The 246436-nt window shown below is 52.9% G+C and overlaps 10 protein-coding genes across 31 annotated transcripts in view; 3 read left to right on the forward strand and 7 right to left on the reverse strand.

Moving 5' to 3' along the window:
- Positions 1-28110, reverse strand: part of CAPN15 (calpain 15) — a 56225-nt gene extending 28115 nt beyond the window's left edge. The window contains exons 1-5 of one of the 8 annotated variants that reach the window (XM_038150975.1): positions 27775-28108; positions 22176-22557; positions 21903-22087; positions 19231-19271; positions 11557-11876 (exon numbers count right to left, since the gene is read on the reverse strand). In XM_038150975.1, the coding sequence (XP_038006903.1) occupies positions 11557-11732 (176 nt within the window). In that variant the 5' untranslated portion in view covers positions 11733-11876; positions 19231-19271; positions 21903-22087; positions 22176-22557; positions 27775-28108. Of the gene's footprint in view, positions 1-11556; positions 11877-13496; positions 19209-19230; positions 19272-21902; positions 22088-22175; positions 22558-27774 lie in introns of those variants that run through there. The other 7 variants (XM_038150977.1, XM_038150974.1, XM_038150973.1 and 4 more) reach the window with 7 other exon arrangements.
- A 6191-nt stretch (positions 28111-34301) lies between these two features.
- Positions 34302-37211, reverse strand: NDUFB6 (NADH:ubiquinone oxidoreductase subunit B6). Of its 3 annotated transcripts, XM_038150988.1 has the most exons (5): positions 37103-37211; positions 36814-37047; positions 36646-36738; positions 35592-35636; positions 34302-34454 (listed from the first exon to the last, which is right to left on the reverse strand). In XM_038150988.1, the coding sequence occupies exons 2-5, from the start codon at positions 36991-36993 to the stop codon at positions 34386-34388; spliced, it is 387 nt and encodes a 128-aa protein (XP_038006916.1). In that variant the 5' UTR covers positions 36994-37047; positions 37103-37211; the 3' UTR covers positions 34302-34385. The 3 variants fall into 3 exon arrangements, with proteins under 3 accessions (XP_038006916.1, XP_038006915.1, XP_038006917.1); XM_038150987.1 differs by lacking the exon at positions 37103-37211 and having other exon boundaries at positions 36814-37082; XM_038150989.1 differs by lacking the exons at positions 36646-36738; positions 37103-37211 and having other exon boundaries at positions 36814-37082.
- A 1210-nt stretch (positions 37212-38421) lies between these two features.
- EEF2KMT (eukaryotic elongation factor 2 lysine methyltransferase) lies at positions 38422-45037 on the forward strand. Of its 2 annotated transcripts, XM_038150985.1 has the most exons (8): positions 38423-38581; positions 38652-38714; positions 39340-39420; positions 39606-39710; positions 39894-40027; positions 41213-41520; positions 42452-42601; positions 43332-45037. In XM_038150985.1, exons 1-8 carry the CDS (start codon positions 38498-38500, stop codon positions 43430-43432), a joined length of 1026 nt encoding a protein of 341 aa, XP_038006913.1. In that variant the 5' UTR covers positions 38423-38497; the 3' UTR covers positions 43433-45037. The 2 variants fall into 2 exon arrangements, with proteins under 2 accessions (XP_038006914.1, XP_038006913.1); XM_038150986.1 differs by lacking the exon at positions 39340-39420 and having other exon boundaries at positions 38422-38581.
- A 612-nt stretch (positions 45038-45649) lies between these two features.
- On the reverse strand, positions 45650-55100 carry ALG1 (ALG1 chitobiosyldiphosphodolichol beta-mannosyltransferase). 3 transcript variants are annotated; one of them, XM_038150981.1, is made up of 14 exons: positions 54875-55100; positions 54724-54801; positions 54545-54589; positions 53418-53521; positions 52803-52951; positions 52214-52303; positions 51454-51564; positions 50513-50628; positions 49587-49625; positions 48955-49014; positions 48127-48237; positions 47102-47216; positions 46191-46266; positions 45650-45864 (listed from the first exon to the last, which is right to left on the reverse strand). In XM_038150981.1, exons 1-14 carry the CDS (start codon positions 55086-55088, stop codon positions 45730-45732), a joined length of 1443 nt encoding a protein of 480 aa, XP_038006909.1. In that variant the 5' UTR covers positions 55089-55100; the 3' UTR covers positions 45650-45729. The 3 variants fall into 3 exon arrangements, with proteins under 3 accessions (XP_038006909.1, XP_038006910.1, XP_038006911.1); XM_038150982.1 differs by lacking the exon at positions 54545-54589; XM_038150983.1 differs by lacking the exon at positions 54545-54589 and adding an exon at positions 53283-53322 and having other exon boundaries at positions 54724-55017.
- Positions 55101-60412: 5312 nt separating this feature from the next.
- NAGPA (N-acetylglucosamine-1-phosphodiester alpha-N-acetylglucosaminidase) lies at positions 60413-71132 on the forward strand. The gene is made up of 11 exons (XM_038151218.1): positions 60413-61330; positions 61575-62060; positions 64490-64629; positions 65206-65314; positions 65545-65673; positions 66457-66665; positions 67479-67526; positions 67857-67985; positions 68893-69024; positions 69180-69234; positions 69759-71132. The coding sequence occupies exons 1-11, from the start codon at positions 61137-61139 to the stop codon at positions 69991-69993; spliced, it is 1866 nt and encodes a 621-aa protein (XP_038007146.1). The 5' UTR covers positions 60413-61136; the 3' UTR covers positions 69994-71132.
- A 325-nt stretch (positions 71133-71457) lies between these two features.
- Positions 71458-111092, reverse strand: SEC14L5 (SEC14 like lipid binding 5). Of its 2 annotated transcripts, none has more exons than XM_038151216.1 (17): positions 111002-111092; positions 107190-107295; positions 105279-105354; positions 91196-91345; positions 90958-91089; positions 88705-88833; positions 87896-88106; positions 86159-86271; positions 81445-81634; positions 81068-81156; positions 80594-80664; positions 79791-79962; positions 79007-79141; positions 78491-78628; positions 77522-77767; positions 76444-76622; positions 71458-75456 (listed from the first exon to the last, which is right to left on the reverse strand). In XM_038151216.1, exons 3-17 carry the CDS (start codon positions 105339-105341, stop codon positions 75351-75353), a joined length of 2124 nt encoding a protein of 707 aa, XP_038007144.1. In that variant the 5' UTR covers positions 105342-105354; positions 107190-107295; positions 111002-111092; the 3' UTR covers positions 71458-75350. The 2 variants fall into 2 exon arrangements, with proteins under 2 accessions (XP_038007144.1, XP_038007145.1); XM_038151217.1 differs by lacking the exon at positions 111002-111092 and adding an exon at positions 108959-109593.
- Positions 111093-116660: 5568 nt separating this feature from the next.
- LOC119707064 (syntaxin-binding protein 4-like) lies at positions 116661-164494 on the reverse strand. 3 transcript variants are annotated; one of them, XM_038151554.1, is made up of 23 exons: positions 163930-164494; positions 153347-153420; positions 147507-147602; positions 146638-146707; positions 145565-145639; positions 137332-137417; positions 136498-136618; positions 133905-134046; positions 133609-133715; positions 132701-132854; positions 131043-131115; positions 128052-128149; positions 126328-126424; positions 124279-124406; positions 123697-123789; positions 123140-123205; positions 122855-123043; positions 122290-122406; positions 121122-121171; positions 120139-120269; positions 118813-118870; positions 118616-118699; positions 116682-118046 (listed from the first exon to the last, which is right to left on the reverse strand). In XM_038151554.1, exons 1-23 carry the CDS (start codon positions 164370-164372, stop codon positions 117944-117946), a joined length of 2655 nt encoding a protein of 884 aa, XP_038007482.1. In that variant the 5' UTR covers positions 164373-164494; the 3' UTR covers positions 116682-117943. The 3 variants fall into 3 exon arrangements, with proteins under 3 accessions (XP_038007481.1, XP_038007482.1, XP_038007484.1); XM_038151556.1 differs by lacking the exon at positions 163930-164494 and adding an exon at positions 154944-155586 and having other exon boundaries at positions 116690-118046; XM_038151553.1 differs by lacking the exons at positions 118616-118699; positions 163930-164494 and adding an exon at positions 163149-163767 and having other exon boundaries at positions 116661-118046.
- A 7455-nt stretch (positions 164495-171949) lies between these two features.
- PPL (periplakin) lies at positions 171950-198977 on the forward strand. The gene is made up of 22 exons (XM_038151074.1): positions 171950-172125; positions 181368-181467; positions 182123-182277; positions 182736-182856; positions 183369-183494; positions 183801-183842; positions 183960-184121; positions 184532-184639; positions 185147-185242; positions 186215-186337; positions 187222-187368; positions 188100-188251; positions 188763-188860; positions 189115-189272; positions 190199-190377; positions 190478-190616; positions 191956-192149; positions 192480-192630; positions 192910-192993; positions 193546-193662; positions 194245-194337; positions 195401-198977. The coding sequence occupies exons 1-22, from the start codon at positions 172064-172066 to the stop codon at positions 198083-198085; spliced, it is 5292 nt and encodes a 1763-aa protein (XP_038007002.1). The 5' UTR covers positions 171950-172063; the 3' UTR covers positions 198086-198977.
- A 658-nt stretch (positions 198978-199635) lies between these two features.
- On the reverse strand, positions 199636-228171 carry UBN1 (ubinuclein 1). Of its 7 annotated transcripts, XM_038151080.1 has the most exons (18): positions 228090-228171; positions 227207-227622; positions 225513-225599; positions 224524-224619; positions 223868-224002; positions 223326-223429; positions 221781-222210; positions 216868-216938; positions 214750-214879; positions 214090-214208; positions 213506-213628; positions 212517-212660; positions 209694-209744; positions 208570-208612; positions 207041-208264; positions 205374-205626; positions 204987-205076; positions 199636-202022 (listed from the first exon to the last, which is right to left on the reverse strand). In XM_038151080.1, exons 2-18 carry the CDS (start codon positions 227444-227446, stop codon positions 201970-201972), a joined length of 3393 nt encoding a protein of 1130 aa, XP_038007008.1. In that variant the 5' UTR covers positions 227447-227622; positions 228090-228171; the 3' UTR covers positions 199636-201969. The 7 variants fall into 7 exon arrangements, with proteins under 7 accessions (XP_038007008.1, XP_038007009.1, XP_038007004.1 ...); XM_038151081.1 differs by lacking the exon at positions 204987-205076; XM_038151076.1 differs by having other exon boundaries at positions 199636-205076.
- Positions 228172-231375: 3204 nt separating this feature from the next.
- On the reverse strand, positions 231376-235845 carry NME3 (NME/NM23 nucleoside diphosphate kinase 3). Its single transcript, XM_038151326.1, has 5 exons — positions 235697-235845; positions 235266-235396; positions 234767-234868; positions 234206-234318; positions 231376-233476 (listed from the first exon to the last, which is right to left on the reverse strand). The coding sequence occupies exons 1-5, from the start codon at positions 235803-235805 to the stop codon at positions 233359-233361; spliced, it is 573 nt and encodes a 190-aa protein (XP_038007254.1). The 5' UTR covers positions 235806-235845; the 3' UTR covers positions 231376-233358.
- Positions 235846-246436: the final 10591 nt, after the last annotated feature.

Below are 246436 nucleotides of genomic sequence, written 5' to 3' on the forward strand. Positions count from 1 at the left end.
TCATTTCTCTGTCTTTAAGCCAATTATGGAATTTCTTTGTAAGAGAGGGTCTGTGGTCTGCCTCAAAGAGCCTGCGCTCCCCAGAGAACAGAGAAGAGTGAGGTGGCCATCTGGAGCCAGCACTGCAGGGACTTGTGCTGCTCTACAAAAAAAAGAAACTCTGCTCCAAAGCCCCAGAACCCTTCTGTTTTCTAACACGCTTCTGCAGCAGGTGCCTCTCCCCTTTGCACCTCGGTTTTCTCAGCAGTACATCACACAAAAAGCAAGTGGTGTTGACTTCAGGCAGAGTTCTCCTTGTGTCTTCCAACACTTGCCCAGCGTTTGAAGAATCTAGCATGGAAAATGCCTTTAAAGCTTCACACCCATCCAGGAAGAGGTCAAGACAAAGGCATGGCCTGTACTTTATCCTGGTCTCGTATTCACAAAACCACAGAATGGGTTGGAAGGGACCTCAAAGTCCATCTCAATTCCATGGGACACCTTCCACTGTCTCAGGCTGCTCCAAGCCCCATCCAACCTGGCCTGGGACACTTCCAAGGATGGGGCAGCCACAGCTTCTCTGGGCACCCTGTGCCAGGGCCTGCCCACCCTCACAGGGAACAATTCTTTCCTAACATCAGGATGGTCAAGCTCAAACGTGCTGGAAGGGGGCTACAAACACAGGCAGAACATATCCAAGGACACAGAACTGAGCTGGAAAATGTTTGCTGGAACAAACAGCTCCTGGTGTGGGACTGTGCAGACAGATCCCTTGCATGGACTAAATGGCAAAAGTTTTGCCTTTCACACACCACTCAGAGCTATTTTCCATCACTCCTCCTACCAACAGAGGATACACACATTCTGCATCAGGTAACAAAAGCACCTGTTTGTGCAGGGTAGTTTGGAGGGACAGGTCCATTTGCTCAGATGAAGAGCATTACACACACATACACACACCACCTTGTACTGTCTTCAAGAATAGGGAACAACTTTAGGATCACACACCGGAACAAGAACATTTGGAACTTATGCTGGTACCCCTGCTATTCCATGTTTGAAGGTGTTTCACACCACTTCCCAACACACCTGATCTTTGAACTGAAGCTGGGGTGGAAGAAGAATTTTCCTGTTTCCCAGGACTAGAGAGATGTGGGACTAAGGCTATGGGCCCATAGCTGGAAAGAGCCAGGAAAACCTGATGGGACTGTAAAGACAGGACTCACCTACATCCCCTTACTCCCACTGCAACTTCCCTCACATGGGGAGGCTGCAAGAGGAGATTTACTGGTGGCTGCCAAGCCAAATTGCTGCTCAGCTAAAGATTTATGCTGCAATTTGTAGTGCTGTTAAAATAGAACTGGAAGAGTGGTGGGGGAAGAGAAAGAGGGAATGAAAGAGAGGGGAGGGGAAATTGGTCAGGAGCAACACCACGGCTCCAAAGCTGTTTGCTCCATCTCTCACATCTCCATTGAAGCAATCACTCTGTATTTCCAGCTGCTGTGCTCCAGCCTTCAGACCCTGCAATGCCAACGCCTGGGCTGGCTTTGCAGCAGGGCACACGCAGGGTTCAGTTAATAGAAATCCATCCATCTCCACAGCACCTGAACTGTCAGGCTCAATAAATACACCTGGCAGAGAACGGCACAAAAGGGACAGGGCATCTGCAGGCTGGTGACTGCTCACATGACTTCTACACTGCAGCCACCAAGGACAGGAGAAGGGACACCCCCATCCCAAATGTCACCCACTGCCTTCTCATTCTGGCACTGGTTAAACTCCATTCCTACCTGCTGAGGTCAGAGGTGAGCTAAATTATCCCCTGCAGCTCCAGGAATTTGCCAGCTCTGCACACTAGATCTGGAGGAAAAGGCTGTCAAGTCATGGATTGATGTCCCTGCATGTGCGAAGAGCCATGGGCTTCCCCCACCGAGGCCCCCATTGCCCCCTCCCCGGAGAAGCCAAGGAAAGGTCAGAGTGCCCTGCAGCTCCCAGGGAATCCTGACTCTGCTCTGCACAACTGGGTGACACGCAGTCTTCAGAAAATCAAAAGCAAAACCTCTTTAGTGAACTTCAACAGAACAGCTTCCCTTTGACACCACCCCTTCATCCGCATGCCCCGAGCCAGCCCTCTGTCCTGTACTGCCAAAACCATGGAGGAATTTCAGAATTACAGCCATGGAGACTTTGGCTTTTCAGCCCCTGGGCATCCCTGCAGAAAGAGCCAGGCCAGGCTCATTCCAGAAACCACTCTAGGGCTGGGGGTTTCAGTTTACTGAGAGGTCAAACTATGGATCCAGACTGACCTCCCAAGCATTGGGGAGCTCTCAAGCCCGGCCACTGAAATACCTCCTTGAGGTGCCCCAGCCAGCAACTGAGCGCAGCTCCTTCTTGCAAGGGAGATGGGAGAGGATGGGATCCTGTGCACAGGCTGGGTCCCACCAACAGCAATGGATCTGTGTGTGTGCTCCTCACCTACAAAGGCCACTCTTCTTTCTCATGTGCCTGAACTTTGGAGGGGACAATTAGGCAAAGTTCCCTAGAAGCTCAATGGGATAAAACACACTGACCTTCCTGTGGTTTGGCTGGGAATGCTTCATCATGCACAGCCTACTTGGCATGTTTATTTCCTGGCACTGGTGGCTTCTAGGACAGTCCTGAGCAACATTCAGTGCCAGTGTGCAGGTGAAATAGCTCTGGGTGTGCAGAGTGGAGCCTGGCCTGTATCCTCTGGCACAGCACCCTGTGTGGGCAGTCACAGGGGCTCTCTCAGCACAAAACCCTTCCATGCACCTCCTGCGCCACCAGCACCAAGTCAACGGTGCCTCGAGGCTATCCCAGGCACTTGCCAGTCACAGATCACCCTCCAGCATCCCATCAGCAAACACCAGGCTCCAGGAGGACACAGGGGCACACCAGAAGCCCACCACAGTCCCAATGCCCCATCAAACACAGGTTCAACACAGGCATCCACACTTGGCCTCAGATTCAGTTTGGCATCACTGTGCCCTTTCAAAATGGGGGCTGTTTGGTTTCTCCAGCCTCTTGGAGACAGAGAGGAGGATTTGGTGGGTTTTATGGAGGGGTCAGGAATGGAGCAGAACAGTGCTATGCTGGGGCAGACTGAGCCACATGACCAACCAGCACCCCAAGCTGCTCCTTGTGCTCATATCCCAAGCTCTAGAGCTACTGCCACCTTAACTGAGCTAGCAACTGAGCCTGGCTGACTCCAGGAGCAGGCAGACAGGCTGGAATTACCAGGGAAGCCCCTACAAGTTACACCTTAGCCTGGAGGCCTCCAGGCTGGGTAATGCAGACTGTAGCACTGTTTACTGCCTTGTAAAGATGACACACACTTAATTTAGTATTGTGACACCTGGAATCAAGAGGATGCTCCTGGCTGGAGCACGTGTCATTAACTCTCCCGAGTCCATGTGCCAGAGGGAAGCATCCTGTCAGCACAGCAACCCCAGGAAGGCCAGGCTGGGGCTGCTCCAACAGCTCAGTGTCCCTTCCCTGCAGCACAACATTGAGTTTTCTACCAAGGAGAGTAGCTCCTGCTGTTGTTTAAAGCTCCTGAACCTCATCAAGTCACACAACATGCCCACAGGCAGCCCCAGGTAAGCTCAGCACACAGACTCCTCAAGGGCACCCTGAAGGACATCACTGCTGACCTGCATGGGACAGAGGAGGAAGGAGCACACGTGCCCTGGAGACTGAAATGCTGCACCAGACACAGGGCGCCGTCAGCTGCTGTGCCCTCCCCAGCACACTGCCACCAGCAGCAGTCCCTGAGCAAGCCGGGCTGCAGTGCCCACAGCAGTGTGCCCAGAAGACACAGCAGAACATGACCCAGGGACAACAGGTCCTGGGGTGAAGCCTTGCTGGAGATTCACTGGGCTGTGTGTAAAGTGCTCAATGCCAGTCCCTGCACGTGCCATAGGGCTGCTCGGCAAGACAGCAGCAATGTCACTGGTCACTCCACTCTTGCCATGGACTGCAGCCTGAAGCTCCTGCAGAACAACAGTCTTTCCATATTCCAGATGCACCAAATGTTTCCCTGTTTGTCCCTCCCCACAGACAGACACAGCAGCTAAGGCACAGTAAGGCAGCAGGAGAAGCCTCAGCTCCTGGGCAGGGAGGGTACAGCTGGTGGCATGGGTCTGATGGAATGTCCCAGTGCTGCATGGGACATGTGCCAGCCAACACCAGGGCTCTGAATGAAAGGTGTCCTCTCCTTGGTGTCCCAAGGAAGCTGGGGAAAAATACAGGTATATATACACACATACACATCTATCCATCTACCTACCTACAGCTTCACTTTTCCAAGGCAGGGAGATTAAAATCAGATTTTAAGGAAGACAAAAGATCCTGCTTGTGTCTGCCTTCTCCCCACCCCACAGCTGTGGAATGCTGCTGAAGACCAAGGAGTGCAGACACTGTTCTCTCCCACCAAAAGCTGGCAAGATCCAGCCTCCCAAAATCCCCTTTTGCTGTAGCCAACCTGCCACGCTCCAAATGCCAGAGCCCAGCTCTGTGTAACCACAAACCCCAGTGTGTGATGCACAGGGAGCACTGGGAGCAGCAGGGCTGGAACCTGAGCGTCTGCAGCCCCAGCTGAGCTCTGCACAGCTCGGGGCAAGGGCAGGCAAGGCCCCCCCCCAGCCCCCTGCAAGCTGCTGACTTGGCAGCCTGCAAGCACCTGCAGCCCGAACTCCCCTCACCCCCCACACGGCGGCCCCAGCTCTCCTGCTGCCATCCAGAAGGGCTCCAGGCTGCCTTCACACTCCACTTCCAGCTTCCTTCTGGTGTGGATGTCCTGCTGCAGCCTCAGAAATGCCATCTGTAACGCAGGAGCAGCTTCCTTCTCTTCGGATCAGTTCCTCACAGCTCCTCAGGGTGACCTGGAGCACCTGCCCCTCGCAGGGACTCAGTGATGTCCGGGGGGTGCTGTGAGCTGCACAGGCTGGCAAGGGGTCCTGGTGCCTTGCCAGGCAGAGTGGGAATGCTGGCAGGGTGACAAGCATGGGAAGGTGCCCAAGTCAAAGAAAAGCCCAGGGCAGTTTGTTTGAAGAGAGTGGCTGAAAAGGCACAGGCACCTGGGTGGGTTGTGGATCCCCAGGCAGGAATAGAGAGATGCAGCACAGCTTGGCAAATGCAAACAGCACCCAAGCAGGGCTCCCCTTTCCTCTGTGCACCCTTCTGTTGGCAGCAGCCCCGTGCTGAGGCTTGTTCCATCCCAGAGAACAAAGGCCTGCAGAGGGTTCACTCAGCACAGCCTCCCCTCCATGCTCAGCACCAGGCTCTGGCCATGCTGGGATCAAGGAGCCTTTCAGGGACACAGGGCTTGGGATCATGGGGGAGGAGGCTGCAGGGAGGTGGGTGCAGCTCTGAGCACCCCCTCCAGCTGTTTGTGACTCATGTTAATCAGATTCCAGCCCAGACCCACCAGTGTCAAACTGGATTAAGTTACTGGTTGGAGAAATCCAGCACGTGCCTTTCACAGCAACCAGCACCTGGTAATCTGAGAGGGGAGCAATGGGTTCTGGAGTGATCCCAGGGAGTGCTGGGTGCAGAGAGGGAAAGGAGCTCCCTGCCCACCCAGAAAGCAGGAGGATATTCCTACCTTCACCCCTCCTCTCATAAGCCCACAACATGAGGTCACTGCAGGCCCATGTCCCTCCAGGACAGATGCTGCACACTGTTAGCAGGATGTGTTTGCAGTTTCCATCCTGATCCCGAGAGAAGAAATAACCCTCCAAACACACACCTTCCTACATTTCCTCCCTTCTTGCAGCAGCTCAGCCAGGTTCCTGAGCTTCCCACTATCATCAAATTCATCCACCAGTTCCTGCCAGAGGACTGAGACCATTTCACAACTCCAGGCTACATGTGTGACACCTCTCAGGGGGACAAGTGATTTGTCATGAGATACGAGACCACATTCCTACCTATGCAGCCAAAGAAGCAATGCAGAAGGGTCACTCTGGAAAAAAAAATCCTTATTCTGGCTCCTCTTACTCTTAAAAATTCTTAAAAATCCCCAAAAATCACAAGCTACCAATTCCTCCCCCTCTCCACCCTCAACATCCAAAGCAAAACTCCCCAACACCTGCACTCGGAGAAGGACTTGAACCCATGGTCCTGGAGCAAAAGCGCTCAGCTCCTGCAGACAGCAGTATTCCCAAACCAGGTAAAGGTGCTGTTTTTTCCCTTCTCCAGGCTGGCTCTGTCAAAGGGACAGCTCTGCTGTGCTCTCCATGCTGTGACAGCAACATCCAGGCAAGCGGGTCAGGCATTTCTGTTCAGATTTGGCCAAGCCTGCCATGTAAGATGAGGACATGCTCCAGCTGCCTCTGCCCTGGATTTGACCTCCTTTGAGGCAGGATGGCTCTTGTGGGACATGGAAATGAGGAAGGTTGGAGGGCACACAGGGAGCAAAGGGAGGGTTTGTTTGGAGATCTATTGAGAACTCTGGTCTCCAGTGCTCTGCACCACCCTCCAAGTTATTTGTGGCTCCAGAGCTATGAATAGCCCTAATTTAAACAACTAATAGGCTTTGTGACCCTGGAGCAGGCAGTGGAGAGTGGATGGGCAGGGCTGGGAGCCTCAGGCAGATGAAACAGCATTCCATGCTGCCAACTCCTTGGCACTGCAACACCTCCTTGAGCAAGACACTGCTCCAGATACCACAGGCTCTGGTGAGAACTGGTGAGCAAACAGTTACAAGCCAAACATTCCCATCAAACAGGTATCCACAACAACCTGCAGCATCTTTACTCCACCAAATCCCAACTGAACTCCACAGCAACTTCCAGAGGGAGCACAACTTGCATGGGGATGGATCCACCTCACTGCAGCACCTGGGCAACACAGGCTTCTCTCCTGTGTGCTCAGCAGGCATGTCCTGAATATGAGAGCTGCTGGTAGTGCCCTCTGGTTTGGATGAGTGGCTCCTTTTTTCCTCCTCTGTGGACACATGCTCGGAGCACGTGTTGGTGATCCCCATCTGCTCCACAGCCACATCTGTTCTTTGCATGGAGGCTTAGGAAGGGAGATGGACCAGCTGGACCCCAGAGATCCCTTCCAACCTCAACCAGTCAGTGATTCTTGAAAGGTGCAAAATAAACTCTCTGAGCACACCCAAATCCACACAGGTTGCTGATCAAACCCAGGGATCTGTCCTGCTGAGGCTGCCAGACCTCCCAGGGCCGATGCCCAGCCCGAGATCTGATGACAGAAAACAGAAGCAGGTGATCACCAGGTGATTCCCTGCAGTCACCTGATGCCTTACCAGGAGCTTTTTTCCCCAAAATCTCATTTCTCTGGGCTCTGGTTTCCCGAACAGGAAACACACAGAATCATTTAGTTGGGAAAAGCCCGCTAAGTACACTGAGCCCAACCATCGCCCCAGCACTGCCAAGAGCACCAGTGATCCACGTCCCCACGTGGGGGATCCACATGCTTTCTGAACACTTCCAGTGATGGTGACTCCACCACTGCCCTGGGCAGCCTGTTCCAATGCCTGACCCCCTTTTCTGTGAAGAATTTTTCCCCAGCATGCAACCTGAACCTCTCCTGGCACAACATGAGGCTGTTTCCTCTTGTCCTGTCCCCGTTCCCTGAGAGCAGAGTCGGACCCTTCACCTAGCTACACCCTCCTGACAGGGAGTTGTGGAGAGCCAGATCCTCCCTGAGCCTTCTTTTCTCCAGACTAAGCACTGTCCTGGTGTCCTCTACACATTTCTGCTTGTGCTGCACTCAGAGCTGAAGTGCCACAGGAGGAGGCTGAAGGAGCAGCACAGAGCCACATTCCTCCACACAGTTCCCTGCCACACTTCCATATGCCAGAGTTCAGTTATTAAAAAAATCTCCTCCAGCCCCAAAACAACTCAGAGCCTGCAGAAAAGGCCTCTGTGATGCTGCCCACAGCAGCTCTGACTTGCTGCTGTTGATGTACTTAAGCCAAGGGCTCACAAACAGGACACTCAGGCTTGCCCAGAGATTCTCCCCAGAAGTGAGAGGCGCTTCTGGGGAGCACAGCAAATGCCCTCCCAGCACCTGCCAACAACAAAAGCAGGTCCCCTCACCTCCCTATAAAAGCAGGGAGATTTACATATTTTTAGCATATCATAATAATAAAATAAAGGAATAATAAAAGAGTGTGTTCCTCCCTCCACAGTCATCGAGACCCAAAAGTACTTCATTCTGCAAAGGCTTTTATAGAAAAATAAAAATCCTTAGCAGAACGCTGCAGGAAAGCCCAGGAAATTAATATCCTCTGGAAGAGGAGGGAGTTCAGAGAGCTTCAGCCAAATCAAGTAGTGGGCAGAGACACTTAGGTCAGCTGCACAGACCTTGCAACCCTTTCCCCAAAAGTCTCTCCTAAGAGCATAATCCAGAAGTTCTCAGTACTCAACAGAACCCTCTTCATGAATCCTGGGAATGAGGAAGAGGTGAACAGGAACATTCCCTTAAATCTCATCAGGAAACAGTTCAGAGCCCAAATTCCCTCCTAACCCCTTGCAATGTGGAAGGATGCACCTTGGAGAGGTGCCACCAGCCCTTCCAGCAGCAGCTGGAAACCACTATGATTCCACAGATCCCAAACCATTCCACAGGGGCAGCCACAGCAAGGGAGCCATGTCCTGCTGCCAGCACCAAGCCTGTGGCACTGCCCTTTCCCGCTCCCAGCTCCAGGAAGGGTCTGGCACATTGGGAGCTTGGCCATGACGGATCCCCAGGCTCAGCTGAACCCTCCCACCCAACAACAGCCCAGACCAAGCACCTTCAAGCACATGAGCAAGACAGAGCCCAAGGGGACTTGTACCTGAGCCAGGATTTGTCTGGCTGCACACAGCTACCAGGGGTGAATTTAAACCCAACATCTTTGCCCGAAGCAGAAATTTCTGCAATCAGATCCCTCCAACAAGCACCCAATACCTGGTACCTCCAGTCTTCCAATAGCTTGTCCTCCTGGCATGCTGGGGAATGGACAGACTCCTGTTTTAATGCTGACACACAGAAAGAGACTGTGCAGCCCAGTCCAGAAAAGACCAGGCACTCCAATCTGGTTGTTACAAGTCTGCTGCTCCTACCACTAAGGCCCTTTTTCTACTCCCCCTTGTCTCCCTGTCTTCAGCAGACAGGGAATTCCACACCATCAGCCTCACCCAGGCAACAGGAGACAGTACAGCCTCCTCCCAGGTTCTAAAATCTTGAAAGCCAAACAGCACTGATTTCTCCCTTATTCCCATCCCACCATAAGGGATGACTCCCCCAACTCCCCCATCAAGTACAGACCAAAGTCACTCACTAAGTATTTGTGTCCCTGTTTTTCTGCCAAGGAAGGTTTGTGTTCATCCCTGAGACAGCTCAGAGCAGCTTGGCTCTGTGCTGCTCCACAGCAGCCAAAGCATTATCAGCTTTGAAGGTGGCTGCAGGCAGGGACAGAAAATCAGCAGGAAAAGCAAAGTCTATCCCAGAACTCCTGCCCAGCCTCAAATTGACTCCCCAGTACTCCACTTCCTTCCTACACCACATGACTCCGGGGACGAGGACATGCACAGGCAGGATACCTACCCTGACTTGTTCTATTGACTTACTTAATTTTTTAAAAGAATATATTTATCTGTTCCTCTCTGGAAACCAATCACCTGCGGCTCCTGGGCCCTGCTGCTCCCAGGGAGGGCGGCCCTTTGATGCCTGGCAGCCTGGCTGATCTCAGCAGGGCTTTTGAACCCACTTCCATCATCACTGCCTGCAGCGAGTTCTTCCCACGCAACTCGCTCCTCAGTGAATCACAGCCGCTGATCTTCCTGTCTCCAGGAACCATGCCACACTGAGTGGGGATGAGCTCTGCTCTCCCTTTAGCAGGGGAATAAGGAATTATCACAAAAGCCACTCCTGTCCCCACAGGACACCGGCGTTATCTGCGCCAAGACCGGCAGTTCCTGTTCTTGCCCCAACATCCGCTCCACCACCAAGGCTGGTTCTTCAGGAAATTTATTTCCACATGTCAAGATATCACTTAGCTCCTCAAACTACAGACTTGGAGTCATGAGCAGCCTCAGCTGCCACACACGAGGCTGCCGAGACACTGCCTTTTTTTAGTGCCCAGGGCCAGGTGTACACTGAAGTTCCTAAATTCCAGTTGTGGCTGTGCACAGCCATAGCAGGGAGTTCATCTGTGAGCTGAGACACCTTCCCAGCTCCTCAAGGCAACAGAGGGATAACCAGCAGTCCAGAAGGGATAATCCTGCAGGAAGGACCCAGCTCTGTTTGCAGAATCCCTCGAAACCAGAGGGGACAAACCCACACAGCACAGATGACCAAGCAGGGCTGTGGACCAGCCACACAGGGTGGCACACACAGCAACAGAATTTGGGAACTGCACAAAATATCTTTTTTAAAGGTACTCAATCTATGCTACAGAGTAAAGACAACAAGTTATTGGTTTCACACTGTTCCCAGCTCAACAAGAAGACCCAAGAGAGGAACAGAAAGGAGCAAAGCCTGACATTACTGGGAGGCTCTAGAGTCATGCACCAGAGCCCAGGAAGCACATCCTGGGCCTTGAAGCAGCAGAAGGCAGGAAAACAAAGACTGCACCACAGATACTGCACCAACATCACAGTAAACACCTCCAGGGGAAAGCCAGGACAGCTCAGGGACACTCAGCAAGCAGCTATTCCTCAATGACCAGCAGCTCCAAACAGACTCAAGCAGGTATGGACACCCATCCAGGCTGGAGCCCACACAAAGCAGGCATTAGGCAAAGGCTCAAACGTTATCAGCACAAAACACAGCAGCCTCTGTAGCCAAGCCCCTGGGCAGAGGGGTGTTGGATGCTTTTTGATAAATCTCTCAACCTGTCAGAGACTGAATGCAGGACACCAGCCCCCCAAAACAAGAGAAACTCCTCACTGCAAGCAGCTGATGCGGAAGGGGCAGAGGCAACAGCTCAGAGACACATCTGAGATGCTGATTTCATCAAGGTGGGATAGGAATTGAGGGCTGGAAACACTAATCTGTTTTTAAGAGTAATTATTTTTTGGTGTGTTTCATTCCTGTGGATCTGTTACTCAAAAGCATTTCACTGCTTCTGCATGAAAACAGCTTCTCTGGCTCTTCTAGGTTCAGAAACTCTTGCAACTTAGTGCCACCCAACCTGGAGACACAATCCTCCACCTGTGATGCTACAGTGTGGTTGGGAGGCCAGAAAGAAAAGGAGCCACGAGAACGTGGCAAACAAGGAACTGAGATCCCATTCCCAGGCAGCCACCTTGACAATTTAGGTGAGGGAGGAAGAGCTGGGATGAGTCCTGCAGTCCATTCTGCAGGAGACATCAGGCCCCTTGTGTAAAGCCAGGCTTTGGCATCACTCAAATCGGCGGGAATTTGGCTCTGGCTGGAGGAACCGAACTGAGGAACTGAACTGAGCCTCTGAATGCAGGGACTCAACACTCAGTAGGATGCAAAGCAACTGGTGTTGCAAAGGCAGCGGCCGGACTGAAGCTGAGAGGTGAGCAGGTGAGCGGGTGAGCAGGTGAGCAGGCTCCTTCCCCTCCTCCTTACCTTCGCAGCCGGTGCTGTAAGTGCTGGTGCTGCCGCGTTATAAGGGCACTTTCCCACACGGGGCCACCGGGGCTGCTCCTATACCAGCCCACGGCCGGGTGCCCCGGGTAGGGTGAGCTACTGAAGCCATGGTCCGACTCCGTCTCTGCGGCCAGCGATGAGGCAGAGCTCCCCATGGTTCCCCCCTGCCCAGGCCACGCTGAGATTGAGCCTAGGTTAGATCCAAGCCAGTGGCATGGGCAGCTCGGGTGGAACGGGCGAGGCGCTGCGGCATGGGCTGCTGCAGAGATCCCAGCACGCTGGACAAAGGAAGGTCGGTTCTGATCAGAGTTGGAAAACAAAACAACAAACAAACACAGACAAAGGGGAAAAAAAGGAAAGAAAAAGAGAGAAAGATAAGGTACGATTTCAGCAACAACCGTCCAGTTTTAAAGCCTATCAATGCATGCGCTGATCAGGGTCCCCCATCCCAGAGCTCACTGGGAAGGGAAGAGCTGTGCCACTGAGTCCAGCTTCTGCTGCTGGAGATGGGGAGTGTGGGGGCTCTAGAAAAGGCTCCCCCCAGGTTAAGCACCAGGAGCACCCAGGCACAGGGAAGCACCGACTGATGGAGGGGAGCACAGCAGAACCCAGAACAAAGCCCTTCACACATAGGAAAGAAGCAGAAAAAGGGACAAGCCAGGCCCACCTGGAGCCCAACCAGCAGCCCTTGGGGACCACACACACCAGGTTAGTCTGGGCTCTGACTGGCACACCACTTCTAGTTACTCAGCCACAAGGACTGGATGGTTTGTGTGCTTACATGTAAAAAAAAATATTCCTCTTTTCCTGTTTCCCACTAACACCGCGGTAGGACTGGAACTGGACAGACTGGGGATCTGCGCAAGTATTTTCTGTGACTATTTACTTTCAGCCCAAGGCAAGTTTTAACTGATCCTGAGCACACCCTTACCCACAGAAGCAGGTCTGGGGCTTTGCTCCTCCTTTTCTCCCTCTCTCTTTCCTACTTTTAGGAATTTATTCTTCAAGCATCCTCACAATTAAACTCCAGAAACCTTTCATGTCCTCTGTATTAAAAGAAGTTTAAACACACACACATCTCTCCTTCAAGTGAAAAGGCAGGACAATCTGGATGCGTGTTGGGAGCAGTGGATCAAGGTAACATTTAACAGAGCAAAAAAGAAGAAACAAGGAAGATGGAAAAATTAGCACAGCTGAGCTTATTCAATTACCCACCAGGACTTAAGGAGATGAATGAAACACAGAAAGACCTTTGCAAAGAAACTACTTTTGCCTTAAAAAGGCTGAGATGAGGTGTCCTAAAACACAGCTTTTCAATCCCAGGATTGATCTAAAGGATCAAGAAAGGCCTTGATAGATAACAAGAGTCCCAACAGGAGCAGCTCAAGGAACAGGTGTAATTTTGTTACAAGCTCAGTACCAGAATGTGCCTGCATTAGGTCATTGACTGGAGAATGTTAACTACTCTGTCATGGTCTCTGTAGCCTGCAAAGCCAGGATGAACCAAACAAACCTAAAAAAAGCCCAAGAACATGGTTTTCCCTACCTCCTCCTTGTTTTAATTGGGCTGCCTCCCTGCTGTGTATCAGCCCCCCCACGTCCCCACTACCCAACAGCAAGGTTTCACTGATTTCTGCACATCCATCCAAAGTGGATCCCAGGCACATCCCCTCTCATTTCCTGCTATTCAAGCAGGTAATTTGTAACAAATCTGATTTTCTGGCTAAATGAAACCACACGATGCAAGGGGAAGAGCACTTCCAAATACCATCAGCTCAGTCTATCTGGAGACATCAGTCATCCCACACCTGTGGTGTCTTGGGGTCTTCCATCCCATCCCAGGAGCCTTACGTGCTCCAGCAGCAAAGGCACAGGGGATACAACTCTGACACCTACTAGAAGAACAAACTGTCTCTTACCTCAAAAACTCAAGTTCTATCATGATAAAATAGGTAAGTAAATGCAAGATGGGTAGAAAAGCCCCTCAATGCAGGCTGAGCCAAACAGAGGAAGGACGCCCAGGCGTCAGTAGCCTTTTTCCCCCTTGAGTAGGGTTAAACTGCCACATAAAGCAATTCCACAGCCTGGTTCAAGATCACTTCCTCAAGCTGGTAAAGCAGAACCCTTTGCTTCCTCCTGCTGCCCATGGAAATGCCAGTTTTAGCTCGTCCCAAGAGGAGACAGACATGCCTGCTGCCCGCATCGCTGCCGGCTCCCACCGTGGTGCTGCTCTCCTGGCCCGTCTCCTCTGCCAGCTCCACGCCAGGAGCCAGAACAGGCAGCTCTGCTCTGCAGGGAGGGGAAAGGCTGGGAGCCCTGCTTTAGAACCTGCAGTAAAACCCCACGGTGGGTGGAGTTGGGAGAGGAAGGGAGCTATAAATAGGGGGAGGATAACCTAGCTAAGTCGGAGTGATCTCCGAGACTGTCTGGTCTAACTGGGCTGCTTGGCTGTTAGTGCTGCATGAAATCGGATTTCTCCAGGCAAAGCAGTAAATCCTTCTCCTCAGGGTCATCCTCATGCCAGGTGAGAGCAGCCAATGAATGATATTGAAGGGGGAGCGTTGACCAAAGGTGGGGAGAGGGCGAACCAGTCTGAGAACAGGAGTGGCAGCAGCGTTACAACCCAATGCAAAGCACGTACGTGCTCACCATGCTGAGCTCCGAAATGCCTTTGGCCAACACTAAGCAAATGAGGAGCCTCCAAGAAGTCAAGGTGAGAATGGAAACTGCACTCCAGAATGGGAAGGGGTCAATTAAAGAAGAAGAAAGCCACTCTGGAAGCACTCAGCCTTATTTTTGAGGAATTTCTGCCACTGGGCAGGGAGTTGCCCCAGGAGATGACCTGCAGGCACGTGGCTGAACAGGGGAGGCTTCAGTCACTAAAAGGGAGCAAACTGCCAAGAGTCCCTCTGTCTTGGCAGGAGGGAGCAGGATTTTTCCTCTAATTAACAAAGCACTGATTCCACCTATCTAATCTGGAGAGGAAGCAACAATGTGAACAGATTGAAGTGTCTTGAGAAGGGTGGATCTCACTCATGGAAATTAACAGTTAAGCACCTTAGCAAGATGCTGAGTTTGGATTTTGGTTTTCTGCCCCTGGCAGCTGCAATAATTACCAGGTTTGAACTGATGCTGGGTAACTGCTCCCAAAATATCGCTTCCAAAATGAAACCAGGTTTGATCTTGCCAGCCCCAAGCCACTCACAGCTGCTTACCCTGATCTGTGGTACACAATGCAGACCCCCCCCTCCAGACCCTGGGCAGCAGGCATGTACAGAGTGTGCAGGACAGCAAAGCTGTCCCATGGAGCTCCTCCTGCTGCCAGGACAGCAAAGCAGCTGCCTGGATGCTTCCACATAACCTTATTCCTCCACGCCAGTGAGCAGTGCTGACCCTTTGGGCCCCAGCTCTCGTGCAACAACGGAGCAGGCAGGAAGGGTGGGGATCTACCCAACCCCCTTTCCTTCCCTCCAGTTTCAAAGTAGCTTTTGGCTCTGAAGACAGAAAAAAAAAAAAAAAAGGAACTAGCCCATGTGTTTCAATGCATCTAGGAAGTCGCAGGATCAACTTTTCCTAGCATCAGCCCCAAGCTCTTCCCTTTGACACGCAGCAGGAAGAAGAGACAGAGGTCCCTGGAGCTGCTGCAGCCAGGAAACCAGGGAGAGAGACTCACCCCCGCTGGTCCCACGTGCAGCAGCCCCTCTTTGTAATGGGATACCTCCACACTCCTTTTCCTAGTAATTTATTTATCCACGTGGTGCGAGTCAGTTTTGCTCCTGCTTGAATTTTCCAGCCTCTCTTGGTTCTCAGCCTCAGAAACTCAGGGACAAGACTTTGCCACTTCATTAATTCCTCCATTCCCACAGCCTATAAATCAAGTCAATTCTGAGCTACTCCCTTGCTCCAGGGAAGATCCAGGAATGAAAATACCATCAGACATACTGAGCTCCAGACAGCTCTGTTCTGAGGTGAGGGCCAGCAGCTGGCCCAAGAGAAGGCTCACCATGTACCTGAGGGAAACACATCCCTCAAAGCTGTGCCCAGAGGAAGCTGCAGAAGACTTTCTTCTAAGACTGAAGCTGAAGTACCAGCCCTTCTCCTCCCTCTGCTGTGTGAGCTCCTCTGCCTGGGGGCTGACAAAGATCCATAGAATGTCCTGAGTTGGAAGGGACCCATAAGGATCTTAAGTCCAACTCCGGGCTCTGCACCAGGAGTCCTCAACAATCCCACCCCATGCCTGAGAGCATTGTCCACACACTCCTGGAGCTCTGGCAGCCTGGGGGGAATGACCATTCCCAGTGGAACCAGATGTGCTGGGACCTGGTACCACCATCACCAGCAGAGGAGGAGCTCTCTGCCTTCAGTCCCATGTCAGCTGCTGCTGGCAGACAGAAGCCAGGGCTCCTCAAGAGCTCTCACTGTCCAGTGCCCACACACAGCCCTGGAGGAGCAGCCTCCTCCCTGGGGACGGCAGGATGTGACTCACACCCTTAAACACCAAGGAGCTCAGGGACAGCTGCAGGAGCTGGAGCTGTGTGGGGGCATTAAGCTGGAGAAGAGCACTTCAGATATCCTGGAGGAATGGCCAACCCTTGGCCTCCCACCAATCCTGCCTCCACGCACAGCACATCTCTCCTGAAGGAGGCACGTGCCCAGGGAGGCCAAGGCAAGCAGGGAATGGTGCGCAGGGCTGGAAGGTGCATAGCACGAGATGTGGCAGCCTAAGAAGGTTATGAAGTGCCAGAGCAGGTTGGGATAGCTAAGAATGCAGAGGGGAAAGTCTGATGGTGTTATGCTAGCCAAGGAAGGGAAAGGAGCTCAAGCATTTGTGTGATCTAGCCAGCCCCCAGCTCCAGGCAGAGTGGCAGGACCTGAGGATGCAAAAAAACAGGTACCAGCAGCAAGAAGAGCACGGCTAGAATCCACCTGGCTGAGATGACCCTGAGAAAAGCAGTAACCCCAGGAGAGGAAGGGAAAAATCCTCTCTTTTTCCACAAGGCAGCACAGGAAGAGCAGACAAGCAACAAGACACCCACCTCAGGCAGACACAGCACTGAAACCCAAGCTGCAAACGCCAACCCAACGAGAGCTCCACGGCTCAAGTGCAGCAGGAGCAAGCGAGCTGGAACAGTCTGTGCTGAGCAGGTGTCCTGCACACAGCTGGGGACAAGACAAAGTTTTGCTGTTCTTTCTCCCTGCCCTCATTTGCCAAGCCAGCCCAAGTGCTGCAGTCTTGGCAGGAAATGAAGGTGTCAGCAAGTTCCAATTCCTTGCAAAGCTTCTAACAGGGGAGGGTGGGAAGGCACCTCCAAGGACAGACTGAGGCAGGGGTATAACTGGAGGGATGGGACAGTGGTTGGCACGTTCAGCTGGTATGGGGGCTTTTCCAGCCCTCGTGCTCCACACAGAGCTCCCCAGGGCTCTGTGACTCAGAAAGCTCGGCCTTACCTGCCAGGGCCAAGGACTCTTCAGGTGTGCAAGACACGAGGATGACAGGCAGTGTGCAAGCACTGCAGATGGGAGGACATAGAAAAGGGAGAGAAGGGTGAAACTCACCCCCTCAAATGTTTGTTCTGGGGCAGAGGGCTGAGGGAGGAGAATCAGATATTCTGGCCTTGCAGGAAACTGAGGGGACAGGAAGCTTTAAGTGAGCTGTTTTTCAGGTCTTGGTGAGAAATAAGACCTGTACACCACTTGCAGAGATATCCCTAGTGTCTGGAAGCAGATTTCCAGATGGGATATTAACGAGGTAACAAGATAATTGAACCTGGAGTCCCAGACCAGCACAGAACAGGATCTCACAGTCCGTGCTACAAAGTCCAGAACAGCAGCACATGTCTCTGGCCACAGACACCAACGTGCAAAGGTAAGCTTGAGAGTCTTTACCTTCTTTCATCTGCCTTGAAACCAGTTCTGGCCCAACTTTAGCCCAGAAGAAACTCATACACAGCAGCTGATTTGGGCTAAGCTGCACTTAATGCCCAGCACTGACTCTTTGTAAGTATGCAGGCAGAGGAAGAGGTGTCTGAAGTGTGAGGTGAAAGATTGATAGGAAAAGCAGATGTACTGCAGAGCCAGCTTGGCCACAGAGCAACTACCATCAAAGTCTGAACAAAATTTCCTCTTCTCCCTTGCACTGGACACTGTAAACCAGTGACAGATAATCCAGGGAGCTACTGGAAATCTATCCCGGTCACTTTGAGAGAGGGATTACACAGATCTGAAAGGGCAATCAGCATCTTAATCGCAAGCTGGAGGGAGAAAAAGAGGAGAAGCAGGAAGGAATTTTCAAAATAAGGGTTAACTTCAAACCTCATCTCCACTGACAACTGCAAAGCAGTTTCTGAACAAGCGTGAAAATGGGAACAAGGGCACTGCTGCAGAAGGGTCTGAGTGCACACACGTTTAAGAAAACCCACACAACGAAATCCCTCCAAGCCCAGTGCTCTATTAAGTCAATTAACACTGCTCCATTGAAGTGCAGCGAGCCGCATGTATCCCGCAATTCGCGGCCAATTGTGGGGGACTCCGGAGCTCAGGCGGCGTGGGTGGGCTGGCAGGGCCCTCCCAGCACCAGCAGCGAGGAAATGCCACAGGCAGACTCACAGGGGAAGGAACAAAACAACAAGAGCCACAGCATCCAATCCCGGGAAGCTTTACCAGCAGATCTCATTTCCAGATCTTTTCCTCCCCGTGTTTATAATCTTTGCAGCAGAGTTCTGCCATCCTACTCAGCTCACAGGCTGCCCCAGCTACAAAAGATGTCAGGCTGAAAAATCACCTCGACAGACTGCCTGCTGAGACCAGTTGCATTATAAAAACAGGAAGCTCTTGCCTGCCTGCTCCCGATATGCTATGGATTGAATGGGAAGGAGCATACGCAGGGACGCTTTGCAAGAAGAGTACACACATGGGACTCTTGCCAGGAAAAATGCATCTTGAGTAACACATGTGCTCTTAGTTTCTTCTTTTTTCAGAAAGGTTTAACTACACTCTGAGCTACCCAGCAGCAATAAACCACTTTTTTCCCCTCTTTCTCACTTATAGCAGAGTGTTGCTTGGTAAACAGCAGATCTTCCTGTGTCTGAGGCTGTGCCAGCCTGTGCTGAACAGAACTGTTGTTATTGCACATTCACAGCTAGAGATAAACATGAATAAGAGCCACGAGTAAGAGCCAGGCACTGGTTCTTCAATACACTGCTTTATCAGGTTCACCTTGATTCAAATGTTTCTGACATCTCTCCCTCCTGAAGGAGCAAGGTGGCACAAGTAGCAAGGACAAACATTAAAAAAGAAAAGGCAGAAATGACAGCAGCACATAAAGTGCTCTTCTGTACTCACTAACATTCACAAAGTGCGCAGCTCACAGCTCCACCTGCACTTAAAACACTCAAAAGCACAACAAGGAAACAAATGGGCCCAGCCAACACAAGCTGCCCAAATGGGAAAACAAAACAGCCTTCAGCACATTTCTCAGGACAAATCTCCATCCAGAGCCACAACTGCTGCAGGACATATTGGTTACAGAGAACCAGGGAAGGAAAAAAATGTGCAAGTCATCATCTCATCTGCAAGCTAACACTCTGCAATGACACAGGCACAACAAACCAACCCAGGAAAAGTGGATACTGGAAGTTGAGGAGGGTTTCTAACCTTTCCAGGAGCAGACCTCTGGACCAGCTGCTCCAGAAGCACTGGGGGAAAAAGCACAGCATGAGTTCCAACAATTAGCTCCAGGAGAAGTTCATGACCTGCATGAGATGACTGCCCATCTTCAGCAGCACGGAACTGGACTTGATGACCCATGAAGCTCCTTCCCCACAGTCACTCAGCAACCCAAATTCATAGAGGCCCAGACATAGCACAGACATGAGGTCGTTCCCAAAAGGACAGCAGGGATTGTATCTTCATCGTGCTAAGTTGACAGATAAGCAGATGAAGGGCTGGCCACTGCAGAAGGGAGGGGAAGAGAATTGCAGCAAGAAACAGTCTCACAGCCAGTGAAAACTCAGGGCACAGACTTGGAAAGCAAAGTTTGAGAGGCAGGAGGTGGAGATGTCCCCTGAGCACACTGTCCCCAGACACTCCAGTCACAGCTTTAATTCTAACACAGATCAAACAGACAGTAAATATATCATTTGCCCAAGACACATCCAGTTGCATGCCTTCCTAGAGATAGCTCCAGTCCTCACTGCAGTGCCCTGCCCAAGCCACACAGGCAGCAGCACCTGGCTGTCTCCTTCTGCCATTTTAACGCAATTTGGCCTTTCCTGGCTTTCATCAGGCACCACGTCCCAATTTCCAACCAACTGGCCTAGATTTAAGCCAACACATCTCTAGCTGTGCCTCAGGCAAGCACAGAGGTGGAAGAAGCCTGTCAGACAATGGTGCCATTTGGCATTTCCATCACAAACAACCAAGAGATAAAAGCACAATAATTGCTGAGAGCTGCACAAGAGGCCTTTGCCTTCCCCAGGAGCACAGGGAACTGGAAGAGAACAGGGAGGTGGGACAGACTCAGGGGGCAGAGAGGAAGTTTCTCATCTAGAATCAGAATCACACAATGGTTTGGGTTGGAGGGAACCTTAAAGCCCATCTCCTACCACCCCCTGCCACCTTCCACTATCCCAGGCTGCTTCAAGTTCCATCCAACCTGGCCTTGAACACTTCCAGGAATGGAGCAGCTACAGCTTCTCTGAGCAACAGGGAAGCACAGCTCAGCACAATCATTTAATAAAAAAGCACCACATTACTGCTTACCACCTCTTCACCTCCAGATGACACCTGAAAAACACATCAATCCTTCTGCACACTGATGTGGCAGCCATGCCATTGCTTCTGTTAGGAGATCATACTGTATTGAAATTACAGGTGTGGAATAACACCTGGTACAAAGGAAGTGATACAAACAAAACAGTGCCTGAGACCACCACAATCCTCCCCTCTCCTCACCAGAGTAGTTTTACTGGCTCCCTGTCTCCATCACAAGTGGCTCCTCTTCAGCTACACCAGTCCAGCTGGAATTGTAGGATGTGTTCAGTTACACACACCTTAAGCAATATTTTCTGGAAACAGTCATTTGAACAAACACAATGGTCACATGAGGAAAAGGCTGTACTCTGAGAGGGCTGAAACACAATGCAGATGGTTTGAGTAATGGTGGAGCAAAGGCAGCCAGCCATGCAAGGTACCTCCAGCATGAGGAGGGAGCTGAGCTTTAACCAAGGGCTGCTGGCTACATCCTGAACCAAAAGGGCAGATGGAGAGGAGATCATGTTACTGGAGCCACTCCCACATGCCTTGCAAGACATATCCACAGGCCTGAGCCTTGTGTGGTGCTGCAGACCCCCAGGCTCCCTCCAGCAGGCTCTGCTTGCTAGGACATGGCAAGGTCAGGCAACAGGAACAAGGGCAGGAGCTTTTGGAAGGGTGTATCAAAAGAGGTCCAAGAGCAGGAGTGCCACCTCATCCCTCTCAGCCATGAGAAGAAGCCGTGGTGGTGATCTGACCAACACCTGTCTGGTGACAGTCACCACTCAAACACCAGAGTGCTCATGGCCCAGCTTCACTGACCAAAGCCATGAGAGGTTCCTGCAGACTTTCTGCTGTGGCTGGGCATCAACAACACATAAAGATTCCAGCCAGTCCATGAACAACCAGCCAGACCAGATGGGCCACCACATAGCAAGCACTAGTGTCCATCTGATTAATCCAAAGCCCCAGCCTGGATGAGGCCACAACAACCTGGATCATCTGAATCCAAGAACAACATCACAGGCTCCAAATGTATCCTGATAGTCCAAGCTCAGACTGGCTTCCCAGCACCTCATCCTGCCTCCACAGCCCAGGCTCTGAATGCCCAGGCAGAGAGCAGCTCAGCCACACAAGGCACAACAGTCACCTCTCCGTCCCAGTGGGCTGGGAACTGCCACAGCTCTGTGGTTACTGCAGGCAAAGCTACACAGAGTCTCTTCATTTATTGCCCTGCCCTTGCACTGCCTCAAACACACCCTGGAACACACATGTGAGATTAAGATTGCGAGGTGCTGGAAGATCCCACAATTTCTCTTCCACTTTCACAGTTCCTTCTTCACCATGAGGAAGCCAGAGGACATTGGTACCCCCACCCATTTAAGCACGTAGCCTTCACACAGACAGCACAGAAACACTCAAAGGAGGAACTCAAACAAGGAAGAAAGACAAGAATGAGAGGCATGAGAGACACGAAGCAGGGTAACTGTGCTCACAAACCAGAGGAGAGGTCTCCTTCCTTCCAGCTCCTCCCAGCCCAGCCCAGTGCCAGCTGAGTCAGAAAAGGCTCTCACCCAACACAATTCCTGCTTGGCAGGTCCAGTGCCAGTCACTGTAGGGTCAGCCTGGTGTCCCTGGTCCCGAGCGGCCGCTGCTGGCACCCGCTGAGTGGCCTGGCTGGAGGAGCATGCTAGAAGGTCCCTGCACCGAGCACTGGAAGCCCACCAAGCCTGAAAGGAGCAGCTGCTGTCCCAAGCTGCTGGACAGAGAGTGAAAAAAGGCACGTAAGAATAGATGACATCAGAGACTCCAGGCCCATCAGCATGGCACCAGCAGAAACAACCAACCTCACATTTTTGGTCCCTCAGTCAGCATCCCCTTGAACTCCAGCTCGCAGAGCTTCCCATGACATCCAGCTGGAGCTTGGTCCCCCCTGGAGACAGCTTTTGGGTCAGCTCAGACTCTTCACTCGTACTCTCAGAACCTTTGGCTGTGACTTTATAGTTCCGTGCCCACCACTGGCCTCTCTCCCTGCCAGCGGCTGCTGCTCAGCATCCTGGTGGGAGCTGTCATCAGAGCAGGGAACGGCACACCTCGGGAGCACAGCAGGATGGAGCACAGCAGGATCACATGGAGGAGGACTCTGGACAGCTCTCAACAATTAGCAACAGGGCAGGATCTCCCGAGGGGCCGGATGGGAACGCAGCGATGTCTGGCCGGGCACGCTGCCTGAATGTTCAAATACAGAAACAGATGTTAATTACCCTGCATAGCCAGGACATCATTACCAGCTACATCTCCTGGAGATTATGAAGTACAAATTCCTCTGATTATGCCAAACACGCCCATCCCACCCCCAGCAGCCATGACGTTTGAGTAGTTGCCTCGGCAAACCTCTCTCCTCTGAGATATCTCCCCTTCCTCCTTCTTACTCTCTGCTCTCAAAACAACCTGTTTTAATGAAATTCCTGCTTTGGGAAAGTGCTGTCTCCTTTGGGACAGGCTTTTAGCAGATGGAGGCAACAAGAACCCTTGTCCATAAGTGTCTGGCTCTCCAGCACACTCTCACTTCCTCTATTTTAGGATGGGGAGGGAGGACAAAAATAAGGATTCAGCTGGCACCATGTGATCAGTGAGCCTCTTTAGCAGCATGGCAAAGCAAGGGACTCCATTCTGCCCCCTCACCTTGCTCACCATCCCCACAGCCACACCATCAGATGCAGTATGATACCCCCAGGGCAGGTCATGGTGAACTCCCAAAGAGCTTTTCTCTTCCAGCACTCCCCAGCACTGACAATTCCAGGCAGTGGGGAGAAGGTGCCCTGTGGTCAACACCTGGACAGGTGCTGCTAACAGAACCAGGGCAGCAGAGGGAGGGTGTACAGAATGGGCCAGGAACACCACTCGGGACCAGTAATGAGTAAATAAGGGACTGATTCAGGAACTCTTCAGGCTCAAAAGGACTGCCCTAATCCTTTTAGCCCAAGGGTCTGTGCAGCTACGCAGGGAATTCCAGGCCCACAGTCCCTCCAAGGCACTCACTGAGCTGCTCCCGCACTGAAAGGCAGGAGATTCAGGAGAGCTAAGGAGGCAGTGAGACCAACACCAGCAGACAGAGCACCCCCCAAGGGCCACATCACATCAGTATCCTTGCACGTTCCATGGGATAGGAAGGGAAAGCACTCAGCACCCAGCAGCTCAGCACAGACCTGCTGGCCACGGCTGGAATTCCAAGGACTTCCTGAGCTCTGCCTACTGGCCAGAGTCTGCAAGAAGCAGACTGACAAGCAGCAAGCTGGAGAGCAAGACCTTGACTACATCAGTGCTGCAGGCTCTGTGGATTGTGGATGGCCACAGCAGAGGACAGGACTCGGCACACAAAGACCGTGGTGCTGTGTTCCCACTTCCATGGACCAGTACAAACACAGGGGATTTGCTGCCAGCAAAGTTGTCCATGAGTAACTTTCTCAGCAAACCTTTTTGTTACAGGAGCAGAAGGACACAAGTTGGGAAGCTGCCTGTGATATCCTCAGTAGACTGAAATCACCTGGGCTGGGATTGGGAACCAGATGCTGAAGGGGAAATTTTGGTGCCACTGGAAGCATCACATTAGAAATGCAGATGGGCAGCATCACTGGAGGAGGACAACAGCTTTTTGTAAGGTCTTGGTCTCCATCTCACCAAACTGAGAATGCACTGATAACCCTGAGGTTTGGCAAGGGCTGCAAATGCCAGGGCTGGGGCAGGACACCAGCTCAGTCCCCTGACACAGAGTCACTGCCATCATCCCTGATGCTGAGCCTGCTCAGGCCCACAGCATCTCCTACAAAAGGGGCTGCACTGCAGGAACAGAAAAGCTCTTTCTTTTTTTATGAACACTCATTAGAGTTTACACCGTTGGCAAAGTGTGGAGGCACGCATTTGTGGAGGAACAGAGATATGGTTCCAACACTGGTTTTAATGTGCAAGCCTAAAGACTCGGCTTCAGTTTTTAGAAATCAAACTTGATCATCTCAAGCTGGCAAAAATAGCCCCATGTTCCCTTGAGTTATTTTCTTTTCAAATAGGCAGGGTACAGCACAATAGGAAATATCAGCAGTTATGTATTCAACCTCCAGAAACCCAACGGGCCAATTCCAGCAACCCACGGCAGCTTTCCAATCCTCCCTGATCTATTTGCTGGAGTTAGTCTGAAAAGCAGGCTGCCCCCGAGCCATTCAGCAAACTCCACGTCCCGCTAATTACATCAATATAAATGTATTATCTTGGCTGTCAAACACGGCCGCCTGAACAGGACAAGGCTCTGCCATGGAAATGCAAGAAAACAATTGCTCTTTCTGCTGGTGACACATTTCTCTGGATCCTATTTCCTTGCCAGGGCTCCCCCTTCTCCCTTCTGCCCAGGCACCAGGGCACCAGCGTTTTTTTCTTCCAGAGCAAGAGGAAACGGCACACAAAAACCCTCCTCATCCTTTGAGCAACTGAACACAAACTAATTTTGGGAACACCACTGGCATTTCCTCTCAGCCAACCTGAGAGCTGCCAGCACGCAGGGAAGGGAGCTGTGAGGGCAAGAGTTAAATGTTTCTCGTGAGCAGGCAGCAGCTCTTCTGCCTCTCTTGGCTTCCTCAGCTGCCATTGCTAAACACAAGGCAAGTGTCAACACTACAAACAGCAAACGAGACAGAAATTCGGAGCAGCCTGCTCCTCCCTGCCCAGCTCAGTGACTGTGGCCTGGAGACGAGGGAGCCTCTCGGGAAGGCTCCAACAGCAAGCAGCAAGGTTGAGGCGAACACAGGCAGATGCAGAAGAGCAGGGAGGCAGCTCACTTCGCTCCACAGTGGGATTATGACAGAAAATGAGGAGGAAGCCACTGACTCACCTGTCCCACCCGCATAAGCAGCTTTCCCACCGAAGGCTGCACTGAATGTGACCTTGAGTTCCAGCAAATCGGGGGCTCACAAGGTTCTCCCCAGCTCTGGGCACTGGGAGAGAGCCATGGTGGCAGGGCACTGGGCTGACACACACTGTACAAATCTGCCTCCTTGGACTGCAGGCAGCCACAGCCCCTCACTCCAGCTTCCCTCTGCTTCATAAAAATCCTCACCTGGAGAAAAGCCACAGGGTCTGATCCTTCCCAGACCCCTCTGTTCGCAGGCAGGGTCAGAACAAAGCCATTCAGATGAAGTGGGAAGATGGGAGGAAAACTGCATTTCTCCACCTAGGAGCAGGTGATGTTTCCAGCAGCGGGGACCAACACGACCACGGAGACACAACACAGCCTGAGTCTCTCTCTAGATCTCATGGTCAACCAGCGCAAACTTGGAAAGCTCCCACAAAACCTCTGGGACAGAAGCGAGCAGCATGTTTTTCACGAGTTAAAGCCAACTGCACTCAGCTGAGGGAACACCAGGGCTGTGGCCGCTTCCCCCTGCAAAGCCAGCAGAATTCCGAGCAAAGATAAAGGGTGCCCAGAGCAAAGACAAGGGGGGAGCAAGCAGGACAGTGAGGGGTGCATCTGCTGAGGGCATCCAGGCTCCTCTATGGAGTCACCCAGCCCTTCTGCCACCACGAGACAGCTCCAAGTCTGGGCACAATGCCTGACCTTTTTTACGTGCAACTTTAGCACTTTTGGGTTGTTTTTCAAGATTTATTCCAATTCAGGAGACACCGTGCCTGGCCCACGCCTCCAGTTCCCTTATGCACCAAGTCATCAGGCTGGAGGAGGCTGCTCTCCCTCCTGCCAAAGCAATCGGGCTTAGCAAACCCAGCCAGTCACATCAGACCTTCAAAGGGCTCTCCAGCCATTCAACCCCTCCCGGGAAGGGAGCAATGTTGGGTCTTGCCTTCTGCCTTCAACTGCTAAAGCCTTGGACACAAACAGAAGCTGATGCAACTTGAAATGAGTTAATATCCCCACACACATAAAATCAGGGTAATTTGAATCATGCCTTGGACAGGTTATGCTCAGACAGCTCAGCCCTGCTCTGGTGCATGCAGGGGCACAAGCCAGACTGTTCAGCAGGATCTCAAAATATGGCCGGACAAATAGCAGCCACCAGCAGACTCTCAGAGTCACAGGCAGCCAGTCTGTCACCGCAGGTCTGCTCCAGTTTAGGGAAGAGCACAGCCCTGAAGCACAAGTCCCTCCGAGTCCCAGGTGACAACGTGCAAAGCGTGGCAAGATCTCTGCATTCAGAGCCACAATCTGGGATACGCACCCTTCACCTTCACCTTGGCTCCCTCCAAACACATCTCCTAGTCTCCATCAGCTCTTGACCCACCCACAGCAGTGCAGCACTGTCCTGCACCAGTGCCCCAGGCCACGTGCAGCGAGCAATTCCCACATAACCTTCTGTCCGACCACGGGAACCCACCCAGCCGCATCCCGGGCCTGCAGGCACACGGAGAGCAAAGCTCCACTGAGATTCCCAGCTTGGAGGAAACAGTATGACATTTCAAACACAACGTTCCCATTAAGCCATCTCCTCTAACAGGCCCACGGATGATCACCCTGAACAGTTGTTTCCTGGTGCTTGGGGGGATGTACCCCAGGAGCAGGGAGAGGAGAAAGCTCAGTAAATGGAGAGGCTGGCAAGTACAGAGCTTTTTCCATCCTCTAAGACTCCTGCATCCAGGACCTGGAGGCTGGAGATTGCTTCAACTGCAGCTGAGCTGACACGCAGCAAAATCCAGGGGTGTTGATGAGACACTGGCACCCAACAGCCTTAGGATGTGCAAGACCCAAGGATAATAGCCAGTCAACTGATTCTAAAGGGCAAACTCGCAGAGGCATGGGAAACTCTGCATAAAACCCTGCTCAGCCTCAGCACGGGTGTCTAAGCTGGAGGTGAGAGTGAAGAACTGCAGGACAGGCAGCCCGGGGTGCTGGGGGCTCTGCCGTGCTCCAGCCCGGAGCCGGCACTCGGCGGTGCCCCAGGCGGGGCTCCCCTGCCCGCGGGAGGCGGCGGGAGCTGCGATCTCGCCGCGCGGGGCGAAGGCAGCTCAGGCACCGCAGCCTAACACACAGCCTAACGCGGGCAATCACGGAGCCGCCCCGTACCCCCCGGCTGTTGCACGACCCTCAAGCCTGTTAAAACCCCTCCGGCTGTGCGGCCGGGCCGGGGCGCGAGCGGGGCCCCCGCAGCCCCAGGTCTCTCCAAAGCCCCGGGCAAGGCACCCCGGCCGCCGCGCAGCCCCGAGCCGGGACCCCGGCGCCGCCCGCCCCCCCGGGCCGCCCCGGCCTCCAGCCCCCGCGCGGGCCCACCGGCAACAGGTGGTGCGGGGCGGCCCGGGGGCGGCCGGGCCCAACCGGCGCCTCCGCCCGGGAGAGCCCCAGGCGACCCCCGGCGCGGGCGGGAGCCGCGGCCCGCGGGGCTGCGGCGGGAGGCCCCGGGCGGCCGGCCCGTCCCCGCTCCCTTCCCCCGCGCCCCCGTCGCCGCTCACCTGGGGGTGGAGGCGCCGCGCTGCCGCTCCGTCCCCTCGGCCCCGCGCGTTCCCCCGGGCGGAGCAGCTCGCACCCGCTCCGGCCGCCCCGCCGGCCCTTCCTCCCGCCCGCCCGAGCCCCGCGCCCGCCCTACGCCGCCGCCGTGGCGCAGCGCCCCGTCCCGGCCGCGGGCGTGCGGCGCGGAGACAGCGCAGGGACCGTCGTGAATAGCGCGGCGGGACTACGAGCCCCGAGGGGCGCCGCGCGCAGGAAGCGGAAAGCGGCGGCCGAGAGGGGCACCGGGAGCGGCGGTTCGAGGCCGGGGCCGGGGCAGGCCCGGAGGAGCCCCGGGCAGCGGCGGTGGTTCGGGCCCGAGGGACCGGCGAGCTCCGGGCGCGCGGAGGGCGCGGGCCGCAGCGGCCGGTGAGGGGCGGCGGGCGCTGTGCGGTGGGCGAGGACTACGACTCCCAGCGAGCCTTGCGGGCCGTGGGGAGAGCGCCCACCCCCGGCCAGGGGTCGCAGCGCAGGCGGCGCTGGCCTCGGGGGCGGTGGGGCCTGCCCGGGCGGGGGTCCCGGAGGGACCGGGGGGTATTGGCGTGCTCCGGGGATCCTGTTCGTCCGGGACCCCGGTTTGAGAAAGGCGGGTGCTTGGCCCTGAGCCCTCAGACGGAGGCTCCGTGCGCCCCTGAGCGTCCCCAGCGCTCCCCTGGAAGGCGCCGCCGTGAGGGGATGGAGGATCCGGGCGTTCCCTGTGCGGATCAGAGCCCGCGGCTGAGCCAACCTGGGCAGAAGCCGCTCGTAATTACAGCTTTAATGACCTGGCGGCACATGAAGCGAAGGCGGGGCCGGCAGGGATCTGCTCGGCGCTGCGGGCGATGTGCAGCCGCGGTTCGCCGTGGGACGGGGCAGCGGGGCCGGGCCGGGCCGCGGCCCTCGGGCAGCTGCAGGTGGGGCCTGCACCCACCCAGCCTCGGAGTCCAGAGCCCCGTCCCGAGCCAGCCCACGGCCACACTCGCCGGGTTAAGAAGCACCTTCACACCCTCCCACCCCACAGAGATAAGAGCCGGGAGCAGTTCGTGCAGCACCTGCTGCCCTCCGTGCTGGGCCGCTCCTTCCCGGAGCCACGAGGGAAAACGGGGAGGAGGCCCCAGCCCGGCTGGTCCGGCACACCCTCATGGGAAGTCAGTGGTCGTTGTTCCAGCAAAAGCAGCATCATTTAGGCCACCAATCTTGGAGGGGGATCAGTGGCTGCCAAGTGGAACACGACAGTTGCTGAAGAGGGAGAATGTTCTCTTTAGGCTGTTGGACCCTCCCCAAAGGGCATCCCAGGCTTTCTCTGTGGGGTGCTGAAATGGAAAATGTTTATGAGACCTTCTGTAGGACAATGCAGGGACCAAAAGCTGATGAAGAGCTTGAGCTTCCCTTCATCCCTCTGTAAAATGTGACTGCCAGTCATGTCAAGACATTTACATTTATTTACAGACATCTTTTCTAGAGGCTGCAGACACAGTTCTGCTGCTGTTCTTTGGGGTGGGCCAGGGGAGGAGCAGCCCCATGCTGCCCTCACTCACAGATGGAGTTCCTGGTCTGAGGAAATTGAGGGCTTGGTGCTCCAGCAGTGCCTGAGGAAAGCACAGAGCAGGTATCTCCAAAATCACAGGATCATGGAATATCCCAAGCTGGAAGGGACCCACCAGGATCATAAAGTCCAGCTGCTGGCCCTGCTCAGAACATCCTCAGGAATCCTGCCATGGCCAGTGTGGCTGCCTTGCCCATTGTAGGGCAAAATCTCTCAGGATCCACTGGGGAAAGGGAGAATTTTGGCTCCACCATGGTGGGTGTTTCCAGTAAAATCTACCACCAGCTATGGAGCAGTAGCTTGAGTGGGAGCTTGGGCACTTGGGGACATTCAGTGCTGCACTCCGGTGCCACATGAGGTCCCCTCAGGTTTCCAGGTCCTGGCCGCACAGGTCACATGAGAGCTGCCGGGTGCCTTCATCCCTGCTCTTCACCCTTATGGAATAGCAGGTGGCTCCTCAGAGCACCCAAAACAAGCCCGTGTGTGGAGAGTTGCGTTCAGCTCCTTTTGCTATGCTCAGGATTGTTAATGAGTGTGAGAGCACAGCAGAGGAGTCCCTGCAGCTCGTGTGGGCTTAGGAATCTTCATGGCACAGACCCCAGCTCTGGCATGACAGGGAGTTCCTGGCTGGAATTATGTCACCAGCCTGGCCATCTTTATTTGGAGAACAAAGGTATGAAGCAAACTTTGCCCAGTTAGAAAGTGATTTCAAAAAGTGGATGTTTTCAGTGCGTTCAGTTAGGAATTACAATTGTGGGAAGTTCTAGGTTGGAAGGGACTGTAAAGCTCATCTCATCCCACCCCCTGCCATGGGCAGGGACACCTTCCCCTGTCCCAGGCTGCTCCAAGCCCTGTCCAGCCTGGCCTTGGGCACTGCCAAGGATCCAGGGGCAGCCCCAGCTGCTCTGGGCACCCTGTGCCAGGGCCTCAGCACCCTGCCAGGGAACAATTCCTAATTCCCAATATCCCATCCATCCCTGCCTCTGGCAGTGGAAGCCATTCCCTGTGTCCTGTCCCTCCATCCCTTGTCCCCAGTCCCTCTGCAGCTCTCCTGGAGCCCCTTTAGGCCCTGGCAGGGGCTCTGAGGTGTCCCTGGAGCCTTCTCCTCTCCAGGTGAGCACCCCCAGCTCTCCCAGCCTGTCAGAAATTCAATGATCTGGGATCCACATTCCCTAATTTTAGCGGGATATACTGAGGCTCATAACTGGTAGTGCCCATCACATCTATGAGCAGTGGAGAAAGACAGAGGTTTCTGGTTATTCCAGACAAATTCCTGTTACTGTCATTGATGATAAAGTGACAGGGGACTTTATCTAACATTCAGTTGGTGCAGCAGAGGCATCAATATTGCAGTGAGCTGCATTCCTGGGAATGAAAGGTGAGAGGAATGTCACCTCCTGCTGTGCCCTGAGCAAACCTCATCACAGAAAACAATCATTTTCAAGTGTTAATGCCCAGCTTCTCCTCCATCTGCCATGCCTCCTAAAATGACCATTCCATGGCTTTTCCCGGAGCTGCCTGGACCATCCTGAGCTTTTTCTGACCATACAAACCTTGCATTCCTCCGCCTGCAAAGATTCACCCACCAGCACTTCCCAAATCTGACAGAGGAGAGTGTCAGCCAGCTCTCCCTGACGCCTTGTGCAGGCTGACCTAGAACAGAGCCTAGATGGAGTTTATAAAGTAGGGATTTGTTGGGAGGCCTCAATGGATCCACCTTGGGCAGCACCAGGGCCCAGCCAGGGCTACACCCAAGGTGAACCAAAATGGTCACAAAATGCACGACGGGTCACGGGGTCTCTCAGTTTTATAAGTTCTGCTCCATTTGGATATTGGAGTTAATTGTCCAGTTACAGCTTTAGCCCATGAAGTCCCAGCCTCCTTGTTTCTCTCTCTTCAGCCCATGTTGTTTATGCTCTTGGGCCTGGGATTTGGATCATTTGTCCTTGGTCCCCAGCTAGAGAAGGAATTGTTTAGTCTCCCTACTCTGTGAAGAGAGCTCACCATCCCCTAATGTGAAGCTCAGAAGTACACACTAAAGCAGCACAGAATCTGAAAAATATAAAAGCTGAAACCTGAGGCATCATCCCCACACCATAGACTCACACAGCTGAGATCCAACCAGCCATGGGATCGATGTGTGCCGGCCCAGACTCGGCTCTGGATCTCCTGTGAGCTGCCCTGGTACTGATCCCGAGCTGCTGTGCCATGGGATACCCCAGAGGATGGGAGGTGGCCTGGAGCAGACCCAGCTGGCCAAGCACAAGGGTACACACCCAGGGCTGGCAGGGACTGGAGGATGCACAGGGAGAATTCCCGTTGTGTTCTGGCAGTGCTGGAACCAGCAGCTCCTGCCTGAGGCTCCTCAGGTGAGAGGGAGAAAGGATTTGCATGTTCCACATCCCAGGATCTTCCACAGTCCTCATTTCCCAGGACACCAAGCTTGAATGAGCTTTCCCTCAGTTCTCACCTCTGCTGTGATCTCCACACTGGCAAGGGGCTCTTTCCTGGTGCCTGCCCTCAACCCTCCCAGCTGCAGCCTGAGCAATGAGGAGGTCCTGATGGCTGTCAAAGGGCAGGACAGAAAGCCATATGATCCATCATTGTTTTGGGAGGAGATCTTCCTCCCTGAGCTGTTGCAATGGAAGGTGCAAGGCAGGTCAATGCAACCCTTGACTAGATATTTAATGTATATATATTGTATAAGGGTGGGCAGGCCCTGGCACAGGGTGCCCAGAGCAGCTGTGGCTGCCCCATCCCAGGAAATGTCCAATACCAGGAAGGACAGGGCTTGAAGCAACCCGGGACAGTGGAAGGTGCCCCTGCCCATGGCAGGGGGTGGGATGAGATGAGCTTTAAAGTTCCTTCAACCCAAACCACTCCATGACTGTTATTATCCATGTGTGCATCTGTCACTGATCAGTCATATGTTTTTAGTGGTAGGGATCTCAAAGTTATGTGGAAGATGTAGTGCTGTGTGTAATATCTGTGTGCAACACAGAGGGCACTTGGGAGAACAATATGGTACAAACCCAGAAGATTTTGCTTTCATTGTCAAGAGAATGCATCATCCACATTTCTGGTATGAGGGGAATTTGACTCCATGACTTTGAGGTACGGGGATGGCCCAGGGAAGATCCAGACTGTGTTTGTGGAGGCACATGGTTGTTGCAGAGGTCCAGCAGCTGTCAGCAGTGCGTGGTCTGTCACCAGCCTTGTGGTTCCTCCTGCTTGCCCAGCACCAAGTGCTGTCCCCTGCAGTTGGACAGCTGAGGGGGAGGAAAATGAATGGTCCTGCTGCAGCTGTGCCAGGACATGTACGAGGTGCTCTGTTGTCTTTTTTGGTGTGGTTATGACACTCAAACCTCTCCCTGCCGGAGGGAAAGGTATCCATCCCCTCTGCTCAGGGAGGATTATCTCTTCCAAAACCCTCAGGTGATCCCAGGGCCCCCCACTTGTCCTCGGGACTGAGTCTGTGGTCTAAAATGGCCCCCTGGGTCCCACATCATGGGGACGTGAGGGATTTGGGGTTTCTCTTGCGTTGCTGGAGCTGTGGGAATGTTCATAGCACTCTGGGGGTACTAGGAATTCCCTGCAGTCCTGGGGGAATTCTCACTAGAGGAGAGTTGTCAGCATTTCCTTAGGGGAATTGGAGAGTCCTGGGAGTATCAGGCATCCCCCTGGGTGTGTAGTGTCCCCAGGAGATGTCACAGTCCGCAGTTCCTCACAAGCATTGCACAAGGGCATGGAGACCCCGGGGATTTGGGGTACCCCAGCTGTCCTCAGTGGGGTGGAGGTGTCAGGGGACCCCAGGGAGGGAAGGCCTCCCCTGGTCACTGGCCAGGGGGGTGGGCTCATTGTGGCCCTTGGGCATACCTTGGGGCAGGGGTGGTGACAGGGACCCCCAGGGCCTTGGGAAGAACAAGTCTCATCCTCCTGCAGCCCCTCTACCAACCCCACCACCCCTCAACACCCAGGCTCCCTCCTGACTCTCTACTTTCCCAGTGCTCCCCAACAGCCCCTGCTCACTCTCCCGCCCCCCCAGTGACCCCAACCTTCCCCAGAGATGACCCAGAGGATCCTACTGCCCCACCACTTCATTCCCCACTGGCTGTCCCACCCTGAGCCACTGTTTACCATTTGGCTTTGGCAAAGACCTGGCCATGGGGTCCACGGCCTCCCTCATCTCCTTGAAAACTGCTGGGCAGTTTTCCCCGTGTTTGCCGTGGCCCTGATGGTTCAAGTCCCTACCAGAGCCATTATGAGGAGTCTGGCTGTCCCCAAACGCAGCACAGGGGCTGTGACCTGTGCCCCGCTCCTCACACACATGGGCTGGGCTCCTCTCTCGTGGCTCCCTGAGGGGAATGTGTCACAGACCCCCAGGTTACCCTTTGGATTGCTGGTTAACCATTCCTATCCCCAAAGTACCTACTAAAGCCTTCAAATCATAGAATATGTCAGGTTGGAAGGGATCCACAGGGATCACTGCTCTTTAAGAGACCAGTCTTCCCAGTACAAAGTGCCCCAGGTATGTGGGGGCTGGAAGACTCTTCCTCAGGAAGAGCTGAAGGCAGAGGGAAGAGTGGTAAAAGGGTTTTTGGCAGCAGTGCCTCTTCTGCCACCCTCCCTAGGCAGAGAGGTGGGATGACATAGGTGGAAGCTACGTTTTCATCGGAAGTCTGTCAGAAAGGGTTGGTAGAAAGGGTTTGGTAGAGTGGGAGAGGAGAACCAAGTGTGTAAAAGGGGCTCAGCTCTGCTCCTTAGAGCAGCCTGCTCCAAAATCCCTGGGATCCAGAGTGTCTCTCTTGTCACCCTAAGGCCCACATCATCCTTCTGCCAGGTCTCACTGAGAGGTGAGTAAGGGCCTTGGAGATCCCCAGGATCCAGCAATAATGAACTCCCACAGGAGGAGCACCTGGAATGACACGGATTAATGAGACAGTAAATGACAGAGGAGCTGAGACAATGCAGAATGAAGACTCTTTTATGGAAGAGACACAGCAGGTACAGCTCTGGCCATGTTCACCCACAGAGGAAATCAGCTCCCGGCCATCAGTGGTGCCTGTGGTGCTCATCTCTCAGGGGTGGCATGATCTCTCCAGTCTCTAAAATCCTGTCCCCCTGTGGGATGAGAGCATGGTGAGCATTCCCTGTGGCATCCAAACTCCCCCTGCACAGCCCAATCCTTCAGGGAACCTGCAACTGTCCCGACTTCCAGACAAGAATCTCACCACAACTCACTCAGAACACTGTCATTCCCCCAACATCCCCAGAATGCTGGAATAACATCACAGCAAAATTACCTGGAGTCTGTACTTGCTTTACCCCTTGTTTTCACTACAGAACAGCAGCCACACATTTTGAGCCTGTTTGGTTTTAAAAATTACTTATAGCACTGCATAATCCCCTCCAGCAGTGATCAGTGAGTCCAAACCCACGGCCCAAAGCCCATGGAAAGCCATGGAATCCCTAAAGACCAACCTGCTGCCCCAGTGCCACTTGTTCCAGCTCCAGGCATAGTCTTGGCCTGCTGAGCTGACCTAACTGGACTGAAAAATTAGGCTGAAGAGAGGCCAACAGCTTGACCTTCAGCATGTTGCCTTGTGGTTGTTTGGGATGGAATATTTTATAATTTTATTTAGATAGATCATGATTAGGAGGTGTTATGCCAAAAATGGGCAGCGGTCAGAAAGGGCAGAGCTGATCTTCTGTAGGAATATTTGCCCTCTGACTTGTCACACCAATCAGGAGCAGCTCAGAGTGGCCTGGAAACAGAAAAGACCAGACATTTTCATGACACTCTCTGCTTCATGAAACTTGTCCCAAGCTGAGGTGACACAACTCTTCGGGGACACCTGAGTGTGGGGGACTTTCAGGGACAACTGGGACCAAGCCAGAACCAACATTCTCAGGGCTGACAACGAGAAGCAGAGCCACTCCTGTGTGATTCCATGTGTTAATAATCACTGGGGCTTTGAACACCCATTCCCAAAGGGAATGTTTGAATTTTCCATCCAGGAGGGGCAACATCAGCCAGGCTCTGACAGCCAGGTGCTGCAGAGGAGGTAACACTGAAACAGGGGCTGAGGACAAGATGGAAGTGCCCAAACCCACTGTCCCTGTCTGCACACCGGAGCCAGCACATCCCTTGGGAAAGCTGTCACTAGACATTTCCCAGGTGCTGCACAAAGCTCCCTGGAAACCCCTTCCTGTCTGTGTGACACAGCTGGAAGGTAAGACAGGTCACGAGAGACTTACTGGGAATATCCGTGGGTTGGTCACAACCACACCGTGCGGCGATTTCTGGAAGCAGGGGGAGAACAGAGAGAAAGGGCAATAAGAACAGTGTTACTTGGAGGAAGCACAAAGGGTGTTCAAAATGGGCACCAAGACCCTTCCAGGATACAAACTGTGCTAAGCACAAGTCCTTTTAAACCTTCCACCACTTACAGAACTACCTGAGGCTGCAACAGTCACACCTGCCAGGGAGGGCAGGGCTCCTTTCCCTCCCCACACCAACTGCTGCCCTGGTTATTCCCAGGGCTGTTCCTGCAGGACAGGAACATTCAGACACAGCTTTGCAGCTTAGATCACAAGAGAAGCTGGGCACTGCCATAAATCATGGAATGGTTTTGGTTGAAAGGGGCCTTAACCCTTCCACTATCCCAAGTTGCTCCAAGCCCCATCCAAGCTGGCCTTGGGCACTGCCAGGGATCCAGGGGCAGCCCCAGCTGCTCTGGGCACCCTGTGCCAGGGCCTGCCCACCCTGCCAGGGAACAATTCCTTTCCAATATCCCATCCAGCCCTGCCCTCTGGCAGTGGGAAGCCATTCCCTGTGTCCTGTCCCTCCATCCCTTGTCCCCAGTCCCTCTGCAGCTCTCCTGGAGCCCCTTTAGGCCCTGGCAGGGGCTCTGAGGTGTCCCTGGAGCCTTCTCCTCTCCAGGTGAGCACCCCCAGCTCTTCCAGCCTGGCTGCAGAGCAGAGGGGCTCCAGCCCTTGGGGCATCTCCGTGGCCTCTTATGAACTCTTTTCAGCAGCTCCAGGTCCTGCTGCAGTTGGCTCCAGATCTTGGGGCAGCTCTGCAGGTGGGGTCTCACAAGGGTGATTCTTTGGGATGAAGTATCACACAAAATTTATATATAAGTGCTACCCCAGCAAGGCAACACAAGCGGTGAACAGGCCACGGGGAATAACCCTAATCTGCAACCGAATGTGAGCAGCACCCTCACACACCCGCTGTGGGACCACTCCCCCCTCCATCCCCCCGGCCCTTCCCGGGCATTGCCTTTCCCCCCGGCGGGCCCGCACGCACCCGGACGTGGTACTTCAGGTAGTAGGTGGCGGCCCAGGCGGGCAGCAGCACCCGCAGCATGACGAAGCGGCCGCTCTGGTAGAACTTGTGCACCTGCGGGCACAGGGACGGTCAGGCCGGGCCAGCGGCCCAGGAGAGGCCGCGCGGTGCCCGCGTCCCGCCGCTCACCTGCTGCCGCCAGGGATCCCCGGGCCGCAGGAAGCGCTCCCAGAAGGCGGCCACGGGCCCGAGCCGCTGCGGCGGCAGGACGGGCTCCCGCGGGCTCAGCTCCTGGTCCCGCAGCCAGCGGCGCCGCAGAGCGCGGAGCTGCTGCACCCGCAGCCTCTCATCCTCCGCGGGGCCGCTCATGGCGCCTGGACCCGCCCGGGGCCGCTCGCTCCGCTCCGGTTCGGTTCGGTTCGGCCCCGCTCGGCTCGCTCCGCTCCGGTTCGGTTCGGTTCGGTGCGCTCCGCTCCGGTTCGGTTCGGTTCGGTTCGGTTCGGCCCCGCTCGGCTCGCTCCGCTCCCGTTCGGCCCCGCTCGGGCGCCGTGTCCTTCGCCGCGGCGCGCGGCGGTGACGTCACGGGGCGCGCGGTTGTGACGCTCCGGGCAAGGCCGCCGGGGTGGGGGCGGGGCTGAGGCGGCTCTGCCGTGAGGGGAGCCCCGGGAGGCGGAGGGTCGGGGAAAGGACAGCTCCGGGGAGCTCGGCTGTGGCCTCTTCCAGTGCCCGCAGGGAACTGACAGGACAGATGGGGCAAGTCTATTTGCAACAGCATGTAGGGACAGGACACAGGGAATGGCCTCCCACTGCCAGAGCGCAGGGCTGGATGGGATATTGGGAATTAGGAATTGTTCCCTGGCAGGGTGGGCAGGCCCTGGCACAGGGTGCCCAGAGCAGCTGGGGCTGCCCCTGGATCCCTGGCAGTACCCAAGGCCAGGCTGGACGGGGCTTGGAGCAGCCTGGGACAGTGGGAGGTGTCCCTGCCCATGGCAGGGGGTGGGGTGGGATGGGATGGTCCCTAATGACCTTTCCCAGCCAAACTATTCCATGATCCCTCTGACTTCATTATTCCAATATTCTGTGTTTCCATGTTTCCAGTGATTCCACGATTCCATAATTACAACGTTTCCATGATTCTTTTGGTCCCAATGATTCATTGATCCAGTGATTCCATGTTCCCCCGACCCCGGTGTTCCTCCGATCCCGGTGTGTGTTTCCCCGATCCCGGTGTGTTCCCCCATCCCGGTGTGTTTCCCTGATCCCGGTATGTTTCCCCGATCCCGGTGTGTTCCCCCCCGGTGTGTTCCCCCATCCCGGTGTGTTTCCCTGATCCCGGTGTTCCCCGATCCCGGTGTGTTCCCCCATCCCGGTGTGTTTCCCTGATCCCGGTGTGGTTCCCTGATCCCGGTGTGTTCCCCCATCCCGGTGTGTTTCCCTGATCCCGGTGTGTTCCCCCATCCCGGTGTGTTCCCCCATCCCGGTGTGTTTCCCTGATCCCGGTGTGTTTCCCTGATCCCGGTGTGTTTCCCCCATCCCGGTGTGTTTCCCCCATCCCGGTGTGTTTCCCCCATCCCGGTGTGTTTCCCCCATCCCGGTGTGTTTCCCCGATCCCGGTGTGTTCCCCCCATCCCGGTGTGTTTCCCTGATCCCGGTGTTTCCCCGCTCCCTCCGTTCCCGCTGGGGCGGCGGGGCCGTGGCGCCCCCTTGCGGCCCGGGCAGCTGGCGGGGGGAGCCGCGGCGGTGTCCGGGGATCGCGGGTTCGATTCCCGCTCGGGCGTTCCGTGCTTCGGGCCCCGTGGGCCGGTGCCGCTCCGCCCTCGGGGCGGCGCCGCTCCGGGGACCCGCGGCCTGCCGGGCCGTGCGCTGCCGGGCCATGGCGGAGCCGCGCCCGGGGCTGGCGCTGCGCTTCCAGCGCCGCTTCCTGGCGGCGCGGCCGCTCCGCTCGCTGCCCTGGCCGGTACGGAGGGGCCGGGCGGGGGGCGGGCGGCACCGCGGCGTTGTTCGTTTATTTATTTATCCTGTTCTAGGAACTCGAACAAAGCCTGCGGACTGCGCCGGACTCCGCGCTGCTGGCGGATATTCTGCACCAGGTGAGGGACGGCTCGGAGTCCCCCCCGTGCCATCGGCGGGCGGTGCCAGCGCGTGTCCCAAAGCCGCCGGAATTGCTCAGAAATACGGAGATCGGTGATCCAGTGTCGCGGTGTTTCGTTAGGCCCCGCAGAACCGCAGATTTCCTTCTTTCACCAGTATTTGGGTGTTCTTAGATCAAAACTGAGGCCCGCGTGCCAGAGCACTTACGTGGTGAATGGCACAGTCGGTGCAGCTGCTCCGGGATGTTCGGGATACAGGGATTGGGAGTGCCTAAACTGTCCCTGCAGATGGAGATCACAAATCAGGCAGCAAACCAAAACAGAAAGAAGGAAGAGCAAAAGAAAGGAGAGTAAATTGGATTATTCTCGATCTGTTTTCCTCTTTGCTCTATTGAAAAGTGATACTTTTGTTGCCACAAAAGGTAAGAAATCTGTGGCCACGGTTATGTAAACTCACAAACCTGTCAGAAATCGTCCCATTTCAATTTCTGGCTTAGCATCTCTTGCACAGACTAAATTCCAAAGCATTTCATGGCACCCAGACCCAATTGTCCTCCTGTGGTCATTAGTGCCTTTCCTAAACCCTGCCCTGGATAATTGGTGTCCATGGCTCTTCTCGTTGTAGACAATTCTTCACCCTCTGTGTGTGAAATATCCCCCTTCAGCCAAGTACAGGAGGTGCTTCCTGACTGAGCTCATCAAAAAGGTACCTCTTGCTTTTCAGCTTATTTTTCACTTGTTTTTCTCTTTTTTTTTCCTTAAGAATACCTCATGTAATAACCAACCACAACATTCAGTGTAAATACACTGTACTAAAATGGGGCTTAGAGTGCAATTGTTTTCTCTTTCATGATGTGATGCTCAGAGCTGCCCTGTTCTCCACCTCCACAGCTTGAATCCACAGCAGCTGAACCCCTGGATGAGCTCTATGAGGCACTGGCAGCTGTTCTAAAAGAAGAAGAAGAATCTACTCACTGTTACAAAAACTACTTACTGGTAAAAACTGACTCTGCGCTGTTCTAAACCACATTTACTCACCCAAACGAAGCAATAATTGGCTTTAAAAACACCCACCCTGAAGCCTGGAGTGCTTCCTGCCTTTTTCCAGATGCTCTTATTGATTGTAAGCTCTGAATCGTGGCCTGTGCTGATGGATCTTTGCCTCCCCGTGTCCCGCAGCCCTCGGGGGACTGTGTGAGCCTCTGCGAGAGCACAGCGCTGATCTCCGGGGGCACCACGGGGCTCCTCACCTGGGAGGCTGCCCTGCACCTGGCCCAGTGGGCACTGCGGAACCCCGGCCTCTTCAGGGGCAGGTATGGCAGCAGCAGGTGTGGCTGCACTAAAGAGCTGCTCATTCCTGCAGGATCACACAGTGCTTTGGCTGGGAAGAGACATCATTCCATGGGCAGGGACACCTCCCACTGTCCCAGGCTGCTCCAAGCTCCATCCAGCCTGGCCTTGGACACTTCCAGGGATCCAGGGGCAGCCCCAGCTGCTCTGGGCACCCTGTGCCAGGGCCTGCCCACCCTGCCAGGGAACAATTCCTAATTCCCAATATCCCATCCATCCCTGCCTCTGGCAGTGGGAAGCCATTCCCTGTGTCCTGTCCCTCCATCCCTTGTCCCCAGTCCCTCTCCAGCTCTTCTGGAGCCCCTTTAGGCCCTGGCAGGGGCTCTGAGGTGTCCCTGGAGCCTTCTCTCCAGGTGAGCACCCCCAGCTCTGCCAGCCTGTCTCCAGAGGGGCTCCAGTCTTCTGATACTGTGAGTTACACAACTGGAATTTAATAACAGACAATGCACATAAATAACCGAAACGACACCCTTTTGATGCTGAGTAATTGCTGCTCTTGTCTGTTCTGCCAAACTTTAACCCAGGAGAGGGCCTGGTTTAGGAGGACCTGGTTTGGGATCAAACCCTTGCACTCTGCAGTCTGTCCTGCTCTGTGAGGTCAGCTGTTCAGTTTTCAGTAATTTGACTAATGACCTTCACTGCATGATGGGATTCACCAAGGACTATCTACGTTAGATTAGTGTGCAGCTTTGATCACATCTTTTTTTGCTTTATTTATAAGCAGTCAAGACGAGCGAGGAATTTTGAGGAAAGATAATTTAATAATAATCAAGCTCACAGGGGAAGGAACTGTGCTGCTCAGTGTCTGTTTCTCTCCACTGACTAAAACCTGGAGAGCCAGCTCAGGTGAAAACAACTGTACTGCAGATGGCTAAAGCCAGGCGGGAATGTCTCTCATCACTGTGGTGGGAATGCTTTGTGCCTTACAGAAATCAGCATTTCAGCTAATTAATTTTATGCTGACAATTCCACCCTCAGTTATTCTTAACTCTCAAGTTGCTTGGGACAAAGGTTAGATTGTGAATGGTTCACTCAAAAAAATTATTGTAATTATCCGGAACTGATTTTACCTTTAATTATATTTAGAATGATTTCATTTCTAACTCAGTGCAGAGTCCTGATAGTACTTTTTACTCCATTACCCTCAGGACAGTCCTGGAATTGGGGAGTGGGATTGGCTTCACTGGAATTGCCATCTGCAAAAGCTGCCAGCCCAGGACATTCATATTCAGTGACTGCCACCCCCGTGTTCTCAGACAGCTGGGGGAAAACATCCAGCTGAACGGCTTCACACCGGAGCCTGATGGGAGCTGGAGCATCCAAACAGAGTCCCAAGGACAGGAGGTGAAAGGACAGAGCTGCCAAAACCCGAAAGTGATTGTTGCTGAGCTTGACTGGAGCTCCGCGACAGAAAAACAACTGCTGGCTCTCAGAGCTGATGTTGTCATTGCAGCAGGTACTGCACCCACAGGGAGCAGGGATGGGCAGGGCTCAGCAAGCCCGGCAGCCTCTTGAGGAGTAACAGAATAACAACAACCAACTACGGACTGTATTTGTACTTGTCTGTGTATAAATTCAGAGGGAGTTTTATAAAAACTCCAATCATGGAAAATCTGGTGACAGTAGGATGATGGTGGTGATACCTAGTGGGAGCAGAATGTCTCAGCTGTAGGTCTTACACCCTGATTTGGAGCTTTGCGAAGAAAAAGCTGAGAATCCAGGTGCAAAAATGACTTTGGCATCCCAGGTATCACAGGATGCAGTGAATGGGAATTCTATAAAATGAATTCACTGCATGGTTCCTAATGCCAGTGACACTGCTCAGTGCCCAAACCAGCCCCAGCTGGACTCTGAAGGCAAGAACTTAAGGGCACTGACATCTCTCTGCTATTTGCTGGTACTGATTGCAGCAGGATGTGCCCTTAGCACACTGCAGCACGAGTAACTGCAGTGGTACACACACCTGCACACCTCTGTGTAGGAAACAGCCCCCCCTGAGCATCAGCATTTCACTCCCCTTGGTGTTCCCTGACCTCTCACCACCATTTCTGCTCTCCAGGGCATGATTCCAGATGAAAACATCTGCAAGTCCTTGGCAGCAGCCTCTAAACCACTCCTTTCTAACAAGGCAGATTTGTTTGCCAAGGGCAGTGGGAACAGAGCATCAACACTCAGTGGTTCTGCTGCCTCCCTTAGGATGGGCTTAAATAAAATATCTGACAATCCATTTACTAAAAGGAGCACTGATTTTTAGTGATGAGAGCATAGCCCATAAAAAGTCAATATTCTCTTGCACTGGGAAGATTTTATTTCTGTTTTGCAGGTTTTATTCTGGTTTTTGCTCAATTCTCAATAAATATTGTATGTTTTGGTGGGTTTTTTTGTAGATGTGGTGTATGATCCTGAGATAATTTTAGCCCTCATTGGGGTGCTACAGAAACTCTCCTCCTCCAGAGCGGACAGGAAAGCTCCTGAGGTGTTCATTGCCTCCACAGTCCGAAATCCAGACACGTATCAGCTGTTCCAGGCTGAGCTGGGTGAGTGCCTGTTCCATCCACTGTTCAATAGTTTTGCCTCTTTCCCCATTGCTTGTTCTGTGGTAGAGAGGAGCAGGAGCATTGTCCAAGAGCAGGATCTTACCCTAGAGCTGGATTTAAGAGCAGTAGCTTTTGCACATGAATTTCATCAGGAGCTTTGAACTCACCGATATGTACATCCTGACTATCAGAGCTCACATCTGTGAGGGATGATTTGTAAGTCTGGTGCCAATAGGAAAGTAAAAAGAGGTTTAAGCTTAAAGGAGGGAGCCATCAGTGCTGCACTGTCAGTGATAACACCTGAGATGCAGCCTAAACCCTTTATCTTATCTTACCTGTTCTTTGACCTGACTCTGTTTTCACCTTTTCTCTTTTGACAAAAACCCCCACCTAGAGATTAAATAAGATAGAGATTTGGGAATTTTTCTGCATATAAACTTCTAAAGCCTATCTTTTGCAGTGTCTTTCCTGTTCAGCTGGTGTTCACTACGTGGACCTGATGATCCTTGTGGGTTCCTTCAGCTCAGGATATTCTGTGAAATTCTGGTTGATTCACAAAGTGACACTGAGCGTTCAGCAGAGGCATTCATGGGATTTTTAAAAAAACACTCATAAGCATTTGCCTGACAATCACAGCGTGCTAAAGATCTCTTCTTACAGAACTTGTCATGCAACTTTTGCTCTTCATTTTATTAGACATGAATATGATTCCCAGTGTTTCTCTTCACAGATAAAGCTGGGATCAGGTGGCAGGTGATTCCAGCCCACAGCAGCTGTAATTTTCTCTATGATGTGCAGCCAGATGTAACTATTCTACAGCTATTCATATAAGCTTGGCAAACAGAACTGGAATTTTGAGACCAACAGGAGCTGTCTCAGCCTTGTAACAAGATTATCCTGAATTCTGGAAACGAGGTTCTGAAGATACAGCTGTACACACGGACATGTGGAGTCCTTCCTTCCTTCCTCTAATTCCCGGCATGGATCCAAGCCTGCAGCTGCCCCTGGGAAGTGACTAAACCTCAAGCAACAGAAACCAAAAAGCCCCAGGCACACTTCGCTTGGATTCTGTGGAAGATGGCAGAATTCAAGCAGGGTTTTTCTAACTGTGTTGTGATTTGTAACTATTGGGGGCAACCTGCAGGATCACAGGGTGAGGATCTCCCACAGACAAGGGAGCAAAACAATGTTTCAGAGTAATCATTGGGTTTTGGTTTTAAAACCAGCTGTAATAGTTGACTCTGGTGTTTTATGTCTGTGTATACTTGCAGATTGGGTTAGCTTAAAAACCCCCAATAAACAGTGACCAGTAGCTGTAGCTGTGTCCCAGGATGACTCTGCTGTAAATCAGGTGCATCTTGACCCTGCAGTGATGACAAGTCAGAATTGATGTCCCTTTCTCTCACATGAGGACTGCCACTTCCACAGTGGCTGCTGGGAATCCAGGCTGGGCTGGGAATGAAAAAGGAATCACTCTCCATAGCAGGGTTCCAGGAATCCTGCAAAGAGGATTCTGAGCTCCCCTGCTCTGAAACTTCCCATCATCCATTAATCACTCTCCTGTTGGGCAGCATTGGTCCTGAAGCACAAAAATCAAAGTGATGCTCATTCTTCTCTTTTAGCTTCCTTTTCTCTACTAAAAACTACTTAAAATGAAATGAAAAAACTTCAACCTCCTCCTTCTGTAGCAATGTAGAGAAAACTGATGGTACCTAACTTGAAACCTGAAGAATCTTCTTATTCTTCAAGATTAAGGAGACCACGACTGCTGGGATCAAGCAGAAATAACCCCAGCCCAGGTTTTGGCTCCCTGTCCCCAAAAAGAACTCAAAGGTGTTATTTCCAGAGTAAACACAAACTGGCAGCCCACACAGGAGCTCCTTTCTCTCCCCTTACATAAAATTCAAGACAGAGGTTCTGTACAGAGCTCACTTTGGATCTATAAAGTTCTGTTATATGAAGAGGAGACCTCTCTAAAGCCTTTGGCATTACTGTTTAATTACGGAAGTGCCTGATTTACCTCCGTGTGCACAGGAATGGCCAAACCTCTTGACAGGATTTTGACTGAAAACAGGAAAAAAAAACCACAAAAAAATTGGCAAATCAATCTTTATGGATCATTCTTCAATCCATAAGCTGGAGGTTTTGCCAAATTCCTGCAGTAAAGCAACTTGACCCTACTTGCACCTTTTCTCTTTTGACAAAAGCAGATATTCAATAGTTGCTCAGTCAGAGTTTAAAACTCCTGGTGCAGAACCCACTGTCTTCACCTCCCACCCTGAAGCAGGAGCTCTGAGGAGCAGTACACACAGTCCAAGCCAAGTACATTTACCAATGACTGACATCTATTTTGTCATCAAAAAGGTGATGAATCTTGTAAGCATTAGGCTTGCATGTGAATGCTGAGCTTAATAAAAAGCTGAAGGCTGCACCTGAGTAAGCACTCACAAAGCAAAGTGCCTTTTGACTAAGTTATACGTGCTTTGTTTGTGTATTTTGGGTTTATTTTTCCCTTTTCTGTTCATCTGTTCAAGAAGAGAGGAATTTTATAATGGTAAATGGGCGCATTCATTTCAGAGTACAGGGACAACACTCACTGCAAGCTCTGCTTTGCTCTAAGTGCCCAGTAAAGCTGTCACACACCAGTGCTGTGCTTCCACACCCTTGCACACATTGTCAAAAGGAAAAACAACTTGGAAACAAAATGGTTCTGTCCCTGTAAAACCACACAGGAGGACATTTAGTGCTTGGGCAGTTACTGGCCGTGGAATTGACCAGCTAAAATGAACCAACGCCAATGAAAAGCTCTGGCCATGTGCCAAAGAAACCATACCCAAATCACCTACTAAAGTGCTGACTGTACAGGAGGTGAAGCTGCTAATAGTTTCTATCTTTATTCAAGGATCTGCACCAAAAAGGGCCCTTCAAGCAGCACAGGTTCTCTCAAAACAAACAGCCTCAGCACCTTCAGCACCTCCTACTCACCCAGGAAGCTGAAACTGTAAAGGAAGTGTGAGAGCCAAGAAAAAGAGATAGAAACTGTAAGTACAGAAAATACAAAGTATTTATTCACTGTTTCCCAAATCCCTGCAGCTGCAGGAATGTGTTTGACACCCTCCTTCCCCCAGTCATTCCTTGTTGCCCAGCAAGGGAAGGACAGTCTGGTCCCAGCTCTGCTCCCAGCGCAGCTGCCGGGACACTCGCAGGTTCTCTCGGAAGCTGGGAAGTTTCCCTTCCAGGCTAGGGAAATCCAAGAAAAGCATCTGTAATTTAAAAAGCAAAACCACAGAAAAATAACTCTCGTGTTCCATTTCAGGCTCATTCCAGCATCCCCGGTGTTAACCCTCAACTACAGCTGCAGTTCTGGGGTCTGGCCCCATGAAGAGAGAACCGGGACAAAATGTGAAATGCTTTTGCCAGCGTCAGGTTCACATTCAAACAGAAGTGAGGCAAACAATGCTCACCAGGCCAGGCAGTACCTTGTGAGAATGCAAAACACACAGGTGATGTTCAGACCTGAAAGGGCTGTTCACACAGTGGCACCTCTGGGGTTATTTCTGGGGGGAAAGAAATCGGTCAGAGCCTTTACCTTCAGCTGTTTCGCAAGTTCCTGCGAGTCCCTGAATATCAGACCGTTCTCATTGTGCTTCACCAGTTCATGTAAACTGAAAAAAGCCACAAAAGGAGAACTGAGGCAAAAAGCAGTGAGTGGGACATTTGCTGTGTTGCAGTGACATCCAAAGGACCAAACCAGGGTATCTGTATCATTGTGGCCCCACACCCGACGTCATGGAGTTGAACAGGCAGTTTTAAACAGTTAAAGACTGTTTAAAACTTCTCCTTTCTTCTCCTTTCTATGTCAGTCTAAATCTACCACAACTGTATCAAAGGGCCCTCATTCTGTCTTTGTGCCACTCATCTGGACATCCATTAAAAACCAGAGCAATGATCTACTTTAAAACTAGATTTTTTTTTTTTCCACAAGGAAAATGTGTCCATGATCCATCTTGAAATCTTCACAGGAATTTATCTTCTTTTATAAAGCTACTATTTTCCCAAAGGACCATAAATTCCAAGAATGCCCAGGCATACACTCAGCCTTTCACTGTGTCGTGGTTTGAGAGGAAATGAGTTTTTGGGAGGTGGTAGTGGTCAAACCAATAGGTGCCCAGATGTGGATATGGTGTGGAACAGGTGTGTCTATGCAGAAGAAAGATTTTTTTTAAAATTAAATACATGGGAACAAGGGAATACAGGGATTTTTTAAGGCAAGTGCTTGCATTAAATGCTCCCAATTTTGTAGAAACTAGCATTAACTTTTAAACTTAAAACAACCTTGATTTCTATCTTACTGAAGTTTAAAAATGGCAAAATACTGGAATCTCATTGAATTCCTGCAGTAGCTGCTGAACTCTGGCTTTGTAAGAATATTGTTTTAAGAATATTGTTTTATGCATCATTTATGCGATTGCCTTGAGCTGTAACAGTATAAGCTCTTACCATTCAAAATGTATTGCACACACAGGTAAACAGCAGCCAAACATATCCACCACCTTCATGGGCAAATCCAAACCACTGGAGGATTTATGGAGACACACCCCCAGGTCTGCTGAGCCTGAAATCCAACACAGCACAGTCTGAACTCTCTGAAAGCAGCTCCTCTGTCCTCCTGCAAACCTTCATTTTTGTGCTGCTCTGGATGGTGCAAGTGAAACTTTCAACTACCCAGACACAATTTCAAGCAATCAAGGAAAAAAGTAAAGCACAGGGTGCTTTGGGACTCAAAATTAGTTATGTTTTAGAAAAATAGTGAGTGCATGTTAAATTAAAGAGGATTTTGAAGTGTTATGTATCTTAAAACAGCCTTTCTTCCTCTAAATCTGCTAAAAATGGGTAAGTAAAGGGAAATCCTACCACAGCCCCATCAGTATACACTGTGACCTCACTAGTGACCTCTCCCAGTTGAAGCCAGCTCAAACAGAGGAATTGTAGTGTGATTTTACAGACGCTGTGTTCATTATTTAAAAAGGACCAAATAAACAGTGTTTTACAGCCACATAAATTGTCAGGCTCTAACCCTGCAGAATGAAGATCACATTGAATATGTATTTTTTAACTCTTATTACTCCCCCTTTATGCTTGCAATGAAGATGCTGAGGGAATAACATTCCAATGACATGTTAATTTAGAATTTTAGCTACTTTTGGTTGCTCAGCCAACAACATTTTCATTTCATTCACTGGAGTGACCCTGAAGGTAAAGTAGAACATACACAGGCACCTGTATCTCAGATGGAAGAAACAAAGAGTGCAAAGAACAGGCTGAAACAGCACAGCTACTTCTTGGGAAAGCAGGGAAAAGCCAGCCAGAGGAATTCAGCAGCTTTGCTGGAATGAGTCAAATCCATGGATATCCTGTCACTAACCAGCAACATTCCTGACTATATTCCCCCAGTCTGCATCAGCCCCCTGCAACTGCACTGTTTCTCACACATCCTCAAGCCTTTTCCATCCCCCACTATTTACCGAGCAGAAGAGGGTAATCTTCAGCCTCCAGCCACGGTGTACAGATCTGGATATGCTTCAAGTGCAGCTTTTGGATCAGTCTATTGTAATAATCTTTTAGAGGCCCTTTACCTGTGCAAAACAGAAAAAAAAATGTTTAATCAAGATGACTGAAAATAGCATGGTCTGTGAAATACAAGCTCTTGTTGGATCAGATGCACAAACAGGATACAACACTTGTGGTACCCTAAAAAGACATGAAAAATCATAAGTTTCCTTGAAAGGAATGTGCACATGGACTTCTCTTACTCAGTATTTCAATTTGTTTCCCATCAATGTAGAATCATGGAGTTTTTAAGGTTGGAAAAGCCCTCTCAGATCAAGTCCAACTGTTCCCCAGCACTGCCAGGGGCAGCACTGACCCACACCCTGAATGCCACACCCACAGGGCTTTCAATTCCCCCAGGGATGGGACTCCCCCACTGCCCTGGGCAGCTGTGCCAGTGCCTGACCACCCTTTCCATGAAGGAATTCTCCCATTATCCAGTCTAAGCCTCCCCTGGCACAGCTTGAGGCTGCTTCCTCTGACATTGCTTTTGCAGCATCATCTCAACATCGGCCTTAGATAATTTTTAATGCAGAGCTGGAGCAGACAGGGAGGCTCTTTAAGGATGGACCATAATTGGTGGATGGTGCAATAACTCAGCTATAAATCACTGTCCTGATAACCAGACACAAAGGCAACAGTCCCTCCTCTCTCCCACCAGCAGCACAAGAGTCAGCACAGAAGAAAAGTGACAACTAAACCTTCTGTTGGCACTGGAAGAATTGTAACACAAACATTCTCACCTGTTATCACACACACTAAAGCTGGAAGCTCAGCTCCCTCCTCGATAAACCTCTCATAATCTGGAGAAGATAAAACACTGGTCAGATCTGACAAATCTCAGGGTGCTTGGTTGAAGAGTGGTGACAGTGCATTTATTGTTGAGCTTCCCACTACAAGCAATTTCCTTACAAGCACGTATGAGTAACACAGCAGTAAATCCAGCAATGTTAACATTTACAGACTCCTCCAGAAATAAATCAGGCTGTTTATGCATGAAGCATTTCTTCAACTGCTCCCCAATCAGTTGCTTCAATAGATCAATTTAGAATTGCAGCTGCAAAGTCCACAAGATAAGACTAAGTATTCCCCCTCTTCCCATTAGCAGATACCTGTGGAGAGTAGATGTAATAGCTCAGAAAATAAAACTGCAGTTTAGGAGCCAGTTAGAGATTTAGCTCTCCCTGACAACTCCTCTAATTGAATTCAGATGTTGCACTGCTGTATTTCAGTTACTAATCTGAAATGAGTGCTAATTAATCTCAAATACAACTGCATTTTCACCTGAATATAGAAGCATTGCTCTTTAGCAAAACCCTTCTTAAGTGTCCGGAAAACCTCTTTGAAAAAGTGAGATCAATTCCTTCATACCAACCTTCTAAAGCTCTTAAAAGGACTGAGAAGTCTTCATCCTCTGAAAGAGAAAGCTTTATTAGTAACATTCATGTTTCTACCATTTTTCATTTTTGACTTTAAATAAACAATTGAGATTTTGCTCACCTTCACCTGCACAATTTAAATACAGACCATGTACTCAAAGGTTAAGTACATAGTTTGTACTTAAAGGTTACTATTTACTAAAATGTTCTATTAAAAATCCCCTAGTTTATTTTCCTAAATAAAAGTCCATAACCATACACAGTGTTTATTTATTTCCCTTGTTGACAACATGACAGACAAACCAGCTACAAATACTGTACATCTTGGAAGCTATCAAGTCAAAATGTTCTAGTTTCTAAAACTGAGAATTAAGTGTAAAAACTGCCCTGATTATGCAAAGATAAAGACAATCCTGCCTATGGTCACTGGCAATGGATTTGTTTCCAGTCTCTGTTCCCTTCCTCATACGGAGGGAAAAAATGTACATAATTATGTAATAAACATCATCAGAAATCATGGAATCACAAATTGGTGTGGGTTGGATGGGACCTTAAAGCTCAGCTCATCCCAGCCCCCTGCCATGGGCAGAGGCACCTTCAGGGTGCAGGGTGCTCAGTAAGGAGTCAATATTTGAATTTCTTCATCTGTTTTACACCACCGTGCAAGACTGTATGTCTAGAATGAAAGCTAAAAAAAAATAGGAAACCTCTTTTAATCATTCTTGAAGTTGAGCTCTATAATTAAAATACAACTTCAAAAAAATCACTCATTTGTAGTATTATTTAAGTTACACAACATTTAGTTGCATCATACACACCTCGTCTTCAAATTCTCCCAGGAAAACAAAGGCCAAACACAACTTGAAGTGTGAGAAAGTACAAACAGCACTATTTGACACGGAAAATAAAAGTGATTCCCAACCTGTCCAGCTGGTGCTGCTGATGAGAAGGGCTGGCCGGCCCCGGGGCTTCACCACGCTCCCAGTGCTGCCATCCCTCTCGGTGAAGGCTGATCTGTCGGCACTGGGACTGACAGCCCTGTACCATGGAAACACAACTTCCTGAGCATGAGCTGCACCACAGCCAGCAACAGCAGGGAGCACTCTGCCTAACTGGCACCAATTTCCACAAATTTGGCTTCAGATTTGCTGCTCAACTTGTCTAGAAACAGAATCATTACATGACAGAAATACCAGGACAGGGCAAGCCATTTTTCCCTCTTTCCTGCTGCTACAGGCACAATTCCACTTTCCAGCCAAATGTTTTCCTTCACAAGTTGAGCAGAGCCAGCCTCTCTTTCCACAGTCTGTCTCACACTTACCACAGCATGGAGGCCAACTGCACCTTTACTCAACTAAACTCAGAACCTACACATTCTGAGCTGGGCATTTCCAAAAAATCCCCACCACGCGCTGTGGATTTCACTTCTTTTTCAGGCCTTAGTTTGGTGAAGTTCACTCCCTGGTACATCTGCGGCACGCGACATCCTGCACTGCCAGAGGGAAGGATTTAACCCTTGGACCAAGATCCTGAAGGCTCTGCACAGTAATTAAGGGATTGAGGAAGCATCCAAGCACTGCAGTGTGGGTCAGTGGGAAGCAGACACCTGCAGAGCTCCACCCCAGTCACAGATTGCCTCAGTGTTTTTGCCAACTGCTTGAGAAACAAAACACTTCTGCGACCCGTGTTACCACACTCAATCATCTCACTTCTTCTGGCCTCTCCTAGCGACAACTAAGGCACCTCAGCGGCCCCTGTGCCTGCTGGGGGTCAGGATACCCCGCACAAGTATTTTGGGAACTGAAATGCCACACCTCCACGTGCCTTGGTTAAGGATGCAGGGGCAGCTGCACTTGCACATACCGTGCTTTGAAGGGCTCGTAGTCCCGGGCAAGTTTCATGAACAAGTTGTGTTGGAGGTCTAATGGCGTTTCCTTAAAATAAGACGCTGGTTTGTCATACAATGTTACAGCCCTGGGAGGAAATAAATGGGCAGCTTAAATAAGATACAGATGTAACAACATGCACATGGTACGGTGGCAGGCTGCAACAATGTAATCAGAAAAAATTAACAGAAAACTGAAAAATTAACTAAAAAATTAACTATATAGCAAAGTAATTCATTTTATGACTCTTACAATTTCCTGTACTCCTGAGGTTTACTGGAACACACCAAGGTGGGCACAAGTAACAAAGAACCCCTTTCTTGTGTGCTTACTCTAGGGGTGAAATGCACCGGTAAAAACTGCAGACATCACTGTCCTGATTTTCAAACTTACTCCATAACGGCCCCTGATCTCGAAGCCCTCAAGATAAGCTGGCAGGCCAGAGTAATTGTTCAAACCCCAGTGATGCCTGTCCCTCTCTGGCTCCACAGGCAACCTGCAGCAAACTTCCATGGCTCCTGGACTGCCACCTCAGTCAGTGGGGTGTTAGTTTAGAAGGAGGATGAAGATTCCTGAATGCCCACACCACGCTGACCCATCACAAAACCGAGCTGATGTGTTTCAGTGGTGATGGATGAGCTCAGGAGAGCTGCTTTTGTAAGATCCCTCTGAATCCTCAGGGATCTGTTCTGTCATTTACTTAGCACACACACACTAAATTGAGGCACATGACTTACTTTATCTTGAAATTCACCCAGAGATCTTTCTTCATGGCATCAGTGACACACAGGTTATAGTCAGACAAGCGCCCAAATAGCTTTTCATACCTGACAAAAATGAAATCTCAGTCAGAAACCACAGGCAGGCAATTGCAGCAACTGCTCCCAGTGCCCATGCTTGATGAAAGCCAAACAAAACCCAAAGACACCCAACTACCCCCAGAACTGAAATCTGATTGCCAATTTTTGATGGACTCCTACTCTCCAAAGCCTTTAAAGCCTTTAACTACAGAAAACCAATTATATGCAGCAAGGAACCGTTCAAAGAAGAGCTGGAGTGTAAAGCAGTATCGGAGAATAAAAAACCCAGGACATATAAAGAAACTCCAATAACAAGATCAACACTTGCATAGGTAGGTAAAAGCGACCTGCCTAATTCCTGCAACCCCCTCCCACGTGTTCAACAAAGCAGCTGCAGAACAGAAACCAGTTTCACACAGCAAAGCCCAGAAAACCCTCCCTGTGTCAATTATATCCTCCCCAGAGTCCTCCATTCTGAATTCACCAAGGCACATCATTTATAAAGAGCAGAAGTGACTGCACAAACCATTTTGCAATCAGGACCAGCGGGTGGCTCCTCCCGTGACTCAGGCTCATGATGGTGTACCCGTAGTTGTGCCAATCGATGATGAGCTTGCTCCCCCACCACAGCCCTGCCACCCAGGCAACAGCTATACCGGGTAAGCCTGGGGGATTCTGCTCAAAAACAAAACCAAAATAGCATCGGGCTGTGACCAAGTGACAAACACAAAGCAACTACCAGAAGCAAAAACCAAACTGAAGTTGCATCACCTTAAAGGAGCTTCATGAACAGAGGGTGTTTGCATTCACTTATGAACACTGGCAGGTACTTCAAACTTAACCCTGGATCAAGATCAAAATTCCTCTCCAATAAACACACCAACATTTCCAGTAAGATTTTTCTTTACTGCTACCCATGGCAATGAAGTTTGAAAGCACAAGAACTAACAGGAAGAGAAAACTTGACTTGCTAACAGACCAATCAAAGTTTAGGGCAAAAAAATACCTGCATACAGGTTTACACCACTGATGAGGCCAGCTCAGCTCTGAAATAATTAGAACAATGTCTGAGATGGATAAAACCACCCTGTAACGCAGCACTATTTATTTGTACTGAAATTAGTCCCAACACAAAACATACCTGAAGAAGAATATAGGATGGCTGATCTATCCTCAGCAACGTGTACAGCAACTGCACTGACTGCACCAGCACCTTTAGGACATACTGGAAAAGCTTTGGCCCCACTGCAAAGTGACAGAAAAACAGGTAAGAGTATTACAGCTCTCCCCACAGAAATGTGAACATCAGAACCAGCCAGCTCTGCAGAGACAGGGTCAGAATACATGGAAATAGACACACTTCACCAACCACCTGGGCAAGTGATTGGTGCACCCTCAGCAAGTTTGGAGATGGTACCAAGCTGGGTGAGAGTGTCCATCTGCCTGAGGGTAGGAAGGCTCTGCAGAGGGATCTAGACAGGCTGGATCACTCCAAGGCAGACACTGAGGGGCTGGGGCATGTCCAGGGAAGGGAACAGAGCTGGGAAGGGGCTGGAGCACCAGGAGAGGCTGAGGGAGCTGGAAAGGGGCTCAGCCTGGAGAAAAAGAGGCTCAGGGGGGTCCTTGTGGCTCTGCACAACTCCCTGACAGGAGGGGACAGCCAGGGGGGTCGGGCTCTGCTCCCAGGGAACAGGGACAGGAGGAGAGGCAATGGCCTCAAGCTGTGCCAGGGGAGGTTTAGGCTGGATATTGGAAACATTTCTTCATGGAAGGGTGGTCAGGCAGTGGCAGAGGCACACCTGCCCAGGGCAGTGAGGGGGGTCCCCATCCTTGGAAGGGTTTAAAGACGTGGATGTGGCGCTTGGGGACACGGGTCAGTGGTGGCCTTGGCAGTGCTGGGGGAATAGTTGAACTCAATGTTATTAGAGGGCTTTTCCAACCTTTGTGATTTTATTCTATGATCACTATAAAGCCATGTAAACATCTCGTGACCCCTACAAATTCTCATTCTGTATTTTGTACAGAAAGAAATCCTACACTCATTGAATGGTTTGGGTTGGAAAGGACCTCAAGGCTCATCTCATTCCACCCCGTGCCATGGGCAGGGACACCTTCCACTATCCCAGGTTGCTCCAAGCCCCGTCCAGCCTGGCCTTGGACACTGCCAGGGATCCAGGGGCAGCCCCAGCTGCTCTGAGCAACGGGGGTAAACACAAGGAGGGGGAGAAAGAGGTAGAATGAAAATCATTTCCACATTTCACTGTGCACCTGAACAGCGCCAAAGTACCGGCAGGTGTTTAACTCCAGCGCCTCCTGTTTAAAGAGAAAGGCAGACGAGGGTGCGGAGCTGGGCGTGCGGCGGGGCCGGAGCCGTGCACGCTGCGGGCTCCGTGTGGTCCCCCCGTTTCCCCCCGCTGCCTCGGCTCCCCGGCCCGGCCCGCACGCACCTCGCAGCCCGCTCAGCTCCGCCACGGGCACCAGCCGGATGTTCTCGCAGCGCAGCACGTCCCGGTGCGGCCGGGTCTCTGCGGGGGGAGAGCCCGGTCAGCGGCGCGGCCGCCCCGCCCGGCCCCGCGGCCCCGGCCGCCCCTCACTCACGGAGGTAGCCCAGCAGAGCGACTTCGCGCCCGTGCCGGGCCAGCGCCAACGCGTGGTACTGCATCCGCGGGCTGCGGCCCAGGTCCCCCAGCACGGCCACGCACACCCGGCCCGCGCCGCCCGCCCGCCGCCGCCAGAGCAGCAGGAGCAGCAGGAGCAGCAGAGCCGCCGCCAGCGCCCACAGCGCCGCGCACGGCCCCGCCGCCGCCGCCATCTTGGAGCGCCCTGGGCGGGAAAGGCGGGAAAGGCGGGAGAGGCGCCCCCTGGCGGGGCGGAGGAGCCACGCTCTGAGGGGAGCCGGGCCCGGCAATTACCGAGAGAAGGGTTAATTAATTAATTACAGCATAGAGGGGGCGCAATTAATTACAGCGGCACTGGACACTGGTCCGTGGTGTGGGGTTTCCTGCTAAATTATAGAGCATCTCGAAATCAGGAGTGATTTCAGCACAGCCCCATTTACATCCAATGCATGGGCTTTTCCTTAGTTGGAATTCAGCTAAATTCTAGCTAGATCTTCCCTGGATCTCAGTTAATACTCTACATATTTCTGTGCTATCCCTCACTTTGTTGTCTTAATCCCTGATCCTACTAGGTCCTAAATCCTTTCAACATCTGCATCCCACTGGTTTCTCATATGTGTACCTAGTAAACAATTTCCATCTGTTTTCAGCTTGCTGATCTCTGTTTTCTGGTGGAAATACAGAACAAACAGAAGCCTGCCGACAGAAACATTTGCTACATTACCTCGGCACCATGGAAGTGACTGAACACCACGCTGAAGAAATCATTAAGTTGTACAAAAGTTTAAAACTAAGTCAGTCGTACTGGCCAAGAGTCCAATCGGATTGTCACACAATGCAGAGAACAAATGGTATTTCTTCACTACAAACAGGGATAAAGGCACAAATGAAAGATGTTGGTGACTAGGGACAGGACCAGGGAACGGCTGGAGCTGTGCCAGGGCAGGTTTAGCTTGGAGATCAGGAAAGGTTCTTTCCCCAGAGGGTGCTGGCACTGCCCAGGCTCCCCAGGGAATGGGCACAGCCCCGAGGCTGCCAGAGCTCCAGGAGAGCTTGGACAGCGCTGCCAGGGATGCCCAGGGTGGGATTGTTGGGGTGTCTGTGCAGGGCCAGGAGCTGGACTGGATGATTCCTGTGAGACTCTTCCCAACCAGGAAATGTCACAATTCCACGATTGTCTCTGCAGACCCTTGTGGCCCCCCCATCCGAGTGGTATCCTGCTGTTCCAGTGTTTCTTTGCCCTCTTTGACAAGGGCAGATGTCAGATGTTGCATTTCCAGGGTAACTCTCCACATTGCCAAACAGCGAGTAGGCAGTAACAATTAAACCATTGTTCCCTTTTAAAACATATAACTAATTACAAGTGTGGGCAGACTGGTTCCACAACAAAATAAAGCCTGGAATGTTTGCTCAAAGATTCTGCTCAGAATGCATATTTTTCTACTGACAAAGCATGGAATCATAGAATCTTCTGAGTGGGAAGGAATCCACAGGGATCATCCAGTCCAGCTCCTGGCCCTGCACAGACACCCCAACAATCCCACCCTGGGCATCCCTGGCAGCGCTGTCCAAGCTCTCCTGGAGCTCTGGCGGCCTCGGGGCCGTGCCCATTCCCTGGGGAGCCAAGGTTTCCTTAAGAAAAGCCCCACATTCCGTCCCACTGGTACACACGAAGCCTGCCGTGGCAGACGCACATCCATTCCAAACTGTAGGAGGTCTGATCTTGTGGGAATCCCTCATTTCAGTTCCTCCTATCTCACCTGACAGCTTGTGTACCATTTTAATGCAAAATGCAAATTGCTTTTCTGTTTACTTCTTTGAGTAAAGTGCAAATATCTTGGCTGCAATGGAGTGAGGGACTGATGGATTCTTGAAGGCTATCAGGCATAACACCCCAACTCCATACAGCTGTATTTTCTGGCAGGTTACCAAAGTACTTTAAATTACAAGTGTTTCAGATTTAGGGATGAGGTGACTTTGAGTTTATGAAGGTAGAGTTGCAATAAATGTTCTTTTGACCTTTGTAATCTTCAGAGCACTTAGCTGGAGAAAGATAAATAAGGTGCAGTTATCACTTCTGACTGAGGCTCTGAGAACAGGGATGCACTTGAGAGAAATGCATTTTCAGAGACTACTGATCTCTGCCCAGAGAATTTTTCATATGTATTGAATAGCAGTTGTGTTTTACAAAAGCCTTTTCCTGTCTCTTCTTCCTGACCATTTCAGAAAATTGGGAAATGCTGTTTGCACTTACCCTAGAAATGGTCTGTTTAAGCTCCATCCCCAGTCCCTCTGCCCTTGATGGATTGCTGTGAGCGCAATAAACAGAGACAGAGCAGCCAAAATCCCTCTCACAAATGGAACTTCTCTCATCCCAAAGTCTCCAATTCAAATGTCTTAAGCAAATCTCATGACAGCCTGCTGCTACCCTGGTTACTCTTATAGCCACATGATATATGTAGTTGGAACCTTTTAAAACCCAATTTTTTTTTTCTTTTTTTAAAAATTTGCACCGAAAAATTAACATGGACTATCCCAGTAACAAGTATTTGCACCAATCATACCTGCACTGCGGGGTACAGGCTAACTCCTACAAACTCAACATGACTGCAAAGGGCTCTGAGCACTGGCACTGTGCTATATCATGAGGGGTAAATTATGGCCATTTTTAACAGCAAGGCAATTTGCTGCTTCTTTTGTTTGTTCTCTTTTTGCTCCATTTCTAAAGCACAACCCCTGCCACAGTGGAGATGAAAGGAGTTGGCTGCAGAATTGCCTCAATTTGGGAGCTATTCCAGGTGGCCTGAAATGCCATTGCAGGTGGCCCAGCATTGAGCCCACCTGGGACACCCGGTCCTGCTGGGACACCCCTGGGCTTTGCCTTGGAGATGAAAAACCCGTGGTGTTTGAAGGGAGGACTGGCCCTAATGTTCCTCTAACAATCCCATGCTCTAAAATACTAAATTAATGTTATTGTTTGGTACCTGCAGCAGCTTTACCTCATCTAATGTCAGCTGTTTCCCATAAACTTTCTACCAAGCCTTCCCACCTTCCTGTCGGAAGGGAAAATGGCACAGGATCACAGAATCAATGAAGAGTTTGGATTGCAAAGGACCTTAAAGATCATCTTGTTCCAACCCACTGCATGAAAAGATAATTTCAATGCTCCTTTTTCCTCAAACACTCCAAACTCTGCACCCTTCTTGCAGTTGCAGCCTTTTAACCTCACCAGCTGCTTTTTATCTGCTTTATTCATTTTCTCCTCACCCAAAAAAACCCTAAGGAAGGAGTGAAGGTAAAAGAAGTGACCTAGGAAATTTTTACATAACTTTCCAAAGACAGTTTCCCCTGAATGGTTTGTATTGGCTTAGACAGCTTTTCAGGCACGTACAGGTTTAGGTTATAGAAATACATGTTTTATTCCTCCTAGGGCATAGAAGAGGAAGAAGGGAGATAATCAGGAAAAGCAAAGCCAGTGTGGTTATCAGCCATATGGCTGATAACCAGAGGGAAATTCAAATCAGTAATTATTAGACAAGATTTCTTTCACAACACAAAATTTTCAAATTGCAGGAAAAGGATAAAATACTTCCTAATTGAGGTCATGCCCACATTTTCAGAGCTGGACTGAACTTCAGGCTCAAGACAGAAGAGTATCTGCCTTATATTCCAATATATAATTGGAATTAGTATTCAATCTAGACATCAGCATGCACATTCCTCTCATGATATTCACTCTGATAAAAGAAAAAAACACCCACTGGCTGACCTCCACTGAGTGGATAAAACAGAGATATTCTGACTTAGAGCCTGACTTAAACTAAGACTTCAGTTAGGGCTGGGCTTGTGTCTTCATACCAAAGCTCAGTGTGGTCACAAGGTGCTTTCCCAGCCCCTGCACACACATGTACTTTAGACCCTGCATTTTGGGGACATGAATGTGGTTGTGACACAACCTGGAGTGGAGACTGGGTGTCTTTAACAGCAGGTGCTTATCTCAATTAGTGGGGAAATCATGTGTCACTGCAAAACAAACACTGGAATTCTGGCAATGCCACCCTTTCCTCTGAGCAGTTCTGGAAAAACAAGTCCCTTGTACTCCATTTACACTTAATATTATTTAGGTGGAAGGAGCTGCTTAGAGAGGAAAGTAAACTGAAAAGTAAAGCACTATATGGAAAGGAGAGACTATTCCTTTTTCAAATACTGCTTTGTTTTTCATTCCAGTTTGGAAGAGGTTTCTGTTCCCTGTGGATTTCCAAAGGTGACTTTTGGCCTGTGGATTCCACACTGCATGTTGTGGTTCCAGGCTCTCTTGTAAGCCATGGAAAAGACCAGCTGAGTTTGGGAACTGGGTGGAAGCCTCCCAGTGGAACTCGTAGCACATGAAGATCTCTGTGAAAAGGTGAAGCTGTTTCAGCAAAAGACCAAGCACAAATTTGAGTGCTCTACTCATGCTTTATGTAGAGCTGAGTTTAGACCACGAAAACCACCTTTAGGCCACCCTGGAGTCCCACTGGACAGCTTGTTTCCAGCTGGAAACACAAGCAGGACATCTGCAGTTCTCTATGGCTGAAGAAAACTGGAGGCATAATAATCCATTAGCTAAGATCTTTTAATGCACTGGCTTGTCCTAAGGGAGTTTTCTGGTTAATTTGTGACATAAAACTCCATTTTTCCACCTGCAAGACACCTGAGAGAGCAGCACATTTATAATCTCAACCAGGTGTGCTTATCCTGGGAAAGCTGAGGCATAACCCACTGGCTATGGAAGCACTGGGTTCTCCTCCTGCAGTACAGCCTCAAGCTTGTGGCTCCACAGCCCCTGTGCCCAGGGCACGGGCTGGTTCCTTTCCTTGTACCACCTCATTTATGGAATCAAGGCCTGAAGAGAGGAGGGACTTTGACAATGTGATAAGACAAGGGGAATGCTGTGTGTTCAAGACCCCCCATTCCCCCCAGAAGAGAATGTGGCCTGTGGAGAACCTGCTGCATGTCTGAGGTGGGCAAAGCCACTGCTGCAAGTGAACCACAGGCTGAGAGTGGAGGAATTTGTCTTCTTGAATACCTCAGTCCTCAAATGCCTTAGTAAAGAGTTTTGCTACTATGGGCAAACACGGGCATAATTACTACTCGTTGAGTAAACCAAGCTGCTGCCTGCCCTTCCTCTGAGCAGGCTGAGTGTCACTATCAGCCCCTTAAATTCCACTCCAGCACTATAAACACTGATAAAAATGTGGTGATAGGACAAGAGGAATGGCTTCCCACTGCCAGAGGGCAGGGCTGGATGGGATATTGGGAATTAGGAATTGCTCCCTGGCAGGGTGGGGACACCCTGGCACAGGGTGCCCAGAGCAGCTGGGGCTGCCCCTGGATCCCTGGCAGTGCCCAAGGCCAGGGGCTTGGAGCAGCTTGGAGTAGTGGAAGGTGTCCCTGCCCCTGGCAGGGGGTGAGATGGGCTGGGCTGTAAAGTCCCTTCTAACACAAACCATTCAATGATTCTGTGATTTAATTCTTTTAATAATGAATTTGCTAAGACATTTCTTGAAAGAAAATATTCCCAGCTTTGTAAACTACACCTCATTTTCATCATTACCCCATTAGCCATGGGGTACCAGAGGATCCAGCCACTAAAGTTAGATTCAGGATAACGCAGAGCTGCTTCAATGTACCATTATTCCCTCAGTGTAGCTATTTTTCCCTTCTGGAAAAAAAACCACAGTCTTAATCCTCCAAGAGAGGGTGATGGATCTGCGGTGCCTGTAAGAGCCGTAGGTGCTGCGCTGTCCGTGACACGTGAGCGTCGGAGGCGCTGAGGAGAAAGAGCCGAACCCCCGGAGCCCGGGTTCCCAGCCCGTGTCCCTGCGGGAGCTGTCCCGGTCCCGGTCCCGGCCCGTGTCCCTGGGGGAGCTGTCCCGGTTCCCGCCCGTGTCCCGGGGGGCGCTGTCCCGGTTCCCGCCCGTGTCCCTGGGGGAGCTGTCCCGGTCCCGGCCCGTGTCCCGGTGGGCGCTGTCCCGGTCCCGGCCCGTGTCCCGGGGGGCGCTGTCCCGGTCCCCGCCCGTGTCCCGGTGGGCGCTGTCCCGGTCCCGGCCCGTGTCCCGGTGGGCGCTGTCCCGGTCCCGGCCCGTGTCCCGGGGGGCGCTGTCCCGGTCCCGGCCCGTGTCCCGGGGGGCGCTGTCCCGGTCCCGGCCCCGCTCCGCTAGGGGGCGGTGCCGCCGTCCGCGCGCCGAGCGCCCGCCAAGATGGCGGCGTGTGGGACGGCGGGGGCCGCGGGTGGAGGGGCCGCGGGTGGAGGGGCCGCGGGTGGAGGTCCCGGCCGGGCGGGGGTCGGGGCGGGCCCGGCCCCGGGACGGGGATCGGGGCGAGCAGGGGTCGGGACGGTCCTGGTGGCCGCGTTGGCCGTGCTCGGCTCCCTGCAGGTGGCCCGCGGCGCCGGGTGAGTGTCTGGGCACCGTCTGTGCCGGGGCGCGCCGTGCCCCGCTCCGGGGCTCCCGGTGCCCTGAGGTCGGGCTGGTGGAGCGGGTGCCAAGCGGGATGGCCGCCCTTGAGCCGCGGTGGGTCACACCGGGAACGCGGGAGAAGCGGGCCTGGGTGTCAGCGAGGCCGTGCCCACCCCAGGCTGCGCCCCTCTCATCACCCCGCCCTCGCGGCCTTGGGGCAACCGGGTGTTGTCGTTGCAGGAGCTCCCCCGGCGAGCCCCTGCTGCAGCCCTACCCCCCCGGGCAGCACGGCCCTCGGCACAGCCACCGCCACGTCAGGGACTGCCAGCCCCTCAAGCACGGAAACGTCACCCACGAAGCGTGGCCCGGCGACAACAGCACGGGCGGCCCGGTGGCTGTCACCAGGACGTTTGTCTCCTACATCCACCCGGAGGGCAGCGACCGCAAGGTCATCTACGGCCACTTCACCTTCGTGAGGAACCCCCTGAGGACCTTCTCCGTGCTGGAGCCCGGCGGTGCCGGCGGCTGCCTGGCTCAACGCAGAGCCCCCGTGGAGGAGACTGCAAAGCTCAGGAAGTGTCTGGTGGCCCAGAACGGCGGGTACTTTAACATGGAAACTGGAGAGTGCCTTGGGAATGTTGTGAGCGACGGGAGGCTGGTGAGAGACTCTGGAGGCATACAAAACGCTCAGTTTGGCATCCGGAAAGATGGCACCATGGTGTTCGGGTAAGAGCTGGCGGGTGTTCCGAGAATGCTCTGTAGCCTGAAGACTTTCAGGCATCACTGGGCAGGAAGCTCATCCCGGCACTGCCTCCTTGGCCTCCCCAGTTAGAGCAGAAGCTCACTTGGAATGCTAGGGATGATCTAGCTGTACCTGGTGGAGCTATCTCTGTGGCCCTTCATCCTGGACTCGTGTCCTAGGATGAAGAGAAGCTCAGTAACTGATGGTCTCCAGCTGCTTAGGTTCCAGTGTCTCCTCTCCCAGCTTGCAGTGGGGACACTGAGTAGGGTAGAAGGGGAGAGGGCTCTGTGTTCCCCGCAGAGGAGACGCAGAGTGGAGTGTGTATGCTCTGGCTGCAGTACAAAAAGGCTGGGTTTGGGAGGGACCTCAGGAGGTGCCTCATCCAGCACCCTGCCCAGCTCAGGTTGGATGGAGCGGGCTGCTCAGGACCATGTCTGGTTGGATTTTGAACATCTCCAGAGATGGAGACTTCACATCCTCTCTGGGCAAACCTGTGATTCACCATATTAACACTTTTTTGGAACACTTTAAGGGTGGTGACTCCACCACTGCCCTGGGCAGCTCTGCCAGTGCCTGACCACCCTTTCCATGAAGAAATTTTCCCCATATCCAACCTAAATGTCCCCTGGCAGTACTTGAGGCTGTTTCCTTCTCAATCTCTTCCTGTTCCCTGGGAGCAGAGCCCGAGCCCCCCGGCTGTCCCCTCCTGTCAGGAGTTGTGCAGAGCCACAAGGTTCCCCCTGAGCCTCCTTCTCTCCAGGCTGAGCCCCTTCCCAGCTCCCTCAGCCCCTCCTGAGGGGCTCTGTTCCCTCCCCTGGACGCTCTCCAGTCCCTCAGTGTTCTTCCTGTCATGAGGGGCTCAGGACTGGAGCTGCCTCAGCAGTGCCCAGCACAGGGGCCGGTCGCTCCCCTGGCCCTGCTGGCCACACTTTGGCTGGTCCAGGCTAGGTGTCACTGGCTGTCTTGCCCACCTGGGCATGTGACCCTCCCCAAGCAGATGGAGACAGAAGTTCTAATCACCCTCTGATGAGGAATACTTGACTGAGAGACTGTAGTGCTGTCTAGAGTGCAAGGCCTCCAGGAGCTGCCCTTCCCCAGCAACAGGAGGATCCTAAAAGTCCCATAAGGGTTCCCAGGACCCTTCTGCTGGTCTCAGAAGATGCAGCAGTAGCCTGTAATTTGCATCCTCCACCCTTCTAGTAGCTCACTCCCAGGCCTCAGGAAGGATCCCCGCAAAGCCACACGGAGTGTGCCAAGCCAGGGCTTTATCCTGTAGCCATTCTGGCAGCCCTGAGCACCATGGCTTTGATTTATGTGTTAAAGGGGCTGGGTGGGTCAGTGACATGTCCTTCAGTGAGGGGGCTTCTCAATTCAACAGCAATTTCAGGGTCACTGTTGAGTCCTTAAGCTCAGCTCTGCCCTGCTGCTCCCCAGCTCTGGCAGGATGTCCTTGTTAAATGGAGCTCTTGTGGTGTTTGGTGGCTTTGTGCCTTCCAAACCACGATCAGAAAAATAGTTTGGGTGTAAGTAATTTTGGCTGTCAGGACAGTGGGGAAAGTCTTTCACACCTTCACTCTTTCACCCTGCATCACGGCCAGCAGGACCCAGCCCAGGGCAGTTACCCCTCCCTGCAAAGCTGCTGCTGCTCCCTGGGCTGACAGTGGGTCAATCCAGGCTTTGAAAGCTGTCAGTCCCTGCCCAAACTGTTTTGTAGTTTAATCTACTTTCTGCCACATTCATGTTGTCTTCTTGTTCCTTTCCCATGGGAAATGGGAATTGGTGTTCCCCATCACCCTAATTCAGGAGAGAGCAGTATCCCTCGGGAAGCACCCTGTGGTGACACACAACACCTGAGCATGGAGGTGGCAGCTGAACTGCCTTTTGCTGTCTGCAGGAGCAGGGGAGCCTCCTTCCCAGATGGAAGGAAAAGGTGGCATCCAGTGCAGCTGCAGGCAGGCTGGATGCTGTAGCTCCAAATGCTCTCCAAAGCTGTTTGGTGTCACATTTTTGGAGAATAGAAGCTGACAGGCAGCAAGATGTTTCAGCTGCTTTCACAGATCCCTGAGTATTTGGCAGTGGCTCTGTCCTTGTGTTCTGCCAGATGGTTTCTGCTCTTGTTGCCCTGGCTCATCTCCTCTGGCCGCATTGTTTGAGGCACAGTGACCTGGGGCCATCGTTCGCTGGGGCTTTGCGCAGAGGAGCAGAGAGCAGGGGCTGCTCTGACAGCTGCAGAGCCCCTCCAGTCCCAGGGGCTACTGAAGTGCTGTTTCACACTGCTTGGCCCCTGCTTTTGGATGTCCTTCATTCTACCTGTTCCTGCCCTTCTCCCTGCTTCGGGAGCATGCTGGCAGCAGGAGAGGCTTTCACGTGACGTGCAGTGACTGTGGGTAACCCTGCTGCCCTCTGTTCCCAGCTACCTGTCTGAGGAGGATGTCCTGGATCAGTCCAACCCTTTTGTGCAGCTCGTGAGCGGGGTGGTTTGGCTGCTGAGGAATGGAGAGGTGTACGTCAACCAAAGCCGGGCGGCCGAGTGCGGTGACACTCAGACCACAGGTAAATGCTGTGGGGCCTGGCTCCAGCCTGCCGAGGGCTGCCCTTCCCCTGGGACTCTGGGGAGAAGAGGCACTTAAGAAGTCCAACTTTCACAGAATCATGGAATAGTTTGGGTTGGAAGGACCTCAAAAAACCATCTTACTCCACACCCCTGCCATGGGCAGGGACACCTTCCACTATCTCAGGTGGCTCCGAGCCCTGTCCAACCTGCCTTTGGACACTGCCAGGGATCCAGGGGCAGCCACAGCTGCTCTGGGCACCCTGTGCCAGGGCCTGCCCACCCTCACAGCCAAGAATTCCTGTTCTGTCTAACCTGTCCAGAGAAACTCAAAGCAGGTGCCTCTTACAGGAGTTTGAAGCCAAGGGATTGTGAATCCCTTGCTTTGTCCCTGTGCCAGACAAAAGCTTAATCAAGAGCACTGAGCACTTTCGTAGGGCTTGGATGAACGACGGGAGGCTGGGCCGTGCTCTCCCTGTGTTCAGTTCAGATGAGGCCCTTGCTGGGAGCTCTTTTGCAGACAGATGTGTCTTAGGTTGTGTTTCCCAGCTGAGTGTGAATCGTTGCCTGTGCTGCAGGAACCTTCGACAGGTTCATCAATGTGATCTCAGCCAGGACTGCGGTGGGACACGACCGTCAGGGCCGCCTGGTGCTGGTTCATGTGGATGGACAGACAGAGTCCAGAGGGTAAGGGCTTGGTAAGGTCCTAAATTCCTGGGACTGGAGGGGCTCTGCAGCTGTCAGGGACATGTTTTAAGGCAGAGACTTGCAGAGCTCAGGAGAGCCAGAAAAGGCTTACACAGCCCTTCTCAGGGTGCCTGGGATGGGAGAGCTTCCCCTTCCACCACAGAGAGCAACAAGCTCCTGATCTAACAGCTTCACTGAAGACAAATCAACAACCAACCTCTGCTTTGCAGGGTCAACCTGTGGGAAATGGCAGAATTCCTGAAGCAGCAGGGGGTCATCAATGCTATCAACCTGGATGGTGGAGGCTCTGCCACGCTGGTCCTGAACGGGACCCTGGCCAACTACCCCTCTGAGCACTGGTAGGTGCTGCTGGCTCTGCCCAGGGCTGCCTGGGGGCCCTGCAGCTCCTGCCAGCGTGCGGAACCCAGCCCCACGGCCTGGCCTGGCTGGGAGGGCACAGCAAAGGCAGGTGGCAGGATCTGCAGGAGACAGCAGCTCTAAAATTTAAAGAGATTGAGTGACTCCATGTTTTTTCCACTTAGTCATCCAGGATTAAAGCTGAGCTGGTTCCAGACATGCAGCAAAGCTGTGGCTGTGACTGAGTGGCTGATGTGGGAATCGGATAAGGCAGCAGCTCTTATTCTGGGAAATTCAGAGCTGCACGTCCATGGGAATTAGCAGAGATCTGTCAGCAGCTTATTATTATGGAAGAGAAACACTGACTGGGAGACCCTGCCCTTCCTCATTAGAGGGAATCTAAAGAATATTTTGTTTTAAATTCAACTTTTTAGTCAGTTCTGACTGTAAACATGAAGGGATTTAACATTCAGTTGCCATAACTACAGTGATATAATTTATATCAAAGCAAATAACATTCAAGAAAATATGTGCCAAAATGAGGGAATCTGGGACTGCTTTAGGCAGACTGTGTTGCTTCTGTAATCCCTTGTTTGAAATGATACCTATCAGATGGGATTTATAACTCAGTTAAAACATTGACTCCAATGCAGGTTTATGTTTGTGTTTTCCCAGTATTAGTGTTCATGTTTGGCAGTGCGGCTCAGGAGGAAATCTCGGTAACGGGTGTTGGTTGGGCTGGGCCGTGCAGGGTCAGCTCAGGCTGTCCCCTCTGCTGTCCCCAGCTCCTTTGACAGCATGTGGCGCTGTCCCCGGAGCATCTCCACCGTGGTGTGCGTGCACGAGCCGGGCTGTGACCCGCCTGACTGCAGTGGCCACGGGCTCTGCGTGGCCGGGCGCTGCCACTGCGACGGCCCCTTCTGGGCGGGTCCCGCCTGTGACACCTTGGACTGCGGCCCTGCCAACTGCAGCCTGCGCGGCGTCTGCAGCGCCGGTGAGTCCCTGTGCCGGCGACACCGAGGGGCCCGGGTGACACCGAAGGGCCCGGGGCGCAGCAGGGGGGCAGGACCTGGCAGTGCGTCCCGGGGGAATATGGTGTGCCAGACACCAGCTGGTTGGATGGGGCTGCTTCCCCTCTCCTCCAGCGTCCGAGGCACAGATGGTCAGAACGCTTTGCCTTTAGGAGCCAGCAGCAGGGCTGGGCCAGGGCTCGGGGCTGGAAGCTTCAGGCTCTGTGCCTCAGTTTCCTTTCGTGCTCCAGGGTTGTGCTCTGGGGTTTTTGTGAGGCTGCTGATGGGCAGGGCTGTGTATTACGCTGTGTGACAGCAGCTGCTTCTGTCCCCTCCCCTTACTGTTTCTTCTTCACCTGCCTCTCCTCCTTCATAATTTTTACAAGTGTGCAGTTGCTACTCTTCCATGATTCTGAGCCTAGGGATTGCTGCAATGTCTGCCCCCAGCTTCTGCCCCCCTGTGCCCAACGCTGTTACCCTCTTCCTGTCCTCCTGACTCCGCTGTCATTCAAGTGTGCCCCAGTGCAGTGGCTGGGCAGAGCTTGGTGGGTGCAGGTGTTGCCAGTACTGCCCCAGAGCTGGTCCCAGGGAATGCCACCAGCGGGGATTCTGCTGCATTTGGCAGCTGGGGAGGGGGTGTGTGAGCCCACCCTTTGTGTGAGTGCACGGTTCCTCTTCTGGGGGTTCGCTGCCAGGGGTAAGAGGGCACCTCAAGAGGCAGAGGCTCCTAATTTCAAGTCCTTGCTGCTTGCAAGTGTTTTGTTGTTGTCAGTAATGCCTGTTCCATGTTTGTATAGCTGGATGCCTCTGTGACGCCGGCTGGACTGGCAGCAACTGCACTGAAGGTAAATACTGACTGCTGCTCCACTGCCTCCTCACAGCCAGGGAGGGGGCAGTGGGAACCACTTTCCAACAGCTGCCTGCCCGAGGCGGGGAGCAGGGAAGGGAAAGGCCACCGTTTGGGCTGCGCTGCTCTTTTCTGGCAGTGTGAGTTTAGTTGCAGCTGGAGCGTCTACAATTGGCTTGGTGTGAGACACTCGAGTCCTTGCTCCTTGTTCAGGGCACACACTCAGCTTATTGGAGCATCCCTCCACAGGGATGAGCTGTGGCTGTGTGCTGGGATTGCTCACCTCTGCCACCAGGGCCCTGGTGACACCTCTGCTTGTCTCCTGCAGCTTGTGCTCCTGGCTCCTTCGGGGAATCCTGCGGGCAGAAGTGCCGGTGCCAGCACGGCAGCTCCTGTGACCCCGTGCACGGAGCCTGTTCCTGCCCTGCCGGCTTCTACGGCACCAGCTGTGAGCATGGTAAGGGTCTCAGCGACCTCTGGCGCTGGGGACAGCATTTTGTGTCACCTCTGAGCCACCTCTTGGGTGCAGTTCTGCCAGGGGACCTCAGGCCTGAACATCACCAGCCGCTTCCCAGCTCTTCTGGGCCTGCCTGTCCTACCCAAATGGGCTAAAAAGGAGAGGAAGGAGCAGAGAGGAAAGAGGAGTTTGCTTCCTCAATGGAAAGTTGTGGATTCCTGTTTAGTCTCAGCCCCAAAGAACTGCGTTCTTTTCCCAGAGCCCCTGAGGGACCACAAAACATCCTCTGCTCCAGGGTGTTGCACCGGGCCCTGCTGAAGCGCAGGCTTCAGGTGATGCAGGTCAGTGCCTGTGGAATGCTCCACAGGGCTGTCCTGCCATCCCACCCTCTCACTCCTTGTGCCTGTGCTGAGCGTTCTGCCTGGTGTAACCACTCCAGGTCCTCCTGTGTCTGAGTGAATGATGGAATTACAGGGGGGTGTGAACTTCCTGGCTGCCTGGTTCTGTCAGTGATGCTCTGTTCCGGCCTGGGAACACTCAGCCAATCCCATCCCAGAGATGTTGCCCAGAGCAGCTGTGGCTGCCCCATCCCTGGAAGTGTCCAAGGCCAGGTTGGACAGGTCTTGGAGCAACCGGGGATAGTGGAAGATGTCCGTGCTCATGGCAGGGGTTGGAGCAAGATGAGCTCCAAAGTCCCTTTCAACTCAAACCATTCCATGATCCTGCGATCCCAGTTTTACACAAACTTCCCTCTGAAGCACACCATGGAGCAGCCTTGAACTCCCAGCACGGTGCTCCCAGGCTGCTGCAGGCTCAGCTAAGCTGAGGGAGCTGCAGCCACAGCCTGGGTGTTCTCAGAGCAGGGGGAGCTTTGGCAATGACCAATCCCTTTGTGATCCATCCCCAGAGTGTCCCCTGGGCTGGTTTGGGCCGAGCTGCCAGAGCCGCTGTGCGTGTGACCACTCGTGTCCCTGTGACCCCGAGACGGGCAGCTGCAACATCACCCACCACGGGGCGCTGCAGGACCACTTGCACAGAGGTATCCCACTGCAGGGGGCTGGGGCTTGAATAAAAGCTGGAAGAGCAGCTTTAGTATTTAATAGTGTTTGCTTAGTCACCAGCTCTGCTTAACCTCGCTCTTTTCTGGTGGAATTTTACACCCTGCCCCACCTTTCTTACCTCTTTGTTTTCCAGCTGGACAGTGTTTGGCTTTCCAGGAAAAGAGCAATGACAAGTTCTCTCTGTCAGAGTAAGTGTTTGGTGCTCACTGTGCATCTCAGAGGGTGTCACAGAGCATGGGGGGTGTTCAGTCTGCAGAAAAAGAGGCTCGGGGGGACCCTCTGGCTCTGCACAACTCCTGACAGGAGGGGACAGCCAGGGGGTCGGGTTCTGCTCCCAGGGAACAGGGACAGGACAAGGGGAAACAGCCTGAGTTGTGCCAGGGGAGGTTTAGATTGGCTATTGGGGAAATTCCTTCACAGAAGGGTGGTCAGGCACTGGCACAGGATGCCCAGGGAGGTGGTGGAGTCCCATCCCTGGAGGGATTTAGAAGTGTTGTTGATGTGGCAGATGGGGATGTGGGTAAGTGGTGGCCTTGGCAATGCTGGGACAATGTTTGGACTCGATCCTGGAGGGCTTTTCCAACCATAACGATTCTGTGGTTCTGTCCTGAGAGCAGGCCCACAAGCTTGGGAGCACAGAGAAGGGAGGGCAATCCTCTGCACACTTGGCACACAGGTGAGCTGTGGGTGATGTGATTTTTGTGTCCCACAGGAGCTCGTGGCTCTCCCTGAGCTCTGCCCTGGCCCTGCTGCTTGTGCTGAGCGCCCTGGGGAACGTGGGGCTGGTGCTGCAGGGGCGGCGGCAGCCACGGGACCGGGACTATCGCTACCACCCCCTGAGGGACATCAACGGGGACACCCCTCACAGCCCCACCTCTGCTGCCTGGGAACACGAGGATATTCAGGAGCCTGAGGACACTCAGGACCCAAACCAAGAGTTCCTTTAGAATCGTGGATGGGACGAGGTATTTCACCCTGCATTGCCCCTCAGTACCGACTGGGACTGGGGCTATTCCCATTGGGAGCCTCAGACTGCTGCCTGAGGAACCTCAGCCCAGGAACTGCCCTGTTGAGGCTGTGGTTTCCTTTCCTCTGCTGCCCCAGCACCCAGGACTGCAGCATTAGGGGATGCAGGACATCCCTGGGGTGAGGGAATTCCACAGCTGCAGCATGAAAGGAGATGGGCTGGTTCCTTCCAGAACTTGAGGGAAACAGGTGAGGGATGCAAGTCACAGGCACCCCTGAAAGATCCTGCTCACCTGAGCAGTGCTTTTTAAGATGCTGGTTAAACTGCCTCTGGTACAAAGCCGGCTTAAAGGTATTAGTCAGTGTCTGCCCTTCCTTGCTAAGCTCAGATTTTAATCAGAAAAGTGACCAAAAGTTTGTTCTAAAATGTTGAAGCAGGTGCAGCAGCCAGTGCCAGCAGAGCCCTCCTCTCCCGGCCGTGGTGGTGGCTCAGGGGTTGTGACACACAGGGTTGTGACAGCCCCTGCAGGGCTGGAGTGTTTTCTGACCAATCCTCAGGCCAGAGCAGCCCCAGAGGGTGACGAGTGCTGTGTTTTGGGGCAGCTCCTGCAGCACAGCACCAAAAAAAGCCCTCTTGGGTCCCAGGTTCCATTTGTGCATCTCTCCAGCTCCCAGGAGCCACAGGCTCTGCCCAGCTTAGAGGACTGAGGGACCCTGCCACTGGCACAGACAGGGACAGCCTGGCATGGCACGGACTGGGCTGTCCTGCCCCCGCTGGGCACTCCTCAGAGGGACCAGCAAGGGCTCCAGCCCGGATCCCGAGCACCTCCTCTGGAAATCTGGAGCAGATCCTTGCACAGTCCATTCAAACAGTGTTGGAGTTTGCTTCCCCATGAGGGAAACCAGCCTTGGATGAGCTCCTTGGATGCTGCAGAGGGGTGAGAGCCTGTCTGAGCCCCACACATCTTTATGCACTCACTCCCTTTTTACCTCTCCAACTAAAGGATGTGTATTTTCTGTGCCAGCGTTGGCACCAAATCAGCCTGTAACCAAGAGACTCTATTTTTCTATGATTTTCAGAAGTTTATTTGAAACTTGAATAAAGTCTTGAATAAAGCGCTACCTGCCTGAAACTCAGAATTCCTGATGTGCAGCTGCAGAAGGAGCTGATCCTTTCCCAGTTAACCTCAGCCACCCCGTGGAACCCAGGGGCTCTTTTTATTTTTAGTAACACCCACACTGCAGGATGTGCTGTTCCAGCCCACTCTGTGCTGGGAAATTAAACAAAAGATGCTGGTTCTGTAGAAAAAAGCCCAAACCTTTTAGTTAAAAAGCAGGAAAAAGTGAATACAAGCATTACCTCTGCTTCTGGGGGCAAAGAGAGCAGCACACAGGCTTGAATTTTCACTGCCCTGCAATTTCAACAGTTGAATCAAACAATTCCAGATGTTCTCAGAGATGTTTTATTTCCCACATACCCAAAAGTACGGCTCTGCCAGGACCCACAGACACCATCACAGGAGGACATCTGTTATTTCAGTGCCCTGCAGTGGGCTCTTACAGGAGGCTTGAGGGTTTTGCCTGAGAAAATGAGGATTTCAGTGTATAAAACCAAAGCCAGTTGCAAAGGAGAGAAAGCAAGCACTGCTAAAAAGCTTAATGAACGCCCATTTCAACTTAGGTGTAACTGAAATCTTGGGAGGGGGTGTTGGTGTCACGAAAAGCCAGCAAACGTGACTTGACTCCAATTTCACCTCCCAAGAGAGAAATAATCAGATGTAAGGGGCATCACAAAGGTGTTGGGGAATATTAAAGCTAATTGCATGCAGGAATCTTTGACAGCTGCTGTCAAGTATGTCTCTAATAGCTGTTCCTTGCATTAATTGCTCACAGTACAAACATTTGGGACACTAAAGCAGTGTGAGCTCATAAAATGCCTTTTGAAATGAGGGATTCCCTGCCTGCAGCAGGGTTGGCCGCAGCCCCAGCAGCTTCCCAGGCCAGTGGTGGGCAGCTGGGCTCACCACTTCCTACTGGGAATTGTCAGTGGATTATGGCATTTTCAAAATCTTCTGCCAACAAACCAAACTGGGATTACAAATGGTTATTATTCAGTTCCTGAAAGGGAACAGACAGAAGCGAAGTGGCTGAGCAGAGGAGCGAAGCTGCACCTCAGTCTCTCAGGAGCGCCGGGCCTGCTCACTGTCGGGAATTGTTTCCAGCAGCGAGTTCAGGAGCTGAGGAACGACTGAGCTGCTGCGGTGCCTCCCTGAGAGCCCCCAGAGCCGACTCCCAGCGCTCCCCCGGCCCCGGGCAGCGGCGACACCTGCGGGGCTGCAGCTGCCCCTGGTGCCCCGGGGGCTCAGCCCTCCTTCAGCGGGGACAGAGCCCTTGTCACACCGGAGAGCAGCAAAACGGGGCTCAGGACCGTGCCCTGAACGACAGCTGAGGCCATCCGACATCCATCCTCCGGCTCGGTGTTTGTCCTTCCCGGCCCCGGGACAGAGCCCAGGGAATGGGGCACACCCGGAGAACTCTGGCAATGAAGGTGCCACACCTGGCTGTACTAACTGCGACCTCCGGCACAGCGTCCTGCACTCCCCTGCCAGCACGGGACATGGCCCCAGCTCTGAGGTAGGCGTTGTGTTTGCATAGGGAATATCTGAACCAGGGAGAGCCCCAGTTTACTGGGAGCCAGTTTTTAATCAGCAGCTCCTTCCCTGCACACAGCCCGAGCTCACCGGCCTCGCTGCTGGGGAGGGCAGGGAGGGCTTGGCTGCATCACCCGAAATGAGCCCATTTCCCAAGGTTCTGGCTTAGGAGATTTCTGAGGATCCAAAATCCCTCCCAGACTCAGCTCACTGTGAAGAAAACTCTGAGTTTATTTTCTAAAGCACAATGATGCCGTTTGAGGGAGGGAAAGGTGATGCAGAAGAATTCTGTGTCTCTGGTATCTGCAGTTCACAAGGTCAGGTTTAGAAAGCACAGCACAGCATCCAGGCTGTTGCTCCCTTTCTCCTGTTAATATTCAGGAGAAAAAGGAAAAAAAATATTGAATTATTTAAATTGGTTTCAAAGTAAATTGTCAGGTGGGATAAACCAGGCAGCCTTGCCAAGGAGAGGTCACAAGCTGCTTCACAGACCTGTGCCATGATCCCTGATGGGCCGAGGAGTGGAAGTGCCAAGGGACAAGAGGAAAAACTGGGATTGGGATATCCCCAGAGCCAGGAACACTCTGTGGAACCACCCCGGACCTCACCCTTCAGAGATCTGCCAGGGGCCAAGTTCCAGGTGCTTCACTGACAAAAGTCAAACTTCTGGTGGGCAGAAAACATATCCCACATTTCAACACAAAATTACAAACCCTCCCTCTCCCCAAAAATAAAACCCACCAAATAAAACACAGAGCAAAGGAAGAGATTCTTACCCAGAGCAAACCCAGGGAACAGGAATATGCCACTGTAGGATGTGAGCAACCACGTGAGAAGGGAAGGTAAAATCCTGAAATAGCACAGGGGGACAGGGCTGGGTTTGCTCCTGGGGCTTTGGGAGTCTGAAACTGTTTCCAGAATTAGACAGACGGGTCAAGGATTTTCCATGAGGGATACACACATGCACTTTTGCTTCCAGAATCCCTGACCTTCCAGAGGAAAGGTGGGAATTACATTTGTCCCTCTTTCTCAGACTCCAGTTATGCTGAAATGCCAGAGACAGAAGTTTCATTTGTCTGGGAGAAACATGAAAGTCTATGGAACAACTGAGAATTGGAAATCAGAACTTCCCTGAGCTCTACATAACAAAGTTACCTGTTCACAGGGAGAGATGCAAGGTGCAGAGTGATTCCCTTGGCTCCAATCCTTAAAAAATCCCACCACAACTCAAAACCATGTCAAGTTCTTTGTCTCCCATTGTCCCAAGTTTTTTGGCTCTTTTCTCTTTTGGCAGAGCCTGGTGCTTCAAAACCAGTGATTAAAAAAAGCAGGGTGGGAAGGAACAACTTCACAGATTCCTGCATAAAAACTCGCTGAGTATTTGACACCTGCTCTCATTTTTTTTTTTCACCTGGACAAGAACATGGATAACTTTGCTCCCCAGCCTGACTACAGGAACAATCAGAGATTAGGGACAAACGTGGCATTTTTGGTGTGTAGGAAGACAGTGCATCTTCATGACAACTCCTGAACTCAATCCTTGTTTCTTAATGCTAAAAAACAGTCTAAAAAAATCACTGGACTCTCACCTTTCCTTGCAAGGAAGGTGACACAAGCCCTTACCCCAGTGCAGCCCTTTTGCAAGAACATCCAGTGATCACAAAGATCAGGACCCAAACAGAAAGATTGCTTGGGATTGAAGACAATCAGTTATTACTTTCTAAAACAAAGTTCATCCCATTAAAAAAGGTGACTGTATTTAATAAATAGCCATTTCTGACATAATAAGTTAAAAATTAATTTAAAATAAGCTAGTATAGAATAAATAGGCTTCAGTAAGTGCTTACATACATACACGCCTCTCTGAATGGTTTCAAGTGAGCTCATGTTTAGAAGAAGCAAGTTCTGTAATACTGCCAGAAACTCTTGTGCCTTCAGGAAATCAAATATTGCTTTTCTTAGCCCTTTAGGACTGAATTCAGTTCCCATCCACTCGGGAATGGAACAGACCTACTCATTATTGCTGTAAACCTGAGTAAAAAGAAACAATAGTTTGGAAGATGCCACTCACTGCAGGCAGATTCAATGCCTGGAATTTCTGAAAAAAAAAAAAAAAACAAAAACAAAAAAACCAACCTTTTGAGCAGGGTTAAAAAAATCCAACACATTTCCCAGAGCATCCTGCCAGACCAGAAGAGGTTTTTGGTTTGGCCTGGAAGTGACTTCTGAACCATCCTGCCTTTACCCAGGTGTTGGCAGTTCCTTCCAAGGCCCTGCCCTGGAATGCCCACTTGATTGCCCAGTGTGCAACCAGTACCCCGTGGGCAGCCAGGACAGTCCCTTAGTTTTGCCACCCAGGAATTATCTCAAGGTCCAACAGGTAAGGCAACATCAGCCTCCTCTGCGGGGAAAAAAACGATGGGAAGAGCCCTTTGGAGTGGAGTGGATTCCTGCAAACTCACAGGAATCCAAAATCCACAGGTGGTGAAGGAGGCTACTGAGAAGCAGGCAGCTGACCCAAAACCCCTTAACCTGCCCTTGGAATTTCAGTCTCTGTGCTTGAAGCAGCCCCCAAAGGCCTCTCTGTGTCCAAATGGCTGTGACTGCCCCACGGCTCAGCCCTGGAGCTCTTTGGTTTGGGGCTGGAGCAGCCCCGGGGTGCCCCTGCTGCTGCAGCCCTGGCTCTGCTATCTGGAGAGGTGGGAGCTGCTCTGGGACTGGCTGGAAGATGTGGTGACTCCACTCAGCTGGGAAAAGCCACTGGTGCAAGATTCCAGGCTCGACATGGATCCCCTGGGATGGGACAAACAGATGCACTGTTAGCAAGGCTGCAGTTAAGGGATTCCTCCCACAGATCAGCTCCCCCTCTCTAACACTGGCACAAGTGCTTCTTGGCCCATCATTTCCCACTTGCTCTCTAAGAATCTCTGTGCCATGAAGAAAAATTAATCAGAGACATTTTTCCCCATTTACAGATATTATTCCTTGTCTCTGACTATTGTTCTGGGGAAAGGGACAGAGCTGGAGCTTCTGGGAGCTGTCCCTGAGGAGAAAGGAAAGCTCCAGAGCACTCCAAATGCAGTCTTGTGAACCCAAGGACTCCAGGCTGCTGAACACCAGAGTCCCAACTCAGCATCTCCAGCTCCTCCTGCCAAAAGCAGGCTGGGCTCAGGAAGAGCCCCAAGGAAGAGCATGGCTGGAGTGAGGCACTTCTGCTGCTCTGACCCCACAGGACCTGGCCAGGTCACACCTCAAGCTACCACCTTCAAATCTGTTCTCCCCAATGCCTCCTCCAGCTCTAGGGAAGGGCCAAGCCTTGCCCAGAGCTCAGATGAACAGGAGATGGGGAGGTGCTTCTGGCATTGAAGGAGGGGGCCAGGCACTCCCTGCCGAGGCTGGCTGTTCACCTGCCCAGAAGCGCTCATCCTTCTCAAGTGCCAAACAAAATCATCTGGGAAATAGCCCAGCTGATATTTAAATTACTGCAAAAGCAGCTGCTCAAAATATTCCCAACTAAGATACAAACCCTCCTGAGTCAAAAATCTCCTACTCTTCAGGCAGCTGCAAGCAAGACCCAAAGCACAAATTTCACTGGTGGACACAGATTCAAGGGAACTTTTAAATACCTACAGCACTAGAGGAGATTGGTTGCACAAAATGCCACCAATTTTGTGTCCATCCACTTGTCATTGAAACACACTCCCTGTGGGGGTCTCCAGCATCCAAGTGTTTAACTCACACCCAGTGCAACTCATAGTAAACCCTTTGTAAATGCCCCACCTGAAGTCCTTGGAGGCCAGCACCTCGTAGTAGTAGATGAGCTTGCACTTGTGGCTGGAGCCCTGCAGGGAGGCCAGGACATCGTCCACACGGGGCAGGCTGGAGCTGGAGCAGGGCAGGGGCCCGTGCATCCTCCACTGCAGGATGTAAAAGCCAGGCCAGCGTGTGACATGGGACCCCTGCAGAGAGGGAGGGGACAGCAGGTGACCACGGGTGTCTGGGGGAATGGCTGAATAACCCAGCACAGGTGTCAGTCACCTGTCTCACCTCCCTGAGACACAGCCCTGTAGTATCAGTAGGGAAAAAAAAAAAAAAAAAGCTTATTTAGCTTAATTTCCATAAGGATTTTAGCTTGGAGTCTCTTTCAAATGACTCATTTTAAATAAGGATTTCCCACTTTAACAGGGTATATAGAAAATTATCACAGAATGGTTTGGGTGGGAATGGACTTTAAAGACCATCCCATTCCACCCCCTTCCACTGTCCCAGGCTGTTCCAAGCCCCATCCAGCCTGGCCTTGGACACTGCCAGGGATCCAGGGGCAGCTGCTCTGGGCACCCTGTGCCAGGGCCTGCCCACCCTGCCAGGGAAGAATTCCTAATTCCCAATATCCCATCCAGCCCTGCCCTCTGGCAGTGGGAAGCCATTCCCTGTGTCCTGTCCCTCCATCCCTTCTCCCCAGTCCCTCTGCAGCTCTCCTGGAGCCCCTTTAGGCCCTGGCAGGGGCTCTGAGGTGTCTCTGGAGCCTTCTCCTCTCCAGGTGAGCACCCCCAGCTCTCCCAGCCTGGCTGCAGAGCAGAGGGGCTTCAGCCCTTGGGGCATCTCCATGGGCTCCCCTGGACTCTCTCCAGCAGCTCCACATCCTTCCTGTGCTGGGCCCCAGGGCTGGGGCAGCTCTGCAGCTGGGGTCTCACCTGAGGGGACAGAGGGAGAGAATCCCCCCCTCCTGCTGCTGGGAATGACCGCAGCCCCCCTTTCTAGCAGCTCCTGATTTCCCACACCATCAATTCCCTCCCTACCACTCCACTTTGGAGCTGGCAGGACTCTGAAGCCACGGCAGGACCCCAACCCCTCTGACCTGGATGCTCTCTCCTTCCCTGCAGACCAGGGGAGATTCCACCCGGCTGTAATCCACCCCCAGCACCCAGGTCTTGTCAATGAGCTGCACATTGTCCCCTGCACCAGAGGGACTTGGTGATGTGGCTTCTTTGTGATTTGGCTCAGGAGCTCGTTTGGAGTGGAAGAGGCTGAACACCACATCTCCCTTCAGGATGTCGAAGTCCCAGGTGATGACAGATTCCCCTTCCAGGATCTCCACGAGTATCTAAAAAGGAACAGAACAAGCCCCTTGCAGGGTCAGGTGCTCAGGTGGCAGCAGCGTGTTCCTCCCCACTCTGGGGCAAACAGACTTGGCTCCACAATTCTTCAGCTGGCTGATGGTCTTGGTTCCTGAGGGGGATACACACCAACTCCCACTCCCAACCCTACCACAGTACACCCACTCAGGTGCTTTTACCTTTTCTCCCCACATCAGAGTTGCTTGTAAATGAGTTACTTGTACTAGGAAAACCTCAGTGGAACTTAGGCAGAAGGAGCCAAATCAGAGTGACTCCCCATCAGAGAGGTCAGAAGACTGATTTGACACTGATTTGCTTCTTCTTGGGATATCCTGTTTCCTGATGACTCCCATCAAGCAGTTCCCAGCACACCTTCCTTTATCAGCCGTGTTACTGTCCCAGCTACACGGCTGGGAATGGGAGCTGAACTATCACAAGGGAAACTGAGTGTCCTTTATTTCTCCCAAGAGGAGGAGGAGGGGGAGGAAGAAGAGACTGGACCTTACAGAAGATCAGGCCACAGTAGAGATAAGAGACTCTGCTGCTCCAACTGCTGTTCTTCACTCCCACACTTGCAGCTGCTCCCTTGCAGGAACAGCAGCTGCTGTGAAGCCCTTTGCTGCTCCCCGTGTGGGCCCTTGGCTGCTCCAGTCAGCCCCAGCAGAGGGGACACATGTCACTGTCCCACCACCTCAAGCTGCGCTCTGTACCTCGTGTGGGGCTCCTCTGAGGACACTTGCAGAGTGGTAGATGGTTTCTGTCCACAGCCGGATGTGATCCGAGTTCTCAGTCTCATCCTCGGTCTGGTACAGGGCCTTGGGGACGAGCCCCCCTTCTGAGACAGTGCACTGCAATGGCCACACAGACAAACAGGAGCCTCAGGATGTTCCAGCAGTGAACCAGGAACTCTTGCTGGCTGTCAGACATGGGCTGACCCCTCAGCTGAGCCAGAACTGCACAGCGCCTCTGAGCTCACTGCAACTACCCAGCTTTATGTGAGCTCTCTGCAGAGAGCTGCCCTCTGACCCTGCTCCAGGATCCCAGGGCAGCACCAGCACTGCAGGGGGCAGCCCTCTGTGCCCAAACCAACTGCCCTGTGCCCACAGCAGGGGCATGCTGGCCAGCACAAAGGCTTAACCCCTTCCAGAAAGCAGTGGAAGGCCAGGGTGGTGAGGAAGAGGGAATCAGTTCCAGATTGCACCTGCACAAGAGGAAGGAAAACCCACCATGCAGTCTCCTCCCAGGAAGTCTGGGATCACATCCTTGTCCACGTAGTCCACCAGCCCTCCTGAGCCCTGGTAGTTATTGCCACTGTAGATGAGGAACTTCTGCCGTGTGTTCTCATTGATAAAGGGACTGACCTGAGAGACAAAGGGCACACAGGACATGGCTGTCACTGAGGGCAGCTGGAGATGCTGTCTGAGCCATCTCACAACGATGCTTCTGGCTCTAGCCTGGAATGTCTCAGCAGTGTGCTGAACTTCACAGCTCTGAGGCACTTCCCAAAGAGAGGGATAACAAACTGAAAATGTTCTCTCTCTCTGTATCACCATTTCACAACACCTCCTGCTTCATATAAAGGAAGTCTGCAGTCACTGCCTCACCTACAAACCTCACACGAAATGTAACAACCACGTCCTCACACTGCCAGAGCAGTCAGCAGGCACCAGGCAGAACCAGATTTATTATTTACTACTTATTACTACTACTTATTACCCTTCAGTGTCCTACAGCATGAGATTAAGAGGTATCTGTCTTTTCTCATCTATATGAAAGCCCAGCAAGTTTGGGTGGAATGGGCAATTCCGATCCAGGTTCTCATCCTGTCCTGGTGGATGGCAGTCACCGCAACTCAGTGAACTACAGGTATCCCATGGCCTGGTTCTGCTGTGGCTCTTCAGGAGCTCACCGTAAGTTGCCTGGAGATTTTCCCTCACTGCCTCTGCTGATGTAGCTATCTGTGAACCTGCATAAGTGGCAGTGACCCTGCAGAGCTCAGGTTTCACCCACCAGGGTCCAGAGCACAGGGAAGACCCGTGGTGCTCTCACGATCAGGAGCCTCCCCAGGGTCTCAGGGTAGTTGTCCTCCACCACCTCAATGATCCTGAGCAGGGCCTTCACCCCAGGCCGCCAGAGGTGCCTCATATTGAGCCCTTCCAAGTCCACCAGGCATGTCCAGGATCTAAAATAAACAGGCATAAAAAGACCTGTCAGAACTTTAGAGTGTGGTGGCTGCTCAGTTTAGGATCCACAGTAACCCCACAGCCCGTGCAGGATCCAGGGAAGCCAACAAGGGACACGAACAGTTCTAATAAAAGCACATCTCCACTCGGGCAGCAGACACCTGAATCCAGGTGAGCTCCAGGTAACACAGACACCCAACCCCAAGGGCAGGAACATCTATCACTCTGGAAGAAGGTGAAGGTATGCAGGCCTATTGCTAAAAATGGTGTAAAAATGTGTTTTAAATGAAGGTGGAATCTGGCAGACAGGCTCCTGTACTAAAAAGATCCAGAATTTTAAAGATGTGGATCAAAATCACCAAGACAGATTATATTAAACTGAGATGGGATATGACAATGATGTAAGGAAGGATCAATACTTGTTTTCCAACAAAACTGCAGGATCTGTCTGCATTTAAGTTCAACAAATAAATTTTTATAGATCTGTGGTCCTCACCCAGCCCATGAGACACACTACTGTCTGCACTGTAAGCCTAAGGACATCACCCCAAACCACAGCAGCATCCTTCACCATGGCACTGAGACTCTGCAAGGGCTCAGGAAAACCAATTATAAACCAATTATACAGACGTGATGGGGCGGCCGAAGATGTTGGTGTTTTCCTCACATCTCTTCTGTCCTTCCTCATTAATGGACAGAACCTGGAATCAAAGACAGCATAGACAGGGATTTGCCTCAGAATGGCTGAGTTACCAGGATGGTCTGGAGATCTTATTTTAAAAAATACAGAAAGCGGAGGGCAGGGTTACAGGGGATATTGGGAATTAGGAATTGTTCCCTGGCAGGGTGGGCAGGCCCTGGCACAGGGTGCCCAGAGCAGCTGTGGCTGCCCCTGGATCCCTGGCAGTGTCCAAGGCCAGGCTGGATGGGGCTTGGAGCAGCCTGGGACAGTGGAAGGTGTCTCTGCCTGTGACAGGGGGTGGGGTGAGATGAGCTTTAAGTAAGGTCCCTTCCCACCCAAACCATTCCAGGATTCCTGATGCATCGTGACAAGACTTCCCAGCACCCTGAGGGGAACAGGTGACACACAAAGGCATAGCTCACGTGTCGCAGCAGGGATTCCTCTCCCAGGGCCTTCACCAAACCCTTGGTGTCCATCTGGCCAAGGCGGAGGATGTAGAGCGGCCGCCCATCTTCAAACAAAGGGGTTAGAGAGGGCAGCACTTTAGTCTCCCAGGCTATCACTCTCATACCTTTTTTAAGAGCCACATTAAATATTTGAAAAGGATAAAAATCAGCGCAAAAGCGATCTGTTCAGAGAAATTGCTTTGCAATGACTGATCTGTGCAGAGGAAATACAATTACAGGGAAGCAGAGTGGCTACTCACAGGCACCGAACTGCTTTGTTAACTTTAAAAATGTCAATACAGCTTTCCTCAACATCCCAGGCCACCAGTGAGGTGCCAGGGGCATCTCCTCACCTTTGTCCTGGTAGTGCCACCCCCCAGTGTAGTACTCCTGCAGCAGGGCCGGGGGTCTCCAGGACTGCAGGATGAAATCCACCTGGTACTGCTTGCGCCAGGCCAGCGACTGGCACAGCATCTCCCGCGCTTTGTCGATGTTGAAGTCGCGGGCGCGCAGGAACCGCAGGATGTGCTCATCCTTGGGGATCTGCCAGGACAGAAAGCCCCAGCATCAGCACTGGAATGTTCCATTTGGCCTGCAGAGGAGGCTGCACAGTTGACACCATTTTTTAATCTCTTCAAACTAAGACAGCAAACATTAAACTTCCCTTCCGCCTCCCTCCCTCTGTAGCTAACCCAGCTGGAAGCAGCAGAGGGTGCCAGGAGCACAGAAGCAGGGACCAGCTCACTGACTGTGGGAAGCCCTTCCCCACTGCAATTCCCAGGAGCTCCAGCAAACCCTGGGCTGGCTGATGTTTCCCTTGGCTGGTTATCCGCTAGGACCTCCAAAATACTGTGTGAAAGTCAGGGAGCCGCAAGTTCACCTGCCCAGGGCAAATCAGCACAGGATGGCAACAGGTAACAAACAGCCCCAGGTAACACACTGACCACACCAGGCACTGGAAGGGAATCACAACTGTGCAGTCTGAATGACGCCACCAGTACCAATTCCAGCTCTTGTGCAGGCCCTGCTGCTGGTGTTTGAACAGGAAAGCTGCCGAGCGCTTCAAAGGCTTCCCTGCCCCCATTACACCACAATAACTTCTGATCCAAATCAACCCAAACTACAACACACCCTCTCCCAACCACTCACCCCAGCACTAGCACTAATCCTAACATCACAGGCACAAAAGCTTTCCAAAGCAAGTCTGCAGAATGGCTTATTCCAACCTCCTTCCAGATCTGCCATATTTTAGCTGAAGAATCAAAGAAAGCTTGGCAGGAGTGCCAAGCAGCAGGAATTAACAACGAACCTGGTGGATTCCACAGAAGTGCCAATTCTCACTAAGAGCCTGTCAGCTGCAAATCCAACTGGATTAGAACTGCATGTGCTGCTGGATTCACAGTCCCTCACTCCAACTTCTCCAAAAGTGTTTGGCCTCATTCTCTACAAGTTTCCATAAAAATTTCCACCTCTGTGGAGCAGGGATAGTCTCTTCCGGAGTATCCATGTTGTGTTAGCACAACCCAAGCACTCCCAGCCCTGCTGGGACACAAGCCCCCATGTTCAGGAGTCAAAGCTCCTTTGTTTGTCATGCTCAGGGAAACAAAGCTGGGTAGAAAGCAAGGCTGGCAGCTGTGTCAGGAGGGAGCAATCTTGGATTCACAAGCAAGAGGTGGTAAGAACTGGCTCACCTAAAGAAGGGGCAGAGTTCAGGCAGCCTAAACCAATCCTGAAGCACCTTAGGAGCAGGGGGGAGATAAACACTGGTTCTAACACTGCATCTGTATGTCCTGCAAAGGAGAGAGCAGCATTCCCAAAGATGATCTTGAGAGTATTTAGAGGAATTTGGTAGGACAGCAAGTTTAAAGCCAGCAGAGCGCTCATCAGATAATTCAGGTTTGTGTTCCTGCTGCTCAGAGACAGCTGTCACTCATCAGACCCCGCCCAAACACCCACAACAGCTCCTGCATCTCTGCAGGAGAGGGGATGGCTGGTGGATGGTTTGATACTTTTCCTGTTTCAAACCTCCCCTGTGCACGGCTCCAGGCAAGAGGCAAATCCAGCACTTCTGTTTGGACCAAAGGCAGGAAGCTCCAAGAAGACTCATTCCACAGCAGAATTAGTCTTTTATCCTTGTCCAACCAAAGCAGTACCTCCCACATGCAAGAAAACGAAGGTTTAATTTCAGCCTGCTTTTGTATTCCCTGGCAAAACTGCTGCACTCTCCTGCATGGTGCAAATCCTTGAACAGAGCTTTCAGTTGCTGCAATTTTAACACCATTTACAGTTTGTTCCTTCAACTCCTCAGATTTTTTAAGCAACAACATATCTGATCGTAAAGGTAATGTCTGCTTTGGGAGGAATGGGGAAAAGATAGTGAAATAGGACAGAGGACAAAAATAAGAATGGCCATTTTCCAAGAAACAGGAGATCTATTTTTTGATAATTTCTGACAGAGGAATAAGGCCATCCCTGCTCTGAATTAAAAGAACAGATTGTCACAGCAAGGTAAGAGCCTCTCCAGGGACAAGCCCAGCCTTGCAGGATAAGCTCCTGATTTTGGCCTGCTCTGTCAGGGAGTCAGGAGAAGCAGCTGAGCAGTCAGGGGGTTCAATCTGAAGATTCGGTAGCCAGCACCTCCCCTCCTGTGTGCTGACATCCTCCTGGGGACAAGGCCCAGCAAGGCCACCCAAAGGCCTGAGGCAGCTCCACTGTCCCTGGAGCTCAGGATTCAGCTGCACTTCCCAGGGCTCCCAGCACAGCTCAGGGGACAGCGGCTGCCACTCCCTGCCCAGCTCCAAGCACCCAAGGAGCAGCAGTTCCACATTTTGCTTATGTGCTCTCACTTCTTCCTTCTCCAGCTTGATTCCTCAGCCTCTGACATGGAGGGGGAAAACCAATCTGTGGGTTGATACTTTTCAACCTAAACAAAGGTTTAGATGGTGCCTGTTCCAGCTGAAAGCAGGATCCTTGCAGGTCACACCAGGGACAAAGCCTCCCTGTCTCTGGGATGTCCTCCCATCCAGGACCCACTAGGTGAGATATCTCCTACCCTAGTGGAGCCCACACCACTCCACTGTTCAGGTCTCCATGAAAAGCCTCCTGTGCTCTCTCAGAGCACTGTCACACCTCGGGACTGATCCCTGCCTGGCCAGTGTCTCTCATTCGACTGGAGGCTGGATCACAGGCAGACCCAGACCAAAAGCAGCTCCCAGCAGAGCCCCTTTTCTTGGTGAAGCTGTTCCTGCTCACCCAGCTCACTCACCACTTCTGGCTGGCTGGGAGCCCAGACCCAGCTCCTTCCTCAGGGGCAGAGCATCACAGTGACACAAGAGCAGCTGCCAGGGAGGTGTCACAGCCCTTCAAGGGGCCCTTTCCTACATCAGGTGTGTATATATACAATACACTATATATCACACATATATTCCTGTAGTCTCTGCCTGCCTCCAGCAGCCCCCACCCTTCTGGTCCAAGTTATCCAAGCTGCTGTTGATGCCACTGTACACCAGTGGCCTTGGCCAGCTCTGGCAGATGTTTGCGGGTGGGAATTTATCAGCTCTTACAATTCAACAGCACTGCTGGTGTCTGGAGCTTATCAGCTGCTGGGAGCCCCTCACACTGCCCCAACACCTCCTGCTCTCTTTGGACTGGGGTTTGCTGGGAGCTGTTTCTCCATCCACATTCCTGGTACCAACAAAACCCATGTGCCTGCTCACACACAAGGGAACTTCAAGAGTTTAACAACAGCACAACAATAGCGCTAAATCTTTGTTACATTTTATTTCTACAGAGGTGATTCATAGTCACTTTTCCAAGAAAAAACAGCATTCTAAATCATGTTCAGATTCCCTGTACTCAGATGAGACGTGCTCAGCTCTGAGACATACAGCACAGCATGCAGGACTGGCAAAGCTCCTTGTAAGCAGAAGTGTCTTTTGGAAAGGCTGGGTAAAGGAAAAATGAAAATCTTCCCAAACCCAGGAATGCAGAGTACCTCACCTAACCCATCCTGACTGACTGAGCTGATTCCTTCCAAGCCAGGAAGCTTTTATTGTTGAAACTTCATCCAGCTGTTCTCTGCTTCTCTGCTCCTCTTCCTAAGCATCCTTTATCTACTCAGCCCACCCACCTACTCTTTCTAGTGCTATCCTTGGTCCTTCTTTCCCTCCTCCTAATCCCTTCTTCATCAGGAAATCTGGAGTTAAACCCCTCTTAAGGCATTCAAACTGCTCTAGACCCTTTCTTTTCCCAGCCACATATCAGTTACCCTGCTGGTCTGAGACTTTCCTTTAACCAAAAGGAGCCCAGGACATTCCAGCAGAGCAGAGACACACTGTCCCTCAGTGCCCATGCTGCTTCTCAGGGAAAAATCAGAGAACCATGGAATTTCCTTGAGCTGGAGGGGACCCAGAAGGATCATCTAGTCCAACCCCTGACCCTGCACAGACACCCCAACAATCCCACCCTGTGCCTGAGGGTGGTGTCCAAATGCTCCTGGAGCTCTGGCAGCCTCGGGGCTCTGCCCATTCCCTGGAGAACTTGGGCAGTGCCCAGCACCTTCTGGAGGAAGAACCTTTCCTGATCTCCAAGCTAAACCTGCCCTGGCACAGCTCCAGCCATTTCCTGTCCCTGGTCACAGAAAGCAGAGATCAGAGCTGGCCCTCTGCTGCCCCTCGGGAGGAGCTGCAGCCCCAGTGAGCTCTGTGCTCCATCTCCTCTCCTCCAGCTGAACAAAACAAGTGCCCTCAGCTGCTCCTCCTATGGCTTCCCCTTAAGACCCTTCCTCACCATCATGTTCCTCCTTTGGACACTTTCTGACAGCTTTACAGCCTTCTGATACTGTGGTGTCCAGGACTAGAGGTGAGGCCGCTCTGGCACAGAGCAGAGCAGGACAGTGCCCTCAGTGACCCTCTGGGCTGCCAGGGCTGACTCACGCTCAGCTCAACATCGACCAGGACCCCCAGGTCCCTCCCTGTGGTGTTGCCCTCCAGCCTCTCATTCCCCAGTGTGTTTGTGCATCCCAGCTGGGGATCCCCCTGGGTGCCCCTCTGTGCCTGCCCTACCCACCTTTCCCTTGTGAGTCTCCTGGAGCCACTGGCGCAGGCGGATCAGGCAGCTCTCCTGCATCGGGGTGAGCTGGCCCAGGTAGCGCTCGATGTAATCAGCGTCCAGTTTGTCAGCTGCAGGGGGAAACAACAACTCAGAGCAGACTGGTAGAGCCAGGAGGGAGGGGAGCAGGTGCTTCTACACATTGGGCTCCCTACGGTTTACATGGGATTTGCTCAGAAGCCTCATGCCAGCAGCCTGAGGGCGGGAGGGATGGAGGGACACTCTCCTGGTGATTGGGGCACGAGGCCACAGGCAGCACGCGCTGTATCACAGCTGGATCACTCCACCACGCTCTGGCTCCAATATTCCATTCAGCCCTGAACTGCTCCAGCAGGAGCTTTAAAAGATCTATCATGAGCTCTGGCAGTCAGCTCACCAACCACTCCAAGACCTGGGCACTTCCACCTCCATGTGTCCTAAATCTCACACACAACTGCAGTGACAAGTGGCTTGCTGGGAAACCAAGCCATTATTCTGCCCAGGGACACCAGAGACCAAGGGAGAACAACAGCACATTTCTGACAGCCAGGGAGGATTTTGGCAGGAGAAGTCCTGTGCACACCAAGCAGCTCAATGCTCCTCCAGCTCAGAGACAAAGGACAAGGGGTTGGTGACTGCCAGCACTGAGGGACAGAGGGCTGTGTCACCCAGGGCTGGCAGCTGCCAGCCAGCAGAACAAGGCAGCTGTGGGGAGCAGCCCAGGCAGCAGCTGAGGTGGAAGACACAGGGAGCAGGGCTAGGGACACCTCAGAATGGCTCTTTGTCAGGCACAAGGTTCCAGCAGATGCCATCATCTACAGAAGGAGGCCTGGACACCCACAGAATAAGCAGGGTAACAGAGAAATTGCATTTGGAAGTGAGACATCCCATGGAACCCCCAGAGCTAGCAAGGTGGGGAGCAGGCCCAGGGAAGCTAATCCTGTCCTGAGCAGGAATATGGGCAGAAAAGTAAGGGCTACTCTCCTCTTCTGCTAACTGGGACCCACCACTCCGAGGACGACATTAATCTCAAACATTTCTCCTAATCACCTTCTCTGTGGATTCCTATTTTTTTCCAGAAAAGCTCTCAGAGAATGTTAGGTGAGAGCAGAACTACTGATATTTCCAAATTCCAAGCTTTTTGCCTAGTTATACTCAGCAAAATAAGTGCTGCCTTTCCTTCTCAGGAATGACAACAACTGTTTCTATTACAACAACTCTGGATTCAAAGGTCCCTCCTATTTCTTTTTTGCTACAGAAGTATTTTATTTAGTCTAGAAAATATCATCAGACCAACACACAGAAAGATAAAGTCTGATTCAGGCATTTTGTGGTAAAAATGCATTAGGAGACATTCCTCAAGTTTGTCTTGGCCTGATACAGGGCCAAAAACCATCCAAACCTGTCCCCAAGAATATTTATTTTGGAGCAGATGAAATATTTAATTCCAGCATACTGAAGACACCTTCTCTTGTTTCAAGTATAAAATACCTTTAAAGGGCTGATCAAACCTAATTTTTTTCTAAGCTCCAAAACATACTGCCTGCACAGCTTTTTTGTTTCAGGGGGGGAAAAAGTTCCATTGTTTATTTTCCTTGAAAAAAGAAAATAGCTTTCCCTCCTCCTCCCCCACACTCCAGATGAAAAACCTGATGCCAAGAGAAACTAAAATAAGCTCCTCGGTCAGTGCTACTGACTGAGTGCTGCAGTGCCTACCGTCAGGGCTGGCAGCCTCTGGGGGCGGGCAGGGGCTGGCAGCCGGCTCCCTGCTGGTGCCAGCAGCCCCGGAATCCAGCAGGATGTCACCGGGGGCCCGTCCCACCGCCGGGGCTCGCTCTTCCTCCGCCGCGGGAGGGCTCCAGCGTGGGATGAACGTGATCCCTTGGGAGATCAGCTCCTTCAGGTAGTGCTCAATCACCTCCTTGCCCTGAAGGGGAGAACTCTCATTAGGGAAAAGCCTCCTCCAGAGCCAGCAAGGCACTGGAGTTTCCTCAGGACAGATGATGAATGCTTCTAAGGATAAACAGAGGGGAAATCTCTCTTCCCATCCCCATGATCAAAGCCCCCTGTGAATGATGAATTACACTAATGGCCAGGCAAATCCCAGTTATGGATGCAGCTGTCTTTCCAACACTTTTACCCCATCCTCCTGCTCCCAAACCCAGTTAGCTGCCCTGCTCCTCTGCAGCCCAGAGCCACTGTCCCAAGCCCAAGCTCTGGAGACACAGGGGGTGTTTTTCACCCAGGACTTTCCCCTCCCGCACAAGAAGAGTGTCCTCAGTGTCCAGCAGCCCCGCACTCACAGCACCCAGTGCCCTGCTCCTCTGGCACAGCCTGCTCCATCCCTGCACAGCCACATTCCAGCCAGCTCTGTTCTGTGCTCTTTGCACACTGGCTTTGCCTTCTTTTGCCCAGCTGAGGGATTTCAGAGCCATAAGCAAGGGCACAAAGCTCCACTGGGTCTGTTTACAGAAAAGCAAATAGAGGGCCTGGGGTGCTCAGGCAGCCAGGGAAGCCCACCTTACCCGTTTGATGTTGGAGGTGTACTGCTTCATGGCAATTTTTTCCACCGTGCTTTCAAAGCCAAAAAAGGATTTGATGTCGAGAGAGGCTGACTGCTCAAAGCAGGTCCACTCCTCGTTCTCAGGGTGAACCTGCAGCCAGGGGAACACAACACACAGGAGGGATGGGGGCAGATGGCTCATGGCCCTGGCACCACACTGGCTGTTCAACCTCCACAGCCACAGAGAGGGGGCAGAGGAGGCACTGCCACGCCTGGAGTGACCAGCCAGATCCATTCCCGTTGTGAGAACCCTTTGTGAACTGGACATCCAGACTTTTGCTAACCCAACATTCTTCACATGCACAAGGAAATCAAGATTTAAACCCATCCATGCCTCAGCAGACCTGAAGTGCAGTAGCAAAAGCTGCACAAAAAAGCAGTGGAACTGCCCACTTCAAGCCATCACGTCAAGGTCTCCTTAGACAGGGATGGCCTTGTGGAACATGCAATTAAAACTCCTACACCTGCAAAGAAGAAAAATTGAAACCAGGTTTCCTTTTTAGTTTTGGATGGGAGACTCAGCCGCTAACATTAGCCTTCTCCCCAAAACACTGGGGACATGGCAGAGAAGGGAGTTTCCCCACTCTTCAGCTCAACACACACCTTCCCCTTATTTCCCCTCTGTTGCTCTATATATGGTAGAATCCTTCCCTCTTTTAAACTTAACCCTTTCCTGAGAAGGCTCTGCCTTCTCTCTGCAGGTGCTGCTGCTCACAAACCGACAGGAAAGAAAAACAACTCCAGCCCCCACACAAAGACACCATAAAAGACAAATTCCCTGGGGAGATATTAAGTAACTGCAGGAGCAGGATCATATTTCTCCAAGTTGCCTCAGAGAAGGCTGCAGAAAAGGAAAGATGAGAATAAACCTGCTTCCGGTGCACTCTGGCAGGGAAAAGGGAACTGGTAAAAATAGAGCAGGGAACCATCTTGAGGATACAGCCAGCAGCTCCCACCCTGTTCCCCTCAAAGCCCAGATGCTGATGTTTCCTTCCTAAGGACACAGCCAAAATCAGCAAGTGTAACAATCTCAGAGTTGACCTGGGAGCATTTCAGACCTGTCAGTGCCTTTGATGATGATGGAAGTTTAATTTACAGCAGTTTTTTGGATGTTTTTAGGTGGCCTTATGCAGACACCAAGGGATCTCTGGCCCAGGATCCCTCTCACCATACAAAATGTTCACAGCTTTTCCACTCCTCCTCTTGCCTGAAGCTCCTCACAGCCTCTTTACTCCCAAGAAGCTGAGCTGCTGTCCAGTTGCCAAAAGGGCAGGTTAAGTAACAGGAGCTGGACATTTGTGTAAGGAAAGACAAGCAGGATCTGATTGCTTCCAGAAACACCTGGGCTATTTCATGGTGGCTGGGCCCTCAGAGCACCATTACAGTTCAACAGCACAGAATCAGCCACACAGGGAGACAGCCCCGGCCGCAAATAAGGCTCAAGTCCTTTCTCCAAATCTTTAGAGCACAAAAATAATGACAAGGTGCTAAAACTTCCACTTATTTGTGGCAAAATAAATTGTCAGGCATTGCTCAGACCCTTATAATAAGGAACAGTAAAGGTTTAATTCTAGATATTCAGATTTATAGACATGTCCAAGCTCTAGATGTTTTTGTCAGCCTGAATTTCAATCAAAAAGAAACTGAGGAAATACTAGCAGTTCTGGAGTACCAATTCTGTTTTCCACTTTCACTCCAAGCAGGGAATCACAATCAACCTGAAGAAGTTTCTCAAGCCTTATGAAACCACAGAATGGTTTGGATGGACACACAGAATTGCTAGGTTGGAAGAGACCTTTAAGATCATCAAGACCTTAAAGCCCATCCAGTCCCACCCCCTGCCATGGGCAGGAACAACTTCCACTGTCCCAGGCTGCTCTAAGCCCCGTCCAGCCTGGCCTTGGACATTGCCAGGGATCAGCCACAGGGGCACCACAGCTTCTCTGGGCACTCTGTGCCAGGGCCTGCCCACCCTCACAAGGAAGAATTCCATCCCGATGTCCAATTTGTCTGTGGGAAGCCATTCCTCGTGGTCTTGTCTCTCCAAAGCAACTGAACAATCCCACACCCAGGACCCAACAGCCTTTCCAGCCCCAGAGTCTGTAATCCCAGCCCAGCGTTGCAGGGGTGCCCAAACCCATCCAGGCACCTTCCCCCTGTGTGTGAGTGCACAGTTCCCCCCTCCCAGCACAGACAGCCCCAGCAGGACTCTCACTGAGTAGCTGCAGGTCTCCCTGACCACCACACGGTTGGCAAAGGTCTCGTTGTGGGCTTCGATGCGGAGCGTTCTCTCTCTCCAGTTCACCGTGTTCTTCTGGATGAAGAAGACATGCTCTACCCCTGCAATCTGAAAAGGAGGGGGAAACAGAGAGACAGGAGTAACTTTAGGAGCCTTTATCCATCTTAGCCAGCCAAAAGAATCCAGGCCTCTCTGCTCCCAAGGTTCCACCTGCCTTCTTCAGCAGCCTGGGAGCATCCACATTCAGCTTGCAGCTCCGCTCAACGACGTGGATGGCTCCATCCTCACTCCTGGATTCGTGCAGGATTTCACTCCCCAGGAAGACTGGGATCTCTGGGCATGTAGGAAAGCGTTTCTCGTAGGCCTAGAAGTGAAAATAATGTAAATTTCAGCTTCTGGGTAAATCGGTTTTAACTCCTTCTGAATTAAATAATTCCCTTACAGTGAAAGTCCAACAAAACGGAGCTCCCTGAACCCCAGAGTTTTCCCGTTTTCTCAGAGGTGAAGTTAAAGCAGAGTAGGTACAAGCAGGGACAGCACCATGTCAGTCACCAGCCAAACATGTCCTAACATAACTTGTCCTTCACACATGAAGTAGGAACAGAATCCTGTTGTTGAAGAATACTAGGAAGGGAATAATCACTTCAACATCAGGAAGCTCCTAACTAGCAAAAGCAAACAGAGCTCTGCTGATTTCTGCTGGCTAAAGACTGGAATGTTATCATCTCTGGGTCAATACTGTCTGCATGAAGCCTTAAAACGTGACGTGCCAAACAGTTCTTGTTGCCCTAAACGATCAAGGCTAAGACCACCAATTATTGGCTACTCACTTTGCCTCAATTTATCCATTTGTAAAACAACTCTGCCCTGGCTCTGAAATGTTCCCTGTTCTATTAGCACACCCCTGTGAAAAGCCCTTTCTCCAAAGCTTCTTTAGCAGCTCTAGCAGAAATCCAGTCTACCCTGGCACTTGCAGAGAAGTTAACTTGCATGAACAGTACCTACTGCCGATGCTCCTTCCCTAACTTCATCATCTCTTACTATATTCTAAGATGTTTGCAGGATGGAATGTTTTCCCTGGATTTCCGAAAAACGTCTTGCATGTTGTGCTGCTGTTGCAAACGTGTGGTAGCTGCACAAGCTGCCCAGAATTCCACTGCAGCTGTTCCAAGAAGAGAACCTGTGCTCTCCTTCCACTGGACTCTCAGAGCTCCACATTTCCATCCTAAGATGTTTCTGCCATCTTTCCAATTCCTCTCGGAATTGCTGTCATCTTCCCACCTTCTAGAAGACACCACCATTTTATACAGCACAGAAAACTAAAAATATTCACAAGCTCTCTGCCCCAAAAGCAAACACTGATGTGCTGATGCTGGAGCTGGGCTGGGCTGTCAGCTCCCCATTAGCACAGCCATGCAAAGCCTGGATGCCCCTGTACAGATTCATGTCCCTGCTCCCAAAATAGTCCAGGCACTTAAGGACACATTCCATATCTCCTGCTCCCGGACCTCTGGACGGGAAAGGAGCTATTTCAGATTATCATGTTGCTCCAGTATCAGGAGGGAAGTGCAGGCAGCTGCCAGCTGGAGTCCTGGCCAGAACAGAGCACGCAGGCTTGAAACCCTGCTCTCCCAGTCAGTCCCTCAGCGATGTACTCCTTGCTTTGCCACACTTCTCAGAGAACTTTTCCCGTGTTCTTCTACCTCTGCTTTGGACTCCTCATCACAGCAATAACATAACCAGTTTAGATAAATCCAAAATTCCCATGCTAAGTTTCCCTGGGACTGTTTCCCACAGATCCACCTGGCTCCAGCCAAGAGAAGCACACTCACTGCTTTGAGCAGTTTAATTTGTTAGGATGGGAGTTCATGGACCTGTGTCAGGCATTGCCACAGGACACTCCCAGCCATCCTCTCCTGGTGCCCTTTGCTCCAGGGCCACCTGGCAGGAGGGCTGCACACCTCAGTACCTGCTCTGCTCCCTGCACTCAGCAGCCCATTCATCTGCTCAGGCAGAGCCAACACTTCTGTTTGTGCTTCCACCTGCCCTGTCCCAGCCCTCCACACTCCAAACCACCATCCAGGGTTATCCTGAGGCCAAAGCCTTCACCTTGCTGGTCTCTTCTGTTCCAGCACATACAAAATCTATCTCTTCAGGCCACCCATTCTAAGTTACTGGAGTCCCAAGGGGTTGGGCAGTGCGTGCTGAGAACACCTTCAGAGGCCACTGGGATACCAGAATATTAGTAACTGGTTTTGGGCAGTTTGTCCCATGCCATTTCATACATGCGCCCTCAACACACTTGCAAGAAGTGTCACTGAAAGCCCTTCCCTGAGAGCATGCTGCCCCAATTAACTCCACAGCAACGGTGGACAGTTTGATAGGACAATGGGAAAGGGTCTTCAAATAAACAAGGACACACTTAAACCAGATGTTAGGAAGAAATTCTTCCCTGTGAGGGTGTTGAGGGCCTGGCACAGGGTGCCCAGAGAAGCTGTGGCTGCCCCTGGATCCCTGGAAGTGTCCAAGGCCAGGCTGGATGGGGCTTGGAGCAGCCTGGGACAGCAAAAGGTGTCCCTGTCCATGGCAGGGGGGTGGGACTGGATGGGCTTTTAAGGTCTCTTCCCACCCAAATTATTCTGTGATTCTGCTCTTTCAGGGGTGCAGCTGTGCCAGGAACATTTGAGGGAACTTCCAGACAAACAAGAGCTGTTCTAATGGGACCAGGACCCTCCTTGTCCTCACTTGAACAGCTTCACCTGTAAGTGTCCCCTCACCATGGAGGGACAACAAGAGCCAGTCTGAAACCACCACTGAATCCAGGTGCCTGTGGCTCCCATCTGAAGGTAAACCACTGGATCTCAACTCCCAGCTGCTTCTTTCTCCACTAACTATGGACTTGATCCAGCTGGAAACAGGCTCCCTAATAAACTGTCATTAGATCCAGCAAAACTAAGACCAGGACTAAGAGTGCAGCCACTTTTTCCATCAGCTAAACAGCATCTAGAGCAGGAAGAGAGGCCAGGGCAGAGGCACATGGCAGTGCACAGCCTGGTGATATAACTGTGACACGAGCCCAAACACATTGCCTAAATAGGGGGAACACTGCCATATTTGACAAAGAATCCATATCCACATCGATATTAAGTCCTTTGCTAATCTTCTTTGCACAACAGCTCTAAAAATACAGCAGGGAAGATGCCTGAGATCACATGAAGGACAGCTGAAGCCCCACGCTGCAGGCCCAGCAAAGCTGTTCCCAGAGCAGCCAGACTTTCCATCCCTGCTGACTGAGCTGAGCAGGAGAACAACCCATTTCTGCACCCAGAGCACCCTCTGACCAAAATCCTCCTCTCTGTGCAACAGCCCACTGCTGCAACAGGGAAACTGAGGGAGCTTCTAAAGACAGAGAAACACTCACTTTTTTCAAGTCATCACAAAGCTGTTATGTCTCCTCCTCTGGGATTCTGCAGAGTCCAAGGTGGACAACAGAACATCCCAGAGAAATGAAAAGCACAGAGTATTTAGTATTAATTGTTTTAATGCTTTGGTTGCCTGCACTTGCTCTTTCAGCTCCTTCTTGCAGGAACTCTGCACTGAGCAGGATACAGGAACTAGGATTTGTCTCTCCCTTCTGTGCCTCTCCTTTCCCAGAAGGAACAGCAGCAGTGTTGTGCCAGCACTGGGTGTTAAAGCTCTACTGTGGGACTGCACCTCAGACTAACACTGGGATGACTAAAGTCTCCAACAGAATCACATACATATCAAATATATATATAAAATAAAATTAATGGTGCCATGAAGCCACTCCCTCCCTTCCTCTAAACCCCACTGGGATTAACACCTCATACCCAAACCAACCATTCCACAAGAGGTACTGGCTCAGGCCCACCAGGGTCCTTCCCTAAATCAAGTTGGTTTTCCCCAGATTTCTGACAAAAGAAGTGTTGCAAAAATCAGTGTTTTTGTTGTAGTGGACTGTGACTAACAGTTCAGAGAGTCATTTAAATCTCTGCAGTTCTGAAACTGAAATTACACATCAAATTTCACAACAAAGCTGAGTGAAGACAGAGGGACCTGGAATCTGTTTGAACTCATCAAGATCGTTTGCTTAGAACTATAACCAATTTTTTTTGGGTGCATCTAAATGTAAAAAAAAATTTTTAAAAAAATAGCATTTAGATACAGTTCATTGGAATGAAAAAATTCCACAAAGAAGAAATTGAATGGAAAAAAAAAAAAGGAAACAATTTCTAGCTGAAAAGTTAAAATAGGCAGTAAAGTTTAAGATCTCAAAGATTCAATAGTGTCAGATTTTCCTTTCACACTGAAGAGAGCCCAAACTAGGATAAGGATATTTCCAACTGGTTACAGTGACCTCTGCATCCCAACAAAGACCCCTTAGTGCCACTGAAGCTGACAAATGATTAATTACAAGAAGCAATCATTGACAGTGATACAGCTGACTGTGAAATCAGCAGAGTGCTCTGACCAAGCTTTTGCCCTGTGATCTCCTGGGAAATACATCCAAGTGGTTTTACCTGCTCTGCTAAATATCCATCCCAAATGGATTATGCACCAACACTGAAAAGTGACAATCAGCTTGTGAGAGGAGAGCTTGAGAACAATGCAAGAAGCCATGCTTGGAAGCGTTCTGACCTGCTGGCTAAATACTCAGTAACCAGTACAAACCCCACATCTGTGAGCAGACAGTACTCCAAAGGTCAGCCCGATAACAAACAAGAACAAATTATAAAAAACCACAAGTGTCAAACCCCAAAAGTGACATTCTAAAGCCTCACAGCCACAGAGAAAAGAGGAAACTACCCTCCTTTACACCCCCCTACTCCACCTGCTCAGCCCCTGCCCCTGCAGAGCAGGGCCCTCTGCAAGCCCTGCACACTCCCAGGAGTCAGAGATCCTGACAGGGCCAGAGTGCTCCTGCCCTCCACTTTAGGAGCTGTGTCACTGCTGCTCCTACAGGAGCCACAGGACATGGCCAGCAGGCAGGATCTTTCTAACAGCTACTCCTGTTTCTCCTTGGCAGGATTTTCTAGGAAGTGACCTTGAAATCAATTTACACCACAGAGACCTCAGGAATGCACAACAACAGGGACGTGTAACCACTGAATTACTGCAGGAAACAAAACACTCAGCAGCCAAACCCCCTGCACACCTCGAGGCAGCTCCCTCCAGCCTGCTGGGTCCTAAGTGGTTTCCATGTGCTTCCAGAGGCAGCTTCTGTGAGATGGGATCTCCAAGAGTACCAGAGCTGTGGGGGGAAAACTGCTTTGTGTGGAGCAAAAGGAAACTTAATTGTGATGATGTAAACAGAATTTATAGTCAATATTACCTGATGCAGACAGAATTTATAGCCAATATTACACAAATATGTGACAAGGAGAAGACTTCATCCTTGTGCTAAAAAACACTTCAAATTTTCATGACCAGACAATGTTTAAATCTGTATTAATTAATGAGATTCCTCAAGGTCATGTTACAGCCATGTGCAGGTTGCCAGGCAAAAGGAACTCCTGCGTTCAGAGGAAGGGAAGTGAGGAGGAGGTACAATACCAGGTTTTGAGCTGAAGATGCCCAGATCATTATCCCTTTGAAAAGAGATGATGAGAAGCAAGATGAAGACACCTCATCACTTTTAAGTAGGAAGTGGATGCCTTTGGAGAAGCTTTTGAGCAGCTCTAATGATACATAAATATTCCTCTGCAGATTCAGGCCTTCTAGGAAAAAGGAATTTCATCCTGCAGTTCCTCCCACTGCTTGGTCTCAGTGCTGAAGGGAACCACAGAGTCTGCACACACCAGACACAATAATCCACGTGCTTTGAACAGATCAGATACCAGCTTCCCACTAGCCACAAAATAAGATAAAATATACAAGGAACAATGTGGGAGGGACAAAATGCATATTTAGGGTACAGAAAGGCACTGATTCAGGGAAAAGAGAACTTTGTTTCAAGGAGGTGCAGGGTATGCACAGCAAAAGTGTTTGGGGCCCGAGGGGAAAAAAGAAACATTTCTGTTGGCCAGAGGAAAAAGATTTGCCAGCGAGAAGCGCATGGGACAACAGCACCCAGGCTACAAACATTGACCCAGTGTTATCTCTGCCTGGACCACAGCCAAGAATTTGCCTCATTCCTTCAGATTTTGGTGAAAGAAACAATTCAGGGAGCAGCAGCATCTATTGCAATAGAGGCACAACTGAGGGCCACAGCCAACCTCCTAAACCCAGGCCCTGCATTGCAGCTGCACAAAGCCCTCCCAGGAAGCCACCAACGTGCCTGACCTCCTGTCTGAGAAGGAACAATATCCCATTCAAGCTGTCCTGCTGCAGCCTTCTCTCCTCTGCTGGGAGAAGGAACTCTGTGTGGAGCAGTTGGGGTCACCAACAGCACATGGCTTTGGCCTTTACAAAAAACTGAGGAAGTGGCACCTTATTCAGGAACCACTGCTTGTCACAGCCCAGTGTGGAGAGAGAGAAACCAAAATGGGAGGGCAAGGAAGCAGAGATCTGGTGTGACTAACACCTGAAAGAGCAAAACACAGCAGTCAAGTGTCACATCACACATTTACTGCTTGATGATTCACCCCAAAATCAAACAGGCTGGCTCACAAACTAATGGCTACTCAGAAGGACACTCTGTCATTGCCAGAAGCTGCTGTGAGAATTTATACAAACTGGCCATGATTCAGGGTCAAACTCGGGAAGGTCACTGTGCTTAGCAGCTAAACAAGCCCATACTGGTTGAGATGTAAGAATTAATTATGATTCTAAATTTTACCACCTATTTTAGTCCCCGCTGAAGAGTTTATAATTTATCTTCTGCACCTACACATTCAGTAGAGAAGGGTCTTTTGGTCACTACTGGAAGATGAGATAAAGGTGATACAGCAGAGCTGGAGGTGTCTCCCTGTGCTGTGCCTGTGAACTGGAGCTCCCTTCAGAGCTCAGCCATCCCTGCACCAGCCAGATTAAGCTTGAGACACAACCCATCCTTCAAGGAAATAACCTCCATGCTGCAGCTGGAGAAGGTGAGTAAACCTACACAGACCCCAGGAATTGGTGTAAACCTTCTCCAGTCACACATGGTGCCAGCACCATCCTGCCCAGCAAATGGAGTCTGAGCAGTGGCAAAGCTCTCAGAGACCTCTGCTATCCCCACAAAACACCCTGAGGGTGATGTGCAGATGTTGCCAGCAGTTCTTCATCAGTGCCTCCCAGAAAGCAGCTCTTCCATCATCCAGCAGCTGGGACAAACAGCACTCACCAAACACTTTCTGCTCACTTGAGGGGAAACATCCCACACCACGGTCCCAGGAGAAATGTCAGCTCTTTCCCAACTATTGCTCATTCTCAACCTGCTTCATGCCAAGGCAGGAGGTGGCAGGGCCTGGGGCTGAGCCCCCAGTGCAGAGCCAGCCCAGCTGACACACACAGCATCACTCCCAGCTCCTGGTGCCAAATGCTGCTCAGCAGGAAGACGAGGGGATATTTTTAGTGTATCTTGACAGCAGAGTTTCAAGCCTTCAAGTCACACTGAAGCATCATGTCTTGAGTCAACACTAGATTATCTCTAAGTGCATAAAATGTTAACCCAGTGGCTTCTGGCAGTCACAGCAAACTCACCTTCCAAACATGGCAAAAAGCAGGGACGAGGGAAGCTGCCTTCTTTAAAATATCTGACACAGCCCACGGCTGCAGGCAGACCATGCACATCCAAGGAGGATTTGTCAAGTTTTATATACCCAACAATCTACACATCAATAAGAATCTGTAACACATACCTGTAACAATCAATTAAAAAAACCCCAAAATATACAAATAAACAAAAATAAAGCAGATCCTGCTTTGCAGGGATTTCTTAATTTCTTAACTGCTTAGGTTATTATCAAGACATTTCATGTCACGTGTGGCATGGGTTCACCACCAAACACCTGTTTTGAAGCATTTTTCCCGTTGCACATGGATTCTCTCTCCATCTGCAGGGCCCTGGCATCCAGCAACAGCATTCCAGGCAGCACCTAAAAGCTGCACCATTACCTACATCACAGCAGCTGCAAAGGCGCTCCCAAGCACTGGACACGCTGCAAAGCCCTTCTTCCCTGTGCCACCTGCAGCCACGCACAGACAGGGCAGCAGGATCCTCTCCCCTGGCACTCCTGAAGCTGCTGCACTGAGAGCTCCACTCCAACCTCCCTGGCTGCTCCACACAGCCCTCTGTGCTTTCACTGCTGCTCCTGAGGATTCCTGCTGCCAGGAGCTGCTCTGCTTCCCTGCAGCAAATGCTCTCCTGGCTCCAGAGCTCACACTTCAAAGCAGAGGCTGTGAGCCAGCATCAAATATTTTAGTTAAGATTCTACTTTTCTTTATTTAAAACCAGGCTGTGACAATACCACAATAGCAACAACAACTTGGAGCCCCAAATGGGGCTATTCCAGCCTCCAACTACTACTTGGCATTCAGGAACCCCCCAAGTGTCCTCTGTGGTGCATCAGTGCCATGGCACTGTAGGACGTGGCACTGTAGGTGACCCGACGAACAATCTGCAGCATTTAGGAAGTAAGACAGCAGCAGCCTTTGAGGCCTGGCTGGGCTGTGAACACACACATTGAACTGTCACTCTGGACAAACCCACAGAGCTGAGGTGACCCCTGCTAGACATCGGCCTGCTTGTGCATTGTACAGCTCTCAAGGCATTTATCTGTTCCCAGCCCACCCCGAGCTGTTTGGGTGTTAAGTAGCAAAAGGGGGCTCAGAGGTTCTGTTGCAGGAGCATCACTTCATCAGGCAGTGAAAAAATCAAACCCTTTAGGACATCACAGCATTAGGGAGGAGAGCACACCCAGCACACCAGGATTTAAGCAGTCTCTTTATACATTCAATCTGCTAAAGGCAACAGGAAGAAGTCATTAAATAAAGCTACTTAAAATCTAAAAACTTTAACACAACGCGTGTTGATGCTGAAAAGGAAAATAAGTTTGAAAAAGTGTATGGAAAGCAGTTTTGGCCGTCAGGACCTGACCTCCAGCATTCAGAGCTTCTTCTCCTCCAGCTAAGCCTGACAGCCAAAACAGCAAGGAGCTGTTTTCAATTAGCCTGCATCTACAATCCTCCTAACACTGGTGACAAAAAAATGCTAGGATGGTTGTGAAATGAGTGATGCATTTGGTTTTTAGTTGTCCTGGATGGTGACTCTTGCACGTAACCCTAGGCCAGATCCTTAGCTGCTGGAAAGGAGCAAAAGCTTTGCCAGTGCGCAAACAGTGCAGAGAAGGCTGAGGGGCAGCAGTGAGGACCTCTGCCAAATCCAGCGAGAGTCACTGGGATTGCTCCTGAGAGTCAGGCTCAAGAGAAAGACATCCCACCTTGGGACCATGGATGTTTGCTTTTCATGGCTATGAGCCTGTGCACAGGACGACAGAGTAGAGATGATAGAGAAGGAATATTTCTGCTGCTTACTCCATGAGAAGTAAGTTCTGACCTTAAATAAACTTGCAGCATTTTTAGCCTGAATTAAACTTGTCACTCAGCTTGTTAGAACTTCTGACACTCAAACTATACTGAGCTGAAACAGAACCATCCACGGTTAATTTCCTACATTGTCTTACCTGTGGAAAAAAACTGCAGATATCAACTAAATGTAAAGAACATTGGAGACCTACAGATCTGGAGATGGACTTCGGATGAGGGCATACAGTGACAGGACAAAGGGGAATGATTCCCACTGCCAGAGGGCAGAGTTAGATGGGGAGAAATTGTTCCCTGTGAGTGTGGAGAGGCCCTGGCACAGGGTGCCCAGAGAAGCTGTGGCTGCCCCTGGAAGGGTCCAAGGTCAGGCTGGATGGGGCTTGGAGCCACCTGGGATGGTGGAAGGTGTCCCTGCCCATGGCAGGGGGTGGGATGGGCTTTAAGTTCCCTTCAACCCAAACTGTTCTGTGATTCAAAAAACACTGAGTCATCACTAAAACCTTAGTGAAGAGTCAGGAAGCTGCTTGGAAGTGCAGGCCAGGAGCTCAGATGTTGCAGCTTTCACTTGCAGAGCCAGGCAGGGGGCTCCTGAGGTGCCACTGGTCTGTCAGAGACTGTGAGTGATGCGGGAGATGAGAAACACCCCCCACACCAGAGAGGGACCCCAGAGGAGCCACCCCCACCCAAATTCGTGCAGCAGGAGCAGAACTGCCCTGGCCTGATGAGCAGCACTCAGGCAGCACAGAAGCACACACCAAGGCTCCCAATGTGTGTGTCCAAGAGCTCAGGCTCCCAGCTGCACAGATATGTGTCAGCACATGCCGTGGGCAGCACCAAGAAATGAGGTCAAGCAGAAAGCAGCACTGACTCACATCAGGCACATGTGGGGCAGTTTCATCCACGGCAGTTTCATCTCAAGCACAAAATACAACTGCACAGGCAATGAGAGCTGATGCTTCTGCAAACCTCCCAGTGCCTGATCTTTGTTCTTTTTTCCCCCCAAATCATGACTTATTTTTATAGATGAGTGTAGAAAGATCCCTCTCTTGCAGCAGAAACCATAAACTGCTCTTAGCAGTGAGAGCTGAACATGAAGTGCACTGTGGCAAGAGGAGCAAATCATTGACAAGTGTTGTCAGAGATTTCTCATCTGCACCACTAATGCAGCAACTGAAATTATCCAACACATACAGAAGACCCTGTAAGGTCTCTGGGGGTTATTCCCAACCTGTAGCTTTAGGGACCTAACCCTATAAATGCCCTAAAGTGTGTGAAAATGGTCAATGTCAACATTGAGCGTGAAGGGCTGAGGCACTAAAAACAACAGGAACACAACTCCCTAGCACGTTCAAAGCTGAAACCCTCCAGCCCCAGCTAGCTCATCTAACCTAATAATTCACTGCAAATAACATTAAATATGCAATATCTCTCTCTCTCAGCAATTTCCTGCATATTGGACTTGCTCACCCAAACCAAATTCTCCTCCCCAATACATCATAGAAGGCTCACAAATATTTGCGTCACTCATAAGTGGCAGAGGTACCTCTCCTTCTGGATTTTTCATTCATTATAACATTTTTAAAGAATCCCTTCTAGCTTTCCAGCTACAATAGAAAGAAAATGAAAACTAAGTTTCTACTTGGGAATTTTCTTGGCTGTAAGATAAAATTAGAAGACATGCAATGTCAAATCTACTGATCTAATTGAAGGGAAGACAAGATGAGGCCCAGAGAGGCATGGACAATCCATTGGAGGAACAGATCCATTTAAAAGAGGACACAGACGAAAAAGATAAAATAGAAAGGAAAAACATGACAAGATAACAAAGCCTAACAGAAGTCAAGGTTCTTTTCAAGTATAAGGTATAAAGGTGTCAGGCACTGAATATGTGTTTGAAGAGCATAATACTTTTGATCCATTAATGTGAATCCAAGTTAGGAACAAAGCAGGTGGAAATGACTACAGCGACCTTGGACAGGTGTGGGAAAAACACCCTTTGCTTAAATCTGTTTTAGAAGGAAGGACAAGAAAAAAGAAAAAATTCAGAACTCCCAAATGACAAGAAAAGACTTGTTACGCTGATTCCCTTTTACTTCCTCAGATGCACAGGCCTGGCTAAGAGAGCGAAGAGGGGAACATTCTTCCAAGGACTTGGAATACACATGGATCTCCTGCCTGCAAATGCTCCAACCCAAGCTGCAGGGGCATTAGCAAACGGCAGAGTGTAAATCCAATTACCCTGACACAGGTAACAAAGGTATCACAGGAAAAGGCTCAGCTCATTTCTGGAGCACAGCCTCAGGCACACACATGGCCTCTGCATAAGTCCAAGGAGGAGAACTCCTGTTCTTGGGGGTGGGCTCCACAAAGGGCCTGGGATGTGTGTGAGCCCAGATATAAGGAATTGCTTGCCAAATTTGGCTGTGACACCCCTATTTCTCAAACTCTCCTATGTGAGCAAAGCACATCCACTGCTTTGTAGGGTCCAAACACTGGAGGTTCTGAGGGAAAAATACTTTTCCCAACTTACTTCCTGTGTTCTGTTCAGGTCATGTTGTGAGGGACGACCCTTCCCAGTGAGGAATTAAGCACAAGTGTATCAGGCTGAAGGGTGCCCAGAGATCTGTAAAACATGGGGGTGTCTTGAGGTCACCCTGCAACCTCGGCTTTCCTACCACAGCCTGAGACCTCAGCACTCCAAAGGCTCCCACACAGCATTTGAGGGGAGAAGATGAAAGCAGCTGAATCTCAGTGCTGAGGAAGCTGCTGTCAGATTTATGGTGAAGAAGATTAACAGCAATGCCACGTGCTGAGGAGCAAAACAGCTTCACTGCACACCCACTCTTCCCTGCAAAACTTCCAGCAACTGACAGCTGGTACCTGACAGCTCCGTGAGATCCACGCTGCCTCCACACAAACGGGAGCAGCCAGCTCTGCACCCAGCTCAGCCTGCACGGACCACCACAGGACTGAAATGCTGCTTGACAACGGCAGATCCTGCTGGGAACACAGGATTTTCACAGGACAGCGGGGGAGGGGGGTGCTAAGGGGTCTGTATTCTGCTCCCTACTCCACAGTACAGTCTGCTGGGTGACCCTGGAAAAGGAACTTGTTCATGAGAAAGAGGACTGACAACTGTGCTAAGACTTGCTGGACAATAAAGGATGACATTTACAACCCCAGCCCTCAATTCCCAGGGAATTTTAAGTTCTGTTATGCTGAAAAACTGAAAGCAAATAAAATTAAAGCACTGCAGAATTAAGCCTACCAGCCCCTGGCCTTTAGGCATGTCCTAACAAGCTTACAAAGGATTTGTCTCAAGGCAGCCCTCCTCAATTAGCAGCCAATCGACTGAGGAGCATCTGGCGGTAGCTTTATCCTGGTAATAGACACAACAGGAATGTGGAGAGGTGCGCATGGAGCAAGGGTTCCCAGGATCTTCATCGCAGGTACTGGTGTCTTATTCTCACACAGGATACACTGAGAGAGCAAAGAGCACAGCCAGGAAAGCTCCACTGCCACAAACATCACCCCAGGCTGGTCAGGGCAATTCTGTGGCAGGTCACTGGTTTACCTGTGAACAGACATGGCCAGTCTGGGGAAGACTGGGGGAAAAAGGGGTGGATTTGGGACAGAGCTCGACTGTCAGCAAAAGCAGTGTTCATCTGGGTGATCAGAGAGCAAAGTGAACAGCAACCACTCTCAGCTGCTGCTGCCTTTGGGGTCCCCTACTCACAATGAAGAACAAACTGATGCCCTCAGTTTTAACGGTTGAAATAAAAGGTTGGAGGCCGTTTCAGATAAAACATCTTAAGGCATGAATTTCTCAGAAATCTTGAAGAGGCCACATTGTCAAGAGGAACTCAACAGAGGCTCTCTCTTCCATTCATGGGAATCATATCAGCTGTCTGCTACAGCTGCAGCTTTCCATCTTCATTCTGGGCTCCCATAAACTAAAGGAACTGGGAACAGGCAATGGAGGAAGCAGCAGGCTAAAAGTGGCAAACACAAAGCCTGGGATCCCTTCAGCTGACTGAAATGCCCAGCAGATTACAAAACAAAACCTTGCAAGACTCCATAAGCAAGCTCCTCAAACAACACCTAAATGCTGCCCTTGAAATGCAACAGCAAACATTTGAGAAGGGTATTTGACTCACACCTAATTGTGGCAAAGTCCAGAATATTGAAAAGAAACTCTGCCTAAAGCAGCTGATGGTCAACATCAGCCTTCTGCATCTCCAGTGAATGAACTTCAATGACAGCCCTCAAGCCCCTTGTGGAAATCACAAGATTTGGAGAGGTCTCCTGACAATTCAATCACAGAGCGGGTGGGGAAGAACAATAGAGAAGACTTTTTCCAAAGATTTCCAGCCTTTAATCAAATCAAAAAGCTCAATATTATTCAGAATCCAGTTATAGATACATCAGCACTACAGTGCTGATTGGGACCACATCTGGACAGATTTTGAGCAGAGTGGCATTTGGTGATATGGTAAAGAATGTGTCTGGCCACAAACTGACCCTGCCTAACAATGTCAATATGTCAATTGTTTTTTCCTTCCTTGTCAAAGAATAATTACAAAAGGTTGGGTTTTCTTGGTTTTTTTTTTTTTTTTTTTTCCTTCTAACAACTAAGCTGCTATTCTTAATGCTGAGATACTGATCCTTATTTTTCCTGGAAAACTGGAGGAGGGGAGCTGAGGTTCTGTTCCTGCAGTAGGACTGTCATAGACATCCAGCCAAGCCCATAGTCCCCCACCTCCCACTGGCCTTCAGCAGCTGGAGCAGGGAAAATGCTGAGTGTTACTCACTGCCATGACGAGCTCGAAAGGGTATTTGTAGACTCGAACTGGAGACTGATATTTCTGCACCATTTTTACCACACACCTGTAATAGAGAGAAATTGGAACATTTTAGATCCCCCACGCCAAGCAGCATAATACATTCTAGGTGATTTGTACAGACATTACCAGAAATTGTAGCTCTTTCTTACAAATAGAGAGGAGATTTATTAGGTAGAATATCTTGCCTAGTAAGTGGCAGAGACAGAGGCAAGTCTCTGCAGTCCCAGTCCAGAGCTGTGCCCAGCATCCTGTGTTGCTTGCCAGCACTACTGTAATAAATTCAACCTGGAGCTCCAACAAAACTCACAATAATTAAGCACAGTACAGAGATGTAAAGCCAGAATGAATCGTACTCTGGAGAAGGAGCCTGTCTTAAGAGCCTTACAGAGCCTACAGAGCAATTCTTCCCCCCATCCTCCTTCCCTACATTATATCTATAATCATCAGGGCAAAATCTTTCTCATTGAAAGCTTCCACAGCTTCCCATGCCTCAGTGTTTTAAATGCTTTTGTGCACAAAGTAGGATTCAGATGTTTTAGCTCACTGAAAGCAAGGAAAAGGAAGCAGCATGCTGAAAGAACATGCCTGATGCTAAGCTGGCAATCACATCCCACTGCCTGGATGCCCACTGTTCCAGCTGAACTGAGGCAAGAACTGCAGGGAGCAGGAACAATCCCATCCTCAGCATTTCCCTGCTCCCAGCCACCTCTCACTGTCCTCATCAGAATTCCTCCCTCAGACTCTCCTGCCTGGGTTTTAACCCTCAAGCACGCACCAGTAACCAGCATCTCAAGGGAAGTGCACAAATCATTATCAAAAGCATTATGAGGTTGCTTTCTGCAATTCCTTTAGGAATTCCTTTGTACTGCTCCTGCTAATGCCATCCACGAACGTCAGGACACAAAAGGCTGGACGGCTGGTTGGAGGCACTGTGCTCATTCCACCCCACTCAAATTCCACTGCTGAGCAGACATGGCCCTCGGCAACTTGACGCAGTGTAGCGCTGAACTCAACAGTCAGAGCACTCAGACAACTTATCCCTGACATTTTCAGCCCAAAACCTGAGGTGAAACATGAATAGGCAGTAGATCTATGCAAGGGTAAGGGAAAAAGGACTTGAAAAGTTTGAGTACCTGAGAATGGGGGATTTTTGGAGAAATAGGGCCCAATGATCAGACAGTTCCTCTGCAGGGGATCACATTACCCAAGCAGCAAAGGTCAGGGCTCGCTGGATCTCTCAGTCTCACTGGTGCTAAAAGCCAGTCCATGCCAAGCCAGTCAATGCAGAGAGAACCTCCCAGCAGAGCATCCAGCCCAGCATGCAGCGAGAGGAGCAGGCCAAGCACATCCCAGGAAGCCCGGGCTGCTATCAGGTATCAGATACCCGAGCCAAGAGGCACAGGACAGGGCACCTTGGAACATGACCTGCAACATGATTAGGCTGGGCAGGGACCCTCCTGTGAGCGCAAACAGAGCGGAAGAAGCCTCCCCAAGCACATTTAGCTGGGATCTTGCTTATTCTGACCTCACCTCCTACACCAGGAATCCCTGCACCTCAGCAGGAGAAGGTCAGAAACCCCCACAGCAAGAAGGTTCAAGACAGACCAGTCTAGAATCACCCACAGAGGCACCAGACCAGAGGCACCAGCCACAAAACAGTGGGATGGAACAAGCTGTAGTTCAGCAGCCATAACTGTGCTGCCTGGACAGAGCCACTGCTCCCGGCAGCTGCTGGACCCGACTGCCACAGGTTTATTGCCATTGTGCTCCTCCAGCTGAGGGAAGGCTGGAGAAAAGAGCCAGCGACTATTACACCCACAGGAAGCTGTGGAAGAATGACAGCTGATAACTCACACCTGCCCTAGAAATCTTTCATACCTCGGGAGAGTGCAGTGGCAGCAGACCTTCTATGCCCTCTCCTCTAAACAGAGCTGTGAGACGGTCATTGTGCTTCTCAAAGCAACAGGGACTTCTGCTATAAGTCCTGGAAAAAAAGGAAAAAAACATCACAAAAGGCAGTGAAAGGTGGCTACTTGGCACACCGGCTGAAGGTGATGATTAGCACTGATAAGGACAAAGAATCCCAGGTGCTACCATTGGGCATCTGGGCCATATTAGCTCAAGAGTGCATCCTCCCAGGGCTTTAACACCGAAGACAGATGTGTTTTTAAATTCATCTTGTGTTCCAAATTATAAACAGGTATGTTCAACCACCAGAAAGAAACCACAGAGTATGTCCGCTCCTCAAACATCCTTCCAGTCTACAGTGGCCCAGGCTCCTTGCTCAACTTCCTATTTGCATCTGGCTAAAAAAAACATATTAGGGAGGACAACTCAGGTGAAGAGCAGCGACCCACTGAACAGCAGCATGATCTCTCAGAAACCCCAGCCCACAGGTGGAGGCACACCTGGAGCATCCGTGGGGAAATACCAGGAAAAAGGCTCAATACCAGCTGGCCAAGCCCAGAGCAGTTGATAAAAGTTCAGAGGTTGCAGTCATCAGTGCACTGAAGCAACAAATCTGGCTACTTACAACCATCCCAATAAGATACTAAAAGTATTTAAATTCTTGCACAGCTGAACACAGAAAACAGCAGCAGCCACCACATTTCACCTGTGGTGAAATGTGACACACTGTGCCAACAGCACTGAGCCCTGGGAGCCTCAGCTCCCTGGGCACCCCTTTTGCTCCAGCCCACGCAACAACTCTGTGAATCAAGCAGAGAGAGCTCATTACAAGTTTGAGATCCACCTGCTGGGTGCTCCAGGAAAGGAGGTGGGAAGAGGAGGGATATGGACCCCTGACGGCACTTGCTGTAATTCTGGGAGCATTCCAGAGAAATGGATTCTGAAGAAGGAGTGGTGCACCCCCAGTGTGCAAAGCTCTCCCAACACAGGAGCCAGGCCTAAACATCACTACACACAGCAAAAGGACAGGCAGTGACAGTAACCGTGCGTTTCCTTCTCATCCAGAATCAGCCACTGCACACCTGAGGGATTTTCCACATGCTTGACTTCTATTCTATGATTTGTAGGAGCAGCTTACTCGACAGAATACAGCCAGATGGTTGGAAATCAGAAATGGAGTGTATTGATTAAATACACAGAAATCCCTGACTCAAACCCCCTCACCCCTGCTCCTCAGCCAGGCACAGAACTTGCTCAGCTCCTTCCACACTGGAGCTGCCTGCTGGATGTGGAACTGGCAGCAAGTGACTTTATTAACTTCTCCCACCTGTGGTGGCTGCTTTTCATCTTGAAGAGAACTGAGCAGGTTTTTTTGTTTTGTTTTTGACAAAGAACTGCTGAAAATAGCAGGATTCTTGACTTCCTCAAATACCATTACGCCACGTGAAAGCCAGCTGTGGCACCCAGCTAAGCTGAAATTTCCAGTTAGAAAAGGGGGACTCCACAGGGCTACATTCTTTCCTCCTGCCTTCCAGTGAAAGGTGTGTGACATTTCCTCTGCCTGGGGCCCCTTTCACTTAGGAGATATTGTAATTGATGCTTTATACACAGAATAACAACACAGTACCAAGCTGTAGGATATTTATTAGAGCTTTTTCACCTAAGAACTTAAGAACAAGTCTCTTGAAGCTTGATATAAGGAAGGCTCAAGGCAGAATGGTGCCAGAATAAATCTTTACCAGTTTCTAGAAGCAGATGTCTGCTCAGGCAGGGCTTAATCTTGCCCCTGAGAAACACCTCTGGAGCAGGTGAAGCAGCATGGACGGTGCAGGTCACTGTGCTGAGGTGGAGCCTGGGCACTGCTCCTACACCTGGCAGAGGTACCTGGGAGTCCTGGCATGCATCAAAACCAAAGACAAGCAACACAAACACCCAAACAACAACATTTATACATTCCTGACCACACAAGAAGGAAGTCTTTTTGGCTGAGGGGAAGAAGGAAACGGAACAGTGTCCAGCACTCTGCTCTCAGAGCTGTTTCTCTTCCATGTATGTATCACAACAAGCTCCATGCCAAATATTTCCACACATCCATCCCATAAGGTAATTTTCTCACCAAAGAATGACCACAGAACTTTTATGCACAGCAATACGTTAACTCCCTGATACTTGCCAGCTTGCAGCAGGAGATAAGCATTCCTGCAGTAAACCTCTCATTCTTCACCTTACTACTCCACAGGAAGTCATACCACAACCATTTATCCATCCAGTGTAGGAAACAGTTCAATTCTCAAACACAATGTAAGAGTAGGAGACACAGAATCCTGGAATGGTCTGGGTTGGAAGGGACCTTAAAGCCTTTCCTGTTCCCCCCCCCCCCCCCACATTGGGCAGGGACACGTCCCACCATCCCAGGCTGCTCCAAGCCCCGTCCAACCTGGCCTTGAACATTTCCAGGGATGGGGCAGCCACAGCTGCTCTGGGCAACCTGTGCCAGGGCCTCATCACCCTCCATCCCTTGTCTCTCTCCAGTTCTCCTGGAGCCCCTTTAGGCCCTGCAAGGGGCTCTGAGGTGTCCCTGGAGCCTTCTCTTCCCCAGGTGAGCACCCCCAGCTCTGCCAGCCTGGCTCCAGAGCAGAGGGGCTCCAGCCCTTGGGGCATCTCCATGGGCTCCTCTGGACCCACTTCAAGAAGTTCACCTCCTTCTTCTGACAAAGACCCCATGCTTCAGTTTAACACATAAATCAAGAGCAGAGCCAGGCAGAAGCTCACCCAACAGTACAACAAAGCACCAGCAAACTGTTTCAGCGTGCCTTGAGTTAAGTCTGCAGCTGTATTTTCCTTGAACAGTGGCTGGCTGTCATCAGCCCCACCAGATAGGTGGTGCCATCAACACAAGCACCTTCTCACCATCTACAGACCAATTTTACTGCTTGGAGGAGTTTAGCCAAGTGACCCAGAGAATATACTTGGTTCACTTTGAAGCTGACTAGAAAAGAGGGAATCACAGAATGGTTTGGAAGGGACCTTAAAGGCCATCTCGTTCTAGCCCCTGCCAAGGGCTAGTGCTAGCCCCACCACCCCAAGTTGCTCCAAACATCGTCCAGCCTGGCCTTGGGCACTTCCAGAGATGGGGCAGCAACAGCTTCTCTGGGCAACCTGTTAAATCCATCAATGCACTTAACAGCCATTGATCAGGGGCACCCTTTGAGTTTATAAATACTTCAGGGCGAGTTTCAGGGTGGATCTGTTGAACCCCGGGGGGCTCGGCGTGCCCGGCTCTGCGGAGCGGCTCGGGCTGGTGCCGGGGTCCCGCTCGCAGCCCCAGGCACGGCTCGGCCCGCCGGGAGCGAGCCCCGCCCGCCGCACTGCCCCGGCACCACACACACCCGACAGCTCAGAACCGCCCTGTTTCATCCTCAGACCCCAAGGGATCCTCCGCCACCCCACGCCCACCGCGCGGGTCCTCACCGGCTCCTTCCCCGATCCCACAGGATTATGACTAAAATTTCCCTCTCGGCTTCCCGTGTCCGAAGGACAGCGGCTCCCGGCGCCCCCACACCCACCCGCCGCCCCCGCTCCGCCGCCTCACGACGCGCCCGGGCGCGCGAGGCAGGAAAAGCCTCACGCCCACCCTCCCTCCCGCCCCTCCCTCACACGGCGGCCCCGAGGGACCCCCGGAGAGCGCTGCCCACCGCGGCCGCCTCCCGTACCCCCACCCAGATTCCCGAGCCCACACTCCAGCGCCCGGCTCCCCTGCCGCCCGTCCCGCTCCCCCTCACCGCAGGCGCGGCGCAGCCCGGCCGGACCCATCCCGCTCTCGGCGGCTCCCGCGGCTGCGGCGGCCCCGCCCCTCTGCCGGCCCCGCCCCCCGCGCGGCCCCGCCCCCGCAGGGCGCTGTCCATTGTGCTGCGGGGGCGCGAGCAGGCCCCGCCCCCCGCACGTGCGGCCCCCCCGCGCCCCCCGCCGCCATCTCGCTGAGGGGCGGGAGGGTCCGGCCGGAGGGGACGGCGCTGCCCAGTGTCCCGCCTGACGCTGCCCTCTGGCCGTGGGAAGCCGTTCCATCCTCTGTCCCAAGTCCCTCTCCAAATCTCCTGGAGCCCTTTTAGGCACTGGAAGGAGCTCTAAAGTCTCCGCGGAGCCTTCTCCAGGTGAACACCCCCAGCTCTCTCAGGCTGTCCCCACAGCAGAGCTGCTCCATCCCTCTGATCATCTTGCTGCCTCCTCTGGATTTGCTCCGGCACTCCGTGTCCTTCCTGTGCTGAGGACTCGAGACCCGGGCCCGTCTCCAGGTGGGGTCTCATGAGGGCAGAACAGAGAATAATGAGGGCTGTGTGTGGAGATGGGCTCACCCCAGAGGGGCGACAGCAGATGGGCTCTCCCTCAGAGGAGTCACAGCAACAATCCTGCCAGAGCTCCAGGAGTGCTTGGGCAACGCTCTCAGGCACAGGGTGGGATTGTTGGAGTGTCCTGTGCAGGGCCGTGTTGGACTGGATGATCCTGATGGGACCCTTTCAGTTCAGGATATTCCATGTTTCTATGATTCTCCCCCAGCTGGCACCTGCCCTTGTGGAGGAGAAACCTTCTTGGGTCAGGGCAGGAGGAGGCAGAGCCACAGCTCCTGAACACAATCCAATCCTGCTCATCCCAGGGTAGATCAGAGCAAAGGGACCTGCTCACCTCAGCCCTTTACTCTATCACTGTATTGTTTGATTTATTACGTGACTTATTACACACCTGTGAACCCGTTCCTTGAGCAAATATTCCCCAAACTGTACTCTCTGCTGAGGTACAAGCGGATCACCCAGACAAGTGATACTGAGAAGGACACTGGGAGGCATCCTCGCCTCTCAGCTTCCCCCTCTCCCACCAGCTCTGAAAACCCGTGCGGTGTTTGGTGAATCTTGGTGGCTTTGCAGCTCAGGGTGAGTGGCCCCTGTTTGTCAGGCCATGTGCTGGGCAGTTGTCACCACTCAGTGACAGTCCTTGGGGCTGTGGCCCTGTGGAGGAAATGATGCCAACACTGCCTGACTTTGGGGTGTCAAAGAGTGGCTGAGCAGCTGGTCCTGGAGCAGGAGAGGTGTGTGGCACCGAAAGTGGTGGAGGAGAGGGATGTGGGACTCTGGCTGGGGAATGTTTGCAGCTTCAGAGCCTCTTTCAGGTTCTCCCTAAGGACCAGCTGCCCCTTTGCCTGCTGGTATTGAAGTAATGTCACATTTACTGCTACTTTGTCTTTTTCTGGCTCCTTATCACTTCCAGCTGTGGAGTGTCCCCTTATCAGGGCAGGCATTTCAGGAAGCTGCAGTGCTATTTCTGATCAGCAATATTTCCTGAAATGTTCTGCTATCTCAGACAGAGGAGACCAGCCTGACACTGCTCAAAAACAGCCACTGACCATCAAATGCCAGAGCTCCCAGGGCTGCAGCCTGTGGAGCCAGAGCACTTTTCCTAAAAAACAGCACAACTTGGCATCAAAAGTCACAAACTTACTCAAGGCCTGCAACATCTACTTTATAAATATATATTCAGAATAAAAGCAAAATGTGTTTATTTATAAATAAATATTCTGAATTTCCCATCACAATGCAACTTCCTTTTTTAAAGAAGTTGTATGTCTCTCCTGTTCCTCATTTACTGTTAAATTTCCTCAGAGAAAACAGAAGAAAAAATAAAGCACTATTTCCATCTTCTTGCTACAGAATTTACACCAGCCTGTGACTACTTTGAGCCCTAATTGTGGTCGTTTCCCTTTTGTTCGGGTCATAAAAGCTGGATGGGATTTTGGTGACTCCCAATCCATCTTTTTCTCTGCTGTGCAGCCCTAACTATAATTCCTATTTTCCAACACTTGTTTTCTCCTGCTGCCAGAAGGTCACCTTGGCATTTTCCAGTGTCAGTGGGCTGCCTTTTCCTCTGACACAGGGCCAGCTCTCCAGGGCATTCCCAAGGGCCCTGACTGTCCTCCCACCTACCAGGACAGGGTGTTAGTCTCAAGGGCTGGCACTGACCCTCACTTTTTTTCTCATGGGAGCTCCTCAGAAAGAAGCTCTCACCCCTCAGCAGCCCAGCCCAGGAACTCCTGCAGTTAGAAAGGATAATGTCTTCCAGGAAGGACATCTGGTCTGGAGATATCATTTAGCCTCGATTTCCCCCATTACAAGGGCATTTCACTTCAAATTCTGCTTTTGTCTCAACTTCTCTGCCTCATCTGGTGGCATAAATTAAAAAAAATTCAACAGCAATTCAAATGCATTGGCACGTCATGTGCAGGAAAAAGCTTAGAGGGATTGTCCATGGTATTGTTATTCCTATTTACCTTATTAGGAAAGCAGCTGAAAGAACTTGCAAAGGAGGTTTGTGGCAAAGCTGCAGTCAGCGAGGCCAGAAAGTTCACTGGTTTGTGATGGAGGTGCTGGGGTAACTCGGCCCTGAGCAGGAGGAGCATCCCCCTGGATCCCTGAGGGAAAGTGAAAGGCAAAGGCAGCTTCACACCTCCAGCCCAGCCCTTTCTGCAGTGTCACTCTGAGGAGCTGCTGCCCAGCCCTCTGCCACACGGGTTCAACAGCCCTTAGAAAATCAGCACTGGTTAAACATTAAAGGCTTGCTTTAAAAATTCAGCAGTAAAGTTACCTGCTGAACTTCAGTTCTGCCTTTTAGAACCCCATTTAAGCAGCATAGAGGTGCATTCCACTCTCTAAACCTGGGCTGCGGTCCAGGTGTTGCAGTGGAGCTGAGAGGAAGAAGAGGTTCCCCACACAGCCTCCAGTGCTGGGATAGACACATCAGCCTACTGCCCTGCACCGTTCTGGGCTGGAGCTCACCTCTGCCACCTCCACACTTTGGTAAAGACACCTTTTAAGCACTTCACCTCGCTCTGTTTCACCGGAGCTGAGCAAAAGCTGCATCTGCTGTTCTGAGAGTCAGGAAAAGTTGAAACATTGAGGCTTTCTTCACTGAAACCAGCCCAGCCGTACCCAAGCCCACAGCACTCGCAGACCCCCTTGTGCCAGAGGTTGCCCCGCATCCCCTGGATCCCTTTGGGCTTTGCCTTGCCCATGCCACTCTCAGTCCCGTTTGTTTTTTGGTGCAAACCTGAGATGAAATGTGCTGCCCAAGGTCACGCAGCGAGATGGCAGAGATGAAACTGGAGACCAGCAGGCTGAGATTGGGTTTCTTTCCCCGTGGGACTGCAGATGAACAGTGTGCTAATGGCTCTGCTACATTCACCTTCCAAGACAATGCCGAGGTGGCTTGCTGCCCCGCCTTCCCTGCTTCTGCAGCTTTTGAAATAGACGCTCCAATCTTGGTTTGGTTTGTTGTGTGAGGCAGAGGGGTCTCCCACCCTCTGACCCACCAGCAGCTAAGAACTGAATTTCTGCTTTGCATGAGAGAAATACAAAATAAACCCATCACATCGGTACTATTTAACCCCCAAAGCTTCCAGCTCAGCAGCTGATCCCACTGATGCTCTTTAAATGCATCTTCTTGAGTTTATCACCTGCAGTGTGTTGACGTGCTCTGTTTATGGGGGTCTCTCTGCATTTTGGCTCATAAAATATTTGCCATATTCCAGCCTGTCATAGAATCATGGAAACACAGAATGGTTTGGGCTGGAAGGGACCTTAATGCTCATCCAGTTCCACGCCCTGCCATGAGCAGGGACACCTTCCACCATCCCAGGCTGCTCCAAACCCCATCCAACCTGGCCTTGGGCACTTCCAGGGCTGGGACAGCCACAGCTGCTCTGTGCCAGGCCCCCACCAACCTCATGGGGAAGTTTTTCCTGATATCTAATCTAAACCTGCTCTCTGTCAGTGTGAAGAATTCTCCTTTGTCCTGTTACTACATGTTCTTGTAAAAACTGCCCCTCCATCTTTTGTGTAGGATCCCTTCAGGATCTGGAAGGCCACTCAGGAAGATCTAATACCATTCAGGTCTCATTTTTATCACAAATACTCCTTCTCATTTCTGTGCAGTCATTCTGGGACCCTCCAAGGCACATTCTCTGAGACAAACGCAGCACATTGTGACAGCAGCACATCTCCACAACCTTACAAGCAAGCCAAAAGTATTGCAAATTAACCCAGAATTCAGCTGTCTTGTAGAGTGCTAGACAGGCCCTGTATGAATAAAGAACACCTTATTTAAATAACTTCTCTTTCTGTGCTGTTTGTTCCTTTATGCATTGCCCCTTTTGCCTCTTGGTAGTTCCGTGAGGAGATGTCACCCTGTGCCTTGCTGAGTTCTGCCTGATTTCCCTTGCCAGGGAGTAAAGCCTGACACAGGTTTGTTATTCTGGGTCACCGAAATCAGTGTCACCTCCAGGAGCACAGCTCTTGTCAGAGCTTAGCTCTGAGCACTGCTCTGCAGAGGTGGTGTTGGAACAGCAGGGTTAATAGAGAGAGGGAAGTCTGCCGGGCTTGGAGCAAAGGCACAAGGAATAGGGTAAATTCAAAGGAAATACTGGAAACCAGCTGAGAAACATGGAAGCTTTGGGAAGCATGCAATGTTTGATCCTTGTTTGACATGAGGCTTTCCAGTGGCTGATGGGAACATGGAAGATTTCCTTTCCTGAGCCAGTAAGCTGAGAGCACAGAGCTGTTGGGGCTATTTACAAGGTTGAGAACTTCACAGCTCTTTTGGAAACAGACAGTTCAGGAGACCCCAAATACAGCGGCCTTGCAGCAGCATCCCCTTCTTTCCAGCCCTTGCCAGGTGCCAGCACCAACCACACAATGCTTATTTCATCCAAACCCTCACCCCCTGTGATGCTTTAATACAAAATCTTCTTTCTTGGGACCTTAAATTCACATCTATGGAATAATACAGACTGTGGAAGCAGCACCAAGAGTTTCTCTTTCAGGCCATGTAACTGGTCCCTGCTGGGACAGTCCCGGTCTGTGCCTTTCCAGCACTCAGGGAGGTGGAGTGCAGAACTCGTATTTTGAGAAAATGACTCCGTTCCATGACTGTCAGAGATGGTATTGAAGTTTCTGTGGATTTCCACCACAGATTGTTGATTTTTCTAGTGCATTAAGTGCAGCCTAAACAGGTGTGTTTTCCCCATAACTTTGCCCTTTTCTCCCAGGTGTCTCAAGTGACATTGGGTATGTAAAATAACACAGCACAACCCAAGACCTGCTCGTTCCCAAAATCCTGTTTGTGCTGTTCCCTGACTAGTGTGACAAGCAGTGGCTGGAGACATCTTTCTAGGATGCCACATCCAGCCAAATGCTTTTGGAGAGACGCTGCCAGGAGCAGACTGGGATCTGCTGGTTAACCGCAGGGGAACTGGAAGTGTTTTTCCAGAGCCAGGGTTCACCAGACTGGTGAGACTGGATTTTGCTGTGTGTGCCTCTTCCTGTCTGTGTAACACAGGAGATGAGAACAAAGCTCTAGGGCCAAACCCACAGGTAACACCAGGATCTGCTATCATTGCATCACAGCAGAGAGCACTGGGGAATGAGCTATCAAACAGGATATCCCAAGATGAATATTTTCTCCTTCCTGGGAACATTCCTTGTCAGCAGTCCAAAGGATTATGTCTCCTTTTAAAAGAAGTCCTTTAATTTATATTCTGAGGTATGCACTCCCCAGATTTAATTTACCCCAAGCTATGAAATTAAGCTTACCCAAAATTTCAGACTGGTTATTTATGTGATATATTCCACCACACACTTGCTGGTTTAGCAGTGCAGTGATACCTCGAGTGCAGGAGATGCTGGTGAGGGTCATTATTTTGCCTAAGCCTTTAATTTAGACAATAAAGGATCCACATGCTTTGAACCCCCACAAAGAAGATTTGAAGTAATCTTAACAAATTATTTGTAAAAGCCAGATTGTACCCCATTTTGCTGCAACTTCTCAATGCATCTCCCCAGGAGCTGCCAAAATAAGAGAGAGGAAAAATGGTCTCAGACTGTGTCTTTGTCTGTGAGACGCTGAACGCAGCAGCTGCAATCAGAACCCAGAGAGCAAATTCCTTGTGAGGAGTGTTTCCATTTTATTTTCCAGAACTCTGCCCATCTCAGATCTGATCCCCATCCACTGCTGTCTCAGTCTTGCATCACGTGGATCTCATTTCCCAGTGACACCAGGGACCTTTACTGAGCTATGTTCACTATTCCCACTATGTCGTGCCCCGCGTTCCAGGGAGGGCTCGCTGTCCACGCTGTGACCAGAGCACCCTGCTGGCTGTCCTGCACTCTGGACAACAACTGCCTAAGGTGTTGCTTCCCACTCCAAGCACTGCAGCTGGGATAAGCTATACAAAAAGAATAAAAAGAGAAGTACCTATCCCAAGACAACTAGGACACTAGGGATTAAGCTGCTTTGATTACAGTCACTAAATAGACTTTGGTTTTTCATCTGAAATACCAAAAGGGATCTGTTGGAGACCCCTGAGTCCCTCAGGTACATTCATGCTACCCGGAATACAAGCTCTAAAAGGCTGCCACAGAAATCCAGGCCTCTGTAGCCTCATGAGAATATTTTTCCTATAAAGCTGCAAAACCGTGAGCAAAAAGCCTTGTATGATAACTCGGAGGTAGACGCGCAGGGGAGGTTGCTGAAAAAGTCTTGGATAGTTAGGAAGAATGATCCTTGTATCAGAAAGCTTGTTCTCAGTCGGCTTGGCCTGGAAGCTGAGGTGCCTGGGGGGTGTCTTTCCCATCTGCCATGGCATGGATGGCCATGGTTCAGAGCACCACCAAGCCATGGGATATTTATGTCGACTTCTCAGGCAGTTCCGTTGGGCTTGGTGGCTGTGGTTGGTCACTCTTGGTCTGGCCTGCAGGAGGGGGCCACGTGGTCTTCTGATGAAGGTGGCTGAAAAGGAGAAATATGCTTTAGATAGTTTGGGAGAAGGACACAGAGGGTAATGTGAAGACAGCACTCGTTATTTAGGAAAGAGGAGGAAGCCACAGATCTTGCCTTGTTACACTGTGCAAGCTGCCTGTTTTGTCTGAAAATGCTTTTCATAACCTTGAAATTATCATTTGCAAATGGGTACTTTGTACCTAAACAAAAAACTGTGCTGGCAGATCTTCAGGTTGAGTTAAGCTTAGAAAGCAGTAGGAGATATTTAGGTCTCAAAGTGCCCTTTCAGATAACTTTAGGAAATGGCTCTGTTAAATACAAGCAGTTTAAGAGATTTCAGGAAAATTTAACAGTTTAAGGTCCAAACAAAGCCATGCCATCCTGCTTTCCTTGTCTGGAGTTTCACAGCATCTCAATATCACAGCATAAAAAATTAACATATTCAGTGATGCTTTTTCCCTTACACAGAGTGCACTATAAAAATGCTGGCTAGACAAGCCACAGAACCACAAATTCCCATCTGGCCTGAAGGAAAACCAGCATTTTATAAAGCAAAAGAGAAATCCAGGAATTCACACCATGCAGGGCTGGAAGTCTCTTTCTGTCTAGGAATTTCACAGTGTTTCTCTGTCATGGCCATCTGGAGGCCTCTTCTAGACTGTCTGATCAAAAGTCATCAAGCAACAGTTTTGGTTAAAAAACCCCAACAAAACAAACAGGAATTTTGAGTATCTGTGTTGTCCAAATTACAGACCACAGCAGTTTTGACACCTACTCCTTGTAATTTGGGATTCCTTCAGCAGGCAGGCACTGGTCCCTGTCCCATGGCAGAGCTGCAGATGGAAGCACAGAGCCAAGTGTTAGAGCAGAGAACATGCCCAACGCTGCTGCATTATAATAATGCACATTTAAATGGGGCAGGAGCTCAGAAAATGCTGACAGCACTCATAAACCAGAGGTGCTCCTGAAAGGCTGCAATTATTTGCTTTGTGTCTTGTGCTTTGAGACAAAGCCAGTGCTGGGCCGTGGCCACACTGAGCTGGCAAATAGCATCAAAGAGCAAGGACTGGGCACCTGTTTGGGGCTGTGCATTCACCTGGACGTGACACTGAGGAGGTCAGACGTTCATTTTGTGGGGGAAGAGACAAGCAGGGTCAAATAATTGCTACCAAGAAATGTCTATGGCTTATGGACCAGCTCAGAGTCCCAGACTGGGAAAGAGAATCCAGATTCCCATGGGGCTGGATGCCTGTTCCCTGATTTTCTCACAGATATGATGAAAAGGGAGCCAGGCTGGTTTTTTACTCCAAGGAAACGGGGAGGTGACTGTTCCCTTCCGCTCAGCATTGCTGTAACGATACCTGGATGGCAGAAGGAAAGTTTGGATCCTGGGTTTAAAGCTGTTGGGGAACTGGACAGGATCCAGCAAGGGAAGCCCCAGGCCTGCAGGGAGAGGCTGGGGAGGGCTGAGGGAGCCAGGCTTGTTTAGCCTGGCAAAGAGGAGGCCAAGAGGCAACTTCACAGCCCCCACTGCTATGTCAGGGGCAATTAAAGGATACTGGAGCAGAGCTGTTTTTGGCAGTGCAGCCAGTGTAACTGGGGACAGTGGCCACAGGCTGTCCCTGGGGAAGCTCAGGCTGGGTGCTGGGAAGATCTTTGTCACAGAGCAGTGAGGGAACACCATCCAGGAAGGCTGTGGATCTCCATCCTGGCTGGCTAAACCCCTGCTACACTGCAGATCCCTTCTACTGGGATGGCCCTACCTGGAGCAGAAGATCTGATCTCCATCAGACTCTTTCAACCAGCATTTCAGTGATTCTGTGAAACACTCCTCCTGCCTGTGAGGGTTTTTCCCCTGGATAAACACCTTTCCTCTGGCCCTGGGCACAAGTCTTTGACTCCATACCCTGCGAGTCTGCATTGCAGATTCACAGATGAGTCACATGGATATAGGGCAATTACATCTCAGTGAGCATGAGAGAATCAGGGAGGCTCAACTGGTATGGAAAAATATGGAAGGTGCTGGAAACTGCCAATAACACTGACAGAGATCCCTGAGATTTGCTGGGATTCAGCTTTCTGCAGTTAATTTAGTGCTTACCGTCCTTGTTGGAGAGGATTGGTGCTAACAGTTCTTTAGCTTCTGACAGCAAAAGGTCAACAAGATCTGAAGGTGGAAGAGATGTGTCTGAGACTGCATCTGTTTTATCCTCTTCTGTTTCATGGTTGACGCTTATAAATACGGAAAGTGCCATCAATACTTCTATCAGAGAATGGTCATTGACAATCCTGGCCAGCCTCTCAGGAAGGATCTGCTACATAAATTCTGTGTGTTTGGGGGGTTGCATCTCCATCCCTCTGCATTCAAGTGTCTGTTGGACACACTTGCATTGCTTTGTTACAGAAAAATAGCAAAGTATTCTTTAGAATTTGTCAAAAGTATTTCCCCTGCATTATATTAGAAATAACCAACTTGGAAACTTAAAAACTGATTTCCATCCCTCTTAAAAACTGGCTTTTAAAGGGACTGGTCATTATCAATGAGACAGTGACTTTTCAATGATTTAATCAGTTAAAAACACACATAGAATTGCGATACATTTATGCCCAAGTGATAGGAGATAGGCTCAGGTTGGAAGGGAGTCCAGAAACCTGAGCTCTGTTTCTGCAGCCATTCATACAGCTGAGAGTCTGGAGAGCTCCTTGCTTACACGCTGTCTACTCTAACTGCTGATAAAAAAGGATGTGGTCCTAGAGCCAAAACCTGATTTATGTTCGGAAAAGCAGGTGGGTCAAAATTCTGCTGCTCGGAAACAACCTGCCTGGGGTCTCTGCTGACAACAGAATTTAACCCAAGCTGAGTTTCAGCTACTCACTCCCAAAAAAAGCCTGAACAGAGGCCCGAGTCCCCCAGCACCAACCCACCAGCAGCCTCCAGATCATCTTTCTCCCATGGTTTCATTTCCAAAGTGAAAGTATGTTTAGAAACTCTGGGTAGGTTACGTGTGAAGCACCTTCCCCAGAAAAAGGTCAGAAAAGGACATTTCATGTTGCTGTTCACCATTCCCAGAAGCCATCTCCTACCTTTTCTCATCTGGTAAATGACTGTGTGTGCTCAGGACCTTGTAAATGTTCTGTCATGCAACAGAAAAAAAAAAAAAAAAAAAAGGGTTTCAAACTTGTAGGAATGAATAATTCCTGAGAACAAACCCCATGGGTTTTTCCCGATGATCAGATTTAATATGACAGTAATCAGCTTCTGCTTATTCATTGCCCTTGAAGCAAAATATCTCAAGGCCTTTTGCAGCTCAGGCAGCATTCATGAATCTACAGACACATCTGAATTCTGCATTTTAATACCACTGCTAAAATATATGAAATGCAACACAAAAATCCTCTTCCAAGGAATAATTTTGCAGGCTGCATTTCAGTGATCATGGCTTCCAGCAACCCCTGGCTCCTGGGCTGGACCTGCACGTGTAAGCTCTCATTACCATGCACTTCTCCAACACTACTGAGGGGTGGAGAAAAAAGGAAGACATTTTGCTCCAGTGCTCAAAATGCTGAGATGTTTGACCCTGGGGTCGAGTGAGATATATTTCCAAAGTCTGACCCCAAACTGCACAGGCTCTAGCACATAGTGCTGAAGCTCTGGGTGCATTCAATTCTTCCCTCTCTGGAGCAGAGGACACAGCATCTACATTTCCTTTTGCTCCACTGTTTCTGCTTGATTTCAAGAGTTCTTGGGACAGGCCACCAGTAGCCATAGCAGATACACTGACTACTAATGCTTCCCATTCTGGCCAGTTTATTAATTACACATACTGCTGTTCCCAATACAGGGAATGAAGTGGAAAACTCGCCAATTGAAAGACTAAACTGTTAGATTTTGCAGGAAATCCAGGGGGAAAAGCACTGGAATAGCAAAGCCCCTCTCCAGGTTCCTATTTATAGAGCTATGGCGAGGGAAGGTGAGCGCTGATGATTTTGACAGCCTCAGCACAGGGAGCCAGGAAGAGCAGAGCCACCAGCAAAACCTGCACCACGGAGTTTGCATTGCTCCCAGGGATATGAGGAGATCTGAGCTCATTCCCTGCTTCTTCCTAACCAACAGACAGTGACTTTTTTGGGTGAGAGAGGAAAAACAAAACCCTCCTGCTAATGGAGAAGGAAGTTGATTGGACTTGCAAAACCACCCTGAAGGAAAGAGGCCGTGGTGATGCTGCAGCAGCGGGGCAGGTCCACACCTCACCTGCACAAACAGGAGCAGTTTCCTATTGCAGATCTCCAGGCGCTTCCGTGAGACTTCGGATTTTCGTAGCTGGCCATCAGCCAGGGACAGCTGCCTCTTCAGCTCCAGGATGTCCTCCTGAGGCAGGGACACAGGAGGAGGAGAAAGGTGGTGGTGATGCTCCAGCCTTGGATTTTGGAAACAGCAGTTTGTGGCATGTGCTACGAGCAAAAGCCATGTCCTTTGGGAAGGGACAGTGGAAGTTATGCAAATTATAACACAGATCCAGAGACTGTGTTGGCCTTGTGCTCCCACACAGCAAATGATCTATGTGCTATTTCATTTTCTCCTGTGTAAATAGAAGGAGGGTAACCTTAGTTGTGGCTGCCCCATCCCTGGAAGTGTCCAAGGCCAGGTTGGATGGGGCTTGGAACAACCTGAGATAGTGGAATGTGTCCCTGCCTGTGGCAGGGGTTGGCATGAGAGGAGCTTTGTGATCTCTTCTGGCCCAAATCGTTCCATGACTCTGTGAACCCACAGAAGAAGAGTCTGAAGGGTTGGGGGTTTTTCCAGGGGGTTGCATTACCTCTATTTCAGAGATGTGCTTTGCTTTTTTCCCCGCCAGCTGCATCTTCAGTTCTGCAATTTCAGCCTCCAGCAGGTGGATCACTTCCTCGTAGTCCTGCTCGGCGCTGTGGGCCTGTCTCTGCACCACCTCGGCCATCTGCAGTTTGCTGTGCAGGGTCCGGTTCTCCGACAGGAACCCCAGCGCCTTCTGCAAGCACGCGGAACTTCTGATGAACACACCACGTCCCCCTCAGCTGCCAAGCCCCAAACCCACCCCCAGCACCGCAGAAATCCCTTCACTAACTTGGTTCAGCCTCTGAAGCTCATCCTCCATTGACTTCTTGCTGCTCTCCACTTCTCTCAGGAGAGACTGTGGGAAATATTTTCACCAGATTAGAAGCAACAAATGACAGGACATTTTCTAGAATGCCCCTACCCACCAGAAGATTATTTTACAGAAGTTCTGTGCACTTTTCCCCCACAGGGAGAGCTTTTAGAGCTGAGACCTGCAGAATTCCACCTGGACGCAGCTGAGGTGCTCACAGCCAGGTGAGGGTGAGAGGACAGGTGCTGCTTCTGTTAATCACACACTGGAATTCTTAATGAGACCTGCTTTTTAAATATATTAACTCCCTGCTGAGAAGGGACTGCATGCTTTGAGTACAAATAAGTTTTCCTTTGAGGTTGAGAGCGAGAAAGAGGCGATTAAGGAGAGTGGAAGGTGAGAGGCTCCTGTGTGGCGAGGAATGCACAGAATGCAAAGTGGTGACTTCTCCAGAGGGACATGCCACCCCATTACCCCCATGGAGAGCTACAGCAGAACACCCCAGCCAAGAAATCTGCTCCCAGGGGAGGCTCCACCTTCAGCCTGCGGACTTCGTGCCGCAGATCCCTCATCTCCAGCTGCAGCTGCTCCAGGTCCTCGCTGCCATTGCACGTGGGAGAGTCAAAGGTCTGCAAGGAGAGGGACAGACTCATCACACCTTGAATCAAAATTGCCTAAAAATGGAGTCAGCATTTTTATGCAATAGATCAAAAGGCACATTAAATAATTCAGCTCCAGGATGGTTCATTTCGCCCCACAGAATTTCACTCTCTGATCCCCATCATTGCTGATATAGCTGAGCTAGACTGAATATTCCCTTTGTGAACCAAATGAAATTACTTAGAATTGATTAATTATGGCTATTTCTCCTTCTGCATGACTGCCAGGCTGCTTCCTCATATTATACCATAGATATTGTTATTTCCTTATTAAAAATGAGAAGTTTGAGGTCTTTTATAGAATACCCTATTAAAAATGATTAATGAATAGTTCTGCCTTGTCTTTCTAACTCTAGAACAACCAGAAAATGGTAATTTAGCTTCTTCCATCTCAGAATTCCATGGATTTCATGTAGAAGATCCATGGATTCAATGTAGCAGAGCTTTGGGGTGACTGACCAGGGAGTGAAAAGCTGATGTATCCAGCAAGTTGGCCACTTCATGCTGAGTGAAGAGCACAGAGCTGGAATCCAGACCAGCCTTGTCCAGCTCCTCCTGCATCAGATCCCTGAGTGCTTGGAGAACATCTGTGAGAAACAATCAGTTTTTACCAGGCTAAAAGGGAAAATTGCGGTGGGTTAGGACAAAATGCCACTGATTTTGGGGCCATCCACTGGTGCCAAGCAGGGTTTAGAGATGCCAGACAGGTTTCTCTAATAGTCCTGGGTTTGCCAGAAATCCCATCAAGCTTAAATGAGTTGTTGACAGCCTTTATCAGACTTCTGTTCCTTATCCAACTGAAAAAGAACAACATTTTTAAAACCCAGAAAACCCCAGATATATTCACAGGGGAGTTTTCATGACTGTGGTTTTGAAAGTTTTAAAATTTTAAGCTAAACTCACATTTCCCTGACAAAAGGCACCTGCTGGCCATTTCTCACTTTGCTGATTTAAACAAAAACCCAACTCAGTGAGTTCAGTACTTAGAGAAGGTGTTAAATTTACAAGTCTGAAAATGCACATTAATTTTGCTTTCAGACATGAAGGAAAGCACAGCAGAAGGGGCTGCGTGGGATAGGTGGGAGCCATCAGGGAGGTGGCACCAGGGTCCCAGAGCTTCCAGTCACAGAATCACAGAAACATGGAATGGTTTGGACACAAAGGGACCATAAAGACGATCTTATTCCATCCCCTGCCATGGCAGGGACGCCTCCCACTATCCCAGGTGTCTCCATACCCTGTCCAACCTGGCCTTGGACACTGCCAGGGATCCAGGGGCAGCCCCAGCTGCTCTGGGCACCCTGTGCCAGGGCCTGCCCACCCTGCCAGGGAACAATTCCTTCCCAACATCCCATCCCTCCCTGCTCTCTGGCAGTGGGAAGCCATTCCCTGTGTCCTGTCCCTCCATCCCTTGTCCCCAGTCCCTCTGCAGCTCTCCTGGAGCCCCTTTAGGCCCTGCAGGGGGCTCTGAGGTCTCCCCCAAGCTGGGGACAGCTCTGCAGGTGGGGTCTCACCTGAGGGGACAGAATCCCCATGGCAGGTCCAACTCTCATCCTCCAACATCCCAAATCCTCCCCCAGGGCTGCTCTACATCCCTTCTCTACCCAGCTTGGACTTGTGCTTGCGACTGCCCTGACCCAGAACATGCACTTGGCCTTGTTGAACTTCCTGAGGTTCACATGGTCCCGCCTGAAGTCTGTCCTGGATGGTGCTCAGTCCCTGGGCTGCAGCAGAAGCTAGAGTCTCTCTGCAAAAGCAGCACATTTGCTAAATACCCCCAATCATCCTTATTTCTGTTTCCACAAACTGCAACTCCAGTTACTTGTAGGAGAGGGCCGTGGTTCTGTGTCCCATCCCTCCCTCTGCACAAAACATTGATCCAGATGCCTTGTGACTGTTCTCTCTGCGGGGGACATTGCTGATGGTTTTGGATTTTTGCTGAAAGCCTTCTGTAGGCCAGCCATGCTCTGGAAGGCCACAGAAAGCAGATCTGGCTTTCATTTTCTGTGTCTCCTCTGGCCAGTTCCTGCTAGGAAAGCTGGGATTTTAAGGAAAGTAAATCCTTGCAGCAAATTTTTTTTAGTCTGATTTTACCTATGATAGGACAATGGGAATAGCTTTAAACTGATAGAGAGTAGGTTTAGTTTAGATGTTAGGAATAAATGTTTCCCTGTGAGGGCAGTGAGGCCCTGGCACAGGTTTCACAGTGAATCTGTGGCTGATCCTTCCCTGGAAGTGTCCTCTTGGACAGGGCTTGGAGCAACCTGGGATAGTGAAAGGTGTCTGGTGGAATGAGATGAATGTTGAGGTCCCTTCTAACCCAACCCATTCCTGGATTCCATGATTCTACAAAATGCTTTCTTTTGTGTTTGTGACTTCCCCTCTTTATAGGCTCCATCCCTACCCAGACAGGTGTCTCACCAGCCACTTCTGTCCCTTTTTCCCTTTTTAGCTGCCAGTGGAGCTGCACAGAAATGTCAGATCCCCCTGGGCAGAGCTCCTGCTCACCTCCATAGGCCACAGTCCCCTGCGAGTCCGTGGTCAGGCTTTGCCGGAGCTGCCTCTTCTTCTCCTCGGTCGCATCCAGACCAAGGTACTGCAGAACCTTGAGCAGAAACAAGGAGCCTTTAAAAAGAAAAATACTGGAAAAGCAATTCTTTGGGGTAAGCACTGGGAAGACACTTGGTGCTGGTTTTCTCCAGGCAGCATCTCCCAAAGGAACAGGCTTGGATTGGATTTCCAGTCTCTCCTTTGCTGCACATGTACAGAAATGTCTGTTCCTGATCACAGGTTCACATCCCTGAAGAACATTTTATCTGCAATCAGATTTGCAGCTCCGATGAGTTTTCAGGACTTTTATCAATAGCCAGTGGAGTTTCAGCAAGACTCAGCTGGCAAGACAGCCTCTCCTTTCTCTTACTGCTCAGAAATTGTGTTTGGGACCAGGAAGATAAAAGCTTTTAAGAGAGTGTTTCTCATGGAGAGAGGAGACATTCAAACATTTTGCTCCTCCACTGCATGCTTTGCTCTCTCATCACTCCTGATGCCCTAACTTCTACTGATATTTATCAGTTCAACCTCAGGGCAGCACAAAGAAGCAGACGAGCCTGCGTAAGCCCCACTTCCCTGCTGGCAGCAGCAACTGAAAGCTTTTAAAAGACAAAGTCGAGCTCAGCAGACTCTGGGAAAGATCCCGAGTGAAACGCCCACCTGTGCCAGGCTGCACTCACAGCTCCTGCTCACAGCAGCTCCCGGAAATTCCCTGGGAAGGGGCTGCGGAGTGATCCTTGCTCACCTTCCCAGCCCCAGCAAGTCCCCCAGCAAGTCTGCTGTCGCGTTCGAGTCCCACGTCCCGCTCCTCTGCCCACCACCCCCGAGCAAGGCATGCTGCAGAGTCTGTGACTGCGGGATGTTGGCGGGGCTGGCCACCCCAAAGCCACCTCAGGCTGTGCCAGTCGGTGTCACCCCCCACCTAACACAGCTTTGAAAAGTGAAGCCGAGCGCTCCGCTCCTGCCAGCCGAGAGGAGCTGCTTTGCCCCCGCCAGGAGCAGAGGTCGCTGTGCAGATGCCGTCCTGGATCCCGCTGTAGGAGAATGACGCGGGCTCAGAGCACGGCTCCGCTGCGCTGCCGTCGGGTGGCAGCAGACATTCGTCACATCGGGGCCTCCGTGGCGTCCCCGGCCCCGCACAAAGGGCTCTGTCCCCATACCCCACTCAAACGCCGGAAGAACTCAAGGTGCCAGACTGGGACACGGCCCCTCAAGGCACCCTGCCCCTCCCCAGGGTCTCGGTGAGCGGATGAGCAGCCCTGCTCCATGCCCATGGAATGTGTTCTCCATAAAATGATGGAAGAATCAGCGGTTTTGGATGGCTCCTCGATGAGATAACTCCCGTCTCAGCCTTCCCTCATGCTCACCAGGCTGCCTGAGGTCACCCTAGCAGTGACAGCAGCACCAAAAGTTTGGAGGGCACAACCTTAGCTAATGGCATGATGTCGAAGGGAGGCGCAGCTGCCAGGAAAAGACTTTTGGAGCTTCATGGAGCACCAAGAAATTGCCAAGATAAACCAAGGGATGTTTAAATGCCCCTTTGGACACAGTCAGGATGCTTCACCCTCTTTACCTTCAGAGGCTGGACTCAACCTCCACCAAGCTCACCTGAAGATGGACTATTTCCTGCACAGTGCACAAGGAGGAGACTTTGCTCTGGGCAGAGGGACCCTGCCACTTACCAGTTCCAGTTTCCCATCCTTGAGCCGGATATGGGGATCCAGTGCTACTTTAGGCTTGGTGCCTGAAGCTGCTTTGTAGTTAGAAGCTGAAGCAGGCGCTGAAAAATCAAAACCAAATATTAATGGGGAAGCGTTTGGGTAGAGGTGTCTGCAAAGCAAAACTCAGATCTCCTGTTGCATGAGACAAGTGTGTGCATCAGGGCAAAAAATCCAAGTCCAGGATTTACTAAAACCAGCTCTGGAAGGCTAAGCTAGGCCTCTCTTGGAAAGACTGGATTCTGGGGCAAATCCTTCTGAAACTGGGCTTCTTCATGGTTTAAAGTGAGATGTTTCATCAGGGACAAAGGACTGCAAAAAAATTCCAGCACTTTGGAAATTTCCAATCACAGAGTTTTGTGTAGTCTTGGAGTTATGGTGAACCATGAGAAAAATGAATTAAAATCTGCCTGGTTCTTGTCTACTCTGATTAAGCAAAACAGAAAGAATTCCTGACACCCATGGGAATGAACAGATTAAAAGTGAGGTGGAAAAGCACCACTCTGAGATTTTTTTCCTCCCCTTTTCCCCTCAGCTGGGCAGGCAGGGGTTTTTGGGTAGAAGGAGCCACATGTGTTGTGAGACAGGCAGAGAGGCAGAGAGAGGCAGAGGCAGCAGCTGCTGAACTGGTGAAAAGCTGTCATGAGCTGGAGGATCCAGCTGCCAGCAGCTGGCTCAGCATTGCCAGCACTGCTGCACAGATGAAAAGGTCCAGAGCTCAAGCCCTGCCCTCCATCCCTGGAGGGAACCTCATCTTTTCCATTATGATTAACCCTTGCCTGTAAGGAACCATGATACCCCCTGGGAAGAGGGCTGTAGGAGGTGTTACCTGCTCCTGAAGAACCCAGCCAGACTCCAGAAGGGTGCAGGGTGTCTGTGCCTGTCCCTGCCCACCCTCAAACCATCAGCCCGGGTGACAAGATTCCTTCTGGTGCCAGTCATGAGATTTGCCCAGGGAGCAATTCCCGTTGCCTGCTTGGGTCTGGATAGCATCACAGGGGAGCCCTGTTTTGCCAAGTACCACAGCTCCTCTGGAATCCCTGCAGCACTTCTCCATTGGGGCAGGGCCCAGGTGCCAGGAGAGGGCAGTGAGTAGCAGAGGAGCTGCGTAATCCTCCTAATCCAGGCATCCATCTGCTCTGCTAAGGCCAGCAGCTGGGAAGCAGCAAGAGGTAGCAAATGGGTTTGCTGGATCAGCCACCACTTCCCTCTCCAAGTTCAAGGGCAGAGCCATTACCCTTCGAGCCATGGCTAATCAGGATTAGCTCCATGTGCCTTTGCTGTCGGCTCTGGACACAGCCATATCCAGGGCATCCATCAGGCACCCCGAGAGAGGCACTACCTGGCCCACGCTCCCAGCCTGGCTGTTCTTTCAGAGCCAGTTGTCTGTCTCCATGGATGACAACACTGACACAAAGCCTCCTTGGCATCCCACATTCAAATCCTGGGGCGATCAGATCCCCCAGCTAAGTCAGGCCATGGGTGAGGCACTGCTGGTACTGGGTTGCTCTGTCCCTGTCACCAGGACTGGCTGTCCGTGGTGGCCACCTGAGAGTGTCCCTGGCATCTGCAGAGTGCTCAGGGTAGAGAGGAAAGAGCTCATCCCTGTCCCAGGGCCTCTCCAGGGGAGCATGGAAGGCAGAGCTGAAGCTGCTGAGCTTGCCCAAGGTGAGCCAGGCATCTCTGGGAGCAGCTGCTCCATCTCCTGCTGGTCCCAGGTATGGACTAAACACAGTTTACCTCCAGGGCTTGCTCTTAGCCTCCCAGAGGGGAATTGCAGCAAGGCACAGGGATTTATAAGCAGAACCAACATCCCAGGGAAGGAAGGGCTGTTGGATTTGAGACTGCAAGCATGGTGGGCAGCACTTGTTCAGGATTTGTTGGGTAAGTCCATCTTTCCCTCAGAGCAGGAGCAACCTTCCTATCACAGGGGTATGGGGTACCTTGGTGGAGGTTGTCTCCCTGGGCTCTGGGGTTATTGAGGTTTCCTCAGTAGTATTAAGGGATTTGGGAAGCTGCAGGATGATTCAGGCTCGCCCCCCATTGCTGCCACACTGTTGGATGAACAGAGTGGTTCTCTCCACAAAAGGTAAGAGCTCAAGAGGCCCAGAGCATAAAGATGAAACACAGAATGGAAAAATAAGCAAAAAATGAAGCTTGGATATAGAGAGAAATCTGATTTATTTAACATCTCTAAGCCATTTCCCAATTTGGCCAATTGAGGGCATCCTCAAAGCCTGTTCAGAGCCCAGCGTTGCTGTGTACATCCCAACTCTCTACCTGACTGCTTTTATGCATATGCTTTTATGTGCTTTTAAGACCCCCCATTCCCCCCAGAAGAGAATGTGGCCTGTGGAGAACCTGCTGCATGTCTGAGGTGGGCAAAGCCACTGCTGCAAGTGAACCACAGGCTGAGAGTGGAGGAATTTGTCTTCTTGAATACCTCAGTCCTCAAATGCCTTAGTAAAGAGTTTTGCTACTATGGGCAAACACGGGCATAATTACTACTCATTGAGTAAACCAAGCTGCTGCCTGCCCTTCCTCTGAGCAGGCTGAGTGTCACTATCAGCCCCTTAAATTCCACTCCAGCACTATAAACACTGATAAAAATGTGGTGATAGGACAAGAGGAATGGCTTCCCACTGCCAGAGGGCAGGGCTGGATGGGATATTGGGAAGGAATTGCTCCCTGGCAGGGTGGGCAGGCCCTGGCACAGGATGCCCAGAGCAGCTGGGGCTGCCCCTGGATCCCTGGCAGTGTCCAAGGCCAGGGGCTTGGAGCAGCTTGGAGTAGTGGAAGGTGTCCCTGCCCCTGGCAGGGGGTGAGATGGGCTGGGCTTTAAAGTCCCTTCCAAGGCAATCCATTGTGTGATTGTGTGATTCTGTAATTTCCTCAGCTCTGAGGAGCCACAGCTGTTTGTCACCCACACAAAGAGAATGGTTGAGCAGGACTCACCTGAGACTGTAAGCTCTGGTGGGCAAATGTCCGGAGACAAAGAAGGCACAGGAAAAGGATTTTCACGTCTATTCTAGAAAAACAAGACAAAATGGCACTGATAGTTGCTAAGAAGAATCTGTTGTTGTAAATAATGAGCAGTAGATAGAGGAGTTCAAGCAGAGCCATGAGGGCACCACATACATCCCTTCTGCAGGTGAGCCTAAAGAGATTCCAGGGGTTTCTCTGGGAGCACCTGGCACAGGCTGAGCCACCCCAAAACCTCTGGTCACACACAAATGGCTCTCTCCTTACTGTAACTGTGCTTGAGCGCTGAGGCTGGTTTTGGCCTTGCCTGGTTTCTCCACAGAGGCTCTCCTCGAAGCTCTGCATCCAATCCAGCAGGGAGGTCCCAAGCCTGACCACAGCCAGGTGCAACATTTACCCCAAACCCATAATTATCCCAGTGAGCAGGGCAGGAAGCTGAGATCAGTTCACACCCTTTCTTGTGCGCTATGTCATGGCTGAAAGCACAAGGAAGAGGGAAAAACAATCCAAGGGTGAGCACCACCAAGACAGCCGTGACACAGCTGGGGAACTTGGGTGCCAAGAGGGCGCAGGACTGGTGTGAGGACATACAGACAGGCAGCACATGTGCCTGGGCACTCTTTCTCTGGTGTGGAAGTCCAGACCTCATTAGAAGTTCCATCTTTCAGCAGCAAAGTGAGGAAAGGAGCCATTTCAGTCCAGCCAATGGTGGGATTTCATACAAATGCACAGCATCACACAAGCTGGGGGTGAGGGGTCCAACCACAGCACCCAGCCACAGCTCCGGGGGCTCTGGTGCCTTTCTAGGGCACGTCTGCAGCCTGGTGCACCCAAAGGCAACACATTCGTGACATTCATCTAAGTCTGTGTCCCCACAGGTCTGGAAAGCAAGGTGTTTTGTGAATGGTCTTGTATGAAAGGAATATCCAGCCAGCCTCTTTTGAAGGAAATTTGTATGGAAGAGGGTGGAAAGGACACCCAGCATGGCACCAGTCCAGGAGGGGAGTGACAAATGCACAGAATGGAGCGGCAGACCTTGAGGGTTGTGTGGTTAAACCCTGTCCAGCCATTCACAGCTTGAGCACTTCTCTGCAAACACAATGTGGAGCTTGGCTTTGCAGGAAGAATGAGCCTGGCTTATCATTAGAGTAGTCAGGAGCAGGAATGGGCTGTGCAGGAATGCTGGGGATTCATCCTCATCAGAGGGCATGAAGAATAAAGAGTTGTGCCTGCCTTTGGCTAGGAGCCTAGATCAAACTGACTCCAGAGATTCCTTCCAGCCTTATGACTGGTGCTGAATGAGATGCAGGTTGCTATCCACAGAAGGGCTTTGTTTTTTTTTAAACCTGAGACTCTTGAAACAGGTCTGAATGCAGGCCCTGGAGATGAAACTCCTGTCATTACCTCCACAGATCCATCTCTGTCTCAAACCCAAGAGAGAAGAAATTATTTCAGATTTAAAACATCTGCCTGCAGGTAAATACATCAACAGTACAGACTTCCCACTGGATTTCCTGAAGTATTACTAGGGACTCCCTAAAGAAGAGTTCTCTGATCAAGGAAAGATCCCAGGATTGGTATCTGTCTCCAGGATTGTTATCATATCTCTTTAGAGATGAATTTCCACCTACCTCTGGGGACCTCACGTGGACCTTCAGCCTGCAGGAGCTCAGGCCGTTTCCCACGGCCTTTGGAGGTGGGGATGGGCTGTTGTTGTGAACTGACAGTCCTGGATGTAACCATCCCCTCCCAGGGATAAAGGCCACTTCTGTGCTTCCCTCGTGTCTTCAACAAACAACAAACAGAGAACATCTCATTAACAAAACAAAAGGCACAAATTTGCAGAGCTCCCATGCTTGTGGTTCTCTCTCCAGGATAACCTCACCTAAGCCTGAGCAGCCTGCACCAGTGCAGCTGGATCTCCACCACCTGCATTCCATTGAGTCATGGAATGGTTAAGGTTGGGAAAGACCCCTCAGATCATTGAGTTCCACCATTTCCTGGGTACTGCTAAGGCCACCACTGACCCATGTCCCCAAGCGCCACATTTCCATGGCTTTTGAACACTTCTAGGTGATTCCACCACTGCCCTGGGCAGCCTGTGCCAAGGGCTTGACAATCCTTTCCATGAAGAAGTTTTTCCTAATATCCAGTTTAAACATCCCCTGGCACTACTTGAGGCTGTATCCTCTTGTCCTGTCACTTTTTAATTGGGAAAAAAGCCCAATCCCCACCTGGCTCCACCCTCTTGTACAGATCCATAAGGTCTCTCCCGAGGCTCCTTTTTTCCCCTTTTTTAAACTTCAGTTCTGTTTCAAAGCTCTGCTGGGCAGTGATAGGAGACACTCATGAGGCCCAGAACATTGGGAAGGTCTGGATTACAGTTCAGGATGATCCATGCCTTCAAGATTTCCTGATGTGACCACCTTAAAGAATCATATAAGGCTAATAGTGCCCTTGAAGCCAAACCTTGGTATGAAGTGTTCTGCATAAGACTCAGCAGCACCTGATAATAACAGGAAATACTTTCTATGCCTACCTGAATTTGGCTTTTTCAATTATTTTTCTGGCCTCCTCATGAGTGCTGCCCACCAGAGAATCTCTGTTGATAGCGATGAGTTGGTCTCCAGGTCGGAGCCGACCATCCTAAACAAGCAGGGAGAAAGACACAGCATTGAGAAGGGATATGTCTGCCCAAAGCCTTCTCCTGAAACACAAATCCTCATTAGTCCATGCAATTATCCATCTACTCTTAGAAAAGCTGCTTCAGAACAGCCACAGCCTCTAGGAAAGGTCCCCATGGCAGAGCTCCTGAGGGTCTCCATGCCGACTTACTTTGTAACAGTCCCCATCTGGCAAAAGCTCTTGGACATAAATCATGGGCCCGTCAGGCCTGTTGGATCCACCACTGATTGTCAGCCCCAAGCCAGAGGAGTTTGCTACAGAAATGCTCTGGATTCCTGAGTCAATGGAGTAGCTGCAAGGGAGAGAAGTCAGCAGGTGACTCAAAGTGATCTGGGTTATCTTCTCATATCACTGAACAAACTGCCTGGATTTATTTCCATGTGTGATCCTTCTACCTTCTCGCAGCCTTTTATTTGCATCCTTTCTTCCACCCACCATTGGAAAGGGGAAGTGAGGCCTCCTGCTCTTTGGCAGACATTGTTCAGTGTTATTTAAGTGACTGCTTCCCCTAATCCCCAGCAGGGGAATACTCGTTTAGAGAAGAAACTAAAGATTTAACCAGAATATATTTGGCATTCCTGGTTTTATAGCCAAAAGCACACAAGTGATCAACACGGCTGTTGCTTAAATCCAACTAAATCACCAGACAGCAATTTACAGGATCAGCTATCAAGCAGTTCTTAGGAAACATCAAAGTGAAGCTCGGGATACACAGCTGAGTGTGTCTTAACCAGGATTTGGACCCAAAATCATGCAAGATGCCCTAAGAAATGGGCATCCTTTACAGCAACGCCCACCACACTGTGAGCTGCTGCTGTGGCAGGTGGCTTGCTCAGCTGAGGATGGAAAGGAGCAGCAAACAGGCTGGACCCTTTCCCCCAGGAGCTGCTGGACAGGACTCAACAGCCCACCAAGGCCTGGCCACAGCGGTGGCTCCGTGCCAGCAGGAAGGTCTGGCAGTAGCAGAGTTGGAGCAGAAATTTCACTGAGCTCCCATGGGCAGCACTGCAACAGGAGGGTTTGGGGAAGGATTTGGTGGTGCATAAAGATCAGCAAGCCTTTTCTTCCAAATGAGATGGGTGCAGCTGGTGGGTGCAGCTGGCTTTTCACTTTTCAGTTTATTTCCACAGCAGCCATTGCCCAAAGAGTCTGCACTAGCTCCTCGTGTTACAACTTCAGACACAACAGAAGCTGTGCATCCCATGCCCCACAGTGACACCAGCACATGTTCCCAAGCAATGCCATCCCTGGTGGTCAGACACCCCAGTGGGAGGAGTGCATGGGCCATAGTCTTATGAAAAAACATTGCTTTAAGGTGAACGATTTTAGGGAAATGAAGTCATGAAACACAGCATTAAAATGCTCTGTTCAACCCAGAATGTCAAACACTGACTGTGGTGAGATTGCATCGCACCCAGCTCCCATTGCTCAGCGGAGGGGCAGGACCTCAGGTGATGCCACAATGAGAAGTCACAGCCTGGGGACAACCTGTGGCGAGCAGAAGGGGTGGCAGCCACATGCATGAAAAGACCCGTGGCCCAATTTACATCTCACAGCTGACCATCAATGCTCAGGTGAAACCAGTGGTCTGTGATTCCAGGGGAAGACCTCTGGCGCCTGGCAGCAGCATGGAGACAAGCAGAACATGGCACAGCATGGCAAGGAGGTAACCAAGACAGGCCCCTCTAGCCTAAATGCCCATTTTCCTGCCCACGGAGTGGGGTTGGAATGAGATGATCTCTGAGGTTCCATCCCACCCAACCCATTCTGGATTCTACACCTCAGCCTGGAGGGAATTAACAGCACAGTAAGGATGGCTTGAACAAAACAGCTGCCAAGTAGATGATCTGGTGTGTCCTCTGTGTGGGTCTCTCACTCCATGCAAGCAGCTGAAACCTCTGGTGCCAAATATTTGTCCTCTGCAAATCCCTAATAAGCTGGTATTTAGCAAGAGGATTTACTGGTTCTGCAGTGAGGGCTGATTCTCTTTACCAGTGCCTTGGCTTGTTTGTGCTGGCAAAGGAGGGGAGCTGCGAGCCCTGGGGACAAATGGTCCCATTCCATGGCTGTGAACACCCTCCGAGCTGTCCCTCTGGAGAAGGGCCCTGGAGACGAGACTGCAGAAAAACCAGCTCTGCCTGTCCAAACCTCTGACCCTTGCGGAATGTGCCAGGGCAGATGGCCACATGAAAACACACTCTGGGTGATGCTCAGGCCACCAAAGGATGAGGTGACTGCAGGCTGATGACCCCAAAGCAAAGGGCATCAGGGATGTTTGCATGGAGAGGTGCTGGTGCTCTTGGAGCATGGGGTCAAAGTGCCAGGAGCAGGGCAATAGTAAACAAGCTCCAAAAGCACCTCCTGAAAGCAGCACTAGCCTTGCAGGAACACTCTGCTGGTGGTTTATAAGGTGATGTCCCACCCTCTCAGCTGGCTGTAAACCATGGCCTCTCCCTGGGATTCAGAGCACAGGAAGAGGAGCTGCTGCATGGTGCAGGCATATTGATTGTCTCAACTGGGAACCTTTTTACCCCCATTGGAACAAATTTCCCAGGAACAGCCAAGATGTCACCACCACATCCAGAAGATGCTGTGGCCTCTGAACTGTTGTGATAGAAGAGTAGAGAGGTCATAAGGATGAACAAAACTGTTCAACGAGCACTGGAATTCCTTACTGGGTGTAGCCCTCTGACATTAGTCTCCTGCTGCCCCAGCAGGCCAGGCTGGTGGGATCTGTACGTACTGTGCGTGAGGAGCGTGCGCCAGGCTCCCGAGGAAGGGGCCATGGGAGTTGGCAGGGCTCAGCAGCAGCGGGCTCTGGGAGCGTGAGGACGAGCCCGAGGAGGTGCTCTCCAGGTATCGACCTGAACAGCAAAGGCAGAGTCAGTCTAGGGCACACAGATACTCCAGCATCACCCTCCCCGCTGCTCTGCGGCTGAGAGCTGATGCTGCACTCCTGGATTTTTGGGGAAAGCTACATGGTGGTGAAAGACATCAGGATAGGGCTGAAGGAGAGGAAACATTCAGCCTCTTTGGCACAATTCCAGCATGGGCCTACCACCCCTCTGCTAACCCTACACACCTCTGCCATAGGGGAAGGGCCAGCAGCTGTCTGGTGGGTGCCAAGCCGTAGGGAAAGCTTTCTTCCCCAGGCACACATGGCTTTTTGTGCTGGCATCTTGCTTAGGTCAACCTTGTTGCATCTCATTAAACATTTCCCATTTGCAAATGAAAAATAATGATCTTTAAATGAAATATTGCTGAAACGCCTTGAAATCCAGAGCAAAAATCTACAGCTGCAGTGACTGATGGAGTCACCTGCCCAGCACCTCAGTTAGGCAGAACCTGGGGATCAGGGCAGTGGTTATGACCCCAATTCAAGTCTCCCTTGATCACCCCGTGGCAGCATCAGCCATGCTCTTGGCATGCACCAAGGGTCCGCAATAAGGACAAGCTTTCTTCAAACCTCCACCCCAACACCTACTCAAATCCAACCACAGCTCCTTCAGAATGACACTGGGATAAAGGAAACTCTCTGCAGAGAGGGGGGCTTTCAGTTCCCTGCTGAGCTACTCACTGCCACCGTGCAGGACCGGCGAGCTCCGCGCTGAGCCTGTGTTGCTCTGTGAGCCAAACTTCTCCAGCAGCTCAGAGAACTCTCTCCTGCAAACAAAACCATGGTGCAGTCAGCTGCTGCTCAGAACTCCCCCCACATGATTATATGGCAAGAGAGCCCCTGATGGCAGGGACTGGGTACCAAGGCTGCAGGGCTGGTGCTCTCCAGCTGTGGGGAGCACACAAAGCTTCCTCATGCACAAGGGGAACACCCTGCTTTCAAGAGCTTGTGCAAGGCTTCAGGTCTATAATAAATCTCATGGCAGTGCAGCTTTCCTGTGATGGGCTGGAGCTCCAGAGTGCTCCTTCCCTGCCCTGGAGTGTGTTCAGGGCAAGAGGAGCTGTAAAGGGTCATATCCTTAAAGGTCTTTTCCAATCTTTATGATCCTGTAATTCTATGGACAGGCTCTGTGCTGAGAACTGTCATTCCTGAGAGAGGGCAGGATGAACACTGGGGCCCTGCCTTGCATCCTGCCTTGCACCCCACCTCATGGACCCTCCTGGGAATGTTTTCACCCCCAGCTACGAGGCTCAAAAATTTTGCAAACACACCACACAAATTAAACCCTGCCAGAAGGGCTGTAACTGTGCAAACATAACCCAAAAATTCTTGGCCTATTTGTGACTCCTTCTACGGCAGTTAAATACAGGTTATTTTCTGGTTTTTCTCCTCTTTTCCTGGACAGAAAGCAGATCCTGTAGCTCTTGCTGGAGTAAAGAGGGAGATGGCTTTCGGGGCACCTGCAGAAGCATCAGCCCACTCTCCCAACCCATCCATGATAATGTTCTCCACGAACATCACAAGCTATACCCTAGGAGCATGACACCTCAACAAAGACCTGCATGCAATCTCATCCCCAAAATCACCTGGAAAGTGATCTGCATGCCCAGGCACCAGATGCTTTTTTCCAGGTTGAGTTTGACCACCACATGTTGAGCCCTTGATGAGCTGGAACTCCCTGTACACCACAGGTGATTTTCTTCATGACCTTTTTTGTGTTTTTGAACTCCATTAAGAACTACCATTGTCCACATTTACCAGCTCCTGCCTCATTTGTGTAATCTTTCTTTGAGTTGCTGTGAGCCCCCTACATCCTTTCAGATGAGGAGGCATGGAAAGGAATGCCATCTTCATCATGCTCATGTTCAGCAGCCTTCTGATCCAGCCCTGCCACACTGCTGTCATGTTGTCCCTCTGCAATGGGGGGTGTTCTCTCCCTACATGACCCAACCCCACCTGAAGGATCCGACCTTTTGGCAGAAAGATCCTCAAGGATGACTAATTTCTTACACATGCCAGTTAATAAGCATCCAGGCAGAGGGAGAGACCCTGAAAATGTTGTTTCAGTGGCCACAGTAACACCATTAGATGTCGTCTTTGAAGGCAGGAGGGAATCCCCATGGGAAGGTGCCTTCCTGATGCCATAGCCCCAGGAAAAGCCTGGTTATGAGTGGCTCCCTCTCAGGCTTGACAGTCAGACAAGCTCAAGAGGTGAACCTGTAGGAACCCAGCCACAGCAAAGTTCCCTGAGTGAGGAGACTGCTGTGACACACTCGCAGACGCTGCGTCATCTGCGTTCCTCACCAGGACAGATGTTGGGTGTTATTGGCTAGATTAGAGTCAACAATATTAAATGATGAATGAATCATCAGCTCCTCAGGTTCCTGCTGGAAATGCTCTCAGTAATTTACATCTTCCCAGTCACAACCAGCTCATTAACAAACTTCAAAGACCAGCGCATGCCTTATCTAATATTGCCATCAAATTTATGCCTTATTCATTCCATTTAATGCTAATTTAAAACCCAAGTGTCACACAATGCTCAGTGACATGCCTTGGTGAATCCCAATATTTGCATCCATACTGTTGTCTTTATCAACCAAACCCATGACCTTAAAAAAAGACCATGATTTTGTTCAGAAACCCCACATCCCACAGAGCTCTTTTGGCTTTCACCTCTTGGGCACAAACTTCCCAGGAACAGCCAAGATGCCACCAGGACACCCCAAAGATGCTGCAATCTCCCAGTCACGGTGGTGATAAAGCAGTAGGGGGGACATGAAGATGATCAAAGCCATTCTCCAAGCACTGGAATTCCTTGTTGGATCCACCCCTCAGACAGTGGCAGGCATTTGGTGGCCCACCAAGGGACAGCTGTGTGGGGCCAGCCCTGTGGGACCTGCACTTACTGTGCATGAGGAGAAAGCAGTTTCATAATGTAAGGCACCAAAATAAGTAAAATATTAGGAAAATTTCTCCACTGAAAGGATGTCAGGCACTGAACCAGGCTGCTCAGGGAAGTGGTGGAATCACTAGAAGGGTTCAAAAAACATGTGGATGTGACACTTGAGGACGTGGTTTAACGGTGGCCTTGGCAGTGGTAGGTCAAGGGTTGGACTCGAGGGCCTCAGAGGGTTTTCCAACTAAATGACTCCACAAGGTCTGGGAAAGCAGAAGGACTAGTCAGCCCCTGTTTGCCGATCTGTGGATCCCGGACCTGAGCCTTGGGTGGATCTCAGCAGAATTGTTCCAGTTTCCCCGTAAAGCCTCTGTGTTTCTGCAGCTGATTCACACCAGTTCCACTGGCAGCTCACACAGCCATGGCCTTACCCCTCCCTGACCCCTGCAGGGGCAGGTCCAACATGCTGGAATCTCACATATTATTCCCAGTCGTTAACAAGCCACCAGCACACAGGCTTTGTTTTGGGCTGGGTATTTCTGTGGTCATCTATTGTTTCATTTTCCTCAGATAATAATCCAGCAGAGCACAGAGGAGGTTATAAATGCCAAACAATGGCTGAAATACTCTTAGTCAATGCAAATGCAACTGGTGCAGCAGCTCCGTGACCCTGCAAACCCCAGCACCAACCTGTGCTGCCAAACTCTGTCATAAGTGAGGACACGCATGGGCTCAGCACTCCTTGTTGTTGTTTATTTTGTGTCCTGAAATTCATCCACAAAGGAGGTTTATCATTATTTTCTCAGGAGCCTGAATGAGCTGTGAGACTGTGTCCAGCCCAGGGACAATGTGACCAAATGCCACCGTCCCAGCTCCTGCTTTGTTGGTCAGTCCTGCCAGCCCCGGTTCCACCAGGGACACAAACACATGACTAACTTGAGGCACACACTTATCCCAGCAGAAAGTAAAGCGCTTTCTGGTGCCAGTCTCCTGGGAATTAATTTTGTGCTCAGTGCTGTGTTTGGAGGAGCTGGACGCGGGCAGACAATGCCCAAACATTGCCGATTAATGAACGAGCGCACTGAAGGAATGCCAGCAGGCCTTGCTTTGTGCTTTCAGACACCAAGAGGCTTCAGAAGATGTCTTTAATATTTAAAATTTGACCCTTACTAAAACATTGTGAATTGTCAGGTGCCTGCAGGACTAAAATGCCCAGCTTGATTAAAAAACAACAACCGTGGCGTTGTATGAGGTGGAAAGTTCATTTTAACAAGCCCTTCTCCAGTTTTTTTTCATTAGGATGCAAACATTTGAGGTCTGGAGGATGCCTGCAATACAGCTTGGCCCTGGACAGCCTTCAGCCAGCCCCAGGGTGGGATGGGGGTCTGCCAGCAGCAGCCAGCTCCAGGATGACTTTGCTACAGATTAAGCAGCAGAGGGTCAATCTCCCCACAGAAAATTGTTGTTTTATCTCATAATGCCTCTTTGTCCTGCCCTTTTGTTCCTGGAAGAACAAAGAGTGAATCCTACATCAAAGGTTACACAGCGTCTGGAAACCTCAGCTCTGTACCACAGCTGGGAGAGAAAGTGGAGCCTGTGACATCATGAAATTACTGGTTTGTCTCAAAAAAAAAAACAAACCTGCAGGTGAGTGGGAGCCATGAACCCAGAGCACTGCAAAAGCGTCACAAAGGCAGATTTTCTCACACAGCTCCAGTGGAATTAGGGCACCCCCAGCCAGCCCAGAGCTAACACCCAGCTGTGTGGGGACACCACACCCTGGAGGGGATGGATGGGGATCCAGAGAGACCTGGACAGGCTGGAGAGGGGGAATTGTGCAAAATTCATAAAGCACAACAAGGCCAAGTGGCAATTCCAAGCCCCAGTCCAGGCTGGGCAGAGAAGGAATCAAAAGCAGCCCTGGGAGAAGGATTTGGGCTGTTGGTGGGTGACAGCTGGACCTGCCCCGGCCGTGAGCACCCTGAAACCCCCCTGGGCTGGGCTGAGTATGGGCAGCAGGAGGGGGAATTCTGCCCCTCTGCCCCCTCAGGTGAGACCCCGCCTGCAGAGCTGCCCCAGCCCTGGGGCCAACACAGAAGGACCTGGAGCTGCTGGAGAGAGTCCAGGGGAGCCCATGGAGGTGCCCCAAGGGCTGGAGCCCCTCTGCTCTGGAGCCAGGCTGGCAGAGCTGGGGGTGCTCACCTGGAGAAAGCTCCAGGGACACCTCAGAGCCCCTGCCAGGGCCTAAAGGGGCTCCAGGAGAGCTGCAGAGGGACTGGGGACAAGGGATGGAGGGACAGGACACAGGGAATGGCTTCCCACTGCCAGAGGGCAGGGCTGGATGGGATATTGGGAATTAGGAATTGTTCCCTGGCAGGGTGGGCAGGCCCTGGCACAGGGTGCCCAGAGCAGCTGGGGCTGCCCCTGGATCCCTGGCAGTGCCCAAGGCCAGGCTGGACGGGGCTTGGAGCAGCTTGGAGTAGTGGAAGGTGTCCCTGCCATGGGAGGGGGTGGGATGGAATGAGATTTGAGGACCCCTTCAACCCAAACCATTCGATGCCTTCCCTCTCAGTGGGTGGGATGGAAGCAGTGCCAGGCACAGGTGCACCTCAGTGCTCTGGGAAAGGCTGCCTGTTTTTCCCAAAGCACAGCCCTTGTCCCCGGCACACCCAGGCTTGCTGGAGTCAGCCCCAGCCCTCCCTGCCAGTTTAGCACCAAGTGCTCAGAACAACAGAGCCATGGGCTGAGCTGTCACTGTCACACGCCGGGCTGGCAGGGCAGGAGGGACTATCCTGCATCTACACCAGGCCAGGCACCAGCTCCTGCCACAGCCCCTCTGCTGAGAGAAACAGGGTGGGCACGGTGACCTGGGAACTGACTCTGCCCCTTTACCCGCGCCTGGACCGCAAGGCCTGGGGTCAGTTCTGGGCCCCTCACAAGGCAGACACTGAGGGGCTGGAGCGTGTCCTGGGAAGGGAACAGAGCTGGGAAGGGGCTGGAGCACCAGGAGGGGCTGAGGGAGCTGGGAAAGGGGCTCAGCCTGGAGAGAAGGAGGCTCAGGGGGGACCTTGTGGCTCTGCACAGCTCCTGACAGGAGGGGACAGCCGGGGGGGGTCGGGCTCTGCTCCCAGGGAACGGGGACAGGACAAGGGGGAACGGCCAGGAAAGTAGTGTCGGGAGGGCCAGGTTGGACACCAGGAGGAATTTCTCCATGGAAAAATGATCAGGCCTTGGAAATGGCTGCCCAGAGCAGTGGAGGTGTCCCCACCCTGGGAGGCGTCCAAGGAACAACTGGACATGGCTCCAGGCTGAGAGATCAGTCAGAGGTTGGACTTGAAGATCTTTTCCACCCTCAGAGATCGTGGGAGTCTGATCCTGTTCCATACTGCCAGGGCACTTGCAGGGAAGCAGCCTTTCTTTCCTGCTGGTTATGTGAGCCCTGCTAATCCAACAGCCTCTGTTCCTGGGATGCTGGGGATCATCTCATGTGGAGACACAATAAATCTAGTATTTTATCCTGCTGGGACTCAGGGGTGCAGCACAAAGTGGCTCCTCCCAGTGATAAACCTGACAGACCAGGCTGATATCTGTGCAACGCAGAGAAACAAGGAACTATTGTAACTTTCAGGCTGAGAATGAATAAACAATAATTATGACTATGCAATAAAATTATCCTCATTAGCTGAAGGTGACCACAGACGAAAATCAAATTTAAGCATCACCTAAACCTGGTGAGTCCAGCTCCAAATGTGAATCTTCTGCTCTAAGCCCTGGCATTACTGCTGCTCTCTGCAGCCCAGCTGATGCGACAGGCCCAAAACATGCATCTGATACATGCCAGAGACTGAGTTCCATGAAACGCACAGGTAATTTGGGCCTATAATTAACTCCAGAGACAAATAATAGCGTTTATGACTCAAATTCACCCGAGGGCAACCACAACAAAATGCTCCTCAGCTGAGTCATTGGGAAAGTTGGCAGAAGGGTTGGATCCAAACCCAGAGCCATGATGTTCCCTCCTCCGGAGTGCTTTGAGTGCTCTGGGTGAGGAAGGATCTGAAAATAAACTGAATTTTCTCTGCCCCTGTCCTCCTCAGCTTTCAGGTTTCATGGGTTGCTTTGCTGGGCAGTGGGAAGGGGGGAAGCTGCCCACAGCTCATGGCACGGCACCTCCACAGGCATCACCCCCGGAGCTGATGGCCCCTTTCCACCCAACTGGCTGCTCACCCATGCTCAAGAACAGACTTAAAGGATAGCAGGGCATCAATAAAAGACAAAACTAAGTGGGAAAAAAAAAAAAAGTGGAGAGCAGAAAAATCCTTCCCCATGTTCCCACAGCCCTTAATCCTGGAGATATGTATTCGTGTATTAAACAGTTTGTGAGATGATTATGTAAGCGAAATCTCTGCAAATCTTTTGGAAAAAAGAATAAATAAACTGATTACTTCCCCTCTCCCCCTCTGGCTAACCTTTTGCAGATTTAACAGATAACCAACAGTGAACGGAGGCCAAATAAATCGCTTAAAGTTTCATTGCCCTGCCGGCCGGCCCCAGCTCCCTGCAGGGTGACCCGGGCAGCAGGGGGGCCGGAGCCACGCCCGCCTGTGCTTCAGGGAGCACCTGCTGCAATTTGGGGGGTCAGGAGCTGCAGGAACAGCTTGGAACAGATCACGGTGGAGGCAGGAAACCTGCGCTGGAGGGTCTGGCTGAGAATCAAGTGTTTCAGAGCAAGTCGTGCTGCTGCTGGACGCAGGGATCCCAGCCGAGCTGTGGGATCCCGTCCCTCCTGCTGGGAGAGGGTGTGAGGTGCCCACTGGCACTCTGCCCCACCAAGGAGACTGCTGTGATCCGGAGCTGCATCCTGAGCCTCTCTACTTGGACCAGAGGATCCCTGGTGACCTATTTGCTTCACCCAGCACTTCCTCAGAGCTGCTGAAGGACTTGCACTTAATGTAATAACAGGAGATGCCATTTCCCCTGGAAGAGGATGGCTAAAAGCAGCCCGTCATTAATAGCAAATAATTCTTCCAGCAGTGTATTGCTGTGTCAGAATTAGTCTCACGCCTGTCATTAGAGCACTCTCACTGCTCTGCCAAAGCAGGAAGGCTGCACAGCAGCTGATGGATAAGGAATGCATCCATCATTAATCATCCACCATCTCCACACTAACGGGATCTGGGTGCATTCAGCAGGGACTCTGACCTGAGCCACCCACGGGCAGAGCACAGCCTGCCTGCCCACAGCCACACTCTGCCAAATCCTACCCTCAGTCCTCTGCTTCCTGCAGCACCTCAGCTCCCCCAACCCCTGTTTCTGTCAAGGGAGAGGATGTGCCAGCACATTGTGCCAGATCTCCTCTGGGATATCAGCAAAGACCCCACTAATCCATACCTGGGTTCCCACAGCTCTGCCCTCTCTCATGGCACCATCATCGTCCCTCACAACTTAAACCCAGTCAAGACAAGACTGAACTCTTTCCTTCTCCTTCCAAACCCTCTGAGTCGCTCCAGAGAGAGTAAGGTTTTCCAGGGAGCAACAAGGGGACAGGTTTCAGGGAGAAACTTCTCATCCTCCCTGAGAAGGAGGAAACTTCTGGGAAAGGAAGACCTTAACTCAATGTGTCCAGCCAGAAAGGAAAGGGAAGATCCTGCTGTCCCTGCACATCTTCATCCAGAGCTCTGTGCAGGATGTGCTGAAGCACCACATAGCAGAGCAGAGGGAGCTGTGCCACCCTACAGCCAAGACTGGAGCAGCCCTGGTCCTCCCTGGGGAAGCACCTGTGGAAATCTGCTCAGTGCTGGAATGCCCCACAGACCCCACCCAAGCAGGGCTGGAGCTGGGGGCCACCATCTGTGCTTCCTTCCATTACAGCTCCACTGAATTCCCACCAGTGCAGTGATCAGAGACCCCTGGCCACCTCTGCCTTCCCCGTGGGCTTTGAGCCCGATTTGCCCCAAGGCTCTCCAGCTGTAGTGCCAAGGAGTGCCACAACCTCCCTTCCCAGTGCCCCCTGACCTGGCGTTGTCATCGCGGGCTATCAGGAGGCGCATGTGGCTGGTGGCCGACGCCGTCCTCAGGATGTCCACGGCTCTGGAACACAAGGATCATGACAGGTCAATCCCAGCTCCCAGCAGTGCTCCACTGGCCTCACCCTGCTTGCCTCAAAGGTGGCAGAGACCCCTGACCTGGGCAAACCCTGCCAGCAGCCGAGGCTTTGGCTGGATGCCCTGTTCCCTGCCCTGGCAGCGAGGCTGAGGGCAGCCCAGCCACATCCCGATTTTCCCACTTCTGCAGTAAGTGAGAAGTCCCTGACAGCAAAACCCAGAAGACACCAGAGCAAATCCTCGTGCATAGCCCATGGCAGAGGGCTGCAACAAGGTGCTCTTTAACATCCCTTCCAACCCACACCATGGCAGGATTCTGTAATTCCCAGCCTGGGGAAGCTTCCATCCCAGGGACAGCCATTTTCTGGGTCAAAATTCAAGTACCCCTGGCAGCCAGGGCAGCTGCTGGGAGCCAGGCACAGACTCCCACAGCCACAGAGATGTTCTCATGGGCATCACCAAGCCCAGCTGCTCTGGGGCTTTGGCAGCAGGACCAGCTCCTCATGCTGCTTCCCATCCAGCCTCGGCACCTGGTGCAGGAATGCAAGGCAGGCAATAGGACAGCACCATGTTTCGTGGGAAAGGAGAGCCCCAAAGTGTTGGTGCGCCTGTGGAGCTGTGAATGATTCTCCTGGTGGGGAGCTGGGGGGCTGGATTGGAGCAGCACTGTCAGGCTCAGGCACCAGCTAATCTCCTGTGCTGGGAACTGCAGGATGTGCTGGGAAGCTGCAGCAGATGGAGTGGAGGTGCCAGGAGCTGTTTAAACCGCAGCTTTTTGGGAAATGTCTGAGCATCTCAGATACAATTTGAGCTCTCTGGTCTATTTTTATATTGAATCTTTCTATCTGATAATTTCCGAGTTGGTTCTTGGGAACAGCACCCAGAATGGTGCCCTGGTGTCCTCCACGCAACCCACAGCCTAAGCCACTTCACAGACTCCCACAAAAGGAAGAGGAATGGGAAATTTCCATTTGGACATGGTACCTCTCACTCGTAACCCCAATTAGGGAATCTCCATTGACCTCCAGGATCTGGTCTCCTGGCTGCAGGCGCCCTAGAAAAGAAAACTAATGGATAGAAACTGTGGAAAATACAGCTTGAAGGGACTGGGAGAGGCTGGGCAGTTCCCCCCAGTGCCCAGAGACAGGATGAAAAATGCATGGCTTGTTCCGGAGATGCTCGTCCGACCTGTTTTTCCAGATGTCCATAAATGAAGTTTCTGCAACCTCCCAGAACAGCCTGTGCCAATGTCCCAGCGCTTCCTCTGCTCCAGGAAGTTGCAAAAGTAAATGCTGAAAACTGCAATAAAGCTTTTGCTTAATTCACTTTGAGGTCAAGTGGTTCAGTTCGAGGTCAGGTAGAAAACCATGAGAGGCACTTCCACCTGTTCTGGATTTATTTTCCTTTATTGGATGGAAAAATGATGTAACAGCTGGGGAAAAAAAAGATCTTTTTAGCTGATGTTGTTAAAGGTGAGCTCTGCACACCCCTAATACCTACTCAGTTGAACATATTCAGAATGAAATCAGTGACCCAGAGCAGAGCTGAGTTTGCAAAAGGATCTCTGGTCATTTTGGGGCCAGAGGGAGGTGGGAAAAGACAGGAAAGTTCCTGTGTGGCAGAGATGGGTCGTGCTCTACACACACAGAGCAATAGAACAGATGCTGAGGAGCCAGTCCAAGGCTGCTGTCAGATGTTAGAACGACTGCCACACTGAAAAAATACCCCCAACCACTGGAAAATCTCCAAGCAAGCACCCAAAATATCTAATAAGAGATGAAACAAATGTGTGAAATACCCTCAGTCTGGGCTGTTCTCAGACCTCATGGCACTCTGCCCCGTGTTCCACTCACCATCTGCATAAGCAACACCCCCTGGAAGGATCCTCTTGACATAAACTCCATATTCTTCTCCAGTGAGTTCCTTGATGCCACCGATGACCTTAATGCCTGCAGGAAGAACACAGCCCGTGGCACAAAGGCAGGAGAATCAGAGCTGGCACAGGCCATGCCTGAGGGGTGCAGCCCCAACCCTAAATTCAGGGAATCATGGAATGGTTTGGGTTGAAGGGACCTGAAAGCCCCTCCAGTGCCATCCCCTGCCATGGGCAGGGACATTCCACCATCCCAGGTCACTCCAAGCCCCGTCCAGCCCCTGGCCTTGGACACTGCCAGGGATCCAGGGGCAGCCCCTGCTCTGGGCACCCTGTGCCAGGGCCTGCCCACCCTGCCAGGGAACAATTCCTAATTCCCAATATCCCATCCAGCCCTGCCCTCTGGCAGTGGAAGCCATTCCCTGTGTCCTGTCCCTCCATCCCTTGTCCCCAGTCCCTCTCCAGCTCTCCTGGAGCCCCTTTAGGCCCTGGCAGGGGCTCTGAGGTCTCCCTGCAGCCTTCTCCAGGTGAGCCCCCCCAGCTCTCCCAGCCTGGCTCCAGAGCAGAGGGGCTCCAGCCCTTGGGGCATCTCCATGGGCTCCCCTGGACTCTCTCCAGCAGCTCCAAGCTCATCACTGATGGGAAAGGATCTGCTCCTCTGCAGATCAAAACATTCCTGGTGACGAGTATTTCCTGCAGGAGATTCCTTCCCTGGGCACACCTGGACAACCCCCAGGGGCTGGGGACATCTCTGCTCCCCTGCCCCGGCAGCTCCTCAGCCTCTGACACGGCCACCACTGGGAGAGCCACACCCCAGCAGTGGCCACTGGTGTCAGAGCTGGGCCTGGGGGGATCAGCTGAGGCAGGAGCACAGAGGTGACCCCTGTTCCAGGAACCCTCCTGGCACAGCACAGCCCGGGTGCCCTGCAGCACCTTGGCACGGGGCTCCTGCTCCTCAGAGCCACCCCTCCGGCCACGGGGCCTGTCCCTGTGGCCACCCTAAGCTGGCTGGCAGGAAAAGGTCCAAGAGACTTTTTTATCCAGGGCTCATTAAGTCCTGCTTCGAAGATCCAGGCTATGGACAGAAGGATTAAAAAGCCTGGCTTTAATTAACAAATCTCTGCCTGCAGCCGCCGGTCGGGCATTTTGCTGCTGTGGCCAGGAGGGCAGGCTGGGGACACGCGGTGCCACCGAGCCGGTGCCAGGCCAGCCCTGTCCCAGCTGCTGAGGGGCTGCTGCGAGCCCTGGACAGGTCCTAGGCTGTGGGAACAAGGCCCAGCTGCTGCCCTAAAACCTGGGAACTCTTTCTGAAACAGATAGGAGGGAGGAGGATCCCGGGTGGGGATTACTCAGGACACAGCACCATTTCCATCCCTGCTTCCCTTCCTTTTGTAACCCAAACTCTGCTCTCAGGCCCCTCACAGCTTTCATTTGCCTCCAGGGAAAGACTTTTTGTCTCAAGTCACCTTTATATTAAATTAGATTAAAACTAAATTATTACAATTTCCCATAAAGACATTTACATTTCTATATGCACCAATCACTGCTTTTCCCAAGCTCCAAATCCCAGCCCAGTCTGAGTGCTGGAGTTTATTCACTGGGCTTTAACTTGCATGTTTAATGCATTAACCAGGCCCTTGTGAGGAGCTGTTTTACTGCTGGAACAGGGAACTCACAGCAGAACACCTCAGGAATGGACACGAATATTTTCTAATTTATAATGTAATAGCATAATATTATATTATAATATTATTATAATTTATAATAATTTATAGTGAATTATAAAAGAAATTCACTCCAATTGGAAATATTACCCCAAAAAAATATCTATAAGCAGCACGAGCCTCACCAAGGTGTGGGTCAGGTCAGGCACCTGGGCACAAAAGTGGGGAGAAGATGCTGCAGCCATGGGCCGAAGGTAAAACCAGCCCATGGCCAGGGATGCTCAGCAGGACATTGCTCTGCTCCCTGTGGAGCCACGGGATCTCTCTGGGGCTGTGCAGAGACTCCCCAGGGAACAGGGGCACCCCAGCGATGGGCTTGAGAAACCATGAGGGGTCCTGCAGAGGCAAAGCCCCATCGGTTCCCTGGATGGAACAGAGCCTGGAAGTCCAGCCCAAGGCAAGGGCATGACTGAGGAACTCATCCTACACCTTTCTTCACCCCTAACACAAAGGAATTAGGAATGATGAAGCACATCAGACAAATAATATAAAAATCTGCACCTTGCAGAGGCCCAGCCACAGCATCCCCCAGCAGTCTAGTGTGTGCTATCACATCAATAATGACTCATTTCCCTTTTGTGTCTGCAAATAAATTGTAATAATGCCTTAATATAGCCGAGGTATCTCCAAATCCTCCTTTATCCCCAACGATGTCATGAGAAAATCCGATCTTGTTATTAAAATCACTGATTACTCACAGTATTGCTCCAGACACACTCAAACTTGGATGGGGAGGAAAAATCCCTGAGTTTTAACTCCCTTGTCGGGAAAGCAGCTGGATGTTGCTGAGCTCTGCCCACTATTCACACCCATCACCTCATCAAGAAGGTGCTCTGGGTGTCAGTCCTGCCCCCCAAAATCCCCTGGAGAGTCCCCACTGGGGCAGGGAGGAGGAGGAGGGAGGGCTCACCCCTTCCAGGGCTCAGACCACTCCAGGAGACAGCAGCTGATGGATGGCAGCAAACCTGGAACATCCAGGACTGTGGTGGCAGCATTCTGGGATGATAATTTTTTACATATTTTGTAAACATTTACTTCAATCAGATTTCTATTTGGGACCCAGTGTAGGTAAATAACGGCTCTTTAATTATCACAGCATCAAAGTCCCAGTATAATGCTTATTAAGTCATACTTAGGGCCAGATAATCTAGCCTATTTTGGATCCCTCTATTTAATCTCTCCTTTCTGGCAAAGGTCCTGGAGTCGATGCCCATGTCCCTGTTTTTTTCTCTTATGCAGAACAAAGTTTACCAGGAAAACTTCAGATGGACTTAGAGGTAAGACTCACCAAGTCTGTGTTTTCTTTAGGCTCTTAACAATCCTATAAATTTCTCCAAGACCCTCAAGCTTCTCTGGTGCCTCTAATCCCACTCCCACTAATGCTAGAGTCACAGTTCTCGGGCTATAATCTCACCTGCTCCTGGATCCACACAGGTCAGGGGGTGTCCTGGCTAATCTGGTTGTTTAGTCCAACTGGGATCATCCCAGGCGCATCCTGACCCCACTGCCTGCCAGGCTGGGCACGGAGAGGGGCAGCCTGCTCTCTGCCTAAGCTGGCAATGTTCAATTACATTTCCCTTAATCCCTCTGTTGATCTTGCAGCCCCCGCCAGCTTTTTCTGTCTGGAGGAAGGGACAGATTGGAGGTGAATCACTGCCCTGTCCTAAGCAGATGAAGGTCAAGATAATGGGATCTCAGTGTTTCTGAGAAATGCTCCTTAATCAGCACTTCCCTTTGATGGCTATTCTTTAATTCGAGGTTCAGGTTTGAGGAGCTGCCAGGTAACCCCTTTGAACTTCTGCTGAGGTTCACATGTGGGTTTCCACCTAAAGCCACAGAGCAACAGACCCGCGGCCAAACGCTGACCTGGCACCCAGCAGTGATGCTGCTCCAAAGGAACTGCTGGAATAACACCTGTATTCCACCTGAGAAACTGCTGGAATAACAGAAACCTGGGATAACACCTGTATTCCCAGAAACTGCTGAGCATCCCAACTGCTGGGATAACACCTGCATTCAGCTTGAGAAACTGCTGGGATAACTCCTGCATCCCACCTGAGAAACTGCTGGGATAACACCTGCATCCCACCTGAGAAACTGCTGGGATAACACCTGTATTCCTGAGAAACTGCTGGGATAACACCTGCATCCCACCTGAGAAACTGCTGGGATAACACCTGCATCCCACCTGAGAAACTGCTGGGATAACTGCCTGCATCCCACCTGAGAAACTGCTGGGATAACTCCTGCATCCCACCTGAGAAACTGCTGGGATAACACCTGCATCCATCCTGAGAAACTGCTGGGATAACTCCTGCATCCCACCTGAGAAACTGCTGGGCATTGAGAAACTGCCCTGCATTCAGCATTGAGAAACTCATGCATCCCACCTGGCACTCCTTCCCACCTGAGAAACTTTTAACCCCTGCAAAGAAACTCATGAAGGCACTCACTCTCTAAGCAGCTACACCTCTGGCAGACACAGGGATTCTGTAAGCACCACTCATCAGAGAGGGATGACTGAGCTGCCAGAGGGCAGGGCTGGATGGGATGTTGGGGAAGGATTGTTCCCTGGCAGGGTGCTGAGGCCCTGGCACAGGGTGCCCAGAGCAGCTGGGGCTGCCCCTGGATCCCTGGCAGTGCCCAAGGCCAGGCTGGACAGGGCTTGGAGCAGCCTGGGACAGTGGAAGGTGTCCCTGCCCATGGCAGGGATGGGATGAGATGAGCTTTGAGGTCCCTTCCAACCCAAACTATTCCATGATTTCTGGAGGATGATCGCTTGTCCTGAGTGCTTCAAGCCTCACAGGAGAGGATGAAGCCAGCAGCTGATGGCATTAGGAAATTCACATTATTGTAGCTTCCTCCAGCACATCACAATTTGCTTTGTAGGTTCTGCTGGACCCTGCAAAGACCCTCTGGCCCAGACTGGGGGAAAGGAGAGGAGCTGGAACCCAGGGAAGTGGCTCACAAAGGGCTGCCACATCTGTCACTTCTTCCAGAGGTCAGTGATGGTCCCATCAGGCTTTTCTGGGCCTCCTCCTTTAATGAGCTAATCTAACCCAGCAGCTGAAATCCCATCAACTGAACCAAATCCACCTCTGGAGATTAAAATATCATATTCACCAGGTAAAGTCATTTCTCTGAGCTCCCATGAACCTCATGAATGTGGGAAGAGTCAGCAAAGTCGTCCCCCCATGGCAGAAAGCCGTGTTACCCCAGGGCTGGAAACAGCCAGGAATGAATCCATGATTAATCTCAGGTCTCAGGAAACCTGAACTTGGTTCTCTGGTGACTCCTCAGGAGCTGTCCCAAATGGTCATTCAGAGGTCTCACCAAGAGGTCCCCAGCTGCTCTGTGGGAGGGTGGGCTGCACTCACAATTAAGGATTAGGGGAGAGACTGTGAAATCTTGATGAAGGATCACAGATTTTTATAGAGTCCAAGGCAGAGCACTGCTGGATACAGAGAGGCCAGAGAAATGCTCTGCTGGATCCCTCTGGGGCTGTCTGTCATGAACCTGGGACTCTGTCACGCTCTGATGGATGTGACCTTCTCTTTTCCCTTCTCTTCCACGCTTTGAAGTTCAGAGTGCTGTGGAAGGACACCTGACTCACTCAGTGCTCATTCCCTTCCCCGTGGGCCAAACTTTCCAAATCCAGCTCATGCATCCCAGTCCTCAGGAGTGCTGCAAGAAGCACCTTCCGTCCCCCATTGGGATGGCTTTCCAGGGGAAAAGTCTGCACAGGGGCAGGGAAGTGCTGGGGATTCTGTTTTTCTATTTATTTAGCATTTTAATTGATTTAATAATAAAAATTCTGAAAGGTCCCTCCCCCTCATCCTGCTGAGGGAAGGGGTTGTGGGCCTGGCTCCTGCACAGCTCCCAGCACTGGCTGCTCACCATTACCATGGAATTAGTTGGGATTTTGACGTTCTTTTAATGTCACAGCTGCAAAAGATGCAGAAGATGCTCAACACAGGCAGGTACAAGACACAAGATCCAGTGGGACACCAGGCTGCCCAGAGGAAGGCACGTCCTGACCCTGGCTCTGGGGGCTGGGGGCTGTTTGAGGCAGCCCGGCGCAGTCCCTGGCACTCACCCAGCCCGTTTGCACACTCGTAGAAGTCGAAGCAGTGCACGGTTCGGTCCATCCCGTACGGTCCCATGAGTGTCCTGGGGAGACAAGAGGAGCACCTTTCTGTCATGGGCCAAAAAGGACAGAGGCACAGGTGCACAGCCAGCACACACTGAGGCACATTGTCCCTCCCAGCCCAGCAGGCACTGCAGACACCCAGGCTGAGGGACAGCCCCAGCACTGCACCCACACGGGCAAAACTCAGCCACCAGCCAGCCCCCCCGAGCTCTACACAGATAAATGAGAGAATATGTGTAGGGCTGAGCATCATCCTCCCCACCCAGCAAATCTGCTGGACCTGTCTGTGATTCATTACCCCAGATTATCGGGGCTGGACAGCTGTGCAGCTCCTGGGAAATGAGATCAGAGCTCGGAGCCGTGCTCTGGAATAAAGCAGTTTCACAAACACAGTCTGTAATGAGCATGGCCGGGCACAGTCCACTCTCACGGTTTTTAGTGCAGGCAGAGGGTCTGGAAAAGGGGATGTAAGAGCTGCTTCGAGTCCTGCCTGGTCTGGTGGGAGCTTCTCATCACAAGCCAGAGCTGGTGGAAGAGCATCACACACCTGAGACTCCCCCGAGCTGAGTAACTCCCCAAAACATCCCCCAGTCTCCCCCTAAACACCTTAGGCAAGGTCCCAAATGAGTCACCCCAAAAACACCCTGCCCCAACCACAGATGCCAGACTCCAAACCTGGGACCACCAGCACTTCTCCTTGGGCTCCTCAGGATGGATGAGCCCTGATCTGAAAAACCCTGACCAAGATGTGCCAAGTGGGAAACCAGGGCTGAGGAGGCACCAAAACAGTCCCCAGCATCTAAGTGGCAAGAGAGAAGGTGTTTCCCAATCAGTATCAGGTCCCAGATCTGAGCATGGATGAGGAGGAACAGCAGCGTGGGAAACAAGAGGCTGGTCCAAATCCAGCAGGATGCAGGATAAGAATAACCTGCAGGGACTTATCAGGAGTCCAAAATCAAACTCAAAATATCGAGCTGTCCAGCAAAGCCAGTGACTTCCACCTCTAAGATTCGGACTGGATGCATTTTCTCCACGTTAAAAAATGTCCCTCCTTGCTATCCTTGGACCATGTTGAAGACTGAACAAACAACTGGCCACATCTGGCTATTGAAAAATGGAGATCGAAGGCATCCCAGGAAGGCAGAGCAGCCCTGGGCCCAGGCTGGTTCAATCCCCCACCCAGGATTTTCAGGATATTTCGAGTAAATCACGGAGGAGATTCCCCGGGCGAGCCCGGGCGCTCAGGGCGGGCGGGAGGCACCGTGCGGCTGCGGTGTCAGCGGAGCAGATGCCTCCTTGATACGACCGGCTCTTATCATCATCATCCCCTGCGAGCAGCTCTTATCATCACCCCGACTCCGAGGCACGGCCGCCCAGCAGCCCCGAGCCCTGCGAACGCCACCGAGGCAGAAAGCGCAACCAGCGACCGTGTGCCGGGCTCCTCCTGCCATCCCTGCCTCCCAGCCCTGCTCCTGGGGGAGCCACAGGGAAGAACCTGGGCTGGAATGAAGCCCCGGGAGCCCCGGGGCCCCCTCCCCGTTACCTGCTGATGATGATGGCTCCCTTGTAAAGGATGGAGACCGCGGGCATCTTGCCGGCGGTGCCAGCCCGGCCCTGCCCGGCCTCGGCCACTCTGATTTGGCAGGAATCCGTTAAAGTGATGGGGGGGAAAAAAATGGGAAAAAAAAAAAGGGGGAGGTCGGAGGGCATCACGTGGTCTCCCCGTATGCATGTTAATTCCTCCCAACATTAACACAGATCAGCTCAAAACATCTCCAACTTTAGATTAAAGCTTACGTAAGCCGGAGCCAGCGCGGCCCCTCCAGCGCCTTCCCAAGGCGCGGGGCCGAGCAGGGCTGGCCCCTCATCCTCAGCACAAGGGGGATTTCTTGGGATGCGCTGTTGGGAATGGCCCCTCCAGGGATGGAGGGCAGCGTTCAGATGGGTGCAGTCACCACCCCTAAAAATGGTTAAAATCCATAGCAAAGCTCTGGAAGCAGTAACAGACAGTGGCACTTAGGGGGTTTAGGGCTGATGTTGATTTTTTTTTCTTTTAGCATCTTTTCCAGCCCACAGGATTTCCTTCTTAATGCGGGACAAGTTCAGCTGTCCCCTGCCTGCTGGGAGGTCAGAAGCCTGACTTTGAACAGCCCCTTTCAGAGAATTCACAGAGTGACCAGGTTGGAAGAGACCTCAAAGGTCATCGGGTCCAACCGAGCCCAAACACCTCAACTAAACAATGGCACCCAGGGCCACATCCAGGCTTTTTATTAAACACATCCAGGGACGGTGACTCCACCACCTCCCTGGGCAGAACATTCCAGAACTTTATCACTCTTTCAGTAAAAAACCTTTTTCTTATATCCAACTAATATTTCCCTTGATGCAGCTTGAGACTGTGTTCTCCATCCCTATCCTGGTGCCACCATCCAGCTGGAGAAGCAGCAGCACCCCTGTCTTGTGGGATGGGAGGATAGAGGGATGAAATAAGATTATCCAAGGTTTGCCAGTGAATGGGAAAGGACCAGAAGAGCCCACCTGGGGGCTTGGCAGGAGCAGGGCTGCCATCCTGGGGGAAAAGATCTGGTGACTGTTCCTGAGAAGGGAAACGTACCCCCCTGGACCCACAGGAGGACACGGGTCCTGCATCCCAACCAGCTCTGGAGGACATCTGAGGTCACAGGGAAGCTCCTGGCCCTGACTCCAACGGTGTCCTCCTCGTGCTGTTCCCACAGTGTCTCAGCAGGCTCCTGGCCAGGCCCCATTAGTGGCCCTTGCCCTCGTTAGTGGAGCTCTGACTGCAGCCGCTGTGGCCCTGCCTGCCTGGCACTGCCACTCCTTGCCAAACCATCCCTCGAGTCCAAGATGCTGGATGTTGCTGTTCCCATGTTTGAACAACTGATTTTATCAGCTGGAGCTTCCTCGATGGCCTCATGTGAAGCCTTGCTGGGCAAGTGCAAAGTGCTTCAAAACAATGGCAAATTGGAAAAGTTCTCTTGCATTTTGTCTTCTTTTTTAAAATTGTTTTCACGTGGGGACATTCAGATGACAAATAAAACCTGAATAGATTTCACCTTCAGGTGGCCAAAACTTTACTAAAAATTAAATTATCTAGCTAAAAAAATATAAATTGGATAAGTAATGCCAACTAGTCAAACATAGATACATCTGATGATAAATACATTGTGCACACCCCAGCACAGCAAGATGTGTTCACACCCTTGCCAAGGCTGTGGCTGAAGCAGACTAAGCACGAGGGGTGGTACCTGGGCCCATCTCCAAATCTGCTGGGTGCTGCAGCCTTCAGAAGCCTCACAAACCTGCCCATCCCTCAGCAACCCAACAACAGGGAGATGCTCTTTCTCCTGCCATCCCATAGAAAAGGACCAGGGTGTGGAGAAACAAAAATTAAGGCAGGAGATTCCAACACCTGATGACCACCAGCTCTGGGTGTCAGTGACTCGTTCAAGGCTGGCCAGGAGGTTTTGTGGCAGAACATGCACAGAAATTCAATGCTGGGCTGTGGAACCCTCCCTCTGTGCCTGTCCTACAGTGGGAGCTGCTCCACTCCAGGGCACAGCTCCCCGAGGGGCAGGAGAGTCCTGGCACGGTGCCCAGCTTGGGGTGACCTTTTTGGACACCCCTCACCCAGCAGCTTCCTGCCACTTACACTCAGGATCACATTCCGAGTCCTCTGATGCATCAATGTCCTTCCTGGACACGTCTCAGAGGAAGAGACGTTTCCATCCCACCACCAAAACACCACCAAAGCACTGTGTACAACATCCCAGACCCTTTGGGACTCTGCTAATGCATTGTCCCACAGTTACTGCCCTGTTCCATGGGCCAGAGTCTTGGCTGGAATAAATAAGGGATGCTGAAGGGAAGGGATTGCACAAGCACTGGAGGCAATGGCAATGGGATAAAGTTGAAGCACTGGCACAGGGTGCCCAGAGAAGCTGTGGCTGCCCCATCCCTGGAAATCTCCAAAGGCAGGTGGGAAGGGGTCCGTTCCCATGACAGGGAGTGGAATGAGATGATCTTTGAGGTCCCTTCCCACTGAAGCCATTCTGTGGCTCTATGATAAGGTCACTTCTCTGGCCAGTTTCAGAGGGGCTGCAGGAAAGCTCACTGGAGTCAGGCCAACCCAAAACTTGCAGGAAAATGGGGAAATTTTCCTGCCTGGCATTTCATTAATTCACCCACCCTGATTTCTGCATCTCAGGGAACAATTTCTAGACTCATGGTTAGACAGACGTGTTTGGGGCTCCACACCTCTGACACAAAGTCCTTCGGCTGCCCCAGGCTGGGATTCCTGGTCCTTCCCACTGGGTGGGATGTTGCAATAAACCACACGCTTGTCCACAAGCTGGTAAAATAAATGAAAACCAAATCCAAGAGGCCCTTAGGGAAGAGGAGCAATGCTCAGCTTCCAACTTTCTCTCCAAACACTCAGATCCTCAATTCCATCCTCCAAAACACACACCAGCCCTGGCAAAAGCATCAGACACTGCTGCTGTTCCTGTTCATTAACACATCTCTAATCAGAGGAAGTTTCAGCAGAAACAATTCAGGGGATTTTCAGTGGTTTAAAACTTGGGATCATATTCAGGAAGGATTTATAAGGCCCCCATGATCTACCCAAGGGTCCCAGGCCTAATTTGTATAACAGCGTTGAAGGCAAACATCCCACTGGCAAAGGGCCTGTGCTGTGCCCTCGAGATCCTTACGGAGCTGGGACCCAGCTGAGCCGCTCCAAGTTAATCCAGGATCCTTCTCCCAGGGAACTGCTGGTGAGACTTCAGATTTTTAATCAGATTTTAGCTTTTTAAATGAGAGAATAGAAGAATTAAGAACAATTGAAATGAGAATTAATGAATTAAGAACAAAGTAACCCCATGGGGCTGGACAGCAGATAAACGTGTTTCATTTGGCTGTCCACTTTTTCATTGACTGCTAAAAAAATGGGTTTAAAACTCATTGAAAAATGATTTTTTTCCCCAATGGAAAAATTTTTTTGCTTGAAAAATATATTTTTAATAGAAGTTGAGTGAAACTGTATAAGTCAGCTTCACTTGACACTACCATTTATAAGCAGGGATGGGTGAAACTGTAAATAGAATCAAAATGAGTCCTGGAGAAGCAGCGTAGAGGTAAAAATGCTGGGTCAGCACTAGTCAGGTGCATTTCCAGTATATTTTTCTGGGAGTGCAGGAAGAGAAAAGTGTGGGAGAATGAAACTGGGAGCGCTGGGGAGAGGCACAGAAACCAGTGCCTAGAGGAAGCAGTGGAGAAGGTGGTGGTGATGGGTTTGGGTTTCAGAAAGAAAAGAGGGGAAGAGAATGGCTGAAACAAGGACAACCAACAGTAAAGTTATAATGAAAAGGAACTCAGGTCTGCCTTGCCCTTGTCCTTCCTACCCAGCCAAGGAGCAAACAGAGCTGGGAACAGCTGGACCACGAGGGGAGTGATGGGTTCAATGTCACTGTTGGACAGTGTTGGCATCGCACGGGCAGCATGTCCCAGCAAATGCAAATCCCAGGGGAAAGCATCACCCAAGGCTCCTCTCTCCTGAAACACACCTCCATTTGAAACTGAGGGCTCAGGGAGTTCTCCCCCCAGTCACACAGCCCTTCCCAGCCTGGCTGCTCAGGTGGGGTGTCCTGGGCAGCCCAAAATGTCATTGTATTCCATATCTAGCTGTGCCCAAAAATTGTTGTCTTGAACCAAGACATGGGGTCATCTCCAGGCCATGTTGAGGCTGTACAAGAAATGGAACAATCATCTCCGTTATTAATCTGAGTTAATCTGAATGATCTCAGTTATTCCAGCCCCAACATCGAGGCAAAACCCAGGAACCAGGAGAGGGGAGCAGCTGAGCCCAGGCATGGCCAGACCCCTGGGGATGCCGAGCCTGGCCGGATCCCACAGCAGCATCCCTGGGTGATCCCAAAGATCCAGCCAGGACCACATCATCCCAGAAAGGGAACAGCCCCAGGAAGGATCCTGAGCTTGGCCAGGCAGTGGCACAAGGATGGGGAAGGGGAAAAGGGGAAGGAGAAGGGGAAGGGGAAGGGGAAGGGGAGGCTGTGCTGACAGCAGCACCCTGAGCCCGCAGGGAGCCTCTGTGCCTGGCTGAGCAGAGGAGCAGAGTCCAAGCAGGTTTGCGTGGGTGGGGATTAGAGGTGGAAAGACATCCTGCAGTGGAAGTGAGATCTGTCTGAGGCCTTTTGGCTCCGGAAAGCAGCATTAAGGAGGTGGGAGGTGGGAGGGCTCACCCCAGCAGGGCACTGGGTCACGGTCTCTGCCATCCTCCCACCACCCCGGGAGAGGCAGCGGGAGCACGGGCTGCCCAGGCAGCAGCAGGAACTTTGGATCATTATTGAGTGAGTTCACTTCATGACACAACAAAATTAGTGTAGGCTGCAGAGGCTTTTACATCTGATTAGAAATTGGAAAATTGCAACTGTGCTGCTTGCAGGATCAGCTAGAAAGCGTTGGGGATAAATCAAAAAACCAATCAGCTGGGAAGGAGCTGCCCACGGTGCAGCCCACGGTGTTCTCATAATAACACCCATGGAGTCACTTCAGATGAGCTCAGGAGATCAGAGATGCCCACAGACAAGTCTGAACAGAAGAGGGAACAGACAATCATGGAATACCGGGCTGGAAGGGACCTGGAGGAGCACTTGCTGCAACCTTTCTTGTCGAAAGTACAGTCTAGGCAGAACAGCCCAGCACCCTGCCCAGCTGAACCTTGAAAGTATCCAGCACTAGGGGATGCACCACGTCCCTGGGGAAATGATTCCAAAGGCTGATTGTTCCCATTGTGAAAAGTTTTCCTCTCATGTCCTGGGAACCACCCCAGCAGTAACTTGCACCCAAAGGGACCACAGTGCCAAAATTACTGGTGATGGAAGCAGGCAGGTCCTACAGGGAGCACTCAGGGATGGGCAATCTCGTGCTCCCATCCCAGCCCTGGGCTCAGCATCTCCCTGGGCATCCTCCTGCAGGTGGGCAGAGGGTGGCAGCAGCTGCAGCCAGCTCTGGAGGGGTGACACTGCTCCTCCAAGCCTGTGGTCCTCATCCCCATGGGCAGGGCTGCCAACCCTGTCCCCACATCCCTGGGCACTTTTCTCCTCCCAAGGACCCAATGCTCCTTCAATCCCTTCCTCTGACCCCTCCAGAGGTCACAGGGTGGCTCCTGGGGAGAGTTTCACCCTCTCCACTCCTTCTGCTGGTGTCACCCCTCACTCCCACCCGAGCCAAGCCTGATGATGGAGATGTGAGGAGTATTTGATGGCTGGGCTGTTTTCCAGTGCTTGTTCCCTCCTTCTGCCGTTCCCTCCTTCTGCAGGTCTCCACCTGAGGCTGAGGCACATTCTCACTCCTCAGGGAGGAAGGCCCCTTCTCCCAGGACATCTGCACCAGCCACAAAGACCTTGAGCAGGCAGAGATGCCCCTCACTGCCGGCCAGGCTTTCCTGCTCTTCAGCCCCTTTTATCACCCTCCCCTGAGCTCCATCCCTATTTCCAACACCCTTCTCAGCCAGTGGATTTCTGCAGCACGAGGGGTTCATCCCAACGAACCTCTGCTGTCTGGAAGTCAGATCTCTGCTGCCCATCTCCTTCACCTCTAGGGAGAGAGGGGCTTGCAGAAGGCAGCTGATGCCACCTGACAATTATGCATCAAGTCAAGAGTGGGGGAGCATTTGGAGCATTTTCTGGAGGTCCTTCTCGCCCAGGGAGAAGATAGTCAGTGCATGGGCACCTGCCTGGCAGAGCTGCTCCTGGAGACTGCTGGGGCTTGGTTAAACCACAGCAAGGGGTCACCGTTCCCTTCTAATGGACATCAACACACAGCTCTTCCTGTGCTGCTCCCAAAGGTTTTGGTTGGGAAAAGGCAAAAAGAACTTCTTCAATTAGCCAGTCTTGCAGCAATTAGGAGAGATTGTTTAAGGTAGAAGGGAGGTCGGGGTTGGGCTGCCCAGAAGTTTTTAGGAAAGGCATTTATGCCAGAGCCCAGCTGAGCTGAACATCCCCCAACATCTGCTCGAGCCCAGCTCGTGGATGTGCCCCCTGAGGTGGGGATCAACACAAACACAGCCACCTGGGAAAGCTCAAACAGGGCCTTCATTTTCACTGCAGCAGCTCCAAGGTGTGCTAACATTAACACCTCTCCCACAGGGAAGCCTTTCTCCTTCTCCTCCTCCTCCCCTTCCCAGCAGGTGGGTGATCTCTTGCTCTGCTTGGGGACTGGTCCCGTGGCCCCCGTTTGGGTGTCAACTGCTGTGAAGGGTTAACAGGATTATAAATCATCCTGCCTGCCTAAATCCCCTGGCTGTGGGATTGGACTGGTCATAAACTTATTAACAGGGGCTGGTGGGGGCTGCAGGACCTGCTCTGCTGGCCTGGCCACCCTCTGTCCACCCCACACTGACAGGAGAAATCCTGAGAACCACAGCAAGAAATTCACCTGTGTGAATCTGTAAAAATAGAGATGGAAAGAGAGAGGTGTGGGAAATGGCTGGCTGTGGAAAGATGGGAAAATTGCATATTTTTGGGAAAGATTTCAGAACGTGTTGTTGAACTGGAAGTGCAGCTCTTGGGAAGAGCTTTGAGCCATCCTTGAGCTGCGAACACCCCCCTGCTCCAATCCAAACCCTGGCACAAGCCACAGACAGGCAGCAGTAAGAATTCCAAGGGGACTGGTGGACGTGCGGGCCAGTCTCGCACCCGGCCGCGCCTGGTGAGGAGCCGGCAGCGGATCCAAGCTCCCCCGAGCACACAGAGCTTGGTCCGGCCGCGAGACCTGCCCGGCGCCGGCGGCGCATTCAGGCTGCTCGAGTTCCTGCAGGCTCTGGCCGAGCTCCTGCACAGAGGCCACCTCTGCGAAACTTGCTTAGAGCTTCCAGCAGCCATCCTCCAGGAGAGCCCCGCGGGTCACACCGGCATCAGCGGCGGGAGAAGCCGGGGATGGGGGATGAGGGATAAGCGGCTGCTCCGGCCGCGGCTGGCACCACCCCCCGCCCTGATGCTGCCGGGTGAGGCTCTGCCCACGGCTCGCGTTTATTTATCAAATTCCTGTTTCAAACTCCAAAATTAATCTTTTAATCAGCGGCAGAGGGGGGTCATCCTTACCGGAGAGCCGGGGAGGTGTTATCTCCCCGCCATCTGCTCGCCATCCTCCGCCGCGTCCCGACGGAGCCGGCAGACAGCCGGACACCAGCCAGCACATCTGGCAGCCGCCACATGTGGGGGACGCTCCCCCTGACCACCCCTCTCCTCCCAAACCAAACACGGCCCAGTGGACGAAGCTGAGGGAGGGTTCGACACAAAATTTCAGCATATGGGCAGATTTGTGAGGTAGAAAATGGGGTTTGAGCATTTCTGCCTCGCAGGGGCGGGGCACCAGGGCTTAGCAGCCCCGTGGAGCCAGGGCTGGCCAGGGGCCCCCAGTGAGGTGACCGGGCCGCTCCCACACCCACCCCACGGCCCCACAGCATCAGCACCCAGCCGGCGGCGCTGCCCCAAGCACAGCCGCGCCGTCACGCCTGTCCTGCACCACCTCCTTCCGACCGGCCCCTGATTCTGCCCTTTCCGCACCCAAAAGCAGCAGGGCGGCATCAGCACAGCGCCCCAAGGCACCGTCCCGGCGGCCGTGAGCCCGGGCTGCTGCCCTCGCCATCCTGCCGGCACCCCCGGGGGCAGCGCCCCGCAGCCCCCCAGCCTTCGCCCCAATGACCTACTTCAGCCGCAGGGGGATCATGGCCGGGCAGCGGCAGCGATCCCGGCCCCTGCCGCCTTCAGCGTGCCCCGGCCTCTCGGTCTCGTCCGGGGAGAAGCCCAGGTCTGGCCGGCCCAGGAAAGCCTCCGCCGAAGCTTTCGGGTGGTCCGAGACCCCGGCGGGGCCCAGGCCGGCTCTGGCTCCGGCCCACTGACCCCCAGTTAATCGGCTAAAGCCGCACGCTCTGAACCCTGGCCCCGGGCAGAGCCGCGCTCCCGCCGGCTCTCTCTGCCCTACATAGACATCTGCGGCCGCCGTCACCTCCCGTCCCCTCCGCCGCCCTCCCCGCACCCCGCCGGGCCCTGCCCCGCACCCACCCCGCTCCCCGGGCACCGGCGAGGGGGGACCGGGCCCTTCTGGGGAGCTTTCGTCAAAGGGGAGAGCCCTCACCAGAGCTGCGGCAGCAGCAGCACCCACACCTGCTCGCGGGGGCTGTAGGTGCTTCCCCAGTTGCTGCCTGGAAAATAAATCCCTTTTCGCGGCCCTGGCTGATCCCGGCCTCACCTGAGCGCTGCCCCTGCGGGTGCCGCGGGACCCCATCAGACCCTGCCCCCCGCATGAGCCGAAAATGAACCCAGTCCATCGAACCCCGCCAAAAGCCGCGGGGTCACCGGGCCCAGCATCCTCCTCAACGCCATCCCTGCAGAGCGGATCCAAGGCTCCGAGGGATGCCCGCTCCCGCTCCCGCTCCCGCTCCCGCTCCCGCTCCCGCTCCCGGTGCGGCGGCATCCCGTCCCGCTCACCAGTAAATCAGGGAGAGCCCATCGAAGCGCTCCAGGGCCCGGCCAGGGAGCTGCAGGTGGGACATCATCGGGGCCGCCGGGCCCTCAGCGCGGCCGCGGCCGGCTCCTGCTGCCCGGGGCCATGGGCTCGAGTGCCCGCGGCTGGCGGGGCTGCCCGCCGCGGCTCCCTGGCACGGCTCCCCGCCGCAGCGGCCGCACCTAATCCCGGGCGGGCGGGCGAGCATGTGATCGCCCCTCTGCCGCCCCCCAGCTAAACCCTGCGGGGCCGCGGGACAGAGCGGTCGGGCCGGGACCCGCGGTGCGGCTGCTTCAGCCGGCGGGGCTGGGCCACACCTGGGCAGGGAGCCACGACGACCCCGGGACCCCCACGGCAGCCGGCAAAGTGTCCCGTCACCCGTGTGCCGCCGTCCCACTGTCCCTGTCCACCGCGGCCCCGATTCCATAATCCGAGCGTTTATTTTGGCACAAGGACCCCTTCAGCCCCCACCAGCGAGCCCCTCCTTCACCCTGCTCTCGCAGTGGCTGCTAGTGATGGTTATAATCATTAATGATGGTTATAATCATTAATGATGGTTGTGATCCATGGTTAACCTGCCACCACAAACTATTTAAAGACAATTGTAGGTGTCTCTGACCCGCAGTAAGCCTGGGCTGTGGCAGCACTCAGGGCTCCCTCCCTCCCTGGCCACTGCATTTTATATTTTTTATATTTATTTTTTTATGTTTATATTTTATATCTATAAAATATTACAGATATATAAGTATATTATTTAATATGGGGCACAAGTCTTGCATTTCGGTATTTCTCCCTTCTGTTTAAAGTTTTCTGATCCTATCCCAGCTACCAAATTATCCTTTAGACTATTAGGAAAGCCCTGGGAGTGAGCGCTGGTGGGCAGATGGGAACTGTTTGAAGCGAGGTATTATCCTGGAATGTGAATTATCCCAGAGCAATGAAGCCACAGCCAGCCCAGCCATGCTTGTTCACATCCAGCTGTGGGTGGGATGGATGGACAGCAGCATGGACAGACAGCAGCATGGACAGACCGGCCCTGATTCAGAGCGATGGAAAAGTCCTGAATGAGCACCAAGCCACTGCATTTTGTGTATTTAATTTCTCCCTCTCCCCACCAGTTATGATCCCAGGGCAGCAGCCGGGGATGGCCGGGACCTGGGGATTAGGTGAGACCTGGGGATTATGAAATGCATCTGTCTGTGTCCAGCGTGGCCTGGGAAAGCCACCAGCCGCCCTAGGGCCAGGTCCTGTGCTCATCACTCCCCCCAGCTCCAGGTAATGCTGGACACAAAATCATGGAATATCCTGAGTGGGAAGGGTCCATTGGGATCATCCAGCCCAGCTCCTGGCCCTGCACAGACACCCCAACATTCCCACCCTGGGCATCCCTGGCAGCGCTGTCCAAGCACTCCTGGAGCTCTGGCAGCCTCGGGGCCGTGCCTGTTCCCTGGGGAGCCTGGGCAGTGCCCAGCACCCTCTGGGGGAAGAACCTTTCCTGATCTCCAGCCTAAACCTGCCCTGGCACAGCTTTCTGTCATTGCTTCAGGATGGGACACGTGAGGACCAGCTGAGGAGAGCGCTGAGCAGCAGAGGCGGGGTGACCTGTGCAGCCACCGCTCCCCAGCCCGGCGCTGGGGCATCCCACGGCTGCTGGGCTGCCAGGGCTGGGAGCTCAGAGCACCCATGTGACATCAATGGGGACACTCGGGTCCCCGGGGTGAGCGCAGCCGCCCCAGCCCCTGTCACCCACGCTGTGACGAAGAGCAGGGAGGGCCCCGCGGCTCCGGCAGCCGCCCCGGGGTGCTGCCCCAAGGCGCTGCTGCCGGGACAAGGCGAGGAATTAAGGCCGATCCCGCTCGGCATCCTTTGCGAGTGACTGTGCAGGATGTGCCGGTGCCAAAACCCCTTCTCACCTGTCTCCTCCCAGGCCGGTGACAGGTCCCCTGAGGAGGCACAGTCCTCCGCCCAGGACAGCCGCCACCGGCTTGTCACGACCCCACTCTTGTGCGCAGCTCTGCTTTAGGGGCCAGCCCTACAAGGGACCCCGCCCAGGACCCCCATCCATGGGGGCACCCCGTGGTGCCTTTTGGGGGCGCTTGGGGTGCACGGCCTCCCCAGCCCAGCGATGCCGAGGGATGCCGGTGCGGGGATAGCCGCCCGCTCCCGGGGCTGTCGCAACGCGGGCCCGGGCGGTGCAGGGCGTGAGTCCCGGGACTGGTTTGTGCCGCCGGGAGAGGACGGGCCCTGGGTTTGCCGAAACCCGGGGAGCGGGCGGGCGCGGGGTGCCGGGTGCCGCGGCCGGCTCGGGGCAGGGCCGGCCTCTCCCAGTCTCACCGGTCGGGATTTTCTGAGGCAGCGTCACCCCGCTCGGGGGCGGGACAGAACCCAGCTGGCCAGAACGGCGGGGCCACCCCGGGCCTGCCCTGATGCCACCGGTCCCGCTGTGCCGGGGCACCCGGGGCGCTGGGGCATCCCCTCCACCGCCCTCCCCGCGGCTGCCGGGAGCCTGCCGGGACACCCCAGGGATGTGTCTCCCTCTCGCCCACAGCCCTGGGGGTCACGGCATCCCCCGGGGCGGGCTCTGGGGTGAATCACCGCGACGTGCTGCGGGGCCAGGCGCTGCCTTGCCCTTTCCCCCGCGCGTTTCCGCGCTGGCGGAAGCGGGGCATTATCTCCCTCGCCCATCGCAGGCAGCTGCCCCTGGGTGCGCTCCAGCTGCATATTTATAGAGATGCAAACATTACACCCCGGAAATTCCCAGTCTTTACATCACAGGCCAAAGCCTGCAGTGAAGCCCTGACCTTTTTTTTCCTCTCGATGTGTTCTGGGGGACTGTGACAGAGCGGTCCCAGCCAGGATCAGTGCTCTTGCATGGGTGCTCAGGGCTGCAGCACCGTGCCACTGAGGGGCACAGGGGACACAGAGGAGCTGTGGATGCCCCTGGAAATGTCCATGGCCCGGTTGGATGGGGCTTGGAGCAACCTGGGATCGTGGAAGGTGTCCCTGCCTTGGCGGGAGGGGACTAGAAGAACTTTAAGTCCCTTCCAACCCAAATCACTCTACAATGATTCGATGATGATGATGATGATGATGATGATGATGATGATGATGATGATACCTGTGTGTTCCCACTGGGGGTTTGGGACCCCATCCCTTCATGAGACAGGAGAATAAGGACCAAGAGATGCTGCTGCTGTCTCAGATGCACATTCTGACCTTACCATCCAGCCCAGCTGTACATTGTTCAGTGCCATTCCGAAACTCATGGCTGGGGACACAGGACAGGGTGGCTGTGTGCCCCTCTCCCCCTTTCCCCCCGGTTTGGTGCAGATGTCCCCATGTCTCCCCAGTGCCTGCTATGTGCACCAGAACCCAAAGTCACCCCAGCTCTGGTGACAACACATCCCTCCTGCTCTGTACCGTGCCGGGAGGATGAGGAAGAGCCAAAGTTAATTTATTCCGTGCTGCATTTTCATGCCGAATGAGTCAGAGCACCGGCCTCTCTCAGCCTTTGTTTTGCTTGGCTGCCTGCACCCGCTTTCGCTGGTGTTTGTTCAGTATTAAGTCCCTTGATGGCACTTGGGCTCAGACCAGCAAGTGCAGCAGAAAAAGTGCAGCACTTCCCTGCTGGGACAGGAGCTTTCCCATCCTTCGGCATCGGCAGCGATGTGCTTGTTTGATTCTATTTCTTTCTTACAGTTTGAGGAACCCCGAGCCAGGTGCTTTGAGCCCCCACGTCCCACCAGAGCCACCAAAAGCCATCGAGGCTGGCAGGGGCTGCAGGATGGGGCCGGAGCAGCCGCGCTGGCTGCTGATTTCAGAGCAAAACCAGCCCCAAACGGAGCTGGGGGAGGTTTCGCCCGGCACAGGACCAGTTAGGAACGAGCACGGCCGCATTCCTGCGCACGGGGGAGCCGCCAGGAGGAAGCGGCAGCACGGAGGTGTTTCAGTGCCCTGCTTTCCTGCCGTTCGAGCAGGAACTCCCTTCCCGCCCCAAACTCCTGCCGTGGGGGCCGGCAGCTCAGCTGGGCCCTCCACGGGCTGTCACAAAATCCCCACCCAGAAAATAAATGAGATTTTGGCTCATCTACTGCTGTTTGTGTTCCATCGAGCTTTTGGAAGAGATTTCCAAGTTGTTTTGCCTCAACCCCCCTCCATCAGAAGTGAAATCTGAAAATTCCTCATTGAGGAACATTGCTGAACAGCTGCCAGGGCTGATCATCTCCATGCCTGGCTCCTCTGCTCAGTTGGGTCCCCAGAACCCTTGGCAGTGCCACAGTGCCTTTTGGGGCCCGTGGGGAAGAGGATGCCACCACCCCACTGCTGGCGTGACCCACCCAGCCCTGGCGCCATCCCGAAATACAATGGGCCGTGTGGGGTGGGACGGTGGGGCACAGGGGGCTGCCAAGGCCACGGCTCAGGTGTCAGCAGGGAGTGAGACCTCCAGGCTGGCGCCCATCCTGTGCCCTGGGCAGCGGGGTCGGCCTCGGCCCGGTGCTGGGGCTGGCACAGGGTGGAGCAGGGCGTGAGATGCCAGAGAAGGGCTTGCCAGGAAAATGTCATCTCATTGCATAAAACGTGCTCCTCTCCCGCTCCCCTCCCGCAGCAGCAGCAGCTCAAGAGATTCTTACCCAGGTTAAGTCAACATTGCCACATTGCTGCCTCTGTCGAGGTGCTCGGCCCCGTGGAAGGAGCTCCGTGGGTGTTTCTAGGGCTGGAAAGGAGCCAAGGGAACACATTTGGGTGGGTGCAGCACCCTGGGTCTCGGCATCCTCCCAGAGCTCCCAGTGGGGCCACACGTGGGGCAGCTCGCAGGGCACGGCGGGCTCCAGGCTGGCAGGACAGCCCCACTTCCCCAGGGTCAAGAGACTCCAAGGAGCCGGCGGCACCGGGGCTGGATACCTGGGTACCTGGATACCTGGGTACCTGGGTACCTGGATACCTGGGTACCTGGATACCTGGGTACCTGGATACCTGGGTACCTGGGTACCTGGGTACCTGGGTACCTGGATGCCTGGGTACCTGGATACCTGGATACCTGGGTACCTGGATACCTGGACACCTGGATACCTGGGTACCTGGATACCTGGGTACCTGGGTACCTGGATACCTGGATACCTGGGTACCTGGGTACCTGGGTACCTGGATACCTGGATACCTGGGTATCTGGATACCTGGGTACCTGGGTACCTGGATACCTGGATACCTGGGTACCTGGGTACCGGCACGGGGTGCACCCAGCCTGGCAGCAGCTGCAGATGGGAGGGCACAGAGCACAGCAGGGAGCAGCTGCAGCGGTAAAGCCACCAAAAGGCTCATTTGCAAAATAAACGCTGCAAAACCAACCCTGGCAGAGCCCAGCTGAGGAGGGAACCTCAGCACGGGCTGTGCAGTGCTCTGGGCAGGCTCCAGAGCCTGAAGAAAAGCTGCCAGCACCCCCAAACCACAGGCCCCCAGGTCCCCAAAACCAGCCTGTGTACAGAGGATTGTGCAGTGCCTCTGATCCCAAGCCAAGGTAAAGGCAGAATACCCGGGCAGTTTACATAAGACAGAGTTTTCCACTACATCGGAGTTTCTCTCCGCCTGGTGTTTCACCCAGCAGCTGCAATTTTGCTGCTCTCAAGGGCATTTGCACACAAAAATGAGCCACGCCAGAGATGTGGGGAGATTAGGAGGATTAGGGCTGCAGAACTGGCACAGGAGGAGATGGAAAGCAAACCCCTCTGGTAGGCAGAGGCAATTCATCCCTAAACCTCTGCTCACCTTCACACAGGGTTAAGAAGGGGGGCCCTGGGATGGTTCTGGAAGCTTTAAAAGGAGCAACCGGTCCTTTGAGCATCCAGAACATGTTGCTGCTAGAGATGGGGGGATCCCAAAGCACAAAAAGCAGAAAGTGTTTCTAGTGCCGAGTAAAGACGTGCAGGATTTCACGCAGTGAAACAAAAGCAGTCGGGCTGGGTTTCTCCCTCTCAGCTCCCCTCCGTGGGGCAGGAGGGAGGAGGGGGATGCAGATGCTGCCTGGGCAGGTTGCACAGGGATGCTCACAGCCTCTGAAAGAACCGCAGCACCTGCAAAATCCTCCTCCCAAAACCCAGGGAACGCTGGTGTGCTCCTCAGCATGGGCAGAAGCCTGGCACTGAGGCCACGGCAGGGAGCGCGCCGGGCTCCAGGCACTGCCAGGGATCCCAAGGGATAACGGGTTTGAACAGCTCCTGCCCAGGGGATCCTCACCATCCATTCGGAAGTAAGAACGGAAGCTGGGCACCATGAGCAAGTCATACCCTCAGTTATGGTTCAGATGGAGCTGGTGCCATGGCTGGCAGCAGGGAGAGCCCAGGGACGGCCCCAGCCAGGCCAGGGTGAGGCCCAGCCCCGGCTCTGGCTGTCGGGGGCTGCTCCAGCCTCGCCCCACCACGCCCAGCAGCCAGCAGGGCCCGTGTGACAGCCCTGGGACTCAATCCCAGCAGGACCCTGCCACCCCCAACCCAGCACAGCCCTGGGCCCCGGGAGTGTTTTAAATCCATCCCCACTGGCCAAAGGCTGGAAGGTGCTTGGCTGGATGAGGCCACAGGCACACACCGAGCGCTGCTGCGTGTGGGGCGACAGCCCGGCCCCGGGGGGCCCAAGGCTCTGTGGGCTGTGGGTTCCTCACAGCTCAGCTGGCTCCTGATCACCCAGGAGGGGATGGCACAGCCAGGCAGCACGGCCAGGCTCAGCTCCTGCAGGGGAACGGCCTCTCGCCCCCTAAATGAGCCAGGAGCACAAACCGCCGCAAAGTGGGATGGAGGAGACTCCCGCAAACACACGCCGAGAAACACAGACAGACACACGGACAGACGGACACACACAGACACCAACACACACTTGCCTTGCGCTGTCGCTGCCGGGAGCCGCAGCCTGCCCGGGCAGGAGTGCCCGCAGCGCGGCCGCCGCTCCGCGCTCTTTAAGGGCGCCCCGGAGCGCAGGAGATCCGGCACACGCAGGGATCAGGATCAATAGGTCACAGCGTGCACTGACTTACCCCCAGAACGAAAATCAGCAGAGGATTTGGGGCCGGTGGGGAAGCTACAATCGGGACTTTAATCCTGCATGGGCACAAAATCCTGGGATAAAAAGGCCAGAGCCGGTCCTAATTGCTGACTGCTGTGTGCATGTGTGAGCAAAACCTCTTAGGCTGCAGGGGCCTGGGGGAGGCATCTCGGTGCCTTATGGAGTCCTTGAGGTCAGAGCAGATCTGTAAGATCATCAAGTCCAACCATTCCCCCAGCACCATTGAATTTGCCACTAACCCGTGTCCCCAAGTGCCCCATCCACACGGCTTTTGAATCCCCCCAGGGATGGGGACCCCACCACAGCCCTGGGCAGCTGTGCCAGTGCCTGACCACCCTTTCTGCGAAGATTTCCTAATATCCAACCTAAATCTTCCTGGCACCATTTGAGGCCATTTCCTTTTGTCCTGTCCCTGTTCCCTGGGAGCAGAGCCCGACCCCCCTGGCTGTCCCCTCCTGTCAGGAGTTGTGCAGAGCCACAAGGTCCCCCCTGAGCCTCCTTCTCTCCAGGCTGAGCCCCTTTCCCAGGTGCCTCAGCCCCTCCTGGTGCTCCTGACCCTTCCCAGCTCTGTTCCCTTCCCGGGACACGCTCCAGCCCCTCAGCGTCTGTCTTGTGAAAGGGCTGGAGGTGTCCCCGCAGTGCCGATGGCACTGGAAGGAGCAGGGATGCTCCGAGCACCGTTCATCCCCAAACACAGAGACCTCCCGGGAGGAGCCGCAGCCCCCCCCCCCCCCCCCCCCCCCCCCGTGACTGCCCCTCTGTGCCCATCCCGGCCCCGCTGAGGCCAGGGACCACCCGTGCCCCGGCTCCTGGGGGTGTCAGGCTGGCCCTGCACATCGAGGGGGTCCAACCCTGCCGGGACCCCTTCCAGAGGCGCCCCCAAAGCCAGGGGAGATGCTGCGGGGTGGGAGGGGCGGGCCGGGCAGCGGCGGGCAGGAGCAGGAGGAGGCAGAGGCGGCGCAGCCCCGTCCCGCCTCCCGGCGGGGCCCGGCCCGGTGGCGGCGCAGAGGCTGCGGGCGGCGGCGGGCACGGGCAGGAGGAGCGCGGCGGGCGCCGTGCGGGAACGAGATGCACTCGCTCTTCAGGAAACGCAACAAAGGGAAATACAGCCCCTCCGTGCAGAAGAAGAGGTGAGTGACCCGGTCCCGGGCACACCCGCTCCTCCCGGGACGAGCAGAGCCGCCATCCCGGGGATCCCGTCCCGCAGCGTTCCCCCCGCTCCGCGCCGGGGCTCGGCGGAGCTGATCCCCCCGAGGGGTGGGAGCCCTCCCGAGGAGTGGGAATACCCCGAGGAGTGGGAATCCCCCCAGGTGTGGGCACCCTCGAGTGTGAGAACCCCCGAGGTGTGGAACCCCGAAGTGTGACATCCTCGAGGTGTGGGCACCCTCTGAGTGGTGGTAGAGCCCCTGAGAACCGTGCGGGAACTCCGTGTTTGCCCCCCCGTGAAGTGTCAGCTCCTCCCCGAGCTGGGTCCAGCTCCTGCGCCGGCTCCGGGCACAGAGTTTGTGTCTTCGGCTCCCCTCCCACCGCAGCAGCTCCAGCGAGCAGGTTCCTTCGCTTCCCAGGTGCGTGCTGCGTCAGAGCTTAGGGGAAAATAGTCTGGTTGTTCTCCACCTTCGCCCCTGTTCCCTCTGGACCGAGGATTTGGTCCATCGTCGTTTCTTCAGCTCCCTCAGTCGGGGTGGGGACGCGTTTCGCTTGTACTAGTTGGGTTAAAAAAAAAAAAAAAAAAAAAAAAATGAAGAAAAAAAAAAAGGCAGCGTGTTGAATGTGCCCTGTGAAAGGTCACTGATAAATGGGAAAAGGTGTAAAAATCCCTCCCCAGGAAGGCTCAGCCTCTCTAGGCTGGACGGTGGACAGTCCCCAGCCCCTGCCTGCACCGGGATGTTTTTCCAAAGATGTGGATGTCGGGATTAGTTCAGAAACGTGTCCCGTGTTTCCCAGAGGAGCTGCAGGGGCTCTGGAGCATGTGCCGTGCTCCAGGATTCTGAGTGATTCAAGGATTCATGAGCCCAGCCCGTGGCTTGTTCATGCCCTTCCGTTCCTCTCCATCGGCACCAGTCCTGGCTGGTGGAGCCCGAGCAGCCGCCCCATCCCAAAAATCCTCCGTTTGGGAAGGAACTGGGGAGCTGCTGCAGAGGCTGAGGGGCCTTCGAGCGCCCAGAGAGGGAGCGGTCAGCCCAGAAGGCGCCGGCATTTCCCAAGCAGGGGAGCCCCCGGCTGCCCCCTGCTCCCGGGAGCGGGGCTGTGGCGGTGGGAGGCTGTTCCCCGCTCTGCCCGCCGCTGCCCTGGCACCGGGGATCGCTGAGCTCCCTCTCCCGGGGCTGAGGCTCCAGCCCCGGGGAAGGCTCCCCCGGCAGCCCGGCTGGCTCGGCAGGGCCGCCCAGGCTCCCGAAGCCCGGGGCACGCTCCGCTGCCAGATCCTGGCCCGGGGAGGGCAGGCAGGAGGACACAGGGGTGGCACGGGGGTGGCAGGGAGCCCTCGGAGCCTCCGCACCTCCCCGGTGGCCGCGGCGCTGCCCCGGGTGAAGGATGGTGCCAATGCCCAGGCGCATTTCCGAGCTCCGGGGATCGGTGGGCGGCTCGGAAGTGAGAAGCCCCGCAGCGGGCCCGGCAGCACGGCGCCGCGGGAGCATCAGCACGCCGTGAAGCGGGAGGAGACAGAGCTGCCCTGTGCGGGGCGCCACCGCGGGGCTGCGGCCGGGTACCCGCTGCGCCCCAGCCCGGGGTAGCCCGTGCTCTCTCCATCCGCCGGGGATCGGCGCAGGAAGGAAGATGCTTCCCTCCGCCGCCCTGCCTGCAGCCCAGCGGCCCCGGGCAGGTGCCAGAGCACCTCCGGAGGCTGCGGGCCAGGCTGGAACCTCTGTTTTTCTGGCTGGTGGCGGCTGAGGAAGCAGCGCAGGGCTGTGCCCGGGGCCACCCTCCCTCCCTCCCCGCGCCCCGGCTGTCCGTGCGCACCTCGGGGAGAGCTGTGCTTATTAGTCCCAATTTGTTAATTCCTGCCTTGGAGTTTACAAACATCTGTGAATCCAGGGAACACTCCCACCGTGTGGAAACAGCCCCACCATCAAGATGGGGAAGCCGGTGCCCGACCGGTTGAACAACTCGCTGGAGGAGGATTGCGAAGAAGCGAGGAGCTGCTGCCCCGTCCCCTGCTCCAGGCACTGCCAGGCTCCCAGGCGGCTCCCGCCCCGCTCTGCTGCCAGGAAAACAGAGCAACACTCCTAAAATCAACCGCCCGCCCCCGCCGTCAGCAGGGACCGGGATTTCGACACCGCGGGAGCCCGGCCTCATCCGCGGGGCTGCGCCTTGGGCAGGGCGCGGTGCCAGGGCGCTGCCCGTGACGGAGCCTTCAAAGCACCGAGGGACAGGGCGAGAGCCCAGCACCGGTTTGGCAAGAGAGAGGGGCACCGGAGCGTGTCCTGCCAGCCCTGGGAACCAGGGCCACGGGCTCGGCTGAGGGAGGCAGGGCTGCCCGGGGAGCATCGTCCAGCAGCAGGACAGAGCCTGGAGAGGAGCCATGGGAGCCTTGGTGGCTTCCTCAGCCTCGGGACAAAGCCTGCCCAGGATGGGAACACCTCCATGAATAGCACTGGCACCCAAACCAGGTGCTACAACCTCCCCATGAACAACTCTTTGTCCCCTGGATGTGACAGCCACCCTGTCCCAACCCCAAAGTGGCCCTCAAGACCCAGCAGCACCAGGGTCCAGGTCTCTCCTTAGGAATATCTGCTGCAGCTCTGTGATCTGTCTGGCCTCAAGGCCTCCAGGCTCAGTAGCCATCCCCATCCAGCCCTGGGCATCTCCCTGCCCTGGCTGGGGATCCTGGAGGATGATGGTGACATCTCTTTTGTCTCATGGACTTGCTTCTTCATTCTGCTCTCATCCCTGAGCATGGGAAGGCCCTGGGAATTCAGCCGTACCCACTGCGTTGTTACATGGATGCGTGTCCCTGGAAGGGAAGGCACATGCCTTGAACAGAGCCACAGCGTGGGGAAAATCACCAAACTCCTTCCACACCATGTTCCTCAAACACTTGCCATGCTCAGAACACAGGAGGTTGGCTTCTTCTTTTGATAGTCCAGGCCTGGCAGGTAGAAAGCAGCGAGGGAGGTGCGCTCACTGAAGTGCCCAGGGCCAGGCTGGACAGAGCTTGGAGCACCCCGGGATAGTGAAAGGTGTCCCTGCCCATCTAATTCAAACCATTTGATAATTTTATGATAAAAACCAGTTCAGCTCTCCCTCCTGTCAGCAGGAAAGTTGCTCATCCTCAGGGTCCTCGGGGTGAGAGCACCCACCCAGGAGCACTCCCAGCTCACCAGTGTCATTCCCCAGGTAAGAGGGGGTGCAGGCACTGGGACAGCTCTGCCTGCAGGGCTGGCACCCATTTCCAGAGGCTGTTTGGAAGGGCTGGAGTCAGCAGGTGAGTCAGGAGCTGCTCAGGGCTGAGGGCGGAGCGAGCCTCCCTTTGCCCGCCCTGTTTCTGCCCTCATTTCCATGCAGATTACAATGAAATATCACCATTCCTCCGAGGGAAGATAAATACAACTGGAACAGGCTGGGCTGAGCACAGCAGCCCTGCTGTCCAGCTACACCCTGACGTGGGCAGCTTGACAGAAGTCTGCTCTGAGTTTTCAGCCAGATCCTAATCTCTCCCAAACCTGAATTGCCGTAGCCAGAGCCCAGCCCTTGTGCTCTCTACCCTGCCACAGTTTCACTCCAGTGTCATTAAATGCAGCATGAGAGAATTTCAGGCAGCGGGAGCTGTGGCTGGGGGAGCTTTAAGGACATTCATAGCTCTGTGCTGTGGCCTTCTGGAGGATTCATTCAGTCTAACTCCTCCTAAAGCCCAGCCTGCAGCAGCAGGGCTGACATGGGAGAGCTTTCTATGAAATCTCTGTAAATGGACATTGAGTGGGGATGGAATTGGGAGCAGCAGTGAGTGGGCACTGCCTGCTGTGCTGGTTGTCCATGCCAGTGGTGGGATCAGACCCCATCCTCACCCAACTCCCCTGACCCTGGCCAAGCCATCCCACCAGGAGAAGCCTCTGGGATGGGAAGGTTTCCTACAGGAGAGCAGCATCCCTGAGCAGGACAGAGCCCTTCCCATAACCCTCCAGCAAGGATCAAGCTCACGGGACAAATTCCCAGCAGGAGCCTTCCCAGGGAACTTGGTCAGCTGGAGCAGTCAAAACTCAGGAGTGTCTGAACGTCCTCCCTTGGAGGGAGTAAGGAAACAGCCTCCTGGTTTGGAAAAAAGGAAACTTCAGCAATCAAAGGGATTTTCTACCACCTGCCAGCAAGCACAAGACCTTTGCACAGCCTGGATAAACTGATCTCTGGGAGGTTTGCTCCAAAACCTGCTCTTACCAGTGAGGGTGCAACCTAATAAGAAGAGAAAAAGACAAAGGAATAGAGGAAAAGTCCAGTTTTTAGCGGCAAAGCTTTCACATATCAATAATTATCATCATATTTGTCTGTTGAGAACCTCTCTTAATAAAAATCTCCCAACTAAAATATTAAGAAAAGCCCTAAGAAAACAGAAGAAAGAAAAATCTGAATCCAGAAAATTTCCCCTAAGCCTTCAGAAACACCTGAAGCCCTCTGAAAGCAAGGTCTTGAGGGCAGAATTGTGGTACATGGATGAAGTGCTGTCTGCCAGGGTGCAGCTGCTCCCTGCTGGTCCCTCAGCTGGGAGAAGCCCCAAAACCAGCTCCCATTCCCCATGGGAATGATCTGGGGTCCTTCACCCCAGCCAGGCAATGGCACTGAGAAAAATCAACTCTTCTGCTGAGCACAGCTTTCCATGAGAGAGATCATTTTTTCCTTCCTGAGCAGAGAATGTTAAAGTTCTCCAGAAATGGCAAAGCCAGTTTTTCCAGGCTTTTATTTATTTTTTTTTCATCTCTCAAACAAAGCCTTATCTATTCCAGCAGAGCAGCTCTGCATTTCCCCCCTGTGCTGCAGCCTCACAGGGGCCGTGCCCTGGGCACCTTCGCTCCTGGCTCTGCTCTGTCTCGTGTGTGCTGCCCATCCCAGCTGGGCTCTGGCCAAATCCGGCCCTTCTCCCTCCCTCCCCAGCTCTGCCCCATGCCCCAGCCATCCCCCCAGCCTGCTTTTTGGCCCTGGCATCCCTTTGTCTTCCCCTGCCAGCAGCTCTGCCCCAAAGCCTGGATGCATCCATGGCTCTTCTGGCAGCTTCCCAGAGGATCCTATCAGTCCCATCCACCCACTTCTCCTGGGACAGCCAAGGCTTCCTCACTGCTTTGCCCATCCATTTGTGCTTCTCTTGCACAGAATCATGGAATGGCTTGGGTCGTAAGGGAGCTTCAAGCCCATCTCATCCCATCCCTGCCATGGGCAGGGACACCTTCCACCATCCCAGGTTGCTCCAGGCCCTGTCCAACCTGGCCTTGGGCACTGCCAGGGATCCAGGGGCAGCCACAGCTGCTCTGGGCACCCTGTGACAGGGCGTCCCCACCTTTCCAGGGAACAATTCCTTCCCCAATATCCCATCTAACCCTGCCCTCTGCCAGTGGGAAGCCATTCCTCCTTTTCCTGGCACTCCAGCATCTTCCCCCTCGCAGCAGATGAAGCCAAACTCCTCCATCCCCTGGCATGGAGGTTCCAGCCAGGCTTCAGCTTTCCCTGTTCGACATCCAGCTGGATGCAGGGACTGTGCTCCTCCTCTGGTTTATCCACACAGCCCCAGCTGTGGTGGGGACAGGTGGGCAATTAACAGGCCTGATGATAATTAACAGGCCTGATGTTCTCACATCGGTGATGTCCAAGCTGGGTGATGAAGTGGCACCAAAGTGACAAGTGTGGAGAAATAAATAGACAAATGAGAGAGATCTCACACGAGAGGTTCCCATTCTCAATTATTTCTGTTTATTCCTGCACGCTTGTTATCCCTGCAATTCCAGCAGCAGTGGGCTGGGAGGAGCACAGCTGAGCTCAGGGCAGGATGGGGTGCACAGCAGCAGCTCCCCAACACTGCAGTTTGAGGTGCAGCTCCCATGGGAGTCTTTATGAGAGTTCCTTGTCCCACGGCCTCAGCAGGTGACTCTCACATAAACCACAGTGGTGCAGAGAGCAAACAGCTCCTCCGGTGTTGTCAGGAGAGCCCAGCCATGCCCACATTCCCTCCCAGCCTGTCCTTGCCTGCTCTCAGCAAGGCTGCATTTCTTTGCCCTGGTCACCCAGACACTGCAGGTTCTGGATCAGCAGGCAAATCACCCCCCCCGACACAGGGAACTGCCCTTCTCTGCCCTCCCCTTCCCCAGCCCCTCACCTGCTCCAGTCCTGCAGTGATGGAGAAGGGAATGTCACCGTCCCCAGGTGCCACGGGGCTAGAGGGAGACTCTGCCCCAGCCCTGGGTTCTGGAAGGCATTGAGGGCAGGAGCTGGGAGGGGGGTCCAGGGGCAGCACCCCCATCTTGGGAAGGGGCTGGCAGGGCACAGGTGATGACAGGGATGAGGAGAGATTGTGGCTCCAGCCTGAGAGAGGAGTGGAGGGAAGGGGACCAGGGGCTCATCCTCACCCCACACTGGCTGGGCAGTGAGGGACAGGGTCAGGGCTGAGTGTTGCACTCACTGCTTCCAGCACCTGAGATCAGTTTTGATGATGCAAAGTGAGCAAAAGGCTGGGCCGAGGCTCCAGGCTCAGCTCTCTAGGTCAGCAGCCTGAACCACAGCCACGCGTCCAAAAAATCCCAGCCTTAGGTTCATTTCCTCCCTACAATTTAGATGTTTCAGTCAGAACCAGAACTAGAAAAAGCTCAGACTTCTCCTGGGGTTTAGGATGGTTTTCCCATCCATGCTGAAATCCTTAAGATCCATCCTTGGACTTGGAGTCACTGAGACCAAGGCAGGGCACAGGGAGAGGAGCCAGCAGGAGCTTCCAGCTCGTCCCCAGCTCAGTGCCAGTCCAGCCCCCAGCCCTCACAGTGAGCATCCCAAGCTCCCACCTGGATAATGAACCTCTCTCACCCTCCAAGCTCAGGTGGCCTCCAGTGCAGGGTGGGAGGTGAGGAAGGCTCCTTGGTGGCCACAAGCTCTGCCAGGATGCAGGAGCTGCCAGCTCTGAGCAACCATCACCCAAAGAGACCCAAACACGTGTGGCACATTTCAGTCACCCACTCCAAACCACAGATTCCACCTGACTTCTGCCCTGCTTTCTGGGGGATGATGAAGGTTGGAAGAAACCCCAAAGTGGATTTTGAGGCGCTGCTTCTACCACTGGAGCAGGAGCCAGCCACCCACATCCCATCTCCCTGTGCACCCTGCACCCTCCAGCTGTGATTACTGAACACAGAATGAGAATCACCCTTGGAATTATTGCGACCACGACTCCCAATGACCCCTTCCTTGTCTCCTCTGCCCAGGAATGCCCACTGGGTTCATTGCTGCTGGTGCAGGAGGTGCCAGGCAGGCAGCAGGCACAGTGACGGGCACAAACCTCTGAGTACCATGCTGATGATGCAGCTTCTATAAAAAGAAAAAAAATCAGTGTAAACCATGCCCATAGCAGAACTTCCCAGGGAAGTGTGAACTTTTCTGGAGCTGTTGGATGCCACAAGGCTCCTGCAGCCTGGGGCAGGTTTGAGGTAGGGAGGAACAAGCCCAGAGCTGGGGTTTGGGTTTGTTCTGCTGCACTGAAGCGACAGCACACGGGGCAGGCAGGAACAGGTCCTGAAATTCAGCACCAGAGTCCTGGGGGAGCTGCAGCACCAATCCTGGGGTCAGTTCTGGGCCCTCCCAACACTGAGGAGCTGGAGGGTGTCCAGGGAAGGGAACAGAGCTGGGAAGGGGCTGGAGCACCAGGAGGGGCTGAGGCAGCTGGAAAGGGGCTCAGTCTGGAGAAAAGGAGGCTCAGGGGGACCTTGTGCTCTGCACAACTCCTGACAGGAGGGGACAGCCGGGGGAGTTAGGGCTCTGCTCCCAGGGAACGGGGACAGGATGAGAGGAAACGGCTTCAAATTGTGCCAAGAGAGGTTCAGATTGGATATCAGGAATATTCCTTCATGGAAAAGGTGGTCAGGCACAGGCACAACTGCCCAGGGCAGTGGTGGAGTCACTATTCCTGGAGGAATTTACAAGCTGTGTGGATATGGCACTTGGGGACATAGTTCAGTGGTGGCCTTGGCAGTGCTGGGGGAATGGTCGGACTCGATGCACTTGGAGGGTTTTTCCAGCCTTTACCGTTCCATGGTTCTACCTGGGGATGCAGGGACTCTCTGTGCCATGAGCCAGCACTGCTGGGATGCTGCTGCTCCCCCAGCCAGCCCTGCTGTCCCCAGCCAGCCCCACTCATCCTCTCCAGCTGCTCCGGCCGCAGTTGACACTTCCAAGTGCCACATAAAGATTCGTTCTGCCACCACATAATGAGGTCATTAAGGCTCATATGAAGGTGGTTGGGACTGCACTGAGCCAGCCCAGATGGCAAAGCAGCACAGCTGGGACACCCCAGCCTTGTCAGCAGCCTCAGCTCCCTCTGGCTGCAGGGATTTGGGGGGCACACCCTGCTCCTGCCCCCGGTCAGGGGTGGGAGAGCTGCGGGCAGTGCCTGGCACACGCCCCTGGAGCTGGCCCTGGCATGCTGCAGCCTCTCCTTGCAGCCAAAGTGACAGCAAGGAGATGAAATGTTTAAAATAACCCCAGCGATGCAGGGGCTGCGTCACGGGTTGTTCTGCCTCTGCTCCAGCTCCGCCGTCCCTGCGCTTGGATGGGAATATTTGGGCTGGCCCTGCACCCTGCCAGCCTGGCCAGCGTCACCCTGGGAGCAAAACCAGCGCCCAGCACTGCGAGAGATGCAATGTGTGTGACCCTTGCTGGTTTACAGCGCCAGCAGGTCCTTGCAGGGGACAGCCCTGAGCGCGGCGCAGAGCGGCTGCGGGCAGGGGCTGCCCACGGGCCACAGCCTCCAGGGGCCACCTGCCCTGGGGCAGGGCAGCCAGGGCCTCCCTGCTGCTCCAGCTCCACTGTTTCCACACTGGACCCCCCTCTCAGCACAGGGTGGGATTGTTGGGGTGTCTGTGCAGGGCCAGGAGCTGATGATCCCTGTGAGTCCCCTCCAGCTGAGGACATTCTGTGATTCTCTCCCTGTCCCTGCAAAGAGCTCTTTTCTTTCCTGCTCCGAAGCCGAGGGAGGCTCAGGCGTCGCTCCCGTTTCCAGCCGTCCCCACCCCCTCCTGGCCCACTGGCTGAGTATTTTGGAAAGAGTTGGAAGGCAGCAGTGAGTCACACACAGCTGCAGTGCCTGGCAGGCTCGGCTGGCCCCCGGCCACCCCCGGGGTCACGGCACCCTCGGCCACCCCCGGGAGCTGTGGCCGCCTCTGTGGGGTGACGAGATCCCCTCTTTTCTCCCCAGCATCTCCAGCAAAGAGCTGACCGAGCTCATCGAGCGCCTGCAGAAAAATGCTGACCAGGTGGAGAAAAACATCGTGGAGACCGACTCCCGAATGCAAAATGTAAGCAAGGCACGGTCCCACGGTCACAGCTCCCCCCAGCAGCTCCTCTCCCCTCCGCCTCCTGCCCCAGCCCGCGGCACTTCCTGGGCTCTCCCCTCCTCTCCTAGGCAGGTGTCGGTGCCTGCCCAGCCCTGCATCGGTACCTGGATTGTGAAGAGCTGCAAGGGTCATTTAAGGGTTATTGGGGTCCCCCCGCTCGTGGGAAGAGGGTGGGAGGGTGTTCCAGGCAACAGCCCCCCCCCCCCCCCCCCCAAATTCCCCCCTACCAGGGGCAGGACTGTGCAGAGTGGGGGTGTGCATCCCAGCGGGGAGCTGGGGTGGAGGAGGAGAGGCCTGAGCCATCCTCCTTATCCCAAAGGATGCATCCTGAGGTGATGCAGCTCCCCAGCCCTTCCCCAGCAGGTGAGATTGGGGCAGCCTTGTCAAGTGGAAGGCGTCCCTGCCCATGGCAAGGAGTTGGAGCTGGATGGTCTTTAAGGTCCCTTCCATCCCAAACCATTCCATGATCCTGTGACAGGAGAGGGGAAATGAAAATCCATCCCAAGTGGATGGGAGACAGCAGAACTCCTGCTCCTCTCCAGTGCCAAGGCAGAGTGAGGTGGAATGACCTCTTGGCCACCCAGAGGTGACCCTTCCTCCTGTCCCCACTGCTCAGGACCTGCACAAGATCAAGGCGTGCCAGCTGGCGCAGTACAAGGAGCTGACAGCACAGAAACTCTCGGAGTCTGACAAGCTGCTCTACGTGCTGGACGGGGATGCGGCCGTGGCCCGGCACATGAAGCACCCCCAGGGGGACATGATCACAGAAGAGTGAGTGCCACGGGGGCACTGTCCCCAGAGCCCTTGGACGAGGGGGAGGCCTCTCCAGGGGCTCTGCTCAGCTGCTGCTTGCAGTGCGGGGTTCACCACGGGCTCCTCTGCATTCCAACTCTCATTAGGGTGTGTGACCCACACCATCCTGGGCACGGGGAGTGTGAGATGATGGCAGCGTGGCAAGGTGGCACCTGCCCGCTGTGCCCCACGCTGTGCCCCAGGTGCCCTGAGCTCACAGCCATGGGAGCAGCCCCTGGCAGAGGGCAGAGCACAGGAACCTCTGCCCTCTCCCTGCCCAGCCATTGCACAGCACAGCTGCTGCCAGCCCGCCTGGGCTCTCCCCTAGGCACAGCCCACCATCCACGGGTGCCTGCAGAGGATCAGCTACACCCACCAATGCTAGTGCCAGCCATGCCCACATCCTGCATCCCACCCTCACTTTTCCCTTCCTGCAGCATCCGGCAGCTGAAGGAACGCGTGGCAAACCTGCGTGTGAAGCACGAGCAGATCTACAACTTCCCCCTGCAGCACATCGAGCCCCAGGTCAACTGGTCAACAGTGATCGAGGAGAAACAGGTACCCAGGGGGCCGCCAGTGTCACTGCCTGGCCAGTGGCACCAGCTGGGCAGGGACTCCTGCAGCTCCCCATGGAGAACCTGGCTCTTGGAAAACTTCCGGGCAGCTCCATAGTGGGAGCTGCAAAGAGTTGGGTGGCGGGGGAAGGGCAGAGGAGACAAGGCCGGCTGCTGTGGCACCAGGAGTCAGTGCTCGAGATGGCACTGCTCCTGGCCTCAGCATCCCCAGTCACCACCTGCTTTAGGCTCTACTCCATAGCCTTTATTTTTCATTTTATCCCACTCCCTGCACTCTTTCAGCCAGAGAAGGGTTTAACCCCCCCCCAAACTGGTTTTCCCATGGCTGCCCTCCAGCACAGCTGATTTCACCCACGCGCTCCTGGGGCATCCGTACACTGCAGCCACTGGAGCCCGTCCAAGCCCAGCTCCAGGGCAACTCCAAGAGGAGTTTTCTGGGTCTTGGCAGCCTCCCCCCATTCCCCCATTGCCAACCCCAATGCCTGTGCACCCCAGGATGCGCTGAGCAGCAAAGGCTTTGGGACTGACCTGCCGCTGGTCAACAGCCAAGTAGAAGAGCACAACATCTTCCACAACGAGGTCATGGCCATCGGGCCACACATCGTCAAGGAAGGAAGCAAGGTCAGCTCTCCTGCCCCTGTCCCTGCTGCCCTGGAGGGTCAGCCCTGGCCTGAGCCCTGGATGAAGGGGAGAGTGTCCCTGTCCCACCATCTAGAGTGCTAAAGCATGTTTGGGTGGGTGCCCAGATCCCCTCCCAGATCCTGTCCCAGGGGCTCTCTGCACGCCAGCTCTGGCTTCACAATGAGGCAAATCCCATAAACCACATCCCCTTCCAGCCTAAACCCACATCCCTCTGCACCCTCGAGCCCCTGTCAGAGCACCGCTCTCCAGACACCGCTCCTAACCGTCGCCTTGCTCCTCCTCCAGGAAAACATGAACGACTTCCAAGCCAAATACCAGAAGCTGCTGGTAAGAGCCCCTGGGATCCTGGGGGAAGACCCCTCCTGGAGGGGTGCCTTGTTGGGGTGGCCCTGGGGGACGCACAGAGAGGAGCTTTGGGCTGAGCTGTTCCTGTGCCCCCCGCAGGCCGGCTCCCAGCAGCGGCAGCAGGACCTGAACTCGCTGCAGGATTACATGCAGCGCTGCACCAACAAGCTCTACTGGCTGGATCAGCAGGCCAAGGACAGGACCCATTACGACTGGAGCGACCACAACCTGGACTACCCCAGCCGGCGCCGCCAGTACGAGGTCTGTGCTCCCCGCAGCCTGGCCCTGCTCTGGCTGCTGCTGGCCAAAGGGCAGCTGGATGGGGACAGGAAATGTTCCTTCTCCCGTGCCTCAGTCTCCCCCAACCCATCGTGAAGGGCTTTGAGATGTGCAGCTGGTAGCACAGGGATAGTGAAGTTAATCCTTACCTCTGCCAAAGATAACGCGATAGGGAAGCGTCCCCATGATAGGGACAGCTCCCTCACCCTCCTGTCCTTTATCTCAGTGCTGGCTTGGCAGCAGTCACATCTTAAGCAACATCTGCAAGGGAAGGAAAAGTGAAAGCTGCAGTGGGAGGGCAGCACACTGTCTTGTGGAGCTGCTCAGCCCCAGAGTGCAGCCAGGGTCCCCTCCCTTTCATGGGGATAAATATCTTACCTCTCTCCATCCAGAACTTCATCCACCGGAAGCTGGAGGAGAAGGAGGAGGCCATCAACAAGCTGCACGCTGATGGGGATCAGCTGCTGGCCCAGAACCACCCCGGGAAGAACGCCATCGAGGTGAGCACCAGGGATGGGTCCCAGCTCCCCAGCCACCCTGGAGCATGGGAGACTCGCCCAGCCCTTCTCCAGAGTGGGACCCAGTGCCAACACCACTCGTGACTTTAGTTCCTGAGATGCCAAGGGGGAAAAAGCCTCCTTCACTTGCAGATGTGTAAACACCACAGGAGGAGCAAAGATAAACCTAAGGAGCTCTTCCCGTCTTCCTCATTCCTGTGGCAATTACCTTGTGCCCACCTAGAGAGGACAAACTATGGTGGAACCGTTCCCTGTTTGGTGGGAGGATGGACACAAGGACGTGCCACCTGCACACAGCCTGTGTTGCCATGGGATCATCCCAGCCTTGGGTATTCCCATCCTGGGCTCCCCCTGAGAGCAGCTGGGTGGCTCCAGAGGCAGCCAAAGAGCTGCTCACTGAGGATGGCAACTGGGACTTCCTGCTGGGCAGTTCAGGCTTCCCCTGCCACGGGGGTCCCGCTGATGTCCCCTGCCACCCCTGTGTTGCAGGCTCACATCGAGGCTGTGCACGCCGACTGGAAGGAGTACCTGAACCTGCTGATCTGCGAGGAGAGCCACCTGAAGTTCATGGAGGACTTCCACAAGGTACCACATCCCTGGGGGCAGTGGCTTGTTGGAGCCCAGAGAGCGGGTGCTGGGTTGCAGGAAATCCTAGAATACAAAAATTCCTGCTGCTCTGGAAGCTGGGTAGAAGAGATGGAGTGCTCTAAAGCCAGGATTTTTAAGGCTAGGAGATCACCTTGAGCTGCCAGAAGACAAATCATAATTGCTCAGGCACCAAAGGTAAGTGATTGCTTGGCCAAAGCATGACTTGCAGAAAGTTTCTGCTTTATCAGAAGTGTCATGAGCCACAGTCGGTGTCAGCTTCCTTGTCCCCAGTACAGCAGAGATCCCTCACCCCCAACCAGGACATGGGGAGAGCTTCCGTGCTCCTCTGGGAAGCAGAACAGGTCCATGTAGGAAGTCCCAGCTGCTACAAGCCGAGCTGCCCCCCAGGGAGCCCGGCACAAGGGCTGAGTGTCCCAGCTGAGCTGGGAGACAGATGTCTGCTGGATAAATGGTATCCGACAGCCAGGGAGGCTGTGCAGGGGAGCCGGTCGGGCTGGATTCCTCTCCCACAGCCTGGGCGTGTTCACTGATGAGTCTCCTGCCAAAGCTGAGCTGTGGTGCCCAGCCCAGGCAGCGCCTGTTGTGGGGATCTGCCAGAACAGCTGCCCCAGGGGATGGTTTGTGTGTGGAAGGGCTTGGCTCTCCCTTCTGCTGGCGCTGGCAGTGGTGGCACCACACACCGTGATGATGCTGTCCCAGTGAAACAAAAGTGAGAGCAGGGAAAGGCGGGATTTAACAGCTCTGCATGGAATAAGCTGCTCCTTCCTGGTTGTTGTTTCCTTCCGTCTGATGTCCTGAGCAAGGGAAATAGTGATCCCTGGCCTTTCTCCACATATTCTAGGTGTTCAGATGCCCAGAGTAGCTCCTGGTGGCCGTGTGAAGACCATGCAGGGTCTGCTCCATGTTTCAGCAGGATCCTCTCTCACAAGAAACTTTCCCTCTCTGCAGTTTCAGAAGGACGCCAAGGATGCTCAGGAGCTTTTGAAGAAGGTGGATACAGACCTGGACCAAAAATTCAGCCCGGAGTTCAAGGACAGATACCAGCTGGAGTCCCTCCTCCGGGAGCTGGATGTGAGTGTCTGCAGGCAGCACTGCAGGGGAGGCGGCAGCAGGAGCCACTGTCCCCATGGCACTGGCACAGGGATGTCCCTGCCCGTGTGGGCACCTAGCCCAGCTTTCTCCGTGGGGAGCAGCAGCGCCGTGCTGCTGCCTCCCTGTGCCCGGCCTTCCCCGAGCTCTTCCTTCCCCCCGGCTAGAGATTGCCTCTCCCCTAGCAACGTAATTGCTCACTGGGCTGGTTTTTATTTGTTCTCTCATTGAGTTAGCACTCGTTAGGGGTGGGAGCATAATTAGACCTGCTGCCAGAGGAGGTTGTGGAGCTCGCTGTGCTGCAGTGAGCTGGGCTGGAGATCGCCCACTTGGGAAGGGCTGTGCTGAGCCTGAGCCTGAGCTTAAGCCTAAATCCAAGCCCAAGCCCAGCATGCTGCAGCAGGCCCAGCTGCAGGTATCCTGGGACAGCTGATAGCTCTTCCCAAGAGCTGTCCCCTCTGCTCCTGCATGCTCCATCTCACTCAGCATCTCGGGATCTCCACCTTTAGGGCTAGAAATAGAGCAGCTACTGGAGAGCCTTGGGACAGGGCTGGAATCAGAGCTGGGAGCGGGGCTATGCACCAACACGCAGCCACGCTGGTGTGGGCCGGGCACCAGGGAGCCCTGTCCGCTGGCATGGCAACCCCTGGGCACGGCCCCAGCCCTCAGCCCGGCTGCAGAAGGAGGCAGGAGCGTGCAGGAGCACCTGGAACAGGAACACAGGGCTGCAGGAGGTGCCTTCGGCACAGAAGCAGCCGCAGTCTCTGTCCCGGCTGCCTGGGAATGAGCTGCTCCCTGGCTGTGAGAGCCCAGGAGTTCGCTCTTCCCCTGTTTTCCTACTGGTTCTTGTTGTTGCCCCGTGCCAGGACCAGGAGAAGGCCCTGGACAAGTACGAGGCCGTGGTGAAGTCGCTGCAGGAGCGCAGCCAGCAGGTGCTGCCGCTGCGGTTCCGCCGGCAGCCGCCGCCGCAGCCCATCCCCGTGGAGGCGCTCTGCGAGTACGAGGGCGAGCAGGTACCGCACCCCGGCCCGCAGCGGGCAGCGCTGCTCGGGGCCACGGCCGTGGAAGCGGCACCGGGGGCAGGAGCAGGTTTTCCCAAGCAGTGGCGGTGGCTCCTGCAGGGGGAACGAGGCAAAGGTCGCCCTCGCCCCGGTGGGAAGAGCAGGTTTTGCAGCGGAGGGGCAGGAGGGATCTGGGGGAAACGCAGCCTCGCTGCCTCTCGCACACCCTGGGGATGTTGCGACAGCACAGCTCTGTCACATTCCCACGCTCCCTGAGCTGGTGTCCCGGCGTGTTCCTGACCAAAGGAACGCCCCACCGCCACCGGCCGCTCCCAGCCCGCATCCCCGCATCCCCACCGCCACCGGCTCGGTCTGAGGGCTTGCCAAAGGGATGGGATAGCAGAGCCGGCAGCCACCATGGGAGCGGCAGGGGTGGGACAGGGGCCAGCAGCTCCAGCTAACTCGGCTGCCTGCTTCTCCGAAAAGGAAAGGCAGGGCACAGCCCTGGGAACGCCTCCTCATCTCTGCCCGAGTGGGAATTCGCTTGCCGTGGCTGTCGCAAGAGGCACGGCTTGGTGCCTGCAGGCTGCGGGCAGGGAGGAGCAGGCACATGAGTTTCTGGCGAGGGGCAGGCTCCCGGAGAAGCCGGGAGCAGGGCTCGGGGCTGTGCCGGTCCTGCCCCGGCGGCTGCAGCGGCGGGCGGTGGTTCCGGCCGTGCTGCTGTGACCGGTTCTGTCCCCCAGGGCCAGATCAGCCGCGGAGCCCACTACACCCTGCACAGGAACAGCGGCGACCTTTGGGAAGTGGCCGACAGCGCAGGAGACACCATCAGCGCCCCCGGGGTCTGCTTCATGATCCCCCCGCCCGACCCAGAAGCGATAGCCCTGGCAGAGCAGTACGTGCCTCCAGCCTGGGCGGGACCGTCCCGCTGCCCCTCAGCCCCTGCCCGCCCAGCCCCAGCCCTGCCAGCGGCGCTGCTCCCCGGTCTGGCGCCCCAGGGATTCCCGCAGCGAAGCCCTGCCTTCTCGAAGCCTCAGGCTTCCTCCCGAAGGGATTCTTGCCCCTTCCTGCTTGCCCACAAGATCCCACTTGGCAAAGGGAGGTCGGCTCAGAGCCACCCAGGTTCCCCCTGCTGTGGGGGGCCATTATGGCCAGGGGAGCTGCCCACCCCTCCCTCAGCAGGCAGGTTCCTGCCTGGCTGCCTCTGCCCTGTTCTAATGAAGACGCTGCTCTACCCCAGCATGGGGTGAAGGTGCTTTTTCCCCCACCTGCCTCATGGCTGCCTCGAGGAGCAGCCCCCACAACCCCTCCAGAGCCAGAGCTCCTTCCTGGAGCAGCGCCGGGATGGTGACAGGGTGATGGAGAGGCTGAGGGTCTGACTGACCTCCTGCTGTCCCGTTCTGCAGAATTGCCAAGCACTATGTGGCCGTGAAGGAGAAGACCAACAACTGCAAGAATGTTCTCCAGCAGCGCTATGAGGGGCTGAAGGCAGACAGCATAGGAGGTGTGGGGCAGGAGGGCAGCCTGGGGCACAAAAAGTCTTGAACTGAGGTGGTGGAACATCTTATGGGGATGTTCCCATCTCCTAAGGGTCTTGGGAAAACAGTGCTGGATGGGTGGGGGGCAGAGCAGCCAGGCTGTGGTCACAGCAGGCCAGGCTGGGGGAGTGCAGCAGGATGAGGGTTTGGCACTCACCAGCGGGACTGAGCCCACACCCAGCTCCAACCAGCTTTAATCTGGTCTCCTCTTGTTGTCCAGATGCTGCATCAGTTCGGGGACGCCAGCTCCTGGCAGGGCTGGAGAAAGTCAACAGCGACCTGGAGAAGCAGGAGAAAGCAATAACAGCAAACCTGCGGCCGCCGCTGGAGCAGAGCCGGGCAGTGCAGGACAGCACCGAGCGCTCCAAGGACCTCAAGGTGGGGCTGTGGGGCTCAGGGACGGTGCCTGACAGAGCCCGTGCTCCCAAAGGGTCTCCAGCGGGGTTCTCAATAGCCAAGGGTGCTTAAGGTGCTCCCTGAGCCCTGGAAATGGGATGTGGAGGGATGCTCACAGCTTCTTCCAGTAGAGATGGGGAGCAGCCCTATGAGCAGCCTCACAAGCCCAAAACCTTTGCCTTGCTTCTGGCCCAGCTCTGTCGAATGGGAAAAAAGCGATGGCTGTAGGTGGTGGCTGTGAGGATGAGAGGGGAGCCCTCAGGTTTTGACCTGCCCATCATCCGAGCACAGTTAACTTTGCCCCCACTATCACCAGCTCAGAGAGGAACAGGAAAACCCTTGTGGTCCGAGGCTCCTGCTCCTCCAGGCTCCAGTGCCAGTAGCATCCAGCTCCTTTCCTCTTTTTCAGACCCCTAATTAAACCAGGCTCCGTGCCACAAACCTCCCTTGGTTTAGGAGGAAGTTTAGGTCCTGGTTACATCACTTGCCCAGGGCTGTGTCAAAATCCAGGTGCTACCACAAGAGAAAGCAAATTGCCCCAACTGCCTGCAGCACTTTGATGTCCAGGCAAGGATTCATCTGTCAGAGCCCAACGGCCCAGATGAACCCAGCGTGTCCCTGACAGAGCTGGAGCTGTTGGGAACCACTCCCCGGCTGGACTTTCCTCGCTAAGGAGAGACAGGTCAAAAGAAAGTCAGCCAAAAATATCCTTTCGTGCCCTGCAGGGCTGGAAGGCACCTTCCACCAAACACAAATCCTCAGCCCTGACTTCCTTGCTCACCCTGGCCAGCCAAGTGTGGCTCCTCTGTAGCTGCCAGGTCCTGGCTCAGCTGCTCTAAAGGCTTTGTTCCTCCTGTAGAACATCACCAACGAGGTAATGTGTTCCTCCTGCTTTGTTCCTCCTGTAGAACATCACCAACGAGGTCCGTCGGATCGAGCCCGAGAAAACAAGGAAGATCCAGGAGTGCGAGGCCTTCATCGAGTCCGTGCCCAACACGGGCAGCGCGACCCTGGTGAGGAACAAGGTGGAGAACACCAACAAGAAGTACGAGCGCGTGGTGCAGCTGCTCAGCGCTGCCCAGGAGAAGTAAGCCATGGCTTAAATCCCAGCTTGAGCCCGAGCTAAGGCAGGATCCTGCAGGAGGAGGGTGCAGATGTGCTTAGACACCTTCCTCGTGTCCTTACAGAGTTGAGGTGGCCACAAACCTGGAGAGGAGCCTCCAGCAAGGCCGAGACCTGCTGTCAACCTATGAGAACAAGCTGGTCATAGATGACACGGTACCGGAGGACTTGAGGGTGGTAGACAGGAAGAAGGAAGAGCTGCTGGTGAGTTTCCTGCCCTGTTTGCATGCTGCACATGCAAAAACACTTTCCAAAAGCTGTGGTGATTCCTGCTCAACACCTAAGCTTGGATCTGTTGGTGACAGGATGGCCTCCCCCAGCTGGGGGTGAGAGCTCACCTTGACTACAGTGATCCCCAACTGCTTCAGACACACACACTTCCCATCCTCAAATCAAACCAAATCAAACCAAATAAAATCAAATCCAACTTGAAGTCTTGGGATTTGATGAAAGGACTAATGCAGATGCATTCCCTCTCTACTCTGCCCTTGTCAGACCCTACCACAGCAGGGCTGTGTCCAGGTCTGGAGTCCTCAGCACAAGAAAGACATGGACCTGTTAGAGCAAGTAAAGGGAAAACACTCCCAGGGCTGGAGCCAGGCTGGGAGAGCTGAGGGTGCTCAGCTCGAGAAGAGAAAGCTCCAGGGAGTCCTTAGAGCCCCTTCCAGGGCCTAAAGGAGGCTTATAAAAAAGAGGGAAAGAGACTTTTTACTTGGGCAAATACTGACAGAACAAGAGGATTATTTTTAAACTAAAAGAGAAAATATTTAAATTAGATATTTGGAAGAAATTCTTGGCTGTGAGGGTGGGCAGGGCCTGGCACAGGGTGCCCAGAGCAGCTGGGGCTGCCCCTGGATCCCTGGCAGTGCCCAAGGCCAGGCTGGACAGGGCTTGGAGCAGCCCGGGACAGTGGAAGGTGTCCCTGCCCATGGCAGGGTTGGGATGAGATGAGCTTTAAGTTTTTTTCCAAACTGAAACCTTCTGTGATTCTTAGAGAAGTGAAGGATAAAATGGTCCGGGAAAAGCAACTCAGTGGCCTGATACTGGAAAGATGGGCCTGGCAAGGCTTTGAGAACAGTTATTGCTTGGAAAAACTACCCAAAGTGGCAATTCTTCTGCTATACAAAGACCAAGAAATGCCTAAGCCAGAATTTTCTGTGCTCCTTCAGCTTTTCCATGAAATCCCAAGTTCACATTAACATGGAAGAGCTTTCACTGCTCCTTCCACATTTGCTGCAGTGGCAAGAACAGGATCTAAGCCTTGCATGAGGAACAGCAGCTATTTTGCACTTCGCATGGTTACTTTTAAAGGTCAGCAGGTCGAGGAGGGAGTAAGAGGTAGCTTTTCTCCCTGTCAGGTTTACCAGGTGGTTCTGCTTACCACGTAAGCCTTGAGCTTGGCTTTTTCCACAACTGGTGGCACTGCTGCAGCTCAGCCCTGCAGCTCAGCCCTGCAGCTCCAGTGCAGTTGCTGGAGTCAGCTGGGTGGGTGACAACAGCGTGAAACCCCAGAGAATCCCCCTCTCCTGCTCTTTCCCCACAGGCCATGGGCAGCGAGCTCCAATCCAAGAAGTTCCTGCTCAGTGAAGCCGAGCAGAACCTGCAGAGGACCAAGACCTGCTCCAACACCCTGGCCAGCAAGTTCCAGGAGCACTGCCCCGACATCGAGCGCCAGGAGGCAGAGCTCTACAAGCTCAACCAGCGCTTCAACAACCTCAGCAAGCAGATCGACCACAGGTGAGAGCACAGGGCAGAGAGCTGGGATGTGTGCTGGGGAGCTGGAACCACGCTGGAACTGGAGGAGGCACAACACGGTCCTGGGAAGGAGGAGTTGCAGAAGGGCTTCCAGGGAGGTCGGAGGAGGAAGAGGGAGAGGTTGCTGGCATGTGCTGGCTGGGTAGAGCTGGGAAAACAAGGATTAGTTCTCTTGCAACAAAGGAGCCAAGAGAACAACTCTGGCTCAAATCCATGGCTTTAGGGAGCAGGGGAGGCGGGTTGGGTTAAGAGGTGTCTGCAGCAGGCACGGGAGATGGGACAGGACTGAAGCTGAGCTGATTTCTCCCACAGAACGCAAACCCTGCAGAAAGCAAAAAGTGCCTACTCCAACTACCGCACCAACTATGACAAGGTGAACCAGTTCCTGTGCAACATCCCCAACTATGAGCCCCAGGAGACTGACAACATCCAGCAAGTGGAGATGAAGCTCAAGAGCCAGGCGGTAATTCCCAGAGCGCCCCGGGCACCACAGGGAGAGAAGAGGGAACAAGGCTAAAAGAAACAGAACTTAAATAGCTCCTGAACATCAAATAGGAAAATACAAATCTTTATTAGATTTTTGTGCTCAAAGGTCCCATGGTCCTCCTGTGCCTTGTTCCCCCAAAGCAGGGCTACTCAAGGAGGTTGGAATTCTCCTGTGATTTTAATGGTAACCCCCCAAAAGGCTGAAGGATGTATTTGGATGTTGGGTTGCCTCTGACCTGTATCTCTGTGCACCCAGGCACTGCTCAGTGACATTGCAAGTAAGGAACAGGAGGTGCAGAAGGTCTCTGCCACAGCTCAGCAGTACCAGCAGGCAGTGAAGGTAAGGACTGAAATTCTGCCTGTGAGAGAACAGAGAAACAGAGTATTTGGGTTAGAAGGGGCCCTAAAGCCTATCTCATTCCATCCCTTGCCATGGGCAGGGACACCTCCTGCTGTCCCAAGTTGCTCCAAGTCCCATCCAGCCTGGCCTGGGACACTTCCAGGGATCCAAGGGCAGCCACAGCTTCTTTGGGCAATCTGTGCCAGGGCCAATTCCTTCCCAATATCCCATCTAATCTTGCCTTCTGCCAGTGGGAAGCCATTTTCCCTTCTTCTTGCACTGCAGGCCCTTGTCCCCAGTCCTTCTCCAGCTCTCCTGGAGCCCCTTTAGGCCCTGGAAGGGGCTCTGAGTTCACCCTGGAGCCTTCTCCTCTCCAGGTGAGCAGCCCCAGCTCTGCCAGCCTGGCTCCAGAGCAGAGGGTGGGGTTTTGTGGCCTTCCCAAAAAACAGGTCAAGGGGTGAAGTTGTTAAAGCCAGGGCAGCTTAGGAGGAGTCTGTGTGTGTGAAGGGGATGCAGCAATTTCACATTTCTCCTGGGAATGTCTTTGCACAGGACTACGAGTTGGAAGCTGAGAAGCTGCGTTCAATCCTGGACCTGGAGAACGGCCGGAATGGCTACACCAGCAAGAAGCCCAGGCTGCAGTCCCCAGCTGCCAAAGTGAAGGAGGAGGTAAGCAAGGGTGGGCCAGAGGAGAGCCAAGGCAGAGGGCAGCTCATGGGACCACTGGGGCTTTGCAAACGTCTACATTTACTGTGGGGACCTTGGTCCTACAGGGAATCACAGAGAATCAGGAGGAAGGGATTTTTAATAATTTTTTTGAACTGGGCTGACCAGAACGAGGGAGGGAAAATGCTGGATTTAACACTTTTGGAAGAGAAAAAGGAGGAGAAAAGCCAAAAACCTGGAAGCTTTTCCCTTCTCTAGACTTCCAGAGAGATTTCACCACCAAAGATAGAAATACTTACAGTGAGATGAGGCTACAAGCTGCTTACTTATGCAGGATCTGTTTGCTACCTGCCTGGTTCTTCCTCAGCTTCCTCACCTGGTCTTACTGCACCTGTTTTTGCTTATCTTGAGTAGAAAAATCACAGTATGACCGTGCGTGTGTCTGTGCATGAGAATCCCTCTCCCTTCCCCAAAACTTGGCCGTTCAGTGCTGTAGGTTTTTAGAGGAGCACCCAGAGCTACCAGTTTAGGGCATGATTGTTTCTGGCCTTCTCAAGCTCTTCCCAACATGTTTTTGCTCTGCAGGAAGCTGTTCTGGCAGCCAAATATACAGAAGTGAATGCTGTGAACAAGCAGAGGCTGCAGAACCTGGAGTTTGCCCACAGCCTCCTGCGGCAGGTGAGTGATCACAGGACCAAGGTGATGCTGAAGGGACACACGTGCAGGACCCAAGGCACGTGTGAATGGCACAAGTGGGGCTCTGCCAATACAAGCTGAACTGGGAACAAGTCTAGCTGGTATCTTGTCCCCCTAAATCATTAGTCAGCAGACACTTAAATCACAGACACCAACCTCCAGTCCCATTGCCCACTCATCCTAGGAAGCTCCATATGGTTTTTAACTCTCTTTTTGCCATTCTGTGGCAGAATTAGTGTCCCTTGTGGCTCAGAGCTTTGTTCTGACAGCAGCAGGCATGGCAGAAAGGATTTCTCAGGCTGGGAACCCACAGAGAAGTCCGTTTGCAAATGGGCCCTGCTCAGAGCTTGCCACAGCTCAACTCCCTCCTGTTGCTTTGCTGGAGGCACCAATCTCCTGGCCTGGGTCAAGAATAGTGTGGCCAGCAGGACCAGGACAGTTATTGTCCCTCTGTGCTGGCCCTGCTGAGGCACCTTGAGTTCTGTGTCCAATTCAGGGCCCCTCATGACAGGAAAGACGCTGAGGGGCTGGAGTGTGTCCAGGAAAGGGAACAGAGCTGGGGAAGGGCCAGGAGCACCAGGAGGGGCTGAGGTGGCTGGGAAAGGGGCTCAGCCTGGAGAAAAGGAGGCTCAGGGGGGACCTTGTGGCTCTGCACAACTCCTGACAGGAGGGGACAGCCGGGGGGGTCGGGCTCTGCTCCCAGGGAACAGGGACAGGAGGAGAGGGAACAGCCCCAAGTGCCAGGGGAGGGTCAGGTTAAACATCAGGAGAAATTTCTTCACTGAATGGGTAGTCAGGCTTTGAAAGGGGCTGCCCAGGGAGGTGGTGGATGTGTTCCACCATTCCTGGAGGTGTCCAACGGCTGGATGTGACACTCTGTGCTCTGGGCTGGGTAGCAAGGTGGGGATCGGTCACAGGTTGGACTTGATGATCTTGGAGGTTTTTTCCAACGTAATTATTCCGTGATTCTGTGATGATAAGCACCAAAAGTGTGATTGACTGGATTTTTTGGACTAATTTTTTTTGATACTTTTGCCAACAACAGCAGCCAGAGATTCAGGTGACACAAGACTTTGCCCAGACCAAAAAGTCTGTAAGGCCTGTGGAAGAAGTCTGGAAGTTGAAGAAAGAGCTTGAGGATGAGACTCAGCGTCGGCAACAGCTTGAGGCAGAGATTGAAGCCATTCAGAACAACATTGTCCACCTGCAAAACCAGAAGCCCCAAGAAACTGTGGTGAAGAAAGAACTGGTGAAGAAGGTGCCTGACCCCCAGCTGGAGGAGAGTTTCCACAGACTGCAGCAAAACCTGGCAGAGGAGCAGCGCAAGAACCAGGCGCTCCAGGATGAGCTGGAGGCTCTTAAAATCCGGCTGCGAGTCCTGGAGCACGAGAAGAGGGAAGGAGGGCAGGAGTACATAGTGAAAGAGGTGCTGAGGATTGAACAAGATAAGGCTCAAGCTGCTGAAATCCTGAAGCTCAAAGAGGAACTGGAAGAACTCAGGAGGCAGGAAGGAACCAGGGAGAGTGAAGTCATCCTCTTACGCCAGCAAATTGCTGTGCTGTCCAGCGAGAAGAACAAAGAGCAGGAGAAGGTGACGGAGAAGGAGGTGCTGAAGCTGCAGAACGATCCCCAGCTGGAGATGGAATTCCGGATGTTGCAGGAGACCAAGGAGAGGGAGAGCGCCCTTCGGCAGAAGCATGAGGAAGAGCTCAGCTTCCTCCAGGACAAGCTCAAGCGTCTGGAGAAGGAACGGGCCATCGCCGAGGGCAAAATCACTGTCAAGGAGGTGCTGAAGGTGGAGAAAGATTTGGCCATTGAGAGGGAGGTGAACGAGCTTCGGCGCCAGTACGAAGATGAGAAGTCCAAGGGCCGTTCCAATGAGCGGGAAAAGGCTGAGCTGCTCAGGAAGATCCAGCTGCTGGAGGAGGAGAACTCCAAGGTGGTTGTTCAGGAGAAAGTGCGTGAGATTGTGCGCCCAGACCCCAAGGCTGAGAATGAAGTTGCCAACCTTCGCTTGGAGCTGGTAGAGCAGGAGAGAAGGTACCGTGGTGGGGACGAACAGCTGAAGAGCTGCCAGAACGAGCTGGCTGCTCTGAAGAACAGAGGGCCCCTGGTAGAAGTTAAAGAAGTCATTAAGGAGGTCATTAAGTACAAGAATGATCCAGAAACCGAAAAGGAGCTACAGCGACTCCGGGAGGAAATCATAGAAAGGACCGGAGCTATTGAAAGAGCTGACCTGGAGATCTACCAGCTGAAACAAGAGATACAAGCTTTGAAAGACACCAAACCTCAAGTGCAAATGAAGGAAGTTGTTCAAGAAATCCTCCAGTTTCGGGAAGACCCCAAGACTAGAGAGGAGGTAGAGTTGCTGCGAGTGCAGCTGGCAGACGAACAAATGAAGCATATTGACCTGGAGAGGGAACGGCTTCTCCAAGAAGAAAAAGTAAGACTGAAGGAGGAAGAACTTTCCCAGGTGAAGGAGAAGGTGGTCCAGCAGGAAGTAGTGAAGTATGAGCAGGATCCTGCCTTGAAAGCTGAGGTGAACTCCTTCTCCCAGAGCATCGAGAGCGAACTGAAGCAGATCGATGGCCTCCGTGAGGAGCTGCGCAAGCTGCAGAGGAGACGCTCCGAGCTGGAGCGGCAGCTCGAGGAGCTGGAGAAGGAGAGACAGGCCCGCAGGGAGGCCGAGCTGGAGGTGCAGAGGCTCAGGATCCGGCTGAACGAGCTGGAAGAACAGGAAAGAGAAACGACAGAACGAGTGACTGTGAAACAGAAAGTGATCCTTCAGCAAGATCCCCAGCAGGAGAAGGAGCACTCCCTCCTCAAGCTGGAGTTAGAAGAAGAGAAGCACCGCAGACAAGTCTTGCAAACTGAGCTAGAAGCCCTGAGAAAAAAGCTCCTTTCTTTGGAGAAGATGGAGGTCAAGGAGAAAGTGGTCTTTTCAGAGAGTGTGCAAGTGGACAAAGGCGACACGGAGTACGAGATTCAAAAGCTGAAGAGCAACCTGGAGGAAGAAAGTCGGCGCAAGAGGGAGCTGGATGCAGATATCAACCGCCTGGAAACCAGGCTGTCCGAGGTGGAATTCAACAACTCCAAGTCATCAAAGGAGCTAGACTTGTTAAGGGAGGAAAACCACAAGCTTCACCTCGAGAAACAGAACCTACTGATGGAAACAAGGAGACTGCAGTCAGAGATTGAACTCACTGCAACAGAAGCTCAGGATTTAAGAAACATGACCCACGTGGACAGTGGAATAAACCTGGACTCCAGGTTCCAAGCTTTGGAAAGAGAGTTAGAGGATCTGAAGCAGTTATCCAGAGAAAAAGATACAGAGATTGAGCAACTCCAGAATCGCCTTAAGACAGTGGCTATCAAGAGGGAGCAACGAGAGAACCACCTGAGGCGCTCCATCGTGGTCATTGACCCCGACACAGGAAAAGAGATGTCTCCAGAGGAAGCTCACGTGTTTGGCCTCATTGAATGGAGCCTGTTTGTCAAACTGAAGAGCCAGGAATGTGACTGGGAGGAGATCTCAATAAAGGGTCCCAACGGTGAATCGTCTGTGATCCTCGACAGGAAGTCTGGCAGGGAGTTCTCCATCGAGGACGCCCTGAAGAGCGGGAGGCTCACCACGGCCCAGTACGACAGTTACCTCAACAAGGAGATGTCCATCCAGGAGCTGGCAGTCTTGGTGTCCGGAAGCAATTACACAGCGCTCGCTCCACTTTAGAAACTTCACTTCAAGAGCAGCCAGTCAGAGCTGCAGCACCTTGCAGACATCACTGCAAAGCCTCGCCCTCCTTCGCGCCTTCCAAACTGCTACAGCCTCTGCCCCGGCCATGCTACGCAGCCACTCCGCTTGTTGTCACACACTGCAGAAAACACTACCAGTAGTGGAAAACATCTGCCAACCTCCTGAAACCCCTCTTCCTCCCTGCCTACCAGAAAACAAGAGAAAGCCTTAGGACAGTGAAAAAGTTGTCTAAACAACTTTTAGACTTGTTCTAAAGTCCAAAAAGACTCAGTAGAACCTGCAGTTTCCTCAACTCCTACTCACATAGTCGCGTACGAAGCCATGTCAGGAGAGAGACTGAAGGTCCAGGTGACTCCGAGGTGACCAGCAGGAGCTGGTTACATCAGCTGCATGTTGATAAGCCAGACAGTCCCACCGTGGACAACTGACTCAATGATGGGCTCGTCCTCTGAGAAAACCAGCTCTGTGGAAACCAAGGTTTCAGCCCAGAATCACCATGTCAAGACTCATCACCACCATTTGTTCGCCTCTGTGCCTGTGCTGCTGGGGAAGAATGAAGGTGTACTTCGATGGCACCAGCCATTGATCCAGGAGGAGCATTCACACACCCCAGAGGTCAAGGAAAAGGACATGAAGAGATGGCAGAACCACCAGACACAAGGGGTTGTGCACAGCATGCAGAGGAACCCAACGCAGAGGGCCTCCCACAGGCAGCTCCTTCACTCGTGGTTAAAAGCTGTTAGTGCTGGTGTTTTCCTGGATGGAGTTACATGCAGCTACATGTTTCATTTACTTGTGTAAGGGAATGGGGAATAGAGGGGAATTCTATTTATAGTACAAAATAAAAACGCAGTGGTTCCAATCAGAAGGTGTTTGGTTTTCATTAATTAAGGCAGCCTCCTGATCTTTGAGTGTACAAGAAGTTGCCATTTAGGAGTCAGAATTAAAACACTAAGATTATTCATTTTAGCTGTTGGCTCTTTTCCAAGGGGAGCAGCACTGAAGCTGGGACTGACGAGCAGCATCAGATGGGAGTGAAGTGCACTAAAGAATGGGACTGTCTGCAGGAGAACAGTGGATTACACTGGGATGGTACCTTTCAGAGCCCATTCACTTCCTTTTGCCCCAGTTTCAGCGAATACCAAACCCTGGGAAGCTCTGATGTCCACAAAAGCAGTCATAAGCACTCCCTGCTTATCCCTCCTGGCTCTGGGGATTAACACCACTATTTTACCTTTGTGAATGAAGGGATCAGGGAGGATCTCACTGGTCCTGCAGGGTCTTAGCCCCACAGGTCCTTTCCAGCAGTGGCGAACTTCAACCATTAGGAGCAGAGGGAATGAGAGGAAACATTCCTACCGCTGCAGCAGCTGTAACACAGCTGCCACTCACTCACCACGCAGGAGACTTTAAAACAGTCAATAATTCATTACTCACTCGAGACACAGATGAGCATCCAAGCTGCAACAGAAATTCTTGGAAACAAAGTCAGGGAACTAGAGGTAAGGAGCTGGGGGAAAAAAGCATTTTGGAAAGTTTGAAACGATTTATTGAGTTGTTCTGTACAAGATTAACATTTTTCATATCACCCCCACCATCTTCAGCAAGACAGTGCCAACACACATAAAAAAAAATAGAATAGTAAACTGCAGCTCTTACACCCAAAAGGAACTGCCATCCCCAGGTAAGTGCCAAGGGAGCCTATCCCTCCCCATTCCATCCTGGAAGCGCTGCAAGTTGCCTCACCAAGGCAGAGGTGCCAGCCTGGCTCCCCATCAGCTGCTCTGCATGGGCCTGCCTTGCTGCCACTCTGCTCCACACCACTCACTCATTCATTATAGCACGTAAAGAAAAAATATCCCACAGAATTTCCACCACATAAACGTTTCCCTGAGGCAAGAGGCTTCGCTAAATTCCTAGGAGGAGGGCATTCTGCTCCGGCCACGCACACGGGGGCTTCCCAGCAGAAGCATTCAAGTGAAAGCAAAGAGAGGGAGGAGAACCAGTGCCTCGAGTCACTCGCTGAGACCCCTATCCTACCAGGTGCCCCAAGCTTTCAGCTCCCAGGGGAAGGTGAAGGTGCCAAGCACCCCTCAGGACGAGGCCTTCAACAGGAACCACACGACATCCAGTGCTCAGAGTCCACCAAGAAATGCTGTGCTTCGTTTTACCCACACGAGTTCTGTCTTTGGCTCTTCTGCTACAACCTAGGTATTTTCTGTAAACAGACTTGACATCTGAGCTGTATCCATTAATTTGAAATACAATCAACTCACCAATCTTGGGCAGTTATGTATCAGCTCAAAGAGAAAACAGTCTTTCTCAGATCTTAACAAAAACCAGAGGAAACTAAAGCAGACATCTGCTGGTGTCCTGGGGTCAGCATCCTTCCCCAAAGCTCAAGGAGGAAGCTACAAGCTTTTCCTTGGAATACCAGTAAATTCTACATGGATCAGCACTACCCCTGCACAACTGGGATGTTGCTGGGAGGGCCTGAGAGAAGACAGACTGGGCAGAGCAGGAAACCAAACCTCAGAAAGCTCAGGTGGAGCCTCAGCCTGCCCTTAGCCTGAAAAGGGGTGCACAGGGGAATATTTAGCTCTGTAGTTAAAAAAATGAACAAGAAAAGACACCCCCAGCAGCTGTGCTGAGCACATGATCCTGGTGCAGCTACCATTGAGGAGAGCAGTGTTTTTCTCTGCAATTCATTTGACAGGTCGTGACCTTGGTTCATCTCACTCATTCCCTCTGCCCACCAAACTGATCCTAACTCACAACCCTAGGAAAGAATGGCTTTAGGGGAGGGCTGGAACCCGCCTGCACATACTGGGATGAGAACTGGTGCTCCTGCTGGATTTGGGACTGTGCTCAGTCACCAGGTCACCACTGAAGTCCAGACAGTGCAGCTTTTTTTTTTTTTTTCTCTGATGTGCAACCATAAAAAGCTCTATTAAATAAACCAGAATACATTTTAAATACAGAATGATTAAAAAAGGGTCGAGGAGCACACAAAATAGGGCTGAAATGTGTGTCACTAGTCCATTCTTGCTCCACCATAAAAGGCACTGGAATTATGTCTTCCGATCCATGTGACATGTAAGAGGTGTCCCATTCAATCCAATGCATTCGATGGCAATGAGGATAAAACTGAGCAGGAAAAAAGCATCCCTTTGGAGGGAAAAAAAATCCAAAAACTCAAAAGAAGTAGAATTCTAAAAGTCGATGACTGCATCTAAAAATGTCTTTAGTCTCTAAAGAGTCTTCCTTCTCCTCCAGAGGGGAACATCGGGTGGTTCCTCAGATTCACCACACAGGAAATGTTAAATCCTCCAATTAAGTGTAGCACAGTTTTATAGTACAATTGGAAAGTTACTCAAATGTCTTCAAGAAAGCACTGGCAGTGCTAGAATTATCCAAGTAAATCCAAAGCAGAAGAAAGAAGCACCTTTCATACCCTCCACAGGGAGACCAAGGAGGTAACTGGACTTGGAGGTACTTGGCAGCTACAGACACAAGTGGGTGGGAATCCACTGCAGGACCACCCAAGCCTCCCTGTGAGTTCCAGCTCCTGCCAGTGCCAGGGAATGCAGGAAGGGCAGCAGCAATAAACAGTGCTACAAAAGGCTCCTCTCATCAGGGCATGGCTCCAGGTGGCCCCATGCATGGGGCTCAGCTCTGAAAGCCTCTGAGCAGATGCCCCAATGAGTTCCTTGTTGCAGTTTAGTCTCTCCAGTTGTCATAAAAAAAAAAAAAAAAAGAAAAAAAAAAAGAAATCAAAAGACGCAGCTGGTATCCAAAGTCCGTGACCTGTTCCTCTGGGTTTTATCCTATGGGTGCTGGAGCTCCCCTCCTTGCAGGCGTCACAACTTGCGCTGCTGTGCATTGGACCCTTTGCCTTGAAGCTGAGAAGCATCTGAAAGAAAATAAAACAGCTGGGAAGGGGGCTCAGCACCCCCTGAAGGGCAGCTGGGACAGCCAGGCCGCTGCACAGAGGGAAAGACCTACTCTTCCTTCCCAGCACCAAGGGATCAAGAAGAATAGGATGTGCTTGGAGACATCTCTCCACTGGGAGCAGCCCAGCCTCTGAGGAAGGGACAAGGGAAGCACTGAGGAGCCCCTGTGGGCTCACAGCAGAAGCCCCATGGAACAATTCCAGCTGCCAGGGAACTCCTTGGCCTGTGCCCTTCTCTAAATCCACCCTGCCACATCTCCCCCTCCAGGAATCCCAAAACAGACGCTGTGGTTGCCTTGCACCTAAGGTGGTTGGACCTAACCTGTTGTACTTTTGCTTGTTGTAATCACAGAATCACTGAGGTTGGAAAAGACCTCCAAGACCAGGGAGTCCAACCTGTGACCCATCCCCTACTTGTCCCCAGCCCAGAGCACTGAGTGCCATGACCAGGCCTTCCTTGGACACCTCCAGGGATGGGGACTCCAAACCTTCCCGGATAGCCCCTGCCAATGCCTGACCACCATTTCCATATAGAAACTCAGCCTGATGTCCAACCTAAACTTCCCCGTTTCCTCTTGTCCTGTCACTGGCTGTGTGGGAGAAGAGGCAAACCCCTCACCTAGAAACTCCTTTCAGGTAGGGCTTTAGGTGCTTTATTGATTTTTTTTTTTTTGGAATTATTTAATTAGGTGCTTTTAAAATAAAGGCTTTAGGTGCCCACTGATAGCAACAGGATCCAGAGGAATCTCACCACTGATGGAATAGAAAGGAATGGATGTGGAGGACAAGAGAAAATGCACTGAAGAGACCAAAAGGAAGTTTAAGGAAGCAAAAGTTTTCCAGGAGCAATTAAAACCACTTCAGACTGTGACGAACAAATGGGAGCACTGAGACGTGCAGCTAAGCAGCAGTGGCACCCAGCAGTGCAGCAGCAGCTTCTCCTCCAGGCCAAGAACAGCTCCTTTGCATGCAAGGGCTCAGCCCAGCACATCCCATTTCCACATTCCCAGCCCCAGCACAAGGAACCTCCACCAGCAACAGAAGCACCGACCACACACAGGCAAGCACTGGATGCTTTTTGCTCAGAGGCTCTTGGATGAACATGGATATAAAAGCACTTTTATTTAAGGCTTCAGCATTCCCTTGCACTTGCAGCAACCTCCCATGCACCTCGTAGTGCTCAGACACAGCTATGCAGCTGTGGGCAGGTGTTGGCACAGCCAAACACAGCTTGTGCCACAACACACAGGAATTCATTTTAAGGTTATGGGAGTCACTTAAATATCTACTATGTTCTCCTCCAAAACACCAGAACTGGGAGTGTTCCAAGAGATGGCAGCACCAGGCTCCATCTCCAATCTTTAAGTGAAAACACCAAGTGAGAAAGCAGGTCCTTGCTGAAGCTGGATCCATGGTCAATTTTCCTTCACTTATTCCCAGTGGTCTTTTGTCTTCTGGCCCTGCATCCTGCTGAACAGTCCATCAAAAAACTTTCTGTTATAAGCCCTCTGAACAACAGTGATCACTCTGAATTCCCTCAACTAAAGAGACAAAGAGCTGCTCCTCAGTGACGTGGAATATATTCCACAAGCCATGTTCAAGGTGCAACCTCTGATCTCATTCCAGGAAGTGTGATTTACAAACAGGAAGGAAGGGTCTGTCCCACCAGTGATCACTGCCAGGACCTTCTTCAGCTCTACCACATCAGCATGGCACAACCCACATCAAACTTCAGCAAAGGAAGCAAACCCAAACAATTCTTTGCATTTTCATAAGTGCACAACACACTCTTCCTTCTTCAGCAAACAAGCACCATGCTCAGCAGTCAAGGGCCTTTTATTCCATGACTCCTCCAGGAGGGTACATGGCTATCCATGCACACAGCCACAGGGCCAGGCTAGCACTCCTAAATCGGGCTCACTAAGCCCAGGAAGACATCCCAACAGGAGCAGGTACTAAGATAATGGCACTGAACTGCACCAAAGTGCTAAAGAACACGCCTAAGAAAGCAGAAATGGGAGTTATCAGGGGAATAAGCAGCTCCCTGGAGCAGGTAAGAACGATCTGCTGGCACTGAATTTCAATTTTCCTTACTTCTCTCCTTCTTTGGAAAACTCTTGTTTTATGCATCACTTCTGCAGGCATCAAACTGGGGCAGGAACAGGCTTAACTGCCAAATCCTCACATTGTGAGCAGCAAGTGGAGCAATCTGCATTTACACTACAAACTTGTGAAGGAGATGCTGGCAATTAACTCAGTGCACAGACATAAGCCAGTCTGGTCTGACACATTTTATGTAGGCCACCAGGAACAAAACTCCCCAGAGCTGGAATATTCATTCCAGGGCAGTCCTGGCAGGCTGTGCACAAACAGGCACAGCTTTCATCCTGGCAGGATAATTCAGAGTATCTGCAGGAACCAACACTTGCTGTAAGCACTGAGGACCCATCATTCCAGAAATCACAGAATCCCAGAATGGTTTGATTGGAAGGGACCTTAAAGCCCATCCCATTCCACCCCCTGCCATGGGCAGGGACACCTTCCACTGTCCCAGGTGGATCCAAGCCCCATCCAGCCTGGCCTTGGGCACTGCCAGGGATTCAGGGGCAGCCCCAGCTGCTCTGGGCACCCTGTGCCAGGGCCTGCCCACCTCCACAGCCAAGCATTTCTTCCTAATCATGGAATGGTTTGGGTTGGAAGGGACCTTAAAGCCCATCCTGTTCCACCTCCTGCCATGGCAGGGACACCTTCCACCAGACCAGGTTTCTCCCAGCCCCTCACTCTGTACCTCAGAGAGGCTTCGGTGACAACCACACAGCTGGAAAACATGGACAACCACTTTGGCTCCAGCCCTGAAGGAAGGATCTGCTGAGATAGAGGGAGACTCACGAGGCAGAAGACAAACACGAGCATCTGACAAGTTACCTGGCAAACTCTGTGGTAAATGAGTGGACAGGGCAGAGTGTGGGAGTGGCGCTGCATGGTGGGGGCTGGAGTGCAAACCAGCCAGAAGACCTAGAGAGAAAAACAAAGAGAGGAGAGGGAAAAAGGAACAAATACACATCCAAGACAGAAATAAGCAGAGGAGCTGCAGCAGTTAGCAGAGGTCGGGTTCCAGTTACTGGCACTCCTGGGTGAGCTCTAGGGATGTTCTCCAAATGCAACTGCTGGAGATACAAAAGCAGGGACCACAGCACGAAGCAACAGCCAGAGAGATGGGCTGGTGTGCAATGGGGCAGCCCAGCGGAGCACTGATGTTCTATGTGACAGCACAGGCAGAGGTGACACACAGGTGACCAGCAGGATACTCACTGTGCCCGAGGCCATGGTGGAAAGTTCCCGGAGCAGGTCCCGTAACTATTGCATCCTTGGAAACTCCTGCTTTTGGGGAGGAGTCGGAACTGAAGGAGATGACATGGAGAGGGAAAGAATGAATAGGAGAGATAATACCTAACGGGGTGGAGCTCAGGGCAGCTGGCAGCTTTGGGTTGTTGGACTTGTAGGATGGAGCCAGTACACTTAAGGAGGAAGAGCTTGTTAGCAGCACAGCTCCACTAGTTCCTTTCTGCAAAGCAATGGAAAAGGTCAGTCAGGAGAGGGAGCATTAAGGTACAGCATCATTCAGACTTACAGATCTGCAAAACATGGAATGCTCGAGAATTCCCCCTTGGAAAAAGCACCCTTCCCAGCCAGGGCCCAAGAGAGGCTATCTGCAGATGGACATTGGCAAGCCAGCCAACACTTGAGGCTATCTGCAGTTGGACAGTGGCAAGCCAGCTCTTCTGAATGTGGCCACTCTGGATTTGCCTCTGTGACTCCCTTGCTCTGGAATTGTGCCTCCATTAGGCAGAGGAAAAGTTTCCACGCTGCCTGTGAGTTCCAGGGGTATGCTGCTGACTCACTTATGGCAGCGCACACTGCTGACAACTCCAGGCACTGAGGTCTGACACCCAAGGTACCCCAGGATGTCTCTCATGGAGACAGGAACCACTGGGGAGTGCTTCCCAGCTCTCTAGCTCAGGAACAGACAAGCTACATAATTTGGGCAGTACATGCTTTCCATTTAAACACCCTCCTTGTTTAAACACCCTCCATCCAGCTCTTCCATGGGGTGCAAAGGAAGGCAGGCATGAGCAGCCAACACCAAATGAATACAACACGAGGAACTATTATTTTTTTGCTACAGATAAATATGAAGCCCCGTATATCATTAAGCAATACAATATTGTAATAATACAAGTCTGTACTGACAACCCAGATGTCCTTCCTGAAATGTTCTGCCCTAACAAATATTGGGAAAATTTCTCCATGGGAAGGGTGGTCAGGCACAGGCACAGCTGCCCAGGGAAGGGGTGGAGTCATCATATCTGGGAGGATTTAAAAGCCATGTGGATGTGGCACTGGGGACATGGGTTAGAGGTGGCCCTGGCAGTGCTGGGGGAGTGGTTGGACTCAATGATCTTAGAGGGCTTTTCCAACCTGAATGATTCCACGGTTCTATAACCACAGGTTATTTATTCTATGGGCCAGTCATGACAAAAGTGGCGATAATACTAAAATGACTTGAAATAATTTAAAGAAGGCTAAGTTTGTAGATCTAATTAATAATAAATTCATCATTATACTTTTAATTTATGCAATGAATTTTATCTGTTGTGATAAATTATCTTAGTGCTCTTTCTCTTAATCCAAATGGGAGCTCTACTGTCCCCACAACTCCCAAAGCCAGGGCAGGACCATGACATAGCCTGGGCAGTAACTGTCCTTTGGAAGGCACCACAGTATTCAGCTTAGTGGTTATTTAAGCTGAAAACAAAAGCTGGAATTCTGGAGGGCAAGCCCAGGGCAAAGGCCACAAGTTTCTAGTCTAATGCAGCTGAAATCCAGACAGTCATTCAAGAACTTCAGCAACTGCTTTTGAAATGCCCCCTTTAGGGCAGCTGTGAACCTGGCAGGAGCTCCCAGTGCAGCCCCCTTACCGGCACAGAGGTAGAGGCTGCGGTGCTGCTGACCACAGCTGGCTTTAGGGACGAAGTCAGCAACTTGGCCACACCCTGGGTGCCCCCGCTGGAATCTCCGTTGGAGCCTCCAGGAGGTGCCACCAGGGTCAGCTTCTGGGCAACGGGAGGTTTCTTCACGGAGGAGCCGGAGGCCGGGCGGCTGGAGGCCGAGATCGGGGACGGGGCCGCAACGCCGGGGAGCAAAGTCCCAGAGGAGCTGCCCTGGTTGGCAGGAGCTCCAGAGGAGCTGCTGGAAGAAGCTCCGTGCTTGGAGAGGGAGCCAGCGACAAAAGGGGATTTGTAAGATTGTCCTGAAGAGCCGGAGCCAGTCGAGTGCTTCCCGGCATAGCTGAGAGAGGATGAGGACAAGCCTTGGCTCTTGTGGGAGCTGCTGGAGTTTTGGGTGATGCTTGGGGACGTGGAGGAATGGAAGCTCTGAGCTTTGGTTGATGACTTGACCTGCTGGAGGAGGGAGCGCTGGGGCAGAGGGGTGGAGGATTTGGGATTTTGCAGTTTGACAAAGGGAGCTGGGGAGGTGAAGGTTTTCTGGAGCTGAGTACCAGGGTGGAACACCTTCACCTGAGAGCCCGGCACCGGCGCCGAGGCTGGGGGCCCATGACCTGGCCTGACCAGGCTGTGGTGCTTCTGTTTAGCCTGGTGGGCATCAGGAAGGATTTTGCTGGGGGAGGCTTGGCAGGAATGCTCTTTGTAATTAGAGTTCTCTGTCTTCTTGTCTTGAGAAGACTGGCCCAACGCCAGGGCCTGCTCAGCTAGGAAGTTTAGAGGAGACTGGAGGGAACCAGAGGATGATGTAGGGGAAGGGTTGGGTTTTGGAAATGTCCTCTTCTCCTCTGAGGATGCAAGAGCTGGGATCTTCTCTGGTGGAGCTTTTGGAGCTGCAGGAAGAGTAAAGTCAGGGCTCCCTGCTGCCCTGCTGTTCAGCACAGCCAGTTCCTTGGACACTGCTTCCAGGGAGGAGGTGGGGTTGTGAATCAAGTCCTCATCCAAGGAGTCATCCTTGAAGGTGGCAGGAGTGACAGAGCTGCTGGCAGCTTGGGCTGTCCCAAGGGACAAGAGCTCCCTGGTTTGGGCACTGATGCCCAGGGCTCCTCCCTGGGGTTCTGAGGACATGGCCAAGGTGCTGCTGGAGTGCAGGGAAGGGACAGACACCGACAGCTTCTTGTCTGGCTTGCAGGAAGAGTCCTGGAACATCACAGGAGAAGGCACAGTCAGAAGAGAGACAGGGTTTACTGCTGAAAAGGGGAGGGAAGGTTCACAATCTGGGGATAAAAGGCAGGATACACATATTCTGTGCCCAGGAGCCCTCACTTCCCTCCCAGCTGCCACTGCCATCAATTTTAGCTGCTGTTCCAGTTGTTTTTTCCAAGCCAAATACTGAGCAGAGCCATTTCACAGTAGCTGACACAAAGCTCAAACACAGGGTTCAGGGTGGCAGTCACTTGACTTTTGGCACATACCAACCATGAGAACCAGAAAACAGAACTCACCTTCACTTTTACCTTAGTAGGAGCTATAACTTTCTTCTTCGCCCTGTTTGGAGGAAGACAAGAGAAACATGGCTCAGTGACTGCCCCCAGGGAAGGAGCCAGCTAGGGAGCACACCCGGGCCCTGCTAGTGATGATCCACTGAGTCTTTGCAGGGAACAGAGGCAGCATCTCAGGTTGCTAGGATTTAAAACCACATGACATTTGGTTGCTGCTCTTGGAAGCCCCAACTCCCACCCAGGGAGTGGATCAGGGAGTGGAGCAGAATCTTGGAACAGCAGCAGAGCACTGAAACACCCACACACATCCTGCACCAGCTGCAGGACCCCACTGCTGCCCTCCTACAGCAAGGCCCAGAGAGAAACTGGCACAGAGACTGTTCTGCAGAAGTTACACCTTTCTTTTGGGCTCTCACAAGAAGCCAAGGATGTGAAAGCATCTGCCAAACTCCCAGAGAATAGATCTGGTCAGATGCAATTTCTGGTACAAGACATCCCCGAGCTGCTGGGTGGTGTGGCTGAGGGAGGGATGACTATACACCCTATTCCACTTCCCCTCATTCACCAGTGCCAAGAACAGGACTGTCTGCCAAGCTGACACCAGCCTAAATCCATGTCCTCATCTGTTATCGACCACCAGCATGACCCATGAGACCCTTTGGATTAAAGGCCCTGTCCAGCTGGATTCTGATGGCTCTTGGTTTGCCACCCACCAGCCTGCGGCACCCACCTTGGCTAGTCTGAGCTCACGGTGACCCTCCTTGAACCAGGCAACAAGAAAGAGGGAACCCAGAAAGGACCAACTGAACAGGCTGCAGTAATCACACTCCGCTTGACCTCCCTGAGCCTCCCAGGCCCAGCACAGAGGCCTGACTCCAGGCTGTTGAACCAGAGGCAACCTGGCTTTAAAGTCCTTATTTTTGAACTTGCTGAAGGCTAAAGCACTGGAGGAAAGCGTTGGGAGATGTCACAGACAAACAGCTGCTCTCCCTAGACCTCCCCAAAGGAAGCAGCACTGATCTATGAGGGGGGAGCCAAGCAAGCTCAGGTGCTCCTGCAGGATCCCCCCAGGCCCCAGGGAACGGAGATCACCAGTTTTCACTCCAGAGGAATGCTGTGATACTCACAGGACTGATGTGAGGTGTCCGTGTACACGCCTGCTCTCCTTAAACAGTGTCCTAAGAAGGGAAGAGAGCAATGAGAAGTGATATCCAGCAAGACCCAGTAGAGCAGCTGGGATCACTGGAGACAGAGCTGCACAGAACAGCAGGGGACTTGGTGAAACTGAAACCACAGAGCACAAACAAATATTCGGCCCTTTGCCAGGAAGATCATCCTGAGCTGCCCCACAGAGTTCTCTCTCTGGGGAGCAATGCTTGTAGGCACTGGAAAGGCCATTAAGGCAGTGGTTGGACAATGCCTAAGGAAAAAGCTCTGCCAGATTAAAAAGCCAACTGGAGAGGCAGGATCATCACTCAGGGCCTTCCTGCTGCCAGAAATCATTCAAGAGCTCTTCAGCCTCCAGGGAGAAAGTTCCCTTCCCGTGCCTCTCACCCAGCAATGAAGGACAGAAGGGTCTGTGCTGCCTTTGTGTCCCCAGCCTGGAGCTGAGGTGACTCTGTACATCACAAACCTTTCTGGAAGGACTGACTGAGCACAGCCAATAGACTGAGCTTCATCCAAAGTCTGCACTACTGAGGGTAAAGCAGAGTCTCGCCCAAACACTCTCTGACCCAAACCAGCTGCCAGTCAGCTGCCCTCCTACATGTCAAGGAGGAGCTACAAACATTCCTTCAGCACTGGCACAGGGAATGTGATTCCTGGCTGGTATTAACAGACATTTGTCATCATTTTTCTCTTAAAAAGCAAGCTTATGTGAACCTATCAATCATTCTGTTAATCACCTCTTAGTGCTCATGAAGGAAACAGACTCATGGCGGGGTCTCTCTAACTCATCCATGAAATTGCTGCTGTCCACCCTCAAGATGCTCTTACAGATGAACTTCTGAGACCATGATAACAGTGAATCAAGCTGACTTACCCATAAAATTGTTAGAGTTTTCCTAGAGCCACCAATCCCTCCCCGTGGCTGTTACTCTACCCTCTGTCTTTAAACCACCAAGTAAGAGAATATCTTGAGTTGGATGGGACCCAGAAAGATCAAGTCCAACTCCAAGTCCCAGCAGGAGAAAACCATTGTCCTTCAGCCACTGGAAAGCAACCAGGAAATCCAGTTTTACTGAGGTATTACTTACTGTACTTAAATCCACTGGAAGTGCCTCCTACCCTGAGTCTTGGGTGAACACCTGAATGCCCAACAACAGTTTCACCACCAAACTTGAAGATTTTAATTTCCATTTATTCAAAGAAAAGTTTTTAAAACTTGGCAAGCTGAGACCCTCAGGCTGGGTCTATCTTCATTAACTAAGCAGGAATCTTCCCCCACCTCCTAATGCCATCTTTCAGCTCCTGCACCACCACACCACAATCATGCTGAGCACTGAGCTTCTGTGCACATGCAACTGCAACAAACAGCCATGGACTCCTCCAAGTGCATCTCTGATGTGCCACTCATACTTACTGCTCTTAGGAGCTGCTACCTACATTTTCCTTTACCCCCCAACACCCAGAAAGCAAACCCAGCAGAGAAGACAGCACTGCCCAGCTGGTGAAATGCAAAGAGACAGATCATGGAACAGCCTGGGTTGGAAGGAACCTTAAAGATTCCAGAAGTAAGACCGCAGAGTTGTCCTTTTTTTTTTTTTTAAAGTACTGAGCAAAACAAAGCAGACCAGAAGGTGATGACAGACCCAGCAGAGGGACTCTGCCATTTGTGTGGCTCTCTGCCACTGCCAGCTCAAGGGCAGGGATGATGGAGAGTGGAGAAGAGCAAGAAACAGCAGTGAGGGTACAGAAACCACACCAGATTCTACTGACCCCAATAAGCCCCTGAAACTTTTCTACTTTGCCTTCTTTTGTGAATAATCCAGAGAAGATTTCCCAAAGTGTCTGGAAAATGTATCCTTTGTGATTACAAAGGGATCTTTCGTAACACAGAGCCAAGAAAGCACAGACTGGCCCCTGGGCCTGACCTCAGTGCCAGTTCTACCTGCCCGTGGCACCTGTCTGACATCAGCATGGCACAAAGGCTACTCAGCACTGCCATTTACAGTCCTGGCTGCACTCAGGCATTTGTGAGGTGAAAAGGGACAGAGGGAGAGGGGAGAATATGGTGGAGTGCAGGACTGCCATTCACAGGGCCCTTCTCAGGAGAAAGGGACCAACACAAACCCTGTGAAGCTCAGTGAAATCCAGCACCAAGTCCTGCAGCTGGATGGAAAAACCCTGGGCAGCAGCCCTGCAGGAAAGGACCTGGGGGTCCTGGGGGGCAAGGGAAAGGAAGCCATTGCTGCAGATGTGTCCTGCTCAGCATCTGGGAGGACACATCTGGACACAGATCCAGTTTCAGGGTCCCCACTATCCAAGAGAGATACCAACAAACTGGAGACATGCCAAGGAACAGGGACACACAGCAGCCAAGGAGAGGTGGAGGGAACTGGGTTTGCTCAGTCTGGAAAAAGAGAAGCCCCAGGAAGAGTCTAATGGCAGTTTTCCACTACCTAAAGAATGGTGGGGACAGGAACAAGATGGAGCCAGACCTTTCTCAAAGGTGCACAGTAAAAACAAAAGCAGGGAATACTCAGTTCAGTGCAGCAAGGGGAATTCTTATAGGAAATAAGGAGAAAAGATCTCATGAACAGTGATCAAGTACCAGAACAGGAGCCCAGAGATGCTGTGGTAATCTCCATCCTTGGGAATTTCCAAAATTCCACATGCCAAAACCCTGAGCACTCTGATCTAACTCTGAAGCCAGCCATTCCCTGAGCAAGGGTAGGACTAATGACCTTCCCAAGTCCCTTGGGACAAGGAATCCCTTGATTCTTGCTCACCTGGCCTGCATCCAGCCTTTTGGCCAAAGGGGCTTCACCTCTCCTTCTAGGAAGGTCTTCACATAATCCTCTAGAGACTGAGCCTTATTCTTGTCAAGGTCATAACCATCCAATTTAATCTTCACCAAGTGGCAAAGCAGCTCCCTGAGGAACAGGAAGATTTCACATACAGTTATGCAGATTGACCTTTCCCACTTGGAGATCATTCTCTTTATCCAGGCTGGATAAATACACCAAGACACACCTGGCTCTTGCAAATACAACCCTGCACTGCCTCCTCAGGAAAGGAGAAGGGAAAGGCACAGTCTGTGTGTGTGCACACACATGGATGCACCAGCGAGAAAAGTCTTGTTACCCCTTCCCAGCGTAATCTCCTGAAACAGCTGAGGCAGCAAACCAGTGCCAGAGCCACAGGCACCAGTAACAACCACAGAACTGAACCCCTCTGCAAGGAGAAGGCAGGAAGCACAGCTGGCTATGTCCTACATGGATCAGCAGCACAAATTGATTTGTTCCAGAATAAGGAGAAAAAGACGGCAGGACTGATTTTCCTTTTACCCTTTGTCACTCTCTCCTATTCTCAGCACTCCCTTCTCTGTCAGCCCCCCGAGTGCCAGGGGCAGCAAAACCCAACAGCTTCAACTGCTTCCACAACCAGAACCTGGGCATGGCAAGGGTCTGGGCTGTGGGATGTCAGCAATTCAGCTGAATCCCTTCTGTTCCCAAAGATCTGACTGTCTTTTGGACTCTGCACAGAGGCTCTCAGCACTTCTCTCAGGGGTAGCCTGAAATCAGCTTCAGGGTGAGATGCAGTATATGCAGCAATGGTTTCCATAACCAACACCACGTGCCACGAACCTGCGAGCTGACTGCTCCTACAGGTGATTGGCACTGCTTTGTAAACAAAACACAGACACCAAAATGCTTCACTGCCAACTGCAAAGAGTAAGACAGGTCATGAATTTGCTTGATATCTGAGTTATTCAAACCTGATTTCATCATTCCACTGGAATTTCTTCCGTGGACCTGCGACACGCTTCCCTCCCTTTTCTTCATCCTCATCATCATCAGAACAAACTCGCTGTTCTTTGTCTTTTTCCTCTTCCAGCATCCTAAAATGAAGACAGAAAATGTGGAAGTGATCATTCCACAGGTTCAAGGGGAGGATTAAGTATCTCTGAACAGCACCGGACAGAGGTGTCAGTATCACCAATCTCTGGCTTAGGGTGCAAGCTGAGCTATGGGCTGAAGGTTAAGAAATCTCCCAATATTTTGTAATAGAGATGATGGGACTAATCCAGCCTGACTGTTCCCAGGCTGCCATGTTCCTAAGGGCATGCCTGCACACGCAAAACCCTTCAGCCAAGCTCTGATCCCATCAGTGCTGCTGTAGCTGGCATGGCCACAGACAGCACCAAGAACACACACAGGTTAATCAGGCCAATCAATGACCATCAGCAAATGTAACCCACGGAACAAAAAGAGGTGGCAAACCTCAGCAGAGCAGCCTCCAGGCCACAGGGAGCCTGCTGGGAAAAGCCACAGAGGGGGAATGAGCAAACAAGGAGCTTACTTGGCAAACTTGGCCTGAGTATGGGCTTGGCAATCCTCCTGGTACTTGGCCACCTGCTCTGGCATGGCCCTTCCAATGGCTTCCTTCAGCTTCTGCAGAGGCTCCTTCAGGCGGCCACCCTGCAGCGAGCACAGAACTGTCAGCACAACAGGTCAGGACTGGGTGATAACTTACACAGACTCCGTGTATTTACAGAAGGATGAGCAATAATCTTTATTAAGAAACCTATACTTTTATATCTTAGTTCACTACAGGTGGAACTGATTAGTTCTTTAATTAAAATACTGTCACCATTAGTTAATTAAGAAACCACCCTTTGGTAAACAAATCACCATAACGCGTTCCACATGTTGACAATACCACGTGCAACAAGTTAAGAATTGTTTCTCATTCGTTTCTCTGATCTTCTCATAGCCTTTCCCAGAACGATGCCTGGGGAAATTGTCTGTTTCTCTCTGTGGCCAGAGAGCTGCTACCACACAGAACACCCCAAAATGTTCCCATGGCTGGGACCCCAAAATCCAGCCAGCTACAACCCCCACCCCAGCCACCGTGCAGGGCCAGCGCCCCATGGAGGACACAGCGCTTCGGGGACAACAAACAGCCACGCTGTGCCCAGCAGGGCTACCACCCCCCAGGCCCGGTGGCCACTTCCCTCACCTGCTCGTAGAGGTAGAGCCTGCGGGCTCGCTTCAGCAGCGTGTCCTTGCTGCAGGGGAAGAAGGCGGCCAGGTGGGCGTAGACCCCCGAGCGCACCTGGCTGCTGAGCTCCCGTGTCTGCAGCTCGATGCTGGGGACAAACACAGCCTTAGCAGGACTGCCAGCCACCCCTGAGCCATCAGGGCCACCCTGAGGGGACTGGGAGGCAGGGACAGAGGGATGAAGGACAAGGTAAACTGCGTGAAGGTTCTCTGGATTCTAGAATCAACAGATTTTATCCCAAGCTGTGCTTTGAATCTGCTCTGGGAGTAGCTGGAGAAGGAACAGACAGAAGTCAGCAGTCTCATCTGCTCTCCCTGGCAGCTGCATGCAGGAGGCTCAGGCAATGAAACGAGAAGTGCGCACTGGTTACGTCAGGTGCTGTGGCAGTGGAATTCAGGACAACAAAAAATCAAACTTTATCCCTTGGGTTTCAACTTCCAAGTGAGTAGATGAAAGAGATCAGCATGTGCCAAACCCATCTACACAATTAATCAGAAATTAGGAGCCTGGCTTCTTAAGCCACCTCTCAGTCTCAGAAAGTGAAAAAAATGCCAAGTGATTCATCACCGCCATCATCAAAGTCACAGAATGGTTTGAATTAGAAGAGACCTTAAAGCTCATCTTGTTCCAGCCCCTGCCATGGGCAGGGACACCTCCCACTGTCCCAGGCTGCTCCAAGCCCTGTCCAGCCTGGCCTTGGGCACTGCCAGGGATCCAGGGGCAGCCCCAGCTGCTCTGGGCACCCTGTGCCAGGGCCTGCCCACCCTGCCAGGGAACAATTCCTAATTCCCAATATCCCATCCATCCCTGCCTCTGGCAGTGGGAAGCCATTCCCTGTGTCCTGTCTGTCCATTCCTTCTCCCCAGTCCCTCTCCAGCTCTCCTGGGGCCCCTTTAGGCCCTGGCAGGGACTCTGAGCTCTCCCTGGAGCCTTCTCCTCTCCAGGTGAGCACCCCCAGCTCTGCCAGCCTGGCTTCAGAGCAGAGGGGCTCCAGCCCTTGGGGCATCTCCATGGGCTCCCCTGGACTCTCTCCAGCAGCTCCAGGTCCTTCTGTATTGGCCCCAGGGCTGGGGCAGCTCTGCAGGTGGGGTCTCACCTGAGGGGGCAGAGGGGCAGAATTTCCCCCCTTCCCTGCTGCCCATGCTGGGGAGTTTCAGCCAAGCACAGGGGAGTTTCTGGGTGCACAGAGGGGGGAGCATGTCCAGCCTCACACCCACCAACAGCCCAAGTTCTTCTCCCAGGGCTGCCCACAGTGAGTTCTCAGTCTATATTCATGTCTGGGGTTCGCCTCATCCAAGTTGTGCAGCAAAATTGTACAAATCTGTCTAAATTTCCTCTGAATGAGGCTGAAGTGATCAGTTTGCCACCAGACAAGGGCTGTTTGTGCAGCCAGCACTGGAATGCTGGAAGGTGCTAATCAGCCCTGGAAATGAGAGGGAAACAGAGACCCAAACTCCCCTCGGCAGTTCCCTACAAGTGCCTGGATAAACCTTAATGAAATTAAAGCCTGGGTGTCAGTATTATTGCACTGATCACAAAACCCTGTGCACTCATCAGTCCTCTCCAGGCTCTGGCAGAAGAATGAAGCCATTATCTGCAGCTGCCTGAGCAACACTGGCACTCTGTAATTTGGGGCCTCAAAACACAGAGCAAGAATGGAATTCCTCCAGTTTTCCAGAGAACCAGTTGAACACAGCAGCCTTATCCCAATTACAAACAATTCTACATAGCATGTAAGTTAAGTAGCAAAAACATACCTGACATCTCTCACAGGGAGAGATACTGGTCTTACATCAAGCTAAACTCACTGGTCAAGTGACCAAATTTAAGCACATAAATATCAGGCAGCATCTTGAGAATAGGAGGCCTGGATACATTCCCTCCAACACTCTCCTAGCTCATCATATTGCAACTGAAAGCCATTTAAAGGAGACTTTCATGTTATTCTGGGCATGTTCTGCTGGGAAGACCTGTACAAGGACAACCCCCCAATTCCTGCTGAACCTGCTCCTGAATTTACCAAAATGCTCTGCCTAATGCTCTCCTTTCCCACACCTCTCTGCTGGCAGCACTTACTCCAGTATAATGTTGTTGATGTCCTGAGTGAAGAATCTCTGCTTGCCTTCTCCCTCAGCAGCTCTGGCAGCCTGGAAGTCAGGAAATAACACAAATCATCAGCACTTCACAGCTGGCACAAGCAACCAGGTGTCTTCAAAACCACCACAGAACTACTGCAAAACAAGGCACAGTTTTACTACATGAACTCTGTCACAGCAGAAGTGTGAACCTCCCCAGCTCAAGTCCAACCTTGCCTGACCTGGTAACACCTGGTGACCTTCCCAGCCTGGATTCTCCTCTCCAGATGCACTGGAGTTACCACTCTGGAGCGAAGAGTCCTCTCTTTCCTGGGACAAAGGAGGTGAGGTAGCTGCATTTCTCCTCACAGAGAGAAGCCAGGAACAACTTCCCAAGAATATTTCTGGGACTCACATTCTCTGAACCTCAGAGAAAGAAAAAACAATTCCTATCTCATTTACTGCTCCTGTGTAGTTCACAAGTGGAATGCACTGTGGAAGATTGTTTACCTGAAAGGAATTGCTAATTGGATTCTGGTGTGAGTGTTTTGATTCACTGACCAATTGACTCCAGGGGTGTGTGTCGGGACTGTCAGCTGACAGCCACGAGATTCTGGGCAGGTGAGTGCTCGTGCAGATTCAGTTTAGATGTAATGTAATAGAGTGTAAAATAACACAGAATAATATAGTATAATAAAGTAATTAATTAGCCTTCTGATATTCATGGAGTCTTCCTCATCATTTCTCCCAGACATCAGGCAAAAATATCACCGATAAGGGGACTTCTCTGGCAAACCTGCCATGGGGACAACCACAGCTTCAGGGCATGGTTTTAACTTCTCACTAGATGGAGGAATATGAGCTCAGAGCTTGTCCTTGGACCAGGAAAGCTCATCCTAATCACATCTAAGGAAGGTTGAGGAGACTTATCACCAGGTTTTCTAAATCCATCTGGAAACTAAGCCAACACACCAACAGAGAAGAGTCACAGCCACAGGGGATGTGTTACTCCCAGTCAAGACCATGGAAACAAAAAAAAGTCCTGTTCAGGAAGCTTCCAGAGCTATGACTGCGCTCACAAAGCGCTGCCCAAAAACATCACACCCATGAAAAATATGTCCAGCAGGAAAAAAATTCCAAGAGATGAATGAGATAGTAGCAAATTGCCAAGAGCTTTCAGTTTCTTCTGAGTAGGGATGTAAACAAAACTGGGATTTGGCACAAGGCACCACCATGAGTTAGTGATTCCTTGCACGGGGAAGCAGACCAGGAGTGGATTTTGAAATCCCATGATTTACCACTCCAAAGTTGAGGCAGGCAAGCAATTAATTTATGCCCAAAGGGTGAACATTCCTCCCTGCCAGCAGCAGGTGATGTTAAAGGAGAACACTCAATGCTAAAGACAATCCTCAACAGGAAAATTACTTAGGAAGGAGAGAGTTAAAATCAAAGCAGTTCAAGTAGAAGAGGAAATGCCTGGAAGCTCCATTTAACTCAGAAGATGCTCCCACCTCTGGGATGAAGAGACTTGGCTTTTAGGCAGAGAGCCAAGTCTTCTTCATTGCCACCTGAGCTCATGTCCCACAGTCCTAACTGACCTACAGGTTTCAGTTTCTCTCTTTTCTTAACATCCACAATCCAGCAACAAGAGGCACAGCAGCAGGAAAATCCCATCAGGAAAATCAGTGGGGACTCTGCTATTAAACTGTTTCACAACACATTAACAATCAACCTGATACGGTGTAACTTCCAAAATATTCTCCTTTAACTCAGATCGAGTCACAAACAACTGTTTGGTGCTTTCTGAAACAGAAACATCCACCAAGAGCCCATTATTTTTATCAGCTGTGGCAATACTTGCTTCAGTTCCTCCTCCCCTCCCATCTGCTCACCCCCACTGCACTACTCAGCAGAACAGCTCTCCAAGAGCAGCTTATCTTCAGTAACAGGAGTTACTTAGCAGCTCTCACTTCAGTAAGAGGTGCTCTAAACTGAAGTGCCCCAGGAGGCAGAACCACCACAGAGCTCCAAGGGCATGTTTATACTTAAAATCAATGTTTAAAACCACACCAGCAGCAGGAACAAAACCTCCCAGCACTTGTTGACAGGCTGATGGTGACAGCCCTCACACCACAAGGCTGAAAGCCCACTTTGACATGTCAGGAAGGGATCCCTGACCAGCATCCAGTATTTTCCTTCTCCACAACAGACTGGAGCTTCCCAAAGTGCACCACATTATGGAGAAGATGGGTGAGTCCCCCAGGAGCCCAGCTGCAGGAGCAGCTACTGGTGAAAAGACACAGATCATCCTTCTGGACATTAATAAATTTCACTCCCTTGTTGGAACCCTGGCTGCAGAGAATTTCAGACTTTCTGTGCTGACAGGCACTGACCCCCAAGAGAACACTGCACTGACCTGAGGCCGTGGAGAAGCTTCCAAACTGGAATGACAGCACTGGGATTGTGGGTGTGGAATTTGAATAGAAGTGTGTAATATCACAGGGGGGGAAACTCACAGTTTAAGGGTTTAGAATATAGTCATATCTATAAAGCAAGATGGAGGTTTTAGGGAGGAAGCTGGTCCTTCTTCTCCACGGGTTTGGGTGGTTTTGTGAAATTGGATAAAAGTCCACATTGCAGGCACAGGTGGTTGGTTATCGGGTTAAAAGTGAAAATAATTCAGGTGTCATTTCTTAATTGGGCAGTTTAGCCTTAAAAGGCCTTGTAGAGAGAGATACATGGTCATTCTCTACCTTGTTAGAGCAAAGTACTATAGAACTCACAGCTTGTGAGACTGTGACATAGGTAAGAACTAATAAACATGAGTCTGAACAAGAAATATTGTCTTGTGATTTAATCCTGACCTTGGCAGAAAAGAAGCAAAGAATCCATTACTCCCTAAATGGGACCCCAACAACCAGATGTTAAAAATGGTTGAAGGACTCAAAATGCCACATTGGTGCAGCTCCAGTGATACCCAAGCTTCAGCAAAGGATCTGCCTGTGACACAGAAATGGTTCTAGCAAATCCTCAAGCCCCATCTACAGGGCTTTCCAGGCCTTCTCCCAGTGCAGAACTGTGGCAATGCTTTCCAGCTGCACCCTCTTATTTTACACACATAACACTGTGCACCCCTTCAGTGTCCTGATCAGCACAGCACATTAAAAATATTATGGTGGAATTTGTCCTTGACATGGTTTAACCCCAGCCTGCAACTCAGCCCCACACAGCTGCTGCTCCCTCAGCTAGGTGGGATGGGACACGAAATCACAAAGGTAAAAGTGAGAAAACCCATGGGCCGAGACAAGGCAGTGTAACAGGGAAAGCAAAAGCCATACAAGCAAAGCAAAACAAGGAATTCATTCCCCACTTCCCATGGACAGGCAGGTGTTGAGCCATCCCCAGGACAGCAGGGCTCCATCACATGTATCATGTGGGAAAACAAATGCCATCGCTCCAAACATCCCCCTCTTCCTTCTTCCCCCAGTTTTATGTGCTGAGCATGACCCCCCTGGGCTGGGATATCCCTGCTGGGATCAGCTGTCCTGGCTGTCCCCTCCCAGCTCCTCCTGCCCTCCAGGCCCCTCGCTGGCAGTGTGGGGTGGGAGCAGCAACGGCCTTGGCACTGGGCGAGCACCCCCTGCTCAACAGTAACAAAACATCCCTGGGTTATCAGCTCTCTTTACAGCACAATTCAAATCTGCCCCAAAACAGCCATGTGGAGAAAATGACCTCTATCCCAGCCCAAACTAGCCCTCTTGGCTCACTAATTCACATTTCAGTTCACTCATGTCAAACTGACTTTGGAAATCACTTCTTGCATCAGGACCATACTTTTCCAAGAGGGGGAAAGAAGGAATCCTGATCAGGTGTGATCTCAAGTGTTACATTCAGTACCTGACAAGATCCAGCACTTGGACATCACCTGACATCTTCAAGAAAATCACTTAGAGAAAACTGAGTGACACAAAGGTGTGATCCCAGTGGATCAGAGAAACTCTCCCACTGGAATGTGCTGTCCCTAGGTGCTGCCACACACAGCCAGCAGAGCTGTGCCTCCTGTCACACACACACAGCCTCCTGTCACACACACACAGCCAGCAGAGCTGTGCCTCCTGTCACACAGAGCCAGCAGAGCTGTATCTCCTGTCACACACAGCCAGCAGAGCTGTACCTCCTGTCACACACACACACAGCCAGCAGAGCTGTGCCTCCTGTCACACACACACAGCCAGCAGAGCTGTGCCTCCTGTCACACACAGCCAGCAGAGCTGTGCCTCCTGTCACACACACACAGCCAGCAGAGCTGTGCCTCCTGTCACACACACACAGCCAGCAGAGCTGTGCCTCCTGTCACACACACACAGCCAGCAGAGCTGTGCCTCCTGTCACACAGAGCCAGCAGAGCTGTACCTCCTGTCACACACACACACAGCCAGCAGAGCTGTACCTCCTGTCACACACACACAGCCAGCAGAGCTGTACCTCCTGTCACACACACAGAGCCTCCTGTCACACACACACAGAGCCAGCAGAGCTGTGCCCCTCCTGTCACACACACACAGCCAGCAGAGCTGTACCTCCTGTCACACAGAGCCAGCAGAGCTGTACCTCCTGTCACACACACACACAGCCAGCAGAGCTGTGCCCCTCCTGTCACACACACACAGCCAGCAGAGCTGTGCCCTCCTGTCACACAGAGCCAGCAGAGCTGTATCTCCTGTCACACACACACTCCCAGCAGAGCTGTGCCTCCTGTCACACACAGCCAGCAGAGCTGTATCTCCTGTCACACACACAGAGCCAGCAGAGCTGTGCCCTCCTGTCACACACACACACACACAGCCTCCTGTTACACACACACAGCAGAGCTGAGCCCCCTACCAGCCCCACAGCCCCCAGGAGCTGCTGTACCTGAGCCAGCTCCTTGATCCTTTTCTCCAGGGAGGCTGGCAGCCCTTCTGGAAGGGATGGTGGCTGCTTGAACTCCTGCTCCAAGCCAGGGTCACTGCCATCCTCCACCTCAGGAAAGGGGCTGCCCTCTGGGGACTCGCTGAGGAGCCGCTCCAGGTCCAGCTCGCTCAAGGAGTCCATGGCTGTGGCTGCCTGGAGCAGGTCACTGTCACTGGCGTGGCCAAAGAGGGACAGCAGAGGGTCAGCCATGGCTTCTGCCTCCCTTGGGGCTGCAGGGTCTGCAGGGGAAGGGGTCACCACTTTCTGCTCTTCATCTTTTTTCTTCTGAGCATCCTTCTCCTTCTGGAACTTCTTCAGCATCTCCTTGACACTGAGAGCTCCAGAGTATTTCTTCTTCTTCTTCTCCTTACTTGCATTTAAAGCTGTGAAGCTGCAAACAAAGGGTAGAGGGGGAAAGGGAACTGAATACAAGATCAAGGAGCAGACAGGGTCCCTTCTGCCCCAGTTCACTTGAGGCACAATTCCCTGGAAAATCTTAGCCCCTTAACCAGTTACAGTAGAAAAAGTATTTTACAGCTTCTGGATGTCTCAGGGTTCTGGCTGTTCATCTCAGCTGTCCTGACTCACTGCAGAGTGGTGCTGGGGCCTAAATCAGCTCCACAGAGCTCTGCTTTCATTAGCTACATGAAATTATTGTTATTCCAGCAAGGAAGGTTGGGAAATGCACAGTTAGTACAGAGGAACTGAGGCAGGACAGAGTTAGTGTGAAGTTTTCTGCTGTGTTAAAACCAGGAGAGCAAACCCCTTTCCTTGCTCACTTTGAAGGAATCACAAACAGATGATACCACGTCAGACACGTGAGCTGCTGCTGCCCAAAAGCAGATCCATGCAGGAAAAAATAAATTACAATGAATAGTTAAAGGAATAAGAAAAAAAACTTAGGAGGAAAATACAGGAAATTAATGAAAAGCAACAGATATAGATACTGAAAGAGACAGATCAGGCAGACCAAAGCATGGACAGAGCTACAGCACAAGATGACTCAGAACAAAAAGAAAAATCATTCCATTTTACAGCCCAAAAGCTATAAAAGAGCTGAGCACCCATCCAAGAAATACTTTGGGCAGGAGTACAAAGGACTGCCCAGAGAGAGCAGTAACACAGCCTGCCTTGTAACCTCTCCCTCCCTGGCAGCCCCCCACTCGTACAGCCCCGAGCCCTTCTCACCTGCCTCTCCTCCCACAGCTTCGTCCCAACAGTTGTTATCTTTCTCTCTCCTCTCCAGATGTGTTCCCATTAAACAGAGCTCCAAAAACACCAGTCCTGTAGCCAGCTGTGCCCCTCTTTGCTCACACACTGCTGCTCTGGAGCTGTGCTCCTTCCCTGATCATCCCCGGCCTTTCTTTCCCGCTTGGGAAACAACGGGGGTTTTCCTGCTGGTGTTTGCATTCAAGCCACCCCACACTGCCACAGCTTCCTGCTGCAGCCACCTGGCACCTTGAAACAAGGTGCTGAGCAGCAAGAATTCCCTCCTCCCCTCCTTACCCAGCTTTTGGAAACTTGGATTTCTTTGATTTCTTTTCCTTGTCATAAGAATCATCCTTCTTCTTCTTCTTTATTTTTTCACCCCCATCTTTCAACTTCCGCTTCTGCAGAGGGTTAAAAACGAGTCACGATCAAAGAGTTTCCCACAATATTAGCAGCACTCCCAGAGCCACTTTGGGACCTCTCCCAGGCATGTGAAAACACAGGACTCATTAACCCAACCCTCTACATCCCGAACCACGGTTCTGGCACGTGTTGCCTTCAGCATTTGACAGCATCCCCATAATGCTGTGACTTCCAGGGTGACAGGGAGCTGCTGTCACCTCTGCTCTGGGAACCAGGCAACCCCACCAGAGTCTTATCCATGCCAGACATGCTTCATTTTACTAAAAAATTTTAGGATACAATGGGATTTCAAGTGCCTATTCCTATTCTGTCCACACCAAGTTACAAATCTCTCCCATTCTGGATGTTAACACACTTTCATGCAGCAAGCTCTGAGCTGTAACAGAGGGAATCATTGAGAAAGCTGCCTTCCTGACCTTGGGACACTTCTTCTTCTTCTCTTTGACATAGTCATCCTCAGACTCAGAGGCCTGCCGGAACTGCAGCGTTCCTGAGTTGATGTAAAACCCTCCGTACTTGGTAGTGAGAGAGGCAGGAACCAGCTCATCGTACTGAAATAACAGAGAACATTCATTGGCACTGGCAGCTTGGTTACTTCATTCCATAGCTCAGCTGCTTGGAAGATGCAGTGGGATTCAGGGAATGACAAAACATGCTGACTTGGAAGGGACCCATCAGGATTGAGTCCAGCTCCTGGCCCTGCACAGACACCCCAACAATCCCAACTGTGCATCCCTGAGAGCGCTGTCCAAATGCTCTGGAGCTCACACAGGCTTGGTGCTGTGGCTGCTTCCCTGAGAAAGCTGTTCCAGTGCCTGACCATGCCCTTTTCCTGATATCCCACCTAAAGCTCCCTGACTCAGCTCCAGCCATTTCCTCAAGTCCTGTCCCTGGTCATGGGACTGAGGAGGCTGTGCTCCCCCAGAACACACTGGAATGCCTACCAGCATCTCCTGCCATGCAGCTGCCCCAGCAGCTCTCACTCCCTGGCCCTGGCACCCTCGTGGCTCACTCCCAGAGCAGGCTCACTCCCAGGCAGCCACCTTTAGGCACTCACAGCCCCACCACTCACAGCTTCCGAGTTGTCGATGAAGGAGTCGGACTCATCATAGCCATACCCCATATCAATCAAATCCTGAATCCGGTCCTTCCTGCGCCTCTTGCCACCCTGAACAAGGAAACATGGACACTGTGATCACTTTTCTTTCCCAGCACCACAGAGATACCCTGACACAGGACAGCAACACTGGCTCCAGGACAGAAAAGCTACAGCAGAACCAAAGCAGGGCTGGTTCCCATCACACTGTGCTCCCAGGGTGTGGTAAATCCAGTTTTAAGCCTTGTCATACAGAAACAAAACAGTGCAGCCCAATGAAAAACTGCCAGCCAGACCCCATGCTGAACTGGGTCTGCATCCCTTCAACATTCCTGCCAGGGCTCTCTTCCATAGGGCTTGCTCTTCCCTAAGTGCTCCAGCAGGTACAGACTCAGTGCTACAGATATCAAACATACACTGAGCGTGTCGGGGTGATCCACGGGCCAAATCTGGGTCACAAAACAACACACAACTTGCTACCCCAACGTGCCAAAGGGTATAAAAACCACAGTGTGGTTTCAGTGCCAACCACAGAAATAATGCAAAAGGAAGAACAGCAAGGAACAGGTAAGAGAGATCCATGCAGCAGTGTCCTGAGGGCAGTGTCCTCATCACAGCCCCATGCTCAGAGACTCAGAACATTCCATCCTGCCACAGCAACAAGGCCTTGGAACTAATTTTTGCTTAAGGAAAATCCAATTTTATCAATCACAGTAAGTGATTTGCTGCTCACTTTAGTTCATGTAATTCACTTTAATCAGACTCATCTGATTTAAGAATGAATCTGAACTATTTTTGCAGCCCTGAGACAGAAAAAGAACATAAAAACCAGCACATGGCAGCCAGGATAAAGGACTGGGAGAAAACAGGAACTTGAGGGCCAGTGAGCATTGAAAGCACTGCCTGAGACCTGAACAGCACTGCCCAGCCCAAAGAATAACATAATGTAAAGAAAAAACACTTACATATTTTTCTTCGAACTTCCTAGCAAGAGCCTCCACTTTATGCCTTTCCTTTTCCTCATCATTGAAGGGATCAGCTGGGTCTTTCTTCTGCAGAAACAAAAGGGGTAAAACAGTGACAGCCAATCCTGTCACACTGCCACCAAAACTGCAGGAGTTGAACCCATCCTGACTGGAGCAGCTGGGCAGAAGCTCAGATAAATCAACCTTTAGGACAGTGCTGATCAACATCTTCATCAGGGACATGGACAGCGGCATCAGGGCACTCTCAGCATGTCTGGGGATGACACCCAGCTGTGAGGGATGGTTGACACACCTGAGGGATGGGAGGGCATCCAGAGGGACCTGGGCAGGCTGGAGAGCTGGGACCATGGGATCCTCATGAGGTTCAACCAAGCCAAATGCTGGAGCTGCACCCGGAACCTGAACTATCAGTCCAGGCTGAGAGATGAAGGGATTTAGAGCAGCCCTGGGAGAAGGACATGGGCTGTTGGTCGGTGACAGCTGGACCTGCCCCAGCCATGAGCACCCAGAACCCCCCTGGGCTGGACTGAGCCCCAGCGTGGGCAGCAGGAGGGGGGCATTCTGTCCCCTCAGGTGAGACCCCACCTGCAGAGCTGCCCCAGCCCTGGGGCCAACACAGAAGGACCTGGAGCTGCTGGAGAGAGTCCAGGGGAGCCCATGGAGATGCCCCAAGGGCTGGAGCCCCTCTGCTCTGCAGCCAGGCTGGCAGAGCTGGAGTGCTCACCTGGAGAGGAGAAGGCTCCAGGGAGAGCTCAGAGCCCTTCCAGGGCCTAAAGGGGCTCCAGGAGAGCTGGAGAGGGACTGGGGAGAAGGGATGGACAGACAGGACACAGGGAATGGCTTCCACTGCCAGAGGGCAGGGCTGGATGGGATATTGGGAATTAGGAATTGTTCCCTGGCAGGGTGGGCAGGCCCTGGCACAGGGTGCCCAGAGCAGCTGGGGCTGCCCCTGGATCCCTGGCAGTGCCCAAGGCCAGGCTGGACAGGGCTTGGAGCAGCCTGGGACAGTGGGAGGTGTCCCTGCCCATGGCAGGGGGTGGGATGGGATGAACTTTAAGGCCCTTTCCAAGCCAAACTATGCTGGGATTCTGAGAGTGTCCCTGTTGTTTGGGTGCTCTCCCAGCTAGTTTTGTACCTGCCTCTGCTTCTCACAAGCCTCAGAAAAAGCCCCCAAAAATTAAGTGGCATAAAACATCAACTGACTGCTAACAGTCCTGAAGGCAAACAGAAAAAGGAACAGAATCCAGTAACTTTCTTTTCTTAGACAAACACTCCTAACTCAAACTTTAGATGCTACACGAGTTTTCATTCACGTCTCCTTCGGTGCTCTTTGGAAAACAGCTCCTTATCACTGCCAGCTGCCCAGGTACCAAACTTCACTTTAGATCCAGCCATTCCAAACTGAACAACATCACATCCCACACCTGCCCCAGCACAACACCCTCCCAACACCAAATTCCAGCCAGGGCAAAGGAGTGCCACAGCATGGCCTGACAACCAGCACCCCAGCCTGTGGGTCACTTCTCCCGCCTGCAGGATGTTCACCCACCCTCCTCCCACCTCGCAGCACCTCACAGCAAACACAGACCCAACTTTCACAGCAGCGATGCTGAGACAGCCCTTGAGGTGTTCAGCCAGAGCAGAGATCCCCACAGGCCCCCAGGGACACTCACCTTGTCACCTGAAGAACCCCCTTTCACTTTCCCCCGACAGCTCCTGAGGAGATCAGGGTAGAAGAACTCGGGGCAGCGTTTGTGGTCGGGCTCGAAGAGGGTCAGAGTGATGCGCACGGCCGTGGCCGCCGGCTCCGCCTCCGGGGGCTGCTCTCCCTCGTCCTTCCGAGACCTCTTGAGGAAGCTGCTGCTCAGGGGCCCGTGCAGAGTGGTGAACGACACCCTGTGGGGCTCTGTCATGGCTATGGCCAAGCCTTACCAGGCCTCACGGCATCGTTCCCACCGCATTAGGAAAGGTCTGTGGGGCTGCACTGCTGGATTTCAGCACGGGTAACTGAGGATGCTGGCAGCAGAACAAGTGCTTTGCTTTTGGAGTTCTCCCGAGAAGTGACAAAGGGCCGTGCTGCGAGCGCTTGCTGCAATCGTTAGAGAGAAAAAGGAGAGAAAGAAAGAAGTCAATCCTTGTACCAGTCTTCCCTCCAACACTGGAAGTTCCTCGCTATCCCTCCAGTTCCATTGCAGCTCGCTCTCAGCACACCACACCGCTCCATCTGTACGGGCTGAAGGAAATCCAGCTGCCGGGAAACAAAACGAGCCCGCCAGACTCGCTTTGACGCGGCCCAGGAGCCCTGGGCACGAACAGCGGGCTGGGCTGCACCTCCCGGGCCGGGGCTGCGCTCCGGCCGCCCGATCTCCCGCCGCACGGAGGCCCGCTCACCGCTCACCGCTGTCTCTGGGACAGCGGCCCCGGCGGGGGCCGAGCGGGGCCCAGGGCCGAGCGGGGCCCGGGGAGGCAGCTCCGCCGGAGGGCGCGCGGCGGGCGGGGCGGAGGGGAGGCGCGAGGCGCGGTGCCGGGGCCGGTGCCGGGCCCGCCCTCACTCACCGCCGGCGGGACGCGGCCGCCGCTGCTCCGGGCCCGCTCCGGCCCGCGCCCGCGTCACGCGGGCGGTGCTGCCCTCGCGCCGGGCCGCGCGCGCCGCGGCCAATCAGCGACCGCTGCGGCGGCCACGCCTCGCATCGCGACCAATCGGCGACCGCCGCCGCGGCCACACCTCGCGGGAAAGGCTCGCGGACGGCTGCCCCTCGCCACGTGATCGCGGCGGGCCAATCCCCGCCGCCGGCACCGCCCCGTCCCGGCGGCCCGCGCGCGCTGGCGGGAGGGGCGGGAAGATGGCGGCGGCCCCTGAGGGAGCGGCGGGGAGCGCCCGCTCCACTCGCACAGCAGCGTTTGGGGGAGCCTCCGGGAAACTGCGTTCCGCTGCCCGTCGTGTCCCTCCAAGCAAGCTCAGGTTTCTTCCATTGAATGAAATGCAACGTAGGAAACGTGTGTAACGATAAGGGGCAACAGAGTAATCTAATGTATCTGCATCTGTAGCGGCTCGCGTGGATAAGGCTGCAGGCCTGTGCTGGAAGACCTCGGCTGGAGAGGAGAGACGCCCAGCAGGCCCTGAAGCTGTTCAGGCTGCTGCAGCTGGACGGGCACGATGGGATCCACCCCAAGGCACTGACTGATGTCACCCTGGGACCTCTCCGTTATTTAGCAGGGTTTGGAGAGTCTGGACAGTCTCTGTTGAGTGGAAGGTGATAAACGTCCCAGTTCTCAAGCAGACTTAAGGAAGAAGACCCTGCATCCTAGAAGTCAGTCCCACTTCAGTGTTAAAGTCCTGGAGGTTATTTAGGGAAACCCCTTGAGAGACAGCACAGGCAGCAGCCACAGCCAGTGTGGGCTCACAGGGGGAAGCTCCTGCTTCATCTGCTTAATTCCCATTTGTGAGAGGCTCAGGCACTGCTTGCCCAGAGTCCCGGAATGGTTCAGGCTGAAGGGCCCACCGTGGCTCATCTGGTCCCAGCTGCCTGCTCAGGCAGGGTCAGCCCAGGGCACAGGGCTGTGTCCAGACGGTTCTGAAACAACTCCAGTAACAGACACTCCACTCCCTCTCTGGGCAGCCTGTTCCAGTGTACAAGGAAGCTTTTCATCGTGGTTATTTGGGGCTTCCTGGGCTCAGTCCCTGCCTGTGGCTCTGGTGCCATTGCTGGGCCCTGGAGCAGAGCCTGGGCCCTGCCCTGCCCCTCCCTGCACACAGGGACACCCAGGGACACCCAGGGCTGGGGGCCCCTCTCAGCTGGGGCTCCTCTCCAGGCTGAGCAGCCCCAGCTCCCTCAGCCTTTCCTCACAAGGAGATGCTCCAGGCCCCTCAGCACCCTCACAGCCCCCACCATACCTGCTCCAGGAGCTCCATGTCCCTCCTGTCCTGACACTGCATTCCAGCTGTGCCTCACAGGCTGGGCAGAGGGGATCCCCTCCCTCACACCCCCCAGGAACCTCTCTAAGCCCCTGGGCTGCTCAGGAGCAGTTAGTGTCACTCTTCCACAGAGCTGCAGCCCCAGCCCAGCCTGGTGCCTGGGGTTGTTCCTCCCCAGCTGCAGGAGCCTGCTCTGGCCTGTGCTGCATTCCAGAAAGTTCCTCTCTGCCCCTGTGGTGTCCCTCTCAAGGGCCACACAACCCTCTGAGGCAGCAGCCCCTCCTCCCAGCTCCACGTCAGTCATCTTTGGGAAGGCAGTAGATGTGGTGGTTTGGGGTTTTAGCAAAGCTTTTGCTACCATCTCCAACACTCTCTTGGATAAGCTGTCCCTCGCACAGCCCGCCCTTTGCACGGGTGAGCAGGCAGGGCCAGGTCAAGCTCCAAGGATTACAGCAAATGGGGTCACATCAGGAATGGCCCCAAATGGCTTTCCCTGTATCCAGCCCGGTTTTCCCAGAATTTCCAGGGATGTTGGGGAAGGGGCTGGGACATCCAGACAGGAAGATCCAAAAATCTGATGATTTGGGTGGCTGGATATGGCAGCAAAGCTGGGATGAGGCTGGAATGAAAGGAGACCCCTCAAAATCCAGGGGAAAAGAGGAGAAAAGCCCATTATTCCTGTGGAACTGGATTTTCCAGGGTAGGGGGAAAGGACAGTCACCAGTGGGGTTACACAGGCTCTGTACGAGGGCTGGTGCTCTTGAATGTTTTTATAAATGCTCCAAATCCAGGAATTTAACATGCATAGGGCAGGTTTGCCAATGGCAGTGACCTGGAAGGGGCTGTGGAGCCCCAAAGGGCCCTTACAGGGAGCTGGGCAGTCACAGCCTGTGTGAGATTCAACAGCAGCAGGGCTGGACTCTGCACCTGGGACAGGGCTGCACAATTTGGGGGATGAGAGGCTGGAGAGCAGCCCAGCAGACAGACCTGGGGGCTGACAGCAACTTCAGCAGGAGCCAGCAGTGGCAGCCAGAAGAGCTGACTCTACCCTGGGTACAGCTGAGGGAGGGGATTGTCCTGCTCTGCACTGGGGCTGGAGCTCTGTGTTCCCACAAAGGGGGCTGGGAGGAAAACTGTGGAGAAAAGAGGTCAAAAGAGAGAACATGGAGCAAAGAGAGAAGAGGTCAAAAGCCATTTCCCATCCCATAAAATTTTAACCATCTTTCATTTTCAAATGCTCTGCGTTTGTTTGGCTGACAGCACCAGCTCACACCTAACTCCTTAGCAAATGCACTGCTGGCAATCCAGGGAAAAGCCTCAGGAGCAGAAACCAGGGTCTGACATGGGGTTGGCATCCAGCCACGAGGATGAGGTAGGGCTCTTCCAGTGGTGCCCAGCAACAGAAGGAGGAACAGCAGGCAGAAAGCAAAACACAGGAAGTCTCCCCTCAACATGAGGAAGAATTTCTTTACACTGAGGGTGGCAAAGCACGGGAGCAGGTGCCAAGGGAGGGCATGGAGTTTCCTGCTCTGGACCATTCCAAACCCACCTGGACACATTCCTGTGATGGCTGCTCCATGTGACCCTGCTCTGACAGGGAACTGAATGATCTCCAGAGGTCCTTTCCAACCCCAATTATTCTGGAATTTTGTGAGTCCTGCAGGAGCACAGACCCTGCTGTTTCTGCTGCCATGAGTGTGTGGTGCTGCAGCAGCAGCCTGGCTCCACTGAACATCACTCCAGCCAGACTTCTGCTTCAGTGGGAAGCACAAGAGCTCTGCACAGGGCAGAGACAAGGGCATCTCTGCTGCCTTCACCTCCTCCAGCTCTGACACACAACTGCTGCACCCAAAACCTCCCCTCCATGCTGCTGCCCAAGCTCTTTTTGACAAGCACCTGCCTTCAAGGGCCCCAAGAGGAACAACAGACAGCTTCTACGTTTATTATTACAGTTTAACACAGTCTTGGACAGAGGAGAAGCAGCAGAAACCAACATGCAAAGCAATTAAAAGGCCCCAGGGGCTCGAGGAACACCAGCCACAGCTCAGCTCCTGTACCTGCTCCCAGCAGTGTCGCTGGGGGCCCTTTCCCTGCAGCTGCTGCTCCATCGTGCCCCAGAGCAGGACGAGGTCATGGCAGACACCAAACCTACACACACAGAGAGGAGAGGATGGGCCTGGGATTGTGTCTCAGTGAGTCAGGTCCGGTCTCTGACTGGAGTTCAGTGCACTTTGAAACCAGGAGGCATCTTCAATCTCGTCCATGTAGACAGGGAGAAGAGGGATCCTCCAGGAAGAGGCAATGGCAGGAGATGAAGCTCAGCTATTTGAGCAGAGTTTTTCTGTGTCGGAGCTCTCGGTACCAACAGCTCTTCTCAATGCATCTGTTAACAAACGTGGCCTTCCTCCCACTGGCTTCACACCTCAGTCCTCACCAGCGCCTTCTCCTGCAGCCCTGCTGCAGCCAGACTCCAAGTTCAGCCAAGTGGACAAGTTCCAGGAACAAATGGGATCTGTCAAGTATTTAGAGCTGGACACAGGTGCTTGGAAAAGGCCCCAAGGCAGGAGGAGCCTTGGCTGAGGCAGCTGGACAGCCCCACTCACTGGAGGGAGACCTCCCACCCCTGCCCTGCTCAGCCCCACCACCATGGGGCCAGCAGGGAGCAGGAGTGGGGGTGACTTCACTCTGCTCCCCCAGAGCTGCCCTCATTCCCCAACACCTACAAAGCTGAGCACCCAGAGGGACAGGCTTTTAGGGCACAGGTCAGACTCATGCTGCACACAGGAAAGCCCCGGGGATCTTGTTTAACCACGTCCCTCATCCATGACAGGACTCCATATCACTGTCCTTTTGCTCTGGTGAGGCTGCACAGGGACCTCAGACACAGCGCAGCTCTGAGGAGTTGGGTGGCCCAGGGACAGCTCCCAGGTGGTGTCCAGCCCATCACAAATTGGTTTCCAGATGCCCTCCCAGCAGGAAAGCTCCACTTCAAGCTCTCAAGGGGACAAGGAAGATCTTGGCACTTGCCAGAGCTCAGTGCCAGGACTCCACAGCCTCTGCACAAGAGAGAGCTAAATACTCCCCTAAATAGTTCTTCCTGAGCCCCAGATCCACAAATCCTTCCCTGCCTCCCTCTCCCTCTTCTATTCCCATGGCTGCCCCAGTGCTGCTGCCTCACATCAGTGACCACGGAGGGACAGTCTGGTGTCAGGCTGGGTCAGGGCCATGCAGCCCCAGAGAAGCAGAGCAGGCCTGAAGGAGCTGCTTCCCACTCCCAGCGGCCACAGCCCAGGAAGCAGAGCCTGAGGAATTGTGTGTTTAGCAGCGCTTGGAGAATCTGCCTTCCACGGACTCCCTCATCACGTCTGAAACTGGGTGAGCTTTTGCCAGCCCCAGCACCCAGGGCTCCCACCAAGGGAGAGAGAATTGTCCCATCCTTCATTCCTTGTCTTGGAAAGAACTCCAAAATGAGAAATTGCTTATCCTACAGCAGCCCAATTCTTTAAGAGCCTTTGGTGAAAAGCCTTCTAGAAATGCAGGTAAATTGTCAAGCCCATCACCTTGTGACCAGCACCTCTCCCAGCAGCAAGGAAAACGCATTCTCCTGCTCCAGGCAGGGATGAGAACACCCAGGAATGGGCCAAGAGCCCAAGTTTTGCTTCAATTAATCACTTGAGCTACTTGGGATTTAGGATGCTGCAGCAAACAGAGCGACAATACCAACTACTTACTAGAGCAGAGAGAAAAAAAGAAAGAGCTCCCCTTGGCAGGAGCTGAACCAGAGTTCCACACACAGCCCAGCTCCCAGGATCCCACCGAGGATCTGCAGCCAGCCCCAGCAGCTGCCATGAGATGGATGGAAATGTGCTGTGTCCCAGCAGGAAGATGAGCTTCCCCTGGGATTGCTGCTCACTCGTAGATCCAGTGCGCAGCCGTGTCCTCCCAGCACGGCAGCTCCTCGGGGCGGAACCAGAGCGAGATCTCCTGCTGGGCACTCTCCACCGAGTCGCTGCCATGGATCACATTCCTGTGGGCAAGGAGAGAGGGAGCAGCTCTCACCAAGCTGAGAAAGGTGGCAGAGGGATGCTGCAGCCCGCAAAATTCCCCCTTGACCAATTTTATTAAACCAATGGCGCCAGTCCTGTCCCACAATATCCCCTCCTATCAGACACCACATCCTTCCAGCAGTGCCAGTTCCCAGCACTCCCCCCTCCTATGCTGAGGAACCTTTTGTTTGCTACAGGAGGAGCTGCAAGTGGCTGTAGCCCTAGGATGTGCATTTTTTTGTGTCAGTGATTCCAGCTGTGCCTCCAGATTTTCCCCCTTCCATCAAAGCAGGTTTGGTATCAGACACCAGGAAACAGATCTAAGGCAGGATGGATCAGTTAGAGCTGTGTCTACCACAATCCAGGCTGGGGCCACCCAAGGTCACCACCCATGGATATTCACCTGCTCCCACAAAAGGACTGAGTGGGAGCCTCCCTTCCTCTTCACAGCCTGACAGTCCTGATTACCAGAGGAAAACAGGCAAAGCCCACCTGCTTTCAACAGAGGACTCAGGAGGAAGGAAAGACACAACCCAGGCTCTTCCTCCTAATAAAGCCAACCCTAGGAAGCAGAGCTCAGCTCTGGTGTGAGCACAAAAGGGAGAACTTCTGCTCTGGGAATGCAGACTGATGTGGATCAGGCAGGCCTGGCACAGGAATGCCTGGACAGAATGCCCTGAAACACTGAGAGAAGAAGTCAAAGCTCTCACTTGCTGACTTCAACACAGAAGTCTCCTCGGATGGTGCCAGGCCTCGATTCAGCTGGATTGGTCTCCCCAATCATGGTGCGAACTGTCTTCACCACATCCAGGCCCTGCCAGACCTACAGGAGAGCAAAAGCAGGATCAGCTTCCACAGCTGCCCCAGCAGGTCACATCTGCCCTCTGAATTCCCCACCAGATCCATCCTGGTGACAGGCAGCAAAGGGTCTCTCCAAATTATTCTTCCAAAGTTGATTTTGGAAAATAATCCAAATTGTCCAAAATAATCCAAATGCTCAAGGCCAGGCTGGATGGGGCTTGGAGCAACCTTGGTCTAGTGGAAGGTGCCCCGCCATGGCAGGGGGTGGAATGAGACCTTTAAGGTCCCTTCCAACCCGAACCATTCTGTGATTTAATTTACAACAGAAAACATCCCTGCAGTTCAGTACAGCTTCAAGAGACCCTCTGAGGGGGGATATCACCTTACTTCCACTGTGCCAGCAGCCACTGCTGCTCACACCTTGCACTTTGTCCCTGTTCCTTGGCGCTGGGGCCCTGGCCAGCACTCACCATGGCCACGATGGGCCCGGAGCTCATGTACTTCACCAGGCGGCCGTAGAAGGGACGGTCCCGCAGGGCGATGTAGTGTTCCTTCAGCAGCTCCTCCGAGGCCTGCACAGAGCACAGAGTTTAGTCTGCTCCCACACAGGGGCATCTGGGCAAGGGCAGCGCCTTGGGGACGCAGGAAATTAAGAAAATGAAGCTCTTGCACAGATGCCCAATTCTAGGAGTGAAACAGCAGGAGCCTGACACAGACAGGCATTTCCAGCTGCCAGCCTACAGTGCCGGTCCTGGAGTACGGGCACAGCCAAGGGCAGACATGCTCCCCACAGCTGGAATCACCCCTCCCAGTGCCAACTCCCTGAGCTGCGAGGATTTGGTGCTGGAATGACACCAGCAGGCTGTACAGGCAGAACCCCCAGCAGTTAGCAGCACGGCCGAAGCCTGGGGGGCCACAGGGGCTCCTCGACTCCAGGGACCCCCACCCTGGGTGGGCCCGGCCGCTCACCTGCAGCAGCTTCATGCCCACCAGCTGCAGCCCCTTCCTCTCGAAGCGCCGGATGATCTCCCCGACCAGGCGCCGCTGGACCCCGTCCGGTTTGATGGCCACGAAGGTTCGTTCATTGACCCCGCCGAAGGCTGCAGGGACGGGGCAGAGGTCTGAGGGGGAAAGGGGACGCCTCCGGGCCTTCAGCCAAGCGGGCACAGGGGGGTCGCAGGCCCTCAGCCGTGGGGACACAGGGGGTTCCCAGGTTCCCGCAGCGGAGGGCAGGGCGGTCCTGGCCGCAGACGGCACAGGGACAGGGGGGGCCTGGCCTGGGCCTTCAGCCGCGGGGTCTCTCCCGGGGAAGGGAGGTCCCTGGCCCTCAGGCACAAGGGGAGCGGGGGTCCCTGCTCCTCAGGCCCCGGCCGGGGGTCCGGTCCCGCTCCGTTCCGTACCATTGTGGAAGAGGCCGGCGAAGAGCCCCAGCACCAGGCAGATCATGGCGGCGTCGCTCTTAAAGGGGCCGTGCTCCCCCGGCGCTGTCACCGCCCCCTGCGGAACCATCGTGCCAGGGGCGCGGAGCGGCGGGGCCGAGACACGGGGACACCGGGTACGGGCCGTTCCCATGGCAACGGGCGGGGCCTGGCGCGGGCCCGGGGGGCCGCACCGGGCTCCACCGGAGCGACGTGTCCCGGCCGCGGCCTCCTCGCTGCCGCCTCTGAGCTCCCCTGTGCCGCTGGCCCGGCGACAGCGTCCCGGGTGTTTATGTGACTGTTTCGCCTCCGCTGTCACTGTCGTTGGGGTCGTGACTGCACACTAGTGGTGGTTAGACCAGTCCGGTGTGCGGCAGACCAGAGGCTGTGGTACTGAGCAGCCCCTCTAGCCCGGGCAGGGAGCTCTGAGCTCCCAGGGCGGTGCTGCGAGAGCAGAAGGGCAGAGCTGCAGCCCCGCCGGGCTGGGGAGCGCCTCTGTCCAGAGCACATGCACTGATTCCATGTTGGGGTGCCAGACCCCGGCTGTCAGCGCGCTCTCAGCTTCAGGGCTTGTTAGCACTGCACTCCAGGGCTCCATTTCCTGCTCTCAGGAACTCACCTCTTGGTTCAGCTCCCTCCAAAATCAGCCTCTGGAAACACCAGCACATGAAATACCTGCACCAGGTGCCCAGTGGAGGGGTGGCTGTGCTCCCAGAGCTGCTCAGGTGCCTCATGGAGTGCTGGGTCTGCTTCCATCCTGCTTCTTGTGTTCAGAGACAGTGTTCTGCTTCCTCTCCTCTGTTCAGCTCTTGGCTAGGACAAGCAGGGATCCGTCTCCAAACAGCATGGATCCAGCTGCTTTATCCAACATAGTTTTGAGTAAATTATTCCCGCATTTGTACCAATCAATAATTAACGGTTGTATCCTGGAGGTCCAGAGCATGGCTTTGCCTGAGGAAAGCTGACCCCTTTGCTCCAGCACACTTGTTATTCTGCCCGTGGAAAAGCCTTTGTAGGATAAACTCTGTCTGCTGTGGAGACGTGGGCACTGCTCGGGAGGCGAGAGCGGTGCCTGAGGCTGCTCCAGAGGCTGCTCCAGAGGCTGTTCCCGAGGCTGTTCCCAGAGGCTGCTCCAGAGGCTGCTCCAGAGGCTGTTCCCAGACTGCTCCAAGAGGCTGCTCCAGAGGCTGTTCCAGAGGCTGTTCCAGAGGCTGTTCCCAGACTGCTCCAAGAGCCTCTTCCCAGAGGCTGTTCCAGAGGCTGTTCCCAGAGCCTGTTTCCAGAGGCTGCTCCAGAGGCTGTTCCCAGGAGCTGTTCCAGAGGCGGCTCCCAGAGGCTGTTTCAGAGGCTGCTCCAGAGGCTGTTCCAGAGGCTGCTCCAGAGGCTGTTCCAGAGGCTGTTCCAGAGGCTGTTCCAGAGGCTGTTCCAGAGGCTGTTCCCAGGAGCTGTTCCAGAGGCTGTTTCAGAGGCTGCTCCAGAGGCTGTTCCAGAGGCTGTTTCAGAGGCTGCTCCAGAGGCTGTTCCCAGGAGCTGCTCCAGAGGCTGCTCCAGAGGCTGTTCCCAGGAGCTGTTCCAGAGGCTGCTCCAGAGGCTGCTCCAGAGGCTGTTCCAGAGGCTGCTCCAGAGGCTGCTCCAGAGGCTGTTCCCAGGAGCTGTTCCAGAGGCTGCTCCAGAGGCTGTTCCCAGAGGCTGTTTCAGAGGCTGCTCCAGAGGCTGTTCCAGAGGCTGTTCCCAGAGCCTGTTCCCAGGAGCTGTTCCCAGAGGCTGTTTCAGAGGCTGTTCCAGAGGCTGTTCCCAGAGGCTGTTCCAGAGGCTGCTCCCAGAGGCTGTTCCAGAGGCTGTTCCAGAGGCTATTCCAGAGGCTGTTCCAGAGGCTGTTCCAGAGCCGTTCCCGGGGTTCTGGTGCCGGCAGAGGGAGCGCGGGCAGCGCGGAGCAGCTCCCGGCCCTCGGCAGCGCAGGGCCCGTCCGGTCCGGGCGCTCTCCTGAAACACCGCCGGGATTTTCAGGAGCACGAGCAGCGTCCTCAGCCGCCCCCCCGCGTTCTTTGGGACAGCCGGGCTGTTTTGTCGGAACATCGCTTCCCGTGTGGAGGAGGTGTCTGTGCAGGGAAACGGCCCTCGCGCGGTTTGGAAAGGCTGCAGAGTGCTCTGAGGAAGGTGCCCAAAATGAGGTGTCAGCTCTCATTTAGCTGCTCGCAGAGCCTCTAATTAAGAGCACATTCCGCATGTGCTTCCGGTGACATCTGTGTGTGTCCAGCCTGGAGTGCAGGAGTGTCATAGTTGAGACAGAAACAATACAAAGCCACACTCCATTTTCAGAAGGCTTCAAACCTGTTTTTATTTTAGCATGCATGATTTTTATACATTCTTACAAAACTCCTAAGTTTACACTTTACTCATTGGTCAGGAAGGACAAACAAAGTGCTGATTGGAATAGACAGTTGCAGATTTCTCCTATTTATCCTTCTTTCTTTCTTGGTTTCTATGTCAATGACCTTGGTAGAAAATTCTCCCAGGGGCAAACATGGATCCTCTTATCAGACTTCTCTCTGGCTCACAGAAGTCGCTGTGAAACCTCTTCCACACAGGAGTGGCAATGGGGCTGAAGGAGTGTGGTAGGTGGTGAAACCCAGCTTCCTAACTCCAGGCTGGTGGCTGATCTCAGTCTTCCTTCACAGAATGCTAGTTCAGAAATTATGATGTTGCTGTCAATTGAATAAGATTTATTCTAGGACACGTTTCGAGGTGCCTGCAGAGGTGTCAGTGATGAAGTCAGCAGCTCAGTCCCCAGCCCAGCCAGCGCCCATGTGTGCTGCAGGCAGCCAGACTTCCACACAGGCAGCATCCCTCATTTCACACTTGTTTTATTTCTGTTGTTTGTCAATGCTGATGAAACACCTCATTTTCTCATACCAGGGTTGTTCTGTCATTCTCCACAGGTCTCCTCAAAGATCCTGGTGCAGGCGCTTGGGTGCAGGTTTTCATTTCTTTGGACTGTAAATGTTCTTTTGAGCCTCAGGCAGTTCCCTGCAGCAGAACTTGGAGGAGAAACATGTCAAACACTCTCCACTTGGGTGAGTCCTTCTCATCTCCTCTGGCAATGCTGTGCTGTGGGGAGAAAGCTTTGAATTCCCTCTCTAGGAGCCCCAGAAATGTGGATTACTGGTTTCCAGGCAGTTTGGGAAATGGAGCTGGGCCTGATTCCCAGGCAGATTCTTCCTGAGCCAGTGTCTTTTAAGCACAGTTTTAGGCAGGTGTGTATCTAGGGTGAGCACAGGAAGCTGCAGGAAGCAAGAATGAGACTACAAATCCTTCCTACAGAGCTCTCATTTGGGTGCTCAGCATTCCCAGCCCAGGTGTGTGCATGGAATGGTGCCACAGGCAGCAGCTGCCCATCTGGAAGGGCTGAACAAATTTGCTGCCTCGTTTGGAAAGCCCCGTGATCCCTTTTTGAACCCCTGACTGGAACCCTGAAAGGCCAGGTACCTTGTGGCACCAAACAGCGTCTGATTGCAGTGGGCAGGTTCAGTGTGGAGGATCCCAGTGCGGCAGGGAGCCTGGGAGGGGCTGTTCCCCTGCTCGCCCCCGCTGCACAATGTCAGGCGGAGGCAGAGCTCTATTTTTGCTCCTGCTGGATAGAACATTGCAGATCCTGTGGTTATGTAAGAGACTCCAGAGCATGTATCTGCAGATAAGGTGGCCATCCAACACTGTGCAGTGCAGACAAAGGCTTTTTGTCTCCTTTCATCACACTTAGCAACTCCTGCAGTTGGCACTGCCTCCCTTCTCAGGCTCTTTTTGCACCTTTTTGCTTTTTTTGGGAAGGATTTTCACCTTTCAGTTCAGCCATGGTCTTTCACCAGCATAGCATTGGCACAGCCTGGAGTGTTGGTGCCTCTCACAGTGTGGGCTCTGCACAGTTGCAGACCTGTCTACTTTTATCCTGGAACACTGATCCTACTGGAAATATTTCACCTTTTAGGATAAAGAGGGGTTGGTAGAGCCAGAAGATTTCCTGAAGCACCTTTTGCTGGACAAAGGGGATACAGATGTCAGAGCCAGAGCTACACAAAGTGCTCCACAGCAAGGGAACATGGAACAGACGAGAGGATCCATTCCAAAGTGCCATTGCTGCACCCTGGAACAAGGCTCTGATACAGAGGGGGGTGGTCTGAAAACTGGGAGTAGCTGTCTTCAGTACAGCAGAAGGTCTCCAGGGATACATCTCTAACCCCAGGAGAGGTGCTGCTTCCACAGAGGGAACAGCTCAAACCTTGCCCTTCCTTGCATTTGGCTTTTCCATTCTCATGGAGTCCCTGAAAGATTTCCTGGAAAGAAGCACTCAGGGTACACAGCCCAGGGAAACACTTGCACTTTGAAGCAGAGGTTTGTGTTAGTTCTCACCTCTGTGCAGTGCTACAGCATTTTATTATACTTGTCTGGGCAGCCTGTGCTTCTTCCCTGAGAAACTCCCCGTCCATCCAGTCCCATGCAAGGCCAGAGAAGGGCAGGCTGGAATGGCAGTGCAGTGAGGAGCTGTGTGCTGATGCTCTGGAGGTGAGCCAGGAGGGCAGCAGGACAGTAGCTGCTGTTCAGTGCCTTCAGAGATGTCCACGGCCTGGAGCCCTTGTCGTGGGCTCTATGTCACTTGTGTGCTGCTCCCAGTCCTGTCTCCTTCCTGTCCTGTAGGTGCACAGCAGGGGAGTCTCCTCTGTGCTGATGCTGGGATCACATCCAAAACTCCTGCACAGGTGCAGCTGCAGTAGCTTGGTCTGTCCTGTTCTCTCTGGAGTTCCATAGAATCCCAGAGTGGTTTGAGTTGGAAGGGACCTTAAAGCTCATCTCATCCACACCTTCCACTGTCCCAGGCTGCTCCAAGCCCTGCCCAGCCTGGCCTTGGGCACTGCCAGGGATCCAGGGGCAGCCCCAGCTGCTCTGGGCACCCTGTGCCAGGGCCTGCCCACCCTGCCAGGGAACAATTCCTAATTCCCAATATCCCATCCAGCCCTGCCTTCTTGCAGTGCGAAGCCATTCCTTGTGTCCCCTCCATCCCTTGTCCCCAGTCCCTCTGCAGCTCTCCTGGAGCCCCTTTAGGCCCTGGCAGGGGCTCTGAGCTCTCTTTGGAGCCTTCTCCTCTCCAGGTGAGCATCCCCCAGCTCTCCCAGCCTGGCTCTGGAGCAGAGAGCCTCCAGCCCTTATAGCATCAGGGATGATTTCTCAGGGACAGCTCCTCACCACCTCCTCAGCTCCTCACCTAAGCCTGTGAGGATAAACATTTTTGTATAAAAACCCAGCTGTGGCCTGTGGAGTTCTGCCAGCAGGCAGCCAGCGGGTCTCACCATGGTTTGGGGTCTCTTCTCTCTCACAGGGGAGCTGCTGCCACACCTTTATCTCCAGCTCCAGGTCAGATCAGAGGTGGCAGATGTGGGACTAAGCCTGACCTTTCCTTCTTTACAGACAACAGCCCTGGGGTGTGAGTGTGTGGGGCTCCTGAATGAGCCCTGTGCTCAGGGCAGGGCAGGCAGCAGCCCCTGACCCTGGCAGTGCAGAGCTCCAGCTCCCAGGAAGCTTCCTTTGTCACGAGGAGATAGTGGAGGTAAAACCTAGAGTCCTTGAAGCTTTCTGTCACTTGGGTTGAGCTGATGGCCAAGTCCCACCGATGTGAATTCTGTGAAGGAATGCTTTGCCAAGGAGGTGGTGTCTGCCTTGGATCGGGTTGCATCCATTTGCTTACACCTTCACCCTGGCTGGCAGTGGGATTGAGAAGGAACTGCCAACTTTGAGGCACTCCTTGGAACCTCTTGTTCAGAAGGGCCTAAACGCAGCCTCCCCTCTCCAAGTCCATCACCAGCTGCTCAGCTGTGAAAGGGGCTGTTGGTTCTCCCTCAGTTCCCTGCCCTGCAGAGCCTGTGTCCCCCCAGCAGTGCTCCTTGTGATGCCACAACAGTCACAAAGTAGATCAAACACCATCTAAACCCTGGCTTGATATCCCTTGAACTAAATTCCTGCCCTGCCTGAATGTGCCCCAAAGGGGGTCAGGAGTCATGGCTTACGGGGAGCTAAGAAAGATGAGCGGCTTTGCAGTAGCTGAGTAAACAGCTCTGGGCTGCCCAGATCCCTCCCCTGCCATCCCTGCTCCCTCCCCTGCCATCCCGTGCTCCTTCCCCTGCCATCCCTGCTCCTTCCCCTGCCATCCCGGCTCCCTCCCCTGCCATCCCTGCTCCCTGCCCTGCCATCCCAGCTCCCTCCCCTGCCATCCCTGCTCCCTCCCCTGCCATCCCGGGCTCCTTCCCCTGCCATCCCTGCTCCCTCCCCTGCCATCCCGGGCTCCCTCCCCTGCCATCCCTGCTCCCTCCCCTGCCATCCCGGCTCCCTCCCCTGCCGGGCCAGCCCGGGCTCATCTCGTCCAGGGAAGTGTCCAACCCATGTGCTTTCAGAGAATCATTAAGGTTGGAAAAGACCTCCAAGATCAAGTCCAACCTTTGACCAGCCACCGCTGCCTGCTAAGCCATATCAGCAAGTGCCACATCCAGTGGTTTTTGGCCACTCGCAAGGACGGTGACTCCAGCACTGCACCAGGTGACTGGCGACACCAGCGCTAGCAGGGCTGAAGAGGGTGAGAACCTCGGGCTATCCTGGCTCACCTGAGCCTTGCTCCATATGTTACGTGTTTCATCTCTCACTTCTCTGCGTGCTGCAGCCATGGGGTAACACCATCGTGCTGTGTGTAGCAGCAATTTGGCCAGCACCTCTCTGACAAGGGCAACAACAAAACACCTGGACAAGTCAGTCATTCCCTCACATCCCAAGTCCAGAGCTTTGGGAAACCTCAGTGAAAATTACAGGGTTGTTTGTGCCTGCCAGCCTGTCCTTGATGCTGTCAGTGGAAGGGCCCAGATTATTTGTGTGTCTCAAGATCCTTTTGAGTCTCTGCAGATGAAAATCTGTCCTCGTGGTGAATGCAGTGGTGACTCAGCATGAAGGAAGGAGGGAAGATGACCTTAGGAAAGGCTTTTCACCCCTGTACTCTGGAGATGTCCAGGAAAGGAAAGAAGATTGAGTGGGGAAAAAATATTAGCCCTTGGCAGGAAGAGGCTTTAGAAGAAACCCAGAGCTTAATGCCAAGGTGATGCTTCAGGTTTTAGCATTTATATTTTTCAGATTCTGTGCTGCTTTAGTGTGTAACTCTGAGCTTCACATTAGGGGATGGTGTAGGGAGTAGGGAGACAAAACAATTCCTCCTCTAGCTGGGAACCAAGGACAAATGATCCAAATCCCAGGCCCAAGAGCACAAACAATGTGGGCTGAAGAGAGAGAAACAAGGAGGCTGGGACTTCATGGGCTAAAGCTGTAACTGGACAATTAACTCCAATATCCAAATGGACCAGAACTTATAAAACTGAGAGACCCCGTGACCTGTCGTGCATTTTGTGACCATTTTGGTTCACCTTGGGTGTAGCCCTGGCTGGGCTCTGGTGCTGCCCAAGGTGGATCCATTGAGGCCTTTTAATAAGTACCTACTTTATTCTTTAACTCCATCTAGGCTCTGTTCTAGGCCAGCCTGCACAAGGCATCAAGGGAAGGGCTGCAAACTCTGGGGTCTGGGCACACAGCACCCTCAGGCCTTGATCCCAGCTCTTTCTGCAGCTGGAGCTGCAGGAGTTTCCTTCCTGCCCTTCCAGGGTCAGGGGATGCAAGAGGAGAAGAACAACCCAGGACTCTGGCAGGTGTGGGAGTGACAATTCCAGCAGTAGAACAGAGTCAGCCCTGCAGCAGCAGCAGCTATAGTAGAAGCAACCCCTCCCCTGCTCCAGGTGAGCCCTCAAAGCCCTCTCTGGCCTGTTAAAGCTTGGAAGACAAGGGCAGAGAGGGCTGTCAGGGGAATCTTCACTAACAGCTCCGTGTTGATGGAGCAAACAAGCTCTGCATGTGCCACCAGTTCCCCAGGGAAGCAAGCCTTATCTCTGGATGTGTGATCAAACCAGAGCCTTGTTCCAGCAGTACTTGCTCACCCTCCCGTTGGCCCTCCCAGGCCTCTCCCTGCTGTGGTCTCCCTTCCCAGGACCTGCTCACATTACCCGTTGGATGTTCCCCAGGGGATACCTTTGGCTGCCCACCCAGCCAGGGCAGCTCAGTGGTTGTTGGGGCAGTTACTGTCCCCCATGGTCTGTCCCTCAGCTCTGGGTTTGATGTCCCAGTGGCTGCTGCTGCAGTCTGACAGCTACAGCCCCTCAGGCAGAAAACATGTCACTCCAGAGCTGTGAGGGCTTTCCACAGGACACCAAACTCTCCTCATGGTGTACCCCACACCTTGCTCTTCTGCTCTCTGATCCTTCAGGGAGCTGTTTTAGCTCACTAAGATCTCCCTCCCCCCACGCCCCTGAGCTTTCTGCTATTCCTGACTGAGAATGGCAGGAGCAGGATTAGACTGGGATGCTCTGACCCCTCTGACAGCAGCTCAGCCAATGGATGAAGGCACATTTTTATCAGCACGTGCTTGTTTTTGTGAACATTAATCATATAAAACTCCTACTGGATGAGGAACTCTGACAGAACCTTTTTCATATAATCTCATGTAGTCAAATACTCTCCTGTCCTTTCCCTTGCCCTGGAGCCTTGGTCTCTGGCCTCAGCACAGCCTCATCTGGAAGATGTATGGCTTCCCACTGCCAGAGGGCAGGGATGGATGGGATATTGGGAATTAGGAATTGTTCCCTGGGAGGATGGGCAGGCCCTGGCACAGGGTGCCCAGAGCAGCTGGGGCTGCCCCTGGATCCCTGGCAGTGCCCAAGGCCAGGCTGGACAGGGCTTGGAGCAGCCTGGGACAGTGGAAGGTGTCCCTGCCCATGGCAGGGGGTGGGATGAGATGAGCTTTAAGGTCGTTTCCAACCCAAACCATTCTAGGATGTTATGAAGTGGCCTTAGAGCTCTCTCTGGAGAGATAGCACACATCTGAGTGCGTGCAAGGTCTGTCTCCAAGTGATAGATACTTGTTTGTTCTGAGCTTCATCTCCCCCATCCTGATATGTTTGGATGATGGCTCAGTCGTGGATCCTCACTGTAACAATGGGATTGAGTCCTGCAGGGAAGATTGGGGTCTTCTAGAGCATCTGTGCTAACTGTTCCTTCCTCTTCTGTGCCTATGGAGAGTGCAGCACAGAAGGTGACAAGAGACACCCTCTGAGAATCCCAGTGACATGGGACATCAGTGGCAAAGACCACTGTGCTGGGGCACATCTCTAAGCCCAGCCCTGTTCTGGTTCTGTCCTTGTCCCCACAGAGGGACTGTGGGTGGTGTTGGTCACTCCTTTTATCTGCCAGTGCTTGGCTGTGGCTGAGCTGCAGCTGGGAGCCCAGCCAGGGGAAGCAACTGATTCTCCTTCAGAACAGAGACTTGCACATCAATAAATGTCTCGTTACAGATGCTTTCTTCAGCTTCTTGGCTCTCATTTCCTCTTTCAGCTTCCCCAGCTTTCTCTCCTGCTGGCTGGAAAGCTGCCTGTCTCCTGTGAGAGCTGAGGAATGCTGGAACAGGGGCTGGTGTAGCTCTGTCCTGCAGGTGAGGTGTTGGACAAGCCATGCATTTTCTTCAGTGTGTCCTGACCTTCCACGTCCTGCTCTGGCTCTTTGTGGGATCTGTTTCTGTAGATCCTGCTGTGGCTTCCAGGGACAGGAAGCCTGTTTGAGTCACTTTGGAAAACACCTGCCAGCTGTCAAAACCAGCTGAGAGGAGAGGAACTACTTCCTTGGGGTAACACAGCTCAGGGCAGAGTTTGTTCACTGAACTCCCAACACGAGAAAATGCTGAATAAGCTCCAGAAAATCCATGGGAAACGGTGGGTTAGGATGGGATTCTCTTTTCCCAAAGCAAATGCTCCATTCTTACTCAGAAATAGCCACAGCCAGGATGGAGGTGGGTCAGGCATCCCCCAGTGCCTGCTGAGGCTTGTGGTTGTTCACTGAGGCTTTCCACAGTGACACACAACCCCTGAACTCCTTCCCACAGCCCTGGAGCAACCAGTGAGTGCTGCAGGAGCAGGAGAGCCCCTCCAAACCACGTTCCTCCCTGCTCTGCCTGCAGCTGCTGCTGCTTGAGTCAGTTCCTGGGAAAGAGCAAAGCAGCAAGGCAGCTTGTTCTGGCTGCAGCACCAATCCAGGCCCTGGGCAGAGCCTGACCTACTGCAGTAAAGTTTCATTCAAAGCTGCTTCCAGAGCAGCAAGAGCCAGCTGTGCTTCAGGATTTGGGAATTAGCTCAGCAGGGAAGAAGTGCACATGGTGCAAGTTTTACCTGAGCCTGTGGGGGTCTGTGATGGGAGCAGAGGAAAAGGGAGCAGCTGGAATGTGTTGGAAGGAAACCCACAGAGAGAACTGGTTAAAAGCCATTTCCCATCCATACCTCAGCCCTGTTCCACTTTCCAATGCCCTCTGCAAGGCCAACAGCACCAGCTCAGCCCTGACTCCTCAGTCCACCAGAGGAGAGCTCAAAGGCTGGGGAAAAGCCCCATGAGCTGACCACAGGCCCTGCAGGGCCTGGCCTGGGTTGGCACCAGCCCTGTGTGAGCACAGAGCCCATTCGGTGGCAGTGGCATGAGGCCACAGCACAATAAAGACATTTGTCCCAATCCTAATCCAGCATTTCCCCTCAGCAGGACCACAAAGTCTTGGAGGAGCTGCTCTGATTGCCAGGCTCTGGGGTGGAGGTTTGGGGTGTTTCTCCCAGC

The sequence above is a fragment of the Motacilla alba genome, chromosome 14 (genome assembly GCF_015832195.1).
Source record: "Motacilla alba alba isolate MOTALB_02 chromosome 14, Motacilla_alba_V1.0_pri, whole genome shotgun sequence".
Classification (NCBI taxonomy): domain Eukaryota; kingdom Metazoa; phylum Chordata; class Aves; order Passeriformes; family Motacillidae; genus Motacilla; species Motacilla alba.

Bases quoted from the DNA above. Each gene is read 5' to 3' on its own strand.
- PPL (XM_038151074.1), top strand. From the start codon at position 172,064: ATGCACTCGCTCTTCAGGAAACGCAACAAAGGGAAATACAGCCCCTCC. The intron at 182,857-183,368 runs GTACCCAGGGGG...TGTGCACCCCAG, and splicing joins CAGTGATCGAGGAGAAACAG to GATGCGCTGAGCAGCAAAGG. The intron at 189,273-190,198 runs GTGGGGCTGTGG...TTCCTCCTGTAG, and splicing joins AGCGCTCCAAGGACCTCAAG to AACATCACCAACGAGGTCCG.
- SEC14L5 (XM_038151216.1), bottom strand. From the start codon at position 105,341: ATGGTGCAGAAATATCAGTCTCCAGTTCGAGTCTACAAATACCCTTTC. The intron at 79,963-80,593 runs GTCTGTATAATT...TGTTTATTTTAG, and splicing joins ATCTTCGGCCGCCCCATCAC to ATCCTGGACATGCCTGGTGG. The intron at 77,768-78,490 runs GTACAGAGCGCA...GTTCCTTTTTAG, and splicing joins TCAGAGGAGCCCCACACGAG to ATACTCGTGGAGATCCTGGA.
- ALG1 (XM_038150981.1), bottom strand. From the start codon at position 55,088: ATGGCGGCGGCGGCGGGGCCGTGCGCGGCGCTGTGGGCGCTGGCGGCG. The intron at 52,304-52,802 runs GTTTGTGCAGTC...CATTTTTGTCAG, and splicing joins CTGGTCCTGATTGCAAAATG to GTATGAAAAGCTATTTGGGC. The intron at 47,217-48,126 runs GTAAATAGTGGG...GTTGGATTTCAG, and splicing joins AGATTACCCTCTTCTGCTCG to GCTCAGCAGACCTGGGGGTG.
- NDUFB6 (XM_038150988.1), bottom strand. From the start codon at position 36,993: ATGAGCGGCCCCGCGGAGGATGAGAGGCTGCGGGTGCAGCAGCTCCGC. The intron at 36,739-36,813 runs GTGAGCGGCGGG...CTGTGCCCGCAG, and splicing joins GGGATCCCTGGCGGCAGCAG to GTGCACAAGTTCTACCAGAG. The intron at 34,455-35,591 runs GTAAGTCTCTCG...CTCATCCCACAG, and splicing joins CCAACCCACGGATATTCCCA to GGGGACAGGATTTTAGAGAC.
- LOC119707064 (XM_038151553.1), bottom strand. From the start codon at position 163,726: ATGGGGTCCCGCGGCACCCGCAGGGGCAGCGCTCAGGTGAGGCCGGGA. The intron at 128,150-131,042 runs GTGAGTCCTGCT...TTGATTTTTCAG, and splicing joins ACCAGAGCTTACAGTCTCAG to CGCCTGCTTCAGCTTCTAAC. The intron at 121,172-122,289 runs GTGAGGTGTGGA...GTTGCATGACAG, and splicing joins AACTGCTCCTGTTTGTGCAG to AACATTTACAAGGTCCTGAG.
- EEF2KMT (XM_038150985.1), top strand. From the start codon at position 38,498: ATGGCGGAGCCGCGCCCGGGGCTGGCGCTGCGCTTCCAGCGCCGCTTC. The intron at 39,421-39,605 runs GTACCTCTTGCT...CCACCTCCACAG, and splicing joins TGACTGAGCTCATCAAAAAG to CTTGAATCCACAGCAGCTGA. The intron at 40,028-41,212 runs GTATGGCAGCAG...CATTACCCTCAG, and splicing joins CCCGGCCTCTTCAGGGGCAG to GACAGTCCTGGAATTGGGGA.
- NME3 (XM_038151326.1), bottom strand. From the start codon at position 235,805: ATGGTTCCGCAGGGGGCGGTGACAGCGCCGGGGGAGCACGGCCCCTTT. The intron at 235,397-235,696 runs GTACGGAACGGA...CCGTCCCTGCAG, and splicing joins CGCCGGCCTCTTCCACAATG to CCTTCGGCGGGGTCAATGAA. The intron at 233,477-234,205 runs GTGAGAGCTTTG...CCTTGCCCACAG, and splicing joins TTCTGTGTTGAAGTCAGCAA to GAATGTGATCCATGGCAGCG.
- NAGPA (XM_038151218.1), top strand. From the start codon at position 61,137: ATGGCGGCGTGTGGGACGGCGGGGGCCGCGGGTGGAGGGGCCGCGGGT. The intron at 62,061-64,489 runs GTAAGAGCTGGC...CTCTGTTCCCAG, and splicing joins GATGGCACCATGGTGTTCGG to CTACCTGTCTGAGGAGGATG. The intron at 65,315-65,544 runs GTAAGGGCTTGG...TCTGCTTTGCAG, and splicing joins GGACAGACAGAGTCCAGAGG to GGTCAACCTGTGGGAAATGG.
- UBN1 (XM_038151076.1), bottom strand. From the start codon at position 227,446: ATGACAGAGCCCCACAGGGTGTCGTTCACCACTCTGCACGGGCCCCTG. The intron at 224,003-224,523 runs GTGAGTGGTGGG...CTGTTATTTCAG, and splicing joins TCATCGACAACTCGGAAGCT to TACGATGAGCTGGTTCCTGC. The intron at 209,745-212,516 runs GTGAGCAAGAAT...TTCCCTTCTTAG, and splicing joins AAAGGCTGGATGCAGGCCAG to GACACTGTTTAAGGAGAGCA.